Raw genomic sequence first — 246784 nt, forward strand, 5'->3', positions numbered from 1 at the left:
ACTGTATTTCAGTTGCGGCCTTTGTGAAAGCATGATTGTTCAAAGTGCAACACTTAAACAGATTCTGTGACTTGCTTCTAGATTCGCCATTACAATTCCGATTGCGCTGAACCACCTGTCCAGCAATTCCCTATTACTGAAGGGAAACCTTCAAATAAAAACATTTCTCCGCATGTAAAAAAAAAATGCTCTACTTTCACGCTTATCAAATGATTGCGATGCATCACGAGAGCTGTCTACTCGCGTGATGTTCTGAATAAGAAGGTACATACGCTTACTTGCGTGTGATGGCAAATGCCGGAGCCCTTCGATGCTTGGGTGAGGCACAAAAGGCACGAAGGTGCAATAGCGACCGATGTCGTCGCGCGATCACATGTCAAACCTAAACTTTACGAAAGTACTACGCATCCAAAAACACAGAGATTAGAAACCAAAATTGGCGCCATGCTTTATTGAATGAATGCGTACATACTGAATTACATAAATTATGGACTTAGCAAATGCTTTCTGTAAACCTAATATTCACACATCACCTTCATAAAGCCATCAGGTATGCGTTTTTTAATGACAAAGCATGAGGCGACCTGTGCTTATTTTCAGCCCTTGCAATAGTAATTGCGCTGGCCACATTGGCAAGTAGCCACAGGGCGGCGCCCCAGCGGTTTTCCCCTTTTCGGCCCAGCTTTTCCTCTAGAGTCGGTTACATTAACTCTATGGCACAGAGGGCATCGGATGAGATGGGCTCCCGTTGCGCATGCGCCACGCTGCCTGGCAAATGCGTGGACGGTCGCATCTACGCATCCAAGAGGAGGTCGGGTACCCCAAACAAATGGCACAGAAAGCCAGCTCGCCTCTTCCAACTCCTATCACGCTGGTTGCGTTCAAAGGTACATGGCATTGCAGAACTCGTTCGGAACATCCTTGAGCCAAATGAGAAAGTGCGCGTGAACACTGACTCGTAAGCTTCAATGTACAAGATTCCAACAGGACACGCTGGATCTGCTGCATTTATTTATTTACTTTAATTATGCAGGCTGCTTTGCCATAACAAAAGAAAACCGACAGTTCTCCGTATTGAGATTGTTTTATTGTGCGGTTAGCGCTGCACTTCATTACACCATTCATTCAATGTGTACAAAACGTGAGCTTCATCTTTATTTTTGTCATTTTATGTGGTTCATTTGAGTGATGAATAATCATTCTCCAACACATGCAGCTCGACCTGTAAGTTGGTTGGATGCTTTTTAGTCGTGATAAAAAACTGCACCTTCCGTACGATTACTTTCGGTTCTAGGATATAGTTGCCAGTTAACCTTTCTCCATGTTATGCAACTTTCCGTATATAGCCTCGTGTGCTTTTTCAGGTCCTTTTAGGAATGGTATGCGAGCATGACTAGCATTTGCAGAGGTAATAAATCGGTATAAAATCGGTAATAACATCGGTAAATCGGCAGTAAAAAGGTAATAAATCGATACGCCTATAAATGCCGCTGAAAACGGCCGTACTTCTGGATTTCTTATCTTCCAACATGTGCTGCGTCATGTGCGGGTAGAGTTCGCAGGTCCGTCCCACTCATCCCTGAGCGCTGTGGCGGAAAGTTCTTCTTGTGCCTTCCCGTATCACCAGGTATACGCAGCGTTTCTATGCCACTCTATTTTGACACTCAAACATCACTGAATTCAGGTTTCATGTCGCATCAGGAACACTTCTTACCTAAATCCCTGCCCGAAACATGCGAGTCAAACATTGCCACCTTCCGGGCGCACACTTCCACTCACGTATTGGGTTCACGGTGCAGATAAGTCTGCAATTCAAAGTAAAGGCTACTCTTGGCAGGCTTGATCGAACAGCATTCTAGAACATTTTGGAAGGATTACACACAAAAAAATATACAAGGTGGGGTTAGGGGCGGAAGGAGCAATCCGCTTGGTTGCTCAAACTGCTGGAGCTTCGCAGGGCGTAATATATCTGCAATTCAAGGCCGTATCGAACAGATATGAGCTGACAAGTGGAATCGTACCACTACACGTGGGAGGAGGCGGCTTATTGGCTGTGAAAATTTTTACGAAGTGCCAAGAATGGCAATGTATAGTTTTGGTGGCACTGCAACGTTATAACTAAAGCGCAAACGCGCCAAGGTGACAGAACGGGACGCCAGGTAACGTGCTGTGGCATTAGGTTTTGTTGCACTGTCGTGTGTTTGGGTTTCAGTGATAATGAGTTTACAGGACCTATTTATGGCTTTCATTTTTCACGTGTTACGCGTCCGTGTTTCAGGTTCTACGAAACCGCTAGCTTAGGTCTGGGATAGATGTGCTGTAGTTGCCCACGATGGCATGCGACGCCCACTCAGCTTCTTGGAACATGCCGAAGATCGGGTCTCCAAGCACGCACGTCAGTAGAACGGTGACCGCCATGGTGATGGTTTTAGCCAGGAATCCGGGTAGCACCTGCGAAGTAAACAAGCGGCCGCCTATTGTAAGGACACGTTTCCTCCTACTCTCACCGTATACTAAGATTCAAAGCCATGTACCACGTTGACCACAACCAAATATTTCACCGGTAGGAATACTTCCGATTCCGCAAGTGCCCGTGCTGCACAGATCGTCGACTGGTGCACGAACGAAATGTCATAGGTATACCACCTCAGACCACGTACGTCCACGCCTAATCAGAGGCAACAGCAATCCGAAACCTGTTCGACTGAGTGAAGCTCGAGGTGGACGAAGAAGATAGCGAGGTTAGTCAGCGTGTAGACCAACCGGCTATCAAGCGCTGCGGAAAAGGAGTAAATGGGGAGTATATAGGTGATAGGAAAGGGGATATAAAATAAAACAAACAAGAAAAGGAATGCACATAAGCGCGATGTAGCCCACGACAACTCTCAAAGCCGGTCACTCAGTTCGCATGTCCTCAATAAACGCAGCAACGCATTCAACGTCTCCTGTGTTGACGAAGGTATAGATCGGTCTCCCAGGATTCTTTCTTGCGACAAGGGACCAATGTTCAGTCTGTCTATTGCGGTCGATTTTTTTTCTCGACTCACTGTAGCAAAGGCACAATTCTCCCAGCCAAAGTTCTCGCACGTAGGGCTGTGGGCCACTTCGACGTCGAATGAATGGCCATTTGTAAATGCTTTGATTTTGACAATTTCTACCTTTTATGTACTTTCCTCCAACGTGGGGGCTTCTGCAGAATCGATTTGCCATATGAAGGCGAGGGTTGGTAAGTTCTGTCAAGCTCCACTGTACCAGTGTATAAGGTCGGGCTCTATTAATCGAAATGTCGAAGTGAACGCTGTAGCTGCATTGGTTGTAGACAGTATCGCTATACTTTGGACATCATTGTGGGCAGATCGGTCGGCCTCATCCGCAAATGTAATTACCACAACTGCCGCAACAGTCTGGTATCCACTGATGTGCTATGCCGCATTCAATGTCTCAGTATTTTTCTGCGATGTTTGCTTCCATCCGCATCCAGCGGTGCTTCTCTACAATGTCACTCGCACTATCTGTGAAGCAGAAATAAACACGAGGGCAGACAAGTCTAAGCATGCTAATACAGTAAATGCAGTTGTGCATGGTAGCAGCCTAATGTTGAGAATGAATACGGCCTTGCGGGCTGAAAACGTTGATTTCGATTAGCTGTCCTGCTAATTACGCAGACTGTAGCGAAAACATGGTCCGAAACACGATAGACAAGCCTGCAACGTTTCCACTACGTTGTACATAGCGCGATACCAACAAGTCAGTGTGCTATCCATCCCTGAGTACGCCCATCGTCTGGAGCATTGAAAGCTCAATAGCTGCGACAAAATGGTGCGATGGTCAAGCGTGTTCTCTCGCACGTCCGAATAGGCGAGCCACAGCTGTAGCTTCTGTAAGTCTGAACAGCAGTGATCAACAAAGTCCCGTAATAATACCAAATCATCTGTCCGTGTTTTCTGATATCAACGTACCATTTCCATCAGAGTGAGCCGACCCTGCTCGTATACCATGGCGTTCGCCGGCGTTCCAACAGGCAGTAAAAAGGCGTAGTTGCTAGCAATGGTCGCCGGAATCAAGAACAGCAGCGGGTTCACATGCAGATCCTTGGCCTTGAGCAAAAAACACAGAAAAAAGATCCAGAGAGCATGATTTCTATGAAAGTGGTCGCAGTTTCAGACAGGCGCTACTTGTCACTGAATTGTATTTCTGTATACTGCGAGTTCCTTACGCCGAGATCAGTCGGTAGGCAATCGAGTTAGTTTTTTTTAATAATTGCCACTCACTGTGACGAAGTGCGTTTACGATGTTTACTGTAAAAATATGCAGCCTCCTTTGGGGCTTATTTTATCCGACAACAATAATCGGTATAAATCTGGTGTGCATTTACTTTCTTTAACGCTGTCCTCCCGGTAGTCTCACTAAAGGTCAAGAATTGAGTGAGCGTACAAGTGTGACATATCGTTCCTGACAGCAAAATAGCGAGTGCTGAATCCTAGGAAAAGAGCACGAAAGATTGATCTCGACTGTTCGTTGGGGGTTATATAAGATAAACCTCAAAGAGCTAGAATTTTACTGGTATGGATGAGTGTCATGACATGATAACTACAAATAATACTGAATTGTCGTTGTCTTTATGCAAAATTAACTTTTTACGTGAGGGGATCGAGATAACATGTGAACAAATACGTCGTTGTGTAGTACTCCCTACACGGTCTAATCCCGCTTTTTTTTCCTTCGTGTGCCAGCGTAAACTCAATTTCGATCTAGCTTGCTAAATTCACATCGCACCGCAATAGAAACCACAGCGATGCTCCATAACTTTCTACTCACCAATTCATCAAAAACTGGCAGGAGAACGGTGCACGTTGCCGAGTTGCTGACCAGTTCAGACATAAAAGAAGAGACGATACTCAGGCAGATCATGAGTGGCACGGGGGGCATGTGGCCCAAGGTGGCGAGTTTCTGGCCCAAGAGTTCCGACAGCCCAGAAACCTGGAGATGTTTAACAAGCGATACGAGAGAAAAGGGAAAGTTTTGAAGGGACGACCTGGAAACATCGCTTAGGCCCCATCCTCGTCAAAAATATTATTATTCTCAAATTATAAAGCAGCCCTGTAATTATAAATACCCTGTATATAGCCTCCTTCATCTGTGTTTTGCCACACGTAACAACAATATATATATATATATATATATATATATATATATATATATATATATATATATATATATATATATATATATATATATATATATATATATATATATATATATATATATATATATATATATAATGCTAGGACTCCTTAATGAAGAAGCTATAGGTTTCCCTACTGTTTCTGTGACAGAGGGCTCGCGATACTATATATATATATATATATATGTACACACACGCACACAATGCGGGTGAACGCGGCCAATGTTCCAAGTGAAATGTGTCTCACAATCTATAGCTGCTCGCTTGGCGGCGACGTTGAACACTTTATTGAGCTATAGCAAACCATGCCCACTTAAATTCTGAGGTTTTACGGGCCAAAAACGCGATATGATTATGAGGTGGGTACACACGTATCCTTGCACTTCGCCTCCATAGAAATGCGGCCGCCGCACCGGGATCTGATCCTGCGCCTGCTGCCTTTGAACTAACTGTCGTTCACATTATGTTTAAATAGGCCTGCTACTGACTGTTCCAAGCTTCTCCCACTATTTAAAGGTGACTTCCTTCACCACTTGAAAGCACTTGAATCTACAGAGCGCTACAATAGATGAGTAGCAATGTAAGGGAAATGTGCGGAAATGTGCGGAAATGTACGGTAATGTACGGTAACGTACCGTAAACGCACGTCAATGTACGGGAAAACTCTACGTTTTCAGTGTCATTGTCAAAGTCCGCGTGCTGACTCCTGGTTTGCTAAGATGCAGACACTGCATGAAAAAGCAAGATCAGCTGCAAGCATTATATATTGCCCAAATGGCTGCACCTTCTAAGCCAAGTATACCTGCACCAACCTTGCACACAGGTCAATAATTTTAAGATGCCACTCTATCGACCATGTTTACAGCAAGCACCCAAAGAACACATTATATTCGAAGACATCGTGTTATAAAGAAAACTCACACAATGACAAGTTCAAGTTTCAATACGCTGCAAAGCATGGACTACATAACGTTAAAACTATTCCATTTCTCTTTTATTCCAATTTTCTGCCATCAAATTCGCGTAAACGTAGACGCAAGCATCGGGTGGTGACCCACAGCGTTATTTAAACAGTCAAATCAAACGCTATCTTCACATATAGGATGTCACTTGGGTTTGATTTCAAAGCGAATAACATTGCCTACTTTGGCAGGTTTTTCTTATCAAATTGGCTGACAAGAGGCACGAAAGCGCACGGATATGGAGAGGACGTGGGTGGAGCCGAGCTAGTGCAGTGAAAGTAGATAAGCGGGCAGGAGAGTAGTGCCAGCGTCGGCGATTGGTCAATTTTCCCTTGCTTAGGCTACGGGGGCTGGTCGAAAATCGCGGCCACATGCAGCGGGTAGCTAAATTGCTTCTAAAACAGATTTTAAGCTAAGAAAAGTTTTCAAAGTGATGGCGTATACGTGCCGAAATCGCTCGATAATGTTATGCTGCCACCCAAATATTTATTATAAACAAAGAAACCCCTGGTTCCCGGCAGCTACGATTAGCCAGTGCCAGATCGATCGGCGGGCAGCCATCTTCAATTCCCTTCTGAAACGCGGCCATCTAAGGCTGTACTGAAAATATTGCAGTTTTGTTTGGTATATTAATGCATCTTTACAGCGTACACATCCCTTCGACATGGTGAGTTCTCGCGGCTGTGTGACGTCGCGTGGCAAACGGGCGAACTGGGCGCAGCCAGTGAATTTTTGACCCATGCAGAGGGCTAAGGACGAAAAAGGCGTAGGATCGGAAATAATTATTATATCTAAGGTGTATGTGGCTAGCAGATTTCTCCGTCCGTGCGTTTGTCACCTGTACGCCGAAAACTCCTCCGGCGCAACCCCATACGCATGCGCGAAAAAATAAAAGGAAGAAAGGCGCGCGATTGGCTTTCCATCAGCAACGTCGCGAGCAGAAACGGGAACGAGCTCGTCTATGCGCTGCCGATGTTGCAGCCCGGGCACAAGAACAGGCTCGTGCAGCCGAGCGCAACCAGCAACTGCGTGCCGAGGATCCGGCAGCCTGCCGAGCCGTCCTTTGATGAACCGTCGATAAACACCGAGGCCGCACGTTTCTGCTTCGTTGGTTAACCATCTGTACGGAGTGCTCGGGCGGTAATTTTTTTTTTATCATTTGGGCCTAATCGTGCGTAATCAATGTGCACACGTTCAATCAGACAACTGTCTTTGTAGTTTTCGGGACGTCGCGTGACAGACAGGCGATGTGGGCATGACCCGAAAGTGTTTGACCAATTGTGAAGGGCTAATGGGAGTAGCGGAAGAGAAGCGGATTGGAGTAGCTTTACGTTATAGCGCACCGTTTGTTGCAGCTCGAAGCACGTGACTACAACACAATCCAAAATTCAGAATCATTCACCTGCTGCCTTTAGTAAGGTGGCTGAGTGGGCCAATTCCTAATCCACATTAAACGTAAACAGTTGAAAAACAGCACGTTCCGTGTTGTTTTCGTCCCCGTGCTGCTTTTGCGCTGTCCACGCTAGGCAGCTATTTTGGTCGCCCGGTTCAACTACCACGATATCTTAGTCTGTCGATGTGTTCGGTAGCTACATATCACGATATAAAAAAAATCAAAAAAGAAATATCCCTTACACCGTTACGTGGGAAGCACACTCGTTATACGCGGGGCATCGCATAAGCGCGTCGTCACCACCACAACACGAGAACGCAGGCAAATTCACATGTCACCATCTCGTCAGCAACAATCCTACCAGGGCGGCCAGGGGAGCGCAGTTTAACAAAATTAAAGTCGCTGTGAAAGCAAGCTAGGCTGTAGTCAAAGGACATCTTCATTGACGAAGTAAATAGCCCATGGATGCGAGAGGTAACAAATTTCTACCTGTAGTACGACGACAATGATTAATATGCATTCCGTATATATATGTACTTCATGGAACTTCATTAGCCGCCAATATTTGGCCAAAAGTCTTCGCAATGCATTTGTGGTCAGTACAAAGCCTTGCAACTGTTGCAACAGTTTCATTTTTTCTAGAAACTTCCAAGGTAAAGACAGATTTTCTTCAGCATTAGACACATAAAACACAAAGTTAAAGCTTTCTTGAGCTTTACGTGTTCGCAATAACGAGTTACCGAAGAATGGCACTGTGATTTTTTTTTCTTAACACGCTTTACATCAAAAGCAGTCCTAGATCAATGGACCTTCCAGAAAGTCACACTGACCCGTCGCATTAGTGAAAACGCAATGTCATCAGCAAGCGACAACACAGGTGCAAAGAAATAGCGTTGTGTGCTGCGCATCTGGAAATTGCGATTTGCTCACCCTCATGCCTTCGGCGATGGCGAACCCGCTGCCAATCAGTAAAATGACGCTCCACGGCAGCTTAGCTTGCACCATTTCCCAAGACAGCAAGGAAGGACTTTTGGCACCCTCCCAAGGCTTCGATGGAATCATGAAGAGCAGGATCACCGGTATGGTCACCGCTGTGGCGTCCTTGGGTTTTCTGCAATTTGAAGCACACGCAAAAGACCATTTATTACCGAACGTAAGCATTCGCTTCCAATAAAGCATTTCGTGCATAATTCTTGCTCTTAGGACGCCAAATTTAGCCCTTAAACCCAATAAAAAATAGCAAGGTATAAAATAATGCACATCGCTAACGTTTCGACCAAAAAACCCGTTACTTAAAACACTTGCTGTTCTTAATTACGTAACTACTGATTAATTATCTGCCCAGGCACACATCTTTTGAAACAGACAACAAAGAAATTCAACCCCTAATAAAATTAATTACAGTAACTAACTATAAAGTTCCCAACTTTAGAGCACATGCTTATATAATGTTGAAGGTGATCGTCATAAAAGTCTACCTGCAGGTTTCTTCATTTTGAAATGGCGATGCAGGCCGCAATAACCGGCGTCACATTATTCGTTGAACTTACATAATCACGCACGGGTCACCCCGAAGCACGGAACTTCATCCAACCCCTCTGTGGCGTAAAAGCGTGGGGTAAAATGAAGTTGTCATCGCACTGCCCTCTACTCAAAAGATAATTCCCGATTCGCTGTTTTGTCAACTCGTGTTTGCGCGCGTAGTCACCTTAGCACCAGGAGTGAGACAGGCCGATTTATCGCGCTACGGCGAGTTCCTCTTTTACGCTGCCGCACCACATGCGAGGTAGCTCGCCGCAGCAGCCGCGCCTTCGCGGGGACGTGTGCGTAATCAGATAAATTGGACGAATCATTTGACGCCGTTACTTCGGTCCACGTGGCCACGTCTAAACGTAGAAACTCGGAACTACAGTGTTAGGACGATTCCTATCAACTCTTCAATATAAACACATGCCGTAAAGTGCATTAAAAATTAAGATGTGGAGTGTGAACCGCCCAAAACACCATCTGATTAGGAGGCACCGCGTAGTGGGATATTTAAGCACCTGGGGCTCTTCAGCGTGCACCGAATTCACGGTACAAGGGCGTTTTGGCCGGGATTCGATCCCACGACCTCGTGCTTAGCAACGTAACGCCGCAGCCACTACGCCACCACGGCGGCGGCCGTCAAGTGTGTAGCTAAGAAGTTAATATAGTGTCCTTTTATTAACCCTTTGATGCCTGATTTATTTTAAACTGGAGAAACAATTTCAAACTTTGTGGTGTATTTGGTGCTTGCCCTTTTATTAAAATCTACACTGGAAATGTTCATTGCACTGCTATATTTAAAAATTGGCATGTGGTAAATTCGCCACACTGGGCATTCGGTCCATCTTCGACCAATGGCGAAAATTTATTAATACGGACACATACTTTATACTAATGGCTGGTTCTTCTCTTCTGAAACGCTTTTCATGTTACTGGACCTTATAAAGTCGGTCTTACTGGTCACAAGTGCTGATGAATGTTGAAGAAGGCGTTCATGTGTTCATTGAGGCTGAGATAGGCATGTAAAAACCATCTGTTCGTTACAGTTAGGGTGCACCTCTGCCGCGTGCCTTATACAAGTGTCCAGTGCCCCACATGCTGATGCTGCCGCCCGAAGCTGGCGCTGGCTCCATGAGAAGCGTACCCTACGCCACTAAATATGTTTTCGTGGCTGATTTTTGCACGAAGGAGGAGTCTATCGAGAACACACAAAGACCAAAACTAACCCGTAATTTCTGCGCGTTAATGTGTACACAATTATTCCGCATGTCGCGAATTCGTGGCACTCGTCTAATTAATAGGTTAATTAGTGAATGGGTCGCTTTGGTTTCTCTTAGGCACTCTTAACACTCTTAACACAGTCTAGCGGAGCTCCGAACTTCTCGTTCGGAGCTCCGCCAGACTGTGTTTTGCACTTCCTATTAGTCATTCGGTTAGTGAAAAGATAGAAATAAGCGATAAAACAATGAACACAGGGAGCACGCCAATGAGTGCTTTAATGAGCAGGTGAGTGAATATTTCAAGAATAGGTCGTGCTATGCGGACCAGAGCCCTGCCGTGCTCGCAAGGCTCTAGATGGTGGATCGGCGATACCAAGGCCACCTTTGCTGAGGAGTCTGTCGCTCTGTTGGGACAGCGGACAGTGAGGCGGGTGATCGTGCTGGTCACGAGGGGAACCAAATGTACCACTTGCGACACCGACATCTCTCGGCGACACAGGGGGCAGCTACTAGATCCGGGACTCGTGTCAAGTGCCAGCCAGCCATGGATGTAGATGAAGCAAATAATGCGGCGACCGGAGCATCCCACAGGGTCTCGGTACACACCAGCTCCTGCGGAGGCCTGGGCTCGAAGTTCTCCACGGGGTATACGGGCGGTTCACACGGCATATCGGCACGCAGGGTCGCACTCCGGCTAGAAGATGGCCCGGCCGGCGGTTGACGAGCTAAATTGCCGAACCAGTCCCGTTCAGATGAACTCATTGCCCTGTAGCTTTTACATGAAAGGCAGCTGCTAAACGCTGAGTTGTGGAAAGATCCGAGGCTCCAGTACTGCGACGCAGATCGCAGCTGACGCGACTCTTCGTCTCCGGCGTCTTGTGACGAGAACGTGGTCCAGCGTTAGAGAGGCGCACGCGGTCTTCGGTCGGCTTGGCCAGTTGCCGGTCCTGGAGTGCACCGTTCGCTGGACACGCCTGGTCGAACCACACCTTCCGTGAGAGAACTCAGAAACGTTCGGACCTGAAGCAGCTATTCTTCTTCTAACCTCGCAGCTCGCAGCACGAGGCACGAGACACACGCGCCGGAGCGCGCTATATATAAAAAGGCGGCCGAGGAAGATGACGATGGGTCCTAGAGAGCGATTTCGACAACTCTTTTCAAACAACCGAGTGTGACCAATCCCCCCTGTGGGTACGAGGCATGTTTTGAGGCACCACCAAGAACAACCACAACAAAAATTGCTCTCTTGCTCCCCGCCTGCAGAATATACCTCAGGTATGGTATGGTAAAACTTCATTCTGGTCCTTCGGAACGTGCGTCATCACGTAGCGGGCCGCTCCCAAGTCGGTGCAGAAAGGCCGAGCCTCCCTGTTGCGTCGCGGGCCCGATGGACAGACTCGGTAAAACACCCGAGCATAATATGTGACAACCGGCTTAGTTGGCGCAAGCACGTTGAATATATAAATAAAAAAGGAGTGCGAGGGTTGGAATGCCAAGAAGACTTTGCAACAGTTGATCGGGGCTGCGGAGAGACTCTCTTGTGATGATTTGTGAAATGTATGTACGGCCAATTTTGGAATTTCGAGTGTGTTCTATATTCGGGTGTGCCGGCATATAAATTACATCCCCTTGTTCTTCTGGAACGGGAAGCTTTGCGCCTGTGCCTTGGTTTACCAAAGTTCGTTGCAACAATGTATTATACGTAGAAACTCACTTACCATCTCTTTTGTGCAGATTTCGGTTATCAACAGTTCAAACATTCTTAAAGATGTATGAATTCCCTATAAAATTACAGATCATTTTTTTATTTCTCAACCTGCAATAACTTTTCGATCTCCCTGGCCTAGGTTCCACACTCCTCATGTCGTCCTTGTTCAGGCACTTGTTGGTTCCTTAGATGTACGATTATGCGATATCCCGCCTATTGGCAGTCAGAGACAGAATCTCCAGATTATTTTTGACGGTATATACCCGAACAGCACAAAACACCTCTCTTGCAATATATTAAATGGGCTATTACAAAATCACCTATTGGAGCTAAAAATAAACGCTCTCGTAGCGACAGAGGCGTCGCAAACAGAAGAAAAATCTGGAATTTGAATTTTCTCTTCTGCTTTTGACTGGACTTCCTGACTACGTATTAGTATTTATAGCTGTGCTTCCGGCGGTTACATTGGCTATACGAAAAGTGAACTCATCATTCTCTGAAGTTGTAATAATAATGGATTCTCTATCTTTATGCTCAGCTCTCACTGCAAATAGTAGCTCACATATTTCACGTACATTTCATTGTTTGATACCTTCTAAATTTACACTCATTAGATTAGTATGGGTGCCTGGTCATAAAGGATTAGCTATAAATAAATTAGCAGTCAGCTTGGCGAGAGCTGCCATTAGTGGTTTAATTCTCCCGATCCTTCCAGTGTCTGCTTTCATAACTGCTGCTGGAAACGGGCAATCATGCAACATTGTTGGAACACATCATTAACAAGTTTAAGAGATTGCCGACACCTCCTATTTCCTTGGAACAGAAACTTCTGCCGTAATAGAAAAGTTGAAGTCCTGTTGACGAAATTTCGATGTAGAATGCCTGCATTAAACTATTATCTGCATCGATCTGGTCTGGCGCCCTCGTTCTTGCGCTCATACTGCGGTGATGATGAAACAACAGAACAGTTCTTCATCTCATGCTGCCGTCTTTCCGCATTAAGAAAACACGCTTTAGAAAGACAGTTTCATAGTGCTGGATTAAATACGATTCCTGATATTCTATCTTTTGGAGCCTGTTCTCTGGGACACCATCATAAGGATGTTAGTTCAGCTATGGGGAGGTACTATCGGCGTCAAATGAAAGTTGAACAGCGGAGCGCGTGGCTCAAGCATAAGCGAAGATATAGTGCGCACCGTCCAGTCATCACCATTGACAGGCGCGCAAATCCGCTTTGGCCGCACTGCCCGATCCCCCTCTAGTGAGATAATTTCGCTTCTGTTCTGGTTCTTACATTTGAAAGGGAGAAAATAAAAATGAAGCTAAAATATTGCAGTTTACGGCGAGTCTTGTCGCACAGATCGCCGAAACCACAAGTGCTGTCGGCGAGAGCAGCGCGTTGTGCAGTTTGCACCGTCATCGCAAGGTAGATTCGCCCGCGCGGCGCGGCGATGACGGTGCAAACTGCACAACGGGCCGCTCTCGCCGACAGCACTTGTGGTTTCGGCGATCTGTGCGACAAGACTCGCCGTAAACTGCAATATTTTAGCTTCATTTTTATTTTCTCCCTTTCAAATGTAAGAACCAGAACAGAAGCGAAATTATCTCACTAGAGGGGGATCGGGCAGTGCGGCCAAAGCGGATTTGCGCGCCTGTCAATGGTGATGACTGGACGGCGCGCACTATATCTTCGCTTATGCTTGAGCCACGCGCTCCGCTGTTCAACTTTCATTTGACGCTGATAGTACATAACTGAATCAGGACGATTGCCTTGCTAAATTATTAAAATTTATCAGATTTTATTTCTTTAGCCATTCAAAATTTAAATTAAATTATGCGGTTTTACGTGCCAAAACCACTTTCTGATTATGAAGCACGCCGTAGTGGAGGACTCCGGAAATTTTGACCACCTGGGGTTCTTTAATGTGCACCTAAATCTAAGTAAACGGGTGTTTTCGCATTTCGCCCCCACCGATATGAGGCCGCCGTGGCCGGGATTCGATCCCGCGACCTCGTGCTCAGCAGCCCAACACCATAGCCACTGAGCAACCACGGCGGGTGCATTCAAAATTTATCAATAGTGATTCTTTTCAGACTCAGATAATCTTTATCTTAAATCAGCCGATTCTTGGCCAATCCCCCATATTGGGTGTGAGCCCCTCTCCGAGGCAAGCAAGCAAGCAAGCATTTCGACAGATACTCACATGGTGCCAAAATAAGTGGCCCATCCCCTGGCGAACATAGGGTCCCGGAAGAGCCAGAGGAACACCAGAAGAATACAAAGCAGCAGGACGGCCACTTCGTGAAACCTGCGGTGTATACCACCAACGGATTATCGTTGGCACATGACGGTTCAAAATTAAGATAATGAATAGAAGACGTGAGGAATGGTAACTACTATCCCAACTTTCGTTTTTGTCACGAAGTGAAACTTAGAAACCCGTCTGGTTATCGACACTAACTGTCTGGGCGCCATCGGCAGCACCTCTTTCTTTCGAAATACGTACACAGATATGTCCCTCGAGTCCTATGCACCTATGTTGCTTCACTATATATCAACGTCCAGTGCGGTAGCCAATTAATCCTTCATTGATTATGTGTTCCTTCAGCTTCGAAAAGCATATTACCTTGGGTCCTATCAACTAACTTGTGTAAAACCAAACAAATCAAGAGGCAGCCGCAGCGTACTCACTTAGATCTAAAGTTTACATTTTATGACAGAAGGACGTTTCTAATTGCTAACGATTTCTAATGCTTTCACTGCCAAGGCACTGCGGCTGCGACGCGTGTTCTGTGCACAATCCTCACTTGTATGCTATTTATAGCACCCCCATGCAGGTTGTGTGTGGACGAATTGGAAATTCCCTGTGCGGTATCGTCTCCCTCCGACGTTGCATTCCTTCAGTTTCACCCTAATGTGACCTCTAACTATTCCAAAGCGTTCCAAATTGGTTGGACTCAAGCAATCGGGACTGTCGAGGATTTTAAAGAAAGAAGCCCCTATCACAACCTAAAAACATTGATAGACCAATAGTTAGACAAAAAAGCTGTACATGCACTTTAGATTTCACGTAACTTATAACATGTGCTGTCCAGTGTTAACGTGTAGCTAAACATGTTGCTGTCACGTTACAATAGTTGCGTCACTTTTACTTGAAGATACCCTCCCCTTGAAACAACTGCTATATATATCCCCTCGGAGCCCCTTGCAAGCATTTAAGTGTGAAATTCATGCGATGCATGAATTCCTTATTTGTTGAGCTTAACCAGAATAGGATTGTCGTGAACACAGTATTGGGCCTAACTATTGTCTATTTATATTCTCTAATATTGTCTAACATATATTCTAGAAAATATAGTTTTCACCTGGAAAACGTTTTGTTTCGATTTTCTGCAAAAGCACACGTAGTCCAGCACCTAAAAGATTAACTCGTGATATTAAATTAAAGCTGTGGTATTCACGTGATTTTTCTCATTATTATTTGGATTAATTGGACCCTTCTATGCAACTATGCCTGTTACCTAGCCTTCCCCGAAAATTGAAGACAGACCACTCTGATGTTCACGCCGGGCATTACATTTACCAAAGCATACTCACTCTTGAGAAGGATAAACGATAGCGCCCATTGCAATGGACATACGCGATGAAACTGGTATAGATAGATAGAATGAGAGAGATGCAACAAAAGAAAGGCGCGGAGGTTGACTAGAACATAAATCCGATTCACTGCTCGGCACTAGAGAATGGGAACGCAGAAAGACAACGAGGAAATGGCACTTTCAGGGCGATTGCCCGTTCTATTTAGAAGAAAGCCTTACCCTGCACCCCCAGAAAACTAGCAAGACTAAATACCTTTCTCACGGAGCAAGATCTTGGCACCGTGTTCTCGTACATCACAGCTGCAGAAGGCCACAAGATCGCTGCTACGATTACTGAAGGCAAGTGGAGCGGATACAACACTGTAGTTTCAATTATGTCGGCGACTCCAATACACATCAACACTGAGCTTTCTCACTTTCATTTAGTCTTTTCTTTTCCATTCCCTTCCCCCCGTACAGGGCTTAGTTCTGGTTAACAGACCCACCTCCATTTATCCTTTGCTTTTTCTCTTGGCACCTACATTCCCTTAATTAGACGCAGAAAAAACATCCCGCTTTATTTGTTTTCTTAAATACTTCACAATTTACCCGTCACCACGTACCTTGATGCATATTTTACGGATTAGAGCCAAAATACATACATAATTTTATACTAGTAGGTCCTATGTCTCAAACCACAAAGACTTCAAGCAGTGTAGTTAACCGACCGACCATATAGGGCTCAGAATTTTTTTACCCTCGATATGTCCTGTTCTACAATTACTATGTATGCATTTGCACGCAGTCATCGCTACATGCTTTTATGCAAAAGAACCTTGGTACAATACCGCACGGAGTGGACACCGTATGGGTGACGATTAAAACATGGGGAAATTGGTTTAGCATTTCAGCAATAGGGCGGCGTAAAGATGAGGAAAGGGCGAATTCTTCTCGGAAAATAAATAGTTGCAATGTGCGACTTTGTTCCTTTTCTGTGTCGCCTTCTTTCCTGCTATATGTGCTTGTAAAGTTAAAAACAAAAGATGCCGAGATAGGTTAGCGGCTATGGTATTGCGTTGCTAAGCACGAGGTTGCAGGCTAAGATCCCGGACGTGGCGGCCTCATTTCTACGGGGTCGAAATGAAAAAGCGCCAGTGTCCCGTGCATTGGGGACAGATTAAAGATCCCCTCGTGGTCAGAATTAATCCGGAGTCGGCCACTGCGACGTGTCTCATAATCTAATCTTGGTTTGAGCATGTATAATCCCAGACGGTATTTAAACTTTAAAAACAAAGCAACTGCTCAGGTTCGCGCTCTTTGTAACGTACTTGACGGGCCCCAACGCAGCGTAATTCCGACGAATGGCGGCCATGGTGTGGCTACGGCTTTCTTTCCCCAGGTCTGGGCTGGAAGGAGAGAGCCGGGAGTGAACATTCATGCAGAAACTTAACGCTGATCATGCACGCACACATTACGGTATGTTACCATCGCAAAAGAAAAATACTCAAAATGGTCCATACGAACACACGTGCCGCTGAGTCCTGCAACAGACAAACTGTACTACGTGGTTCCAACTACAAATTAACAACTGAGGTAGGTAAAACAGTGATTACAGGACAAACCGCTCAGCTCGTGCAAATGCGGGGCGATCAATTCTAAGTTTTATGCAATTTTTAAAAATCGCCTGTTGAAGATACCATAATTCTAGTCCATGAGCTACATTTTCGCTCGCACGAAAAATTGAAACACATGTTCGGCTAATTAACAAATGCCCAATAATTCCTAAATAATGACTTTACGGCACAAATTTCAATTTACAAAATGCAGCCATTGAGTTTGCCAAGTGTACCTACTCAGAATTAATTTCATAATGATAACAGTTTGAAGTTATGTCTCATCAAACTAGCCGTAAAAATGCACTTCTGGTCTGCTTACCTTGTTCAAAAAAAGTTCTTTCACGCACTTTAGCACAAAAGTTACTAGAACGCCCATGTATCTTATATCAAACTAAGGAAAATAATATCTTAAAACTGGTGTAACTCTAGAAATTCATTTCAAATTGATGCGTCTCGCAAATTCACAGGCTCCAATTCGTAAATTGCAATTTGTGTCGTAAGGTAATTAACTAAGAACTTATTTTTGTACTAATTATTTGAATCTGTCTTTCGATTTCGCGTGCTAAAAATGCCCGCCTCTTCGAATAATACAGCTCAGCGACAAGAATCGTGCAATCTGCCACAGATGATGTTTGAAAATTCCGTGAAACTAAAAATTATCCCCCTGTATGTTTGAACTCTCCAGCGCTAAATGGTCCTCATAATTAATCTGAACCCAACAACCACGCCACAGCGGCACATATCAATCGTGCATATACTCATGGATAAGCCATAACACCCCCACACGCGAACTAACACAGCCCTTCGCAATGGAACACAAACCAAGAGCACGTGACAGAGAGGAGGGTGACTCCAGCTCGGCTCCATGGCCCCACATTCATTGGCAATCACAACGCAGTCCTTCATCGTTTAACGCGTAGAGCGGCTTCGCTTAATAACATGAACGTATTTGTCTTCCCGCAGGGACATTGGACTCGGCACATATGTATTTTGCGTCCTCATTTATTAGTAAGGACAAGTTGCCGAGTGACTGAACACGTTTATTAGGGAAAGTTTAGCAGGAACCAAACGGCAACACTCCACCAGCGGGACTAGTGGACGAGCGCGTGGTGGATTTGTTCGAGTGGAGGCATCCTGACTTTCTTTTTTCTCTCGGCTATACTTCACTGCTCATGGTATTGTTTATTTCTCCTGGTAGTGCCAGCAATACGGGCTCATACCGGATTTACCATTGTGGCATGTTTAGCTACACGTTAATATGGTCGGATGGGGCGATTTCTGGGTTGCCTTTGCAGAGAGCAAATGCACTTGTGACTTTCAAACGCCTATTCCGCTTTACGGACCACCAACGCGAGCACATACATGACACAAAACAAATATGAACGTAAGATTTGAGTCGCAGCATCCCCGCCACGTTCTAAATAAAAAGTTTGGTCTCTCAGACATAGGTGTCCCTTCGCTTCGCACCGGCGGAGAGGGGAGGCGCTAAACCAAGGAATATATGACACGCAGTGGCGTAGCCAGAAATTTCGTTGGTGGGGGGCTCACTTTGCAGCTCGGCCTCCTCCTTATAGAATTAGTCGAGGGATCTATCTATCTATCTAAATATATATATATATATATATATATATATATATATATATATATATATATATATATATATATATATATATATATATATATATATATGTCATTCAACAACCTTGTCTACATTTTCGTACATATGCAACGACCAGGGGAACATCTCAATGACGCTGTCCTTTGTTAGAATGCATTGCGCAGCAGGAGCAGCTGTCATCGCTCGTGTATTGCGAGCAATTGCTCCGAAATTATAGTCGCAACAGAGAGCGCATGTAAAAAAGCAGGAGTTCTGCAAAATATACGAGGGCGAGTCCAATGAAAGTGAGCCAATGCGAATATATGATAAACGGGGTACTTTATTCAAAAGTGGTCACCATGAGTATTTAGACGCTTGTCCTACTTACGAGTCGCGTAATTCCCGTCTCATAAAACTCCTTGGGTTGCTGCCTCAAAAATCTGTAAATGACTACACGTCATCTTCCGACACGAATCTGGTTCCCTTGAGCAGTTTTTTTTTAAATTTTACCAAATATGGAAGACGCAAGGCAACAGGTCTGGGCTGCATGAGGAATGTTGCAACGTTTCCCACTTGAACTTTACCATTTTCGCATTAACCACATCAGCGACGTAGGAACGGGCAATGTTGTGAAGCAAGATGTTTCCAATGCTCAATTTTCCACGTCGTTTGTCGATCCGACCTTTCACAATATCTGAAACGATTTAGAGTCTCTCCAGGTTTAGAAAATTCGATCAATAATGGCCCCTAACGATCTAAAAAGAAGTCAACACTTTTCCGGCAGAAATGACGGCCTTTGTTTTCTTTGGGAGTGGTGAATTCAAATGCTTACACTGTAAGCTTTGCCGTAGTGTTTCAGGCTAGTAGTAGCGGCACCATGAGTCATCCCCGGTCACAATTGCAGACAAAATATCGTCACCCTCATCTGGGGTTCTTTGACGTGCACTTAAATTCAAGTACATGGGTGTTTAAATTTTACCAAATATGGAAGACGCAAGGCAACAGGTCTGGGCTGCATGAGAAATGTTGCAACGTTTCCCACTTGAACTTTGCCATTTTCGCATTAACCACATCAGCGACGTAGGAACGGGCAATGTTGTGAAGCAAGATGTTTCCAATGCTCAATTTTCCACGTCGTTTGTCGATCCGACCTTTCACAATATCTGAAACGATTTAGAGTCTCTCCAGGTTTAGAAAATTCGATCAATAATGGCCCCTAACGATCTAAAAAGAAGTCAACACTTTTCCGGCAGAAATGACGGCCTTTGTTTTCTTTGGGAGTGGTGAATTCAAATGCTTACACTGTAAGCTTTGCCGTAGTGTTTCAGGCTAGTAGTAGCGGCACCATGAGTCATCCCCGGTCACAATTGCAGACAAAATATCGTCACCCTCATCTGGGGTTCTTTGACGTGCACTTAAATTCAAGTACATGGGTGTTTTCGCATTTCGCCTCCATCGAAATGCAGCCGCCGTGACCGGGATACGATGCCGTGACCTCGTGCTCAGCAGCCCCACACCATAGCCACTGAGCAACCACGGCCTTTTCAATTGTGTTGGAGATGATTGCACGGTGGCTTTGGCCCGGCCATGGATCGTCTTTGTAACTTTCATGTCCTTCTTTGAACAGTTCGCTACAATGCTTCACAGTGGCCAATGAAACGCAATGTTCAACGCATACGGCAGCCATATGGCGAATAATTTCTTTTTGAGAAACATCTTCATTTGTCAAAAACCTCACGACACCAAGCTGTTCAACTTTTGGAGTGTCCATTATGTCACGTAACCCTGTTCAACCCAGTGTATGAGAGCATTAAAAAACATTTAACCTCACCTCTGCATGTCACTTGTAGATGAGATGCGTATGTGCTACGCGCAGGCCTTGAAAATAATGAACCGAACCATTATTGCGCGGAGCGGCTTGTCTCACTTTCATTTGACTCGCCTTCGGAACATTAGAAATGCGAAGATACATTGGAATATACAAATATGAAGATACAGCGTGATACAGGTCAAAAATTGGCAATGGAAACAAAGTTCACTGCACATATACAGAAAACCTCGCAACAAAATGTTTAAATATACGTATAAGTCTCCAATAAATCTACGTACCTAAGAAAAAAATCACTAAATACAATGCGTCAAACAAGGCAAATAAACGGGTTGCGCAACCACAGATTCACAGATCACCCCCCCCTCTCCCTCCACTCCCAAAATGTATCGCGTGCGGCAGAAGGCGGCGCGCTTCCTCCCCGCTTTTCTCCCTTACGCACGCAAGCGAACGCGTTGCATTCCGTCGATTCCATGCAATGCTGGAGGCGAGCGACTATGCATTGTTTCTTTTTCTCGTCTGCTAGCCAGAAAGCGTCCAAAACTCTGCCATGTGAAATTGCAGTCGGCCAGAGAAAAACGAAGGCGCATCCAAGTGCGCCGCGCGGTTGTCGATGCAGCACGAGAAAAACGCATGCGCTCTGGCTGGATCGGCAGCCCGCGGGTTGCGAGAACAAAAAAAAAAGACGAGAACGAAGCCTAATGTATCCTCACGAATAAAAGTCTAGGTAGAGAAATAAATAATAACTTACTTACAATGGTGGCTTAAGTGTCTTAACATGGATGCTTTGGCGCAGGTGAAAAAAAATTCATATTATTTTCTGTGACCTGATGGCACAAATGAACCACCACAACGCTTTGTCTCATCGGACCTCGCTGCGTGGTTGTCAACTTGTATCCCGATGTGCGACTTTATAAAGGTCGATGCACCTTGGGCGTCAAATGTTTACAACACCATTAAACCCACAAAGTTCCGGACTCGAACATCTAAAGCACGACTTTGGAAATGTCAATGCACCTTAAAATGTTGTGAGAACTTTATACCCACAATTAAAGTTTCAGAATTGAAATCCAAGCGCTCCGTAGATTCCGCGGCCTCCACGACATGCCTAGACGAGCCCGCTCGCCATCAAAACGCCCTTGAAATTTTGTGCTCGGTGGGGCTCCTTGCGTTACGATATGTGACTCCAGATGCATGGGCGTTTCCGCGAAGTCCAGCCCGATTTCGCAATGTTCGCGCTAAAATGTCTTTTCGAGCGTGAATTCAGGACATTATAGACAAAATCGAGCATGCTTTCCGGCGCCGAGAGTTGTTTTTGTCGGCGGCGCATGACAGCACGAAAAAATTTCGGGGGGGGGGGGGGCTCAAGCCCCATAATCCCCCCCCCCTGGCTACGCCCCTGATGACACGACACAAACAGACATGCTGATGTACAGGACCACTAAATATGAAAACATTTAGCGCCACCTAAAGCTGACCATGGTGACAAGACGGTCGACGACTACAAAACAACGACGGCAAGACACCCCAAGGCCTCCTGGTGGAAAAGCGCGGATCGCATCCACCGACTTTTTAAGTGATGTCTACAACGCTGACACCAAGTTCAGAATGAAGATACTGATTTCTGTTAGGTTGTCGTGCAAAAATAAAAAGCAATGACACCGCCTCGGTTCAAGTTCCGATTTCGGTGCAGTGTCTTCCATGTGTCTCGGCACCCGTGGTCACGTCAGGTAGCACGTTGTGGCACAGGCTCTCAACAATACCGTGTGCGCGAATAATTGCACCTCAGGAAACATGAGTAACCTCACTAACACACTAGAAACAAGACACAGTGTATTGAATGGTATAAAACACAGGAACTCAATTTTATAATATAGATCGAGCGAACATACACGTAAAATAAAGCACTTCATAGCTCAAAAGCACGAAGAGAGACAGGAAGTACTCAACACTAGCGATGTTCGTCCTGTGCAGCTCGACGGTTTTCCGGTAATTTCCGGTATATTCATGCGGCTTATGCCGTTTTCGTTTACATTCATTGGCATAAAGCAACAGCGTCAAGAAAGAAAGCTTGTGCTACAAGAAAGCATGGGCCTCCTTTCTCTCTTTTCGGTGAACGCTGTGGCGCAACACGATGGTCCAGACTGTCACGCGACCACCTGCTCTGCTTCGACTGCACACACAAGCCCGCTCACGTTATCTGACATGAGCACTTCTCTCGCAGGAGTTACTCACTAAAACACAGTGGGCCACAGGCACCTATAGTCGTCTATGGTGAAACTGAAGCGCTCGCCCGCGGTAGGGATATTAATCGGAGGCAAGGAAAAGAGTCGGCATTCCACAAATTTACTTTCGAATTTTGAGTTGTTCCTTTCCAGCACGAAGTACAACTTCCTGACAGTGTCACAGTTCACCAAACGATCATTTTTAAAGGGACACTAAAGCGAAACAATAAATCACTTTAGACTAATGAAGCATTGTTTGAGAACCCTGCAGGCAGTGATTTAAAAAAAAGTAGTTTGATTATTAGGTGAGAAAATGAAGGTCGAAGTATCAGTATTTGAATTTCGCGCCGAAACCCCAGCGCCGGTACGTCAGCGTGACGTCAGGGATTCCAAAGTATGTTTTCGCATTTGGGCCGCGTTGGCTGAATAAAGGTAACCAAAACTTGCCATGTTTATTATTTGGTTCCTTTAGAACACAATGTAGTCAATCTGTACCGCTATGTGTAATTAGTAGGCTCTAGAAGGTGCCATCAAAATCCAAGACGTCACAGCCACCAGGTGCGAGAACTTAAGTAGGCGTCGGCACCCGTATTTCGTTCTTGCGCTTTTTCTGGCTTACCAAACGTCTTGTCGTTGTAACAGTGCTGCTTTTGGTGTTGCAGAACGGTAATTTACTGACGCAGAAGAAATCATTTTTCACTTTAGTGTCCCTTTAAATTGTAACCTCAGCTGAAAAGCAGCGACAGCGACCGTGTCCGCTGTGGCGGACACGCCACAGACGAGTGATAAGTTGGTAACCTAATGAATGATAACCCTCGTGACAAGCTAGTACATGAATTTGTCTAATCTCTGTGCTTGTGGCTTCAAACGTTCTTTCGAAGTTATTATTCTACGCTTCATCTTTTTAAAGTTCCAAGGACTTATGGTTTTTTAAACGCAAGATGGTAATGAGTGTCCGTACACATACGTATTCATTGCAAATTGTTGCATTTATAAATGAATATTTTGTTGGAAATGGCCAAGTCACAAAGCCGACTGAAGCCTGAAAGACCGAGTCCACGCCAATCCATGTACTGTCCCTCACTCTCAAGCTCACTCAGCCGTCATACTCCTGCTCCCGTAGACATTATCGCCAGAGTTGTCAATGGCAATTTTTGTGGAGCGCCTTTCCGCGTGTATTGGGGTTGGGCCTGTTTTGCGAAACTAGTTTTCAAAAACATGCCTGGTTGTGTCCTTGGTGCGGTGATAAATTACGAGGGCGAATAAAAAAAAATTTTCACCTTTTTTTTTGCCAAATTGCGGCTGTAAATGCGATGTCAACGTGTCCATTCCCAGCAGTGCACCTTTCTCGGACCGGCCCGGCCTTATCTGCCGGTAGCTCCGCGGCACGGCGCTGGTGTCAATTGCTGAATAAAACCCCTCAATCTCCCAAAGTAGCGCCATTCCCTTCCCTCCTCCTCCGCTCGGCGCGGCCTCGACGGTGGCGCCGCCGTTGGTGGGCCTGCCGTAGCAGACGACGGCTAACACGCTACGGGAGGAAATCCGCGGAAAAATTCGTTCGAGTCCTGCGGAGCAGTTTTTTCAATCTAGAACTTGCTTTGTCAGTCGGTAACTGGCCTTAAGAATGTCGTGTAGGATTTGCGGAAGAAATAGAGAAAAGCACCATTATTCAAGGCGTATTTAAAGCGTAAAGCGCGCGCACGTTGAAAGTTCGTGTTCCTGAAACACGACACAAGCACGCGGTGTGCTCAGACGAGTAATTACCAGAGTTTCAGGTTTTGACAGCGTGAAAGTATGTGCACGTGGTTTCGTAGGTTAATTTAGGTACCTGCAGGATACTTTTGTTCGGCCGGCGCGTGAGAGATTCCGACTGTCTGCGGTCAGCAATGCCTGGCAGCAGGGCCGTTTCTGTTCCGCGCCTTTTACAGATGTACGTAGCTCATGCACAGGTTGTGGTGGCCATGAGCAACGTTTTCACACATAGGCGGTATAGATAATTTGAACAACGTACCAGCATATGAAATCGTTATTTATTTATTACAGTGCAAATGGCTAGAATTTGGTAGAAAAAAAAGAAGGAACTTGATGGGACAACTGGAAAGAGGTTCAGAAAATAATTATCCCCCTCCCCTCATTGCCACCAGCAACACTTTTGTTGAAGTGCTAATTTTATCTCTGTATACTACGTGCGTCTGTATTCTTTTTCGTTGTAAGTTTTCACAAGGAAGCAGTGTTGCGTTAACTGGAACAGTCAAGCCACACAAGACAGAAAAAAAGTTGATTCTTGGGTTTTACATCCCAACACCACGATCTCAGGCTCCGGATTAATTTTTTTTCCAGCTGGGGTTCTTTAACGCGCCCCCAATGCACTGGACACGGGCCCGTTTTGACACGGCGTCAAAAGAAGAGGTTGGAGGAGCCGTGGCACTTACTTCACAAAGCCGCGCGTTCTTTGCCACTTGCTCGAAGTCAGCCCGCCCGATCTTGTGAATCCACACTTTTCTTAGTTTTGCGTTGCGCCCGGCGGATGGTAAAGCAAAAAGCTTTTTGCCGTCACTGGGTCTGTTGTGGCAACCGTAGGCGCAGCAGCACGGCATGGCAATTAAGCACTCGGCCCTAACACATTGTATAAAACTACCGCGCTCCTTCAAACTGCCTGCCGTACTTTCGTCGCGCAGGCCCAAGAATGGGGGTCGCAGCGCGCTGGAAAGAAAAGATATATAAAAGCGCGGCGCCTGCTTTCACGTGACACGGATTGGCCAATGGGGGAGTGGAGAGGCTGGGGCGACAGGAGGAGTGGAGGAGGAAGCGCCTGGGTGAGCGGGGTGGCGGAAAGATCTAAGAATGGCGCTACTTTTGGAAAATTGAGGGGCTTTATTGCTGAAGATGGTGGTTATGCTTCAAACTTCGACGGCGTACGAGCAACGAAGTGTGATTTGTTTTCTGTGGAGCAAGGGACGAACGCCCATCGAAATTCGCAGGGAAATATAGCCCACGTATGGGGAAAGGTGCCTCGCTGAAGTGTGAGGTGGTGGTGTTGTGAGTTCACAAAAGGCCGCGAAGGCTTGCATGACAATGAGTGTTCGGTTCCGCAATCAGGCCGGACGAATTCTACCACAGGGGCATCTCAAATTTCGTGATGCGATGGGATAAATGCCTGAACCGGTGTGGGGACTATGTCGAAAAATAGTGTGGTACGTAAATAGTACGTTATATTGGTAATTACCTGTATGTACCTTACTTTGGCTAAAGAAACAGAGGCAATGAATTTTTGATTCGCCCTCGTATATAGCCATGAAATTTTTGTTTATAGACTTGTCCCGATTTATGGCTCTCAAAATTCAGGACGCCATGGGAGCTAGTGCGGTAATTTCCCAAGAAGCCGTCTCCAATGGTCTCTTGTGCTTGATTTTTTTCCTCGCCTTCCAAGCATTCAATGACATTCAGATTGACCTTTTTGACATGTTGTAAGCATAATCAACTGATACTAGCGAACTTAACTCATGAATCTCTCTTCAAGCATATGGCCAGCGCATTTTGCTGTTTTACTCGCAAGCAAGAAATCCTTTATCGTGGTCTGCGCACCAATCTACCATCTGTTTGAAATGGTAAATAGCTAAAATTTTATATTTAACCAAACAAAGCCCAACGTATCATTCTATCCTTCTTCGTACGGTGAGTTCGACATCAAGGTTTGATTTTAACATGAGAAACTTAATGCAAAGCTCATAGTAGCGTTTTATATAGGCTGGAACAAAGTTTCCCCAATTATGCATAGCTCGGCAAACCAGTTAACCCACCTCGGTGGCACGGTAGCTGTGACGTCCTCTTGCTGAGCATGAGGTCAAGTGTTCGATTCCCAACAGTGGCTTCGGCATATGAATGGTGGCGTAATGCAAACATTACTGCAGGAACTCCCTAGTGGGACTTGTCAGACAGTGCGTAAGCATCATTTCCAGACGCTCATATTGCATTTCCGAGGGAAGTAGCCCCAGAATGCTTGCGCATTAGAACGCTCATATACTTAGATGCACCTTCAAGAACCCCATAGGCGGTATCAAAATTAACCCAGAGCCCTCCACTACGTCGTCTCGTGACTTCAGTGGTACTTTAGAACATGAAATCACATGTAATAACCAATGAAAACAATCACAAATTATTTCTAACTTTAATACCACTCTAAATATAGTTCTTTTTCAAGTATATACTGTCCATGGCCAGAATTAAAGCTGAACAAGCTGCTCTAATGTCCCGTGATATGGAATGGTGTATGGTCTTGCTGAGGTTAAAGCACGTGGTATATGCGTCAGCATCAAGATCAGCGAATGGTCAGAAATTACGTAAACGATACAGTATTTAGGAGACTGAATATGGTGGAAAGAGCGCGTAATTGTGCAGTATTACATAATAACCACGATTTGCCTGAATGAGTTCTAAACAAAAGTAATCAGCCTATTAACCAATGTATTAACCTTCAAAAGTAGACGACACATATTCACATGGCCCAACACAAACCCAATTCCCCAAATTACTCTTCCGTAGAACGTTGTCTATCGCTTTCGTTTCGTGTTTGTTCTACGGGGATAAGACATATCGATGTGTAGTTAATACAAAAAAAAGGAAAGCTTGCCTCTTGCATCGAAAGAATGCGGGTACCACGGCGAGAAAAATGAGGCCAGTTCCGATGAGTGCGGTTGGCAGGGCAAAAAACATCCACAGCGCATAGTCCACAGGCGCCCGGTCTCCGTACAAGCTGAAGAAAAAAAAGAATAAATAATAAAGCGGTGCGTAACCTGTCTTCTTGTGCGCCCAGACTCGGGATATATTAAAACCACTTAAATACTGTTCCCACAGGCCAAGCATTTTCTTTCCGTTTTTACCTGCTACCCAACTGCTTCATTACTCGCAAAGCCGGCAGTACAGTATACCCTTTAGTACTTCATTATCCGGCGTAGCTACATCTAACTCTGTGAATTGGCTATCTCCACTCACTCCTCGATAACAAATTTGAAGACAATGTTCGAAGCGCCACTCGTGATTGTCGCTATGGTGCCCGTGTTGGCGCCGTACAAAACGCTGAGGTAGAGGAGTGCGCGTATTCGGTGCTCGGTCGTCTTGTCCAGGAAAGCATGCCGGTTGCGCACCTTCATGGGTACAACCACATCGGGCTCCTCTTTGTCCCTATCGAAGAGCAAAAGAACGCCGCCTCGTGAGTTCATTCATTGGTCTAATGATTCGTCACACAACAAATATATTCTAAAAAGGGACCAAGCAGCAATATGGCAGCAACAAAACAACAATACAACCGAAAGCGATTTCCATAAGCATTAAAAGTTAACTAAAACGAAGAAAGAACACCCAGCATGCATTGAAGTTTGTATAAGTAATATGCAATGGTTAATAATGAGTTGCGTTAAAAACCTCACAAGATGAGCCCGGGACGAAGCCTATACATTATGGATTGGTATTTCCTAATAGGTAAACACTTATTCAATGAACAACGCCGAGAGGGAAGTGGTTCGTGGAATAAATATTTGCATACTATACATTAATTAGCAGCGTCGCTCTTAATAATTGCTCGATCGAACACAATGGTGCTTTTTAGCAACAGCGCGTCCAATCAAGCTTGTCTATTTTTTTTTAAATTTTACATTACTTAATTGTTCATTTAGGTGTCCATTTCGACGTCCATTGAAGTGTACATTTTGCTGTGCATTTTAGGTATAAACCTAAAATGGGGTTTTAGGTATAAACCTAAAATGGAAAGTAATACCAGAAAGCAGATGTATTCAGTTATAATGTCTAAGGTTCGGAATACGACTACTCTACGCAGGCTCGGGATGCGAAAGCACAAGCCATGACGGGACGTCCGGCAGTGCTCACCTATTTTCCGTCACCTCTTGGCCTCACTGAATGCTACAGAGTTAATTCACAGAGGCCGTGTTATTACGTTAACAATACACTTACTGCTTACATTTAAACAATTATTATTATAATAATTGATGCTGACGCACCCATCCTGGTGTGACAGGAGCTTGGTGCTCCCGTTGCTGACAGCAGCAGCAGCAGCAGCAGCAGCTTTGGCAACGCGTTCTCTCAATTCTTTACGCAGGCAACGGTGGCCGGAACAGCAGGGAGAGGGAAGTGGTGGGCAGAAACAGGCAAATTAGGATTAAACATTTCACACACGTCCTTAATTATCGTCAATAAAGCCCAAACTAAACGTTCAACCAACATTCAAAATACATTCTAGCATCTAGGTCATCGTTTCGGGTAGCAAATTTTCTGTTAGCAATGAGCATGCTTGCACAGTCACACTAGACTTTTAAAAAGTTAACCCTAAAGAATTCGTAGCGCTTAACATGAACTACCTCCTCATGCGGCTAAAATTTGTACACCACAAGATATTTGACTATACAGGGTTTTCAGAAATGCCTTCAAAATTTCTCATATAAAAAGAAGGTGCTATAATTAGGCAAATTCTTCTGGACTGCTTATACCGCAGAAGCGTACATTTTGAAGTCACTCGTGTATTCAATTAAAAATAGAACTATGAAAATTCGGCTAATTAAAGTTTTCATGCATTGAACATGAAGATTACTCATAATGCAAAGTTAGGTTGAATAGTTGGGAGTGTTGGTTAAGCGTGACCTGAAGTGAAGGTGCGACAACAATGGTGGACGAAAAGGGAACCTGTCCACATCGAGCTGCGGCTAGTTTTCTTAACCAGACTGACCGACTGGAAGAGACAGGCCACCCACAACCTGTTCTAGTTTACGTAGCAGAAACAATCCTGAAGAAGTCACGAACGCGCCAACTGGACCAGGAGCCACCTCGCGAAAAAGAAAAAGCAGCTGTCATACCCTACATACACCGCATGTCGCATAACTTGAAAAAAGATTGCTAAGCGAGCTAACGTAAACGTGTTTTCTGCCCCGTGCAAGCTCTCTAAGCTCTGCAGAATGACCAACCCTCTTTTCCGCAAAGCACCGGCCTGTGTCACAAATCACGATAACAAGTACGTAGATTTTCAGGCAGGAGTCGTATATGAGATTCTTTTAGATTGTGGTAGAAAGTACGTGGGCCAAACAGAGCAGTGCCTGAATGACAGGCTGAGGCAACACATTAACAAAGTCAACAATGGGAGGGAGGGCCACTTGGCAATTCATTGTAGAAATTGCAAATGTAAGCCAGACTTCCACGCCTGCGCTGTGGTTGCCAGCAGCCATGACAAATGGGTTCGATTAGTAATTGAGGCCAATAGGATCATTGCTCCAGGTGATAACTGCGTAAGTGTTGCATCCATATCAATGTCACGCAAAGAACTGCTTTACCTGAACGTGAATGCGCACTGAGAAACTGTGATTGCACTCCCTGTATAAAATAGTGGTGTTTTTTCCAGATTAAACATTGTTGGAAGTGGCGCCCTGTGTGTGTGCTCCCTCTTCGTCCACCGTCGTTGTCGCACCTTCACTTCAGATCATAATGCAAGACTTGAAACTCGTCATCCGAGGAGTTTTTGACAGGTTTCGAACATTCAAAAAGCTGACAGTGCCAACTTCTGCTGGATACTAAGCTTCAAAATCGCGGCCTGATAAGAATGCTCGCCTCATACTTGAGAACAAAAGAGAAATCGCATCTTGGTTTTCATTTGTGCGCTATTTCAGGCAGGTGGCGGCCACGATGAAATCAGTAACGGCTTAAAATTACCTCACAGACCATGAAACGGTATTACCACTGTTAAAGTGTAACCGTTTAACTAAGCCAGCATGAAACGTTAGAAATTGAAATATTTGTGCCATTGATCTCAAACTACGTTCAAAGCCACAGGTACGAAGATCATACAATATGAGCGGGAACACAGGAGTGCGTGTCATATAACCTTAAACCCTGCTATGGACGATACGCGGCGGCCACCGTCAAAAACAAAGCGGAAAGGAGGACGCTGTTCTAGTTACCATTGGCACTCACAGCATGCGTCTCTTTATACAAAGTGCGGAACTTCACATCGCCAGCGCAAATTGATAATGCTATTTGATATTGCAGTTACTGGTAACTTTGTGCATCGAAGCGTGGTCAATAGTAGCGCTGTTTTGAAGCGTAAACATTCGAGAGCTACTTCCCTGGGAAATCTGTCCATTTGTCTGGAACACGTGACACGACTCGCACCAAAAGATATATATCAGGTCCTATAGGAGTATATATTAAAATACCTTACGCTAAACGCAGTAACGGGCGTCTAAGATCAGAGCTCTAAAAAAACGCATGACTGAAAAAAAAATGACTCGCTGTAAGTTACTGCATACGTAACCGTTTTTCGACTATTGGCGGCCAGTGAAATGCCGTAAACTGCCGTTTTCGACAAACGCAGGCGCGGTGGGAGTGCCAACCGTCTGCGGAAGAGCGCCCCCTCTGTTTTCGACAGCACCATCTATATATCGCTTTAACTCGGTTTCGAGGCTATCTGCAACTTGTTCGCGTGTTCCCGCTCATAATGCTCACGTTAGTACTAGTCTTCATGCACATGATGAGGGAATGACAGCAGCGTAAGAGTTCCCTCTAGTAGTTTTACTTGGAAACACTATAGGCATTTCGTAATACCAAATTATTTTGAACCAGAAGGAATCGTATATATATAAAGCCGATGGGCTATTTATATTACGTCCTACAGTCATTTTAGCGACACATCTATTAATTTCTATAGGTTACCTAGCTATTTGTTGAAGTAAAGAGCTTCAAGTTCTCGCTCTCAGAGATTGCGTGACACGATATAGTATGTTTTTATATTGCCACCTCATCTCCGGATAAATTGGGCAACACTGGCCACTGGCATTATCCGCAGAATAGCTGGAGCAAGAAAACATCGCAGTTTTCGTCCGAAAGGGGAAGCATTGATAGCGATCGATATAGTGAAGTATTAGACGAATACGTGAAGTTGGTGGTGAAAATTACCGTGAACATTCGCTCATTAATTAAATTGCCAAGGCTTCTGACACGCACGTACAGGCAAGCACGACGAGATCCCACTCGATAACCGCGAACACTCGGTGTCACACAACGCTGGTGTAATGAAGAGCGCAAACAAAGGGGAGAGAAAGCTTCATGCTGACGCTCGCTTCACCGAGATTCCGAAACTTGCGATTGCGCGGTCTCCGCAGGAGGACAGCACGCACGAAGCGACCAGCAATCCCGCCTCGCCCATAGCTTTGCACTCGCCGCATATTAGCTTTATGATACATGGTGCTGGCCGCGTGTGCACTCAGACACGTGGACATCCACGCGTAGCCACGGCCGAGCTCGAGGAAGATGCGCCCCTCCTAAGCGCGCTTCACCTAGGCGCACGGGAAGACGGCGCGCCATCCTTCTCGGCTCATCCTCACCCGCTTTCCCTCGCACCCACAACATACGGCGCATGGGGAGCAATAGGACTTTATAGCACTCATACTTTATACACCGCATCACGGCGACTATGACGGTGAAAATTCGCCTGCAGCACCGTTACAATTGCTACCGCAACAAGACCATGGTCTTACCGGCTAGTCCTTCGACGTCAATGTCTCCTCTCGAGAGGCTCCTGCGCCGCTCTTGAAGCAACTCGTGCGCAAGTGAGTTTACGACGGGCATCATCATGGCGGTGATGGCCACGTTGTTGATCCAGATGGAGAGGAACATGGAGATGAACATCAAGCCGAAAGCCAGCCTGCAGCGCGCCCACATACGAGGAACACAAAAATAGAATTCCATAATATCCATATTCATCAGGGTTACAAATATGGTGTAGGCGTATACTTGCTCATAATGGCAGTACGCTTTGCGCCTCCGCGACAGTGTCGAGTCTTCGCAGCTCTTAATCCTGAATACTCGTTCTACCACATCATTATAATTCATGCAAAGTATCATAAAACAAGCACGAGAATAACATTTTTTTTCCGGTATGCCCTCGAAAACAGAGCGACCATATCCCGGGGATGCCTGTTCCTATGTTAGAAAGAGTTATGCGTAGCATTTATTGCGATAGCAAATTATTAGATTAGACACCTGTACAAATTACCGAGGATATAAGTTTTATCAGCCGCATAAACTGCTGCTAGCAAACTAAACTGACAAGCGTGGTGTGACGTGCGCACAGGCAAACGTGAACACATCTCGCTCGATGACCGCGGACACTCGCCATCAGGACCCTGACGTGATGAAGCGCGGCAGAAGCGCCAAGCGAATTGCCGTTCCCGCTGCATCTCGCTTCAGCGCGAGAACACAGCGCACACGAGGCCATCAGCCATCTCGGGTCACCCATTCTTTGCCCCCGCCGCAGATTGGTTGCAAGTTAATGCGCGCTCGACCGCTCTTAGCCGGGGCAGAAGAGGAGAAGCGCACTGACCTTCCCCATCCGCCCTTTCCTGCTAGCAAGCGAACGACATCAGGCCAGGTTCCTTCTCGGCTCACCCTCGCACGCTTCTACTCGCACCCACAGCATATACGGCGCGCGGCCGTCATCTTATCGCACTTGGACTTTCTACGGGACATCACGGTGACGGCGACGCCGGAAATTTGTCTGGGGTGTCCATATAATTGCTATCGTAATAATATAGACCCAGTCACGAGTGTCACTATACCTTGTTACGACTTTGCACCGCTGCACCACGATTACGACTTTGAGGTGGTCCCGTGGCGCTCGTCACCCGTTTCGTGACAGAGCGTCGGTAGCGAAGACTCCGAGCCAGGCGTCGATGAGAATAACAAAAGGGACTTCATACACTATATGCAGGTCATTATACACGACATGAATGGGTCGGCACTGGGGCCGAGATCTCACAGCAAACGCGACTGTTCCCGCACGGCGACGTCCGGCGAAAACGCGTGACACATCTCACCCCAGTCGAGAGCGGCACTGTGCTCCCGGTGGGTCGGCGCATCCGGTTTTTCAGGCCGCGCGTCGCGGCTTTTATAATCCCAGAGGAACCATTGTCACTCAAACGGCCCAATACAAAGTCAGCACTCGACGGTCGTCCGAGAGGTCCAACCAGCGACCGCGCTGGCCACCCGGTTCAAAGTTCGCGCACGCGGTGACCTCCATGCAAAAGGAGGTGCGGCGCCGGGCTGTCTGGCACTCGTGTGCACGTCTGAACATGCTGCTCGCCGATGCTTCTCCGCAGAACGCCGCTGCCTGACGGCTCAGCATCTTGACTTGTCAAGGGAGAATTAGGGCGCTCGCAGGATAAATTCTGCATCTTGCAGATTCTGAATCCGGGCTTGTGGGAATGGCACAACAACCTTGACATTGCCGCGATTCGTTTCGAAATTTTCCATTTAAAGCGGTAAAGGACTGAAAAACATACGTCGACAATTTTTTTTCCGGAATTTGTCTTTAACTGGAAAGGGTCAGTGAAACCCCAATTTTGGCGCTCTTTGCCCACACCTAGCCCTTGCGTCATTAAACATCAAATATTCATTCAAACCCCAATTTACCAATGAGCTGAAACGGTGATCGGCTGGTAGCGTGTGCATACATTCACTTCGACACAATAAGCTTAGCTGGCAAGGTACAGACCATGCGTCAGCTGGAAGCAGAAGCAATCTTTATTTATTACAGCGAAGCTATCTATGGCTGGAACCGCGGGATTTATTCGCAGCGTAACGTCGACAAACTATCATCATTAATGGCTCACACCTACAAATGCAATGGCCCATGCACCCGTAGGGCAGAGGCTACAAGCACTCAGCAAAGTGAAGCGAACATTGTGTAAGTTCTTTATAATCACGCATACAACATACAGAACAGCACACATTTCAATGAACCTCAAAACAAGCATGTGAACCACATAATTGGACTGAATCCCAATTCAAGTTTTACTGTAAAGCCCTTCGCGAAATAATAAAAAAATAATTGATTGATTGATTGATTGATTCGAACCTGCGCCTACATGTAATGAGATGCACGTAGCGCTCCCCGCATACTTTTCCCGGTAAAGATTACTGTTGCGCAAGCTGCGGTGCAAACAGCTGCGCAACCTACAGCAGCTTGACTGTAGCATATGAATCAGTAAGCGACATAACTACTCTTTCTTACGTAAAATATGAACCCGCCTAGCAACTGATTTGTGTTGTGACAGTGGTATGGGAAGGCCACCTACAGCTATAGTCGGATACAACTTTAGAAAAAAGGGGGCGTTTACTCCTCCCAGGCGAATGCACAGGAGCATTCACGAATGGGCGCGCACTCTGGACCGACGTCATGCGCCGGACGGCCGGTGACTTCGCCGCTTCGGTCATCTGGGCGGGGCCTCCCCTTTTTTCTAAAGTTGTATCCGACTATAGTACTCCTGAAGATCAGCGTGCATGCCAGGCGCGGCCAATTTCTCTTCTCTCTGATGCAATCTTCGTAGGTGCACGAAGTAGCAGCGCAAGCCAAGTCGCAGGCCGTCGAAACGTCTTAGGCTAATAATTGGGTAAGTTGTATGTGAATGTCGCCAGGTGAATAATTTCAGCCGATACGTCGCGATTAGTAATCGACCTCGATGTCAGTTACAGATTCGCTGTTCAAAGACCTTCACAGCGTGAACTGGGGTGCGATCGGAGATGGTTGTTCGGCGCGTTCGTTCGGTTATCGGCGCGCGATTGGCCTACTCCGTGCCGACGTCGCCAGTCGCGGGGCGCGGCCACGGTTTTGGTGACGTCAAAATGACACGCTCCTGTCAATCATCCTCCCACTGAGCCTTTCGTCTGCTAGACGCCGAACCCGACGGGAGCTGGGAAGTTTGGAGCGATCATACGGCTTCGCATGGCGCGTCTGGTGGATTGGATTGGATCCAATCGGCGGCTGCAGCATGGCACGTTTGGATCCAATCCATGGTTTAATTCGAGAAAATGGCGCTTACGTTGGGAACTTAGGTTGTTGCGCTGGCGCTCCTAGAGGAAAGAGGAGAGCGGGTGGCGGTGCGAAACGCTTTGAAGAAATGGCATAAAGTGAATTCCGGCGTCGTTTTTGTTTGTCGAAACAAATAATTCGTTGGTTGTACAGCGAAATCGACCCTATCATCGGTGCCAGCGAGCCACTGGAATGTTGTCGCTGCCTCTTGAAAAGTGCGCCACTCTTCCCGTCGTTTCTTTTTCTTTTTTCTTCTCGCTGTGCGGCACACCACCTAGGGACGACGCAAGGAAACTAATACTTAAAAATTGCAGGAGTCACACGTACTACTATTTCAAAACGTGTTTGGGCTTGAGAAGAAAAAATACATTTTTCTAGATAAAGATTTCATTCATTTGGAAGACGAGAAAGATTTCGTTTTGTAGTATACTGTCTGCAAGCAAACGACGAAAGTAAACTTCCGGGGAGGTCACCGCTTCCTGATTGGCTGGTCTCTCCGCCCCGTTGTCACAAATATTGCAAACTGCAACTTAGTGCCGTTGCAGCAACCGAACAGAACGCGTATCGAACAAAATATCTCCGATCACGCCCCTGGTGACCATTTTTCTTTATTTGCGTCAATTTAGGCTACCGTTGTATACGACGAAAATGAGAAGTGGCAAGGGAAGGAATTACGCAGATGGGGGACTGAGTGGCCACGGACGGGTCCCAGCAGTCTTCGCGCTACGGCCACTGGCGAACTTGGATGGGGGCAAGTTCAGTGACGGTATAGTGTGAGACCGTATATACCTATAGCCATTTCTTTCAGTATTATTCGTCGAGCTAGGGGTCGAAACAACGTAAGGCTATTCCGGTCTGCTTCTATTTCGTTTCTGCCACTATAGCTGCCCGCGATTGGTCAAAAAGCTTTCGGGCCACCCCAATTCGCCTTTCCGTCACGTGACCTGGCGAAAACCGCGAGAACTCCCCTTGTGATATGACGTGCACACACTGATTAGGCAGGATCACGCCGATCAAAAGCACAAAAATTCGTTCCGTATATACGCCAAATTTCCCGTGGCCCCTCGGGCATTGGCCAAAAGTTTTTGGGCTGCGCCCGCTAATTCTCCTTTTCGTCACGCTACGTCACAAGACAAAAAAAATTCACACGCATTAAATATGCGTAATTATGCGAAACAAAACTTTTTTTTTTACATCCGGAGACTGCCCTGTTCCGAAAGGAATAAAACATGCCTGCCCACCGTTGCTCTTGCGCTGGCTAATCGGGGCGGCTGGGGAGAATAAATTTCTCTGTGTGTAATAGGAATTTTCGCGTAAAACTATAACTCTGTCGAGCCCTTTCGGCCCATATACGACATTGCTCTGCCAACTCTTCGCTGAGGATCCGTTTTAGCCGCATTCTAAGCTACCGTATAGCACGTTCCCGCGATTTTCGACCAGCTACCTCAAGGCAAACAAGGAGAGGTTATCTGGTCATCTGGTTATCTGCTTTCGCTACGCTATCTCGGCCCCACCAAAACCCTCTCTACTGCTGCGCGCTCCTCGGCTCTTGCCGGCCACTCAGATAAAGCTACCTCCACGTATGACCCGTAGGACCAAATATGAACAAGAGTGTTTGAGTGGGTTTTTCAAAGAACGCTTCGGGTCACTGCCCGGTGCGTACGTCGGCGGTTAAGTAAATTTGACGTCAGGAGATTGGAATGAAATCAGAATGGAATAGCTTTACGTGACACCGCCCCTGCATAAACTTAAGAATAATGTCGCATGCTATTGGCGTTTGACTATAAATGCACGCGCTGCTCATTCCTGCACGATCACACCCCCGTATGGCGTTCTGCCCTTGCTAGACTGCTTCTTGAAAGCTGTTATGCTGAGTATTGGAGGCAACTGGCAGCGCTGGAGAGCGAATTCCGCCGTGGTATAGCTCGTTCCAGCGTATGTAATATTTTGTGCACCAGATATTCGGAAACAATAAAAAATGTGTCACCTCGACGCGAAAAATTATGCACCCAACAAAAGATGCTGAAGAACATATTCTTGAAGAACATATTCCCTAAAAACGAATTTTAAGGTGGAAATAAAAGTAAAACAAGAGTGCGCCAAAATTCCACAAAATAAAAATCAGGAACACTGAATCGTTGTTATCCAGAAGTCTGGTACTGTACGCCACACTTTACCAAAAAAGAAATTCACGGTAGGATTGACGTCAAATGTAATCCGTCTCGTAATCAACACTGCAAGGTAAACAGCATTTGAAGTTTACTGAAAACTAAAATGATCACCGGGATTTTTAGCCGAACACGGACATCAGCAGCGAACGCTTTGTCAGAGGTGCGAGATGCTCAATGTATTTTGCTTTGACGAAAAAACAGCGCCACCAGAAGGGCGAAACAAGAAGCGGGTTAAAAAAATTATTCTGGCGTTTAACGTGCCAAAACCACGATATCATTATGAGGCACGCCGTAGTGGGGGACTTCGGATTAATTTCGTCTACCTGTGGTTCTTTAACGTGCACTCAATGCACGGAACAAGGTTAAAACACGCTGGCGGGCTAGTTGGTTAGAATCCATGGTAGAGTGTAAAAGCGCGACTGGACGAGGACGAAGAAAGAAACAGAGCTAGCAGAAGCGCTGTGTCTGTGTATCTGTTTCTTTCTTCGTCCTCGTCCAGTCGCGCTTTTACACTCTACCACGGAACAAGGGCGTTATTGAATTTCGCCCCCACCGACATGCGGCCACCGCGGCTGGGATTTGATCCCGTGACCTCGTGCTTAGGAGAGCTACACCACATATCACCTAAGGCACCGCGGAGAGTGCTGCGCTTCCGGGCTTAGCAGCGCAACCCTCTAGTCACTGCACCACCGCGACGGATGCAGACACGTGTCATTGTGCTCAATCTTGCTTCGTGCTAATAGAGCTGTCTTTTTCTTTTTTATCCAATTATGAACCAACTAGCCCGTCAGTCAATCCTCGCGTATTCAGCTTCCTGTCGGCTTCTATGCTTGCCCTCCGGGTCCCACTTCTAATGCTTTCAGTTCCAACCTATCTTTCTTTTTTCGCTCTCTCTCTTTTCTCGGCTACAGTGCATCTGATCAATAAGTAAGCCTCACTGACATCTTGATACCGGTGCCTAGCAGACACAACGTCTTGAGGGCAATCCTTTGATGCAAGTGCGAATGTTCAATGGCGACGGCCATAACCAGGGTACCCAGGAACATGAGGTTGATGTCCTGAAGCAGAAATGAAAGAGTCTGTAAGCTTCGAGGTAATGGCAGCGGCGTTTTGTGAGCTGGACAAAACCACCCATACAATACTGAACGAATGCGAGACGAGGCCCATGCATGTTATGCATGGGTCTCGTCATAGCATAATGCACGCATGCTAGATTGTCAACCTATAACAATCCTGGAGGGAAGATGCACGAAAATACGAAATTCATAAAAGCACCTAAGCCCTTACTTAGATATACTATGCGAGCTTAGCGTGTTCGTATATGTAACACATGTATAAGGTGTTGCAACAACTTAGTTGTTACACCTTTATAAAAATAGTGCCACCATCGAATGTTGTATGGTCTTATATTAACAGGCTTGTGGGCTTCAGAGATACCTAAAAACAAACTATATGCAGGTATTCTGAAAGAGGAAATTGTCATCCACCCGAGTGTGACACGAAGCTACACACAAAACCCATAGGGGTTTTTCAAAAAAGGAAACGCTTCGCAGTTGAAGAAAAAATGGTCCTGATCCAGGGTTCGAACTCGAGGCCAAAGCGTTTAGGAGGTGGTCGTTCTATACCATCTGAGCTAACCAAGAAGCTAGCAGATAGCAGTGCGGGGCTTAATTATTCGGCAAGTCGAAGCACCGGGACACTAAATACGGTAAATTAATTGTACAGAATCCCGCGACGTGGGCGTAAGTTTATGAAAGGCAAAATTTCCATCCACCCGACTACAGCATGAAGCTACAAAGGACTAGACTGAGTTTTTCATGAACTGCGAAGCTTTCCATCTCATAAGCCTGTATGGGTATCCTTTGTAGCATTTTGTCACAATCGGGTGGATTTAAATAATAAATTAAATTAAGATATTTTATCTGTCAAAACCACGATCTGATTATAGGGCACGCCGTAGTGAGGGACTCCGGATTATTTGTGACGACCCATTGGGTTGTTTAACGTGCACTGAAATCTAAGTACACGGGTGTTTTTGCATTCCGCACACATCTAAATGCGGCCGCCTCGGCCCTTAATAGAACCCTCTCGCCACGGCTTATCGGCACAACGCCACAGCCACCCCGCCACTTCGGTGGATAGCCAGGCGGAGGACAAGTGCCCCTTTCGTGAACCTTCATGCGTCTTCCGGGCTCCTGCAGAACTTGTTTGCCCTACACGTATTCTGCCGTGATTTCTTGCTTCATTGCGAACAGACATGTGCTCACTCCTCGCTGGCACTACTTCGTGGGTTATAATGTCGTACTATATAAGCACGATTGCTAGAGTTAGCCTTACAGCGCGAGGAGTGTTTGCTCGCGGATGTTTGCGACTGTCTGCTGTGCAGTGTATACCCTGGATGCGAAGCGGGCGATACACATGCTGGCCCCACGTGGACAAAGAAGCCGGCCAAAGGCTGGGTGCGCCTTCGACCTGGTGAAAGGCAATGTACCCGTAGTTGAACATGCGTGGCCAATCATCCATTATTTTCTGCCAGCCTCTTGCGCCACCGTTTTGTTACGTGACCCACCAAGATGGTCGCATCTCACTGGACTCCATGAGTGCAAATGACACATCTCCGATTCACCAACACCGTTCTGGTGAGTTTTCGTACATCGTTGTTTTCCCAACAAGAGAAGCTCTCGCGAAAAGGGCTGAATAATACAATTTGTTTCTCTCTCCTGCCTAGGCAGCTACAGATGCATGATTTGAAGGGTTGTGTACTAAACTTGCGTGCGAGGTGATTGCTTCTTTCTTGAACTACGACGTTCGGTGCATCTAGCATTTCTGCTTTAGCAGGTTCTGCAGCAAGACAAGGCAAAGACAGCAATTATAATGGTTCTTAAGACTGCACAATTTAATTGCGCTTTAGTTCCAGCTGCGTGCACCGGCCGTCACAAGCCCGTCAGACACTGCGCTGGGCGGTGAAGTGGAAGCACGGAACTATGTCGAGCGTGCGTCAGGGTCCAAATTCAAACACTCATATCTCCCTTAAAATAAACAGTGATAATGATAACATATACTTACGGAAATAAAACGCCAACAAACGGACTCATCTAACGAAGTTTGCGTTTCTTCTTTACCTGCACTACCACATTGCGAAAATCGGGGCTGAATGTGGACCATAACCAACATTTTGGCACGTTTCTGTCTTTTCTTCTTCAGAAAAATCGTACAGTGTAATGGCGCAGGAGAATTATTACTGCAAAGTGCAGTTCTAGCACAGTTAAGTGAGAGAGTCACAACGAACAAATTTATCGTACATTTTCCAGTAAAAAATGGTCGACTTGGCTGATAAGGAACTTTTTCCCACCGATGCATCACAAGCACCACTACGCATTGGAGACAAATATTTTTAGGTTCAGCAGAAGTTGTGCAGCGTTACACGCTAAAATACCTTTACCATTATTATCTCGTATAACCATGAAGCACGCACTTCAGCAAACTTTGGAAGCACCTCAGGCGGCAAGAAATTTTCTTTCAGACAAAATATAGTGGTAAGTGAGTAGGAATCTGGTAGTAAATAGCCATGATTTTCTACAAATTTTTCTCAAATTGTAGAGCGAGACGCCTGGGACACTTGACCAGGAATGAACCCTTTGACGTGAACCTGTCACCTCGTGCTTGCATAAATTTTGCAATGATGATTCGAAGTGTACATGTTCAAAGTCGCTCATGATGATGTCAGCCTTGTCTGGTTTGGACACTAACAAATTTATTGCAGGATTTTCATACATCTCATTTGTAATGAAGATGGAGTTGTGCCCATAACGGAAAAGTTTTTAGAGCAAAGCTGTTAAGGACTACTTTCCCCAGGATCGTGTCCCTGTGTTAGCACAAAACTATCATCATCACAATTGGCGCCAGCATCGCCTTCTTCCAAGCTGGCTCGTTGGCGCCCCTCGGCGATAGCACGCGAACTCGCTCGTGCCCGCGTTCGTCTCCGCCATTATTTGTACATTAATTAATTAAGAAACCCAAAGACGTAACAAATTTTACAGCGAAGCTGTTAAGGGCTAGTCCCCCCAAGATCGTGTCCGCGTGTGGACACAAAACTCCCCATACGTGGGCCGATCCCGGAGATAGTGCAATGCCGGGCCGATCCGTGGCGGAGGTGCAGTTCGCCATTAAGGGGCACACATACACAGCTTCGCTGATCATCCTTCTTCACCGAGTGGAAGCACAGTAAGTTTTTTAAGATCCTTGATTTGTGTGAATATTTCAAGAAATAGTTATATTCCAAGTAGAAATTCGGCTCTCACCCGCAAGTAGAATTTACCTGTTCTTAAAAAAACGCGCAACAACTTCAATTAGCTTTAGCTGGTTCGTGCTGCATTCCAGATCTACTTGAACAGAGTGGACCGAGTTGATGCTTCCCCTTAAATCTTTTTGCTTACTTTCGAGAAGGGAATGTGCGTAAGTACACCAGAAATGTGTTAAGTGCGTCTATTAACGTTGCAAGAGCCAAAAGCTGACGACTGAAGGATTTGAGTAAAGCACATCTGGAGTTCAAACACCTCACGGCTCAGTTTCCGCTACGAACAATACATGCCACAAAGTGCATTCAAAAGACGAAGCACCAACAGAGACAGCACACTAGTGAAGAAAGAAGAGTGCCTCTGTTGGTGCTTCATCTCTCGAAAGCGATGAACCAACTAGCCCCACAACGCGTTCTATAACAAAGTGCACTTACTGACTTTCACTTCGTATACACGTGTTACGAATGATTCTTGTACACAGTGCAAAAGTCGGCGCATTGCGGCGTGGTCGCGTTTCTCTGGCTCGTTACGCAACGCTTACCGTATTTTGCGATAGTGCTTTCCGAACTTACGTTCATGTAAAGTTGGCACGTTCTCTCTGTCGTGAGAACACCGAGCATCGGGTACAGCACAATGGGGATGAGTGACGTGGCTCCCAAAGGTATGGGCTCCACAATCCAATAGAGGCCCACGATGCTGACGACATAAGCACAGCGAGCTTTCTGCAAAACAAACGGCACGCATCAGCCGAGTGCATCGACCGGGCGCTTACACCGTGTAGCTCGAAACGCACGAATCATTCGCCTCATGACAAGCATTACGCTATGACCAAACGGGACAAATTAGAATTCTGTCTTATACGATTTTATTCCAAGACTATTAGATACGTGTAACAGAATTTTAAAAAGCTAACAGAAAAAAATGTCTGGGAAACAGGTACAGACCACTCAGGAATAAACCTGTTTATTTCTGTTTATTTGTAGTCAGCCAGTTGTAAGACTGTCGATCAATTATAAGCGCCACCGCCTTCGTCTCAAAGGCCGGCTGTACAATGGTTGCTGACCTCTGTTGGCAGCAAGATGAAATCTCACTCGCGTTGCTGGCGATTGCTGGGCACCACCCAGGGCTTGACACGCTGCTGCGACGAGTTCTACGGCCTTTATTGTTTGAAGACAGTAACGATGAACGACGCGCCTATTGAATTCATTCTCACTGGCCTACTGCGAACGGAGAGGAGCGTCTTCCGTAGACACCTGCCCGAAGTTGTAACGAACCTCTCACAACCTCTTCGGTAACATGGCATCACAATGCGACGCTTGTAACACGTAGCACAGACAGAGACAAAGGAGTTGTCGACACACCGCCTTCTGCAGCCTCCTGCTGCGACTTGACTGATCCAGTATTGTGTGGCTTGACTGTGACGACACGGTGAGACCGACTGACTCAATTACTCCCTGTATAGACAAGAATGCCGAACTCTACAACCGTGTTCTAAACCTTTTTCTAAAAACAAAAAAGCTGTTGACTGATCGCGGATCTCTTTTATATATTCTAATTTTTCTAACTGCCGTATTTCCTGGCAACTAATTTGCCACGATACCTCGAAATTAGCCGACATGTCAAATTTCCAGTCCCGAAGACAGTCATAGCCTCACTATACCTACACTCAAAGTCAAACTAATAAAGTGCCCCACCACATAATTAAAAGTTTCACATCAGGTAAGTAATCTTTCTTTTGATCAGCAATCTCTTGTGGAATGAAATTGTACCTGTTATTTGTGTTAGATCTTAACGTGCCTTGATGGGTTGTGTACTGTTCTAAACTTTTTTCTCTCAGTAACGTATTTATTGTGAAATAATCACGAACAATTGAACTTTTTAGAGCGCATTCATACTTCCAAAGCATGTCACCTCGATCCGAAAGGCATGCTCTGTATCAATTATGCTGCGGCGTTTGTACACGGAGCACGATAAGAAGTTCCCTAGCAATCGGGGAGACAAGACCGCCGACACCATATTTGCGGGCAACGTTGAACATTGCTTAATTCGTCCCATTTCAGAATTATTTGAGAAATTTGAAAATCTTCAGAAACAATGACGCTCAGGTCCGTCACTCTAGCACTTACGGGCTTCAGCATTTTTAAGTTTTACGAAGTTTTTAGAAATCGTCTGCTGCAAATAACACGATTCCAGTTCCGGAACTGGATTATTAAGACAGGCGGACATTACGTGCATGAAAATATGAAACACATATTCAACAACTTAACAAAGATTCACTAATTGACTTCTTAATAAATTACTCGACGACGCATATTGCGATTTGGCAATTGTAGCCGGGGAGCTTGCGAGGCGTATCCACTTGGAATGAATTTCCAGAATGACACGAGTTTGGAAAAACTGCACCATCAAACTCGCCTTAAAAATTGCCCCGTTCTTCCACTTTGTTTTTTAACAAAACGGCATTCAAGCGCGAAGGTAACTGGAACGCCGATGTATTCTGTCCCACATTTTGGGAAATATCTCGAAATTGGTGTCATCCTGAATCTTCATTTCAAGTGGAGAAGTCTTGCAAACTCACCAGCTACAATCTTTAAATTGTAATATGTACCGTAACGTAATTAATTAAAAACTTAATTTGTGAATTGCCGCTAATTAGTTGAATATGTGTTTTGATTTCTGGTGCCAGTAATGTCCGCCCCTACGAATAATCCAGCTCAAGGACATGAATTATGCTATCTTCCGCAGACGACTTTCAAAAATTCCGTAAAATAATAAAATGGTCACCCCGTATATAATGTGTTATCCGCTATTTGAAGAATAAAGGACGCGCTCACGGCACGCTGCAGCCTTTTTGTTTTTGTTTCTTTAACAGTTTTTTTTTTCGACTCCATGGTCCTTGACAAACTCTCTGAGGCATGCAATATCAGGATCAAGGGCTGCACGTGCGTTAGTCAGCCATCCGTGCTTTCGAAGAATAAAAATGAATTTGCCAGAGAACGCGACTGCGGCTGGGGCGCGCAGTGTTTCCAGTTTTCTTTTTTATTCTTTTTGGTGTATTAGATAATTGTATGTCCTTTGCCATAGTTATAAATTAAGTTTTTAGTCCAGCGATTGCTCATTCGCTTCTGTCCGTATTAAAGCTATTTCATCTCTTCAGCCTAGCCCCCGCGTCAGGCATGTCCACCCTTAGTCTCAGTTTCTACTTCCTTTGAAAGGAAAAGAAATATAAATTCAATTCAATTCATCCTTTACTATACTATAATGAAACCGGACCGAGTGTCTTTTAGCGAGAACGCGCCTTTCAACTCGATCGTTAGGCACTCGAAAAGTGTAGGAAGAACCTGGAGCTTTGCGAACCCCCCCCCCCCACTTCCTTTTTTTTTTTCTAAGAACAAGTAGCAACTGGAATGTGCTTCTAAAGGAATCAACAAACTTATTGGCTATTGGCTAATAGTTCATTGTCTAATATTTTTCTCAAATTTGATGTTTGTATTCGATTTCGGAATTTGGGGAAATACATGCCGATTCTTCGTCGAAAATAAACCTCTGCAGTGGTGCCACTGCGGTGATTCATGTGCGCTGCAAACAAATAAGCAAACGTTCGCGCACTTAGACAGCGTCGTTGTTATCTGCGTGGTATTCCGTTATTCGAGGAATATGGTGGTTTTTCTTTACCCCTGCAAACGCATTTTCGGGGTGAGCTTCATGCGCGCCATCCGAAAGGAAAGACAAGAGCGAGTGTTGAAGCGCAACTGTTGTGCACGTTTTCACCGCAGCACGCAAAGTCTTTTTTTTTTCTGGACTGCGTTACTCAAAACAGCGAAATGGTGTCTAACGTCAGCGAAGCTGTTATGTAAGCGGAAATGAAACGATCATTGCGTAATTTCCGGCGTTAAACATGCGCAAGAGGGCAAGCGACTGCGAAGAGTACGCCAGCTTCCGTGTGTAGTTTAAATCAACGGTCAACGATAGTAATGACAGAGAATGCCTTCAATACGCATGATTTTTGCTATTCAGCGCAGTAATGCTGCCCAGAGCATTGCGACGCAGGGAAGACCGTTTATCGAAGATTAAAACGTGAAAATCAGACAACAAAAAAACTGACAGCAAATAAAATATGAGCGTCGTATGACAACATGGAGTGCAAAAAATATGAGCCCCGAGCCATGTCAATATTTCGTTTTCCCCGCCATTTCGCCGTGAATAAAAGATTCCTTAAGATTTTGAAAAGCGCATATTGCGTGAATTTGAAGACTTATTTTGCATGGAGTGGAAATGAGCTGAAATTGCTTAAAGTGCCATTGAAGCGTGTGCCGGTTCTTCTTTTTTCCGATATTTGGAAAAATCTGCTTCTAGCCTCCAGATTAAGTGTGAATTTTTCACGACAAAAAGTAATGTTTCGACGTGGGTCATTCGACAATGCATAAAAAGAAAAACAGAGCCGGGACAAATACAAAACCGATAGCACAAGCACAGACCGCAGAAATTTTCGAACGTGGCCAAAAGGACATGGGACATACTTATGATAACTGGTATGTGCCATGGCAGTTGGTTCACGTACGGTTCAGCTTTCGACTGGGCAAGACTACCAAGAAGTTTCGTAGTGGACTATTCTATTCGTGCGGTAGAATATAAAAAGAAATTAATAGAAAAGCGTCTGGGAAACAGGTACAGACCACACTGGAATGCACATGTTTATTTGTAGTCAGCTAGTTGTAAGGCTCTTCCGCCACACCAATATTTTTACATGATTAGATCAGACGATCCAGTTTGGACTGAATGGGCTGAAGTACAACAAAGTAACGGAAACTCGCGGCGTGAAAAGATCTTCACGGCTGTCACTGATTAGAAAATACTTTTTAAAAATGTTTTAGTGGTCCACTAGCTCTCCTTTTTACCGATGTATTCAAACCACGAATACAATATACTCAGAGCCAAGTGACAGTGGTCTTTCTTCAGCTGCTTGTTATAAAGGAACGAGCTTTTATTCTTTTCATTATTGCTGCTTGAGTGCACCATACTAGTGTTGAAGCGGTATGTAGAGTCTGTACCGATATTATTTGGAAGCTATGAAGCAACTAGCCCGGCATTGTACTTTATAAACAAAAATAGGCAGCGCGAGAAAAGTTTCAGTTCACAGAAGAGGAAAAAAAGAAAAGCAATAACGCTTCTAACCAAAGAGCGGAAAACCCTCCATAGTACCTCGATACCTAAGAGAAACAAGAGGTCGGATGATACTAACAATTTATAAACAGCACACGACGAAGAGCATTTAAAATCAAGAGGACACACTCTAGCCGTACACAGCTGCTCGGCGCAATACCTATTCCTGCAGCGTACGAACAGCGGTGGCAACTCACCTGAGCGTCTTCGAAGAAGAGCAACGGAAGCAGAACGACAGGAATGAGTACCATCAATATTTGCCTCCAGAACGACAGTGCCTGAAGCGCGATCTTCTTTCCATCCCTCATGGTCGCCTCGGCGGTCGCGGCAACGATGTGCGAACAGCGACGCGCGTGCCAACATGCAGTTTATGGCAATCGACGGCACGAGACGGGCCGACCACGACGACGACGCGCGACGGTTTCCTCCGTGTCCTGGTTGCCCCGCTCGTCGGCGGACGCCGGAGTCACAAAGTCAAGCGGCAGTGGGGACACGTGCAGCCGGCGGTCCTGTCGTGGGCGGCCTGCCAGCCCAGCGACCGCTGCCGTGACGCCAACCGCAACGCTGCGAAGAACCTAGTGACGCACAAAGAGGTGCCACAGACTTCGTTTCTTCCGGCGACGTCAATCTCGTGTCACTCCGGTACTTCTAGACTTGGCTTGAACCTTGCATTTCGCTTGTCTCCACCGTACAGCAACCATCTGAAGATGACGGCTGCAGCTTTAAAACGAAACAAAAAAAAGAGAATTAGGAGATCTCTGCACAGTTAGACGACACATATAGGGAACAGTGTCAGCTGGGAGCGACACCCTGAAGGCTCGCAAGCACTTAGAAATACAATCTTTAACTCGCGCTGCAGTCTTTACAGACGTCAGTGAAGTCACCAGAGGCTTACGTGGAGACCGTTAGAAATTAAATGTTGAGGAGGCTCTGCGCCGGCTGTGGCACCGCCCACCCGCTCAGGCGAGGTTGAGGCTCTCCACACCGGCATTTACTTTGTTCCTGGGTAGTTTCACCTCGATATATCTTCTTGTCTGCATGCGGCCATCGCTCGAATATCACCCGCAGTTTGCTACTCCAAACTAAATGCGAAAACGCTCGTGTATCATACGCATTGTGTGCACGTTCAAGGACCGCAGGTGGTCGCATGTGGTGGTCGCGGGTGTTTTCGCATGTCGCCCCCATCGAAATGCGGCCGCCGTGGCCGCGATTCGATCCCGCGGCCTCCGTGCTCAGCAGCCCAACACCATGGCCACTGAGCAACCACAGAGGGTCATTTAGCTCTTCCCATGCTCTATGTACTTTATTATTTTCACATATTTCATCTATTTGCGTTATGCTGTGTTCCCCAGACGTTCATGCAATAAGGATGTTCCACAAGTTTTCAGTATTTGCATTGTCGTACGCGCCACTAATAGTCAGAAAGCAAAGTAAAATGGCCTATTTTCCTCTCCCTGGCTATTACTACATAGACCATGACGCTAGGAATAGCTCATTGTTTTTGCGTCTGCCTATTCTAAAAACGTGATAATAGTTCTCCCAATATCTCAGTCTGTTCCACCCATGCTTGAAACTTTTGCATTTTTACCTGCATACAATAATGACGATACTTCAGCAGTTCTAATGATCTAATGTTCGTTCCTTCTACTTCTCCTTTATTTACTAGAGTCGTACTCTGTCGCCAGCTATTGGGATTTCTTTCTCCTCTTCGATTTCCTCCCATAGATATAGTCACTTTTTCGCTCCACTTTATAAATAAGCCTCATCGTTATTCCACTGAGTCTGGTTGTCATACTTGGTATTTTCTCTCCCGCCATTTTTCCAGTCGATGATGTTCAGGACCAATTTCCTTTTTTTTTTGTGTGTGTGTCCGCCAGCCTCACTTCTCTGCCTCTTCCCGTTTACTCATTCACTGCTCTTTAAGAGGGAGCTTTAGCTAGGGCCTAACTCCGACACCGCCTATTCAAATACATGTAAAACGCAGAAACGCTTTCTGAAATAACCTCTGGGCCGATTTTATTGAGAGTTATTTCATTTGAGAGAGTAACCTAAGTGAAATCACTGTTGGAAGCGTAATTTAGATTTAGGGCCCGAAATATTTTACGGCAAATCAGTATTGCGGAGCCCTGCATGGTGGAGGAAGTATTATGAAAGGAAAAAATTGGCCATCAGAGACCAGGACGAAGTTTTCTTCAACTGCGAAGCGTTCGTTCTGAGAAAGCCGTTCACTTTCCTTTGTAGAGTCGTCCTACAGTCTGGTGGATGACAATTTCTCCGTTTCCTGAAATATTTTACAGGAGTTGCCAAAAATCTGTAAGTTTGAAAAACTAGAAGCACGAAGTTTACAGATCAGTAACACTGCGCCAAAAGCCTATATTGCAGCTCTTTAAACAGCATACTTAGAGCTTACATGCGGACAAATTTGATATATTAATTTATAGCTTACGTGAATGAGTTGCAATGTTTAAAATGGTTCGCAAAAGTCCTGACATATAAGTGGTGTAATTAAGAGCCGTGCATAATACGTCAATTTTGTCCGCTTTAGATGCACTGTTAGACGAAATTTACAGATTAGTGATATCATTTTTTTTTATTGCTGAGTTACAAAGTTGTAAACTTGATAGTTTAAAGCTCTGTGGATGCTATACCTTTTCTTGTATATGTGGGTTCTCCGGATTATTTGCGCCCCCACACCCCATTATCTGAGTCCCTACGGGATTTTCTTTTCCATAAGCTATACGCGAGCTTTTTTTCCTTTCCACAGGACATGTCGTAACTTTTTTTATTTTGGTTACCATTATAAGCGCAAGTTCACTGTAATGCCAGTCTTCAGTCTTTTCTATTTCTTCCTCAATGCTGCTGTCTTAGCTATTTGTTGGCCATTTAAATTTACCCCGACACTTTCAGTCCATGCTGATCCTCTTTATTGCAGGGTTCTATATTCAAAGTACAGATCCATGGGTACGTCTTGTAGTCACTCCATAAGCTTCTTCCTTCTTCATCCGTTATTATATCAGCCAACTTGCTGTATGTTCCTTCCGGTTTTCGAGTGTAACTAATAGACGGCCGGCTGCCTGTTTCCGGACCTCCACATTAATTTACCGTCACACTTAGGTACCCGGTTCAGAATTGCCATATTGTGCTGTTCACTCAGGTAAAGCAATTTTTTGCACCATAGTGCATGCACCTGTCCAGGTTTTCAAAGTGGGCACTCATATCGTCTAGCACATAATTGCCGTCTTATCTGTAAGCACCCTCATCTCTTCATGTAGACGATCTTCTATCTTTTTTTTTTCCTACAGTTATTAGATGTCTGCAAGCAAGATACTTCAGTCTTGCACTTTCCAGCTATTCATCCTGTCACCTATAGATATGTCCCTTACAAGGGGGCTTGAACAGGCGGGACGTAAGTTGGAGTGCTTTATCATGAGAGTCGGTACTCAAGCCTATCTTACTCAGTGCCTGTCGCCCTGTCGCAACGCTGGAAATGTAATTAGGCTATTGGCCTATCGCGGCTGTTTTTTTTTCAGCTGCAGGTAACGATCAAACGCGCTTCAGTGAGACGCGTTTCACGCGATCGCCGTCGAGTTTCGCGATGACGGCAAGGTCCAACAGGCCGACGGGCACAATTCGTTCTCGTGTGCTCGTCGTATTGCGCACCCTATGTTTGGGTACGCAAACCACCGGGTTCACACGCAAAATATATAGAAAAGAAAGCAAAAGGGTTACAAGAGATCCCAAGCACTGCGTGGTGCTTTGGGTGTGCATTGTCCCTTTGGGTAATGAAAGCCGCTTGTGTGTGCGCGGTTTAAAACTACGTAATAATGAACTCTCTCGAGGAAGTCACTCCACAAGCGAACTAGGGGTAACTCTGAGCCAGGCGGCTCTGCTGTATACATATGTAAATAGTTGTGCTCTTTACTCTCTGTTATCCTCTGTCGTTTACTCCCCCACTACTCCCACGTCCCTCTGCTGACCGCTGTTCAGGTGTCAGCCGTCTGCGCTAGACAGTTACAGTGCGGTTATATCATCTAATTTCCTCTCCTTCCCTTCCTTTCTATTTATTATTTATCTATTTGTTAAATAAACAACAAATTACTTACATAATAATTCCTGGCCTGTCAGTAGGCTCGTGCCCACATTTAGCGCTAACTATAGCACTAACAGCGAGAGGAGAAAGAAAAAGGGAGAGAGCACGTTACAACGGTGCGAAGAAAGGAGGCGGAAGAGAGCACTTTAGAAAGCTCGGAGCGTCGCGTCGCCGGGACATTATAATTGAACGCGACAAATGTATTGCGAGGTAGGGCGACTCAATGCTCCTGTCCATACTCCTACGGTGTACCGAGTTTGCAACAGATAAAAAAAGAGCAAATGTATCGGTTACTAAAATTTGACCAACCACTTCTTTAACGCCCGTATGCAGAAATGCATCTCAACTTGAACTCCACGCTTGACTTGATCGAAATGACGCCTGGCATGAGCGTGCCCAGCACGCTCATTGCGTTTTCTTCGGCGCGTTCACGGCAGGTGTCATTTATATCGAGCATACATTTCTGAATACAGTAAAGAGTAAACTTTCTGAAGACGCGACGGCCGCAGTTGCAGGGAAAATGCAGTGGGTCAAAGAAGGATATCTCACCTTTCTTTTTTTTTTTTCGGCTTGTAGGCGCAGTTGTACTCACGCAAGAATCCCCTAAGGAAGATGCATCTGGTATACCACCTGGGAAGCGTGGAGCAGCTGAACCTTTGCTCAGTGCTTCTTACCGCGAAGGCAAAGACGGACGAGCAAGAACTGATAACACAGCGCACTACAGGCAAAGCCAGCCGTAACGATAAGCGCGATGGCGTCCGTTGGCAGTGCCCCGAGCATGACGCCATCTTCTCAATTTCGCATTCCCATACAAGTCAGCGGTGTGGGTAGAGGTGGATAGGTGAGTGCGTCACATTGCGTAAGTACCCATGCCGATGCTGGCGTTAAGATCTTTCTTTGCTTTGCTACCGCTCAACCTTTCCCTCCGCACACTTTCACTCTTTCTATCTCCATCTCTCTCCCGCTCAAGAGCACGTGCTAAACCAAGGGAGCAGACGTCTCCCACGTGGTTTTCACTTGTAAAACTTACGGTTGATTGAATGAGATCATATCGGCGCTTTTTTTTATGCCAACCGCTTCAAATAATAGCGAAATCTTCTTAATCCATGCAGTAGAGATAGCAATGTCTTTTTGAAACAACATATCACTAGCGTAGTGACACATCGGTAAACACATAAAAATCACCGGAATAATTATTTAATTAAACGAGGTGAGTTACCATTTACGTTATGATATAAAGCCACAAATCCTTCCCCTGCATCCGTTCTCACTGCATGTACACTTAGTATAGGAAACCTTAGACGAGCACCAGTATATATTTCTTCGAAAACTTGCATACAGACATGCATTAGTATTTAGGAGGCCTCCCTCGCGCAATGCCGGGACAAAGCTACGAAGGCGAATCAAAAGTATTTACCCCTATTTTTTATTACCCAGAATAAGGTACATACAGGTAATTACAAATATACGTACTATTCTACGTACCTTACACCATTTTTTACACATGGTACCCACACCAGCTCAGACGTTTGTCCCTTCGCAGCACTAAATTTGAGATGCCCCTGTCGTCAGTAGGTGACGCACGCGGCCTCGCCGAACGCTCGTTGTCATGCAAGTCTTCACGGCCTTTTGCGAACTCACAACACCACCACTCCCCATACATAGGCTACGTTTCTTTGTGAATTTCGATGGGCGTTCGTCCCTTGCTCGATAGAAAACGAATCGCACTTCGTTGCTCGTGCGCCGTGGACGCGTGAAGCCATCTTCAACAATTGACAACAGCGCCGTGCCGCGGAGCTACCGGCAGATAAGGCAGGGCTCGTCCGAGGAAGGTCTCCACTGCTGGGAATGGATGTGTTGACTTCGCACTTATAGCTGTAGTCTGCCTCAGAAAAATAGGGGCAAAGGCTTTCTGGTTCGCCCTCGTAAATAGACCAATAATGTATCTGGTGGCAGAACTTTAAGGACGAATATCTTGAAACTGCATGGTGCTAGAATCAGGATTCCTGCTAGCGGGACGTGCATCCAACACTGAATGGCTTCCATTCTGCAATTGTAACGAGCGCACTAAAGTAATCAAGAGGCTGCTTATTAAATTAGGAAGTTCGTGATCTTGAGTTCATTTTTATTTTTCTGCGATTGTCACTCATTTGCTGATGCCCGCCGCCGCTATAATAATGCGTTGCCGAAAGAAAAGAAAGACATTATGCTATCTCCACAGTCGTGCGTTTAAATATGTAGGTGGTAAAATTCACGTGGCCTGCCGTAGTGGTTCAATAATTATGGCAACCTGCAACTCAGAGCGAGATCGCGGCCGTCATCGATTCCCGAGTATACGACCGAATACCGATAAATACGGAATGCGAAAACGCTCGGACACCGAGCTTTAGACCTTTGGACGCGCGTTAGACCAAGGTGATCAAAATTATTCCTGAAGTCCCTCCTGCGGCGTCTCTAGTAGTCCCTGTATGGCTCTTGGCGTTAAATCACATCATTTATGGTCCTACAAGATAATTTGTTATAGAGGCTATCAAAAATATGACTACAGGACAGAGAAACTGTGCTTCCCCTGCGCCGACAGAACGGCGCCGTGGCGGCCGACCACAAGGCAGGTTTTCGTTTCAATGGGGGAGAGTGCATCTGAACGCCTAAGCAATAGGCTCGTGTGGAACGAGTTGCATGGCATTCCATGAAACGTTACAGTGCCTGTTATTTACGCTCAGGGTCAATTATAGTGGATACTCCACGGGTAAACCTTGCATTTTGCTTACGCATGCCTCTGTATATCACGTGTATCTGATGTGGCCGCCGCAAATGCGCTAGTGTATAAAAGAAGAACGCTGCGGCAGTCACCGTGCACTGACCCTTTTAAATGCCGCTAGGAAACTAGCCATGCATGTGTAATGCGTTGCTGGACCTGTTGATATGTCACGTTACTGCAAGACTCCAGCAACGACGTAAAAAAAAGGACTGCTAGAGACGAAGACGGCGACAAAACACAAGACTTATATCGGTAGTATACAAGTATGTTAGTTTATTCGAAAAAAAATGCAAGCTTACCATGGCGCATGAGGCAGACCACCGCAACAATATCCGACAGTTTTCTGAGTTGCTCTAGAAACCTGCATTCTTAACCTGGGAACATAAACAAATTATGGGGTTTTATATGTCACAACCACTTTCTGATTATGAGGCACGCCGTAGTGGAAGACTCCGGAGTAATTTGGACCACCAGGGGTTCTTTAACGTGCGCCTAAATGTTAGTACGCGGGTGCTTTCGCATTTCGCCTCCATCAAAATGCGGCCGCCGTGGACAGGGTTCGATCCCGCGGCCGCTGACAGACGGCTCGCTGACACCGCGCCCAGTGTCATGTTTTTAACCGGGTATACTTTCAGAAACTAAAAAAAAAGACTATTTCACTAAAACTGCAGAACAAGTGTTTGTACAATTACCTTCTGCGTGTCTGTGGGACTGGTTTCGTATCATTAGCAAATTGGCACTGGCCACTACTGTTGGACCCGGGTCTGTTCGGGAGTCTGGCGTCACTCGGAGTCTGGCGGGAGTTAGCTGGCCTGCGTTGTTAGCTGGCTGCGTTACGAGGCCGGGACATGAAGGCTCTGTGGGTCCACGTCATCAGAAGTGTTTGCACGACGAGAATGACGTGGTGAGAAATTGAAATCGCGAGATTGCAGGAACGGCAATAGGGGAGGGGTCTTTTTTTTACATTTTCACATGTAGTTAAGAAAACAAATTTACAGGATTGAAGGGTACTCATAGTTACGGGATTACCAAGCACACTACATGTGGGGAGCACTCTTGTAGCCGCTCGTAACACACAAGATGTCCGTATATAAACTGCCTGTATTTCATTTCCTAGATTCCGACGCCAGGAAAACCCTGTGATGTCAGGCACGTCCAATCCGGTCACCCGGTAACGCAGCTCTTCGCTGCATATGGATTCACCAAGCGCCATTTCTTCCAGCCCGTCCAGACCACTAGCATAAAATCAATACACCCCGACATAACACCGTGACGTGTTCAAAGTCACTTTTTTCCACGAACATCCAAAAATGGAATAATCTACACGCATCAGTAATTGACATTGAATGCTGGGCTTTTACGTGCGAAAACTAAGATTTGATTATGAGTCACGTCGTAGTGGCGGACTCCAGATTAATTTTGACCACCAGGGGATATTTAACGTGTCCCCAATGCAGGGGACACAAGCGTTTTTGCATTTCGCCCCCATCGAAATGCGGCCGAATAATTGACATTCGAGACCCTCTTTAAAAATGCATTTAATAACATTTCGTAACGCTGCAATCCTGTCTCTGTGGTTGCATAAGAGCATGCTATTCTTTTGTAATTTGTAATGATGCCTGTTTATCTTTTCTCCGTGTTATGTGTATTTTACATATTATGTATTTTTGCTATTTTATTATATACTTTGCTGCTTCTAAATATGCATTCTTGGCTTTGTACCTCACTTTTCTTTTGCCCCTCCCCTCTACAATATACTCACATGTACTTTAGATAACAAAAAAGTCGCATTTTAGTCCGAAAGGCAAAGCATCGATGGCAATAGCAAATTGGTGGAGAGTTATACGAAGTAAGGATGGTAGTTTTATCCGCCGTACAAACTTGCAAACATAGGCATACTAACTAAACTAGCAAGCATGGTGTCACCCGCGCACAAGCTAACATATGAACACATCTCACGCGATCACCGCGCAGATTCGCTGTCAGAACGCTGGAGTGAGGAAGCGCGGCAGCAGCAGCGAGCGAATTGACCTTCGTGATGCGTCTCGCATCAACGCGAGCTAAGCCGCGAAAACACAGCGCGTGGCCGGACTCTGTCTCCGTCGCAGATGGCTTTCAGGATACAGCGGCCCGGGCAGGCGCGCCCCGACGCCCAGGTTGCCCGAAGTAGAACGCATTCCCCTCCCTACACTCCCCCTGGAGCCTCGCGCGCGACCGAAGAGGGCGCGCTTCCTTCCCGCTTCCCTCCCTTGCGTGCGCGAGATTGAGCCGCAATTGCCGGCTCACCGTCGCACGCTTTCACTCGCACATACAGCATACGGAGCGTGGCGACGATTTTATCGCCCTTGAACTTTATACAGAACCTCACGGCGACGGCGACGGCAGAAATGCACCTGGAGTTTGCATATAATTTTTATCGCAATAATGAAAATAAATAAATAAATCAGTTAGCTCTCCGTGGTGGTCGGCTTGGGCTGCTAGCATATCTTGAAGAATCCCTTTTTACCACGCCTTTTGGAGGAGATTTTTGTAGAATTTCTGGGAACCGTTTCGTCGTCGTGGTCTCATGACAAACGCCAGCAATTAATGGCGCTTGCTAAACACGCAGGCGTTGAAAGACAATTTTCACAATGACGGTGCGGGCGAGTCGCTCGAGTATAGACACGCCCTCCTACAGGTGTGGCTTGTCAGTATTTCAGCGCTCACGCAAGCTAGGAGTTTCACTGGAACGCTATTTTTGCCAACAATACAATGACTCCGGCATTCAACCTCCGGCTCCTGCGAATAACTTAACAATGCCCTTTATGCGTTGCCTGTATATACACACTCTAAAAACAGTGCCTTCTACTAAAGCGTGCACGTTTTCCCATTGTTAATGGTAAGCGGAACTCTTTGCCGTATAAGTAACGGCAAGAGAAGCGTGGTTTGGGATATTTTCGGGTTTTTTGTTAGATAAGATACTAGAATCGATGCTATCACAATATTCAGGGGCAATACACACTTTCACACTGTCGCAAGTTCACACTCCTAAAAGAAAAAGTGTGTGAAAGTTGCCTCAAGGCACATGATGAAAAAGTAATAGGGCTTCTTTCGGACGTCACTTACTTTCAGCGATACATAACTTGAGCAATGACATAACTTTATTGCTGTGATTGCGTTGCTGTGCATCTGCACAGCATTTTTGTGGACATGTTTCTTCTATAATTTCAGTTGTCAGTGGGCAGCCATCATGTGCCCACTTTTCCGTGCCCTGTGCTTTACAGCGAAGCTGTCTATGGCTAGAATCCCTGGATTTTTTCGTGGCGTAACGTCGACAGAAAACTATCACCTATGGCTCATAGCCCCAAATACAATGGTTCATACCCCCGTAAGGCAGAGGCTACAAGCACTCAACAAAGTGCAACGAACAGTGCATACATTCTTTGGAATCACGCATACAACATGAAGAACAGCATACGTTTCAACAAAGAACAACCGCAACACCATCATCCAAACCACATTATTCATGACAAGGCGCTCCTGCGCTTGCATGCGATTCGAAGCACCTAGCGCTCCCCACATACCTTTCACAGCAAAGAATACTGTTGTGCAGGCTTCCACGACAACAGAAGCTTGACTAAAATACGAAGCAGAGAGTGACGTTACTACACTTTTGTACGTAAAAGATAAACCCGCCAAGCAATTGATTTGTGCTGTGACAGTGCTATGGGAAGGCCACCTACAGTTAGTACTCCTGAAGATCAGCGTGCATATGAGGCGCGGCGAATTTCTCTTCTGTCTGATGCAATCTTCGTAGGTGCACGAAGTAGCGGCGCAAGCCAGGCTGCAGGCCGTCGAAACGTCCTAGGCTAATATTTAGGGAAAGCTCATGTTAATGTCGCCACGTGAATAATTTCAACCTACGTCGCAACCTACGGTATTCCTCCTAGTTGTTTACAGCTTCACTGTCCAACCACCTTCACAGTGTGGATTGAAGACCATTTTTGCGAGTTGTTTTATTACCCCTAATGGATCTGTAGCAACAAGCGCTCTTTGCTACAGGTCTTCATGGCACAGTTCGGCACCAGTCATCATTCTGTACACACTGTAAACTAACACCTGGTGCCGCAGTTACATATTCATGGATCCTGTAAATTTTACTCACACTCGTGCAAAGTTCAGGCCTCACATTACGTCTTATATGAGCATTATTTAGGGCGAATTGTTATCTTGGCCAAATAACTATTATTTAAGGCACCGACCAGCGGTTTTCTATAAAAATGCAAAAATGTGCACGTTTATAAAAGTTACAACTTTTATAGAGGTGTATAATTATAAGGGTGCAAAGACAGTATACACTGTCTTTACAGTTGAGAGCAGGGAGATGGCAATGCCTACAAATTACACAGCGTGGTTAAAGAGATAGCAACAATATTTATTTAAAGGATAGTAATGCAATGCAGTCTGCAGAGTTTCAGCGCAGCTTAACAATCTCAGCGAGTCACCGTATGGAGAAAACGGAAAGCAATACAAGCGACTCACGCGGCCACAGTTGTAAACTTTACTGCTTTCTATGTGGTCGTAATCCGTGAAGCCGACGTACATGGCCATCAAATCCTTAAGGTTGCTCTTCTTCGCACCCAAGGCAATTGCGATAAGAAGGCGATTTCATAGAACACGTAAAATATAGGAAGCGTTGTTGGTCAAGAGGCGCTTGCGATTATGAGGCTTTGTCTACCAAGCAACTTGCGCCACGCTCGAGTGCCGACTGCGGTATCGTGTTGACTGCTGGGAAACTGAGGCTGATAGGAGTATGGCATTGTACAGCGAAGCTCTTATTGCGAGTGTAGAAACGCTCGAACACGGGACACCAGTTTTCACGATGTTCTGAAAGAATTAAATTATTCACCGAGCTTATATTTAGGTGGAATGGCGGGACATGCTAGAAATAATGTGCTGGAAAATATTGAAGTTGTCGGTTTATTATGGGCAAAAAAAATTGCTAAACCACCATTTGTGCCTCTTTATGCCGGGTGTCCTAGTTAATTTGGACCAAGATTTAAAAAAAGAAACGAAAAGCTCTAAAGAAATCGTACCGACTGCATAGTAGCCGCAGTCGTGTGTACTTACAGCCAGTATTTTTTTAATCACGAAGTATTAAATTATTGCTTTTAATTAACGAACTCTTTAAATATTGCTTGAATCGCAAACATATCAATTACAAAGTTATAGGGCACCTCAAATAACCTCCGAATGAAACATTTGTTTCGTACTCAGCTTTGCCTCATTGGTTTTTCCTAGAAAAAACAAAAGCGCGCGAAACATCCATAGTACGAAATAGATACGCGCTCACGCGCCGCTACTCAAGCGCTCTCAAGCGAATAGCCACGGGTACACGGCTTTACTAGTGGCGGCAGCTCGATACAGGGCTCTTCGCTATGTGATGGTCGCGGCATCAGGACGAGAACACGCCGCTGACGCATTGATAAGCGTAGTGGAGCAGTATAGGAGGGATTTCGAAGCCGGGAGACTGTTACGGCGCACTTGGGACTGTAATTTTGCGCACTCATCTTGTTCTATATAGTGTTAGGATTGGGGGCTCAATCCCATCGCTCCTAACCCGTTGTCAAAATTGGAGTCCGGCATGAATTAGAAGGTAGCTGTCCCATGCCGTCGTCCAACTTACCCACGCTGAGAACGTTGATGAAGGGAAGTACTGCTTCTCATCGAGAACGAGGAATATGGGTTTATTTACAGTTTTTACATGCATTTTATCAGGCTAGCATGACTGCGAGAGAAAGTATGTCAGTCTAGCACGACTGCTTGAGAGAGTGTCTCAGTCTAACATGACTGCTTAAGAAAGTGTCTCGAGCATCCGCACAACAGTCGTTTCTAAACACTCGGTCCTCCCCCGATTCCAAGGTGGCGGAAACGTTCGTCCAGTCATCCTAAACACGCCGCCTCTGCGCGGGACGGTTTACACACACACACGCACACACACACACACAGGTTCTCGGTCCGAAACCGACATCACACGGATTTCGTAGAACTCGGACTGGACCCTCGCAGCGCGCCCGGGTAGCCATTGTCTTGCGTCTTGGTCAGCGCGTAGGAAGAGGTCTCCGACAACGTTCCCGCGGCAACTCCCCCACTCATAGCAGATCAGGTCCGCGTTGGTGGGTTCGCTAACAATAGTTGGCCCGCCGACCTCATTCAGTCGCAACGGCGACGAGGCTAGAGCGTAACGGTGGCGGTTTCAGCACAAAGCCTGCTTCGTCAAAGGCATCCTAGCTGAAGCGACGGAGAGTGGAGGACGCGCGTATTGTTCCCGGCACAAAGTCGACTTGGTCACGCCGTGACTAGAGGTTCGCGGCGGCGCTCCAGGAAAGTTGCGGCCACTGTCGCAACTGGCCGGCAAAACTTGCACTGCAACTGGCCGTTCTTAACAATGAATAGGCACGCCCAGAACATGTGTTCCTTTTGATAAAATTAAATTAAATTATGGGGTTTTAACGTGCCAAAACCATCTTCTGATTATGAGGCACGCCGTAGTGGAGGACTCCGGAAATTTCGACCACCTGGGTTTCTTTAACGTGCACCTAAATCTAAAATGATCCTGGCTCTGGGGGCGGCGCACGGTGACAAGAGGAAAGCAGCCAAGCCATTCCGGATATGGCATTGGGGAGGACACCTTAGTCCGTCAACAATACTTAGAACGTACTAAGTCATGACGTGTTTAGGCTTGTAGCGCAGCTCAGAACAAGCAAAAGTGAAGGTGGAAGGGGTAATGAGAAGGAACGGAGAACACTGCAGGGGTGAGCGCTCACCCTGTTCTCCGTTCCTTTTCATTGCCCCTTCCATCTTCCTTTTTGCTCGTTCTGAGCTGCGCTACAAGCCTAAACAAGTCATGACATACCAACTCGCCCAAACTGCTATGCGCGTACTAAGTCCTTTGCTAGACGGGAAGCTTCACAAGAAAGCGACGCAGGACTGCGACGGTAGTTCAAGAAGCGGAAATGGATGTTTTGGAATTCTTTGATGTTAACCCTCACGGTAGTGTGCGCGACGCCAGTGCGGAGGCCGGAACCTCAAGGTCTTCAGTGTGGAGGATTTTAAAGAAAAGGTCATGTGCACCCGTACCATGTACATCTTCATCAAAAACTTCAAGACTAACATGTCCAGGAATTCTGGACATTCTCCTTCGGAACTTCACAGCAACGCACAAGTGTAACTCAATAGGAAATTTTTTTTTCGAATTTATATTTCAGAATATAGGGCGAGGGTCAAAAAGTTTCAAATGACTACAACAAGAGGGTAGTCCCTTCTAGCAACATATGCATTTTGGCACTTAGTCGGAACATTAGTGGTACGTTAAAGCAGTTAAAAAAAGTCAGACAGGGGCGGTGAAGTCCAACGACAGGAGAAAATCGTTTTGCACCCTCCCGCCAGAGGGCAAATTGGCTCGAAAAAGCGCCAAATTTAAACCATAAAGCGATTTATTACAGTTGGCATTGAGAAGGTATTGGTAGAGGGAGTGTTATGCAGCCTGTTGGCACGTGCAGGCTTTTGAGAAGCAGCCGAGATGGTACAGAGTGGTTATGCATGTGCATGTCTTGAGCGTGCCTGGGTATGGTTCTATGCGCATGTTCGCTCTGTGTATGAGTGTGCGGGCGTGTGGCTCCGTATTTGCGTTTGCATGCGCGCGAGTGCGTGTATGCGTGTGTGAGCGTTCGCGACGTGTGTGAGCGTTCGCAGCGTATGTGAGCGTTCGCAGTGTGTGTGCGCGCGCATGTGCGCGCGCTTACGGTGCATGCGTGGCCGCGTGTGAACGTGTACGCGTGCCAACGGGTTTTCGAATTTCAGCATGCACGATTGCGAATAAATGTGTGCGTGTTTGTGTGGATGGCTGTGCGTGCGTATAGTGTGTGTGTGTGTGTGCGTGCGCGCGTGCGTGCGTATAACGGATGGAGAGAGAGTACGTGCGTGAGGGAGAGTGCGTTTGTGTGCGGGGGAGACAGAAAGTCTGTTTGTGTGCGAGGGAGAAAGAGCGTGTGCATGCGCGAGGGAGAGAGAGACTGCGTGTGTGTGCGTGCAAGGGGAGAGTGTGTGTGCGTGCTAGTGCCTCCATATTTGCAAATGCATGCACCCGAGTACGTGTATGCGTGTGTGAGTGTTCGCGGTGTGTGTGCATGCCTGGATCTGCGTGTTAGTGCATGTGTGCGCGCGCTTGCGTGCTTGCGGCGCATGCATGGCGGCGTGTGAATGTGCACGCGTGCGACCGTGCGTATTCGTCTTTCAGCATGCATGCCTGCGGACAAAAGTGCGTGTTTGTGCGCGCATGGATATATGTGCGTGCGATGGCGAGAGCGTGCGAGTGCTTGTGAGGAAGAGAGTGTGTGCTTGTGCGAGGGAGAGTGCGTATGTGTGCCTGCGAGGGTGTTTGTGTGTTTTCGGGTGTGAGTGAACATTTTCCTGCTTACACCTACTCTTGGAAACAAACGCGGTGTGGAGAGCATTAAAACCCGTGTTTAAATCCTCGAGGCAGGAACGAATGACACTGCATTTGTAGCATTATCTCTTTGTTAAAGCGAAACCGACAAAAAAAATGCGCCTGTGACGTCAGTATTGCCGCCCTTGGCTGGCGCGGCCCCGTACTTAAATTCTTTCTAATCACGCATACAACATACAAAGCAGCATGTCGAAGAATGTCATCATCAATGGCTCATACCCCAGTAAGCAAGCAAAAAATGCAATGACTCATAGTCCCGTAAGTTTCATGGCTACTCACTTTGCGTGAATTAGCTGCGATGACACTATCTCTGTTGTTGTTGTCGGTGATTTCAATGTGTATGTGTGGGTATCGAATAGGGAGCGGTTTACGCGTTCCGTGTTGCAGACATACCCCTTGCGATGCCACACTGATCCGGCCCAACCGTCCATCCAGCAGCGTACGTGCACCGATTTGACATTCTCAAAGAATGTGATTGCAGTTGCGAGGGAAATAATGATGACCCTCAGGACAATAAATGAGTTTGTACCTTTTGTTCAAAATTATGTGTCACCTCCGAGTCATGTGCTAAATAGCTTCGCTCGTCAACCACCTTCACGGAGTGGAATGACTCATGATTTTTTTTTTACTTTCTCTTTGTCTTTCTTTTTTCATTTCTTTCTTTGTTCTCTCTTTCATTCTTTTGTTCCTTCTTTCTTTCCTTCGTTCTTTTTTTCCTTTGGTTTCTTCATTCATATTCAGCCACTGCATCTTTGCTTCCTTACGAAGGTATTAGCCATTCCTGATTATGTCGTTCTTTTTTCGGGAAGGAGCCATTGCTGCTGGTATTTTTTGTACCATTCCTCTACTTTTCTTGTATCACTCTTCTACTATGTATCACTGGACTAGACACCGCTTATTGGGGGAGGGGGGGGAGGTGTATGAGCAATTGCTACGAGCCACTTGAGCCCTTCGCCTTAATAAACCGTGTGCCAATGTAGCCGTGCGGTTTGGGGCTGCTTCCACCTCGGGCACTAGGGTCGGAACTCATGTTTCCCTTGACTAGCATACTTATGTCAACATTAATTCTAAAAAAAACTTCGGTATTTTCTTTCTTTATGTGTTCACAATAGACACTTAAGATATATTCCGCAAGGAACTCACCCCAATACTTCAGTACCTTTTGTTCTAACACACACGTGGGCGCTACTCTATTTGATACAATGTACTAAAAATTATCCGTTGCTCTCCACCCGGCAGCTTAATGACGCCAGAAAACCGACCCTGATGCGACCAACGCTTATATAGTAATCGGGAGCACGCACAATGTTCTCGCACACCTTGTGTCATATACCGTAGCGCTGAAGTGTTTCTTGTATAGCGTAGGAGCAGAAGCAGAAGTGCACTGTTGGGCACAGGTGCTTAAGTTGATGAGGTTGAATTGCGCCAAGAAGATCCATCGAAGCAATCGCACCTGCTTTTTAAGAAGCCTACTGCACCATGAATATCAAGGCAGTTATATTTAATGGCGCCAAACTTTAATAGAGCAATATAAATCTTGCTGACATTATTGTTATCATTCCAGTGTTGACATTGCTAGCCTCTAGACACGGTGTAAGTTGATTAGTTTGCGTAATAAACGAAGGTACGATAATTAAATTGTCAGTAATTGATCTTAGGCAGCTAACGGACATGATTAGCTTGGAGCCAGTCCTCGAGATTATCTATCTGAGCGAATAGTTATTAAACGTGCGTCTGTATTGCACAAATGTTTTAAAAGTAATCTATTTGAAAGCATAACTGATGCTGAAAAAGAACGTTTATAAGGGCGACCTGACCGAGCCCAGTCTTTCGTGATAATCTGATCAATCGCATCGCTCCGTGAGTACTGTACATTCCTTGCGGCCCGTCCGCTTTCGATGTAGTACATTCGTTTTTTCTCTCGAAATCGAGTAGTTTAAAGCTTTAATGTCAATACAAAAGCGAACGTGTGCCGCCGAAAACTTGCTTGGTCGAAGGAGGGATGCACGACGCAATGATGGTGCAGGTTTAGCACGTCATCGCCGTCAAGAGGCAAGGGAGATAACGAACGCGAACCGCTAGCAGCTCCACGCGAGACCATGCCGATGGTGATATATCCCTTACAAAAATTTTTATAGAAAGTCCATAGACAGTCCATAGACATTTGTCTATGAAGTCTATAGACTGTCTATAGACATTTCTTTAGACTGGTCTATAGACAGTCTATAGATTTATGGCCGCACACTTTTTATAGACTGGTCTATAAAAAGTCTGAGTTTATAGACTGTCTATAGACATTTCTTTAGACTAGTCTATAGACAGTCTATAGACTTATGGCCGCACACTTTTTATAGACTAGTCTATAAAAAGTCTGTGTCTATAGACTGTCTATACACTGTCTATAGACTGTCTGTAGACTTATGGCCATACACTTTTATAGACTAGTCTATAGAAAGTCTGAGTCTATAGATTGTCTATAGACTTTCGATAGACTTATGGCCATACACTTTTTATAGACTAGTCTATAAGAAGTCTAAGTCTATAGACTGTCTATAGACCGTCTATAGACTTATGGCCATACACTTTTTATGGACTAGTCTATAAAAAGTCTGAGTCTAGAGTGTCTATGGATTAATTAAAATTCATGTTTGTAGACAGTTGTCTGCATAATGTCTATGGGCAAGTGTATAGGCTTACAGTTCTACTTTTGTAGACTGAAGTCTATGGAATGTCTACAGACAAATGTATATATACTATAGACATTCTATAGACTTCAGTCTACAAAAACAGAACTTTATAATCCAATACACTTTTTTCTATGACATTCTGCATACACTTGCCAACAAACATGCATTTTCATCAATTTATAGACACAGACATATTATAGACAAGTCTACAAAGAGTGTATAAGGCCATAACTCCATAGCGGCTATCTACAAGTTAGTTTACATTTTTCATTACATGCGGTAGCAAAACGTTTTGAATGTATTTCATTTCATTTTATAGATATGAAATGCATGGAAATGCATGGAATGCAGATAATATGCATGTACACCTGTTCCTTTTCATCTGCATTTATGCATTACCGTTAGTAGATTAATAAAGCTCCTGAACCAGCTGTACTTTCATATATGTTGCATAAACAGAAAGAATTTATATAGTGCTGAATCATGCAGTGCAAAAAATAAAACAAATGCACCGGCAATGCATTAACCGTTTTTATTGCTCGATATAATACATGAATTCCTTAAATTCTTGTCTTATGCTATTATGGAAACAGATTAAATATTTACACTACTCCTCGGCAAGCATGGTCGCCAGGCTGGCCTTGACCTTTGTGTCATTAGTCCCAAAGGTGCTGCAGGTGTATGCTGCAAATAAGTACATGCAGCAATATGAGGCAAAAATAACAGATGTGTATTCTTTGTATGTTCATTAAGCAGCTGAATATATTTACTCAAACCATCTAAGTCAATACTTAATGCGGTTTAACTATGACTAATGGCTGCTTGTCAATACAAATCAGTACCTTTATGCAATGTTCTATTGCATGGTATGGTGAACAATTAAACAGTCACAACTGCTGCTCGTGTCAGCAACAGTATGTTCCCTTTTATGACAAGTTCATATATGATGCATTAATGTACTTATCCCAAATGGTCCCTATATTTATTGCGGAAACGTTACCCAGTTGGGCTGTCTGTACAGTTTTTTTGGCTGGTAGTTAAGTATGCCCGTGCAGAGGGATGTTTTCAGAAGACGTGACTGGAATATTCCCAGTATCATGCCTAAGATTGTAATTTATTTTGATTAGTACACATTGAAATGTATTTCTCATACTTTTAAATGAATGGGTCATTGGCCATAACTTCAACAGATGGCAGACGGGTTGATTGTATTGATATGGTACCTTCATTTCTTGCAGGTAATGAGGCCTCTTGGGCATGCTAACAGGTTTCCAAGTTAGGTATACCACATGAGCACCCGAAATACCACACGAGCACTATGTGTAATGGCACGACAGATATGCACCTCCTAGGAAACAGAACTGATAGTATAGTTCGAATGAATTCTATCACAGTAAATTATTTAAGGTGCTTTGAAAGATGAAAATTTTTTCTAGGCTATCGAGGTTCAGGACGTTTAGTTAACGCAAAAAAAAACATATTGAGTAAGAAATGCCTTGTCAGTCTGCTTGACTTTTTTTTTTCAATAAATAGAACCAATTTCCTTCAATTTCTATGAAGAGAAACGTTTTAAAAATATATTTAACACAGAGACTTTCTGGAAACTTTGACATGTAACAAGACAGCATACCTATGTGGCCAATTTAAAGTTTCCCGATCTTTTTCCAAGCCTTTCTTGGCTGTTTTCATGAAACTTTTCTGGCAATCTATGACGCCTGCAGCTTAAGTGCAATAAAAAATACTATGGTTTAATAATTGCCAAGTAGTGCCAGTCCATAATATTTAGATAAAATGAATAACACGTCAGTCACTTAACATGTAGTATTAGATGCAACTGACTTGAATCCCTTGTTTAATAAAGCTGACAAGGGCTTCGGCAAGTTCGTAATTGATGGCCACACGAGTACAGCACAGAAGACAGAGACACGCGTAAAACAAATGCAACAATGTGAGGGAAAACTATACAATGAGTTATTTTTACGGTTCAATAGTAGTTTTCTATATAATTTGCTCTCATCACTTATACCTCTAGTTAACTTTGTTTACCTATGACTAAAGACTACATGGCAATATTAATCAGTACCATTATGATGTTTCGTTATATTACAGTATGATAAGCAGTTAGACAACCATAATGGTCGCCGGTGTTAGCAACGGTACGTTTCGTTTCAAGACAGGTACATGTGACACACAGTGTACTCATAAAAATGAAAGAAATGTGAGAATCCCAAACGATTCCTATAACAATAATTGTTGAAACAAAGATACCCTGCTGGATTGTGCACATTTTTCAGGTGTTAATGCAATGTGCCCGTGCCGATCGAACATGCTCAGCATACTGACTGCAGTTTTGAACAATCACGTTAACATTTGCAATTTATTTCCGCTTAGAACAGTCTGCATTGTCTCTTTTTTCATACTTCGAGATGAATACATGTGCCACACTTTCAGTAGAATGCACATGAATGGGGGCGTACTGATCAGGTTACTTATCAACTAAAACATGTTACGATCTCTTAGGTGTGTTAATAAGGGTAGAACAAATGCAATGTCCACTGAATTATTTGAATAATCTGTGCGTTATCTACTAAGAAAATACCACCAAATTGATAATCTGGCTCTTTTTTCATTTGTACAGCGCATATAGTATGCAGTCTGTCCAAGACGACGGCACTACATGCAACAGTAATGAAAACCGGAACACTTATTGCGCACGACAAGGGCTTCATACCGTGCACGACTGGCACAATGCGAATCTGCGCCAGCAGCTGCCTAGAGATTAAGAGCACGTAAACTGCATAACCCCGAAGCATCGAAAGGCGCTTAACGCTTTTCATATAGCTCGAAAGATAACTTCTGCTGCTAAACTGTTTAAAAAAGAGACATAAAACAAATCTTCCAACTACCGTCAAACGCAATGCCTTCAGTCTGAAACGTGTAAAGGTGCTTCCCGGAGCGACTAATTTATTGTGCTCCAATTTTTGCGGCTAAGTTGCGAAGCTGCGAGTGACTGAGCTTATCGCAGGTTTCATGCTCCAAAAGCGTTTGTGGTTGCATATAAATAGATTGGGTGAATCTAGAGATTTTCGCTTGACATTTCTTCAAGTCTCGTGTTTTGCTTGCGGTAACTTCCCAAAATTATTTAGATTGGTTGCCAGAAACCTTAAAAATACTGCTACCTTTAAACAATGCGAAAACGGCAGTGCACACACTGCTGATGCATGCCCCGCAAACACGGCCTTTCATCCGAGTACGTTAGCAGTTATTTAACTATACGTGTCTGTCAGAACGTTCTTGATGCTAACACAATTTCGAGATATATACGTAAAGCGTGTCACGAGAATTTCACTACACATGCGGCGCAGCATTCATCGCGGCCGGATCAAGCGCCACGAAATGAGATCTACCACACTGGCTGCCCAACATACACAATCCGCTTAGTGGTAGCTCAATATCAAGTTAAAACATGGTGTAGCTTCCTTCTTTACGCACCTAAACTAATATGCGAAAATCAACAAGCCCGAGCGATCGCTCGCCGTAAAACATTCCGTATAGTAGAAGCGAGAACAAGAGCGCGTTATGAAACCATGTCAACGACAAACCGACACTATACCCGAGTCGCCTGCGCTACATGCAGCCGCTTCGCGCTACGAAATGCGCTCACATAATCATGAGCTATTGACGTAAAACATCTTTGCTAAAGCTTACCGTTCAGTGTAGTTGACGTGTGATGCCACAAAGATGACACGCATACACAGACACCAACGTTCAGGCGGACACCGCACACCGGTACAACTGTTTACGTGCCCGGCGCGCTCGTTGAGATGGCGCACCACCGCGCATGCGCAAGATCTCCGAGCATGAGCAGGAGCTCCGCGCGCGATGGCGCGCGCGCTCGGAGGAGTCTGAGCGCCTTTTCCTCCTTCATTTTTTTTTTCGCTCTCTCTCTGCGCGCCATGCGCGCCGGAACGGGTGGCTTATTCATCTTTATCACCATTATTCATCTTTTTCCGTGGACGAAGGAAATGCGCTGGCAGGTTGTATGACAAACGCTGTGGGCTATCGTATGAGACTGGAACGCTAACTTGAATGCGCTGTTTGTAAAAGCCATTACAGGGCCCTTCAAACGTTTCAGACGCATTATTGCCAGCGTCGATTAGTAATACAGCGTACTTGTAGCATATCTTCCAGCGTACCACCAAATGTGATGCCCGCACGTATGTTAGTGCTAATTTTCTGTTCCGGTGATAGGTCAAAGCAGTCAGTACAGCATTGAGGTACTCATATGCGTGGCTGCTCAGGCATACCGCCGGCGAGTCATAACAACTATTAGTCATAACAACTATTATAACAATTGGATCGGCGTTTTGCTTTCTTTATTCTACTGCCGCAAAAGTGATGCGACAACTGTGAAGACTGTCTTGGGATTGCCGAGACCGACTACGTAGATCATATCATGTGGTCAACAAATGCGGAGGTATACACTATGTGTATACTAATGTCTACAAATAGGCTCTACAGCAATCTCAGCAGTATACAACTTCAGTGGCTTATATCAAACGCAGCTACGTATTATCCACCGGTACCTGCGCTTGGTTACAGCGTACACGGGTTGGGCCCAGATTAACGATGTTTGTCTATTGTTAATCTATAGACATGCAATACCACGACAACTCAGAGGCAGACCAGGTGGTGAATTCACCACCTGGTCTGCCGGCTTTCGCGACTTATTCACCACCTTTGCCACATCATCACCATCTGACCTTCACCAGCTGGTCTCGCGAAGAGTACGTCCGGGAAGCAGCCAGGTTTAGGGCCTTCGGGTGCCTGGAAGACCTTTGTGACTCGGACGTTGCCTGTTCCGCCGCGATCCTCGTTCGGTGCAGCTGCACCGAATGACGACTAGCAGTCTGCACGGTTTGCCCGCCGCGCCGGGGTTGCGCGCGGTGCCGGTCGCGCATGAACCAGTGCCATATCATCGCCTTCGCAGAGGGCGGGGAGTATGGGAACTCGGCATTACATATTATCGACTTTCTTATATAGACATTCAATACACCAGGAGAGAAAAAGAAATAGAAACCTTAGCCGACTATTATTATTAACTGTCTAATATAGAGAGTCTATAGACAGAGTATGGACAAAAATAAATAGAGACTGTATCGGCTTTCGTCTATAGGTAGTCCATATAGAGGGGAAGCAGACAAAAAGAAACAAACACTTTACGGAATTTTTTCTATAGACCGTCTATAGACTGCGCGTAGACAAAAAGAAATAAAAACCTTATTGACTTTCGTCTATAGAAAGTCTATAGACAGAGCATATGGACAAAAATAGACAGAGACATGTACCCACTTTCGTCTATAGGTAGTCCATAGAGGGGAAGTAGACAGAAAAGAAACAAACACCTTATCGACTTTTTCCTATAGACCGTCCATAATCTACGAGTAGACGAAAACAAATAGAAACCTTATCGACTTTCGTCTTTAGAAAGTCTGTAGACAAAGTATGGACAAAAATAGATAGAGACTGTACCCAGTTTCGTCTATAGGTAGTCCATAGAGGAGAAGGATACAAAAAAAACACTTTATCGACTTTTTTCTATAGACTGTCTATAGACTGCGAGTAGACAAAAAGAAATAGAAACCTTATCGACTTTCGTCTATAGAAAGTCTTTAGACAAAGTATACCCGCCTTGGTTGCTCAGTGGCTATGGTGTTAGGCTGCTGAGCACGAGGTCGCGGGATCGAATCCCGGCCACGGCGGCCGCATTTCGATAGGGGCGAAATGCGAAAACACCGGTGTACTTAGATTTAGGTGCACGTTAAAGAACCCCAGGTGGTCGAAATTTCCGGAATCCTCCACTACGGCGTGCCTCATAATCAGAAAGTGGTTTTGGCACGTAAAACCCCATAATTTAATTTAATTTTATAGACAAAGTATGGACAAAAATAGATAGAGACCGTAATGAACTTTCGTCTATAGGTAGTCCATAGAGGGGAAGGATACAATAAAGAAACAAACTCCTTATCGACTTTTTTCTATAAACTGTCTATAGACTGCGAGTAGACAAAAGAAATAGAAACCTTATCGACTTTCGTCTATAGAAAGTATATAGACAAAGTATGGACAAAAATAGATAGAAGCTGTATCGACTTTCGTCTATAGGTAGTCCATAGAGGGGAAGTAGGCAAAAAAGAGCAAACACCTTATCGACTTTTTTCTATAGACCGTCTATAGACTGCGTATAGACAAAAAGAAATAGAAACTTTATCGACTTTCGTCTATAGACAGTCTACAGACTTTGTATCAACAAAAGTCCAAATCTATAGAAAGGAAAGGTCGTCTATAAGAAGTCTATAGACTTTCTATAGACAGTCTAAAGTCATTTTTGTAAGGGTAGTGCCGTCGAGACAAAATACAGGACGGCAGTACTAACTGCACAGGCGCGTTCACAGCGAAGCTATGTACCTTTGGCCCGAAATGCATTTGTCGTGTCAGGGGGCAAAAATGCCGGCCGATCCAGGAGGTTGCGGAGTATCGGACTGTCATGCGGCGGAGGTGAAGCAGGCTTCGAGTGCTCCGCCACTGATAATAATAATAATAACAATAACAATAATAATAATAATAATAATAATAATGAATATGCATTGTTTTCCGTCGATGGGTATGCTGGAATCGCACATGGCTTCACGCGCAGAAGGCATTGCCATATATGCAGAGGAGGAAATGTATGTATACTACCATACAACCTTGACTCGTAAGAGGAGAGGGGCACCGACTGTGGAGTTGTGTGTGCTGTACAAACGAAAGACGGAATTATGATATCCACTGTCTATATATATTCAGGCACACCCAACTGTGGTATTAAGAAGTTCATGACCATGCACTTTGCATTGGTTAGCCGCGATGACACTACCCTTGTGATCACCATTGGAGGCTTCAATGTGGGCATTTCAAAACCAGAAAAGAAATGGTTCACTGAGATTGTGCAGCAAGACTTTGGTTTGAAGTGCTAGACCAATCGAAGTAACTCAATTAAGTAGCAACGGTCGTGCATAGATTCTACTTTGGCCAAGATTCTGTCCAAGGTTGTAACCGGGCCAACCCGCATATATCACAGTAACCACAAGGCTATCGTCAGTACCATTACCAAATGGTGAAAATAAATACATGACGACTTGTCTAATCCTGTCTGATGTGCTACAGCTTAACTGGTCATCCATCTCCACAGAGTGGAATGGCTCCTAATATATATTTTTTTCTTTGTGCGTTGGTTTCGCTTTCAGAAAGTGATAATGGTATAAAGCCAGTGCCATTCAATCTTGCCTCTGTGGATATAAATAACATTCAAGTAAACTCTATATCCGCGCCGTGCTTGCTTAGTGTGTGTGGTGTTGGACTGCTAACCCTTACAAAAATGACTTTAGACTGTTTATAGAAAGTCTATAGACTTTTTATAGACAACCTTGCCTTTTTATAGATTCTATAGAATCTATGGATTTGGACTTTTGTTGATACAAAGTCTATAGACTGTCTATAGACAAAAGTCGATAAAGTTTCTATTTCTTTTTGTCTATGCGCAGTCTATAGACAGTGTATAGAAAAAAGTCGATATGGTGTTCGTTTCTTTTTTGTCTGCTTTCCCACAACAGACACATATAGACAAAAGTCGATACTGCCTCTATTTATTTTTCTCTATCATTTGTCTATAGAATTTCTATAGACAAAAGTCGATGACATTTTTATTTCGTTTTATCTATTCGCAGTCTATAGACAGTCTATAGAAACAAGTTGATACGGTGTTCCTTCCTTTTTTTTCTACTTCCTCTCTATACACTACATATAGACGAAAGTCTATACAGCCTCTATTTATTTTTTCCTGTTATTTGTCTATATATAGACTTTCTATAGACGAATGTCGATAAGAATTCTATTTCTTTTTGTCTACTCGAAGTCTATAGACAGTCTATAGAAAAAAGTCGATACAGTCTCTCTTTATTGTTGTTCATTCTTCGTCTTTAGACTGTCTATAGACGAGAGTCAATAAGGTGTATATTTCTTCGTGTCTATTCCCACTCTACGTAGTTCTTCAAACATGCACATGCACAGACACAGACACACACGCACACGCATACACATAACACATACATACACACATACATACACACATACATACACACATACATACACACATACCCATACATACACACATACATACACACATACACATACATACACACATACGTACACACATACACACACATACACACGCACACACATACACACACACACATACACACACATACACACACACTCATACACACACACACATTATATATTGCTGCGCGAGCTGCTCGAGTCACATTCCTTATTACGTGCTTATTCTACCAAGCACAAATTTACTAATGCATGTCATCCGCAGACCAATGGTCTTACGGAGCGGCTTCATCGAATAATAACAGACATGCTCTTCATATATGTTTCTGATGACCATCGTGACTGGGATACTGCTCGCCCGTTTGTCATATTAGCGTACAATTCATCACGCCACGACACTGCACGTTACTCGCCGTTTTATTTGTTGTGCGGCCGAGATTCAGTATTGCTTTTTAATACAATACTGTCTACCCCTTGTTAAGAATGGCGAGCTGCAAGGCAAGATTGCCACCCAGTTACGACTGCGGGACACGACGCGCATCCCCCACTGTTAAGAATGGCGAGCTGCAAGGCAAGATTGCCACCCAGTTACGACTGGGGGACACGACGCGCATCCCCCATTCACCGTCGCTGCAGCTAGGAGGCGTTCGAAGAAACGGCCTTTGTGCTGAAAACCACCTCCTTCCACCAGCCCCATCGACATTGTGACGGAACGAGTTCGGTGTGCGAACAATGGTTCCGGAGTTCTCCAGCGCGGAGCTGATCTGATACGCATGAACAAGCTGCCGCGGGAAAGCCGTATTTTGGTGCTTCCCATGCCTCGGCCAGCCGCAGGACAACGAGCTACCCATGATTGGCACCGAAACTTGCCGGAACGGCACCCCTCCAACGCCGTCGTTTGGGCATCGGAATGTGTGTGCCTTTGTGTACGTAAACTGTTCTGCGGAGCGGCAGCAAGTTGGCGATGAGTGAACGAACAGTCGCCGCCTCGTATGGCCGGCGGACCGAGTGTATAAAAACTGTTGTTGTGCGAATGCTGGTTACACTTCTCTTGAGCAGTCATGTTAGACTGATTCACTTCTCTCATGCAGTCATGTTGGACTGACACTGTTCTTTTTCAAGTAGTCATGTTAGACTGATTTAATTTCTGTAAATAAACCCATATTCCTCGTTCTCGATGAGAAGCAGTTCTTCACTTCATCGACGTCCTCAGCGTAAATAAGTTGGACGACGGCATGGGCCAGCTACCTTCGAATTCATGTCGTACTCCAATCTTGGCAAAGGACCACGAACGATGGGATTGAGCCCCCAATCCTGACACCCTCAAGAGTCCGTGTCTTAGTATACAAGCGATGTCATTGCTCGAGCCCAAGAAACACGCCAAGTTGCTCACCGTCGCCTTTGTGCTTCTCAGAACAAGAGTAAAAGCATTTGCGACAGTAGTCACCGGGACGCCGATTATATTCTCGGGGATCTTGTACCTCTTCGATCTCCCACCCGCCATTTCGGTGTCTCGGAAGAACTGATATCCCGCTACTCCGGCGCTTACCGGCTCCTCTGTCAGGTAACCTACGTAACCTACGATATGTCTCCGGTCACACCTACTACTCGCTTCATCCAGACTTCCCATGACGTCGTTCAGGTCAGCCGCCTAAAACGCTACCAGTCCTTTTCTGCCTCAAAAGCAGCGGGACGGTGCTTCCACGCCAAGTGGAAATATGTTACGCAGCTCTGCACAAAGCTGAGGAACACGAGCACGAGCTTAGGTCTGAAGAAGTGAACGGTTTAATGACTAGCCTGCTTTGTCGATTACTGTAAAAAACTGTACATTCTGTAAATAAAAAAAAATATGTGGTATTACGTGACAAGACCATGATCTGATTGTGAGGCATGGCGTAGTAGGGGAATCTGGAAAATTTAGACCACCTGGGCATCCTTAACGTACACCTAAATCTAAGTACACGTGTGTCTTCGCATTTCGCCCCCATCGAACTGCGGCCGCCACAATGTATATGCGCTACGCGTCTTGCTTCTTCTCTACAAATACAAGTTTAGACTAATACAAAAGTATTAGTCTAAACCTAACTTAACGGGAAGCTTTAGCTCCTACCTAGGAAATCATCACTCCTTTCTTCTTACGACCACTGCACCGCAATTCATGAGTTATGTTGAAGTTAAAAGAAACAGTTAAAATTAGATTTCAGAAACCCAATTTTTATTTAGCTTCCAGTTTTCTAAATTCAAACAAATTGCGAAATCTCAAGAAACCAAACTAAAGATGATGTCGGAATTCGCTAAGCTGCACCTAATATTTCATTTAATGCAGACAAAAATGATATATCATATGCCACCCTGAAATACACCACCAACTCCTGAATATAGTATTCGCAAAATCTTAACAGGCATTGTAACTTCACATAAGTTATAAATTCATACATCGAATTTGTCCGATTGAAATGCTTCAAGGGATGCAGTTTAGAGGGATGCGATATCAGTTTTCATCCGCACTAACGGATTTGTAAATTTCGTACTTCTTTTTCAAATTTGCCGATTTCCGATAATTCTTGTCAGTAATGCCATGGCCTAGATCAAAATTATTATTGCAGCGATCACTGTGATCTAACGTTCTCTCTTGAATGCAACCATTCTCTTTCATATCGGTTGAGCGATTTTCTCATAAAATCATTTATGCGTTTTACATGCATTTGAGCAGCCGGCATCGAAGAAGGGCCCGAGCTAAAGCTTCCTCTTATTGAATCACACTGGTTCTTAGAAAACACAAGAAAAATAATGCTGACTATACCGAAGCCCGCGGCCGCAGTTGTGCACAAATAAACAGAAAAACAACAAAGAAAGGGAACCCAATGCAAGCTTTGCGGGAGCTGTTATCTCGGCCAGACATCTCACCCGGAATGTCGACGAGCTGTCTGGCAAGGTGTCTAGAAAATCGTGGATTCATTGCAAGTCGAGCAAGTAGCAGGTTGTCTTCAAGATAACGCTGATACATAAGCGCGCTCGTTTCCAAGTGCCGAGGGGAAGCAACAGTCTCAGGGTGTGCTTCTTTTTATTGTGTTTTCTTTAGTTGTGCGTCATTGCATACGTCACGGCGCGAATTTCAAACCTTTAAGGTTGATACGCCACGTGGTGGCGAAAAAAGAAACTAAACGCATGTCCAGAATTCCTGGGTATGCGGCACAACCCCAATCCCAACCGCAACCTTACCTTCAGCCTCAGGTGGTAACTCCGCCTGCACCAACGCCAGAACCAAACATGCTACGCGATTCTGTGGCTCAACGCGCTTCCGGAGTGCTCACAAAAACACCTAGCACGGTTTCATCGTGCATGGAACCGCAAAAACAAACGTGATGGCCAAAGCGCCAATCGTAATCTGGCAGTGGAATTGCAGGGGCTTCCGCCGTAAACGCAGGTCTCTGGAATACACGCTTCAAAATCACCAAACCAAACCTGACATAGTTGCCCTTCAAGAAACTGGGATAGCGGCAAAATTATCAGGTTTTGCGGCTTACAACGAAATTACCGCTCCAGATATCTCTCCGGCCACGGCGACCATGGTGAACAGAAATCTGACCGCCAACCAAATAAACCTTGAATTCCCGGCGGTGTCATACACCTTTGTTGAAATCCTGCCAAAACGACGATCGGACCAAACGCTCTACATTCTGAATGTTTATAGCCCCCCTAGAGATAAAAGCCTAGCAGTAGCTACACTAATAGGCAAAGCATATAAAGCTGCAAAGCATGCACAACTCGTGCTGCTGGGAGATTTTAACGCGCACCATTCGGCCTGGGGCTACCAAAAATGTCAAAAGAAGGGCACTAAACTCTGGGAGACCGCTCAAGACCTTGGTTTTACTCTTCTTGTTGACCCTGAAAGACCAACCCGCATAGGCAATAGCGTGAGACAAAACACCTCGCCTGATCTGACCTTCACCAGGAACATAGACAATGCCACCTGGGAGAATACCGAACTAAACGTTGATAGCGACCATTACATTCTTTCCATTACGGTATCCTCCAGAGGCTACAAGCGAAATAAGGTGAAAATTAGGCACACTAGATGGGACGCTTTCCGGTATGTTCGCAATAGACGCGAACCCGCAACCATTACAAACCTTGAAGAATGGATATCCACTCTTCTCAAAGACGCAGCTAACTCGACCACGGAGGTAGACCAGGAGGAGGACGGCCCGGCTGCAGATGCTAAATTGGTCCACCTGTGGTCTGCGCAGCAGAGTTTGCAGAAGCGCTGGCTCACGCAGAAACACAACCGTGGCCTACGCAGATGCATCGCGCAACTGGAACGGGATATCGAGAAATACTCACGAAAGCTCAGTCAGGAACACTGGCACCAGCTATGCGACCGCCTTAATGGCCAGCTAGGGTGCAAAAACACCTGGTTCCTGCTTAAACACCTACTTGACCCCAGTCAGACTAAAACAGCATAACAAAAGAACCTTCAGAGGATCATACACTCTTTCCCGGGAGATAATGATGCCCTTTTTGAAGCTCTAAAAAACCGCTACTTTAATACAAGCACCGATATTTCTCTACCCGTAGCTTATACCGGAAAGGAAACAGAGAACTAGACAGCTAAATTATGGAATCTGAAGTACGTGCTGTCCTAAACAACATCAAAACAACAGCGGCGGCTGGCGAGGACCGCATCACGAATAAACTGCTACGGAACCTAGACGATCAGTCGGTTACTGAAATTACCAATCTTTTCAACATCCACTGGAAAGAGGGAACTATACCCACCAGCTGGAAACATGCAAACGTAATTTACATACCCAAACCAGGGAAGAAGCTGGAGCTAGAGAATTTCCGCCCTATCTCCTTAACCTCTTGCCTGGGGAAGGTTATGGAACACGTCATTCTTAACAGGCTAAACGAGTACACTGAAAGCAATGGGCTGCTGCCCCATACGTTGATAGGCTTCAGATCAAATCTGTCCACTCAAGACATTATGTGGCAAATTCAGCAAGATATCCTACATCCGGGCCCTATAAGAGCCACCCGTACAATTCTAGGGCTGGACGTGAGTAAAGCGTTCGACAATGTGTCACATGCTTCAATACTTACAAATCTAGCCCAAATGAATGTCGGGAAGCGCACTTATAGCTATATTACAAGCTTTCTCAAGGATCGCACTGCAGAAATACATTTTGGAGACATTAAAAGCGGACAATTTCAATTAGGTACAAGGGGCACCCCTCAGGGTGCGGTCCTCTCCCCCTTCCTTTTCAATGTGACCATGCGAAACCTGCCTTCATTACTGGAAAAAAATCCCGCATATCAAACACTCCATCTATGCCGATGATATCACCATCTGGACAAATAGCGGTTCCGATGGAGAAATCACGGAAGCATTACAAGCGGCCGCGGATACCGTACAAAATTGTGTGCGACAGAATGGTCTAGCGTGCTCGCCGACAAAATCGGAGCTTCTCGTCATCCGTGATAAATAAACCAAACACGCCACCGAAAGGGACGCCACCTCCCCTATACGAGTCAGTATGGAAGACGGCCCAGTTCCGCCCGTACTGACTATAAGAGTCCTGGGCATGTTAATTCAACATAACACCCATAATTCTGAGGCGATTGTCCGATTACGGACGACAGCCCCCCAAATATGTGGGCTAATCAGACGAGTAGCCACACGACACCGCCGTATGAAGGAGGCTGATATCTGCCATTTGACGCAGGCTTTCCTGATCAGTCGCGTCGTGTATTCCTTCCCTTACTACCACCTACGCCTTTCTGACAAGGAAAAGGTTAACAGCGTCATTCGCACAGCTCATAAAGCTGCCCTTGGTCTCCCGAGGTATGCGAACACTGAAAGATTACTTGAGCTAGGTATATACAATACCTTAGACGAACTCGTGGAGGTCCATAAAACAGCCCAACGTGAACGACTCTCTCGCACCGAAACTGGCAGGGCTATTCTAAGTAAACTCGGGCTGAATCCCGTTACGAATTCAGCAGGAACAACATTACTCGGTGCGGTCAAAAGCCATTTGGTTATAAAACCATTACCCAAGAACATGCTCTCTGGGAGACACGACAAGAGGCGGTCTGCCAGAGCCAAGGCCCTTCAAGAAAGGTACCAATGCAACCATCACACCCCTTATGTCGATGCAGCAAAGCAAAATCACCAAACTTACGTAGTGAGCGTCGTGACCGGAGAGGTCGCGAAGTATCCTCAACGCCGCGACCATAAAAACAGCGTCCACCGTGGAAGCGGAAGATACTGTCATTGCTTTGGCCATCATGAATCCCTTTGTGCAAAATATCATAAGCGACTCCAGAAGGGCAATAGTCAACTTTTCGAGAGGCAGCATAGGCGTCTGTGCAGCGCGAGTCCTACGGGACTTTAATAGAAAACACTGTTGAACTTGTATGGGTCCCTTCCCAATCGGAAAATCAAGGGAATGAGGAGGCGCACTGGGTAGCCCGAGGTCTAATCAACCGGGAGATGTGCCCCTCAGTGTCGGATCCCATGGATGAGGCACCGACGACATACCACGAAATACCAAACTATTACGAGCAAAAAATGCGAATCTACCCGCCTCCAAACGCAAGCCTCACGCGAGCGTAAGCCTCGATCCTGCGTCGAATCCAAACTAAATCGTTCCCCAGCCCACATTGGCTAGCCATCATTATCAACGGGCAATGGAACCCAATATGTCAAAATTGCACAAATCAAACATTGGCTATCCAAAATCACATTCTTTGGGGTGCGAGGGCTTACCCCCTCCCAGGTCGCTCCTGCCAGCTCCCTCACAACAGACGTGGGAAGAGCTCGGCAGCGGTGGCGGTGGCACGTTGCTGCACAAGAGTGCTCAAACAACTGTTTTGAATTTTGCAGTTCCTTCGCTGCTGTCCGTCTGCAAGAAGAATTTCCGTATCAAGCGCGATCTGCATTCTGCTGGCTTCGTTGACGCACCGTGTGTGGCTGACTACGTGCTGTCATCACGTGAAGATACGCCCCCTTCCTTCTGGATATAAAGCTGCGCAAGTCGTCGAGAGCCTTCACACATCGGCAGCGGTGGCGGTGGCACGTTGCTGCACAAGAGTGCTCAAACAACTGTTTTGAATTTTGCAGGTTAGTTGTCTTTTCTTACTGTTGTTAAGCTGCCAGTGCATGCTGCCGCCACTGCTGCCACTGCTGCCCATGGTCTAGTGTCTTGCTTGCAATGTCATCTGAAAATTTTGATCCTTGTTCTGCATGCTACGAAGACATTATAGATGGTGAAGAATTTATGACTTGTGCAGATTGCTGTCAAAGGTTTGATATGGGGAAGTGTGCAGGGGTTGGGGAGCGGAGTTTTAAAGCAAAAAATGCCGAATTAAGAAAAGTCTTGAAATGCTTGACATGTCGGTCTTCGGCGTCTCGCAGTCAGGATAGCAGCAGTGATGCATCTTCTGCTGTCCTATGCAAACGGCTTGCTGGGATTAGTAAGTCATTGGCAAATCTCACGGCCAAAGTGGATGATCTGACATCTTTGAAGGAAACCGTTTCAAGCATTGAAAAGTCTGTACAACATATGTCTGACACGTATGACAAATTGCTCGAAGTGTCTAATAGGCATGACAAGGAAATCGAGCTCCTGCGTAAGAGAGTTGACAACATTGAGGCAAACCAGGACGGTCAGCAATTTCGAAAACTGCGTCAGGAATTGAACGACCTGAGCCAGTACAGTAGGCGGCAAAACATGGAAATACATGGAATGCCTGTGACAGATGCTGAAGATTTACTGAGCAAAGTAAACAGCCTTGCTGTAAAGCTTGACTTGCCCACACTTGTAGCAAATGACATTGAAGGGCTACACCGCCTTCCATCTCAACCAGACAAGGTGCCTGTGGTTTTGATCCGTTTTGCCAACCGATCCACAAAATCAGACTGGATTTCAAAGCGCAAAAAATGCGAAGATGACATTCGATTCTTCGATAACCTGACGGCTTCTAGCAGGAATTTACTGTGGCTCGCTAAAATGAAGGCTAAGGAAATGAAGTACGCTTTCGTCTGGTCAAAGGAAGGAAAGATCTACGCTCGAAAGCAACCTGGTGCACGAGCCATCAGGATCGCTTGTGAGGAGGACATTGATAAGATGGTTTAATCACTGTTGCTGCGAGACTGCGCAGTACACCTGCTCAAAAATGGCTTATTTTACTGCCGAGTCATTCACCGACTTTCTAAAGGATGGTGCTTACAATCCTCGCAACACACTATCTCTTTACCACTTGAACTGTCAAAGCCTAAAAAATAAATCGGAAGAAGTAGAAGCTGAATTAACTAAACTGAACTTTAATTTTGACCTTATTGCCTTCACTGAAACATGGTTTACCTCAAATGCAGATGTCAGCGAGTTTGCTGGTTACAAGCCCATTTCAGTATTTCGAGATGGAAAGCGTGGTGGTGGTGTATCTTTATATGTGCAAAATTATTTGTGCTTTGAGGTCTTGTCGGATTATTCAATTGTTTGTACTGATTTTGAAACTGTTTGCATTGCTTTTCATAGAGTTACTATTATGGTTGTGTATCGCCCCCCTCAAGGAAATTCTGACAATTTTTTTTCGCTTCATTGATTGTTTTCTGAAGTTTGCTAACCAAAACAACTGGCGTATCATTGTACTAGGTGACTTCAATATTAACTTTTTGGAGGATAACGCTCTGAAGATTAACTTAAATGAAATAATGCTGTCTAATGGTTGTGACAATACTATTAAATTGCCTACTCGCATATCCTTGCACTCTGAAACATAAATTGATTTGTGCTTCACTAATTTCCCACCTCAGAGTTGCATATCCGGTGTTTTTTCTTCTGGAATTAGTGATCACTTACCTTTCTTTTCACTTTTTCCTGATACGACCAAATTGAATAAACGCGTTCACGCTCGTAGAGTTAATGATGAAAAGAGCATCTCCAGATTTTGTCACTTGTTGTCGACAATTAATTGGGTAGATGTATATGGTGAAAATGACTCGTCCCGTGCTTATGATATATTTATTCAGAAGCTGCTTGAATGCTATTACGCTGCGTTCCCAACTCAAACTATAAAAAAACATAGAAAGGCTAGAAAAGAATGGATGACAGGGGCACTTTTGAAACAAATTAAGAAAAGAACAAAATGTTCTCTCGTTTTTTAGAAACGCGATGCCCGGATGATTTAGCTAAGTTTAAGAAGTTTCGAAATAAATTAAACTCAGATCTAAAGAAAGCTAAATCTTTTTTCTATATAAATAAGTTTTCGTCAATCTTACACAATCCTAAATTACTTTGGCAAGGTATTAACGTTATTATAGGGAACAGGCAGAATTGTCTTCCCTCTGAGCTGAAAGTCAATGGGGTGAATTATGCTGGAGTTTCACTTGCCAATATGCTGAATGAACACTTTTTAGTTGCCGGAGCATACCGACCCTCTGCTAGCTGTCATTCAACTCGGTCTGTTGACTCATACTTACCGTCTTGCACTACTGAATCTATATTTTTGTCTCCTACTTCAGTGGATGAAGTTATTTCTATCATTAATTCATTCAGGAACACCTGCTCACCTGGAGATGACGAAGTTGCTGCTTTTCCTATCAAATGTGCTGTAAATATTATTGCTGGCCCTCTCACGCATATTTGTAACAGAATGCTTCTTTCTGGTGTATTCCCTAGCAAATTAAAAGTCGCGCGCGTTACCGTTTTATTCAAAGGAGGCAACAAAAATGACCCAAATAATTACCGTCCTATTTCGGTATTGCCTCTGTTTTCGAAGTTAGCTGAGCGTATACTCTATAGGCGACTAAACAATTTCTTACAAGCTAAACATCTTATTTGCCCCCAACAGTATGGCTTTCAGGCCGGTAAATCAACAGAATCTGCTCTGTTAGATATTAAAAACTCTATAATTAACAATTTTGAAACTAAGCTTTTTTCTGTTGGAATTTTTCTCGACCTGCGCAAAGCTTTCGATTCTGTGCAACATACAATACTGCTCCACAAATTAAAAACTTACGGGATCCGTGGAGTGGCAAATTCACTATTGGAAAGTTATCTAACTGCACGGATACAGTACACTCAGATTCATGATGTAAAATCCAGTTTTGGTATGATAAAATTCGGTGTCCCTCAGGGTTCAATTCTGGGACCACTTTTATTTATTCTCTGTATTAATGACATTGTAAACATTCCATTAACTCCTAATATCCTGATGTATGCCGACGATACTAATGTCTTTTTTTCCGGCTCCAGTCTCCAAGTACTTGAACACCAATGTAATACCTGGCTTGAGGAGTTAGCGGTTTGGCTCTATGTTAATCAACTTCAATTAAACGTAAACAAAACAAAGTTTATGCTCTTCCATCCAAAAAACAAACCATTAGATCATCACATCAAACTATATTTTAATGACTTAAACATCGAGCAAGTTCATAGTTGCCGGTTCCTTGGAGTGTTTTTTCGTAGCGATTTGGGTTGGAGTGATCATATAAACTACATTAGACTAAAAATGGCCAGATCTATTTATGTTATTTATCGTGTTAGACATCTCCTCCCACTACAAATTAAAAAACAGTTATGTTTTGCCCTTGTTCTGTCTCACCTGGTGTATTGCAACCTAGTGTGGGGTACATGCAACAAAACTGATTCACACAAACTGCTTTCTCTCCAGAAAAGAGCTCTACGTTCATTAAGTTCAAGTTCATCTGTTGAAGCTAATCTTTTCGAAACATTTCATGTTCGCAATTTCTTTCACTTATACAATTTTAGTTTGGCTCTTCACATTTTTTATAAAGTCAAACATGACTTTAACTCTTTTTCTAATACTTATAATTCGAGAAACGTTGCGTATGGTCTACGTTCCGTTGCCCTATCTACTGCAAGACCCAGAACAAATTATGGTAAACAAACAACCGATTATCAAATTATAACATTATGTAATGCCTACCAGTCTCTTACTCAGATTGCTTTAGAAAGTTATAGTGTGTCTGTATTTAAGAAAAAACTGACGATTCTTTTCCCCCCCGGTTAAATTTCAGCTAATTCTGTATACTTAGTTTTCTTTTTTTTTGATTGTGCATATTATGAAATGTTTTGTTTATTGTTAATGGATATTTATTATTGTCTATCATTAACTATTTTCTATTGTGATCATGTTTGCTCATTGTTTTGTTTTTTTCTCTGTGTCCATTCGGCCCCCGTTTCCATGATGTGTGATCGGGGTTTAGGCCTTGTCAGGAGGTATGCTTGGTCTACCTCCTTTAGCCTCACCTCGAGGGCATATTGTATTGTATATAATATGGCCAAATAAACATACTACTACTACTAGAACGCCGGGTGAAAAAGTACAAAAAGCCCTCGTTGCCTGGGCCGAAAGGGTCGCTCCTCGTGAGGGGCAATTCTAGGTCTCGGGCCTGTCAGATCATAACTGAGCAGAGTCTCCATAAAGTTGTTACCACCACCTCCCACTTTTCCATCTTTCCTGTCTCCTCTTCACTTCTTATTACTTCCGTATTTCTTGGCGGCAAGGGTTAACCGTGTGTAATATATCCAATCTTGGGTATATATATTAGGTTATAGCGGCGATGCATGGCTGGCGCGTGCAGGTATTCTTCCAACCTTGTAGCGTCCCCTTGTTGGGCTGGTGGTGGGTGGCCACCATCGCCGCCGAAATTTCCAATGCTCTATGGCAAGCAACTTTCCACCATTACCTGATCGCTCCCTCAAGTAGTAGTAGTAGAAACATTTATTTCGAAGGGAAAGAAGTAGTTGTCAAAGACTTGGACGGCGGATGGAGAACTCATTTCAGAGCCCCTGTGGCCTGTGCTGCTGCCCTTGCCTGCTGTACCAGGCTGCACTGGGTTGTCAGGTCCGAGCTGGACAGAGAGGCTTCCCACTGCTCCTTCGTTTTAAGTGTTCGTAACTGTATGGGTTTGTCCCCCGTGCACCCCCACGTAACATGGAAGGCGGTGGGGTGACCGTCGCACCATGGGCAGGTAGGTCTGTAGCGTTCTCGAAACAGAATGTGATATTTATACAGGTTGGGGAAAGTGTCCGTCTGGAGTTGTCTCCAGTCGCGGGCTTCCTGCGCAGTAAGTTGTCTATGTGGTGGTGGTAGGAACTGACGCATGAGGCGTTGGTAATGGAGCCTAATATTATTAACTGTTGACATTGGTTGAAGTAGTGAGTGGTCGGGGGAGATTGTGTTTTTATCCGCTCGGCTAGTGTAACCTCAATCTAGACCGTCAGCTGTCTCATTCCCTTCCGACCCAGAGTGTGAGGGGGTCCAAGTGATCTGGTGTTTAACGTCAATGTTTGATCCTGGGCTGCTTTGAACAAGCTGGAACAGTCTTTTATGGATTCTGCCTGCTAGGGGGAGCCGACAAGCCGCCTGTGAGTCGATGATAATATGAAGGGACTGGTTGATAGCATTCCCGTGTTGTATGGCGAGTGCTATCGCAGCCACTTCTGCTTCCAGGACGGAGCAGTTTGATATGGTTAGACTTGTGATTTCTTGATAATTGGGTCCCACCACAGTTGCTACCACTGCATGTCCATTGGGAGGTCCGTACAACGCTCCATCTACGTAGACGGCCCTGCCACTTCTTCTCATTGTCCGTCTTATGTAGTTCACTCTTGCTGTTCTTCTGCCTTCGCACGAGTGGGACGACATGTTCTTTGGCATGGGAGCTACGTGCAGGCATGCTCTGTCTCCTGTTGGAATGTTAGTGGTAGATTGTATGACGCGTAAGTCCGCTCGCTGAAGTATTAGTCTACCCGTTTCCGTCTTGAGTAGGCGTTCCCGCTGAGATAGGAGAACTGCTTCTTGGATTTCGTCGAAAGTTATGCGCTCCCAGAGCTTCAAGCTTGTGGTTGGCGGTATATGGTGGGAGGCCTAGTGCATTTTTAACAGCTGTCCTAATGATGGCATCAATTGTGGTTCGTTCTGCTGTAAGGAGTGGGATATATGGAAGGCCGTAGGACAGTCGGCTGATAAGCGCTTGAACCAATTTCATGGTGTCTTGTTCCTTCATGCCTTTACAGGTTCTTGCCACGCGCCGTATCATACGCGATACTTGTGTGGCCGATATTTTGAGTAGTTTGGTGGCGTGTGTGGCCTTGCGGTCAGATTGTAGCCAAATGCCGAGTATTCGGATGAGTGTTACTTCTTGGATGAGTTCTCCTTGAAGTTTAATGTGGATGGGGTCTTGGGTCTTGTAATTGTACCCATTGATGCGAATTACTTGGGATTTCTCCTGAGAGCATTTCAAGCCACACTGGTGTGCTGTTGTTTCAACACAAGTGGCGGCTTGTTAGAGATAGTGCTCCTGCTCCGCGAGGGAGCCTGTCCTTGTCCACACCGTGATGTCGTCGGCATATAAGGTGAACCCTATGTTGGGTATGGCCTATAATGCCCTAGCGACTCTGGTCATGGCGATGTTAAATAGGAGGGGTGATATAATTGATCCCTGCGGTGTGCCTTTGTTAGGCCTAGCCTGTGGGTCAGACCGTGTTTCTCCCATGCCTATGGTGGCCGTTCGGTTTGACAGGAACGTTCGGACGTATTCATATATGCGCTCGCCGCAGTTGATGTTAGATGGCTCCTCGAGTACGGCTTGGTGCGATACGTTATCAAAGACGCCTTTGAGGTCGAGTGCCATGATTAGATGTTCCCCGCCTCTTGGTATGTTGGTCAAGACCTCCTCTCGGATGAGTAGGAAGGCATCTTGTGTGGGTAACCCCGATCTGAAGCCGATCATGGATGGGTGAAAGAAGTTGTTGTCTTCAATGTAAGTTTGGAGGCGTTTCTGTATTACTCTTTCATAGAGTTTGCCCATACATGATGTTAATGAGATGGGTCGCAGGGCATCGATTGTTGGTCGCTTCCCTGGTTTGGGTATGACAATGATCTCGGCATGCTTCCCCTCTGGTGGTAAGATGTTCTTTTGCCGCAGAGAGTCATTGATATATTGGGTTAGCTTTTTGATTTGCTCCTGGCTGAGGCTGCGAATCATGGCATTGTTAATTTTGTCAGCGCCGGCTGCAGTGTTCTTGGTGCAGGCTCGTGCGGCTGCGTATACTTCGGATTCGGTTATGGGGGCGTCCAGCTCCTTGCTGGCACGTCCTGCGTATCGCTGTGTGCATGGAGGAATAGTCGTCCCAGTTGCACCAATGTATTTGTCTTGTAATGCTTTTAATAAAGCTCCATCGTTGCATGGGAAGGTGTGAGCGATGCGTTTGAGAGTTCTGTTTGCTTCGGATTTCGATTTTGCGGGATCAGTTAGGTTCCTTAAGACGGTCCATGTTTTTGAGGTTCCTAATGTCCCTTTGAGAGATTCACAGAACTGGCGCCAATTTTGGTGTGCCAATTCAGTGGCGTAGTTTTGCGCCTCTTCCGTGGTGTTTGCGATTCGTAGGCGTAGTTGCCTGTTTAGTTTTTGACGTTCCCACCTTCTTATCAACCGGCGACGTTGCTGCTATAGCTGAATGAGGTGTGTGTCGACTTCTGGAGTTTCTGGAGTACGTTGTATAGTCTCCGTGGTCTCTTCGTGTGCCTTACAGATACCGACAGTCCATTCTGTGATAGATGTGATCTTTTGTCACTTGTCTGTGATGATTGTACGGAATCGGGTCCAATCAGTGATTCTTGCTATGCCAAGATTTCTTCTGTTTTTTTGTAGTTGAGATAGAGGTGCTTACGATAGAATGGTCGCTCCCAAGGGTCTCCCCCAGGTTGGACCACGTAGCTTCTTTGACATTTTTGACTATGGTGAGGTCGGGACATGTGTCGCGGGTGACGCTGTTTCCCTCCCTTGTTGGGTATAGCGGATTGGTGAGGAGTCGCATGTCCAGCACAATGAGTGCATTAAGGATGAGGGGGCGCACCGATGAAACTTTCACGTTTTTCATGCAAACAAAGCAATCTTTTCCCAAGTACCATGTTGTACACAGTCAGAACGATAGCAAAGCAGTCAGAATGATCTCACCATTTGTTGTAGCAAAATACCTTACGGAAGCAATTGGCCCCGGCTATAAAGTAACGAATATAGGAAGTGGTGATCTTCATCTCAAACTTCGCGACAAACCACAATATGACAAGCTCTCGAAACTTGTAGCATTTGGGGAAATTCCAGTCTCAGTGGGCCCACACAGATCCATGAACACAGTGCGCGGGGTCGTCTCAGAAGATGACCTTCTCGAAATGAGTGAAAGCGAACCACTAGAAGGATGGCAAGACCAGAACGTAGTAAAAGTGCAAAGAATAACATTAAGGCGAGATGAAAAACAAATACCGACCAAACACATAATCATTCCTTTCGGAACCAGAAACCTGCCTGAAACAATAGAAACCGGCTACTGCAAGCTACGTTTTCGACCATATATCCCAAATTCGCGTCGATGTTTCAAGTGTCAGCGTTTTCGGCATGGGTCGCAAACCTGCAGAGGGCGTGATACTTGCGCTAAATGTAGTTCAGCAGAAGACGCCTCAGACATCTGCACTTCAGCACTGTGCTGTGCCAACTGTAAAGGAGATCACCCATCCTACACGCGATCCTGCCCCTCGTGGAAGAAAGAGAAACAAATCATAGAACTGAAACTGAACTGAAAGTAAACTGAACCTATCTTTTCTAGAGGCACATAAACGTTTCGCTCTCCGCAATCAGTCTAGTACTTCCTACACCGATGTGGCGCGCCGGGGGGCAGCGCTACATCATTCGGCGGCCGCCCAAGTAACACAGAGTGTGACCGTGGTCACGCCATCAGCACCCCCCCCCCCGCTGGAACAGCCAGCGCTGCAGCGGCCCCCGCAAAGGAGGACCAGCAGACCCTAGGGCCTGTTGGACACACGGCCACTGCCCCAGCAGATCAGCCCAACATTCCCGCGAAAGTGCCCGCCGCGCGGGCAGTATCCACCGCCCCAGATGAGGTGATGGATACGAGCACAAATTCGGCGTCTCAGACGCAAGAGGAGCGGCGCAGCTCCCTCGAGCGCACCCGCCAGATAGAGAGATCTCGTTTCACGGGGCCTGGAAAGGTCTCGTGAGATTCATTCATTCATTCACAAAACTTTATTAGTGTCCTGAAGCCCGGTCTTTTCAGACCGAGGCCGGCCGCGTCCACGTCGGCACCGCCAGGCCGAGCCTTATGGCGTCATCGTGAGATAATCTAATCTATATTTCTTAGACACACAGCACAAAACACATACATTATGGATACACAGATATTACAATGGAACGTTAGGGGTTTACTTCACAAGATAGGCAACATTAAAGAACTCTTAAATGAGTACAATCCAAAGGCGTTGTGTGTGCAAGAAACGCATCTTTATCCTTCACGCACGAACTTTCTCCGGCAGTATGCCGTTTATCGAAAAGACCGCAACGACGCTTTTGCCCCGTCTGGCACTGTGGCAATTATTGTAGATAAGGGTGTTGCTTGCCAGAAACTACAGCTTAAAACAACTCTAGAGGCAGTTGCAGTCCCTGCGGAACTGTTCAATAAACTGATCACAATTAGCTCTGTATACATCCCCGATCGCTGATGATATTGCCTTGCTCAGTAACTCAGGAGACCAACTGCAATGCATGCTCACTGACCTGGAGAGGCAAAGCTGAAGAGTGGGTCTAAAAATTATTCTGCAGAAAATTAAAGTAATGTTTAACAGTCTCGGAAGAGAACAGCAATTTACAATAAGTAGCGAGGCACTGGAAGTGGTAAGGGAATACATCTACTTAGGGCAGGTAGTGACGGCAGATCCGGATCATGAGACGGAAATAATCAGAAGGATAAGAATGGGCTGGGGTGCATTTGGCATGCATTCTCAGATCATGAACAGCAGGTTGCCATTATCCCTCAAGAGAAAAGTGTATAATAGCTGTGTCTTACCAGTACTCACCTACGGGGCAGAAACCTGGAGGCTTACGAAAAGGGTTCTACTCAAATTGAGGACGACGCAACGAGCTATGGAAAAAATAATGATAGGTGTAACGTTAAGGGATAAGAAAAGAGCAGATTGGGTCAGGGAACAAACGCCATTTAATGACATCTTAGTTGAAATCAAGAAAAAGAAATGGGCATGGGCAGCACATGTAATGAGGAGAGAAAATAACTGATGGTCATTAAGGGTTACGGACTGGATTCCAAGGGAAGGGAAGCGTAGCAGGGGGTGGCAGAAATTAGGTGGGCCTATGAGATTAAGAAGTTTGCAGGGACGCCATGGCCACAATTAGTACATGACCGGGGTTGTTGGAGAAGTATGCGAAAGGCCTTTGCCCTACAGTGGGCGTAACCAGGCTGATGATGATGATGATGACATCCCCCCAAACTACCAACTTTCAAAAACAGAATTTCACAACTTTATCTCTGAACTGCCCGAACCCTACATTGTCGTTGGCGATTTTATTGCACACAACACCCTTTGGTGAAGCCGTGGTTGTGATGCCACAGGACGATTAGTTGAAAACTTGCTCCTCACTACAGATGCTTGCTTGCTTAATGGGAAAGAACGTACATTTTACAGTATCGCAAACAAAACATTTTCATCTATCGATTTAAGCATCGCAACGAGTTTACTCTTGCCGCATCTGGAGTGGAAGGTTATTAAGAATCCCTACGAGAGCGATCATTGCCCCATTGTCATAAAACTAACAAAAGGTGATGAGTGCTCTCCACATGTCTCCCGGTGGAAAGTCTATGGTGCTGATTGGACACTATACAGGGAGCTGACACATTTGACTTCGAATGACATCTGTAATCTTTCTATCGAAGATGCAGTGACATATTTCACGGCGTTTATAGTTGATGCGGCGTCAATATGTATCCCCATAACAAATGGATCGCCCTGTAAGCGACATGTTCCATGGTGGAATGACGACTGCAAGAAAGCGCGTAGAAATTAAAATAATGCCTGGAACAACCTTCGAGACTCTCCAACTACACAGAAGTTGATCATTTTCAAGAAAATAAAGTCTGAGGGTAGAAGAACGCAGCGCCGTGCCAAAAGGGAAAGCTGGCAAAGATATATTTCTAGCATGAACTTTTATACTGACGAACGAAAAGCCTGGAACAGACTGAATAAAATCAAAGGTCGGAAACTCATCCTCTACCATTAGTAAACACGCAAGGAAATACTCTTCAAGACAAAGCTGACTCTCTAGGGGCAGACTTTGAAAACATTTCTAGCTCATTGCATTACTCCGATGCATTTCTTAGATACCAGCAACAAGCTGAGAGACGGCTTCAGGACCTAAAAGGAAAGAGTACTGAATCCTACAACCGTCCTTTTAATGTGGCGGAATTTCAGGCTGCACTACATAGTTGTAACAAATCAGCTCCTGGAACCGATCGAATAATTTACGAGATGATTCAACACCTACATCCCGAAGCACACAAAACACTCCTTTCTCTTTTTAACGCCATATTCTCTGCCAGCTATATTCCGTCAACCAGGAAGCAAGCAGTCATAATCCCTATTCTGAAAGAGGGCAAGGACCCGTCTTTGGCCAGCAGCTATAGGCCTATAGCCCTAACAAGCTGCCTATGTGTGTTTTTTCAGAAAATTACTAACCGCCGCTTGGTGCATTTTCTTGAAAGTAACAAGGTACTAGATCCCTTGCAGTGTGGCTTCAGGGAACACAGATCCACAACAGATCAACTAGTCCGTATTCAGACAAATATCCTGGATGCTTTGGTGCACAAACAGTTTTCCTTATTAGTATTTATGACATGGAGAAAGCATACAATACTACTTGGCGTTTCGGAATTCTTCGTGATCTAGCTGGAATGGGCATCCGAGGCAACTTGCTAAAGGTGATTCAAAGTTATCTGTGCAACCGCACATTTCATGTTCGTAATGGTAATGTCCTATCTCGTCTATTTACTCACAAAACAGGTGTGCCACAAGGTGAAGTGCTGAGCTGTTCTTTATTTCTTGTAAAAATGAATTCGCTCCATACAATCATACCACGTACAATGTTTTATTCCGTATACGTGGATGATATCCAAATAGGTTACAAGTCATGTAATCTTAGCATCTGCGAGCGACCGGTGCAGCTTGGTCTGAATAGGTTGTCTAAGTGGGCAGAAGAGAACGGCTTTAAACTAAACCCTGAAAAAAAGTACATGCATTCTTTTCTCCAATAAGAGAGGGGTAATACCGGAGCCCGTTATTGATCTCAATGGAAAACAGCTATCTGTTAGTCATGAATATAAATTTCTAGGCCTCATTTTAGACTCCAAACTTTTATCACACACTTAAAATATTTGAAAATGAAATGCTCGAGGACAATGAATCTATGAAGCTCTTGTCCCGCACATCTTGGGGAAGTGACAGAGGATGCCCCTTGAGCTTGTACAAGAGCCTTATATGGTCACGCCTTGACTACGGAGCCATTGTGTATAACTCTGCGACGCCTAGTGCTTTGCAGATGCTCGATTCCGTCCAACACTTGGGTATCCGTCTTGCTACTGGTGCGTTCAGGACTAGCCCCATAGAAAGCCTGTATGCTGAACCTAACGAATGGTCCCTACATCTTCAAAGAACATATTTAGGTCTCTCATACGCCCGCAAAGTGAAATCAGATTTCCATCATCCATGCCATTCAGTCGACCTGTCTACGGCTAGGCTTTTCCGTAACCGCCCAGGCACTAGGCCTCCTCTGTCCCTTCTCTTGGAAGCAATGTTTAGAGTGCAAATTTAGAGAATGTCATAATGGCAACTACGCGGCTTCCACCGCCTTGGGAGTGGAAGACTATAGAATGTGACCTGTCGTTTGCAGAAACATCAAAACGAGCACGTGAGGCACACATACGGTCACATTTTCTTGAGCTTCAGGAGAAATATTCTCGTGCTGAATTTTACACAGATTCCTCTAGGTCTTCTTCTGGTGTTGCTTACGCACCACTAGGACCAGCATTCTTAATATCCGGTACATAGAGCCCATATATATGTATCTTTACAGCGGAAGCATATGCAATACTCTCTGCAGTGAAGCACACCAGGCAAACCAATCTTACTAGGGCTATAGTGTTCACAAACTCATTGAGTGTAGTGCGAGCCCTTAAGAATGTACGTAAACATAAAAACACTGTCTTTATTGAACTGCATACATTGCTATGCTCAGCTTATAGTGCTAAACAAATGATCATCCTATGCTGGGTACCTGACCACTGTGGCATAAATGGCAACGAAGCTGCTGACGAGAAAGCTACTTCAGTAGCTTTTAGTGACACGGACATAAACATACCCATCCCAGGCACAGGTCTTAAAGCATACTTGCGTCACAAGCTCAAAATCAATTGGCAGAAACAGTGGAATGCTGAGATATCAAATAAACTGCACTTGATAAAACCCAAATTAAGATATTGGATATTGGAGTGAACATCACGATATAACGAAGTGCTCCTTTGCCGATTAAGAATCGGACACACTTACGGCACTCACTCACACCTCTTGACTGGGGGGTATCCTCCCACTTGTAGTAAGTGCGGCCAAAATATCACAGTCCTGCACGTTCTTATTCAATGCCCTGCAATAGAAGCACAGAGGAAAAAGTATTTCATTTCCGCATATCGCGAAAATATTCCTCTTCACCCGAAATTTTTTCACAGCAATGAACCGCTTTTGAATCCGAGACTAGTTTTAGAGTTTTTAGCTGAAACAGACACTCTGGAAATCATTTGGCCAGGAAATTTTAGCTTAAGTATAACAGTCCTGCACTCAAAGGCTTTTTTGAAGCTAAAGTGTGAATGTTATGTTTTATTGCATCATGATTTTAACGAAACTCCATTACTATAGCCCACAGCACTACTTAGCCAGTGTCATTATTTTATCAAGTGTATATTTCACGCCACCCACAGCGACCGATTTTAGGCCTTTTTACAGCCATGTCACATATACCATTAGAAATTCATTGCCTGCATCATTCACAATGCACCGTTAACATAACCTTTGTCATGGTGCTCTTTGGCCATGCCTGGCCCTTGCGCCATAAAACACCACACATCATCATCATCGGCCAGAAAGCCATTCATCCAAAGAAAGATGAGGCAGAGACAGCTTCACTTGGAAAGCTGTAAGGCGGTCTAAAATAATGGCTTTTTTGTTTGGCCAGCACAAGTTCTACGAGTTTGCTTAGAAACTACCGCTACTGTGCAGCAATGGTGTGTCCGGCAGCAGAAAGTGCACCTTCACTTTGAGTAAATGTTGCAGTAAATGGCAAAGCACTCTTACAAAAATTCAGAACAGTAAACAGCAAGCTCTTGTATCTGCCACACAGCCGTATCTGCCATCCTGCCCCTCCCCCTGCGAAGGCATGGACGGCACTGGCGCACTGCCAGTCGGTGCAGTGACTTTGGTCTCCAATTCTTTGCCTAACTATATCGTGAAATGTAAACACGAATGAACACAACTAATGTATAGAACGAATGAACGTGGATTTATAAAAAAAATGGGTGTGCATTCCTTTCATCACGATGACCACCGATCAAGACAATAAATTTGTTCATACGTTTATCCAAATTCCATGTCACCTCTATGTCGCGTGCTACACAGCTTCGCTGGCCATCCACCTTCACAATGTGCAATTGCTCATGATTTTTTTTAGTTATTAAGCTACATGCCAGATATGTCCACACATTTCACTTCACGTTTCAGAAGCACCATTGTTTATACCTTTAAGGAATAGGACGAGGAAGTTCTGCTGTCAATAGACCTTCTCACTCCTGCAAGGCATAAAAAGATACACCGACATTTCGGCAAAGCATGCTGCGCAAAAAGAAATTCATATGTTTGGAGATGGTTGCCCGTAAACCTGCCCCACTCAGTGTCTGCTCTCAATTTATAAACAATCCCAAGCAGCAATTTCTCACAACGTTAGGCAGACACTGAAGCACATTGCACCTTTCTGTTACAGTACAAGAATACTAGCACCATCCATGGCAGCTTGATAGAAGTGCTACCGTTTGGCGAGTGTACTTAGTCACTCAACTGCAGGCAGCGATTGTCCTGCCCACCTCATTTTTTTTAGTAAAGCAACAGCTTTCTTTACCTATTTTCGCTACTTTGGATGGATGGACAATTTCAAACAGTAACCAGTGGCACATATATAGTAATAACCGAAGTTGTCTACTAGCTTGTCCCTCTGGGTATGTGGACAACCTGTGGCTGGCTGGTGTCTGACCTAGTAGACAACTTGGGTCACTGGGTATGTGCCCAGACAGACAACTTCAGCACTGCATGCGTGATACCGGTATGTGGACATTTTTGGCCAATCCTCCGCAATGGATGTGCCAAGGTGACACAAGGAGGATGTAGGCTCAAATACATTGAAGCTAAAGCACCCCATCTGCAACAGAAACCTCCATGTCCAGCACATGCACTTAAACTTAATGCATTGCAATGAAGCTGTAGCCAGCATACTAGTGATAGGGGAGGCTGCAAACCTATCGCTGACTTTAAAATTCATCGTTAGTAATTTCTGTCACAATTTCTTCACTTATTCACACATAGTGTCGATCCTATACAAAATTACAACAGGTGCTTCACAATCGAAGAGAGCGGCACAACTCTCTTCAACACAGGGCGAAAAGTCACTGAAGAATTCCGACTAGCACTATCATCGCACACGCGCTCTAATGATGTGCACAACATACCACATGGCCTTCAAAATTGACACAGCTGCAATTTTTGTATAGAGCTGCTCTTGTGACAAGCATACTTGAAACTTCACTAGGGAAAATTACACAACTCAGCAGTGCTTAAAATAAATGTTGCGGATGTGTGGCAAAAATTGCATTATGAGCCATGAGCTACACACACAAGGCCATTCATAACATAATCATAAACGACACATAGTTACAGCAATTTTATGAGCCCCACAGTCACAAAGGCATTGGGCGGTTCTTTTTTAAGTTACTTCCACTTCAGGGGAAGTCCCCACTATTACGGTCATAGCACAATTTTGTAAACACGTTAAACAGGCATTCTCGATTCACAGTGGCGTATGCACTGAATTTTTACAGAGTTCAACCAAAGCAAAAACAGATGCCAACTAGAAAAAACTAAAGTGCTTGGACATGGCACGCATTCAATGGCCCTTAGTTTGATATGTACTCAAGCATGCCTGCTCATGCCTGTGTAACAGAGATCGAAATACAAAAAGCCGACCTCCCCTCCCAAACATTCCAAGTGCAACTGCTGACTGCTTTGTTCCAGAGGGTCCCAGCTGTCGTGGCAACGAAAGTGTGCATTAGAGCTAAATCCGGTTGACTTCTTTTGCCTATTTTTACGCAGATCCTGTATATGTGGCTACCTACAACGAACAGACCCTGCTTCAACACAACATTGATCTGTTTAAAGCAAAATGCCAACACTTCAGTCATGGCAACATCAGCCATTGGAGATTTCCCGACAAAAATTTATATATGCATGCACACACAAAAGTGCGGCTGAGCATGGCAATTTGCAACAGCACATGCACAATGAGAGTACAGCACGCGCATTTTGAATGAACCAAATGAAATGTGCGGCAATCCCAGTGCCAAACAGCTGCAACATGCAATAATTGCTTAAGGTAGTAACAGGCACCTTTAGTCATATCGTTCAAAGCATGCCAATGGCACCAACAGCTACTTGTTTGCAAAAATAGGAAAACTACTTTTTCCAAATCAGCAAACATTGTAGTCAAACAGAAAGCAAAAATACGCCTTTAGTTTTGCAGAATGCCTTCACTGATGGGCTAGTCAGTGCAGGTTTACAATAAGGCTTATGGCAAACACGATGACACAAGGCAGCAACAGGACAAGACACATTGTCCCATCTCCTTGTGTAGTGTTTGCACTAAGCCTTCTATGAACCTAGTTTTGTGATGCTAGCCTACAATGTCTCACTGCCACATAAACTGCGTGTGATAGATGCTTGTGTACTCCTGGCTCACACCACCTTGGCATAATTTTGCGAATCATGCCTCATGAGGTGTCTCAAGTTATAGCCAACAGTGCCTTTTCAAAAGGCCTCACCTTCATTCAACACTGCTTTTTCTCTCCTCCATTCACCAAGAAACAGAACGCGCTAACAAAGCGCATGCAACTTGCAAAGTGGCACCTAGAGGTGCAAATGCCGGCAGGCTATGTTGCACATGTCAAGAGGAGGAAGGCAATGTGCTCTTGACTTCATGCTCAGCGTAAGCAAAGCTGCATGCAGGGTCATCAACGGTTCATTTATTTGTCAATCTTTAATACCTTTTTGCAAAAAACAACACCACAAATGAAAAAGTCTTTGCATGGTAGTGTGTAGTCACTGCCACATGATGAACACTTAAAAGTTATTCAAATAACTTTGTCAACCGCATATCAAACTACTGTCCTCTCACCAACGGTTGCGATGGCCACCACCCCAACTGCCACCGCACCAGCCGCCGCCTCGGCCACCGCGGTCTATGCCAAAGCTACGCTCTTCCTCAGCACGGCGTTCCTTCCAAGCATCAAAGCGCTCAGCCATTGAATACAGCTCAGTGGGGACATCTTGGCTGGCTTCCTCGAAGATCTTGATAAGCTCGCCAGCCTGCCTCCAGTCGCCACGAGTTATAAGCGTGACCGCTGTGCCTGTACGCCCAGCTCGACCGGTGCGACCCACGCGATGGACATACTCTTCCACGTTGCGAGGGAAGTCGTAGTTGAAGATGTGTGTCACATCTTCGATGTCCAACCCTCGTGCGGCAACGTCGGTGGCAATCAAGATGCGCACCTTGCCCTCCCGCAGATGGTCGAGTGCTTGCTCGCGGTCGCACTGTTCTCTGGAACCATGGATGGAATCGCAGTTGATGCCGGCCAGGACAAAGTAGCTTGCCAGGTGGTCCACCGTGGCCTTCCTGTCGACAAAGACGATCACTTTGTCTTTGGGCTGCATGGAGTAGAAGAAAGCCAAAAGCTGCTCCCTCTTCTCCTCTTTCTCGCACAGGATGACCCTCTGCGTCACTGTGTGCACTGCGGCGAAGTCCAAGGAGCTGATGAACACCTGGAATGGGTTTGTCATGTACTTCTGGCAAAGACAACGCACACTCTCTGGCCAAGTGGCAGTCATCATGACTGTCTGCCGGTCAGGCCTTATGTCCAGCATCACATTCCGGATCTGTACCTCAAAGCACGTGTCCAGCAAGAGGTCCGCTTCATCCAGGACCAAGAAAGTGACAAAGCTAAGGTCGATTAACCTGTTCATGACGAGGTCATTGAGGCGGCCGGGTGTCGCGATGACTATATCCACGCTAACGTTGACGGTCTGTATCTGCTCTCGCCGACTGCCACCGCCGTAGATACATACACACTTTATCCCTCGGTACTGGTATTTCTTTGCTTCCCGCTCAATCTGCTGTGCAAGCTCGCGTGTCGGAGCTAAAATCAGGCACGACGGTCCTTTCCTCTGCTCCCTTGGAACAGGCTGGCTGTCGATGTGAATCATGGCTGGTAGCAGGAATGCCAGAGTCTTCCCTGTACCTGTCTGTGCGATTCCAATGAGGTCTTGACCTTGCAAAAGGATCGGCCAGGCCTGGCTCTGTATTGGAGATGGCTTCGTGAACTTGTTTTTGTAGATCTGGTCTAAGATTTCTGGATAGCTTGAAAACGCTTCCTCGAAAGTACTCACGGGGTTAGTTGCTACGCCTGCTGGCGGCTCATTTTCTGGACCCAAGTACTTTACAACTATGTTATTGTTGGCTGCCCTGAAGGACGCCGCGTCCACTGCAGACATGGATGTAACCTTACAATCTTCAACGTAAAAATTTTTCCTTGTAGGTGCAAGAGAGGCCCAGCGGTTCTTCGCCTCTTCATCGCTCTTCGCAAGCAGCTTGGCCCAGTCAAGCAAAGGCACTGGTTCTTCGCTTTTGCTGGCGCATGCCGGCTCTTCCGGCTGATGGATGATCGCGTCGATGAGCTCGCGAGCTTTGCGACATGCCTCTTGGGAGCCCCAGAGCTCGATCGTTCTTTCAAAGCAATCTGCGTCGTCTTTCTTGACCGATATCTGGGCGCCACTTGATTCTTCTAGTTTGCGAATCCTGGAACCACCTTTGCCGACGATCCTGGCGGCGTCATTCAATGGCACCTTCATCACTTGAGCACCCGGACGCGAAACATTTGGTCGTCCATAGACGATCGCGTAGATTTGGTCAAGTGCTTTGCGACGTCCCTCTTTTGATCCGCAGATCTCGATCTTGGTGTGACTGCCCTCTTCGTTGTCTTTCTTCACGGAAATCTTCGTGCTACTCGAAACCTGAAGCTCGCGGATCCTGGAACCACCTCTGCCGATGATCCTGGCAACATCGTTGGTTGGCACAGTGATCACGTCGCCAGCCAAAGGGCGCGACGCATTGGTTTCATAGTTCCACGGGCCACGGCCCCTACCAGGCGCTGCGCCGAGGTTGCCTCCTTCGCCGAAACGCCGGCATCCTGAAGTCGGCTGCGATGGCGGAGGAACGTAGTCTTCCTCGATCCACTCGTAATCTCCGTTCTTCGAAGCGGCGTCCATAACAGGGGAAACAGCGTTCTCTGGCCGAACGACGGTCAGCAAGGTACCATAGGCCCACTCAATATAAAACAGACCTGGTGACAACGAAATGTTTCCAGGAAAAAAAAATAACAGCGAGCAGCTAGACAAAAACGGACTGGCTTACAATAATTCGTTTGATGCACTGTCTGGCGAAGCACGTGCTAAGAGCGCGGTCATAGAATAAAGAACCAACATTAGAGAAGGGAAACTGTACCTTCCAAAGTGGTTCGAAAATAAGAAGCGGCAGCGCATGGAACTAAGCAGGGGGCCCGACAGATGGCGCTACTTAAACAAGACGAGGACTTTTTTTTTAGTGCAATATCCAATATGCCCGCTTTGTCACTGATTCGTTATCATTGTGCTCATCCCTTACTGCTTCTAGCGATTCTCGCGTCATGAGGCCATTTCAATCATTGGTACCTGGTTACTTGAAAAGCGTGCGTTTGAGTTGGGTGCCTGGTCATAAAGGACTAATCATTAATGAAATTGCAGACTCTCTAGCCAAGGCATCGATAAGTGGCCCGATTCTCCCTTGCTGCCCTTTGACTGCTTATGTTACTGCTGCTAGATTTTGCGGGAGTATCATTATACAGTCAGTAGAAGGCTCCGGCATTACTAACTCTGTGGATTACGGACATCTCCTGCACCCTTGGAACAGATTTTTGCCGAACACGGAAAACAAGTTTCCACCACGAAGCTGCGCTGCCATGTACCTGCATTGAACTTCTACCTCCACAGGTCTAGTCTGGTCCCCTCACCATCATGCTCATTCTGTGGCGAAGTAGAGACAATCGACCATCTCGTGTTGTCTTGCAGACGTTTTTCTATTATAAGAAAAGTACTACTCGAAATCCCGCTTCGCTCTATTGGTCTAACTTTATCAGTGCCTCTGATCCTATCTTTTGGAGCCTCCATTGTTGGGTTCAGCCACAGAAATGTTTGCTAGGCGATCCAAAATTACCTCATTGAGACCAATAGATTTCCATGTTAGATTGATCGTTCTCCCTTTCAACCATAACTTTATTTTATTTCTTATCTATTATGAATTATTATTATTTTATACCCGGTTTTCATCTGATTATTTCCTTTTTTTCTCAAAACACAATACGTTTACTTTTAAACTCACACGATCAAATTGTCAACCCCTTGTTTTCATTATTATTTTTATACACCTAATTAAACCACCCGATTCTTGGCCAATCCCCCACTGTGGGTATGTGCCACGGCCACTCACGACAAGAACAACAATACCGGTTGCGTACGCTGTGCACGCGCCGTGCTTACCTCGCTGGCTTTGCAGCATGCCTCAGGTGCCCCGTTTTAATCGCCAGGAGACTAAGGAGCCTCTACTGACGTCCATACAAACAAGCCCCTAGTGAGTGAACAGGACGTGCGACTTTATTGGCAGAAGAAAAGCAGTGCACCTTCTCGTACAAGAGCACAAATAAAATTTGCATGTCCAGATGCGCTGAAACCATTATTGCGAGCTCGTAAACTGCACTTTTTCGTCGTCGCACATGGCGATCTGGTAACGAGCGAAAATCAGTAGCGCAAGCAACTTGGGCAGTGCATCACCTGTTCGAATCGACAGATGCAGTAACTTGCACTGCGAAGCAATCGGGTGATGCAAGGCATCTGCTGCCATAACCAGCACAGCGACATGGACTAGTCGGCATTACAGCGTTACTCCTTTCCCACCTGCACGTTTCTTTTTGTTCTTTTGGGGGCCGCTAATGTGTAACTCATACTTGCTGCGCCACATGCTTAATATGGGCATCACGATTTTGCAGCCACTTTTGCGCAGGCCTTTCCTCCAATGTGGCTATCAACTTTGTACACTACTGACCATGTAATCACGTGTGCTGGTCTCCGTTCACGCCACATCACGGCCGATGAAGGCCCACAGGCATAATTTGCCCGTGGCTGCAGCAGGAAAGGTCGAATGGGGTGAGCACCAATTAAGGTGCATGCGAATTGGAAGTCACTGTCGCTGTGTGGACTTCAGGAACAGATGGTTACCTCAGGAGACTGTTGCCCATGCAGCTGCACAGGTCGCCACATCGAAGAAACATAACACGGCGACCATTATCAAATTAGACTCTGCATTCAATCACCGCATAAGATTCAGACAATACACTGTACATTGGCTAAGATCCACATGACAACAACGGGCATTCACGCACTACACGTCGCTTACAGAACATTCAGCTATCCGACTTCAGGCACAGTGCTTGCCTACGTCGCACATGGCGGTCTAGTAACGAGTGACAACCAGCAGCGCAAGCAGATTGGACAGTGCCCCACCCCCCGCAGGGGCGTTATGCGTAAGCAGGCACTTGGTGTGTTGCGACACCACGTACCCGAGCACACGACGGTTGGACCCTCCCGCGCGTAGCCGTGCGTGGCTTAGCTGTGTCTGCGGAAAGGGGGATCCTCGAGGTTGAGCCGATGCTCGGTGTTTGGACCTTAAGGCCCCCCGGCGGAGGCAACACACCTCTTCGGCCTCAGCTTCACATAGACGGCACTTCCAGGCTGACCCACCTGGAGGAAATCGGCAGTCGCCTTTTCCTGTCCTCCTCTCCAATCTTCGTCTTTCTCTCCCACTTTTGCATCTTTCCTGTCTTCTGTTCACTTATTTTACTACCGTATTTCCTGGCGGCAAGGGTTAAGCTGGTGTAATTATCCAACCTTCGGTATTTTATAGTAGGTTATAGTGGCAATGCATGGCTGGCGTCTTGAGGCTTCCAATCTTGTAGCGTCCCCTCGTGTGGCTCGGTGGTGGGTGGCCACCATCGCCGCCGAATTTTCCAATTTTTTATGGCAGAAGCTTTTCCCTCATTACCTGATCGCTCCCTGAAGAGGGGGCGCACCGATGAACAATTCAACTTTTTTATGCAACTGAATGTGTCCTTTCCTAAATACTACGTTGTCCACAGTCAGCACGAAACAAAGACAGTCTGAATGATATCACCGTTTCTTGTAGCTAAATCTATCACTCAAGCAATAGGCCCACGGTATAAAGTTACGAAGATGGGAAGTGGCGATCTTCTACTAGAAGTTCGCGACAAGCCACAGTATGACAAACTCTCAAAACTTGTAGCATTTGGGGACATTCCCGTTTCTGTAGGCCCACACAGGTTGATGAACACAGTGCGCGGTGTCATCTCTGAATATGACCTTCTCGAGCTTACCGAAAGTGAATTATTAGAAGGATGGCAAGAGCAGAACGTCGTCAAGGTACAAAGGATAAAAATAAGGCGAGATGACAAAGAAATACCTACTAGGTACATAATCATCACTTTTGGAACTAGCAACTTACCAGACTCAATAGAAACAGGATACTGCAAACTCCGTGTAAGGCCACACATTCCTAACCCACGCCGATACTTCAAATGTCAGCGGTTCGGGCACGGTTCGCAAAGGTGCCGAGGGCGCACTGCTTGTGCAAAATGTGCATCAAACGAGCACTCGTCCAACACTTGCAATTCCACCATCCGTTGCGCTAACTGTGAAGGGGATCACCCCGCATAATCTTGTTCTTGCCCATCCTGGAAAAAAGAAAAACAAATCGTCGAAATCAAAGTAAAAATGAACCTTTCCTTCCAAGACGCGCGCGAACGCATCTCCATCAATCAATCTAGTCCATCCTACACCGATGCGGTGGCCGGGGGGCAGCGCTACATCCTTCTGCGGCCGCCCAAGTCACACGGAGTGTGACGGCGGTCGCGCCATTAGCCCCCCCCCCCCCACCCCTGCTGGAACAGCCAGCGCTGTACCGGCCCCCACAAAGAAGGACCAGCAGACCCTCGCGCCTGTTGGACCCAAGGCCACTGCGCATGCAGATAGGCCCACCACCCCCGCGGACGTGCCCGCTGCGCGGGCACCATCCACAGCCTCAGACGAGGTGATGGATACAAATACAGTTGGATACAAATACAGATGGATACAAATAGAGAGATTTCGTTTCACGGGGCCTGGAAAGGTCTCGTGAGATAATCTAATCTATATTTCTTAGACACACAGCACAAAACACATACATTATGGATACACAGATATTACAATGGAACGTTAGGGGTTTACTCCACAACATAGACGACATTAAAGAACTGTTAAATAAGTACAATCCAAAGGTGTTGTGTGTGCAAGAAACGCATCTTAATCCTTCACGCACGAACTTTCTCCGGCAGTATGCCCTTTATCGAAAAGACCGCAACGACGCTTTTGCCCCGTCTGGCGGTGTGACAATTATTGTAGATAAGGGTGTTGCTTGCCGAAAACTACAGCTTAAAACAACTCTAGAGGCAGTTGCAGTCCCTGCGGTACTGTTTAATAAACTGATCGCAGTTAGCTCTGTATACATCCCACCGAACTACCAACTTTCGAAAACATAATTTGACAACTTTATCTATGAACTTCCCCAACCCTACATTGTCGTTGGCGATTTTAATGCACACAACACCCTTTGGGGAAGCCGTCGTTGTGATGCCAGAGGACGCTTAGTTGAAAACTTCCTCCTCACTACAGATGCTTGCTTGCTTAATGGGAAAGAACCTACATTTTACAGGATCGCAAAACAAAACATTTTCATCTATCGATTTAAGCATCACATCGAGTTTACTCTTGCCGCATCTGGAGCGGAACGTTATTAAGAATCCCTACGGGAGCGATCATTTCCCCATTGTCGTAAAACTAACAAAAGTTGATGAGTTCTCTCCACATGTCTCCCGGTGGAAAGTCGATTGTGCTGATTGGACACTATACAGGGAGCTGACACATTTGACTTCGAATGACAGCTGTAATCTTTGTATCGAAGATGCAGTGACATATTTCACGGCGTTTATAGTTGATGCGGCGTCAATATGTATCCCCATAACAAATGGATCGCCCTGTAAGCGACGTGTTCCATGGTGGAATGACGACTGCAAGAAAGCGCGTAGAAATTAAAATAATGCTTGGAACAACCTTGGAGACTCTCCAAGTACAGAGAATTTGATCATTTTCAAGAAAATAAAGTCTGAGGGTAGAAGAACGCAGCGCCGTGCCAAAAGGGAAAGCTGGCAAAAATATATTTCAAGCATGAACTTTTATACTGACGAACGAAAAGCCTGAAACTGAGTGAATAAAATCAAAGGTCGGCAAACTCATCCTCTACCATTAGTAAACACACAAGGAAATACTCTTCAGGACAAAGCAGACTCTCTAGGGGCACATTTTGAAAACATTTCTAGCTCATTGCATTACTCCGATGCATTTCTTAGATACCAGCAACAAGCTGAGAGACGGCTTCAGGACCTAAAAGGAAAGAGTACTGAATCCTACAACCGTCCTTTTAATGTGGCGGAATTTCAGGCTGCACTACATAGTTGTAACAAATCAGCTCCTGGAACCGATCGAATAATTTACGAGATGATTCAACACCTACATCCCGAAGCACACAAAACACTCCTTTCTCTTTTTAACGCCATATTCTCTGCCAGCTATATCCCGTCAACCAGGAAGCAAGCAGTCATAACCCCTATTCTGAAAGAGGCCAAGGACCCGTCTTTGGCCAGCAGCTATAGGCCTATAGCCCTAACAAGCTGCCTATGTGTGTTTTTTCAGAAAATTACTAACCGCCGCTTGGTGCATTTTCTTGAAAGTAACAAGGTACTAGATCCCTTGCAGTGTGGCTTCAGGGAACACAGATCCACAACAGATCAACTAGTCCGTATTCAGACAAATATCCTGGATGCTTTGGTGCACAAACAGTTTTCCTTATTAGTATTTATGACATGGAGAAAGCATACAATACTACTTGGCGTTTCGGAATTCTTCGTGATCTAGCTGGAATGGGCATCCGAGGCAACTTGCTAAAGGTGATTCAAAGTTATCTGTGCAACCGCACATTTCATGTTCGTATTGGTAATGTCCTATCTCGTCTATTTACTCAGGAAACAGGTGTGCCACAAGGTTGAGTGCTGAGCTGTACTTTATCCCTTGTAAAAATGAATTCGCTCCATACTATCATACCACGTACAATGTTTTATTCCGTATACGTGGCTGATATCCAAATAGGCTAAAAGTCATGTAATCTTAGTATCTGCGAGCGACAGGTGCAGCTTGGTCTGAATGAGTTGTCTAAGTGGGCAGAAGAGAACGGCTTTAAACTAAACCCTGAAAAAAAGTACATGCATTCTTTTCTCCAATAAGAGAGGGGTAATACCGGAGCCCGTTATTGATCTTAATGGAAAACGGCTATCTGTTAGTCATGAACATAAATTTTTAGGCCTCATTTTAGACTCTAAACTTTTATCACACACCTAAAATATTTGAAAATGAAATGCTCGAGGACAATGAATCTATGAAGCTCTTGTCCCGCACATCTTGGGGAAGTGACAGAGGATGCCCCTTGAGCTTGTACAAGAGCTTTATATGGTCACGCCTTGACTACGGAGCCATTGTGTATAACTCTGCGACGCCTAGTGCTTTGCAGATGCTCGATTCCGTCCTACACTTGGGTATCCGTCTTGCTACTGGTGCGTTCAGGACTAGCCCCATAGAAAGCCTGTATGCTGAACCTAACGAATGGTCCCTACATCTTCAAAGAACATATTTAAGTCTCTCATACACCCGCACAGTGAAATCAGATTTCCATCATCCATGCCATTCAGTTATTTACGACCTGTCTACGGCTAGGCTTTTCCGTAACCGCCCAGGCACTCGACCTCCTCTGTCCCTTCTCTTGGAAGCACTTTCTGAAGAAACGGGCGCGTAAAATTTAGAGAATGTCATAATGGCAACTACGCGGCTTCCACCGCCTTGGGAGTGGAAGACTATAGAATGTGACCTGTCGTTTGCAGAAACATCAAAACGAGCACCTGAGGCACACATACGGTCACATTTTCTTGAGCTTCAGGAGAAATATTCTCGTGCTGAATTTTACACAGATGCCTCTAGGTCTTCTTCTGGTGTTGCTTACGCACCACTAGGACCAGCATTCTTAATATCCGGTACATAGAGCCCATATATATGTATCTTTACAGCGGAAGCATATGCAATACTCTCTGCAGTGAAGCACACCAGGCAAACCAATCTTACTAGGGCTATAGTGTTCACAGACTCATTGAGTGTAGTGCGAGCCCTTAAGAATGTACGTAAACATAAAAACACTGTCTTTAATGAACTGCATACATTGCTATGCTCAGCTTATAGTGCTAAACAAATGATCATTCTATGCTGGGTACCTGGCCACTGTGCCATAAAGGGCAACGAAGCTGCTGACGAGAAAGCTACTTCAGTAGCTTTTAGTGACACGGACATAAACATACCCATCCCAGCCACAGATCTTAAAGCATATTTGCGTCACAAGCTCAAAATCAATTGGCAGAAACAGTGGAATGCTGAGATATCAAATAAACTGCACTTGATAACACCCAAATTAGGATATTGGGTATTGGAGAGAATATCACGATATAACGAAGTGCTCCTTTGCCGATTAAGAATAGGACACACTTACGGCACTCACTCTTACCTCTTGACTGGGGGGTATCCTCCCACTTGTAGTAAGTGTGGCCAAAATCTCGCAGTCGTGCACGTTCTTATTCAATGCCCTGCAATAAAAGCACAGAGGAAGAAGTATTTCATTTCCGCATATCGCGAAAATATTCCTCTTCACCCGAAATTTTTTCACAGCAATGAACCGCTTTTGAATCCGAGACTAGTTTTAGAGTTTTTAGCTGAAACAGACACTCTGGAAATCATTTGGCCAGGAAATTTTAGCTTAAGTATAACAGTCCTGCACTCAAAGGCTTTTTTGAAGCTAAAGTGTGAATGTTATGTTTTATTGCATCATGATTTTAACGAAACTCCATTACTATAGCCCACAGCACTACTTAGCCAGTGTCATTATTTTATCAAGTGTATATTTCACGCCACCCACAGCGACCGATTTTAGGCCTTTTTACAGCCATGTCACATATACCATGAGAAATTCATTGCCTGCATCATTCACAATGCACCGTTAACATAACCTTTGTCATGGTGCTCTTTGGCCATGCCTGGCCCTTGCGCCATAAAACACCACACATCATCATCATCGGCCAGAAAGCCATTCATCCAAAGAAAGATGAGGCAGAGACAGCTTCACTTGGAAAGCTGTAAGGCGGTCTAAAATAATGGCTTTTTTGTTTGGCCAGCACAAGTTCTACGAGTTTGCTTAGAAACTACCGCTACTGTGCAGCAATGGTGTGTCCGGCAGCAGAAAGTGCACCTTCACTTTGAGTAAATGTTGCAGTAAATGGCAAAGCACTCTTACAAAAATTCAGAACAGTAAACAGCAAGCTCTTGTATCTGCCACACAGCCGTATCTGCCATCCTGCCCCTCCCCCTGCGAAGGCATGGACGGCACTGGCGCACTGCCAGTCGGTGCAGTGACTTTGGTCTCCAATTCTTTGCCTAACTATATCGTGAAATGTAAACACGAATGAACACAACTAATGTATAGAACGAATGAACGTGGATTTATAAAAAAAATGGGTGTGCATTCCTTTCATCACGATGACCACCGATCAAGACAATAAATTTGTTCATACGTTTATCCAAATTCCATGTCACCTCTATGTCGCGTGCTACACAGCTTCGCTGGTCATCCACCTTCACAATGTGCAATTGCTCATGATTTTTTTTAGTTATTAAGCTACATGCCAGATATGTCCACACATTTCACTTCACGTTTCAGAAGCACCATTGTTTATACCTTTAAGGAATAGGACGAGGAAGTTCTGCTGTCAATAGACCTTCTCACTCCTGCAAGGCATAAAAAGATACACCGACATTTCGGCAAAGCATGCTGCGCAAAAAGAAATTCATATGTTTGGAGATGGTTGCCCGTAAACCTGCCCCACTCAGTGTCTGCTCTCAATTTATAAACAATCCCAAGCAGCAATTTCTCACAACGTTAGGCAGACACTGAAGCACATTGCACCTTTCTGTTACAGTACAAGAATACTAGCACCATCCATGGCAGCTTGATAGAAGTGCTACCGTTTGGCGAGTGTACTTAGTCACTCAACTGCAGGCAGCGATTGTCCTGCCCACCTCATTTTTTTTAGTAAAGCAACAGCTTTCTTTACCTATTTTCGCTACTTTGGATGGATGGACAATTTCAAACAGTAACCAGTGGCACATATATAGTAATAACCGAAGTTGTCTACTAGCTTGTCCCTCTGGGTATGTGGACAACCTGTGGCTGGCTGGTGTCTGACCTAGTAGACAACTTGGGTCACTGGGTATGTGCCCAGACAGACAACTTCAGCACTGCATGCGTGATACCGGTATGTGGACATTTTTGGCCAATCCTCCGCAATGGATGTGCCAAGGTGACACAAGGAGGATGTAGGCTCAAATACATTGAAGCTAAAGCACCCCATCTGCAACAGAAACCTCCATGTCCAGCACATGCACTTAAACTTAATGCATTGCAATGAAGCTGTAGCCAGCATACTAGTGATAGGGGAGGCTGCAAACCTATCGCTGACTTTAAAATTCATCGTTAGTAATTTCTGTCACAATTTCTTCACTTATTCACACATAGTGTCGATCCTATACAGAATTACAACAGGTGCTTCACAATCGAAGAGAGCGGCACAACTCTCTTCAACACAGGGCGAAAAGTCACTGAAGAATTCCGACTAGCACTATCATCGCACACGCGCTCTAATGATGTGCACAACATACCACATGGCCTTCAAAATTGACACAGCTGCAATTTTTGTATAGAGCTGCTCTTGTGACAAGCATACTTGAAACTTCACTAGGGAAAATTACACAACTCAGCAGTGCTTAAAATAAATGTTGCGGATGTGTGGCAAAAATTGCATTATGAGCCATGAGCTACACACACAAGGCCATTCATAACATAATCATAAACGACACATAGTTACAGCAATTTTATGAGCCCCACAGTCACAAAGGCATTGGGCGGTTCTTTTTTAAGTTACTTCCACTTCAGGGGAAGTCCCCACTATTACGGTCATAGCACAATTTTGTAAACACGTTAAACAGGCATTCTCGATTCACAGTGGCGTATGCACTGAATTTTTACAGAGTTCAACCAAAGCAAAAACAGATGCCAACTAGAAAAAACTAAAGTGCTTGGACATGGCACGCATTCAATGGCCCTTAGTTTGATATGTACTCAAGCATGCCTGCTCATGCCTGTGTAACAGAGATCGAAATACAAAAAGCCGACCTCCCCTCCCAAACATTCCAAGTGCAACTGCTGACTGCTTTGTTCCAGAGGGTCCCAGCTGTCGTGGCAACGAAAGTGTGCATTAGAGCTAAATCCGGTTGACTTCTTTTGCCTATTTTTACGCAGATCCTGTATATGTGGCTACCTACAACGAACAGACCCTGCTTCAACACAACATTGACACTTCAGTCATGGCAACATCAGCCATTGGAGATTTCCCGACAAAAATTTATATATGCATGCACACACAAAAGTGCGGCTGAGCATGGCAATTTGCAACAGCACATGCACAATGAGAGTACAGCACGCGCATTTTGAATGAAACAAATGAAATGTGCGGCAATCCCAGTGCCAAACAGCTGCAACATGCAATAATTGCTTAAGGTAGTAACAAGCACCTTTAGTCATATCGTTCAAAGCATGCCAATGGCACCAACAGCTACTTGTTTGCAAAAATAGGAAAACTACTTTTTCCAAATCAGCAAACATTGTAGTCAAACAGAAAGCAAAAATACGCCTTTAGTTTTGCAGAATGCCTTCACTGATGGGCTAGTCAGTGCAGGTTTACAATAAGGCTTATGGCAAACACGATGACACAAGGCAGCAACAGGACAAGACACATTGTCCCATCTCCTTGTGTAGTGTTTGCACTAAGCCTTCTATGAACCTAGTTTTGTGATGCTAGCCTACAATGTCTCACTGCCACATAAACTGCGTGTGATAGATGCTTGTGTACTCCTGGCTCACACCACCTTGGCATAATTTTGCGAATCATGCCTCATGAGGTGTCTCAAGTTATAGCCAACAGTGCCTTTTCAAAAGGCCTCACCTTCATTCAACACTGCTTTTTCTCTCCTCCATTCACCAAGAAACAGAACGCGCTAACAAAGCGCATGCAACTTGCAAAGTGGCACCTAGAGGTGCAAATGCCGGCAGGCTATGTTGCACATGTCAAGAGGAGGAAGGCAATGTGCTCTTGACTTCATGCTCAGCGTAAGCAAAGCTGCATGCAGGGTCATCAACGGTTCATTTATTTGTCAATCTTTAATACCTTTTTGCAAAAAACAACACCACAAATGAAAAAGTCTTTGCATGGTAGTGTGTAGTCACTGCCACATGATGAACACTTAAAAGTTATTCAAATAACTTTGTCAACCGCATATCAAACTACTGTCCTCTCACCAACGGTTGCGATGGCCACCACCGCAACTGCCACCGCACCAGCCGCCGCCTCGGCCACCGCGGTCTATGCCAAAGCTACGCTCTTCCTCAGCACGGCGTTCCTTCCAAGCATCAAAGCGCTCAGCCATTGAATACAGCTCAGTGGGGACATCTTGGCTGGCTTCCTCGAAGATCTTGATAAGCTCGCCAGCCTGCCTCCAGTCGCCACGAGTTATAAGCGTGACCGCTGTGCCTGTACGCCCAGCTCGACCGGTGCGACCCACGCGATGGACATACTCTTCCACGTTGCGAGGGAAGTCGTAGTTGAAGATGTGTGTCACATCTTCGATGTCCAACCCTCGTGCGGCAACGTCGGTGGCAATCAAGATGCGCACCTTGCCCTCCCGCAGATGGTCGAGTGCTTGCTCGCGGTCGCACTGTTCTCTGGAACCATGGATGGAATCGCAGTTGATGCCGGCCAGGACAAAGTAGCTTGCCAGGTGGTCCACCGTGGCCTTCCTGTCGACAAAGACGATCACTTTGTCTTTGGGCTGCATGGAGTAGAAGAAAGCCAAAAGCTGCTCCCTCTTCTCCTCTTTCTCGCACAGGATGACCCTCTGCGTCACTGTGTGCACTGCGGCGAAGTCCAAGGAGCTGATGAACACCTGGAATGGGTTTGTCATGTACTTCTGGCAAAGACAACGCACACTCTCTGGCCAAGTGGCAGTCATCATGACTGTCTGCCGGTCAGGCCTTATGTCCAGCATCACATTCCGGATCTGTACCTCAAAGCACGTGTCCAGCAAGAGGTCCGCTTCATCCAGGACCAAGAAAGTGACAAAGCTAAGGTCGATTAACCTGTTCATGACGAGGTCATTGAGGCGGCCGGGTGTCGCGATGACTATATCCACGCTAACGTTGACGGTCTGTATCTGCTCTCGCCGACTGCCACCGCCGTAGATACATACACACTTTATCCCTCGGTACTGGTATTTCTTTGCTTCCCGCTCAATCTGCTGTGCAAGCTCGCGTGTCGGAGCTAAAATCAGGCACGACGGTCCTTTCCTCTGCTCCCTTGGAACAGGCTGGCTGTCGATGTGAATCATGGCTGGTAGCAGGAATGCCAGAGTCTTCCCTGTACCTGTCTGTGCGATTCCAATGAGGTCTTGACCTTGCAAAAGGATCGGCCAGGCCTGGCTCTGTATTGGAGATGGCTTCGTGAACTTGTTTTTGTAGATCTGGTCTAAGATTTCTGGATAGCTTGAAAACGCTTCCTCGAAAGTACTCACGGGGTTAGTTGCTACGCCTGCTGGCGGCTCATTTTCTGGACCCAAGTACTTTACAACTATGTTATTGTTGGCTGCCCTGAAGGACGCCGCGTCCACTGCAGACATGGATGTAACCTTACAATCTTCAACGTAAAAATTTTTCCTTGTAGGTGCAAGAGAGGCCCAGCGGTTCTTCGCCTCTTCATCGCTCTTCGCAAGCAGCTTGGCCCAGTCAAGCAAAGGCACTGGTTCTTCGCTTTTGCTGGCGCATGCCGGCTCTTCCGGCTGATGGATGATCGCGTCGATGAGCTCGCGAGCTTTGCGACATGCCTCTTGGGAGCCCCAGAGCTCGATCGTTCTTTCAAAGCAATCTGCGTCGTCTTTCTTGACCGATATCTGGGCGCCACTTGATTCTTCTAGTTTGCGAATCCTGGAACCACCTTTGCCGACGATCCTGGCGGCGTCATTCAATGGCACCTTCATCACTTGAGCACCCGGACGCGAAACATTTGGTCGTCCATAGACGATCGCGTAGATTTGGTCAAGTGCTTTGCGACGTCCCTCTTTTGATCCGCAGATCTCGATCTTGGTGTGACTGCCCTCTTCGTTGTCTTTCTTCACGGAAATCTTCGTGCTACTCGAAACCTGAAGCTCGCGGATCCTGGAACCACCTCTGCCGATGATCCTGGCAACATCGTTGGTTGGCACAGTGATCACGTCGCCAGCCAAAGGGCGCGACGCATTGGTTTCATAGTTCCACGGGCCACGGCCCCTACCAGGCGCTGCGCCGAGGTTGCCTCCTTCGCCGAAACGCCGGCATCCTGAAGTCGGCTGCGATGGCGGAGGAACGTAGTCTTCCTCGATCCACTCGTAATCTCCGTTCTTCGAAGCGGCGTCCATAACAGGGGAAACAGCGTTCTCTGGCCGAACGACGGTCAGCAAGGTACCATAGGCCCACTCAATATAAAACAGACCTGGTGACAACGAAATGTTTCCAGGAAAAAAAAATAACAGCGAGCAGCTAGACAAAAACGGACTGGCTTACAATAATTCGTTTGATGCACTGTCTGGCGAAGCACGTGCTAAGAGCGCGGTCATAGAATAAAGAACCAACATTAGAGAAGGGAAACTGTACCTTCCAAAGTGGTTCGAAAATAAGAAGCGGCAGCGCATGGAACTAAGCAGGGGGCCCGACAGATGGCGCTACTTAAACAAGACGAGGACTTTTTTTTAGTGCAATATCCAATATGCCCGCTTTGTCACTGATTCGTTATCATTGTGCTCATCCCTTACTGCTTCTAGCGATTCTCGCGTCATGAGGCCATTTCAATCATTGGTACCTGGTTACTTGAAAAGCGTGCGTTTGAGTTGGGTGCCTGGTCATAAAGGACTAATCATTAATGAAATTGCAGACTCTCTAGCCAAGGCATCGATAAGTGGCCCGATTCTCCCTTGCTGCCCTTTGACTGCTTATGTTACTGCTGCTAGATTTTGCGGGAGTATCATTATACAGTCAGTAGAAGGCTCCGGCATTACTAACTCTGTGGATTACGGACATCTCCTGCACCCTTGGAACAGATTTTTGCCGAACACGGAAAACAAGTTTCCACCACGAAGCTGCGCTGCCATGTACCTGCATTGAACTTCTACCTCCACAGGTCTAGTCTGGTCCCCTCACCATCATGCTCATTCTGTGGCGAAGTAGAGACAATCGACCATCTCGTGTTGTCTTGCAGACGTTTTTCTATTATAAGAAAAGTACTACTCGAAATCCCGCTTCGCTCTATTGGTCTAACTTTATCAGTGCCTCTGATCCTATCTTTTGGAGCCTCCATTGTTGGGTTCAGCCACAGAAATGTTTGCTAGGCGATCCAAAATTACCTCATTGAGACCAATAGATTTCCATGTTAGATTGATCGTTCTCCCTTTCAACCATAACTTTATTTTATTTCTTATCTATTATGAATTATTATTATTTTATACCCGGTTTTCATCTGATTATTTCCTTTTTTTCTCAAAACACAATACGTTTACTTTTAAACTCACACGATCAAATTGTCAACCCCTTGTTTTCATTATTATTTTTATACACCTAATTAAACCACCCGATTCTTGGCCAATCCCCCACTGTGGGTATGTGCCACGGCCACTCACGACAAGAACAACAATACCGGTTGCGTACGCTGTGCACGCGCCGTGCTTACCTCGCTGGCTTTGCAGCATGCCTCAGGTGCCCCGTTTTAATCGCCAGGAGACTAAGGAGCCTCTACTGACGTCCATACAAACAAGCCCCTAGTGAGTGAACAGGACGTGCGACTTTATTGGCAGAAGAAAAGCAGTGCACCTTCTCGTACAAGAGCACAAATAAAATTTGCATGTCCAGATGCGCTGAAACCATTATTGCGAGCTCGTAAACTGCACTTTTTCGTCGTCGCACATGGCGATCTGGTAACGAGCGAAAATCAGTAGCGCAAGCAACTTGGGCAGTGCATCACCTGTTCGAATCGACAGATGCAGTAACTTGCACTGCGAAGCAATCGAGTGATGCAAGGCATCTGCTGCCATAACCAGCACAGCGACATGGACTAGTCGGCATTACAGCGTTACTCCTTTCCCACCTGCACGTTTCTTTTTGTTCTTTTGGGGGCCGCTAATGTGTAACTCATACTTGCTGCGCCACATGCTTAATATGGGCATCACGATTTTGCAGCCACTTTTGCGCAGGCCTTTCCTCCAATGTGGCTATCAACTTTGTACACTACTGACCATGTAATCACGTGTGCTGGTCTCCGTTCACGCCACATCACGGCCGATGAAGGCCCACAGGCATAATTTGCCCGTGGCTGCAGCAGGAAAGGTCGAATGGGGTGAGCACCAATTAAGGTGCATGCGAATTGGAAGTCACTGTCGCTGTGTGGACTTCAGGAACAGATGGTTACCTCAGGAGACTGTTGCCCATGCAGCTGCACAGGTCGCCACATCGAAGAAACATAACACGGCGACCATTATCAAATTAGACTCTGCATTCAATCACCGCATAAGATTCAGACAATACACTGTACATTGGCTAAGATCCACATGACAACAACGGGCATTCACGCACTACACGTCGCTTACAGAACATTCAGCTATCCGACTTCAGGCACAGTGCTTGCCTACGTCGCACATGGCGGTCTAGTAACGAGTGACAACCAGCAGCGCAAGCAGATTGGACAGTGCCCCACCCCCCGCAGGGGCGTTATGCGTAAGCAGGCACTTGGTGTGTTGCGACACCACGTACCCGAGCACACGACGGTTGGACCCTCCCGCGCGTAGCCGTGCGTGGCTTAGCTGTGTCTGCGGAAAGGGGGATCCTGGAGGTTGAGCCGATGCTCGGTGTTTGGACCTTAAGGCCCCCCGGCGGAGGCAACACACCTCTTCGGCCTCAGCTTCACATAGACGGCACTTCCAGGCTGACCCACCTGGAGGAAATCGGCAGTCGCCTTTTCCTGTCCTCCTCTCCAATCTTCGTCTTTCTCTCCCACTTTTGCATCTTTCCTGTCTTCTGTTCACTTATTTTACTACCGTATTTCCTGGCGGCAAGGGTTAAGCTGGTGTAATTATCCAACCTTCGGTATTTTATAGTAGGTTATAGTGGCAATGCATGGCTGGCGTCTTGAGGCTTCCAATCTTGTAGCGTCCCCTCGTGTGGCTCGGTGGTGGGTGGCCACCATCGCCGCCGAATTTTCCAATTTTTTATGGCAGAAGCTTTTCCCTCATTACCTGATCGCTCCCTGAAGAGGGGGCGCACCGATGAACAATTCAACTTTTTTATGCAACTGAATGTGTCCTTTCCTAAATACTACGTTGTCCACAGTCAGCACGAAACAAAGACAGTCTGAATGATATCACCATTTCTTGTAGCTAAATCTATCACTCAAGCAATAGGCCCACGGTATAAAGTTACGAAGATGGGAAGTGGCGATCTTCTACTAGAAGTTCGCGACAAGCCACAGTATGACAAACTCTCAAAACTTGTAGCATTTGGGGACATTCCCGTTTCTGTAGGCCCACACAGGTTGATGAACACAGTGCGCGGTGTCATCTCTGAATATGACCTTCTCGAGCTTACCGAAAGTGAATTATTAGAAGGATGGCAAGAGCAGAACGTCGTCAAGGTACAAAGGATAAAAATAAGGCGAGATGACAAAGAAATACCTACTAGGTACATAATCATCACTTTTGGAACTAGCAACTTACCAGACTCAATAGAAACAGGATACTGCAAACTCCGTGTAAGGCCACACATTCCTAACCCACGCCGATACTTCAAATGTCAGCGGTTCGGGCACGGTTCGCAAAGGTGCCGAGGGCGCACTGCTTGTGCAAAATGTGCATCAAACGAGCACTCGTCCGACACTTGCAATTCCACCATCCGTTGCGCTAACTGTGAAGGGGATCACCCCGCATAATCTTGTTCTTGCCCATCCTGGAAAAAAGAAAAACAAATCGTCGAAATCAAAGTAAAAATGAACCTTTCCTTCCAAGAGGCGCGCGAACGCATCTCCATCAATCAATCTAGTCCATCCTACACCGATGCGGTGGCCGGGGGGCAGCGCTACATCCTTCTGCGGCCGCCCAAGTCACACGGAGTGTGACGGCGGTCGCGCCATTAGCCCCCCCCCCCCCCACCCCTGCTGGAACAGCCAGCGCTGTACCGGCCCCCACAAAGAAGGACCAGCAGACCCTCGCGCCTGTTGGACCCAAGGCCACTGCGCATGCAGATAGGCCCACCACCCCCGCGGACGTGCCCGCTGCGCGGGCACCATCCACAGCCTCAGACGAGGTGATGGATGCAAATACAAATGGATATAGGAGATTTCGTTTCACGGGGCCTGGAAAGGTCTCGTGAGATAATCTAATCTATATTTCCTAGACACACAGCACAAAACACATACATTATGGATACACAGATATTACAATGGAACGTTAGGGGTTTACTCCACAACATAGACGACATTAAAGAACTGTTAAATAAGTACAATCCAAAGGTGTTGTGTGTGCAAGAAACGCATCTTAATCCTTCACGCACGAACTTTCTCCGGCAGTATGCCCTTTATCGAAAAGACCGCAACGACGCTTTTGCCCCGTCTGGCGGTGTGACAATTATTGTAGATAAGGGTGTTGCTTGCCGAAAACTACAGCTTAAAACAACTCTAGAGGCAGTTGCAGTCCCTGCGGTACTGTTTAATAAACTGATCGCAGTTAGCTCTGTATACATCCCACCGAACTACCAACTTTCGAAAACATAATTTGACAACTTTATCTATGAACTTCCCCATCCCTACATTGTCGTTGGCGATTTTAATGCACACAACATCCTTTGGGGAAGCCGTCGTTGTGATGCCAGAGGACGCTTAGTTGAAAACTTCCTCCTCACTACAGATGCTTGCTTGCTTAATGGGAAAGAACCTACATTTTACAGGATCGCAAAACAAAACATTTTCATCTATCGATTTAAGCATCACATCGAGTTTACTCTTGCCGCATCTGGAGCGGAACGTTATTAAGAATCCCTACGGGAGCGATCATTTCCCCATTGTCATAAAACTAACAAAAGTTGATGAGTTCTCTCCACATGTCTCCCGGTGGAAAGTCGATTGTGCTGATTGGACACTATACAGGGAGCTGACACATTTGACTTCGAATGACAGCTGTAATCTTTGTATCGAAGATGCAGTGACATATTTCACGGCGTTTATAGTTGATGCGGCGTCAATATGTATCCCCATAACAAATGGATCGCCCTGTAAGCGACGTGTTCCATGGTGGAATGACGACTGCAAGAAAGCGCGTAGAAATTAAAATAATGCTTGGAACAACCTTGGAGACTCTCCAAGTACAGAGAATTTGATCATTTTCAAGAAAATAAAGTCTGAGGGTAGAAGAACGCAGCGCCGTGCCAAAAGGGAAAGCTGGCAAAAATATATTTCAAGCATGAACTTTTATACTGACGAACGAAAAGCCTGAAACTGAGTGAATAAAATCAAAGGTCGGCAAACTCATCCTCTACCATTAGTAAACACACAAGGAAATACTCTTCAGGACAAAGCAGACTCTCTAGGGGCACATTTTGAAAACATTTCTAGCTCATTGCATTACTCCGATGCATTTCTTAGATACCAGCAACAAGCTGAGAGACGGCTTCAGGACCTAAAAGGAAAGAGTACTGAATCCTACAACCGTCCTTTTAATGTGGCGGAATTTCAGGCTGCACTACATAGTTGTAACAAATCAGCTCCTGGAACCGATCGAATAATTTACGAGATGATTCAACACCTACATCCCGAAGCACACAAAACACTCCTTTCTCTTTTTAACGCCATATTCTCTGCCAGCTATATCCCGTCAACCAGGAAGCAAGCAGTCATAACCCCTATTCTGAAAGAGGCCAAGGACCCGTCTTTGGCCAGCAGCTATAGGCCTATAGCCCTAACAAGCTGCCTATGTAAGTTTTTTGAGAAAATTATTAACCATCGCTTGGTGCATTTTCTTGAAAGTAACAAGATACTAGATCTTTTGCAGTGTGGCTTCAGGGAACACAGATCCACAACAGATCAATTTGTCCGTATTGAGACAAATATCCGGGATGCCTTGGTGCACAAACAGTTTTCCTTATCAGTATTTATGACATGGAGAAAGCATACAATACTACTTGGCGTTTCGGAATTCGTCGTGATCTAGCTGGAATGGGCATCCGAGGCAACTTGCTAAAGGTGATTCAAAGTTATCTGTGCAACCGCACATTTCATGTTCGTATTGGTAATGTCCTATCTCGTCTATTTACTCAGGAAACAGGTGTGCCACAAGGTTGAGTGCTGAGCTGTACTTTATCCCTTGTAAAAATGAATTCGCTCCATACTATCATACCACGTACAATGTTTTATTCCGTATACGTGGCTGATATCCAAATAGGTTAAAAGTCATGTAATCTTAGTATCTGCGAGCGACAGGTGCAGCTTGGTCTGAATGAGTTGTCTAAGTGGGCAGAAGAGAACGGCTTTAAACTAAACCCTGAAAAAAAGTACATGCATTCTTTTCTCCAATAAGAGAGGGGTAATACCGGAGCCCGTTATTGATCTTAATGGAAAACGGCTATCTGTTAGTCATGAACATAAATTTTTAGGCCTCATTTTAGACTCTAAACTTTTATCACACACCTAAAATATTTGAAAATGAAATGCTCGAGGACAATGAATCTATGAAGCTCTTGTCCCGCACATCTTGGGGAAGTGACAGAGGATGCCCCTTGAGCTTGTACAAGAGCTTTATATGGTCACGCCTTGACTACGGAGCCATTGTGTATAACTCTGCGACGCCTAGTGCTTTGAAGATGCTCGATTCCGTCCTACACTTGGGTATCCGTCTTGCTACTGGTGCGTTCAGGACTAGCCCCATAGAAAGCCTGTATGCTGAACCTAACGAATGGTCCCTACATCTTCAAAGAACATATTTAAGTCTCTCATACACCCGCACAGTGAAATCAGATTTCCATCATCCATGCCATTCAGTTATTTACGACCTGTCTACGGCTAGGCTTTTCCGTAACCGCCCAGGCACTCGACCTCCTCTGTCCCTTCTCTTGGAAGCACTTTCTGAAGAAACGGGCGCGTAAAATTTAGAGAATGTCATAATGGCAACTACGCGGCTTCCACCGCCTTGGGAGTGGAAGACTATAGAATGTGACCTGTCGTTTGCAGAAACATCAAAACGAGCACCTGAGGCACACATACGGTCACATTTTCTTGAGCTTCAGGAGAAATATTCTCGTGCTGAATTTTACACAGATGCCTCTAGGTCTTCTTCTGGTGTTGCTTACGCACCACTAGGACCAGCATTCTTAATATCCGGTACATAGAGCCCATATATATGTATCTTTACAGCGGAAGCATATGCAATACTCTCTGCAGTGAAGCACACCAGGCAAACCAATCTTACTAGGGCTATAGTGTTCACAGACTCATTGAGTGTAGTGCGAGCCCTTAAGAATGTACGTAAACATAAAAACACTGTCTTTAATGAACTGCATACATTGCTATGCTCAGCTTATAGTGCTAAACAAATGATCATTCTATGCTGGGTACCTGGCCACTGTGCCATAAAGGGCAACGAAGCTGCTGACGAGAAAGCTACTTCAGTAGCTTTTAGTGACACGGACATAAACATACCCATCCCAGCCACAGATCTTAAAGCATATTTGCGTCACAAGCTCAAAATCAATTGGCAGAAACAGTGGAATGCTGAGATATCAAATAAACTGCACTTGATAACACCCAAATTAGGATATTGGGTATTGGAGAGAATATCACGATATAACGAAGTGCTCCTTTGCCGATTAAGAATAGGACACACTTACGGCACTCACTCTTACCTCTTGACTGGGGGGTATCCTCCCACTTGTAGTAAGTGCGGCCAAAATCTCGCAGTCGTGCACGTTCTTATTCAATGCCCTGCAATAAAAGCACAGAGGAAGAAGTATTTCATTTCCGCATATCGCGAAAATATTCCTCTTCACCCGAAATTTTTTCACAGCAATGAACCGCTTTTGAATCCGAGACTAGTTTTAGAGTTTTTAGCTGAAACAGACACTCTGGAAATCATTTGGCCAGGAAATTTTAGCTTAAGTATAACAGTCCTGCACTCAAAGGCTTTTTTGAAGCTAAAGTGTGAATGTTATGTTTTATTGCATCATGATTTTAACGAAACTCCATTACTATAGCCCACAGCACTACTTAGCCAGTGTCATTATTTTATCAAGTGTATATTTCACGCCACCCACAGCGACCGATTTTAGGCCTTTTTACAGCCATGTCACATATACCATGAGAAATTCATTGCCTGCATCATTCACAATGCACCGTTAACATAACCTTTGTCATGGTGCTCTTTGGCCATGCCTGGCCCTTGCGCCATAAAACACCACACATCATCATCATCGGCCAGAAAGCCATTCATCCAAAGAAAGATGAGGCAGAGACAGCTTCACTTGGAAAGCTGTAAGGCGGTCTAAAATAATGGCTTTTTTGTTTGGCCAGCACAAGTTCTACGAGTTTGCTTAGAAACTACCGCTACTGTGCAGCAATGGTGTGTCCGGCAGCAGAAAGTGCACCTTCACTTTGAGTAAATGTTGCAGTAAATGGCAAAGCACTCTTACAAAAATTCAGAACAGTAAACAGCAAGCTCTTGTATCTGCCACACAGCCGTATCTGCCATCCTGCCCCTCCCCCTGCGAAGGCATGGACGGCACTGGCGCACTGCCAGTCGGTGCAGTGACTTTGGTCTCCAATTCTTTGCCTAACTATATCGTGAAATGTAAACACGAATGAACACAACTAATGTATAGAACGAATGAACGTGGATTTATAAAAAAAATGGGTGTGCATTCCTTTCATCACGATGACCACCGATCAAGACAATAAATTTGTTCATACGTTTATCCAAATTCCATGTCACCTCTATGTCGCGTGCTACACAGCTTCGCTGGTCATCCACCTTCACAATGTGCAATTGCTCATGATTTTTTTTAGTTATTAAGCTACATGCCAGATATGTCCACACATTTCACTTCACGTTTCAGAAGCACCATTGTTTATACCTTTAAGGAATAGGACGAGGAAGTTCTGCTGTCAATAGACCTTCTCACTCCTGCAAGGCATAAAAAGATACACCGACATTTCGGCAAAGCATGCTGCGCAAAAAGAAATTCATATGTTTGGAGATGGTTGCCCGTAAACCTGCCCCACTCAGTGTCTGCTCTCAATTTATAAACAATCCCAAGCAGCAATTTCTCACAACGTTAGGCAGACACTGAAGCACATTGCACCTTTCTGTTACAGTACAAGAATACTAGCACCATCCATGGCAGCTTGATAGAAGTGCTACCGTTTGGCGAGTGTACTTAGTCACTCAACTGCAGGCAGCGATTGTCCTGCCCACCTCATTTTTTTTAGTAAAGCAACAGCTTTCTTTACCTATTTTCGCTACTTTGGATGGATGGACAATTTCAAACAGTAACCAGTGGCACATATATAGTAATAACCGAAGTTGTCTACTAGCTTGTCCCTCTGGGTATGTGGACAACCTGTGGCTGGCTGGTGTCTGACCTAGTAGACAACTTGGGTCACTGGGTATGTGCCCAGACAGACAACTTCAGCACTGCATGCGTGATACCGGTATGTGGACATTTTTGGCCAATCCTCCGCAATGGATGTGCCAAGGTGACACAAGGAGGATGTAGGCTCAAATACATTGAAGCTAAAGCACCCCATCTGCAACAGAAACCTCCATGTCCAGCACATGCACTTAAACTTAATGCATTGCAATGAAGCTGTAGCCAGCATACTAGTGATAGGGGAGGCTGCAAACCTATCGCTGACTTTAAAATTCATCGTTAGTAATTTCTGTCACAATTTCTTCACTTATTCACACATAGTGTCGATCCTATACAGAATTACAACAGGTGCTTCACAATCGAAGAGAGCGGCACAACTCTCTTCAACACAGGGCGAAAAGTCACTGAAGAATTCCGACTAGCACTATCATCGCACACGCGCTCTAATGATGTGCACAACATACCACATGGCCTTCAAAATTGACACAGCTGCAATTTTTGTATAGAGCTGCTCTTGTGACAAGCATACTTGAAACTTCACTAGGGAAAATTACACAACTCAGCAGTGCTTAAAATAAATGTTGCGGATGTGTGGCAAAAATTGCATTATGAGCCATGAGCTACACACACAAGGCCATTCATAACATAATCATAAACGACACATAGTTACAGCAATTTTATGAGCCCCACAGTCACAAAGGCATTGGGCGGTTCTTTTTTAAGTTACTTCCACTTCAGGGGAAGTCCCCACTATTACGGTCATAGCACAATTTTGTAAACACGTTAAACAGGCATTCTCGATTCACAGTGGCGTATGCACTGAATTTTTACAGAGTTCAACCAAAGCAAAAACAGATGCCAACTAGAAAAAACTAAAGTGCTTGGACATGGCACGCATTCAATGGCCCTTAGTTTGATATGTACTCAAGCATGCCTGCTCATGCCTGTGTAACAGAGATCGAAATACAAAAAGCCGACCTCCCCTCCCAAACATTCCAAGTGCAACTGCTGACTGCTTTGTTCCAGAGGGTCCCAGCTGTCGTGGCAACGAAAGTGTGCATTAGAGCTAAATCCGGTTGACTTCTTTTGCCTATTTTTACGCAGATCCTGTATATGTGGCTACCTACAACGAACAGACCCTGCTTCAACACAACATTGACACTTCAGTCATGGCAACATCAGCCATTGGAGATTTCCCGACAAAAATTTATATATGCATGCACACACAAAAGTGCGGCTGAGCATGGCAATTTGCAACAGCACATGCACAATGAGAGTACAGCACGCGCATTTTGAATGAAACAAATGAAATGTGCGGCAATCCCAGTGCCAAACAGCTGCAACATGCAATAATTGCTTAAGGTAGTAACAAGCACCTTTAGTCATATCGTTCAAAGCATGCCAATGGCACCAACAGCTACTTGTTTGCAAAAATAGGAAAACTACTTTTTCCAAATCAGCAAACATTGTAGTCAAACAGAAAGCAAAAATACGCCTTTAGTTTTGCAGAATGCCTTCACTGATGGGCTAGTCAGTGCAGGTTTACAATAAGGCTTATGGCAAACACGATGACACAAGGCAGCAACAGGACAAGACACATTGTCCCATCTCCTTGTGTAGTGTTTGCACTAAGCCTTCTATGAACCTAGTTTTGTGATGCTAGCCTACAATGTCTCACTGCCACATAAACTGCGTGTGATAGATGCTTGTGTACTCCTGGCTCACACCACCTTGGCATAATTTTGCGAATCATGCCTCATGAGGTGTCTCAAGTTATAGCCAACAGTGCCTTTTCAAAAGGCCTCACCTTCATTCAACACTGCTTTTTCTCTCCTCCATTCACCAAGAAACAGAACGCGCTAACAAAGCGCATGCAACTTGCAAAGTGGCACCTAGAGGTGCAAATGCCGGCAGGCTATGTTGCACATGTCAAGAGGAGGAAGGCAATGTGCTCTTGACTTCATGCTCAGCGTAAGCAAAGCTGCATGCAGGGTCATCAACGGTTCATTTATTTGTCAATCTTTAATACCTTTTTGCAAAAAACAACACCACAAATGAAAAAGTCTTTGCATGGTAGTGTGTAGTCACTGCCACATGATGAACACTTAAAAGTTATTCAAATAACTTTGTCAACCGCATATCAAACTACTGTCCTCTCACCAACGGTTGCGATGGCCACCACCCCAACTGCCACCGCACCAGCCGCCGCCTCGGCCACCGCGGTCTATGCCAAAGCTACGCTCTTCCTCAGCACGGCGTTCCTTCCAAGCATCAAAGCGCTCAGCCATTGAATACAGCTCAGTGGGGACATCTTGGCTGGCTTCCTCGAAGATCTTGATAAGCTCGCCAGCCTGCCTCCAGTCGCCACGAGTTATAAGCGTGACCGCTGTGCCTGTACGCCCAGCTCGACCGGTGCGACCCACGCGATGGACATACTCTTCCACGTTGCGAGGGAAGTCGTAGTTGAAGATGTGTGTCACATCTTCGATGTCCAACCCTCGTGCGGCAACGTCGGTGGCAATCAAGATGCGCACCTTGCCCTCCCGCAGATGGTCGAGTGCTTGCTCGCGGTCGCACTGTTCTCTGGAACCATGGATGGAATCGCAGTTGATGCCGGCCAGGACAAAGTAGCTTGCCAGGTGGTCCACCGTGGCCTTCCTGTCGACAAAGACGATCACTTTGTCTTTGGGCTGCATGGAGTAGAAGAAAGCCAAAAGCTGCTCCCTCTTCTCCTCTTTCTCGCACAGGATGACCCTCTGCGTCACTGTGTGCACTGCGGCGAAGTCCAAGGAGCTGATGAACACCTGGAATGGGTTTGTCATGTACTTCTGGCAAAGACAACGCACACTCTCTGGCCAAGTGGCAGTCATCATGACTGTCTGCCGGTCAGGCCTTATGTCCAGCATCACATTCCGGATCTGTACCTCAAAGCACGTGTCCAGCAAGAGGTCCGCTTCATCCAGGACCAAGAAAGTGACAAAGCTAAGGTCGATTAACCTGTTCATGACGAGGTCATTGAGGCGGCCGGGTGTCGCGATGACTATATCCACGCTAACGTTGACGGTCTGTATCTGCTCTCGCCGACTGCCACCGCCGTAGATACATACACACTTTATCCCTCGGTACTGGTATTTCTTTGCTTCCCGCTCAATCTGCTGTGCAAGCTCGCGTGTCGGAGCTAAAATCAGGCACGACGGTCCTTTCCTCTGCTCCCTTGGAACAGGCTGGCTGTCGATGTGAATCATGGCTGGTAGCAGGAATGCCAGAGTCTTCCCTGTACCTGTCTGTGCGATTCCAATGAGGTCTTGACCTTGCAAAAGGATCGGCCAGGCCTGGCTCTGTATTGGAGATGGCTTCGTGAACTTGTTTTTGTAGATCTGGTCTAAGATTTCTGGATAGCTTGAAAACGCTTCCTCGAAAGTACTCACGGGGTTAGTTGCTACGCCTGCTGGCGGCTCATTTCCTGGACCCAAGTACTTTACAACTATATTATTGTTGGCTGCCCTGAAGGACGCCGCGTCCACTGCAGATATGGATGTAACCTTACAATCTTCAACGTAAAAATTTTTCCTTGTAGGTGCAAGAGAGGCCCAGCGGTTCTTCGCCTCTTCATCGCTCTTCGCAAGCAGCTTGGCCCAGTCAAGCAAAGGCACTGGTTCTTCACTTTTGCTGGCGCATGCCGGCTCTTCCGGCTGATGGATGATCGCGTCGATGAGCTCGCGAGCTTTGCGACATGCCTCTTGGGAGCCCCAGAGCTCGATCGTTCTTTCAAAGCAATCTGCGTCGTCTTTCTTGACCGATATCTGTGCGCCACTTGATTCTTCTAGTTTGCGAATCCTGCAACCACCTTTGCCGACGATCCTGGCGGCGTCATTCAATGGCACCTTCATCACTTGAGCACCCGGACGCGAAACATTTGGTCGTCCATAGACGATCGCGTAGATTTGGTCAAGTGCTTTGCGACGTCCCTCTTTTGATCCGCAGATCTCGATCTTGGTGTGACTGCCCTCTTCGTTGTCTTTCTTCACGGAAATCTTCGTGCTACTCGAAACCTGAAGCTCGCGGATCCTGGAACCACCTCTGCCGATGATCCTGGCAACATCGTTGGTTGGCACAGTGATCACGTCGCCAGCCAAAGGGCGCGACGCATTGGTTTCATAGTTCCACGGGCCACGGCCCCTACCAGGCGCTGCGCCGAGGTTGCCTCCTTCGCCGAAACGCCGGCATCCTGAAGTCGGCTGCGATGGCGGAGGAACGTAGTCTTCCTCGATCCACTCGTAATCTCCGTTCTTCGAAGCGGCGTCCATAACAGGGGAAACAGCGTTCTCTGGCCGAACGACGGTCAGCAAGGTACCATAGGCCCACTCAATATAAAACAGACCTGGTGACAACGAAATGTTTCCAGGAAAAAAAAATAACAGCGAGCAGCTAGACAAAAACGGACTGGCTTACAATAATTCGTTTGATGCACTGTCTGGCGAAGCACGTGCTAAGAGCGCGGTCATAGAATAAAGAACCAACATTAGAGAAGGGAAACTGTACCTTCCAAAGTGGTTCGAAAATAAGAAGCGGCAGCGCATGGAACTAAGCAGGGGGCCCGACAGATGGCGCTACTTAAACAAGACGAGGACTTTTTTTTTTAGTGCAATATCCAATATGCCCGCTTTGTCACCGATTCGTTATCATTGAGCTCATCCCTTACTGCTTCTAGCGATTCTCGCGTCATGAGGCCATTTCAATCATTGGTACCTGGTTACTTGAAAAGCGTGCGTTTGAGTTGGGTGCCTGGTCATAAAGGACTAATCATTAATGAAATTGCAGACTCTCTAGCCAAGGCATCGATAAGTGGCCCGATTCTCCCTTGCTGCCCTTTGACTGCTTATGTTACTGCTGCTAGATTTTGCGGGAGTATCATTATACAGTCAGTAGAAGGCTCCGGCATTACTAACTCTGTGGATTACGGACATCTCCTGCACCCTTGGAACAGATTTTTGCCGAACACGGAAAAGTTTCCACCACGAAGCTGCGCTGCCATGTACCTGCATTGAACTTCTACCTCCACAGGTCTAGTCTGGTCCCCTCACCATCATGCTCATTCTGTGGCGAAGTAGAGACAATCGACCATCTCGTGTTGTCTTGCAGACGTTTTTCTATTATAAGAAAAGTACTACTCGAAATCCCGCTTCGCTCTATTGGTCTAACTTTATCAGTGCCTCTGATCCTATCTTTTGGAGCCTCCATTGTTGGGTTCAGCCACAGAAATGTTTGCTAGGCGATCCAAAATTACCTCATTGAGACCAATAGATTTCCATGTTAGATTGATCGTTCTCCCTTTCAACCATAACTTTATTTTATTTCTTATCTATTATGAATTATTATTATTTTATACCCGGTTTTCATCTGATTATTTCCTTTTTTTCTCAAAACACAATACGTTTACTTTTAAACTCACACGATCAAATTGTCAACCCCTTGTTTTCATTATTATTTTTATACACCTAATTAAACCACCCGATTCTTGGCCAATCCCCCACTGTGGGTATGTGCCACGGCCACTCACGACAAGAACAACAATACCGGTTGCGTACGCTGTGCACGCGCCGTGCTTACCTCGCTGGCTTTGCAGCATGCCTCAGGTGCCCCGTTTTAATCGCCAGGAGACTAAGGAGCCTCTACTGACGTCCATACAAACAAGCCCCTAGTGAGTGAACAGGACGTGCGACTTTATTGGCAGAAGAAAAGCAGTGCACCTTCTCGTACAAGAGCACAAATAAAATTTGCATGTCCAGATGCGCTGAAACCATTATTGCGAGCTCGTAAACTGCACTTTTTCGTCGTCGCACATGGCGATCTGGTAACGAGCGAAAATCAGTAGCGCAAGCAACTTGGGCAGTGCATCACCTGTTCGAATCGACAGATGCAGTAACTTGCACTGCGAAGCAATCGAGTGATGCAAGGCATCTGCTGCCATAACCAGCACAGCGACATGGACTAGTCGGCATTACAGCGTTACTCCTTTCCCACCTGCACGTTTCTTTTTGTTCTTTTGGGGGCCGCTAATGTGTAACTCATACTTGCTGCGCCACATGCTTAATATGGGCATCACGATTTTGCAGCCACTTTTGCGCAGGCCTTTCCTCCAATGTGGCTATCAACTTTGTACACTACTGACCATGTAATCACGTGTGCTGGTCTCCGTTCACGCCACATCACGGCCGATGAAGGCCCACAGGCATAATTTGCCCGTGGCTGCAGCAGGAAAGGTCGAATGGGGTGAGCACCAATTAAGGTGCATGCGAATTGGAAGTCACTGTCGCTGTGTGGACTTCAGGAACAGATGGTTACCTCAGGAGACTGTTGCCCATGCAGCTGCACAGGTCGCCACATCGAAGAAACATAACACGGCGACCATTATCAAATTAGACTCTGCATTCAATCACCGCATAAGATTCAGACAATACACTGTACATTGGCTAAGATCCACATGACAACAACGGGCATTCACGCACTACACGTCGCTTACAGAACATTCAGCTATCCGACTTCAGGCACAGTGCTTGCCTACGTCGCACATGGCGGTCTAGTAACGAGTGACAACCAGCAGCGCAAGCAGATTGGACAGTGCCCCACCCCCCGCAGGGGCGTTATGCGTAAGCAGGCACTTGGTGTGTTGCGACACCACGTACCCGAGCACACGACGGTTGGACCCTCCCGCGCGTAGCCGTGCGTGGCTTAGCTGTGTCTGCGGAAAGGGGGATCCTGGAGGTTGAGCCGATGCTCGGTGTTTGGACCTTAAGGCCCCCCGGCGGAGGCAACACACCTCTTCGGCCTCAGCTTCACATAGACGGCACTTCCAGGCTGACCCACCTGGAGGAAATCGGCAGTCGCCTTTTCCTGTCCTCCTCTCCAATCTTCGTCTTTCTCTCCCACTTTTGCATCTTTCCTGTCTTCTGTTCACTTATTTTACTACCGTATTTCCTGGCGGCAAGGGTTAAGCTGGTGTAATTATCCAACCTTCGGTATTTTATAGTAGGTTATAGTGGCAATGCATGGCTGGCGTCTTGAGGCTTCCAATCTTGTAGCGTCCCCTCGTGTGGCTCGGTGGTGGGTGGCCACCATCGCCGCCGAATTTTCCAATTTTTTATGGCAGAAGCTTTTCCCTCATTACCTGATCGCTCCCTGAAGACGGGGCGCACCGATGAACAATTCAACTTTTTTATGCAACTGAATGTGTCCTTTCCTAAATACTACGTTGTCCACAGTCAGCACGAAACAAAGACAGTCTGAATGATATCACCATTTCTTGTAGCTAAATCTATCACTCAAGCAATAGGCCCACGGTATAAAGTTACGAAGATGGGAAGTGGCGATCTTCTACTAGAAGTTCGCGACAAGCCACAGTATGACAAACTCTCAAAACTTGTAGCATTTGGGGACATTCCCGTTTCTGTAGGCCCACACAGGTTGATGAACACAGTGCGCGGTGTCATCTCTGAATATGACCTTCTCGAGCTTACCGAAAGTGAATTATTAGAAGGATGGCAAGAGCAGAACGTCGTCAAGGTACAAAGGATAAAAATAAGGCGAGATGACAAAGAAATACCTACTAGGTACATAATCATCACTTTTGGAACTAGCAACTTACCAGACTCAATAGAAACAGGATACTGCAAACTCCGTGTAAGGCCACACATTCCTAACCCACGCCGATACTTCAAATGTCAGCGGTTCGGGCACGGTTCGCAAAGGTGCCGAGGGCGCACTGCTTGTGCAAAATGTGCATCAAACGAGCACTCGTCCGACACTTGCAATTCCACCATCCGTTGCGCTAACTGTGAAGGGGATCACCCCGCATAATCTTGTTCTTGCCCATCCTGGAAAAAAGAAAAACAAATCGTCGAAATCAAAGTAAAAATGAACCTTTCCTTCCAAGAGGCGCGCGAACGCATCTCCATCAATCAATCTAGTCCATCCTACACCGATGCGGTGGCCGGGGGGCAGCGCTACATCCTTCTGCGGCCGCCCAAGTCACACGGAGTGTGACGGCGGTCGCGCCATTAGCCCCCCCCCCCACCCCTGCTGGAACAGCCAGCGCTGTACCGGCCCCCACAAAGAAGGACCAGCAGACCCTCGCGCCTGTTGGACCCAAGGCCACTGCGCATGCAGATAGGCCCACCACCCCCGCGGACGTGCCCGCTGCGCGGGCACCATCCACAGCCTCAGACGAGGTGATGGATGCAAATACAAATGGATATAGGAGATTTCGTTTCACGGGGCCTGGAAAGGTCTCGTGAGATAATCTAATCTATATTTCCTAGACACACAGCACAAAACACATACATTATGGATACACAGATATTACAATGGAACGTTAGGGGTTTACTCCACAACATAGACGACATTAAAGAACTGTTAAATAAGTACAATCCAAAGGTGTTGTGTGTGCAAGAAACGCATCTTAATCCTTCACGCACGAACTTTCTCCGGCAGTATGCCCTTTATCGAAAAGACCGCAACGACGCTTTTGCCCCGTCTGGCGGTGTGACAATTATTGTAGATAAGGGTGTTGCTTGCCGAAAACTACAGCTTAAAACAACTCTAGAGGCAGTTGCAGTCCCTGCGGTACTGTTTAATAAACTGATCGCAGTTAGCTCTGTATACATCCCACCGAACTACCAACTTTCGAAAACATAATTTGACAACTTTATCTATGAACTTCCCCATCCCTACATTGTCGTTGGCGATTTTAATGCACACAACATCCTTTGGGGAAGCCGTCGTTGTGATGCCAGAGGACGCTTAGTTGAAAACTTCCTCCTCACTACAGATGCTTGCTTGCTTAATGGGAAAGAACCTACATTTTACAGGATCGCAAAACAAAACATTTTCATCTATCGATTTAAGCATCACATCGAGTTTACTCTTGCCGCATCTGGAGCGGAACGTTATTAAGAATCCCTACGGGAGCGATCATTTCCCCATTGTCATAAAACTAACAAAAGTTGATGAGTTCTCTCCACATGTCTCCCGGTGGAAAGTCGATTGTGCTGATTGGACACTATACAGGGAGCTGACACATTTGACTTCGAATGACAGCTGTAATCTTTGTATCGAAGATGCAGTGACATATTTCACGGCGTTTATAGTTGATGCGGCGTCAATATGTATCCCCATAACAAATGGATCGCCCTGTAAGCGACGTGTTCCATGGTGGAATGACGACTGCAAGAAAGCGCGTAGAAATTAAAATAATGCTTGGAACAACCTTGGAGACTCTCCAAGTACAGAGAATTTGATCATTTTCAAGAAAATAAAGTCTGAGGGTAGAAGAACGCAGCGCCGTGCCAAAAGGGAAAGCTGGCAAAAATATATTTCAAGCATGAACTTTTATACTGACGAACGAAAAGCCTGAAACTGAGTGAATAAAATCAAAGGTCGGCAAACTCATCCTCTACCATTAGTAAACACACAAGGAAATACTCTTCAGGACAAAGCAGACTCTCTAGGGGCACATTTTGAAAACATTTCTAGCTCATTGCATTACTCCGATGCATTTCTTAGATACCAGCAACAAGCTGAGAGACGGCTTCAGGACCTAAAAGGAAAGAGTACTGAATCCTACAACCGTCCTTTTAATGTGGCGGAATTTCAGGCTGCACTACATAGTTGTAACAAATCAGCTCCTGGAACCGATCGAATAATTTACGAGATGATTCAACACCTACATCCCGAAGCACACAAAACACTCCTTTCTCTTTTTAACGCCATATTCTCTGCCAGCTATATCCCGTCAACCAGGAAGCAAGCAGTCATAACCCCTATTCTGAAAGAGGCCAAGGACCCGTCTTTGGCCAGCAGCTATAGGCCTATAGCCCTAACAAGCTGCCTATGTAAGTTTTTTGAGAAAATTATTAACCATCGCTTGGTGCATTTTCTTGAAAGTAACAAGATACTAGATCTTTTGCAGTGTGGCTTCAGGGAACACAGATCCACAACAGATCAATTTGTCCGTATTGAGACAAATATCCGGGATGCCTTGGTGCACAAACAGTTTTCCTTATCAGTATTTATGACATGGAGAAAGCATACAATACTACTTGGCGTTTCGGAATTCGTCGTGATCTAGCTGGAATGGGCATCCGAGGCAACTTGCTAAAGGTGATTCAAAGTTATCTGTGCAACCGCACATTTCATGTTCGTATTGGTAATGTCCTATCTCGTCTATTTACTCAGGAAACAGGTGTGCCACAAGGTTGAGTGCTGAGCTGTACTTTATCCCTTGTAAAAATGAATTCGCTCCATACTATCATACCACGTACAATGTTTTATTCCGTATACGTGGCTGATATCCAAATAGGTTAAAAGTCATGTAATCTTAGTATCTGCGAGCGACAGGTGCAGCTTGGTCTGAATGAGTTGTCTAAGTGGGCAGAAGAGAACGGCTTTAAACTAAACCCTGAAAAAAAGTACATGCATTCTTTTCTCCAATAAGAGAGGGGTAATACCGGAGCCCGTTATTGATCTTAATGGAAAACGGCTATCTGTTAGTCATGAACATAAATTTTTAGGCCTCATTTTAGACTCTAAACTTTTATCACACACCTAAAATATTTGAAAATGAAATGCTCGAGGACAATGAATCTATGAAGCTCTTGTCCCGCACATCTTGGGGAAGTGACAGAGGATGCCCCTTGAGCTTGTACAAGAGCTTTATATGGTCACGCCTTGACTACGGAGCCATTGTGTATAACTCTGCGACGCCTAGTGCTTTGCAGATGCTCGATTCCGTCCTACACTTGGGTATCCGTCTTGCTACTGGTGCGTTCAGGACTAGCCCCATAGAAAGCCTGTATGCTGAACCTAACGAATGGTCCCTACATCTTCAAAGAACATATTTAAGTCTCTCATACACCCGCACAGTGAAATCAGATTTCCATCATCCATGCCATTCAGTTATTTACGACCTGTCTACGGCTAGGCTTTTCCGTAACCGCCCAGGCACTCGACCTCCTCTGTCCCTTCTCTTGGAAGCACTTTCTGAAGAAACGGGCGCGTAAAATTTAGAGAATGTCATAATGGCAACTACGCGGCTTCCACCGCCTTGGGAGTGGAAGACTATAGAATGTGACCTGTCGTTTGCAGAAACATCAAAACGAGCACCTGAGGCACACATACGGTCACATTTTCTTGAGCTTCAGGAGAAATATTCTCGTGCTGAATTTTACACAGATGCCTCTAGGTCTTCTTCTGGTGTTGCTTACGCACCACTAGGACCAGCATTCTTAATATCCGGTACATAGAGCCCATATATATGTATCTTTACAGCGGAAGCATATGCAATACTCTCTGCAGTGAAGCACACCAGGCAAACCAATCTTACTAGGGCTATAGTGTTCACAGACTCATTGAGTGTAGTGCGAGCCCTTAAGAATGTACGTAAACATAAAAACACTGTCTTTAATGAACTGCATACATTGCTATGCTCAGCTTATAGTGCTAAACAAATGATCATTCTATGCTGGGTACCTGGCCACTGTGCCATAAAGGGCAACGAAGCTGCTGACGAGAAAGCTACTTCAGTAGCTTTTAGTGACACGGACATAAACATACCCATCCCAGCCACAGATCTTAAAGCATATTTGCGTCACAAGCTCAAAATCAATTGGCAGAAACAGTGGAATGCTGAGATATCAAATAAACTGCACTTGATAACACCCAAATTAGGATATTGGGTATTGGAGAGAATATCACGATATAACGAAGTGCTCCTTTGCCGATTAAGAATAGGACACACTTACGGCACTCACTCTTACCTCTTGACTGGGGGGTATCCTCCCACTTGTAGTAAGTGCGGCCAAAATCTCGCAGTCGTGCACGTTCTTATTCAATGCCCTGCAATAAAAGCACAGAGGAAGAAGTATTTCATTTCCGCATATCGCGAAAATATTCCTCTTCACCCGAAATTTTTTCACAGCAATGAACCGCTTTTGAATCCGAGACTAGTTTTAGAGTTTTTAGCTGAAACAGACACTCTGGAAATCATTTGGCCAGGAAATTTTAGCTTAAGTATAACAGTCCTGCACTCAAAGGCTTTTTTGAAGCTAAAGTGTGAATGTTATGTTTTATTGCATCATGATTTTAACGAAACTCCATTACTATAGCCCACAGCACTACTTAGCCAGTGTCATTATTTTATCAAGTGTATATTTCACGCCACCCACAGCGACCGATTTTAGGCCTTTTTACAGCCATGTCACATATACCATGAGAAATTCATTGCCTGCATCATTCACAATGCACCGTTAACATAACCTTTGTCATGGTGCTCTTTGGCCATGCCTGGCCCTTGCGCCATAAAACACCACACATCATCATCATCGGCCAGAAAGCCATTCATCCAAAGAAAGATGAGGCAGAGACAGCTTCACTTGGAAAGCTGTAAGGCGGTCTAAAATAATGGCTTTTTTGTTTGGCCAGCACAAGTTCTACGAGTTTGCTTAGAAACTACCGCTACTGTGCAGCAATGGTGTGTCCGGCAGCAGAAAGTGCACCTTCACTTTGAGTAAATGTTGCAGTAAATGGCAAAGCACTCTTACAAAAATTCAGAACAGTAAACAGCAAGCTCTTGTATCTGCCACACAGCCGTATCTGCCATCCTGCCCCTCCCCCTGCGAAGGCATGGACGGCACTGGCGCACTGCCAGTCGGTGCAGTGACTTTGGTCTCCAATTCTTTGCCTAACTATATCGTGAAATGTAAACACGAATGAACACAACTAATGTATAGAACGAATGAACGTGGATTTATAAAAAAAATGGGTGTGCATTCCTTTCATCACGATGACCACCGATCAAGACAATAAATTTGTTCATACGTTTATCCAAATTCCATGTCACCTCTATGTCGCGTGCTACACAGCTTCGCTGGTCATCCACCTTCACAATGTGCAATTGCTCATGATTTTTTTTAGTTATTAAGCTACATGCCAGATATGTCCACACATTTCACTTCACGTTTCAGAAGCACCATTGTTTATACCTTTAAGGAATAGGACGAGGAAGTTCTGCTGTCAATAGACCTTCTCACTCCTGCAAGGCATAAAAAGATACACCGACATTTCGGCAAAGCATGCTGCGCAAAAAGAAATTCATATGTTTGGAGATGGTTGCCCGTAAACCTGCCCCACTCAGTGTCTGCTCTCAATTTATAAACAATCCCAAGCAGCAATTTCTCACAACGTTAGGCAGACACTGAAGCACATTGCACCTTTCTGTTACAGTACAAGAATACTAGCACCATCCATGGCAGCTTGATAGAAGTGCTACCGTTTGGCGAGTGTACTTAGTCACTCAACTGCAGGCAGCGATTGTCCTGCCCACCTCATTTTTTTTAGTAAAGCAACAGCTTTCTTTACCTATTTTCGCTACTTTGGATGGATGGACAATTTCAAACAGTAACCAGTGGCACATATATAGTAATAACCGAAGTTGTCTACTAGCTTGTCCCTCTGGGTATGTGGACAACCTGTGGCTGGCTGGTGTCTGACCTAGTAGACAACTTGGGTCACTGGGTATGTGCCCAGACAGACAACTTCAGCACTGCATGCGTGATACCGGTATGTGGACATTTTTGGCCAATCCTCCGCAATGGATGTGCCAAGGTGACACAAGGAGGATGTAGGCTCAAATACATTGAAGCTAAAGCACCCCATCTGCAACAGAAACCTCCATGTCCAGCACATGCACTTAAACTTAATGCATTGCAATGAAGCTGTAGCCAGCATACTAGTGATAGGGGAGGCTGCAAACCTATCGCTGACTTTAAAATTCATCGTTAGTAATTTCTGTCACAATTTCTTCACTTATTCACACATAGTGTCGATCCTATACAGAATTACAACAGGTGCTTCACAATCGAAGAGAGCGGCACAACTCTCTTCAACACAGGGCGAAAAGTCACTGAAGAATTCCGACTAGCACTATCATCGCACACGCGCTCTAATGATGTGCACAACATACCACATGGCCTTCAAAATTGACACAGCTGCAATTTTTGTATAGAGCTGCTCTTGTGACAAGCATACTTGAAACTTCACTAGGGAAAATTACACAACTCAGCAGTGCTTAAAATAAATGTTGCGGATGTGTGGCAAAAATTGCATTATGAGCCATGAGCTACACACACAAGGCCATTCATAACATAATCATAAACGACACATAGTTACAGCAATTTTATGAGCCCCACAGTCACAAAGGCATTGGGCGGTTCTTTTTTAAGTTACTTCCACTTCAGGGGAAGTCCCCACTATTACGGTCATAGCACAATTTTGTAAACACGTTAAACAGGCATTCTCGATTCACAGTGGCGTATGCACTGAATTTTTACAGAGTTCAACCAAAGCAAAAACAGATGCCAACTAGAAAAAACTAAAGTGCTTGGACATGGCACGCATTCAATGGCCCTTAGTTTGATATGTACTCAAGCATGCCTGCTCATGCCTGTGTAACAGAGATCGAAATACAAAAAGCCGACCTCCCCTCCCAAACATTCCAAGTGCAACTGCTGACTGCTTTGTTCCAGAGGGTCCCAGCTGTCGTGGCAACGAAAGTGTGCATTAGAGCTAAATCCGGTTGACTTCTTTTGCCTATTTTTACGCAGATCCTGTATATGTGGCTACCTACAACGAACAGACCCTGCTTCAACACAACATTGACACTTCAGTCATGGCAACATCAGCCATTGGAGATTTCCCGACAAAAATTTATATATGCATGCACACACAAAAGTGCGGCTGAGCATGGCAATTTGCAACAGCACATGCACAATGAGAGTACAGCACGCGCATTTTGAATGAAACAAATGAAATGTGCGGCAATCCCAGTGCCAAACAGCTGCAACATGCAATAATTGCTTAAGGTAGTAACAAGCACCTTTAGTCATATCGTTCAAAGCATGCCAATGGCACCAACAGCTACTTGTTTGCAAAAATAGGAAAACTACTTTTTCCAAATCAGCAAACATTGTAGTCAAACAGAAAGCAAAAATACGCCTTTAGTTTTGCAGAATGCCTTCACTGATGGGCTAGTCAGTGCAGGTTTACAATAAGGCTTATGGCAAACACGATGACACAAGGCAGCAACAGGACAAGACACATTGTCCCATCTCCTTGTGTAGTGTTTGCACTAAGCCTTCTATGAACCTAGTTTTGTGATGCTAGCCTACAATGTCTCACTGCCACATAAACTGCGTGTGATAGATGCTTGTGTACTCCTGGCTCACACCACCTTGGCATAATTTTGCGAATCATGCCTCATGAGGTGTCTCAAGTTATAGCCAACAGTGCCTTTTCAAAAGGCCTCACCTTCATTCAACACTGCTTTTTCTCTCCTCCATTCACCAAGAAACAGAACGCGCTAACAAAGCGCATGCAACTTGCAAAGTGGCACCTAGAGGTGCAAATGCCGGCAGGCTATGTTGCACATGTCAAGAGGAGGAAGGCAATGTGCTCTTGACTTCATGCTCAGCGTAAGCAAAGCTGCATGCAGGGTCATCAACGGTTCATTTATTTGTCAATCTTTAATACCTTTTTGCAAAAAACAACACCACAAATGAAAAAGTCTTTGCATGGTAGTGTGTAGTCACTGCCACATGATGAACACTTAAAAGTTATTCAAATAACTTTGTCAACCGCATATCAAACTACTGTCCTCTCACCAACGGTTGCGATGGCCACCACCCCAACTGCCACCGCACCAGCCGCCGCCTCGGCCACCGCGGTCTATGCCAAAGCTACGCTCTTCCTCAGCACGGCGTTCCTTCCAAGCATCAAAGCGCTCAGCCATTGAATACAGCTCAGTGGGGACATCTTGGCTGGCTTCCTCGAAGATCTTGATAAGCTCGCCAGCCTGCCTCCAGTCGCCACGAGTTATAAGCGTGACCGCTGTGCCTGTACGCCCAGCTCGACCGGTGCGACCCACGCGATGGACATACTCTTCCACGTTGCGAGGGAAGTCGTAGTTGAAGATGTGTGTCACATCTTCGATGTCCAACCCTCGTGCGGCAACGTCGGTGGCAATCAAGATGCGCACCTTGCCCTCCCGCAGATGGTCGAGTGCTTGCTCGCGGTCGCACTGTTCTCTGGAACCATGGATGGAATCGCAGTTGATGCCGGCCAGGACAAAGTAGCTTGCCAGGTGGTCCACCGTGGCCTTCCTGTCGACAAAGACGATCACTTTGTCTTTGGGCTGCATGGAGTAGAAGAAAGCCAAAAGCTGCTCCCTCTTCTCCTCTTTCTCGCACAGGATGACCCTCTGCGTCACTGTGTGCACTGCGGCGAAGTCCAAGGAGCTGATGAACACCTGGAATGGGTTTGTCATGTACTTCTGGCAAAGACAACGCACACTCTCTGGCCAAGTGGCAGTCATCATGACTGTCTGCCGGTCAGGCCTTATGTCCAGCATCACATTCCGGATCTGTACCTCAAAGCACGTGTCCAGCAAGAGGTCCGCTTCATCCAGGACCAAGAAAGTGACAAAGCTAAGGTCGATTAACCTGTTCATGACGAGGTCATTGAGGCGGCCGGGTGTCGCGATGACTATATCCACGCTAACGTTGACGGTCTGTATCTGCTCTCGCCGACTGCCACCGCCGTAGATACATACACACTTTATCCCTCGGTACTGGTATTTCTTTGCTTCCCGCTCAATCTGCTGTGCAAGCTCGCGTGTCGGAGCTAAAATCAGGCACGACGGTCCTTTCCTCTGCTCCCTTGGAACAGGCTGGCTGTCGATGTGAATCATGGCTGGTAGCAGGAATGCCAGAGTCTTCCCTGTACCTGTCTGTGCGATTCCAATGAGGTCTTGACCTTGCAAAAGGATCGGCCAGGCCTGGCTCTGTATTGGAGATGGCTTCGTGAACTTGTTTTTGTAGATCTGGTCTAAGATTTCTGGATAGCTTGAAAACGCTTCCTCGAAAGTACTCACGGGGTTAGTTGCTACGCCTGCTGGCGGCTCATTTCCTGGACCCAAGTACTTTACAACTATATTATTGTTGGCTGCCCTGAAGGACGCCGCGTCCACTGCAGATATGGATGTAACCTTACAATCTTCAACGTAAAAATTTTTCCTTGTAGGTGCAAGAGAGGCCCAGCGGTTCTTCGCCTCTTCATCGCTCTTCGCAAGCAGCTTGGCCCAGTCAAGCAAAGGCACTGGTTCTTCACTTTTGCTGGCGCATGCCGGCTCTTCCGGCTGATGGATGATCGCGTCGATGAGCTCGCGAGCTTTGCGACATGCCTCTTGGGAGCCCCAGAGCTCGATCGTTCTTTCAAAGCAATCTGCGTCGTCTTTCTTGACCGATATCTGTGCGCCACTTGATTCTTCTAGTTTGCGAATCCTGCAACCACCTTTGCCGACGATCCTGGCGGCGTCATTCAATGGCACCTTCATCACTTGAGCACCCGGACGCGAAACATTTGGTCGTCCATAGACGATCGCGTAGATTTGGTCAAGTGCTTTGCGACGTCCCTCTTTTGATCCGCAGATCTCGATCTTGGTGTGACTGCCCTCTTCGTTGTCTTTCTTCACGGAAATCTTCGTGCTACTCGAAACCTGAAGCTCGCGGATCCTGGAACCACCTCTGCCGATGATCCTGGCAACATCGTTGGTTGGCACAGTGATCACGTCGCCAGCCAAAGGGCGCGACGCATTGGTTTCATAGTTCCACGGGCCACGGCCCCTACCAGGCGCTGCGCCGAGGTTGCCTCCTTCGCCGAAACGCCGGCATCCTGAAGTCGGCTGCGATGGCGGAGGAACGTAGTCTTCCTCGATCCACTCGTAATCTCCGTTCTTCGAAGCGGCGTCCATAACAGGGGAAACAGCGTTCTCTGGCCGAACGACGGTCAGCAAGGTACCATAGGCCCACTCAATATAAAACAGACCTGGTGACAACGAAATGTTTCCAGGAAAAAAAAATAACAGCGAGCAGCTAGACAAAAACGGACTGGCTTACAATAATTCGTTTGATGCACTGTCTGGCGAAGCACGTGCTAAGAGCGCGGTCATAGAATAAAGAACCAACATTAGAGAAGGGAAACTGTACCTTCCAAAGTGGTTCGAAAATAAGAAGCGGCAGCGCATGGAACTAAGCAGGGGGCCCGACAGATGGCGCTACTTAAACAAGACGAGGACTTTTTTTTTTAGTGCAATATCCAATATGCCCGCTTTGTCACCGATTCGTTATCATTGAGCTCATCCCTTACTGCTTCTAGCGATTCTCGCGTCATGAGGCCATTTCAATCATTGGTACCTGGTTACTTGAAAAGCGTGCGTTTGAGTTGGGTGCCTGGTCATAAAGGACTAATCATTAATGAAATTGCAGACTCTCTAGCCAAGGCATCGATAAGTGGCCCGATTCTCCCTTGCTGCCCTTTGACTGCTTATGTTACTGCTGCTAGATTTTGCGGGAGTATCATTATACAGTCAGTAGAAGGCTCCGGCATTACTAACTCTGTGGATTACGGACATCTCCTGCACCCTTGGAACAGATTTTTGCCGAACACGGAAAAGTTTCCACCACGAAGCTGCGCTGCCATGTACCTGCATTGAACTTCTACCTCCACAGGTCTAGTCTGGTCCCCTCACCATCATGCTCATTCTGTGGCGAAGTAGAGACAATCGACCATCTCGTGTTGTCTTGCAGACGTTTTTCTATTATAAGAAAAGTACTACTCGAAATCCCGCTTCGCTCTATTGGTCTAACTTTATCAGTGCCTCTGATCCTATCTTTTGGAGCCTCCATTGTTGGGTTCAGCCACAGAAATGTTTGCTAGGCGATCCAAAATTACCTCATTGAGACCAATAGATTTCCATGTTAGATTGATCGTTCTCCCTTTCAACCATAACTTTATTTTATTTCTTATCTATTATGAATTATTATTATTTTATACCCGGTTTTCACCTGATTATTTCCTTTTTTTCTCAAAACACAATACGTTTACTTTTAAACTCACACGATCAAATTGTCAACCCCTTGTTTTCATTATTATTTTTATACACCTAATTAAACCACCCGATTCTTGGCCAATCCCCCACTGTGGGTATGTGCCACGGCCACTCATGACAAGAACAACAATACCGGTTGCGTACGCTGTGCACGCGCCGTGCTTACCTCGCTGGCTTTGCAGCATGCCTCAGGTGCCCCGTTTTAATCGCCAGGAGACTAAGGAGCCTCTACTGACGTCCATACAAACAAGCCCCTAGTGAGTGAACAGGACGTGCGACTTTATTGGCAGAAGAAAAGCAGTGCACCTTCTCGTACAAGAGCACAAATAAAATTTGCATGTCCAGATGCGCTGAAACCATTATTGCGAGCTCGTAAACTGCACTTTTTCGTCGTCGCACATGGCGATCTGGTAACGAGCGAAAATCAGTAGCGCAAGCAACTTGGGCAGTGCATCACCTGTTCGAATCGACAGATGCAGTTACTTGCACTGCGAAGCAATCGGGTGATGCAAGGCATCTGCTGCCATAACCAACACAGCGACATGGACTAGTCGGCATTACAGTGTTACTCCTTTCCCACCTGCACGTTTCTTTTTGTTCTTTTGGGGGCCGCTAATGTGTAACTCATACTTGCTGCGCCACATGCTCAATATGGGCATCACGATTTTGCAGCCACTTTTGCGCAGGCATTTCCTCCAATGTGGCTATCAACTTTGTACACTACTGACCATGTAATCACGTGTGCTGGTCTCCGTTCACGCCACATCACGGCCGATGAAGGCCCACAGGCATAATTTGCCCGTGGCTGCAGCAGGAAAGTTCGAATGGGGAGAGCACCAATTAAGGTGCATGCGAATTGGAAGTCACTGTCGCTGTGTGGACTTCAGGAGCAGATGGTTACCTCAGGAGACTGTTGCCCATGCAGCTGCACAGGTCGCCACATCGAAGAAACATAACACGGCGACCATTATCAAATTAGACTCTGCATTCAATCACCGCATAAGATTCAGACAATACACTGTACATTGGCTAAGATCCACATGACAACAACGGGCATTCACGCACTACACGTCGCTTACAGAACATTCAGCTATCCGACTTCAGGCACAGTGCTTGCCTACGTCGCACATGGCGGTCTAGTAACGAGTGACAACCAGCAGCGCAAGCAGATTGGACAGTGCCCCACCCCCCGCAGGGGCGTTATGCGTAAGCAGGCACTTGGTGTGTTGCGACACCACGTACCCGAGCACACGACGGTTGGACCCTCCCGCGCGTAGCCGTGCGTGGCTTAGCCGTGTCTGGGGAAAGGGGGATCCTGGAGGTTGAGCCGATGCTGGGTGTTTGGACCTTAAGGCCCCCCGGCGGAGGCAACACACCTCTTCGGCCTCAGCTTCACATAGACGGCACTTCCAGGCTGACCCACCTGGAGGAAATCGGCAGTCGCCTTTTCCTGTCCTCCTCTCCAATCTTCGTCTTTCTCTCCCACTTTTGCATCTTTCCTGTCTTCTGTTCACTTATTTTACTACCGTATTTCCTGGCGGCAAGGGTTAAGCTGGTGTAATTATCCAACCTTCGGTATTTTATAGTAGGTTATAGTGGCAATGCATGGCTGGCGTCTTGAGGCTTCCAATCTTGTAGCGTCCCCTCGTGTGGCTCGGTGGTGGGTGGCCACCATAGCCGCCGAATTTTCCAATTTTTTATGGCAGAAGCTTTTCCCTCATTACCTGATCGCTCCCTGAAGAGGGGGCGCACCGATGAACAATTCAACTTTTTTATGCAACTGAATGTGTCCTTTCCTAAATACTACGTTGTCCACATTCAGCACGAAACAAAGACAGTCTGAATGATATCACCATTTCTTGTAGCTAAATCTATCACTCAAGCAATAGGCCCACGGTATAAAGTTACGAAGATGGGAAGTGGCGATCTTCTACTAGAAGTTCGCGACAAGCCACAGTATGACAAACTCTCAAAACTTGTAGCATTTGGGGACATTCCCGTTTCTGTAGGCCCACACAGGTTGATGAACACAGTGCGCGGTGTCATCTCTGAATATGACCTTCTCGAGCTTACCGAAAGTGAATTATTAGAAGGATGGCAAGAGCAGAACGTCGTCAAGGTACAAAGGATAAAAGTAGGGCGAGATGACAAAGAAATACCTACTAGGTACATAATCATCACTTTTGGAACTAGCAACTTACCAGACTCAATAGAAACAGGATACTGCAAACTCCGTGTAAAGCCACACATTCCTAACCCACGCCGATACTTCAAATGTCAGCGGTTCGGGCACGGTTCGCAAAGGTGCCGAGGGCGCACTGCTTGTGCAAAATGTGCATCAAACGAGCACTCGTCCGACACTTGCAATTCCACCATCCGTTGCGCTAACTGTGAAGGGGATCACCCCGCATAATCTTGTTCTTGCCCATCCTGGAAAAAAGAAAAACAAATCGTCGAAATCAAAGTAAAAATGAACCTTTCCTTCCAAGAGGCGCGCGAACGCATCTCCATCAATCAATCTAGTCCATCCTACACCGATGCGGTGGCCGGGGGGCAGCGCTACATCCTTCTGCGGCCGCCCAAGTCCCACGGAGTGTGACGGCGGTCGCGCCATTAGCCCCCCCCACTGCTGGAACAGCCAGCGCTGTACCGGCCCCCACAAAGAAGGACCAGCAGACCCTCGCGCCTGTTGGACCCAAGGCCACTGCGCATGCAGATAGGCCCACCACCCCCGCGGACGTGCCCGCTGCGCGGGCACCATCCACAGCCTCAGACGAGGTGATGGATGCAAATACAAATGGATATAGGAGATTTCGTTTCACGGGGCCTGGAAAGGTCTCGTGAGATAATCTAATCTATATTTCTTAGACACACAGCACAAAACACATACATTATGGATACACAGATATTACAATGGAATGTTAGGGGTTTACTCCACAACATAGACGACATTAAAGAACTCTTAAATAAGTACAATCCAAAGGTGTTGTGTGTGCAAGAAACGCATCTCAATCCTTCACGCACGAACTTTCTCCGGCAGTATGCCATTTATCGAAAAGACCGCAACGACACTTTTGCCCCGTCTGGCGGTGTGTGTGGCAATTATTGTAGATAAGGGCGTTGCTTGCCGGAAACTACAGCTTAAAACAACTCTAGAGGCAGTTGCAGTCCCTGCGGTACTGTTTAATAAACTGATCACAATTAGCTCTGTATACATCCCACCGAACTACGAACTTTCGAAAACATAATTTGACAACTTTATCTATGAACTTCCCCAACCCTACATTGTCGTTGGCGATTTTAATGTACACAACATCCTTTGGGGAAGCCGTCGTTGTGATGCCAGAGGACGCTTAGTTGAAAACTTCCTCCTCACTACAGATGCTTGCTTGCTTAATGAGAAAGAACCTACATTTTACAGGATCGCAAACAAAACATTTTCATCTATCGATTTAAGCATCGCATCAAGTTTACTCTTGCCGCATCTGGAGCGGAACGTTATTGAGAATCCCTACGGGAGCGATCATTTCCCCATTGTCATAAAACTAAGAAAAGTTCATGAGTGCTCTCCACATGTCTCCCGGTGGAAAGTCGATTGTGCTGATTGGACACTATACAGGGAGCTGACACATTTGACTTCGAATGACATCTCTAATCTTTCTATCAAAGATGCAGTGACATATTTCACGGCGTTTATAGTTGATGCGGCGTCAATATGTATCCCCATAACAAATGGATCGCCCTGTAAGCGACGTGTTCCATGGTGGAATGACGACTGCAAGAAAGCGCGTAGAAATTAAAATAATGCTTGGAACAACCTTGGAGACTCTCCAAGTACAGAGAATTTGATCATTTTCAAGAAAATAAAGTCTGAGGGTAGAAGAACGCAGCGCCGTGCCAAAAGGGAAAGCTGGCAAAGATATATTTCTAGCATAAACTTTTATACTGACGAACGAAAAGCCTGGAACTGAGTGAATAAAATCAAAGGTCGGCAAACTCATCCTCTACCATTAGTAAACACGCAAGGAAATACTCTTCAGGACAAAGCTGACTCTCTAGGGGCACATTTTGAAAACATTTCTAGCTCATTGCATTACTCCGATGCATTTCTCAGATACCAGCAACAAGCTGAGAGACGGCTTCAGGACCTAAAAGGAAAGAGTACTGAATCCTACAACCGTCCTTGTAATGTGGCGGAATTTCAGGCTGCGCTACATAGTTGTAACAAATCAGCTCCTGGAACCGATCGAATAATTTACGAGATGATTCAACACCTACATCCCGAAGCACACAAAACACTCCTTTCTCTTTTTTAACGCCATATTCTCTGCCAGCTATATCCCGTCAACCAGGAAGCAAGCAATCATAACCCCTATTCTGAAAGAGGCCAAGAACCCGTCTTTGGCCAGCAGCTATAGGCCTATAGCCCTAACAAGCTGCCTATGTAAGTTTTTTGAGAAAATTACTAACCGTCGCTTGGTGCATTTTCTTGAAAATAACAAGATACTAGATCCCTTGCAGTGTGACTTCAGGGAACACAGATCCACAACAGATCAACTTGTCCGTATTGAGACAAATATCCGGGATGCCTTGGTGCACAAACAGTTTTCCTTATCAGTATTTGAGACATGGAGAAAGCATACAATACTACTTGGCGTTTCGGAATTCTTCGTGATCTAGCTGGAATGGGCATCCGAGGCAACTTGCTAAAGGTGATTCAAAGTTATCTGTGCAACCGCACATTTCATGTTCGTATTGGTAATGTCCTATCTCGTCTATTTACTCAGGAAACAGGTGTGCCCCAAGGTGGAGTGCTGAGCTGTACTTTATCCCTTGTAAAAATGAATTCGCTCCCTACTATCATACCACGTACAATGTTTTATTCCGTATACGTGGATATCCAAATAGGTGACAAGTCATGTAATCTTAGTATCTGCGAGCGACAGGTGCAGCTTGGTCTGAATAAGTTGTCTAAGTGGGCAGAAGAGAACGGCTTTAAACTAAACCCTGAAAAAAAGTACATGCATTCTTTTTCTCCAATAAGAGAGGGGTAATACCGGAGCCCGTTATTGATCTTAATAGAAAACGGCTATCTGTTAGTCATGAACATAAATTTCTGGGCCTCATTTTAGACTCCAAACTTTTATCATACACCTAAAATATTTGAAAATGAAATGCTCGAGGACAATGAATCTATGAAGCTCTTGTCCCGCACATCTTGGGGAAGTGACAGAGGATGCCCCTTGAGCTTGTACAAGAGCTTTATATGGTCACGCCTTGACTACGGAGCCATTGTGTATAACTCTGCGACGCCTAGTGCTTTGAAGATGCTCGATTCCGTCCAACACTTGGGTATCCGTCTTGCTACTGGTGCGTTCAGGACTAGCCCCATAGAAAGCCTGTATGCTGAACCTAACGAATGGTCCCTACATCTTCAAAGAACATATTTAAGTCTCTCATACACCCGCACAGTGAAATCAGATTTCCATCATCCATGCCATTCAGTTATTTACGACCTGTCTACGGCTAGGCTTTTCCGTAACCGCCCAGGCACTCGACCTCCTCTGTCCCTTCTCTTGGAAGCACTGTCCGAAGAAACGGGCGCGTAAAATTTAGAGAATGTCATAATGGCAACTACGCGGCTTCCACCGCCTTGGGAGTGGAAGACTATAGAATGTGACCTGTCGTTTGCAGAAACATCAAAACGAGCACCTGAGGCACACATACGGTCACATTTTCTTGAGCTTCAGGAGAAATATTCTCGTGCTGAATTTTACAGAGATGCCTCTAGGTCTTCTTCTGGTGTTGCTTACGCACCACTAGGACCAGCATTCTTAATATCCGGTGCATTGAACCCATATATACGTATCTTTACAGCGGAAGCATATGCAATACTCTCTGCAGTGAAGCACACCAGGCAAACCAATCTTACTAGGGCCATAGTGTTCACAGACTCATTGAGTGTAGTGCGAGCCCTTATGAATGTACGTAAATATAAAAACACTGTCTTTAATGAACTGCATACATTGCTATGCTCAGCTTATAGTGCTAAACAAATGATCATTCTATGCTGGGTACCTGGCCACTGTGCCATAAAGGGCAACGAAGCTGCTGACGAGAAAGCTACTTCAGTAGCTTTTAGTGACACGGACATAAACATACCCATCCCAGCCACAGATCTTAAAGCATATTTGCGTCACAAGCTCAAAATCAATTGGCAGAAACAGTGGAATGCTGAGATATCAAATAAACTGCACTTGATAACACCCAAATTAGGATATTGGGTATTGGAGAGAATATCACGATATAACGAAGTGCTCCTTTGCCGATTAAGAATAGGACACACTTACGGCACTCACTCTTACCTCTTGACTAGGGGGTATCCTCCCACTTGTAGTAAGTGCGGCCAAAATCTCGCAGTCCTGCACGTTCTTATTCAATGCCCTGCAATAGAAGCACAGAGGAAGAAGTATTTCATTTCCGCATATCGCGAAAATATTCCTCTTCACCCGAAATTTTTTCTCAGCAATGAACCGCTTTTGAATCCGAAACTAGTTTTAGAGTTTTTAGCTGAAACAGACACTCTGGAAATCATTTGGCCAGGTAATATTTAGCGCACGTATCACAGTCCCTGTACGCAATTAAGTTCTTGAAACTAAAGTGTCAATGTTATGTTCTATTACATCATGTTTTTAACGAAACCCCATTGCCATAGCTCAGAGTACTACTTAGTGTCATTATTTTAGCAACAATATATTTTATGCCATCTACAGCGACAGATTTTAGGCCTTTTTACAGCCATTACACATATACCATGATGAATTCATTGTCTACACCATTCACAATGCACCGTTAACATTACATTTGTCATGGCGCTCTTTGGCCATACCTGGCCCTTGCGCCATAAAAGGCCACACATCATCACAGTGCCCCACCTGTTTGCATTGACAGTCGCCGTAACTTGCACTGCGAATCAGACGGGTGACGCAGGCACCTGCTGCCATAGTCAACACAGCGACATGAACTACCTGGCATTCTAGCGTTACCTCCTTTCCTACCTGCACGTTTCTTTCTGTTCTTTCAGTGGCCGCTAATGTGTTGCTCACACTTGTTGGCCCACCTGCTCTCAATATGGACATGGTCTGTTTTGTAGGAATCGCAATTTTGCAGCCACTATTGCACGCCTTTTCACCCATGTAGATATCATACACTTCATACCATGTAATCATGTATGATAGTCTTCGTTCACGCCAAATCGCAGCCAAAAAAGGCCACAAGCACACTTTATCCACGGCTGCAGCAAGAAAGGACAAACAGGAAGCAGCAATCGCAGTACATGTAAACAGGGAGTTTGTGTCGCTGTGCGGACTGCAGGAGCAGGCGCCTACCTCATAAGGCCATTGGCCAATGCAACTGACCAGGCCGCCACATCCGAGAAATGCAACACGGCAAACATGACCAAGTGGGACAACAGTGAAACGAGACTGCAATCAAATCAATTCAGCATACTCTAACATAACGCTCAATCTATACATTGGCTACAAACCACATGACAACAGTGAGCATACACGCACACGAGTGGCTTGCGGCACATTCAACCGTCTGACTGTAAGCATAGTGCTTGCCTTCGTCACACATGGCAGTCTGGTAACAAGCAACAACCAGCAGCGCAAGCAGATTGGACAGTGTGTCCCACGTGCTTGCACCGAAGTCGCCGTTGAAGATGAGCAACTTGCATTGCGAAGCAATCGGGTGACGCAGCCAACACAGCGACATGGAGTGCCCGGCATTTTAGCGTTACCGCCTTTCCAACCTGCACCCACCGTGGTTGCTCAGTGGCTATGGTGTTAGGCTGCTGAGCACGAGGTCGCGGGATCGAATCCTGGCCACAGCGGCCGCATTTCGATGGGGGCGAAATGCAAAAACACCCATGTACTTAGATTTAGGTGCACGTTAAAGAACCCCAGGTGGTCAAAATTTCCTGAGTCCCCCACTACGGCGTGCCTCATAATCAGAAAGTGGTTTTGGCACGCAAAACCCCATATATTATTATTATTATTATTTCCAACCTGCATGTTTCTTTTTCTTCTTTCGCATGCCACTAATGTGTAACTCAAACTTGGTGCCCCACATTCTCTAAATATGGGCATGGTCAGTTCTGTGGACATCACCATTTTGCAGCCACTTTTGCAGGCCTTTCCACACATGTGGATATCAACTTCATACACTTAGAACCATGTAATTGTGTATGAGAGTCTCCGTTGACGCCAAATCATGGCCGAGGAAGGCTACAAGCAAAATTTGCACACGGCAGCAGCAGGAAAGGAGGGAACCGGGAGCACCAACCATGGTGCGTGTAAATTCGCAGTCTATGTCACTGTGCGGACTGTAGGAGCAGGTGCTTGCTTTGAGAGACTGTTTCCCAATGCAACTGACAAGGCTCCCACATATGAGAAACGTAACATGGTGACAAGTACCAAGTCGGACAGCAGCAAAACCAGATTCTGCAATCAATCACTTCAATGTAGCTTGCACAAAAACACAGGCTGTCGAGCAAAAATAGCAATCCTGAATGAGACTAGGAATTCAATATGGGAATGAGAAAGCTTGCACTCAAGAAAGAAGCCACTCTACTTTGGAAGCACTGAAAGCCAAAATCATTAAGTTATATGCTACATAGGACACAGTGTAAAGGTTAATGCAAGACACATGCCAATGGTGCATCAGTTATTTCATGAGAGGAATTGCACTAGGCAACATACATTAGAAAATACTGCTACAGGTATGTTATGCTTCTCCCCCGCAGGGACGTCTGCGTCAGTCAGCAGGCGTTTGGTGTGTAGCGACACCACGTACCCGAGCAAACGAGGGTTGGACCCTCCGGCGTGTAGCCGTGCGCGGCTTAGCCGTGTCTGGGGAAAAAGGGATCCTGGGGGTTGAGCCGATGCTGGGTGTTTGGACCTTTAAGGGCCCCCGGCGGAGGCAACACACCTCTTCGGCCTCAGCTTCACATAGACGGCACCTCCAGACTGACCCACCTGGAGGACATCGGCAGTCGCCTTTTCCTGTCTCTCCCTCATCGAATCTTCGTCTTTATCTCTCACTTTTTTACCTTTGCTGTCTCCTTCTCTCTTCTTTTTGCTTCCTTTCTCCTGGCGGCAAGGGTTAACTCTGTGTGGCTATCCAACCTTGGGTACACCATATTCGGTTATAGTGACGGCGTACGACTGGCGTCGTGCAGACTTGTATGCAAGCTCTGCCGCGTCCCCTCGTTGGGCTCCGTAGTGGGCGGTCGGCGCTGTTGCCGAATGTATATATTTTTTCATGGCAACTTCTTTCCCCTCCCTTGTTGATCGCCCCCAGAAACGAGGGTGCACCGAAGATGTCTTCAAGTTTTTCGGACGCCAAACCCAGAATTTTCCCCGCTTCCGTGTTATTCATTCTGAAAAGCCAAACAAAGCACTGCGAAACATTCCTCCATTCCTTGTCTCAAAGTCCTTGACTGATGTTTTTGGTCCAAGTTACAAGGTGTCGAGGATGGCAAGCGGATAACTCCTCTTGGAACTCCGCGATCTGAAACAATATGAGAAACTACAGAAACTAGCGTCATTTGGGGAGACCCACATAACAATAACCCCGCACCGTACAATGAACACCACCCGCGGTGTTGTATCGGATGATGATCTGCTGCAGCTTACTGAAGCAGAACTCCTGGAGGGCTTCAGTGAGCAAAATGTTATGTCAGAAGAATTAAGATGAGGCGAGATGGTAAAGAGATCCAGACCAAGCACCTAATAATCACCTTTGGTTCAAGTGTCCTGCCCGAGTCAATCGAGGCTGGGTACATCAAGCTCCGTGTCAGGCCGTATGTGCCCAACCCACTCCCATGTTTCAAATGCCAGCGCTTCGGTCACAGCTCACAGAGCTGCAGAGGTCGCCATACCTGTGCGAAATGCAGTGCCCATGAACACACCTCTGAAGCTTGTGAGAACTCTCTCCACTGCGTGAACTGTGATGGGGAACACGCTGCGTACTCACGGTCCTGTCCATCATGGAAAAAACAAAAATAGTCACAATCAAAGTTAAGGAAAACATATCGTTCAAAGAGGCACGCAGGCGGGTAGCATACCTGCCAAAGAAAAGTTTTGCCGAAGTGGCGCGTCAGGGGGCAGCGTCACAACAGCCTCCGGCGGCTGTCCGACCCACAAACAAGGAGTCGGCAGTTATGCCGTCTGCCCCCGTGGCGGTTGCAGCTAGCGCTGCTCCACCAACCGAGCAAAAGGGACCATCGACCCCGAAAGTGGGCGCAGCCGAGGCTGCCCCAACCTCCCCGGCCCCTTCCAGCACTGGCAACAGCCGGCGCAGCCAAATCCCTCAGGGAGCCCTATTAACCTCCGGGCTGGTGGGCGCAGGGGTCTTGCCCACCAAGGCGGGACTCTCTCTGAAAACTTCTCGCTCGCAAGGGCACGTGTCCGGAGCCTCAATAGAGGCAATGGACACTACACCTGTCCTCAAGGCGCATCAAACGCCTAAGGAGTGGCGAGGCTCCCTCGAACGCTCCAGGAAGGGCAAAACCCCGGTTACAGGGCCTCGAAAGAGCTCTGTAATCTAAGGCATCACTTCCGTTTCTGTACACACACCACCAATTTACTCTTAAAATGGATACACAACTTATTCAATGGAATATCAGAGGTCTTCTTAGGAACCTCGATGATGTGCAAGAACTCATCCACAAACACAATCCAAAAGTGCTGTGTCTACAGGAAACACACCTAAAATCACAACACACGAACTTTCTTCGACAGTATGACAGTTTTCGCAAAGATCGCGGTGACGCTCTCGCATCATCGGGTGGTGTTGCAATTGTAATTCAAAAGAACATAGCATGTCATCGTTTACAGCTACGAACGGCCCTTGAATAAGTGGCGGTTTGAGCTGTGTTGCTGAACAAACTAACCACTATTTGCTCGCTCTACATACCCCAACATTACAAATTAACTAAACATGAATTTCAGTCCTTCATAGATGAATTGCCAGAACCTTATATTGTTCTTGGCAATTTCAATGCACACAATTGCCTGTGGGGCGACCGTCGTATAGATGCGTGAGGACGACTTGTTGAACAATTCCTTTTCTCTTCTGGCGCGTGCATTCTGAATAAGAAAGAACCCACATATTACTGGTTTGCCAACAAAACCTTTTCTTCAATTGATCTCAGCATAGTTTCTCCTTCTATTCTGCCTCAACCGGAATGGGAAGTGACAAAGAATCCTTACGGAAGCGACCACTTCCCCATACTGCTACAAACACCTAAAGAAAACGAATATCCACCACAGGCTCCTAAGTGGAAGATTGATACAGCTGACTGGGAGAAATTCCGAACTCTTAGTAGTACTTCATGGGATGACATGTCCTCGTTAGGATTTTGATGTTGCTGTGGAATATTTTACAGCCTTCATAATAGATGCCGCAACTAAACGTATATCGCAAGTAAATGGCTTGGCATGCAAATGGCGTGTCCCATGGTGGAACGACGATGGTAGGATCGCTCGTAAGAAACAAAACAAAGCGTGGGGGTTGGTACGCGCCTCTCCCACTGCAAAGAATCTTATTAACTTCAAAAAAGCAAGGTCTCAAGCCAGGAGAACGCGCCGAAAGGCCAGAAGACAGAGCTGGCAGAAGCTCTTATCGGGTATCAACTCTTATACAGAGGAGGGGTAAGGCTGGAACAGGTTTAACAGGATAAAAGGACGACAAACTTATTCACTCCCCCTGGTAAACACACAAGGCTAGATCAACTTGAAGTGAGTCTACTTGAACAAGTAGACTCACTTGGGGAGCACTTTCAGAGCGTGTCAAGTTCCAACAATGATTCAAAACGCTTTCTCAAATATAAACAAATAGAAGAATGCAAGCCACTTATAAGAAAGTGTCGGCAGAATGAACCGTACAACCGCCTCTCTAGTATTGCAGAGTTGAGAGCTGCCTTGAGCGCATGCAAGAGCTCTGCACCGAGATCTGACAGACTCATGTATGAAATGCTGAAAAACTTACACAATGACAGACAAGTTACACTACATACACTTTTCAGCACTACCTGGGACGCAGGGTACCTTTCGACCGCATGGAAAGAAGCCATTGTGGTCCCTGTTTTAAAACAAGGCAAAGATCCTTCCTCAGTGGCAAGCTACCGCCCGATAGCCCTCACAAGTTGCATCTGTAAGGTATCTGAGAAAATGATAAATCGGCGACTCATCCATTTCCTTGAACAGAACAACATGCTTGATCCCTATCAGTTTGGTTTCCGAGAAGGGCGCTCCACAACCGACCATCTTGTATGTATTGAAGGAAATATCCGGGACGCATTTATACATAAACAGTTCTTATCGATATTTCTCGATATGGAAAAGGCGTATGACACAACGTGGCGATACGGGATCTTGCGAGACTTATCGGCAATGGGCATTCACCGTAATATGCTAAACGTAATAAAAAGCTACTTCTCCAATCGCTCCAATCCAATTGCAAGTTGGCAATGTGCTGTCACGTCCTTTTACACAAGGAACTGGTGTACCCCAGGGTGGCGTGCTCAGTTGCACACTCTTTATTGTTAAAATTACAACAGTTCGTGCTTCCTTACCACCGGCCATTTTGTATTCCGTCTATGTGGACGACATTCAAATAGGTTTCAAATCTTGTAACCTCGCAGTGGGCGAGAGACAGGTACAGCATGGTTTGAACAAGGTGTCAGGGTGGGCAGAGAAAAATGGATTTAAAATCAATCCTCATAAGAGCTCTTGTGTTTTGTTTACAAGAAAGAGAGGCCTGGCTCCGGTTCCTTGCTTAGAACTGTGCGGACAACAGATACCTGTAAACAAGGAGCACAAATTTCTAGGTGTTATATTTGAAAATAGACTCACTTTCGTCCCACACATTAAACATCTTAAAAAAAGTGTCTGAAAACAATGAACCTAATTAAACTTCTATCTCAGACTACGTGGTGTAGTGACAGGAAGTGCCTAATGAATCTCTATAAGAGCCTCATCCGGTCACAATTAGATTATGGTGCCGTGGTATATAACTCTGCCGCCCTGAGCGCGCTAAAGATGCTAGACCCTGTTCACCATCTAGGTATCCGCTTAGCCACGGGCGCTTTCAGAACAAGCCCAATTGAAAGCTTATATGCCGAATCGAATGAAAGGTCTCTCCTCCACAGAGGTCATACATCAGCTTTACATATTTCCTTAAAGTACGCTCTAATCCTGAACATCCATGTTTTGATACCGTTACCAATATGGCGTGCGCTATACTTTTCAGCAATCGTCCCTCCATAAGACAGCCTTTCTTGCTGTGTGTGAAGGAGCTTAGCGATAAAATGCATGTCCCACTCCTCGAGCATCACCTAATGCACCTAACCAAGCTCTTACCTCCTTGGGAGTGGCAGGTGACACAATGCGACATATCCTTTATAACAGTAACAAAGCACGCTCCTGAGGTCGAAATCAGAATGCATTTCCTGGAACTTCAGTAGAAACACACCTGCGCAGAGTTCTACACAGACGCTTCGAAGTCAAATGCCGGGGTATCCTATGCAGCGGTCGGCCCATCCTTCTCGGAATCCGATGGGCTGCATCTGGGAACAAGCATCTATACGGCCGAGGCCTACGCATTAATCTCTGCTGTGAAGCTTATAAGAAGATCAAAACTTTCAAAAGCAGCGATCTATGCAGACTCTCTAAGCGTCGTGAAGGCCTTAATGTCACTCTATAAACATAAAAATCCCGTATTCAATGAACTGTATTCGGTATTGTGTAAAGCATACTCATCTAACCAGAATATCATAATATGTTGGGTCCCTGGCCATAGGGGAATCGAAGGTAACGTTCTCGCGGAGGAGATGGCCACGTCAATCACATCGCAAGCTGTTAACCCTATCGCTGATGTGCCTGTCACACATCTGAGGCCTTTCTTACGAAATAACTGCGTGTCTACAGTGCTGTGTCTACAGGAAACACACCTAAAATCACAACACACAAACTTTCTTCAACAGTATGATCCTTTTCGCAAAGATCGCGCTGATGCTCTCGCATCATCGGGTGGTGTTGCAATTGTAATTCAAAACAACATGGCGTGTCATCATTTACAGCTACGAACGGCCCTTGAAGAAGTGGCGGTTTGAGTTGTGTTGCTGAACAAACTAACCACTATTTGCTCACTCTACATACCCCCACATTACAAATTAACTAAACATGAATTTCAGTCCTTCATAGATGAATTGCCAGAACCTTATATTGTTCTTGGCGATTTCAATGCACACAACTACCTGTGGGGCGACCCTCGTATAGATGCGCGAGGACGACTTGTTGAACGATTCCTTTTCTCTTCTGGTGCGTGCATTCTGAATAAAAAAGAACTCACATATTACTGTCTTGCCAACAAAACCTTTTCTTCAATTGATCTCAGCATAGTTTCTCCTTCTATTCTGCCTGAACTCGAATGGGAAGTTACAATCCTTACGGAAGCGACCACTTCCCCATACTACTACGAACACCTAAAGAAAACGAATATCCACCACAGGCTCCTAAGTGGAAGATTGATACAGCGTATTGGGAGAAATTCCGAACTCTCAGCAGTATTTCATGGGATGACATGTCCTCGTTAGGGATTGATGCTGCTGTGGAATATTTTACAGCCTTCATAATAGATGCCGCAACTAAATGTATATCACAAAAATGGCTTGGCATGCAAACGGCGTCCCGTGGTGGAACGACGACTGTAAGATCGCTCGTAAGAAACAGAACAAAGCATGGGGGTTGCTACGCGCCTCTCCCACTGCGGAGAATCTGTTTAACTTTAAGAAAGTGAAATCGCAAGGCAGGCGAACACGCCGACAGGCTAGAAGAGAGAGTTGGCAGAAGTTTTTATCCGGTATCAACTCGTATACAGATGAGGCCAAAGTCTGGAATAGGGTTAATAGGATAAAGGGGCGACAAACATATTCACTTCCTTTGGTAAACACACAAGGTGAAACACTGAAAGATCAGGTAGACTCACTTGGGTAACACTTTGAGAGGGTGTCGAGTTCAAACCATTATTCGCAATCCTTTTTTGAAATACAAACAAATAGAAGAATGTAAGCCAATAATACGAAAATCCAGACAGAATGAACCTTATAACCGGCCTTTCAGTATTGCTGAGTTGAGAGCTGCCTTGAACACATGCAAAAGCACTGCACCGGGACCTGATAGAGTCATGTATGACATGATCAGAAACTTACATACTGACACCAAACTTACAGTACTCAAACTTTTCAACGCTATTTGGGCTACGGGATACCTCCCATCCACATGGAAAGAAGCGATTGTGGTCCCTGTTCTTGAGCAGGGTAAAGACCCTTCCTTGGCGGCAAGTTACCGTCCGATAGCTCTTACAAATTGTCTTCGTAAGCTGTTTGAAAAAATGGTTAACCGCAGACTTGTACATTTCCTTGAACTCAGCAATATGCTCGATCCCTTTCAGTGTGGCTTCAGAGAAGGGCGGTCCACAACTGATCACCTTGTGCGCATTGAGGGAAACATTCGCGACGCCTTTCTACATAAACAATATTTCCTATCCGTATTCCTCCATATGGAGAAGGCGTACGACACTACGTGGTGCTATGGAATCTTGAGAGACTTGTCGGGAATTAGCATCCGTGGCAATATGCTCGACCTGATAGAAAGTTATTTGTCCAACCGTACATTCCGCGTGAAAGTCGGCAAAGTACTGTCGTGACCTTTTATACAGGAAACTCGTGTACCTCAAGGAGGTGTATATAGCTGCACGCTCTTCATCGTGAAAATGAACACCCTTCCTGCTTCATTACCGCCAGTCATTTTTTATTCTGTTTACGTAGACGACATACAGATAGGTTTCAAATCCTGTAACCTTACAATATGTGAGGCAAGTACAACAGGGCTTGAACAAAGTGTCCAAATGGGCAGAAGAAAACGGATTTAAAGTGAACCCGAACAAAAGTTCTTGTGTGCTTTTCACAAGAAAAGAGAGGGCTCCGTTAATGCTGTTAATACCGTTAATGACATGACATATGCTACACTCATTCGCAATCGTCCCTCCATAAGACAGCCTTTCTCGCTGCGTGTGAGGGAGCTTAGTGAAGAAATGAATGTTCCACTCCTCGAGCTTCGCCTAATGCATCCAGCCAAGCTGCTACCTCCTTGGGAGTGGCAGCTCATACAATGCGATATATCTTTCGTGCAAGTCACAAAGCATGCTCCAGAGATTGAAATCCAAATGCATTTCCGGGAACTCCAGTAAAAATATTCCTGCACGGAGTTCTACACAGATGCATCGAAGTCACGCGACGGGGTGTCCTATGCAGCTGTCGGTCCATCCTTCTCGGAACTCGATTTACTGCATCCGGAAACTAGTATCTTCACGGCTGAGGCCTACGCACTATTGTCGACCGTGAAGCATATAAGGAGATCAAAACTCAAGAAATCAGTTATATATACGGCCTCCCTAAGTGTTGTGAAGTCTGATTTTGTTCTGTAAGCACAAAAATCCTATAACAATTGAACTCTATTCCGTCTTATGTAAAGCATATGTATCTAACCAGCATGCGATTATATGGTGGGTGCCTGGCCATAGGGGCATCCAGGGTAACGTTCTAGCGGACCAGATGGCCACATCAATTGCATCACACACTGTTAATTCTACCGCTGCAGTCCCTGTCACAGACCTGAAGCCTTTCTTAAGAAGGAAACTGCGAAACTACTGGCAACGCTTGTGGGACCTGGAAACAAATAATGAGCTGCATGTAATAAAGCCACAATTAGGTTTCTGGCCTCCTGTAACAAAATCACGCCGGTCAGGTGTCCTATTCTGTCATCTAAGAATAGGACACACATTTGGCACGCATAACTTTTTACTCACTGGAAATGAGCCTCCAATCTGTGGTAGATGCGGGGTGAGGCTGACCGTCCTCCACGTCCTCCTGGAGTGTCGGGAAGCCGAATATGAAAAACATTTTCCCTTAGCATACCGGCAGCACATCCCCCTTCATCCTGTTATGTTACTCAGTGCAGAACCGCTCTTTGATACCAGCGCAGTCCTAGGTTTCCTGAAAGATGTTGTATTACATGTAATTAGCCCATACGTTTGTAGCGCCTCCTCTCTATAGAGGATAGCACTGTGATAGTTGTTTAGTATAGCACATGCCTCTCGTCCCTTGGGTTCAAGGGCTCTGGCGAGGCAGTAGTGCTCTTAGAAAATTTTAGCATCTCACATATTTTGTACATTGCATCATTTTTCCCAATGCATTCTAGTGTTCATAGTATTCGTCATTAGTCATCGCCATAATTTTATAGCATGTAGATTTTACGCACTTTACAGCGACTATTTTTAGGTCCCTTTACAGCCAAGTCACATCTTCACAGAACTCATCATTCCACCACTAAATCACTAACACTGTCTTGGCGCTCTTTGGCCACATCTGGCCCTTGCGCCACTAAACCACACACATTCATTGATGTTATGCTCCTAGACAGTGACTGGTATTAAGTATGAGCAAAGAATCGGTTGACCTTTAATGTTTGGACGAGGAAGAGGAATGATCTCTAACAAAAATGCGGCATGAAAAAGCTTGCATTCATTGAAACAAAGTTATACTTGGCACGAATTGGCAAGGCCAAGAAGCTAACTAAGGAAGGGCAAGCTGACGGAACACTCTTGGCCAGCGTCGTCTGTGCTTGTTCAGAGGTTGCAGGTACATCTGAAAACACAGAATTTTTGTTGTTGAGGTACCTGGATGACTCGGCCAATATCCATGCTGGTGGAATGACGGCAGAGGCTCTTTTCACTCTTGAAACAGTCGTGCATAGACTTGATATCTCAACCAAATAATTCTTGAATGGCTTCTTTGTTCGTGGTCTTGCGAATTCGGCTCCAGCCCCTTGCTGTTGGTGTAGATGGGGGCTCCCGTGATGACCAAGATATACTTGGTACAGACTCTGTTGGGGCAAAACAGTGACACATGAGATACAGCAGAGATTATCCAAACTCATGGAGTGTTTTCTTTTATGTTCGAACCAATTATGCTGACTGTAAACATGAACAAACGTTCGTATCATCTGCTACAAACAAATGACACGTATCTGAAGACTAGCAAGCCAATACAGCATATATCAAGCATATTTATTTCTGAACCAGGTGTTGTTTACCCTGTAGTAGCAGCCAAAGTCCACACAATGACCTTGTTGTACCAGGCGGCAGCTTCTGTCTAGTGCATGGAGTGTGTTGCTTTATACTGGTGCCGTCCTCATTACTGCATGTCTGGAACATAAATTTTTACTGCATCAGAAATTGAATAAGCACAATTTTGCAATATAAAATGCGAAAAGGTGCGACATATACATTGTAATGGTTTGTGACTACAGAACACATGCAAGTGTACACTATTTGTTTTAAGCAGCATGGTAAATAAATATTGTTACACTCCGTAAAATTGATGTCTGCGTAAATAAAATGCATGTCAACAGCTTAAGTATCATTAAGATCACAAATGAGAACATTTGTGCGCTCGTTTATACCCTAGAAGTGATAACACTGCTGGTTTCACAAAAATATATGAAAGACATGAAGCTATTAGAAATGATGCATCTTTTTGTGCATGAACGTGATGCACCACTTCACTACTGCAAAAATGCCCCGAGGTAACCCAAACGGAACAGCAAGAACATTTGGAACCAACAGGTACGAAATATGAGTGAATTATCATGCGTGCAACTGTTTAATACATTAAATTCAGTACATTAGCTTCAGTTTATCAAAGGGTTATTCGGTTCTGTGAACGAAAGAAGTTGCCGGTGAACTCGAAAAAAAGAAAGGATGTTCATAAAGCTACTCAGTCACCCATGGCTACGGCTACAACGAGATGAAAAATGTGACGCGCGTTCCGATATCGCTTTCTCTTTCGTGAATGTGTGTATAATGATGGCCTCGTAACTGAAAGTTTATTTCGTAAACAGCTACGGAGGGTCCTGACTGCCCATACGTAATGCAGCATCTAGTTCGTTAACTTGCCTCCGCCTGTAAGTTAACGAGACGAATGTATTACATAATGATTGAAGCAGCGATGTTAAACGACTCACCGGTATTGCTGTCCCCACTCACAGCAGGACCCGGCTCCCATTTTGATGCAGACGTGTTCCACATGGCTCACGACTGAAACCTAGCTTTCGGGCTAACACCTTAAGTTACATAATTCGAGATATCGAAGAGCTATAAACTGGTTTTAGCACAAAATAACCAATTGATGTACGAACCAAATAATCCGTACCTGCCGTGCACGCGAACATACCGGTAAAAATTTTAAATCCAGGCCAGAGGTCACTTGAGAGGTCGATGATGCTGAACGCTATTTTGCGTTTAAAATGGCAAAAAAAAAAACACAAAGTTGGTAATAAAGAGTACAATTTAAAATTAGGGATGATAATTTTGTACGCTTTGTTACGTAACAAAAACGCTTCATTTATTGTTAAAGAAAGTGTGTAGGTCAAAATTCCCCTTACTACGGCGCTTCTAGCGGGAGATAATGCGCTCAATGGGGAACCTTTTTAATAGCCTCCTATATTTTTTCATGCCCGCCCATGCCCGCCCACTGAGTGGGGGAACAAAGCGCGCCGTCCGTAACGCCTAGTTCATGCGCCCGCCACCAGACCACGCTGCCTTCCCATACCCTGTCCCAGAGCAGACGACGCGACGCCGCCGCTTGCGCGCGCGCTCGTGGAGACAAGTTTGGCGTTCGTATTTGACATGGAATTACAAAATATAATCGCACGTTAAAGTGATGTTCGTACACAATGTGCATTGGAAATAAGCAACACAAAGTATGTTGTGGAGAGCCAGCCCTTCACCAAAAAGCGCCGAACTGTGAGATTATAGCTCACAGTTTGAGGGTCTTTCGTGACAGCGGTTTCATTTCAAACACTTTAGCCATGTCGTGTTTGTCTGTCGGCTTCATTGCAAAATTTGTGAATATTGGGCGAAAAAACTTTGCCAGCAACAGTTGCTGCAGGTTCTCTTGGTGTCCTGGCGTCGAGCACATCAATGTTTTGCGCTCGCGGAGTATTGCAGCGGCATTACTCACAGCCACCTTCAAAGGCTGATTCATGTACCGCCTTCTTGCGAGAAGAACGTCGATAAATTTCTGTAATGCGTAGAGAACCGCTAAACGTTGTCCAGATGGGTAGATGAGTCCACCGCGGTCTTGGTGCTTTATCAGCGAGTCCGAGGGCGCCGAGGCATTTGGCTTTTTTAACAGGCTGACGCACTCCTCACAATTGATATTTTCTTGTACAGCTCTTGCCAAGTAGCCGTGGACCATAGCCAATGCTGAGACATCTGGAGTAGGAAGCAGAGGTTCTCCTCCCTTGAGTTGCTCTGTGAGCTCTCTACATGCATCTGCAGGGAATTCCTCGCTGGTTCCTTCCCTTGTGTTTTTCTGTTGCGGCAGCGTTGACAAGCAATCGCTGCCTTCTGCTGCCATTACGTTGCTCGTACCAGCCGCCGAAGCGATGCCAGTCTCCAGAGTCTTCTCAATACCTGACAGAACAGCTCGGGCATCCGTTTGATCATTTGAACCTGCTGACTTCCTCAGCCAGCCAAAAAACGACTCGATTGGGTCAGACGACATTTTCCTCGTTAAAACAAAGTGAAAGCGCATCTCTTCAAGAAGATATCGAATACACTCAACATTTGAACGAGTTGTCATCACCAGGCCTTCGTAAGTCTCCGTGGTTAAGAAGTTCTTCGGCAGGCACTGGGTTTTGAGACCGGCCAGGTAGTCGAGGAAGCTTGTTTCAAGCCAGATTAGCCGTTCATCGCTTGTAGATTCGAACTGCTTGCAATCGGCATTGTTCTGGTGTATGTGCTGGGGACAATTGCTCACGTCCATGAGCATGAACCAGCGGTGCACGGTGTCCATGAATTCAACCGTCGGTCCGACACCCGCGAAACTTGCGTCGCATGTGTGGCCCGCTTGCTCTTGCAGGAGCTTCAGTGCCGCTGTCACCGCAGGAGACAAAACTTGCATTGCTCTTTTCACGTTCATTTTTTCGATGTTTGCGGGGAACACGTGTTTTCTCGTTAGAAATCGAACTGGCTTTACAAGGCTGCCTTGCTGCATTTTGTAGAGGCTCTTCAAGTGGTTCGCCGTTATTTCGCCGCCTTTTCCAATGTCACGCGATAAAAACTGCGATCGCACGTTTTTGACCAAGTGGCACTGATCGAATGCTAAGAAAAGCTTTCGATTCGGTGTTCCTGGGTGCTCAATGCAATGCGTGAGGCTTCCGCTGCATAGAAGTTGGAACGCTAAGACATTGATTTTGTGGTTGTCGATGACAATGCGCACGGCGAAAAATCCTATGTTTTCAACTTCCTTCAGGACGTGTCGCATGAGCGTGTGCAGCTCGCGGCCGGTGCAATTTCTCGTGAAAAAGTATGCCACGGGTACTTTAAACGAAACTGAAAGGCCGTTGAGGACGAAGCACAGAAGTGAGTTGGCTAGCACAGGCTCATTTGTTGTTTCCTTAGGAAAGCTCCCACCATAGTCTACTTCACCGATGAAGGCGTCCCTTTGTTTATGGTATACAGTAACCTCTGTTTCACGCGCATTTCATCTGCAATTAGCGAGCACGCTCTGGCTTGCGATGAGGGATCGAGCTCGGTTGACAGCCTTTGCTTCGCGAGTTCCGTCACGCCGACTTCGCCACGTGATGTGCCCTTAAAACGCTCCAGGGTGCTTCGACTGGGCAGAATGCCTGTAGTCCTTATGTGCTCGTATGCGCGAGTCGAGAGGTTACGTAAAACCACAGCATGCCGCACTATCAGATCAGACCACGTTGGTTTCGTTACTTTCGATACTGACGCAGCCAAGTCATTCTCCTTCGCTTTCTCGACAACTTGGAGGAATGCATGAACAAAGCACTCTTCCTTGAGCTTTTGTATTCCTTGTTTATAATTTTCGACGCTATTCTTGAGCCGCTCAATATGCGCGTTTAAGTATCGTTCTTTGCGTCTCCACTTCCGTTTGTCCACTGTCGAAACCGAGTATTGTGAGGACACCTGCACTGCTCTGTCCATCTGCAAAGTCGCGGTGATCCAGCGCTCGCGAGCGCCGTTTTTCACGGGTGGCAACGGTTCGGTAGCGGTGCAGTCCACAGGTGACAAATCTTCAAAGCCGACGTCGACAACCGGCAATTCGTCGAGCGGATGCGGACACGACTCCACTTGGCTGTCATCAATGACTGCTCGTCGCTTCGGCGGTGGTGCGTTGGCTATAGCGCAGCAGCCTCGCGCTTTTTCACTGACGCGTAGCTTCTCTCTCTTTCTTTAGGAGGCTGCAAGTACGCCGGATATTCTTCGAAAATGCTGGGAATAGCGTCTTTCTTAAGTTTCCGAATTTTGCAACCTTTCTTGAAATCAGAGGAACTGAAGTGTCGGCTGCATACAGTCGAATAGCACGACGTCGTATTCGGTACCCAGTTTTCACGAGAAATGACTTTCAGCCATTTTGCGCACAGCTCCTGATCGCTTGGTATTTCGTGGAACGATATGCCCGGCGTCCGTTGTTTACTGGATGACTTGCAGCGCGGCGCACAGCAGTACGGCATCTTGTCGGGCGCAGGACACCTCAACCGATTCCACACTGCAGATAGAGAACTGATTGGTTATAAAAAAGAAAGTAACGCAAGGAAACGATAAGAACTGTACATCGTAAATCACTGATTTTATGCTAGTAAAGCAAATACACGTTGCAACAACGCCAACGACTAACACGTGGTCGCGGAAAATCTAGTAAACAAACGGTCGCTTCATTTCTGAACACTGCTTACAAGTTCGGTCATGCATCCCTGATATTTCAAGAAAATATATGTATAAACATGCTGCTGTTGCAAGACGCATACGCTTACCTGCAACCAACACGACGGAAATCGCACAACTCTTGCTTGACGGATCGGTTAGGGTGCTTCGATGGGCCTCAACGCGTAGCTCGGTCTGGCATGTGAGGGCAAGCATTTTAGGATGGATGGATGTTATGAGCGTCCCCTTTGGAACGGGGCGGTGGGTTGCGCCACCAAGCTCTTGCTACTATACTGCCTAATATTCTACCTAGGTTAAACAATGAAAAAAGACACACACAAAAAAAAACACTTTAAACTACCACGTCCAAATTTTCTGATCCCCTATTGCGAACTGTGCTTTTGTACGTCTCCGTCTTTTGTCGTTTTCCTACTTTTCTTCCACCAATCCTCCAGTCGCCTCTTACTAATGTCTATTGCGGGCATGTTTGCTTTACCACTGCTCTCTCTGAACCCAAGGGCTTCAAGGAGGCCAGCGGTGCCTAAATCGACCGCTGGGTAGACGTCTTCACATTCTAATAAAACATGCTCCGTAGTTTCCCTAGCTTTACCACAGCAAGCACATGCTTCTTCTTCCTTCTTATATCTCGCTTTATAGGTGCGTGTTCTAAGGCATCCTGATCAAGCTTCGAAAAGTAATGAGCTTCCCTTTGAGTTATCATAAATGGTTTTTTTCCTGATTTCGTTTTTTCCTCTTAAGTAGTTACTCATGGAAGGTTTCTTTTGCATTGCCGCCACCCATGAGATTAATTCAGCTTCTCTGACTTTCCGCTTGACCTTTGTTGTTGTGTTGTCCACCCTACAGGCCGCATACTTGCTGGTAAGCTTCCTGGTTCTTTTCCTCCACTGTGAATCAATGTTTTTCCTGTACAGATACCTGAACACTCTCCCAGCCCATTTACTTTCTTCCATATTCCTCAGCCTTTCTTCATACTCAATTTTACTGCGAGCTTCCCTCACTTCAAAACTAGTCCAGCCCATATCGATGGATGGATGGAAGGTAGGAGCGTCCCCTTTGAAACGGGGCGATGGCAGTTGCCACCATGCTCAGATTCTTATTTTGCCTTTTATTTTTATCTGTGTTGTGGGTTATTGAATTTCTCGATTTTCTTTAAATACGTCTTCCTACCCTTTTAACCTTATGTCACCTCTCTGCTTTTGAGCCACCAATCCTCCAATCGCCTTTTGCTAACTTCCACCGCACCTTTATTTACATGACTATCATTATCTCTGAACCCTAGGGCCTCAGGAAGGGTGACTGTGGCCGCATCGACATCGGGATTGATATCATCACATTTTAGTATGAGGTGTTCCATTTTATTATTTATTTATTACTACCTCAAAGGCCCCATTGAAGGGGTATTACATGAGGGGGTGGAATCTCAGCAGTACATTTCTTCTATGGATGATCTGAATGACGATGAGTCGATCTGATCAACGATGGCGTTTGGCAGGTCATTCCAGTCCCTTGCTGTATGGACGAAAAATGATGACAGATGCGCAGAAGTGCGAGGAGCAGGGGGCGGGTAGACGGCCTTCCCGTGCTTTGTGCGACTTGAAATGCGATGGGCGGGGCTGATAATGGAGTTCAGAGATGGATGGTAAAAGAATTTATGAAACAGACACAATCTGGAAATTTTTCGGCAGTTAGCTAAAGTTGTGAGATAAGCATTACGTTTTAGTTCAGGTACACTTACATGATAGGAATAGGCGGAGAAAATGAAACGAGCTGAGCGATTCTGTACAGATTCAAGAGTAATGGAAAGGTTATTTTGATGAGGGTCCCAGATCGCGCATGCATACTCTAATTTGGGGCGGATAAGTGTTAACTAAGCAAGGGATTTCACTGATGGGGGAGCTAGTCGCAGGGTTCGTCGAAAGTAACCAAGGACGCGATTTGCCTCGTTAGTAATCTGTGAAATATGAAAAGACCAATTTAGATCAGATGTCAAATGGATGCCTAAATACTTGTAAGTTGATACTGAAGCGATTTCTGCATTCCAAATTAGGTATTTTGAAGATGGTTGTGAGTGACGTCGGTGGAATGATAGCAGAGATGTTTTTTCCCATTTAAGGACATTAGCCATGAATTACACCAGGTTAGTACGTCCTGAATGTCAGACTGAAGAAACAAAATGTCATCGGTGTTAGTAATAGGCCGGTAGATAACGCAGTCATCAGCGAATATGCGGATGTTAGAACATATGTTAGCAGGCAAATCATTAATATGTATGAGAAAGAGAAGGGGGCCCAAGACGGTGCCCTGAGGTACCCCAGATATAACAGAGGAATAAGAAGATGAACATTTATTAGCAAAGACAAACTGCTGCCGATTAGTGAGAAAGCTGCATATCCAATTAAAAACATGTTCGTTAAGATTGAGACGAGCAAGTTTTAGGAATAGTCATTTGTGAGGAACTTTGTCAAAAGCTTTTTCAAAATCGAGGAAGGAGGGCGTCAATAGGAATGTTAAGGTCAATGCTAGAGCTAAGGTCGTTAATAAAGAGGGCTAGCTGTGTTTCGCAAGACAAACCTTTTAAAAATCCATGCTGGTTAGGGTGGAAGAAGTTGACGGATACTAGAAATTTTATAATTTGAGAGAAAATTATATGTTCCATTAGTTTAGAAGTGATACATGTGATAGATATCGGTCGATAATTATGGCGAGAAGATGAAGGCCCTTTTTCGGGGACTGGGATGACCTTGCCTATTTTCCAGTCATGAGGTATAATGGCTGATGAAAGCGATTGCTGAAATATATGAAACAGTATGGTGCTAGTTGCATGTTTTGTATTTTTTAACACTTTAGTATTAATTTTGTCGACACCAGCTGAGGCGGTTAACTTCAAGGAGTCGATTATTTTGACAATGCCATCAGGTTCGAAGCTGAAGCCCGGCATAGGTGGAAAGGTAAAGGAAGGGAAATCAGGTAATTCGTTATCCGGTTCGTGGGTGAAAACTGAGCTGAATGATAAATTCAAAACTTCCGCAACGTCATGATCTTCAATTGGATTATTATTATCGTCAGACAGTGTTATGTTTCTGATGGGGTTAGGATTGATGCATTTCCAGAATTGACGTGGGTTTGTACGAATCATGTCGGGTAGAGTAGAAGAAAAAAATGAGTGTCTAGTCTTGTATACTTGTAGGTTATAGGATTTTTCTGCTTCGTAATAATTTTGCCACGTGTTGGGGTTATTGTTTTTTTTTTTTGGCGCTTCGGAAAAGTCTTTTCTTTTTATTGTTTACATATGTTCTTTTTGTTATTGTTTCTACATATTTACCACACACAGTACATGTGTTTTCTTCTTCATTAAATTTCTTTTTATAGCTCCGCGTTCTAAGACATCCCGATCTAGCTTCAAAGAGTAGGGCACTGCCTCTTGAGTTATCATAAAACGCTTCCTTCCTGATCTGCTGTTTCCAGTATCGATATAGTTCTACACTATGCTTCTTTTCCATTGAATTTATCCAAATTTTACCTTCCGCATTTTTAACCTGTCGTTTAATGCTCAGTCCTTTTTCGTCCTCGTGTCTGGCATACTTCCTGATTAGTTTCCTAGTTCTTTTCCGCCATTGTGAGTCAACGCTCTTTCTGTATAGGTATTTAAACACCTTAGCTGCCCACCTGTCATCATCCAATTTCCTCAGACGTTTTTCGTATAGGATTTTACTCTGAGCTTCCCGTGCTTCGAATGATGCCCAGCCCATATCTCCCTGTACTGCTTCGTTTCTGGTTTTCCCGTGGGCACCTAGTGCTAACCTTCCCACAGCTCTCTGATTTACTTCTAGTCTCGACTGAACCTCTGCCCTTAAACACAGGACCGCATTCCCGAAAGTAAGCCCCGGCACCATTACTCCCTTCCAAATGCCTCTCAGTACCTCATACCTGTTGTAACCCCACAATACCTTATGTTTCATTATCCCGGCATCTCTTCGCCCTTTTGCTATTAGAGACTGTTCGTGCTTTTCCGTGTACATCTGCCCTTTGCTTATCCATACCCCGGGATACTTGTATTCGGCCACTCGGGGTATTTCGTGGCCTTGTATTGTGAGCTCCTGATCAGTTGTATCGTTGAAAAACATCCCACCGGACTTAGCTGCACTAAAACTGAAACCTAAACTGTCTCCTTCGTCCCCACAGTAATTAACCAGAGTTTGCAAATCTTCCTTATGTCCAGGAAGGCTAAATACAGACGTCTATTTTCCGCCTTAGCTATTTCTATGCACTGGGTAAGCACGAACAGGCTATCATCTAAGCGCCTACCCCTTCTGAACCCGTTCTGAAGTTCTCCAAGTATTCTATTACTTTCTACCCATGACTGAATTTTTAATTTCACCGCCTGGATCGCCAGCCTATATATAACTGATGTTATTGTAATTGGTCGGAAAGATTTTATGTTCTTCTTATCACCTTTCCCTTTATAAATCAAATTCATTTTACTCTGTTTCCAGCTGTGCGGAATTCGCTTATTTGTTATGACTGCCTCCAATGCTTTTATCAGCGTTTCCTTGCTAGTTGGGCCAAGTTCATTAATTAACTTGATTGGAATTTCGTCTATCCCCGCGGACGTGTATTTTGGAACATTTGCTTCCGCCTTTTTCCAGTTAAGATTGGTCAATTCTAAGCTGTTTTCTATTATGCTTTATTCTGTGTTGCTCCCTCACTTGGGGCGATTACCGTATCGTTTTTCCTAAATGACTCTGCTATAACTGAACCAATGTAGTTCACAGCGTCATCTCCCTCTAAACAATTTCCTTCGGCATCGTGAATCTGTTCCTCTTTTCTGTGATTAGCTTTACCCAGCCAGCTTATATGGTTCCAGAATTTTCTTGACCCCCCTTTAGTTACATCTCGAACTTCAGCCAGCCAGCGACCAGAGGACTGCTTTATTTTAGCCTGGACGAGGACCTGCACTTGTTTCTTTTGTCGATAATAATCTCATTTTTGGCCTATTTCCTCTTCAGATAACTGCGCCCTCTTTGCTTCTCTGTGTTCCCGAGATGCCCACCGTCGTTGTTCGATGGCCTCTCTAATTTCCTTATTCCACCAACTTCGTGGCTTCCCCTTTCCTCTCCAGCGGTTGACTCCTTTTACTTCTTTTATTTTTGTACTAATGAGTAGTTCTAACTGATTATAATCCCACCTTTCCATGGGATGTTTCTTTATTGCTTCCTCTATGCCAGCCGCTATTTGCGCTATTTGCGCGTCATTTAATTTTGCGTACTCTTTTTGGGTTCCCTGCATTTCTCTTTTGAGTAGGGCTCCCAACTGTAAACTAATACGCTTATGATCACTTCCGAGGCTGTACTTCCCATATTCGTCTATTTCCATTATTGCTAGCTAGCTCGCACCCTGGGGTGCGAGCGCCTCTCGCGGAGAGCCGAGGCGTAAATCGAGGAGGAAAGGAGAGGGCAATGGACGGTCTCCGCGGCACCATTGCTACCATAGAGTTAGTAGAACAACTAGTAACTCTATGATTGCTACCATTGCGCGGGCATGAAAAATATAGGAGGCTAGAGAGAATAAGAGAGAGAGAGAATAACTTTATTGAATTGGGGAAATGGGGATAGGGGATTAGGAGCTTGATGGGTGGTGCCCCAAGTCCAGGGCTCCACTGGCTTCTGCCGCTAGCCGAACGTGACCAAGAAGGGCCTTCTGCACCTTCGGGTCTGAGCTGGCGAGTTGTGCCTCCCATTGCTCCAGTGTGTTGGTTACATTATATCTAACTAAGTAGGCATTTAAATTCGGCGGTCTATTTTGGCATCCCCATGAGATGTGGTACAAAGACGGTGGTGAGTCGCTACACCACGGACACGCACGCCCGTACATCGTTGGGAAAATTTTGCTTAATCTTAATAAATTTTGGTAGACCCCCGTTTGAATCCTGCGGAGATCTATTGCGTCTTCCCCTTGCAAAGATGCGTGGGGGGCGCCGTATTTTTCCCGCATGCCGCGCTGGTGAGCAAGAATATCGCGTGGTACCATACGTGCCGGATCGTTATACTCCTCCTCGCGTCGGCTCTCCTGTGAAGTGGCGGGTTGTGAATGGTAGGGCGACAACCCGCCACTTCACAGGAGAGCCGACGCGAGGATGTTCCGCGAGAGTCGACTCGTGCCCGTAAATCTACCCTCGCCTGGCGCTTTAATGCGATGCGCCTTCCTAGCGCATTACTGCTGTTTACATGAATGTGATGCGCTAGAAATGCGATGCGACATTGTCGCATTCATGTAAACGCGGAGTGCTGTTTGTCGCTTGCTCTTGACGCCCGGGACGGTGATGTTTACGTCGAGGAGCGCGGAGGCGTGCGGCGAAGGCGGCAGGGGGAGGAGTTTAAGCAAAGAGGCGATGCGAGTGCTGAACTCGGTGGCACGTTGGTCCATGCCCGAGCCCTCGAAGGAGTGGAGGCGGCACACGAGACGCTGACCCTGTGGCGACCGTTGCAGACGCTCGATGTGGTGAAGCGCTTGTTTCCGCGCGCGAATTGAGGGCGACCAATTTCCCGCTTCGGCCCTCGAGCTCCACCACTGGAAAAGCTGGCGCCACCGTCGGCGTGACGTGCTAGGAGGGATCACGTGGACATAGCGGCCGCGTCGGCTGCTTCGGGAGCGCCGAAGCGAGCTGAAAACGAAATTCCCTCGTACGCTGCGGTCCTCATTTAGTGGCGAAATTTTCCCGCTTCGAGTGTCTCCTTTACAACGCTTGAAAGCACTACAACAGGTAGTGGCTGCCTTTGAAGGCGCGCGCAACGTGGAAGGCTACTGCTCGGTGCCGCAGGGCCGAACGCACGTAACGGGGGCCGGTGTCAGCCTTATTCGCACGTAGCCGCAGGACAAGAAGCTGCGTGAAGCTTGGCTCGCGAAACATAAAACCTACAAACAGTCATCAGCTATAGACAACTCGGATATGCAGCAAGCACACACGCGAGGAAGATTTCTGCTACGGCGCCCGGTCTGCGATGTTCTGAAAACGCGCACCGAGACGCTCGCCCGAGTCCGCTGCCCGACTAATGTCATGACGGTTTGGCCTATGAACTTGTCGATGCTATAGACCGTTTTTTTCGTAAGCGCCGCCATATTGTGAACGCAGTGGCGCCGCCTATGAGCAGCGCCATACTGGCTTGGGTGAAAGCGGTTTTTTGCATGGCAGGTATACGCTCGGCGGTAGGTTGTGGCGTTTGTTTTCGCAGTCGTGCGGTCTGCTCAGTATGACGCGCGTTTTCTACGTGGTAAACGGTTCTGTGAGACGTGTTGAAGTGGTTTAAGGCGTCATGGCCGGAATTTCTGCTGGCGTTGAGGTGGACGGAGCACGCAGCGCGACGTGTGCGCGCATATTTGAGCGTACAAGCAGCCTCGGAGACCGATCGTGTATTTCTGAATGTTCCAATCACTAATGTGACCTTATTGCAGTGTTATCCTCTATTTCTAAGCTGCGGTTTAGGAGCCATGAAACATACGCAACGATCGTAACAGCGTGGATACCGCTGCTACGATAGGAGCTGGGATGCTATACTTTGACAAGCGTTCAAATTGTTCGCTGCAGGTTACATTGCGTGACTACTTGGTTCGATGGATGAGATTTCCGCCCTTGAATAAAATAGTTTGGGCAAGTAATAGCAGCATACCTTACAGTCTGAATTAAGCTTGTCCAGCAAAGGGACTGTTTACGAACTGCGCGAGCGTCTTAAGGAGTGGTAGGTGCTGGATTACATATATCTTTGCTCTATATACCGCATGGTCCAAGCATACGGCATCAGCGGTTATATATTTATGAACGTTGTGCGGCGTGACTATGCGAGGTCCTACTGCGGCGTTTGCCCGTTTTATCTTGCTTTTTCGAGAAAGAGGATGATAACCGAATTTTTTTTTTCGGTTGTGTTCGTTCCGTTCTCTACGACGCACTCACACGTATTACGAAAATGTTCTCCTCAAAAATAGGCATCGCATTCTTTTTATGCGATCCCTCTCATATATTATGGCTGTATGCAGGCCAAAAAGGCAATGCAGAAGCGCACAGCTTACATATGTACCATGCTGGTTCACCAACCGCAGTGATCGCTGTGTTGAGCAGCGCCATCGGCCTCATGCAGGAAGGCTAGCGTAGACATATGGTAATTTGAAGCCTACTAGACTTGAAATGCGCGAGAACGATGCCGGTGCATCGCAAATATTTGATAGCGCCTGCCGCTTAGAAGTTTCGTGGTTGCCTTAGGTATGCTGTGCACGAGCATGCGCTCTTATGCTTTATGTTTTACTCCCTACGCCAAGCGATCAGATAGTGAGCAGATTTACCATTTCATGCTGCTAATACAGAGACAACGGTTTTTTTTTTTATTCGAAAGCATGCCCTTAGGCATAACACAAAAGATGTTAGAAATACACGAACAGATTCGACTCGTGCAAAAAATCTAGAAGTGAACGATGATGGGGTCCATGAATCCAACGTACAAGGTCGGGTGGGCGGCCAGGCCGAAGGCCTGTTGCCCGGAGATGGCGGAGACGGCTTAGATGAAGCCCTGGGCACGTCCATAATAGGTGTGTCACTGTCACATTTTGGATTGCTGTGTTGCAAAATGGGCATGATGAGCCGTAAGGACCATGGTATTGTTGTGGCCAGAGAGCGGTCACAGACGGGGTGAGTGCGACCCCGACACGTAGCCTCCTTAACGTAACCTCCTCTCGGCGGGTTAACCCGCCAGGGAGGTCTGACCCACACGGAGGTATGAGAGCTCGTGTGGTACGTCGGAGGTTTTCCTTTTCCCGGATCAGTCGTCCACAGGCGTCTACAGGAAAATGTGGAAGTGGGTATGCTGTAATCTGTGGGTGGGTTGCCATATCTGCTTCAAGGAGACCCGGCAGGGCTGCTCGAGGCACCCACTGGACGCGTATGAGGATATTCGTAGTGGCAGCAAGACGGTGAATGCTATCTGACAATAGGGTGGACCGAGATACCCTACGTATGTCGTGGATGGCTTGAGTCGAGTCTGTGCGAATGATGAGTTGAGAGTATCGAGCATCTTGAACAGTAGGTAGCAACGCGGCCAAGCCGTCTCGTATGGCAGCAAGCTCGGCAAGGTAGGCCGGTGGTGCAGGATCGGCAACATACGAGCACGTTTGGCCTGCCTCTGGTATCAATGGACACACGAGAGCTGTGTGAATCATGGTGCCATTAACACTGGCATCAGTGCATGCTACAAGAGTCGCATCGTCTTGATTGGCATCGGCGCGATGAAGGCGAGAAACATGGGCATTCGCCTGACGAGGAACCGGGCTATACAGACGACCAAGAGGCTTATTGTCACTTAATTGTACACTTTTCCACGGAGCTACATCGCGTCTCGTAGATGTTGGATTGTCTATTTCGTGTCCCATGTACCGGGCCAGTGAAGCAGCCGAGCCGAAATATGATGGCTTTAGGGCGCGCGCGCATCGACGTTGGTGTACGAGTTCGTCAATAGTGTTGAGTTGGGACTCAGCCTGTAGGGTTGGCAACGGAGTGAGACGTGGTAGTCCCGTTATGGCCGGCATAGCTTCATTATTAATGGCCTCAAGGCGAGCCCATTGTGCCTTTGTGAGATGATGAAACTGGGCTCTGTAGACGAGTCGTGGTTGCAATACAGAACGGACCAGAAGGCGAGCCATGTTGGTGCTCGCTCCGCCAGATTTCTTCTCAATCCGACGTATCAACTGTATCGTTTCTGCGGCCTGTTGCTTTGCATTCTTGACCCATGGTCCCGCAGATCCGGAGGAATCCATTTCAAGGCCGAGCACACGGAGAGTTGAAGCCTCGTGTAATGGTTGCTGATCCAGAGTTAACTGAAGAGGCCGGAGTGCCAGTAGACGGCGCCCATACTTGTTCGCTACTGACATGTACGTCGTCTTGTCCTTGGAAATGTCAAGGCCTCTCCGAGCACACCAGTTGTGCGTCATCTTTAGGCCCTCTTGGAGCGCTTGTTCTTGGTGGCAGATTTCAGGATCAACTGACCAGACAGTGATGTCATCTGCGTACATTATGCACTGTGCGTTATGTATCGTGGCTAGCTTCCAGGCTAGTGGAAGGAGAGCAATATTGAAAAGGACTGGTGCGAGCACAGATCCTTGTGGGACACCCCGATGTGCGACGAACTGACCTACTGCTTTGCCAGCCAGGCGAATGGAGAAGGTGCGAGCGCACAGGAAGGCTTCGACGAATGTGCAGACACGGCTAGGGAATTGAAGCCAATGGAGAATTCCGACAATTGCTTCGTGACTCACATGGTCGTATGCTTTACGAATATCCATCGCCAGAATCGTGCGAATTCTTCGGGAGCGGCCTCCGATGAGAACCATAGAAGATAGGTACGCAAGGCCATCCTCTGCGCCTAGATGAGCACGCAACCCGATTCGGCCAGGATGATACCATGAGTACCACTCGAGCCACCATGTAATACGTGTCGCGAGCTTACGCTCCATCAGCTTGCCTAACGTTGAGGTTAGTGCTATTGGGCGCATATGAGCGATATTATCTTGGGGTTTTCCGGGTTTGGGAATAGGGACCATTTCTGCATGCCGCCAAGAATCGGGAATGACTCCTGTAGCCCAAGCTTCGTTTATGGCCACCAACAGCACTTCGAGAACCTTGCCTTCCGTGTTTTTATAAAGTTCATACGGCATGCCATCCGGTCCTGGTGCCTTGCATGGCTTCGACAGGTCGATTGCCGCTAAAAATTCCGCCATAGTGAAGGCAGCTTGTATACCCTCGATGTCAGAGAGCGTAGGCGGCGTGCCTGCGCCCGCGGGAAGGCAGTTTTGAACAACGAAGGGAGGCGGTGCTGTGTCCAAAGCCGAAAAAAAGGTGTTGGCGACAGTTTCTGCAAATACTGCTGGTATCTGGCCCGATGCTAACAGGGCACAGGCTGCGGGCTCTGGAGGGCGCCGACCACGTTCCATTACTCGGAAGGTGCGCCAAATGGAGGCATTGGACGACGAAGGTCCGAAAGAAGAGCACCAGCTCCATCCAGCGGCCACGTTCTAAGCGGTGTTCATGGCGCCGAGCTACTGCAGTAAGGCGTTGGGCCTCTAAGCGAAGGGTATTTGATGCAGGGTCGCGTGCTGATGCAAGTTCTGCTTGGCGGCGCGACGCCCAGAGACGCAAAAGTTGCAAATCAGGAGCGGTTCGCGATTCATCAACCCACGACGTACCTGTCGCCTCAACTAATGCCGCCTTAAGACAATGGGACGGGTCCACCATGAAGTTGGATACATTGCTTTCTGATACCGCCCTGTATCGACCCCAGTCCACCCCTCGACATTGTCGGTGGAGGCGGCCTGTTCCGCCCGAAGATAAGCCAAGGTGAATCGGATGATGGTCGCTACCCCAGCAGTCGGGTTCACATGACCACGAGACGGTCATCCTTCCTAGCCACCAAGATAAGTCCGGTGAGTGTGGCGGCGCGCAAGGGTGGTCTCGCCGACGAGTAGGCACTGAGACATTATTAAGCAGTGTGAATTGGGCGTCCATAAATGTGTCCAGCACACATGTACCACGCGCACTGGAAATAACGTATCCCCATGTGGTGTGGGGCGCGTTAAAATCTCCTGCGACCATAATGGGGAAACCAGGATGTTTCTGTCGTAGGTGCGCCAGCCAGCCGAGACACAACCGAGCCGCACGACCGCTGTAAGGGCGGGCATAGTATGAAACAATGATAACGTCCGTGCGTTGGAGACGAACCAATACGGCCACGACTTCTTGCCATATAGAGCACACCACCGTGAAAGATCAACACGGGTCTGATGAAGAGTGCATCTTACATACGCTGCAACCTTTCCTGGAGGGACATCGGGCGTAGCACTCCTACGATCCAACATTGAAGGCGATGAGTATGCCACAAATCCTGGAATGGGTGGCAGGCCGTTGGATTCTTCAAGCAGAAGAGCCCAAGCACGCAGCTTCCCATATCTGAGACGCTGACGCAGCTCTCCGACCTTCCCTGCGATGCCGCGACAGTTCCACTGTAAGATGCCTTCTGGCACACTTGAAGACGTAGCAGCCATCATAGATTAAGATTGGCCAGTAGAACCGAGGTGAGATGCTGGAGCTGTTGCGCAACGAAGCGCAGGAGTTCTTGGGGTGAAAGAGGCTTCGACACAGATGCCGGGTTAGCCATATGAGCAGGACTAGACGACGACGGCGAATGCAACGGCCGCGCTCCGTCATGACGACGCCGGAGCACTGTACGGCGTTCCTTGAGACGTTGGATCTCCCTTTCAAGGTTGGCGAGGCGAGCGTCGATCTCGAACTCTTCGTCTGCCAAAGGAAGCGGCGTGTCTTCTATCGATTGTGATGCCCATTGCGGTCGTGAAGTGGACGACCTAACAGCTGCGCTATAGGTACGAGTGGCAGCATCACTTGTCTCTGTACTTGCTTTTGTCACCTGGCTAGCGTCCTCTTCCAGCGAGGCCAGAACGGCGTAACGGTTGTACACAGGGACTTGTTTCATTGATGAATCTCGAGGGGTCCTTGCTGGCTGTCGAGAATGGCGTTGTCGAGCCTTCTTAGTGGCCTTCAACTTCGTAGGACACGTCGTGGAAGTGATGTCATGATCGTTTGTTTGGCATAGGCCGCATCTAAACGATGCCGACGGTTCAGGCTCCATGGTGTCGTCTTTAGGTGGGTAGGGGCAGGATGATTTCATGTGTCCCTGTCTAAAGCAAGAGTAGCAGTACACCACGGAAGGTTTGAACGGACGCAGGCGCAGTACGCAGCCGTAATACAGGATACGTTCAGGTGGGGAACTAGGGCCTTGAAGCGTGATTAGGCACGTACGACCGGTGCCTAGGTAGCGAGAAGCCACGACCTTGTGTGTGGGACACAATAGTTCCTGCAGGAGCCTCTCGGGTTCTTCGTCAAGGTCAACGCCCTTAACCACGTAGCGTCTTAAGTCTGTACCACTGGCGAGGTACGCCTGGACTGGAAGGACACACTCTCCCGAGACTTGTATTTGTTGCAGTTCTTCGAGTTTATAAACTAGTGCCATAGCAGACACCCATACTGAGACCGTATTAGTGGATTTCTGTAGAGCAAAAGCTTGAAATCGGAAGTCTCGAGGCAGGCGTCCAGGGCCGCTTGAATGATGCGGTCGTGCAGAGTGGACATGTCATATCTAGCACGAGGCTTGATAACCACTTTGTACCACGATGTCGTTGGCGACTCCGGAGACGTGCGTGTCGGTCGTGCGGGCAGGCCTTGTGATGAGCGAGGTCTTTTCGGGGCTGCTGAAGCTACATTTTCATCCGGTGGAAGGCCAGTAGCGTCCTTCGTCCTCTTGGCTGAGGTGTGCGCCACGACAGCAGGGCTGTTCTGCTCCATGTTGGTGGTATCCATTCTCAGGGTGCTGCCTTCGCACGTTGCACTTGTCCCCACGAAGGAGACGCTCCTGGCTTGGATGGCAGTTGCATCGGTAATGTTCCGCTCTTTCGACGCAGCGGACAGCAGCTTGGATGCTCCGCGCCGACGCGGCGAGTGCGGCGGGGGCACTAGCACTCGCGAAGCCGCTTAAGAACTCGAGCTGGACGACGCAGCAGGAGGGTGTAGATGACGACGGACATTGTAGATAGGCGCCAGTAGTAATTACGAACCGCCAAAGCGGTCCATAAACAACAGAGTTCCAGTAGCAGGGAAAAAAAAAACAGCAAACAGGGCGACAATCCGGAGCTACGGAAAAACACGTCCGAGCGGAACGAGCGCTGGAAACGCCCCCCCCCCACCCCCTGACAACGGTTTTCACTGTTGAATTAAAACCGATATAAGCGAAATAGTTCACAACACATACACACACCGCGACTGATAATGTGCGTACACCGCGGCTGATAAAACGCGTCACATTTTTGCGCCCCCAAGAGATATTTCCGCCTACTGTAGTTACCGATCCACCGAAAGGCTTCCCTGACAACATTATATGAACGGACATGGCGTAAATTTCACAAAGTACCATCTCGAAATCGTTCCGCAGCACGCGACAACAATACTTTCAAGCAACGCCGCGCCGGATCGCCCAAGCCAGAGAGGAGAAAATGCTCTCCGCGCGCCCGATCCTCCTCGCCCGATGAAAGGGTCTATTAGCCCCGAGAACGAACACGAGCGGCGCTGCGAGCGCCGCTCGCGTGACGTCAGGGCACGGACTCGCGCCTGTCGTCTGCTACAGTTCGGGCGTTGTCCGGGCGCTTTCTGCGGTGTTTAAGTTTGTTCGCCCTCGTTCTCTCTGCTTGTATACTTATGGTGGTCGTCTCAAATATATTTTTACGACATCTTCCTTTGTGAACATTTATTCAAAGAGCTAATTTCTTAGACAACAATGCAGCTCTCGAAGGCAACGCTACAGTGCCAGCCGAAGCGACGCAGACCAGCCGATCGCGGGTTTTTCATACGCGGATAGACAATCCCAAAGCATAGACTATAGGAATCCAGTTATGATACCATACCTGCCGCGGTGCAACAAGTATGTCACAAAGCTGGCTATACATGACTTCTACAGCAGTTACGTTGATTTCATTCCGCTAAAACAGGTTTGCTCACGACGAGTAGTTCATGGTATAATATCGAATTTTTGCATTTCCTCACAGAAACGCTCGGCAGGCAGTAGCACGGGGACTTAACTAATACTGGAGCTTAGATACTACACGCCTCACTTGCTTCTTTAACTGCTTGTCAACATTGGGCGGTTCTTCACGTGCTTATTTTTTTTAAGCGGCGGCAATTTGAAGTAAAGTTAATGAAGGCTTACAGCTATTTACAGAGTACAAATAGGAATGTAGCAATATATATTCCCTTTTCCGTGCTACACGTTCAACTCACCTCTTTAGAGCGCATTTGTTAATGAATAATAATGTATGTTATGTTCCTCTTTTTTTGTCTATGTTACCAAGTGTATATCATTTATTTATTTCAATGCCGCAGTGTGTTTTGCATTGTTATTGTGGAAATATTTCACTGTTCTTTCATATATTGTATAACTGCAATGTTTTATGGCCACTATATAAACGTAATTTATATGGCGCTTGATGTGTTACCCCATGTAGTCATATTGTACCTAAGGGGGTGAGGTTACCTCAAGCCGCGTCTTTGCGGCTTTTTTCCCTCATCCACCTCCATTTACCACTCCTCTGTACATGTGTGTGTGTAAATGGAAATTAATAAATCAAATCAAACTCACTTCAGAAATTTACTGGTGCTTGTTGCTTGAGGAATATACATGACGAATATGTTTGGCGAACTGACACAGGCTGCTCGGCCCAATTTTTTTAGTGAAGTATGCCTCCTGGACCGCATAGCTGCAGCCAGAAAGAAGTCGAAGCGTCAATTACTAGTAGTATGGGACATATTGAAGATATCGAAATTCCCCCGGTGGAGGGTCAAAAATCAAGTGAAAGTATATGCAAGGCTTGTGGTGCTTTCTTTATGAATGTTTGCGATTGGAATGGAGCAAACTTAATTTAGCCTGCAAGATTCTCTTTTATGTACCGACGAAGCGAATAGTTACCCGTTTGTATAATTAAATAACGCTGGATCGAGACATGGTGAGACAGAAGGTGCTTGAATTTTCCTTTTGTAGGCAATCTAAGCTGCGGTGTAGTAGCTCGAGAATACTTTAGCCATTCCAGTTGGCGCTGTAAAAAAATGCTTTATGGTTTTAATTCGAAGTTGTAGTGAACTGATGGGTTTCGCGAACATAGCGTGCCTCGCCATACGGACAGTCGATTGCTACCGTTACGTGATCAGGGGTGTGCCATATTGTCGATAAAGGCTACTGAGGGCCACTATGAAACATTTCATCACTTTCAATTGAGTGGCTCTCGATCTTAAGAACGAAACTTTTCTCTGAGGTGATTGCTACTATGGTGTTTTTGAATTAACTATGTAAATACTCTACATGACGCGCCGTCGTGTTAGCAGCCATGAGCAATTCATTTTTTGGAGGCCTGTTTCAGAGGGGGATGAAAGTAGCAGCAAACGTTTTCATAAGAAATGCGCTCCTAACTATTTTTTTACGCATTAATGAATGGTCATATTTGAATAGGGCAACACACCAGAGTAATAGGAATCATGATGACAGCTTCGCTGGGCAGTGTCTTTCTAACATCGGATAACATGTTGACGCCAATTACCAAATTTTTCTTCCACGTAAAATGCAATGCCTCTCATAGCTAAATACAAAAGGAATGTTAAGTGTTTAGCGAAGCATCATACCCTACTTCGCGCGTTGAATTTGCAGATATTCTTTTTTTAGTCAAAATTTACCGATAGACACGGCGCATATATGCATTGCAAAAACTTGTAGACCCCTTTAACGCTACTTAGCTTGCGATATCCAAGTCGCAAAGTTTCTCGACTCACACGCTTTTGAAGAAGAAACTGTGGTTAAGGTATTGCAGCTGAAAGAAGCCGACTTATTCTTCAATACGTACGGCTCGAGCCACCTATACCCCAAGCATACACGAAGGGAACGAGAGCGCGCGGCGGCCGAGCGAGCCGGAACGAGCGGCGTCCTGGCCGTGACGTCACTCGCGAGAGGGCGCCATTCCTCTTTCTCGGGGCTAATAGATACTGGCAAGTTGAGTGGAGTGAAAAGGCAACGGTAAGAAGCACATTTAAAAAAAGCATGGCATATGGTCATGTTTGTGTTATGAATTAATTCACTGGATTACAAAAAAAAAGAAGCAGCGGGAAATAGCATGCCGAGAACACCTATAAACATACAGTGCGACCCAACTCGAGAAATAATATTGAAAGGCCAAAGAATTTAGAAGAAAAAAAAGACTGAATCGTCGCGACGGCACATCACAGTCCCCGTAGGCGTCGAAGTCTCTACAGTGAAATTATTTTTGAATAGCTCTGATAGAACCCACGCAACAATGGTTGCTTGCATACTGTCAAATGCTCATATTCTGCAGCCTAAATCTCATGGCACGGTGCGAAAACGCGCGCGCGGAGAAAGCGAAACAGTGCGCGGACAAGCATGCAGACGCGCAGTCGGTCGCTGCGAATCTACGCGATCGCTGCATTGAGGCTTCGTTCTATTACGCTCCATTTAGTTATACAAACACTAAGAGAACATATTTCACATAGCTTGCTCTCAGCGTTTACCTACCTTTCACGCAAGAAGCCGGTTCGGGAGACTCCATCGCGGCGACTGCGCCCAGTGGCGTTCACTGTACGTATTCGGTAAAGAGATAGCGTCTGTAAACGATTGTGTGCTTTCAGTTTGCCCAAGAATATTATTTAGACAGTAAAAAACTTCTCTCGTTTCGAAAGTACGTACAGAAATGTCCGGGAGAGTTCGCGCGTGGTGTTTTCAGTGAGCGCTGACAGCAAAACCTATGAGGAGCGCGCCGCGTGATCCCTCATACTACGCCAGCGAGGTGCTTCCGCTAGATGGCGACTCCGTAACTCCTGGCGTAGGGTGCCTCGATGCGCGCGCCCCCCTCCGCCGCTCCGTGGAGGGTGGGGACATCCTTTGAAAGGGTCAGTGCCGCCTCGGCGAGGACGCGCTCCATATTTGTGCCCCCTCCCCGTCCCGCCTGCGTCAGTTGCACGTGCGGCGGCCTGTTTCCCGTTGGTTGCAATTTTTCTTGGCCGCAAGACGAGGAAGACATGCCGGGGTGTTGGGTGCCTGCGTGCACAAATCACTCCCGAAATGGCTGGAGAATGTTTTCATTTCCGAGAGATCCGAAAAGAAGGCTCCTGTGGACTGTAAAAGCGAAACGGGACAAGTGGCAGCCGGCCAACACTTCACGCCTATGCAGTGTAAGAATATCAAGGGTCAGCTTTTAAACTCTAGCGTGTTCACATTAAGTGGTGCAACCGTCAGCGAGCACAACCTACCTTCAAAGGATGTGAAACTAGAGCACGTACGTGCTGTCCTAGAGTTCGGCAAAGAAAGGGAGCTGAAGCTCGCGCCGAAGCTTTCTGAAGCACATGTTTCCTCGGGACATTTCACAAAGATGAAAGTGGGACTTGCAGTGCAATTTTTCAAAGAGACCCCCGCTGCAATCCGGTACTTGGTGAAAGAAAAAATACTGGAGCAAGAAGCCGAAACCACAGCATGGTTTTTAGAACTTGTATCAAGGTGGTATACTCTGATGTCATCGCGCCACCCCTCCGTTTCTCTTAGTCTTCAAGACATGGAGAAGCATTATGAAGCTGTCTGTACTCCCAAGCTGGCCATCAATACTTTTCAAGGCATGAATATGGGCAGCACCTCGCAGTGGAAGCCATCACAGGCAGGCCTTCTAATCACCACTACTGCTGTACTTCAACTCCAGGACATTCTTTTGAGCTCTGAAGGTTACATTTTCTTTCTAACTGGCAGAATACTGCAAGATTGCCTGGAAAACCTTTTCTCTGTTGTTCGCCTGAAGAAGCCGGTTCCAGATGCATTGGACATGAAATATGCTCTCAAAGTTGTCTGCATTAGCCAATTTTGGCGCACGCCGAAGACAACCAGCTATGCTGTCGATGATTCGGAGTATCTGGTTGATCTACTGACAGATGGCAAGCGTGAGCTAGCTGAACCAGACCCATCTGAAATCGATGATTCTGAGATACTCTTCATTGAAGAGCTGACATCTACAGAATGTAGCACCCTCTTTCATATTGCCGGATTCCTCGTGAAAGGCATTATCAAAAAGATAAGCAGTTGCGAGCAGTGCAAAACTGCTCTGCTAGGTTCGACAGACAGTCAGCATTCTTACCTGACAAGGCTAAAAGAATACATCCGGAACGGCGACAACCTGCATTACCCCAGTGCTCAAGTAATGAGTATTCTGAAGTCGTGCGAGGAGCTATTCAAGGGAATCACGGAATGGACCGAAAGCCTTCTTACTGTACAATCTCCTTTACAGGCTGTTGTGACGTACTTGAGCAAAATGGTTAAGTTCAACGTGAATGCTTGCCAAGTCCACAGTGCAACTGTTCAGAAGCTTCTCATTTCCACCTATGCCCGAATGAGGTTACGCATTCACCTGCGTCAGCTTGAAAAGAAAGAAGTCAACGGCCGCGGAAGCAAAACGTGTGCTGCAGTAAACTTGCAGTGAAACCACAGTTTTGATAGTGTGCACATAGCTGGTGTGTACTTTTTATAACTTTTTTCTATAGTGTTTTCATATTTTTCGCACATTGTTGTAATAAATTGATGCAGCGGTGTCGCAAAGCTTTTGATCACTACACCATATTTTTTGTGGATTCTTTCAGTGATTTCTACATAAGTGTTTTGCTGTAATGAAAAAGAAATATTCAGTTAACTCGACGCGAACTTTTTAAGGCCAGAGAATATAAGAGGTTTCATAAAATATTGGATGTCGCAATACATTCCAAATACCCCACTTCAGCCTCGTTTGTGTGTGTGCGCTTTTGAAGAATGACTGCCTTCTGACGGCAGCCACTGAGGTTCTTGACTTCGCCGAAAGTGTGACATCTTATCATTTGAGTCATTCTCCTTCTATTCATAATGATACGTGTCGTTCGGCGAGAAAAACAGCTTACTTTCAAGGAAACGCGTTCGGCGCCAGTGCGCGCTCCCGAAGCGCGATGAAAGAAGTGGGCACAAATACGGCGGACTCCGTAGCAGACGACGCGGTTGTCCCCACCCTCCACGGAGCGGCGGACGGGGGCGCGCGCATCGAGGCACCCTATCCTGGCGCCCTCTCGCGTGTGACGTCACGGCGAGGACGCCGCTCGCTCCGTCTCGCTCGGCGGCCGCGCGCGCTCGTTTCCTTCGTGTATGCTTGGGGTATGGGGGGCTCGAGCCGCACTTATTGAAGGGTATGTCGGCTTCTTTCTGCTGCCATGCCTGAACCACAGTTCCTTCTCCTGAAGCACGTGAGTCAATAAAATTTCGGGCTTGGATATCGCAAGCTATGTAGCGTTGAACGGGGCTACTGGTTTCCTGGTTTTACAATGCATATATGCGCCGTCTCAGTCCATAAATTTTGCGTAAAAAATGTCTGGAAATTCAATACACGAATTTGTGTACGATGCTTGGCTAAACACTTAACATTCCGTTAGTATTTAGCTATGAGAGACATTGCATTTTACATGAAGGAAACTTCTTGGTAATTGTCTTTCTAACACGGATAACATCCTGACGCCATTGTCCAGCGAAGCTGTCATCACGATTCTTACTACTCGGGTGAGTTGTTCTAGCCAAATATGGCCATTTATTAATGCGTAAAAGACAGAGTTAGGCGCCCATTGTTTATGAAAAAGTTTGCTGCTAGTTTCACCCCTCCCTGAAACAGGCCTCCAAAAAACGAAACGCTCATGGCTGCTAACACGACGGCGTGTCACGTAGAGTATTTACATAGTTAATTCACAAATACCATAGTAGCAATCACCTGAGAGAAAAGTTTCTTTGTTAAGATCGAGAGCCAATCAATTGCAAGCGATGAAATGTTTCATAGTGGAGCTCAGTAGCCTTTACCGACAATATGGCACACCCATCACCCAACGGTAGCACGAAACGGTAGCAAGCGACTGTCAGATGGCGAGGCACGCTTTGTTCGTGAAACCGATCAGATCACTACGATTTCGAATTGAAACCATAAAGCATTTTTTACAGCTCCAATTGGAATGGCTAAAATATTCTCGAGCTACTACAGCGCAGCTTAGACTGCCTAGAAAAGGAAAATTCAAGCACTTTCTGTGTCACCATGTCTCGATCCAGCGTTGTTTAATTATGCAAACGGAGAACTATTCGCTTGGTCGGTACATAAAAGAGGACCTCGCCCAACTGCAGGCAAAATAAAGTTTGCTCCAATCCAATCGCAAACATTCATAAAGAAAACACCACAAGACTTACATATATATTCACTTGATTTTTGACCCTTCACAGGGGAATTCTATTTTCAATACGTCCCATACTACTAATGATTGACGCTTCGACTTCTTTCTGGCTGCAGCCATACGGCCCAAAAGGCAAATTTCTCTAAAAAATTTGGGCCAAGCAGCCTGTGTCAGTTCGCCAAACAAATTCGTCAGGTATATTCCTCAAGGAACAAGCACCAGTAAATTTCTCAAGTGAGCTGAACGTGTAGCACAGAAAAGGGAATATATATTTGTACATTCCATTTTGTATTCTGTAGATAGACGTAAGCCTTCATTAACTTTACTTCAAATTACCGCCGCTTAAAAGAAACACGTGAAGAAGCGCCTAATTTTAAGGAGCAGACAAAGAAGCAAGTTGTGCTTGTAGAACCTAACTGCAGTATTAGTTAAATCCTCGTGTTACTGCCGAGCGTTTCTGTGAAGAAACGCAAAAATTTGATATTACACCATGAACTACTCGTCGTGAGCAAACCAGTTTTAGCGGATTGTAACTGTTGTGAAAGCCATATATAGCCAGCGTCTGTGACATGCTTGTTGCACCGCGGCAGGTATGGCATCATACCAGGATTCTTATTTTCTATATTTTAGCGGTTGTCGATTGAAAAACCCGCAATGGGCTGGTCTGCGCTCCTTTGGCTGGCACTGTAGCGTTGCCTTCGAGAGCTGCATTGTCGTCTAAGAAATAAGCTCTTTGAATAAATTTTCGCAAATGTAGTCGTCGTAAGAATATATTCGAGACGCCCGCCATGAGTATACAAGAAGAGAGAACTAGGGCGAGCAAACGAAAACACCGCAGAAAGCGCCCGGACACCGCCCGAAATGTAGCAGACGACAGGCGCGAGTCCCCTTGACGTCACGCGAGCGGCGCTCGCAGCGCCCCTTTAGTTCGTTCTCGGGGCTACATTTGGCGAACTGGGGTGCGGTGCTCGAAGCCGACGGCCTTCAAGTTGGCTGCACTGGCGTTGGTGAATGGGAGCGCGTAGAGCGCTCGCGGCGTTGCGATCGAGTTGTAAACTCGGAGCGCAAGATGCGGTGTGCAGCCGCAGCCTCGGGCGAGCAGGGAGCGTGCGGCGCCTGCGACTTTTCTGGAGTCTCTGCAGAGTTGTGTGGTGGCCGCGTTAAAGTTGAGGCGGCAGTCCATGTGGAACGCGTTCGACTTGACTGCAGGCTACGTGCTACTTCCATGCTTCTTCGGTCATCACGAGTGCTCCAGGTCCACTAATCATTCGGCACCCGTTCACAGCAGCGTTCGAGACGGCTGCCATCCTTTACGCCGAAAAATATCACTGCGCAGCGGGCCGCAAGTTCGATGTTTCTGAACGGGTGGTGCGAGAGTGGCGACTGCAGCGAAGCGAAATTTTCACCCGTTACAAGTGAGGTATTTCCCACGTGCCGAAGTCTGGAGGTCTGGACGCTTTCCGGAGCTGTAGGCCAAGCTTGCGGCGTACTACGTCGCTGAAATGCGTCATCGGTCTCTGCCAGTGAAGTGCGACACGGTCATGAAACAAGCCCGGATCTTCGCCTTTTAAGGACCTGCTACGCCGTGAGTACAACGAGTGGCTGGCGGCAGAAGACCGGGAAATCACGCCAACCGGACTTCGTCAAAAGAGCCTCCCCGGGCCCGACGGCTGCGTGTGGTTGGGTGCATTCGGCGTGGGCTGCTATTCCACAAGATGTGGTGCGGTCGTTTGCCATGCTCGTGTTTGCCAAATGTGGAATTTCGCCGCACGACGACGCGCTGTGCGACCGTAGCAGCGCTGACGATGGCAGCACTAGTGAGGACGACCATGTAGTCCAGTGACCATGTCAACTACTAATCAATTTGCGTTATCTAATGCGCCCTCGGGTATGCTTCTCTTTATTTTTTCCTGTCACGTGATATGGGGGGGGGGGAGGCGGGGAGGCTTACAAGCGTGTAAATAAGGTATATATAAACGAATAACGATTGTCTGCACTGTGCCTACTTAATCGAGAAGGTTGCATGTTTAAAAGTTAGTGACTTTTCAAAACCTATGTAAAACATAAAGTTCACTGCCATGAGACTCGCACTGTCATCAATACTATGCACCAAGGGGACAGCTGTTTTTCTTATAGTTTATGGCTTCGTAGATTGCTGCACAAAGAAATCATTTCAATGGCATGTCATTGTGTTGACTTGTGCTCCTGTGTATACACACGTTCTCGAGCAACTGTGCACGTTCCAACCTACAAGTAATGAGCGAGTCATTCATGCAGCTGGAAGTAAAGTGATCCCCTAATGTAGATGCTGAAAAATGTTGAGTATGATGCAACCAGTGAAACCAGGACAAAGCGAATGCACTAGCTATCATTTTTATTATTGGATCATGCACACCTTGGAAATGAACATTGTACAATATACCGAATGGTTGAAAATCAAGCATGTTGGCAAATCTTCAAACTTATAAGATGGAGCGCTGATAGATGGGATGACAAAAAGAACAACACATGGTTCCATCCGTATGTTGTCTTTTTTTTTTTGTCCTGCCATTTACTGGTCCCCCTAATAAGTTGCAAAATATGTGTCGTAGCCATTCTGTATGCTTTGAACAGACATACTTCAAGCTGCTCGCTAGTTCCATTTATAAGGTGTCATTTCCCACGCGTATTTTTGCCAATCATTTGCAATAAAATATTGTTCATATGACCAATTTTATTATTTTCATTCAAGAGATTATATTTTTAGGTAGTATTGGACACTAAAAGCATATCCACATATGTGCTGAAGGGACATATATTTCTGAATAGAATGAAGTCAGTCCTGTATCAAATACTATTGTCTTGACAATGAATTGCAATGTAATTTTGTACCTTAAATGAATCATTTCTGTTGCCTATAAGCAAACAGAAGAGCAGGACAGTAAAATACGAGCCTGGAAACAAAAACTTGGTCTAAAATGTTTCACTCTCACAACTCTTGAATTTCCTGTGCAAGGCACAACATGCCCGTCAGAACACCAAAATAATTGTGCACTAGAAATACAGTAAAAAGAAAACTTTCAGGATTTCAGAAAGAGTGCTAAACCTTGCCTAGCATTTGCTAACATGTACTTGGAAATGCAAATGTACTTACTTTTTCACAGTTGGCTGCAAACTAAAACCAGGCAGATGTTTTACTTTTTAATGAAACCAACATCCTCTGAGCTTTTGATGCTGCATGCCTTCATCTAAATATTGTACAGCTCTTTGCTATAGTCACTTTAAAAGTAAGAATTTTATGCAGTACAGGACCTTCAAGAGCTTCATTTACCGTTTTGCTATGTAGCACAGTCATCCTCTTGAAAATTATTTTCCATCCATATTCTGTGACTGACCATTTCCAGCTGGCAGCTGAACTATTGTCCAGCTGGAAACATTCCTAGCTGTTTCCAGCTTCAGCTGGATGCCTATCCAGTGTAGCAATCATTTTCCAGCTGGAAACTGGCCCAGCTGGATGATGTGATTACCAGCCGCATTTCCAGCTGAAAAACTCATTCCAGCTGGAAATTGACCTCCCATTTTCATCTGGGTATATCCCTTAGGTGCCCTGGAGACGCTGAGCCGCCCGCTTTATTATAACCTCAGGTGCTCTCCCGAGGCCTCCGTTTGCTGGTTACATGTGCCCTCCTGGAGCAGTGCTTGTAAAAAATCCTATCTATTGTCGCAACGAAAAAAGCAACCCGCGACTTATGCAAAGCCAGTCTTGCCTTCGATGAAAATGAATCGTGTTGCGGGAGCAGAGTCATCCTTGCAGGCCGAATGCGGCGGGGCATACTTCCCTCAGATGACAATGACTCCCGCAAGAAACGGTGGGATGCTGCGCCGAGTGCCGTGAAGTCGTCCTCCCGTGTACGAGCGATCCTGCCGGACACCCCGAGTGTCCAACACTGAGAAAGAGGGTGGCTTAGCGGTGGCATGCGGGCTGCGAGGAGAGGATGGGCGAGATAGAGGGGCAAGATGGCAATGATCATGTGCAAGAGATACAAATATCGAAAGAAAGATGTGTGCACGGAATAGAGTACCTTCTTTCGCACCTGGCACGCCAACATTTCCGTGTTGGTGCTCCGATTCTTTTTTCCGTTTCAAATGTGAAGGAGAGTTGCATTTGCTGTGTACGTTCTCTGCATATACTGTCAAATGTAGCCCGGGCGGTTCCAGTTTGCAGCCGAGGTTCCACAGCATGGAAATATTTGCAGCAGCTCCATCGCAAGTCAAGCTGACTACATGTGCACCTTTATCATGTACAACATGAGCTGCTTGCAATACTACATTGGACCGTTGCTCTCCGCAAATTAGATCAACAAGAAAATGTGCGATTGGCAATTTCCATCAACCATTAGCTGCCACCAACATGACCACAAAGGCATCTTTTGCAACTGGGAGGCTATCGTCATTAGTGTCTGTTCCCACGTTAACGTAACCACGAAACCTGTTGCCATCCCATTCTACGCGTCTTCGGATCGCCATCTCATCAACTACCTATGAGCAACGTGTAGGGTGGCCAGCCTGTGCATTTTCCTGCACTTTAAGTCCTAGAGCTGACATTGCCACCCCAGAAAACCCAGGGGCCCCATTAACTACTGGTACCATTTTGACAATGTCTTAGGGTGCGGCAAGCGTCACACTTTCCGGACACACTTGTATGCCCTCGGTGAATAGAAATGCAAGGTTAGAGCAAATGCTCTGAGCTCTGGGGAATAGACCTTTGCAAGTGACGTACCAGATATGTGAGCCACCTGTCATTTCAACAGGTCTTCTCTACAGCCGCAAAGATTTTTCGATGCTTCTAAGTCTTCGTCACATAGAATGTGGTTTTTTGAAAGGTCTTGAATTGCATGTTTAAGGCTGGCCACCTTGCGCTTCAGGCGACATTGAGATTGGTGCAGATGTTTAATCTTGCTTGCACTAGTGATGGTGGTGTACCAGTCCGCCTTCTGACATAGAAGTGCTTTCACTGGAGTGTCGTGTGAAGGTGAATGCTGCAAGTGCAGTGCCGTAAGATGAAACCCTCCAGCAGCTTGTGTGATAAGTAACACTAACACTTCATCACTGATTAGTGTCCACAGAAGAGGATGTTATTTTTGAAACTGCAATAGCATTCGGTGTATGTATACTGTGTGTCCAAAAAGTGACTGTTTAATGAAAGAAGAGTTCTTAAAGTTTGAAGTTTTACCTACACCAGTGCAGTTGTACTACAGGAGATGGTGAGAATGTCCACCGCCACCTTTAAGACATCTCTGCTCACAATGCTGCTGCGTAGTCAGCGGAAGTTTGCTAGAGCTGTCTGTCCAGTGTGCTGGGTAATAGTCATGTGTAGTACATTACAGCACGTTGTGGAGTGGGTTTGGCAGCACCGGAGAGACAAGAATGTTAAGCCCTGTTTTGCTGTTTGCACAGGTGCAGCTGCTGCTTCGTTCGGCTACAGGACAGGCCGATAACGGTTTTACTTCGTCGGAACATGCTGCTTCGTGTTTGGACGTGCGCAAGCTTCGTGAAATCTTTGGAACCCCGGAGCGGGCATTTGTCGCCGAAGGTGCATGGACAGCGAAGGCTCTGCGATCATCGACATCAACCCTGGGGGCAGTTTCTTCGAGCTAGGAAGCTATCTATGCCGTCAGTGGGCTTGGCAACACTGGAGAGACAAGAATGTTAAACCCTGTCTTGCTGTTTGCACAGGTTGGTGCGAAACGTTACTTTGACTCTATTCGAGAGGATTGTCGTTGTCTTGTAGTGCTGCCGAGCCCACAGGCAATCAGTGCACTTGTTGCCGACTGTTGGGAGGTCATTGCATTGTTACTAGCGTGTAGTGGAGACGTGAATACCAACCCTGGCCCTCAAACGCAGGAACTGCTCTTACAGCTGATAGAAGGGCAAAGGGAAGCCAAAGCAGAAATAACAGTGATGAAGCAAAAAATTGTTAGTGCCGAAATGGCTTTGGCCCAGATACCTGCACTGGTAAAATCGGTAGAAGTGACTGAAACAGCACTGTAAACTCTGCGATCCACTGTGGGGAAACTGATAAAGAAAGGTTGACCAAATAGAGAATCACAGCAGAAGTAATAACATTGTTATCAGACGCATTCCAGATGCGCAGAATGAGAAGGAACAAACTTTGAAGCAGGAAGTTGTAGTGGGAATTCTGCTGGGGAAACTGAATCTATCAGTTACAAGTGTGGAACGTATACATCGAATTGGAAAACCTTCTTCAAACGGACCAAGCGCCTGGGAAGCCTCACAGAAAAAAAGGACGTACTAGGCAATCGCAATAAGCTCAGGGGCACAAATATTTTCATCAATGAGGACTTCTCGCATGATGTAAGAAGGAAAAAACAATACCTTTCAAACAGCGCATTGGAAAACAGAAAAAGAAAAGAGAAGGTCGCACTTGTGCATGATAAAAGGAAGATAAACGGAGTGATGTGCGCATGGGATGAAGCATCCAACCAACGCTATTGGGTGACTGACAGCCCGTCTAATACAGGTGTAAGAACCACTGCTTCCTTAAATGACTGACATGCGCATCCGGGCAAGCTTCGGCTACTTAACGTCAATGCCCGTAGCCTTGTTAATAAGGCTGCAGACCTGGAGCACGTTTTGCTCGAGCATCGCCCAGATATAGTATTTGTAACAGAAACATGGCATCATGAGGGTGTCCGAGATTGTGAAATATGCCCTCCGGGATCTAACGTTATCAGAAATGACCGCAGTAGCAGGAGGTGGGGGCATTACCATCTTTCTGGAATGCAGCCTTAAATAGTACACGGTCCTTTACAAACTGTCCGACATTGAAGCAATATGTTGCGAAATTCTTGGACGCCCTGACTTGATTGTGGGATGTGTATATCGCGCTCCGGGAAGTACTGCCGCTAGTATTGGTGCGCTGAATAAGAAACAGCACGATTTACGCGTTCAGAACAAAAATGTTATCATAGCGGGAGATTTCAATGTTCCAGACGTTGAATGGGACGAAATGGAAACGGGCACATGAGACCGCGACGCAGGCTCAGCAATTATAGATATGTGCTGTTCACATGGACTTACACAAGTAGTACGCGACTTTACTAGGGTCTGCGGTAATAGCAAATCTGTTCTTGACCTCTTTTTTTTTTTAAGTCATAGCATTCCATCGAGATACTATAGAGTTGACATTCTGCCCGGGATCTCTGATCACTCGATGGTAAGATTGTCTTTAAATATAAATTCCTTTTCAAGGGTCCGTTGGCTTGTTTCATATTACAGACAGTTTAATGAAGCTGCTGATACTGCAATAATAGATAAACTAGTCTTCTCTTTTGAGAAGTTTGAAAAATTAAGTCGAGATGAATCTGCGCATATCGATGAGTTGTGGTTAAACTTTAAGCGAACGGTTCACAAATGTAAAGGCCGCTATGTACCTCTCAAATGTAAAACAAAACGAATGCACAGGCCATGGATTACGAGAGAGACCAGACAACTGAAAAGAAAAGTGGCAAGGCATAGGACACTGTATAAGCGTACACATTATTCCGCTCTTCATGATGATATGTCAAACTTAAGTATACAGCTAAAGTTAATGATGAAGGAACCAAGAGACAAGTACTATGGTGTCACTATGGATACTTTTCTACGTGAGTCACCCCAAAAGTTTTGGAGGCACCTGGCTTCAACTAAGAAGGTAGTCACTAAAATAAGCACAGAAGAGGGACTTATTGAGGATAAAAAGTCATATAGCGGGCGCCTTCAATAACTTTTTTGCTAGTGTGTTCACCAGTGATGATGGAAAGCAGTAAAAATTTGAGGTACGCCAACAGCTACCAGTTGCAGAGGAACTGCGGGTAACGTATGAAGGAATATTAAACTTGCTGCTGAGCGTAAATACAAAGAAATCGGCAGGTCCTGATGAGATATCAAATTTGTTTTTAAGGAGGTATGCTTAATGGACTGCGAAGTACCGCTTCATTATCTTCACGAAGTCACTACGGTCAGGTACACTTCCTGAAGAAGGGAAAATGAGTAAAGTTATACCCGTATTTAAAGACGGTGACACCACGTCTACTGCCAATTACAGACCCATTGCGCCAATGTCCAGGCTGTTGTAAAGTGTTAGAACATAATGTTTCTAAGTACATTCGGCAGTTTTTGTCACAGAACAAAATTCTTAGTAACTATCAACATGGGTTTTGCGAGGGCTTGTCAACCGTAACACAATTACTAGAAAGGGTTCACGATTTCAGCAAAGTTATCGATGGCAAGGGACAAATAGATCTGACCTTTCTCGACTTCAAAAAGGCATTTGATAAAGTTAATCATAGAAAACTGTTAATTAAACGAAAGGCTATTTTAGGAGAGACAGGTGTAGACAAATGGGTGGAGGACTTCCTTACTGATCGCCAACAGTTCGTCATTACTGATGAAAATAGGTCCGGGGTCTGTGACATCAAATTAGGCGTGCCTCAACGTTCAGTTGTTGGGCCTGTGTTGTTCCTGGTAAATATTAACGACCTAATCAAAGAATCGGCCACAGTTACAGCGAGGTTATTCGCAGATGACTGTGTCATATTTGCAGAAGTGAAATCTATTTGTGACCAGATACATTTAAATAACTTCTTAGGAAAAGTGCACCAATAGTGCGACACGTGGTAGATGTCTCTTAACCCAGCAAAGACTGTATGTATGACCATCACACACAAGCATGAACCTCTGTCATTCACACACACTCTACAAGGTGAACCACTTCATCGCGTAACAGAGTACAAATATCTCGGAATTTTAATAACATCTGACCTTAGTTGGACACCACACATTAAAAGAGTAGTAGGGAAAGCCAACTAGCGATTAGGCTATATTCGATGTGTCCTTAAACTCGCTTCTCCAGCCACGAAACTGACTGCTTATAAAGTGCTCGTGCGTCCAATATTAGAATATGCATGTGAAGTGTGGGATCCATATTTGAAGGATTCACTGTCAAAACTGGATCAAGTTCAAAGACGTGCTTTTGCGGTTTATTTATTCCCGATACCGCCGGCCACACGCCGTAACACCACTGTACGCGAGGGCAAACCTGCCCCTACTTAATGCCAGGAGGAAGGAACAAGGACTTTGCCTTTTCTATTTAATCAATAATGAGCTGTGTTACGTTTCGCCTACGACGCGCGGTAAAGCCAGCGCGGATGCAACGTACGCCGGAGCTTCGTTCCAAGCGGCGGACATTTTGGCCCGTTCGGAGCGGCCGCGAGCGCGCCCCGCCGAGCGCGTCCCGGCATGTTCAGTGCCACGTGTCTTTGTGTGTGCGTGTGTGTGTGTGTGCCCACGCTTGTCAAAGCGCGGCAGCCGGGGAGAGGAGCTCCCCCAGTGTGAAGCGAGGAGGTCTGTCCGGCGCCGGCCCGGCTGATGCGTCACCTCCTTGTCCCAACGTGTCTCTCAGTCCGTCCGTCGCTGCCGTCACGTGGTGTCATCTCGTGACCTTCCCTCTTGCTCTCAACTCCGAGAGTATAAGAGCAGCTGCCCCCGGACGCCAAGGGAGAGGCTCCGATTTCTTCTGTTGAGTAACGTGCTCTCCCGTCTCTCTACTTCGGTCGACCTGACCGCCCGCTCTTTGCGATGCTAGAATAAACAAGTTGTTCTGTTAGCAGTCGCCTCATGCTTTGCTGGGACCTTCGGATGCTTCCAGTGTGCCCCAGGCCGCCAGGCCAACGCTACCCTTGGGGCTTGCGACCCAGTTGCAATAACGGGCGTCAGCACTGAGGTTCCGACAGCTGGTGGCAGCGCTGAGATTCCTACAGCCTGTGCCATCGGTGCGGATCAAACATCTGGTTGCCAGCGGTGAGATCGCGACAACGGAGGCCAGCAGCGAAGATATGCGGTTGACTGTATGCTGAGCAGCACAACGACCATCCGGGAGCAGTGCAACGAGCCCTGTGTGATGACTGGTTGCCTGCAGCGGAACGACTGCGCTGAAATCTTGGCTGCGAGGTTTGGTGAGTGCGGGACTTTCTTCTTCTGAGTTTTGCCAGGCTTTTGTTAGTGTCAGAAACAGAGCTGGTAATTGTGGTTGTCGTTGCTGCCGGGTTAGTTGCGGCAAGACAATAGTAGGCAGTAGAGAAAGCAGCATTCAGAGCAGCCATGGATTTGAAGTCGTTGCGCAAACCGAAATTGTTGGAGCTTGCAAGAGAGTTGGGTCTGGATGTCTCAGACAAACTCAGAAAACCAGAACTGCTAAGGGTTATTCTTGAGTTAGGAGCTGAGGATGACGAGCTGTCGGAATGCCTTGAGACCATTGAGGAGAGGGAGACTGCAAAAAGACAGGAGCGCGAACTTAAAGAGCAAAAAGATGAGCTTGAACGTAAAGAACGGAGAGAGAGAGATGAGCTTGAACGAAAAGAACGAAACGAGAAAGAAAAAGAAGAGCGTGACCGTCAACACGCTTTGGAAATGAAGCGTCTCGAGGTGGAGATGGAACGCGCTCGTAATGGAAGTCAGGCACACGGTGCAGGAGAACGAGTATTGTTTAAAATGACTGACCTGATGCGGCCGTTTAAGCTTGGAGAGGACATTGGTTTGTTCCTGGTTAACTTTGAGCGAACGTGCGAGAAGCAGGGGTTCTCTCGGGAAACGTGGCCACAGCGCTTGCTCACTTTGTTACCCGGCGAGGCGGCCGACGTAGTCGCTCGCTTGGAGAGAGAGGAGGCAGAGGATTTCGACAAAGTGAAATCGAGTCTGCTAAAAAAGTACAGGCTGTCCGCGGAGGCGTTCCGTCGGAAGTTTCGAGAAAATGAGAAAGGCAAAAGTGAGTCGTATACAGAGTTTGCCTACAGGCTTATGTCAAACATGCAGGAGTGGCTCAAAGAAGAGAAAGCGTTTGGTGACCACGAGAAAGTTCTGCAGTGTTTCGGGCTAGAGCAGTTTTATAGTCGGTTACCTGAGAACGTGCGGTACTGGGTCTTGGATAGGCCAGACGTTAGTACGGTGGCTAGAGCCGCTGAGCTAGCCGAAGAGTTTGTGACGCGTCGGGCTCGCGGAGCTAAGGACGGTCAAAAGGGTGAATTTGGCTCTAAGTTCGAGAGGCCGAAGTTCACGCCCATGAGGGCAAAGGGGGACACACGTACTGCGGATGCGAGTGAAAGCAGCCCGATCGAACGTAAGGAGACGGCGGCAGCCGAAGCCGAACGCAGAAAGCGGTTCGAGACTAGGCAAGCGCGCGTGTGTTATACGTGCCAGAAGCCGGGTCACTTTTCGGCGCAGTGTCCGGAAACAAAAACAAAAGTCGTGTTTTTGTCGTTATGCAGCACTGACGAGAACATGAAGCTTCTCGAGCCTTACATGCGAGACCTCCTCGTGAACGGGAAAGAGTGCCGAGTGCTTCGCGATTCCGCAGCTACGATGGATGTAGTTCACCCCTCTTACGTAGAACCCGATATGTTCACGGGCGAGTGCGCATGGATCAAGCAAGCCGTGGAAGCTCATAGCGTGTGTCTGTCCGTAGCAAGAGTGCTTATTGAAGGACCTTTCGGAGCACTTGAGACGGAGGCGGCAGTGTCATCTATGCTGCCCCCCCAGTACCCGTACCTATTTTCGAACAGGTCCGATCACCTCCTGCGCGAGAAGGGGCTTTTGTTTGGTGAGGCTAGCGTTCAGGCCTTAACCAGATCGAAGGTTCGGGAGCTCGCTGCAAAGGCGGTAGTTGCGGGGCCGACGTTGTCGAACGATGAGAAAGGGTCAGAGGCGCAGCAAGGTGATATTCAGAGCACGCCCGAACTGAATAAAATTGAGCCTGTAGCGTTAAAGGCACCAGATACTGGAGAGGAAATTCTCGATGCGGGAAAGTTAGAAGAGCTATCTGCAGATTTGCTCGTCGCGCCTACGTCAGACGGACTTAATAGGTTGCTAAAAGTCAGCCGGTCGGCTTTGATAGCCGAGCAAAAGAAGGATGGCAGCCTAGAAAACATACGCTGCATTGTCAAGGAAGGTGTCGCCAAGAAAAATGCTCGCTTTGTGGAAAGAGGTGGGGTCCTGTACCGGAAGTATGTAGACCGCAGGGGAGTGGAGTTCAATCAGCTGATCGTGCCTCAGTGCTATCGTCAGGATCTGTTGCGCTTGTCGCATGGGGGTTCGTGGTCCGGACACCTAGGAGTTAAGAAAACTAAGGACCGTCTCTTGCAAGAGTACTATTGGCCAGGGTGTTTTCGGGACGCAGACCACTTTGTGAAGACATGCGACACCTGTCAGCGGGTGGGCAAACCAGGGGACAAATCGAGGGCGCCGTTGAAGTTGGTACCTATCATTACGGAGCCTTTTAGACGGCTCGTTATTGATACAGTGGGACCTCTGCCGGTAACAGCCACGGGGTACAGACACATTTTGACTGTGATCTGCCCAGCGACAAAGTTCCCTGAAGCAGTGCCGCTTAAAGAACTCAGCTCAGTTGAGATAGTCAATGCACTACTGTCCATATTTGCGCGAGTTGGTTTTCCTGCGGAAATCCAATCAGATCAGGGCACAGTGTTTACTAGCGCTTTGACGACAGCCTTTCTCGAAAGGTGCGGGGTAAAGCTGTTACACAGCTCAGTGCACCACCCCCAGTCGAATTCCGTTGAGAAGCTCCACTCCGTCATGAAGCGCGTGTGGAGAGCATTGTGGTTTGAACAACAAACTGACTGGGAGCTGTTTCTGCCTGGGGTGATATTTGCATTGAGGACCGCGCCGCATGCGGCTACGGGGTTTTCGCCAGCTGAGCTAGTGTACGGTCGCTCGCTGCGATCTCCGCTTCGCATGCTTCGAAACGGATCACTGCCCTCTCCAATGGCTGCAGACTATCTCTTTCACAAATGGCCGCCTCCTGCGCTGGAGCCTTGCTGTGCAACAACAATCTTTTGAGGTGCGTTACAAAAAGGGGAGTCTCAACGGTAACGCCGATGGCTTAAGTCGAAGCCCCTAACGTGGGAATCAACCTCAAAATTGTTTGTTATTGATGTTTTTCTTCCTGAGGCAGGATTTTTAACATATTGCTTTTGTGTAATGTTTCAAAGTGATGATATGCTTTCTAGTGCAATTTTCCAATTTGTGGACGCGTTCTGAGTGCTGCTAGACTACTGTAAGGAACTAGGCAGTAGTATAAAAGGGGAAAGAGCCTGGCATGGCTTAGTGAGGTTTGTGCCGTGCTTGCTGACTGAGCGGCTGAGTTTCGGCGTAGTTCTAACGCTTGCTAGGAACGAGAGAAAAATGAGAACTCTCCTGAAGTCACTTTGCAGTGTCCTGTGTGAACCTGAACGTGAGAACGAGGCCTTCTCGGTGCGCTGCGCTCAAGAAACGCCGAGGGACGACCGACTTCGGTTATGAGCATCATCGAGCGACATCCCTCCGGACAGCGGATGCAGTCCCCTGACCATCGGGATCTCCCTCCCCCGGCGGGGCGGTCTGTTACGTTTCGCCTACGACGCGCGGTAAAGCCAGCGCGGATGCAACGTACGCCGGAGCTTCGTTCCAAGCGGCGGACATTTTGGCCCGTTCGGAGCGGCCGCGAGCGCGCCCCGCCGAGCGCGTCCCGGCATGTTCAGTGCCACGTGTCTTTGTGTGTGCGTGTGTGTGTGTGTGCCCACGCTTGTCAAAGCGCGGCAGCCGGGGAGAGGAGCTCCCCCAGTGTGAAGCGAGGAGGTCTGACCGGCGCCGGCCCGTCTGATGCGTCACCTCCTTGTCCCAACGTGTCTCTCAGTCCGTCCGTCGCTGCCGTCACGTGGTGTCATCTCGTGACCTTCCCTCTTGCTCTCAACTCCGAGAGTATAAGAGCAGCTGCCCCCGGACGCCAAGGGAGAGGCTCCGATTTCTTCTGTTGAGTAACGTGCTCTCCCGTCTCTCTACTTAGGTCGACCTGACCGCCCGCTCTTTGCGATGCTAGAATAAACAAGTTGTTCTGTTAGCAGTCGCCTCATGCTTTGCTGGGACCTTCGGATGCTTCCAGTGTGCCCCAGGCCGCCAGGCCAACGCTACCCTTGGGGCTTGCGACCCAGTTGCAATAACGGGCGTCAGCACTGAGGTTCCGACAGCTGGTGGCAGCGCTGAGATTCCTACAGCCGGTGCCATCGGTGCGGATCAAACAGCTGCTACTTGTTGATAAGTATCGCTACATAAATGAATCTAAGACCCATATGGTGCGAAATAAACATAGCAGACACGTTAATGAAAATCGATTTCATAAGCATTGCTACAAATACTCATTCTTCCTTTCGACAGCACGTGACTGGAATTGTCGCCCTGCAAACATTGTAAACGCAGGGACCCACGAGCAGTTTTCCGAACTTTTGTCCGAATATTTTTAACTATAGGGCATATATTGCTGTATTCTATTGTTCCGTTCACTGCTTGCTGTATGGTGATATATTGTTACCACTCCTGTCTTGGTCCTGGTTTGGACCGACAGTATCTGTAAATGAAAAAATAAAAAAAATACGCTAGATACAGGTCTTTTGTAGAGCACATGAAACTGCTTTGTCACTCACAAGTGTCATTTTGTTGTTCAGTTTCTCACTGCACAAATATAGAATAAACGCACTGGAAATGGCCTGCGCTGATCATACACTGTTGTGATGGGTGTTAAATGACACTCCAACTCAGGTGGTTTATTAAAAGGAGATGATACTAGAAAAAGAAATTTTGTTACTTGTACTCGAGATTTCAAAATACTGTCATTCATAGCGTTTTTTACGTAGATTTCAAATGCAATCAGTGTTTGTGCCGCAGCTATATATTCTTGGTTATATTCTGCACAACTGCAAAATATCGCGATCTTTGGTGGCACTCCTTGGGTAATAAACATGCGAGGAGAGCATCATGCTGTAGCTTATATTTAGCTCTTTGTAGACTGCAAAGTGCCCGGACATATGCAAACTGCACGTATAGTTAGTGGAACTATGTAAGAAAAAGTTAGTACACTTCACTTTTTTTTTTTTCACAATCCCCTGAGAATAACCTTGTGCACTTGTAACTGTCCTATACTAACGACACTTGGTGTGCGTGCTCTTGAAGATATGTAGAATGCTGGTACCTACTTGAAATTGCAATATCTCTCAGCAGTAGTTGCAAAAGCACAAGGTTGTATTTCGTGGCATTGGGAAAGAACTTTGTAAAGGTGTCCCGACTTCTTTTTGCACAGTTCCAGTAAGTGTACCTGCTGTTTGGGTAGATATCGGCGCTTTGCAGTTTACAACGAGCAAAATAACCTACAGCATGATGTTTTCTGTGAAAATTTTATACCCAGGGTAGTGCCTCCAAACATGTATATTTTGTAGTTGCGTAGTATGCAACTAAACAAATATAGTAGCTGCACAAAAAGTTATGACATACTTCAAATCTACATAAAAAACTTTATGAACAGCAGTATTTTCAAACCTCTAGTACAAGTAATGGAAAAAAAAGCTTTTTAGAGTAGCCTCTTCCCCTTAAATGCAGTCATGCTAGTTACTCCCATATACTTAACGTACTCATGATGCTTCTGGGTGGAGTTTTGAAGATGCGCGGGAACAATTGCTCAGGATTTTCAATTTCGGTGTGGCTGGCACACGACACCTGTGAATGAAGGACTGCTTCCATATTCCAATACGAACTGTTCCAATTCAGTATAAACTGTGCCAATAGGAACGTTTTCTATATTCTTGCTGTGTTAAAGAGGGGCCAGATCAAGCAGGTAAAAGTAAGGGTCAATGTCGTTTACCTAACCAATCTGCACAGGGAGCTTGATATCAAAATGAGCCCCAATTTTATCCATTGCTTAGGTAGCGAAGTTCTTTTATTGTGTACATCACATTGTGAAGCGTGCACGAAATTACTTAGCAAAATTTTAAACAGGTTTCTATGTTGAGCTGCATATTATAAAAGAATACTCACAGCAGTGGCAGAAGTGTCCGTTTCTGCTTTGTTTAGGCCTGTGAAAGGACCTTCAGCATTTCCCTGTACATTTGGTGCAGTCTCTTCCATTTCTGCATCCAGTGGCTCTTATAGGCTGGCGAGGCATGAGCCGTTCATTTGCAGAAGGAGTTGCACTTGTGGCATCAACATCAAAAGAGTCAGCTGCATCACCTGCTTCCTCCCGATTCTGCCTCTGGAACTGAATGGTGTGGCCAATGTGAGCAATCAACTAAGCTATGGCAAGGCTTTGTTGAGTGCTCGACCTTAGGCGTTCATTGTGTGAAGGTTATACCCCTGACAGCAGTTTGTGACCTGCTACAAGCTGTCCGGCCTTTCTTCGGCACTGTGTTAAGTGCCTACTCAGCTAGGTTGCTAGGCAATAAATTGATGCAGTAAATATGCAGAAATGCAATGAATATTCATAGATATGTTAAAATCCATGGGCTCCATTACTTCAAGCTGTTACATATAAGGGTAAAGCAAAAACGTGGGTCGAGAAAAAATACCCATACAAAGTACAGCTGCAACACAGTGACAATTAAGATAGAAGATACAAAGTAGAAGTTTAAGTTTATTAAGCTTAGTGGTGTAAAATGTTATTTGTGAACACATGTAAGTACATAGGGACGTCCTATAGTGAAACTGTCAGGGAGACCTCCCATTAAACAAGTCGTAAAGAAAGCTAGCAAGATTTGACATCCAAAGAAGTGTTACATATGTACTAAAGATAGCGTAGGTATACACATGCAAAGTGTCGGACAGAACAGGCACGTGTTAAACAATTTTAATAAATAAGGCATAACAGAGAGAAACATGAACAAGTAATTGTCCAAAAGCATTGCTGAATATCATTGAACACACTAAAAAAGATAAAAAGAAAAATAGTGCATAATACATATGTGAAATGAATATAGAAAGAAGCATCTAAACCTGAACAGAAGGTGATAAAAAAACAAGCTCAGCCGTGAAATCTGAAAGGTGACAATCCAGAAATTAGCAATAGTAGACTATGCATTGCAATAAGGTTTCAAAACCTAAGTGCAAATGAAAATTAAGAACGTAAAGTGTGTAAGTACGGTAACGGTACTTAAAATCGCAAGCAGTCAACTGCAGACAGCTGAGAGAAGGCAGTCCCTCGGCATTTTGTTGAAACAATATTGTGAAGTAGCCGTTGTTGTTGCAGGTAAATAATTCCAAAATTACTGTATAGGAGGCTGTCAGTACCAATAATTAGTAATTGCCTTTTTCAGCAAAAGTTTATTTTGATGAGAAAAACGAGTAGAACACTTGATGACCAGCTGTGAAGAAAACAAGTTATGTGAGGTTTTAATACAGCGGTTGCAAGAAAGAAGCTGGCCAGATCTATATGCACACACACACAAAAAAAATGATAGAATTCAAATCGCAGTATAAAGGAAGAGCACATGCTCTACGTGGGCCAATTGTGCATAATTGAACAGCCCGATTTTGCATATGAAAAAGCGCTGCCACGTGTGTGACATAAGTATTGCCCAAGGATGGTGTGCAGTATGTGAGACAACAATAAATGAAGGCACGATAATGTGGTCTCGGAATATGATGAAACAATTGACAGGTCCTTATGAGCATACGTACGCTGAAAGTTACAATATCAGTAATAGATTTCACAAGCATATGAAACTTTGATTCAGGTTAAAGTGTACCACCAAGAAAAGTGTCAGTATTTGATGAATAAACTGATCACCAACACAGTGGCTTTCCTTTGGGTGGAATGAAGTAGCGTGGGAGTTGTTATGGTGGGGTTCACTTTTAGCAAGTTATTGTTGCACCAGATAACAACAGTTGCATTGTCTGCATCTAGCTTGTTTGTTAAGTGGACAGTACTTTCGTCACTACAAAATATCATTCTTTCAATGGCACGTAGAATGCAATTAGCATTGTTAAGAGCAACTGGCAGGTCATTTATGAAGTAAAAAGATGTGGGCCCGAATTGGAACCTTGCAGAATGCCCTGGTAAGTCGTTATGGGCTCAAAGGACAAATTCTTATGTTTAGCAGCCTGAGAACGCTCAATTAAATAACTATGCATAAGGTCCAGGCTGACATGTATATGCCTAAGATATTCCAGTTTAGAAAAACAGAATGATGTGGTTGGGTACATCAAAAACCTTGGCGAGGTCAATGAAACGGGCCCCAGAGCTGAACCTGTTGCCAATTGATCGTTTTATGCGCTCAGTGAATGTGGAAGGAAATAAATAAATCGAAAAATAATACGCATACGTACCGAATAGATGCAGAGCATGAAATTCATTAAACAGAGTAGGTTATTGCACAGTTATCAGAGCACGAAAGGTCAGTAAGGTTTCAGTGTGCTAGAGAGTAGCAGTGCCAAAAGCACGAGCATTCACTGAGAAGCCTCGTTAGGGAAGTGTGCCTCCTGTCAACACCACCTACACGTAGGCATACGCGCACTCTTCCCTTGCAGGTGGGGAACTAGAGGTGAATAGGAGACATACATCCTTTGGCTTAAGCCTAAAGGAGAAAGAAGGACAAGGGCATCGCCACCCATGCCCTTAGGCCACCCTGCACTTCTTTCTGCATTGTTCGTGAACGCACAGCACGCATGCTTTTTCACTTGCATTAGCTGCAATACGGTCTTCAATGGAATGTTTAATCCATTATGCTTAAAGAGGTTTGTGCTATGAAATATATAAATGAAAATAACTTCTTAGTTACCATTTCTTAAGCTTCCAAGTGCTTTGTATTCTAGCTAAGCAAAATGTCAAATTTTGCCTCGTAATTTGCTTCTGTGCCTGCTCAAGTAATATTGAGCACCTGCATGTAACTGCAGAAAGGTGCATGTATTTTGCATTTCTGACACTACTTCATACACATTTGTTAATAATCTGGCATTCAACACTTGCGCATGTGTTGCGCAAGCTGCAAGTTTCTCAGACATTGCATTTTTTAAATAGTTCTCTTGACTGACATTCACAAAGTACAGTGGCAGGAGCATACATTTTTGACTAGAGCTTAAAAGAAAACGTATATGCAGTGAACGTACCTCGCCGTCAGACAGTATTGGCATGGCATATTTGCCAAGCTTCCGTATCCCTGCTTTCGTTTGCCTGAGTCCCCCAGGGGTAAAGTGCAGGCGGCACATGACACTCCATTTGGACGGACACCAGCCTTTTGGACGACCTTAATCCAAAGTTCCCTCTGGCGAGCATTCTTCGGAAATCTAAAAGCGGACAGCAAGAGTAATACAATAATTCAGAAATTTCCAGTCGATCGGCATGCTCAACGAGCCCCAGGTCAGCAACAAACGGCATGCTTGCCGCCCCTAATGGATCACAAATGCACTTAATGAAGCGATAACCTGCTTACCGATGTAATGAAACAGACGAACCAACCGTGTCGCTACGGTTTCTGCATCCTAAAACGCAGCATTTCGTGATGTAGCCAGTGCAGAGCCACCTTCTCAGAGCTTTGCTTTCATCCACATAAGCCGCACGTAGTACGTCGCTGCTGCGCCCGTTTCGTCTGCTAAACTTCGCGCCTCCGCATAGCGCTGGCCATCTAGCAGACGCGCCTACTGTTCTGTCTGGAAATGAACACAGTTCTGTGTACTTATAAAATTATCGCTATGCCGTCGCGCGAAAACTCTAAAAAAATAATATTATGTCGAAAGACGTTTGTTGTGTATCGCAATGCGTGTCATCGCGTGGGAAAGACGGCAACGGATCACTCATGGTTTCGCGAAATGAGCAGACGGCGCGCTTTGGAAAGCGACGTGGAATAGAACCTTGCCCGTGGAGAAATCGCGGTTTGGTGCGAAGTACTTCACTCGCGACGACTCCTTTCTCCCCGGTGAGTCGACTATCATTTTTTTTTAAAGTGTCTATAATGACACGCATGCTTCAAAAGCGGATTGTACTCGAAATCGTTTAGGCAGGCGCCTTAAAAGTTAGTGATGTACGCGAAATTGTGTTTCTTTGATTACGCACGACCCTTAGTGTAATTGATGCTCAAATTAAGCTGCATACAGATTCTCGCTGCCGTACTTCTGTCCGCAAGCACGGCAGCAGTGAAGCTGAAGTAGAGTGTATATGATACCCATACATACTTTATGGCGCGCGATCTGACATATCGTCTTCGTAACCTGCTTTAGTTCTGAAGTGTAATGCAGGTGATGCTGTTTTCTCGTGAAACGCGGTGCGTTGTCAATTTATCTGCTAGCTACCAAGAAAAGCAGCAGCAACTGCTAACTGCGCTTGTTCCACCTTTTGGAGATTGAGACCGATGTGTACAGCCGAGTCATATGCGGGCCCGCCATGTTCCCAAGCACTGGCCCTGCTTCAAACACTACGAACACGAACAAGCGGTAGGCCATCGGACGCAAAGTGTCTTATTGCAAAAAAATTATGGGGTTTTACGCGCCAGAACCACGATCTCATTATGACGCACGACGTAGTGGAGGACTCCGGAATAACAATTGGTCCACCCGGAGTTCTTTAACATGCATGGAAACCCGAGTACGCGGTCGGGGTTCGATCTCGCGATGTCATGCTTGGCAGCCCAACACCATAGCCAGTAAGCAACCGCGGCGGGAAAAACATAACGTGTATCGGCGAACGAAAGAGATTGGTGCACACCAACTCGTAAACTACACTTTGCTTTATCCCTCACACGAGAACTGACCCGTTTACAGCACAATTTTTAGCCTCCCTTTACAAGTGAAGGATACGCGTGCTTAGCTTCCGAACTGGCAACAGACATTACTATGCAATTTACTGCTACACGAACTGCGGCGCACACTTATAACGCGAAAGCATTCGGCAGTGTATCAACGCCGCGCACCTTTCGGAGAGGCTTGCTACATTTGCTTTCTTCAACTTCCCACACGCTTGAGGGGCATTTCCTCTGACGCGCCTAGCGCAACACCGCGATTCGATGCCAACAATCTAGCGCGGCATTAAGCGAAACTGCCGCGGTGGTATCAATGTGTTCGTTTATTTAAGAGTTTCGTATCAAAAAACAACCACCACCACTGGGAGTACTAAAACTTACCGCGCGCTCTGACGTTTCTGTCACGTGTCGGGCCGCCACCACGGATTCAATCTCGTTGCGGCATGCTCCCTCCTATTAATTCCTTTCTCCATCAAGCCTAGCTTATGCCTTGCTGCCGTAGCTGTCCGTCTTCCCGTTTTCTGCGTTTGCTCTGTCGGCATGGAAGTGCCGACTGGAAAGACATGCCGAGTTCATCACGATGCCGCAATTAAAAGGATAGCGAACACGCGATTGGAGACGAAAATCGGGCCGCATCGCGGTTGTTTGGAGTTCCAGAAACTTGTGTGCGAGACAGAAGAGGCGTTCTACGCCGGCGGCTGCTATGTGCGGCGCGGCCGTGCGATCTTGAAAGCGATCTGCGGCGGAGACAAGAGTGTATACGTCATGTACGTGGCCAGGCTCGTCGCGCTGTGTTCTCCTCGCTTAGTGCGCGTCGAAGCGAGAGGCCGCGCTCCTGCTTCCTCGCACTTCCCCACTCCAGCGTTTAAACAGTTTCTGCGGTCATCGAGTGAGACGTGTTCATGCTTGTGCGCACGTGACACCATGCTGGTTAGTAGCTAGTAAGTGAATGTTTAAAAAGCCTATACGGCCGATAAAACTACTATCCTTACTTTTCGTATAGCTGTCTACGAAGTTGCTATCGTAATCGATGCTTCGATCGCCTTTCGCGCGAATCTGCGACTTTTTTTTTTTCCCCAACTTTAGTGCATTAGGAGTAAATCTTTGTTTTTTTCCAAATGAGCGAAAGTTGTATTTCTGTATGAAAGAATGAGGTGCGCGGTACTGCAAAGTACTGTTCTTTCTTGCCCTCCTCACCCCCCCCCCCCCTTTTTTTTTTAAGTCGGGAAAAACGGGTGTGCGTTAAAATCGACTAAGTACGGTAATATTCGGCCGATAACCATTCCGAATCATCATTATTGACTGCTACAAACTCTGCTCTCAATCATAATTTTTCCTGCTCCAAAATGTGCCCCAAAATGCACTTTGGTCATTCCCACCACTGCCATTGCAGGAGCATAACTTACTACCGCAGTTTAATTGGTATATCCTAGTTAATGTGGTAGTAGTACTCTAGGTTTCTTATAAAGTACAATTTGCCTTCCGAAGGTGAGCACTTATAGTCTAGCATGACATCATTGTTGGTCACTGTAACAGGGTCAAAGACTTTGAGAGATGCTCGCTTCTGGCTTGATGTCAAGAAACGTTAGCGAAGGTATATTTGTCTGGTGCATCTGTACAGATTCTTTTCGAGTTGGACAACGATTGCATTTGTCACTGCATGCGTAGGTTGGCCCCCGCACACCTGACTGTAGCATGACCATTCTTCGTCTGCAGGGAGGCCCCGTGTGCGCAGGTCACTACCATTCGGGGAGCCAGCACATCGCCGCTGTCTGGTCATCATGGATCGGGAGACGGAGATCGACATGGAGACCCTGCTGCAGAACATACGTGACAGCAGTGCTGTGCCTCTTAGGCGGGTGGGCATCACTCAGCCAACTGTTAGAGACGTTTGAAGAGAAAGCCTAAAGGGACTTGCTCAGGGCCTACTAGTTGGTGCACACCTGTCACAGTTGGCGAGCACAGTAAACAGACACGGCACATAATAAAGGCGATTGACACAGGACTGTGTCCACATCTTTTCTTTTGTGCTGTGTCTGGTTTTTGGGTTCACTAACTATGGCTGAGACTTTGGACAAGCCCTAACTTCCTCATTCAAGTACTTGTGGAACACAGACGCAATCTTAGTAACAGCCCTATACGAAGACGAAAGACAATCCAATCAAAGAACTTAAAGGGGCCCTGAACCAATCCTCTGGCTTGGGATAGCACACGCTGCTGTGAACATGTCGGCCAAATTTTGTAGTCTTGCACGACATGTGGAGCTCACAAGTGGAACTCGAAGTCTTTCTCTTTTTTGTTTCTTTTCTTTCTTTTTTTGCGAACACCGTCTTTTCGACGGAAGCCAGCTCCTCACTCTTTTCTGGGCACTTTATTTAGTAATATAATAAGTTCTCGTATACGGCTGCTATTGGCCGATAGTTGACGTCAGTCAAGAAGGATGTTTGGATCGTTGTGCTTCTTTCTACTGTTACTGTGGATATTTATTGATGCAGTGTATTAAATGGGCTTAAGTAAGCAAAAATCTGCTTTTGAATTTCGATAATAATTACGTACTTCCGGAAGAAGCCGACTATCCTCTGCTCACGCTTGGCACCGGCCACCCGCGTAGGAATGAAACTTTGTTCACCCTGCTTAATGGTGTTGTAGCCGTCGGGTCTCGCTAATTTCGACCAGTTCTGAACACTGGACTAGCCTCGAACCATGCGAAACTTAAGGTCAGACCACACAAATGCTTGCTAGTGCGTGCTCCTTCCTGACTGCTCCTGGTTAGATGCCTTGGCAGTCTTTGCTTCACATTGAGCTATTCGTAGCGCTTCAAAATGCACAAGTTGAATAGGGCTACTATCCACCGGTCAAGCTGGTGCAGGACAAAGCCGGTCCGCACCACGCAGCACAGCCAGACTGAGCATATAATCACGAGTGCGCCCTCAAGCCCCGTCCTGCACAAAGGAAACGCTGCGCACATGTAATATGCAGTTGCATGTAGCTGCCGTCTGCTACGTAGCGTAGATACTGCGACCGCCACGGGGTGCCGAAACGAGTCCACTGGCCGAGTGCCATGTGGCTCACCGAGGACCAGCGCGTTTGGCCTGTTGTAGGCGTCAAAATCGGAAGTAGTGGCGTCTACTAACTAAAATCAAATTTGAACTTTGCGCCACGGTGACGTTCAGTAGGCGGAATGTTGTTGGGCCCCCGCGCTCTGCCATAGCCTTCGCAGTGCAAGTCATTGAAGAAAGAATGGAAACAGCGTGAATGGTATCATACGCAACCTTTGATTGCCAATAACTCTGCTTGTGCTGAACGCGTTTGTATACTTTTTGTAGCAATGTATTTCTGGAACAGTCTATCATATCTTCAAATGCATTTCTCAACCTAAGTAATAAGTAGTTCAGGTCCCCTTTAAATTTCGCAAAGATGCGCAATGGCCTATCGGGGATGCTGTAGTTGGGGGGGGGGGGTCTCCTGAATAATTTTGATTATCTGGGATTTATTAATGTTCATCCAAGGTGCTGTACACTAGTGTATTCGAATTTCACCCCTGTCAGACCGTGGCCAGGAGTCGAAGCCACGACCTAGTGCTTTGCAGCAGAATGTCATAGTCGCAAAGTCACCGCGGCATGTTCGACATACACTATGAAGCCTAGGAAAGCATAAAGGAAACTAATGGTGCTTGATTTTACTTTAATTGCATATATAACGAAACAACTTTTCTCTACTCTTTTCATTTTTTTCATTATTTCTGTGTTTCAGCAAATGAAACATGATTTTACCTGTTCTTTCCTGGCTTCATTGCCTGTTGTCTTCACGCTGTTGTTCTTTACTGCTCATAGACGCAATCTTGTTAGACCACCGCTGAACTTCTTTTAGCGGGATTGGTTGTATTAGGGTAAGAAAATGAAACTGTAGTGACTGCTGGAAGATGAACATTTATTGGCACCAAGTCTTTTATTGCGATAGCAGTTACCTTAGGTGGGTATATTTCAAAAAAAAAATATTGAAGCACGAATTTCAATGTTTCGTAGGTCTGCACTAAGAGCAGTTCTGTAAATTGTATCTATTCAATTGTCCAAGGCATACTTATGTTGTGTTCACAGCTTTCGTGAGATGGGACATGCAGAGTTCTGTAAAGTCCTTTTCACAAGTTATTGGTATACTTATCGGCTTGCCACGGCAAGTTTGTTTGCTTTAGAATCCCCATTAGAAGTTTATGAAAGCACGCAAGCTTTTTTTTTCAGTTCGATTCATTGCTAAATTTTTGTTAAAAATTTCATGTGTCGATGCTTGGTGATGCAGGACATCGTGGTGCAGCCCACAGCGCAAGATGCAGAGATGCTCCTCCGACAGCCTGGCCGTCGTAAGTATGCGCACCAAGCGGTCATGTAGTGAAGATTGACCTTTTGTCCATTCTTTTTTTCTGTTTAAATGTCCTCTTCAGACCATTGTAGTATCTTTTTCTTTTGAGTGTAACAAATTTTCACAAGATTTTGTCACCTCATCCTTGATTTTGCGGTTTCAAGATGTGCCTGTGCAGTGCCTCACTGCACATTTCTGGCCTAGTTTTTTTTTCAGAGCAGTAGGTTTTTTTATTAGCTACGGCCACTTTCAGTGGCTGGACCGTCTTGCACAACAAGCAGTGGCACGTTCCCAGTCAACCAAGCTGTCTACTCTCTTAGGACACTGGGTGTGTGTTGGTGCCTGTCTTGCCTAGTAGACAGCATGGGCCGCTCGGTATCTGCCCGAATGGGCTACTGGCTGGCCTGATGAACAACTTGGGTTGCTGGGTGTGCGCCTGAACAGACAACTCCGTCACTGTGTGTGTGAGACATTCGGCTAGTGCCCACTTTTGGCCAATCCCCCCGAATGGATGTGCCAAGGTGACGCGAGGGATTCCACAAGGTGACATGTGTCGTGGTATTATTTGGCATCGGGATTGGCATTGAGGTTGCCCATAAGGCTTCGCAGTTCACGGATGTCATGGGAAGATGCAGCAGCTTACACAAGGAAGCTATTGCTGACTTCGACAATCATCATCGACGGTTTCCACAACTTTCGTGCCATAGCAATAGCATGTACAAAGACGCTGACTTTCAACTATTAAATAGGTTTAGCAAATCGTTTTTCTCAGTTTTTAATCGGTGCAGTGTGCGAAGTAATCGTCATTCTATTATTTATTTCTTTCTCTCGCCTTGTTATTGTTCTTCAATTTAAATTTTCCTGTTCTGCATTATCCTACTAGTGTCACGATGCCATTTATTTCGTGGATTAGAACAAATTGCAAGCACACATAACACAAAGTTCACCATTCTACCTGGCACCGTAGACGTATCAGCATAGAATCTAGAGTGATGTCGATTAAGTACAACCCCGTTCATACGTTTTTTCAAGGGACCGTGAAAAATAAAGAAAACCATACCAGCTGGGAAAACTTAACCATGAGGAAGATGGTAAATCGCCGCAGCACAACTACAAAGACAGTCTGTGTGGCTGCTAGTACAGGTATTAGATATCAAGGTGCTCGTAGTGTGAGGAGAAATGGCACATATGCGCACGTGCGTAATTAAGGTGTTCCATGACAGTTGCCCCTACCACTTGTGTTTTGTATACGCTTCAATACAAAACACGATTCTGCTGCGCCAATTGCCACAATTGCCAGTTCTCTTATTATTCTCTTAAGAGAACTGGCAATTGTGAAATGCAAATAAGACACTTGCAGGCCCCAAAGTAAATGTATCCCTCTACTTGTTGGCCAAGTGTGTGTGGTTACCAGCAGGTTTTAAGCGATGTGCACGTTTTCAGATGCTTCGCCAACTGCTCTGTGTATGCTTTCTCCCAAATTTTGTGCAGTGCCTGCTTGTACAGCTTTGTTAGTTTATCGCAAGCTTTGGTCGCTCGTTGCAATGAATTAGTCGTTTGTTGCAACGAATCGGTTTTTTGTTGCAGCATGCAAGAGCCAATTTCTCCCTGCACCGTTATATTTATGTGGCAGCCACTTTCAAATGCAATGTAAGATGTGGGAACATAACAGAACGACGCTGTTTCATAGGGGAAGATATGAATACATGGGAGTCAATGATTTAGGTCAGGACCACGAAAGCACCACGTAGCAGCTGGGAAAATGCAACAGCGAGGAACGTATCAGTGGGGTTACACTGTAATTGTTACGAGAGCATCTGCAACAGCAAACCAAACTCTAAATATCTGATAACAACCAGAGGTGGGTAAGTGCCCTCATTTTTGGTTTTCTGCCGCTCCACCTAACAATACAAGTCAAGCCCCCCCCTTAACCTCATGTTGAAAAGGCTACCATCCTTTTCTTAGCTTCAGTTTGCTACAATTTCAGCTAGTAAACCATTTACTCATCCTGTCAGCTTAGCTTACGAATGTGATCGCCTGCCATGCCATTCGAATTTTCGAAGCGTGCCCCACTGCTATCCTTATAAGGGCACTGACTAAACCTAAATATGAAGCCGTCTGCAATGCTCTCAAAGTGGCCAGTGCACCTGCTGCCCTTTTTTTTCCTTTGTGTACTTATTATTACTAGCAGAAAGCATGCTGTTTAACGTGGGAGCGAAACAAGGCACAGTCCACCATTTTTGTAGTCACTAGGGTGAGCTGCATATTGCAATACTTAGCTGCATGCAACCGCAATCCAGGATGTCCTTGTGACAGCCTCGGACAGTCATGTTTCATTGCCAGACCCACTATAGAATAAACATTGGTTACTACACCAATGTGGGGTGTAAACATGGTGCTTCCAAATACACTCGTTGCCTGTGAAGCGAGTGCACAGTTTGGTGTGGATGAGAATATGCTAACTACTGGTTTTATACAGTATTACTTAGTGTCAAAGGTATGATAAAAAAAAATTTGCTTTTTTACGCTATTAATGGAAGAGTAATAGAGTCCAGGTTTATTGTTTGCCTGTTCAAGGGTTGTTTGCAAATGTGCAGCGCCATGGCTATTGCTTCATTATGACTTTGGTCACTATCATATTTTTAAGCCGTTCAGGCATCCACGAACAATGTGCCTGCTCGGAAGCTCAGGAATGTGAGTACCTAAATACAGCATGCAGATCAGTGCCCAGAACTCATAATTAATTGCAGCCTGCGCTCCCAACTTTTGTTTGTGCATTCAAAATCCAAGAGCAACTTGCTACTGTAATATTCCGAGTCATTGCCCCCCCCCCCCCCCCCCCCCGCTCTGACATCTGAAATCAAAAAAAAAAAGTTGGGTGGGCCCTGTCTCGGGACCGAACAAATATAAAATTGGAAAAAGCTAGAACAAAGGAATTTCTTTTTTTGCATCTAGCGTGGCTTAATAAGAGAAACACTCAATGTTTATCACGAGGTGTTCTTGCAGCATCCCAAAAGGATGAAGAAAGGCATCAGAGGTACAAGCTAGCAAAGTGACAAGCACCGAAAGATAAGGAAGCGAGTGTAAGCAAACAAAACTGGCTTGCGTGCATGCATTGTTTACACAGTGGTGGCCGACTGGATGCAGGGTGTCTACCAACCGGAGAAACCAGGAATTCTCAGTGATACAGAATAGTCTGGAAATACTCAGGGAATTTGTGCTTCTATCAGGGAAAATGAGCAGTAACCTTGTTGAAAGGGAACGAAACCCACGGTAATGTTGGCTTGAGTAACAGAGAGGAATCGTACTGAATCCTCTTTGACGCTGTGTCGTCTGCTGGACGAGTTGCCAGTGTACCGTCTACTGCCGACCTTCCGGTCGCCTGATAATTCTAACGGCTTCACGGCACCACCACGTCCCCCATAGGGTCAAGGTATAAGAACGTCTGAAATTTTGCACGCGAGAACCCTTCGCCGTCCAAATTTTTTTACTTTTTGCCATGACCGCCGGTCCGAAACAGCATTAACCAAAGCCGCCACCATCGCCGTCATTTTAATTACCTTGCCACCTCGAACCGGTGCTCTCGCACGCAGATCTGCTGCAGCCGTAGCCACCACCACGGCAACGCTAGGCCTAGCTGATTCGACATTTGTTATTAAGCTTCTTGCTGTTATATGCCATGTTTTTCATTAAAAGAATTTGCCGCTGTCAGCAACGGCACTCAGTCCGCCTTTTTGGTGCTCACAATTTGTTTCGAAGCTTGGAAAGCATGACACATTGCATAATCGCGGTTCCCCAAAGTCAGCTTCACCTCAGTACAGCAATGGAGAGTTTTAGAATAGGGGCCCCAAAGAAATAGCGTCGAAGCCACTGCACATGCGCGAGACACAAACCGCGTTTGGATTTTGCGTTGGGTTTAGCCGATTTAGCGGGAGCTCAAATAGCGGCGCCAAAAGCTTGCGTCAGCAAACATGGCGGCACCCATAGAAGCGACGGCTTTAACCTAGCACCAAATTGGGTTCGATTCGTGGTAACGCGTGAAGTTTGCAAGCTAGGAGAAGTGACTGCGGTTATTGCTTTCTCTCGCCTAGTGTGTGTTTTGAAGATTGATTCATTAGACGCCGCCGATTCCTTCGATTGTGGATTTTATGGCTCGTAGGCCTAACACGACTAAGCTTGGCTGGTGAAGACACGTAAAGTTGGTCTGCTCAAAACTAGGCGCAACTAATCGTTTGCTGCTTACAGAATACGATCTAAATTGTAATTAAACGCGAATACATGCAAGTCAAAATTACTCTTCCCATCATAAAATTGTATATTTTATTTAATTATGTCTAATAGCTTTTCCTTGATGCCGTAGTGGCGCTGTCAGCGCAAGACTCTATCCGCAAACGCAAAGCCCTATTCTAAAGCTCTTCACTCCTGCGTGCCCCGACGCTAACACCCGCAAAGCTCTTTGGGGCCCCAAACTATTTTGGCCCCTATTCTAAAACTCTCTAATGTTACGAGGGCGTATCCAGAAATAAGGTAAATAAGGCGCTGGACTCCCATTACAATATTTATAATTACAAGCATGCACCACGTCGGTCTTGTTTGAAAAGAATTTGCTTATAGCTCGCCACTCTTTAGAGACATGTAGCACTGCGCTGTAGCAGTGCGAAATGCCGAAAAAGTGCAAGAAGCAAAAAATGAGTTACTGTAGCAGTTAATGGAAGGAGGCTCTGTTTTTGTGACGGTAAATTGTTTAACGCCAATGTTAAATTTGTAGGAATACGGAATGCCATTGAGGAATAATTTTACCTGTGTGCATGGCAGCTGTTGTGGTTTACTAACTGATCTTTCACGTGCCGAGCATGAGAAGTGTCTCCCATTATGTCATAGCAGCTGCATTTCAGTAGGGGACAGAGTGAAAAAAAAAATTCTTGTAATAACATTTCCCTGGTTTATAAATATGCCTGCGGGTTAGATATCACCGGAGCCCACCACTACGGTGTCTGTCGTATCCCTGGTGAAGTTTTGGGAGAAAAAACCTTATAGAGTCAACTTTCGTTCATTTGACCCTGACAGCACCAACAACATCTTTCGAATTATGTGACGGGTTGGATTAAACAAGGCACAGAAAAAACGCAAAACCTATGCTGTTCATTTGGCAGTATTTGCTCAAGTATAACATACCACCGAATCAAGCGCGCATCCACTTTCTATGTGATGTGAAAACTACATAAAAAGGACATTAAAGTTCCTATACAAAGTAGCAATCTAATGCGCACCCAATTTTATAGCAAGAAAAATTGGCAAGGTTCTAATATGCTTTGCACACTTTGTCTTTTGGCTTCGCCGCAACACATTCTTGTTATGCGGTACCACCATTGAAGGTGGTATCGGTTGTGTATACGATTGCACTACTCAGGCAATTTCTGGCGCAATTTTCTTGAAATACAAGATGTGCACGTTAGGTCGGGTAAATGCCGTAATCAGGCATTCTGAACAACGGTTATTACTTGAAAATCTCCTTAGGATGGGCCTAAAATAGATGTTTTCGGCGGGAGATGATGTGTGTACAGTGCATACACTGTCCCCTAAGCCCTGTTGAGGCAGATGCTGCTACTAAGGGGGCAGATATTGTGGTCACCTTAGGGGTCAGGTGCATACGTGCCGACTGGTCGAGTTTGACTTATCCGGCGAAGGCCAATTTTAGGATCGAAATAATGAACACTTGGGTCTGTAGAAACTCATGAGCGCCTGCCGGGGTCTTTTGGTTGGGATTCAAGCAACCAGAATCAAATGAATGAAATCTGCTGTACTTCGTTATCATCAGCATGTACTAAAAAGCCAAACCGAATACTTGTCCAGCCATAAATATGTTTGTTAATGGCATGAAGCTTAACATTACTATTTACAATGTGTAATGCTGGTAATGGATAGTGAAATTGTTGACATATTTCTAGTTAAAGGACACTAAAGGTTACCAGAAACTCAAGTTAAAGTGGTAGAGCAATGTTCTAGAACGTCTAAGGCGTCAATATAATCGCGAACAGAGTTTTAGTAACCGAGAAATTGAGGTAAATGCACGACACGATTTGAGACCCCCCAGCGACATTCCGGTACTAGCCCGATGACGAAAGGACTCCTCATAATTTGTGTTACCAATACTCAACTACTCGTATTAAAAATATCATTTCATTCGATTATAAGACGGAAAAAATGCTACTTGTCTATTCGATTCTAAGAAAAAATAACATTTGAACGTTACCCTTCAGTAATATGGGTGTTCGAAAGGTTTCGTTTTCGCTCGACTCTGCGCCGCGCACGCTTTGGAGTTTCAGTAGTTTCGTTATCGCGTCGTGCTGTGAGGGTTCTGCAGGCTCGTGAAACTTTCATTTGGAACAAGCAGCGAGAATGCCACGTCCATGTGATGTTGTGGGAAGCCCTCGTTGCTTTCCCGCTCCGGAGAGCCGGTGTCGAGGCCGCCGTCGTAGTACGCAACGACGCTGGCAGTGCGAGCCCTCAGCAGCAGGCCGCGCTCGACGGTGCTCAAATCGCTGAAGTTGAGCCCACCATCGCGAGCCAATCTGTCGGTGTCAGGGTCCATTGCGACGAGCGTCGAAGTTTGCGTCATAGAATGAAGTACCAGCTTATGGGCGTCTTGCGCTGGAGTTTGCGGTATAGTAGTGGCGCCTGGTGGCAGTGTGGGAAACGACATCTGGGTCTTGCCAGCTTGGGTCGTATTGAGCCCTGGCTGTGGCGAAGCACGTTTCTAGGCCGAGTTTTGCGTCGATTCGCACTTTTTTATGCCCTGTTGCAAGTGCGAAAAGGCTCGTCACTTCTCACAGACCACGCTGCGAGCTCGCCGCAGCCTATAGTTTAACAAAAACGGAGTCTCCGTGTGCTGTGGGACGTAATGTGGGACTTAATTCGTTTCTCCTTCCGCTAGCCACCATACTCCCGCTTTCCTCTGTCTTGGCTCTGTTTCTGGCCGCGCGTTTGCGTTTTGCGCAGAAAAGCCGTAGCGCCGTCTGCGGACGCCGTTCTACTCACCGATGGCACAACGTCTCTATGAGACCATGATGTCAGTACTCCTCGATCGGAGGGCGGGCGATTTGAACTGCGCTAGAGGTACGTGGACGCTTCAGAACGCATTTTTTCTCAAAGTAAGTCTCTCCTTGGCACGAAACGAGCGTTTCGAGGTTTCTGTGATGGTACTTCAATAGTCCACGTTGACTTAATAGTAACCTTGAGTGTCCCTTTAATAGCTAGCGCCGTTTTCTTTGTGCAGAAAGTTTCACCCTAGCTTTACTGGAATTTTAAAATGGAAAGTTTGTTGGAATTCGTGACTAGATACTAATCAACTATCATGTTGTGCTTTTCGAGAGAATCAGCATGTCATTGTAGAAATTGAAACACTTAAGCTGCATGTTTACTGCAGATAAAATCCCTCGACCTCTGTTGTACTGCGCCAGCCAAAGCGTAAAGCAAATCACTTTTGATTGTAGTGTAGTCGAGTTTTATTTATGTGAACGTGTTTTTCCTTCTTTTTGATGTTGACTTCACTAGGAAGCCTCAAACCTTGTCCCTCTCTAACCAGAGCAAAAGAAGGTGCATTACAGGATGTTTATTTCGAATAATAGAATGTGCTGAACTGCGGTAACCAGTGGAATAAACTCGGAACGTCGGAGTGACACCGAAAATTTACCGTCACTTTTCCCACTTTCGTTGCCGTTTTAGATCCCGGTTGATACGTTTAGCTACAGCTAATATCAACGTTCATTTATGACTGAGGTCAGTTGCAAGTGCAGTGATACTACCAGTGCTCCATTTGTGGCAAGCTGCACAGAGAGGCGTACCCTGCTACCTCTTGCTGCATTTCAGCAAAATGTGAGAAATCTGCCCCCACCCTGTGCCGAAAGTATTGCTCGGGCTTTCCAAAACGGGACCAAGTCCACGAGTGCCACATATCCGCACCGTCAATCGAAAGTGGCATGGCGTGGCCCAGGGGCTGCATTAGCTCTGTGCTGTACCAATTAAGCCTCGATCGTACCGTTGTTTCTTCTGTGGGCTGTTTATTTTCACTGCCTTCCACCCCGCTGCGTGTGGGTTGCTTAGGCATTGGGACAGTGTCACTTTTCAGGCAGTGGCCACTTATCATGCTGCCGCTTAGCCAGAGCCCGCGGCGTGCTCCTCAATGACCAATGTAAAATGGTAGCTGAAGTTGCGGGCACTCTATGGTGTCTCACTTGATTTTTCTAACGTAATGTGCACATTCTTGCAGACATGGCGGCCACAAGCAATTTTTCCACGCCTATCCCCCACTTTTGTTGGTGAGGCAGTTTCACAAACTTATGAATGGTGTATGACTGCTACTAATATTTTGGTCGGCTCTGCACCAAATGGCAACTTTTGCCTCTGCATACTGATGAAGCGCCACTGGTTAGGCCTAGCTGTTTCCTACAGCTGTGACAAAATTATGTTGCCAGCTGACATGGTAGCGAGTAGCTGGTCACTGTACCAAGGTTTCCTCCAGTATGTTTGGACCACTAAACCGGTTACTACAGCTACTAGGTAGCTACTACAGGCAGATTAAAGTAACTCCCATGGAGGCCTCAATTTTCGTTGCCATGGCTAACTCGACTATGGAGAATATCGAGGAAGTAGCTCTGAATACTTTTTCCCCGAAACCAAAAGTTTTCCTCAGGTATGTGGATGATTGCTTCTGCATCGTGAAGATGGGGCAAGTCGAAAACCTGCAGAGACACTTGAATTCCATAGACACAGATATACAGTTCACATATGAGCGTGAACACAACGGATCGCTCCCATTCTTATATGTACAAGTTACACAAACAGACAGCATTCTAAAATTCTCAGTCTACCACAACCCAACCCACACGGGCCAGTACCTCCACTTCGAATCCAACCATCTGGCAAACCACAAGGCATCTGTTGTAAATTCTTGTCCAACTGGCTGAAGAGGCTGCTGGGACCCAAGACCTCCCAGCCTGCATCTGAGGCAGCGACACTTGCCCCCTGACCTGCATGTCGGGGGGTGGGTAGATCACCTTATCCGTTGGAGAATAAAGTTTATTCTGTCTTATTCAAAAGAGCCGAAACTCACTGCTCATCGGAATCGGATCAAAAGAAAGAAAAAAGAACGGTTCTGAATGAACTTATAAGAAATGGCTGCACAGAGGACTTCATTTGAAAAACAACCCAAGTACAAAAAACAAGAAACAAACTACAGGACCTTCAACCGTTGACTTCCCTCCTACGCCAGAAACGAGTGTCCTTCCCATACGTCAAAGGTACCAGCGAAGCTCTCGGCTAAATATTGAAAAAAGAAAGCCTCAAAGCTGCGCATGCACCGATTAACACTTTCGATATCCTCCTCCCTAAACCAAAAGATCGTCCACCAAAAGAAAGCGCTCAAGGCGTCTACTACAAAATCAGCTGTGCCGACTGTCTTGCCTCGTACATCTAGGAAACCAAAAATCTGAAAGAATCGGACAACCCGAGAATGACGTCAGGACGTTCAACCGAATATGCAGCACCGTTGCCGAACATTCTGAAGACGCAGACCACAAAATTGCTTTCCAAGAAACCCAAATCCTTCAAACGCAGACAAACTTGCGAAAAAGACTGCTGCTGGAGTCATGGCACATTCAGAATACGGGGGCTAACATAAACTGCGTGAAGGGCAACCTACCCTCTCTGTATATCCATGGCCTTGGCGACGTGACAAAAAGAAGCAAAGGATGCCCAGCCAGGTAGATCCCCGTTCGAGGCCACCAACAACAAAAGGTCTGTGCTTCCCCTACTTCCTCGTACTTAGTGTCAAATTTGGTACTGATCATCTTGGAACGGAAGTGTTCTTGAAGAATCAAACAATCTTCGAATTGATCACCCAAGTTTTCAATAAAACCATATATATATATATATATATATATCTCTATACCATATATCATGAAAAAATAAAAAAAAAAACATTTATTTGTCGGCTCTACTTATTCGCGAGAACAGTCTGCCAAAGTAGGTAAAATACCTACGCAAGCAATTATATGCGCTGATAGCATCAGATTTATCAAGATTATTTGCTTTAGCTTTATAGGACTTGTATAATCTGGAAATAACGGTGTGCGAGAACAAGGCAAAAATGAAAAAATAAAAGTTGCCAATTCAATTTAGGGAAGTAAAGAAGGACCGGGTGCATAATACATTAGGGTCGGTGGCATTATCAACATACTTTTTTTTTTTTTCACAGAGCGCTTCGCCTTAAAGGAGACATTTATTGCAGCAAGATCACGATCAAAGTTATCAATATGGCTCCAAAGTCTGGGCGTCCAAGTGCTTCCGTGCTTTTTTAGGCCACTGAAGGGTTTTTTAAGCACGTCGTTGGACACTACTGCTTCACAGTCCATAGTAAGGACTGCGAAAGAAAGCGGGGGCACTTTTAGTGTTGAGATTGAGTTATGAACCAGCAACCACTTACTGCTTTCACCTGGCTTGCCCACTGTAAAAGTTCCACATAATATAGTGTGCAATCGCTTCCATAAACATGCTCTGAAAGTTCATTTTACTGCTCCAATATGCACTTTTGGCTCCTCCGAAAGCTGCTACCGCATGGCACGGGCCAGCAGAATCACTGCCAGTGGATTTTGGCAAACATCTGAACTCAAGAGGGCTACCTGCAAGTGTGTTTCAAAAATTCAGACCTCAAACCTATTTCATTTCACTGCACGTCAGCAATATGAATTGAGCATCTTCCTCATTTAGCCTCACAATGTCGTCACCCTCCCCAACTTTCTGAAGCCCATTCTCGCCTCACCATGCGAGAGTGAAGTTAGTTGAGGGTCAGGACACCCTCGGGAGTGCGCCCATGTAGGGATGCGAGGGGTTGAAAAAAAACATTGAACATTTTTAAAAAAGCAGTTCTTTTTTTTCGTTTTTTTTTTCAACCAGGATAAAATTGACAAAATACAAAAAAAAAAAACAGCTTCCCCGCAGAATTCTGTTACAATGGACTCCATTCGACGTATCTAAAAGTTTGGTCAATAGAAAGAGTTTGGGAGTCTGCAAAGCACCTGGCTCCGTCAACGTGGGGGCAAGGACTTTTCTTGTGTAAAAGCTTTTATTGTCTGTAAGGGGTGACACCGGAGCACCGGCACCGCTCGTAGGCGTCCAGGGAGCCCGAGGTCACCCTAAGGGGCAGGGGTTAGTAGACGAAGCGGTTCGCCGCTTTGACTGCCAGACGGACAATGTTGGCCTGTGCCGCTGGGTCTTCGCTATGAAGCGCGGTCTCCCATGCTTCTTCGTCCTTAAATAAATTATATCCCGGGGAGTGGCTGCACTCCCACAGGATATGTCTTAGAGTTGCTATTTCCAACCCTTGAGCCCCCTCACCTGTCGCGTACTGCAGATCCCCCATTATTCTTCGGCATGTGAAAGAAACTGGTCTGTGTACGGAAATGTGCACAGGGAGTTACACAACGGGCTCGCAGGGGATCGCGTGTAAAAACTTGTGTACGTGCATTCGAACCTCACTGCCCGGAAGGCTTCGTCCGTTGCACAGTGAAGTGTTTACGCTTCAAGCGGAAAGGAATCAGACACAGATTGATACCAATGTCGGTCTTGATGCTATGATGAGAAATCAATGCCTTGATGTGAAATCATGCCCAGATGTTAACCCGGAAACTCTGTTGGGCCTTTTGTGATACAATAATGTAACAATTATATTCTTTTCAGTGAGAAATAAATGTGTTGGGTTTTTCCTAGCTCTGTGTGCAATAGTAATCTTTGGTATTTTTCTAAAGAAAGGAATTGGGAAAAAGCGTTCTTTGCACGCCCCTCAAAATTTTATTCAATTTTACTTCTCTATGCCCATGACCTGTCACATCGATACATCTCTGCCTCATTTGACTGATTCTCATATGAGTCACACTTAACACGTCTCAGCCAGTCTTCTTTCTCGTTTTTTGGGTATGACCTGCTGTGTGTGGTTCGTCACACTCTGGTACTGTAGCCTCAAAGATTGACTCTGGCCCCGCTGAGTGGCCAGGTTCTCATATTTTCATGAAGTCTGCTTTGTTTCTGCACCCTTTTCTTCCATCTTCTTTGGCTGTTATTACCGTATTTCCTTTTGTTGCAATGACAATAAGGCATTATGGGTCATTTGTGGGCAGGTGTTTTCTTCTTGCCTCTTGTCTTTTTGATGACACTTGTTTCCACGTTAAAGTCGTGACAATGAGTATGTCGTCAGCATAAGCTTTCGTGACTTCCTTTCTCGTGGAGTCACTTTACACTGGGCTATGCGGTTGCTACGGTAGCATGAGAGTTTGGAGCAAACTCTTCTACGTCTGTGCCAAACATCATGGTGTGGGGGGAAAGGAATACGGTTAATTCTGTAGCAAGATGTTTTTCTTGAAGGTGGGCTGTCTGGATTAGCTTTAACAATGGTTTTATGAACCACTCTACGGTTCCATTTGTTTGCAGCCAGTATGGCCACGTTATTTTGCATTTGTGGAAATTCAGCTCTGTGTCCAGTGAGGCCATGTTCCTGCTGTTGAAGGGCAGTCCACCTTCAAACTTCACAACATCTGGTATACTAAAAATGGCAAAAGTCTTGTGGCTTTTTGGCGCAGCTTGCTCCGAAGGTGTCGACTGAACCAACTCTACGACTAGGAAGCGCGAGTGTTCATGTGGGATGACTAGTAGGTGTTTGCCTCACTGGAGGGGCCCGTGTAGGTCGACAGCGACTTCTAACCATGGTTGCTGTGGAAGGAGGTTGATGGTGAGTGGTTCCTGGTGAGATTTTAATGCAAAATCTTTATATAGCTCATGAGGCAGAAAATGCGGCGTTGGTATTATTGGTGTGACGACGCCATGGTCCAAAAATGATCTAAGCTCTCAACCTTTCATGGTACTCAAACCCTTGACCTTTGGTGTTAAGATGAAGTTAATTAAGGTAGAGTTAAGGCACTGGAACCCACGACATTGCGTTGTGCACACCTTGTGATGAACACCGTTGGTCACGTCGCGGCGTTTCTGCTGACTTGGCCGCTCGAGTCGCGCAACTCCACCAGTGATGCCACCAATTGTCCTCGCAATTCTTTCCCATTCATCCACGTAGGGACATCCAAGTGCCGTTTAAATTTGTTTTCTCACGGGCTTGTGATGAAATGCATGCTAGGGCAATCTTAGCATTCAATGCGCGTTCATTTACGTAAACCAAACTTTGGTGTGCAGCAGTTGTTTGGTTTTCACAATGCCCTGGTGACCAATGTGCTCCAGATGGACAGGCTGCAAGTGGACAGGTCTTCCCATGAGCATTCTTGTGCTGTCGAGCATGAGGTGATTTTGCACACATAGTTAGTTTTTTTACCTTTGTGAGCTGACCTATCTCGTGTTGATCGCTTGGAGAGCTGAACTGTTTTAGTTGTTTTCTATTTTGTTGTTTACATTGTTTTCTACTGCAAAGTTTGAGTTGCGAACTTGATCCTTAGTTACATTCAAATTTTCTTATATGTAGCTACTTCTGTAAGCAAATTGCTTACCTAAATCAATAGTCAGCTCCCATCTATTAGTGCATTCTAATTCTTTTTTTCGAATGCACGAAGCCTCCATAAAATCAGTTTAAAATATATGTCAGTTCCATGAAACAATTTTACTCTCTTGTAATCAAGATACTAACTCCTGCCACAAGAGCTTCCACGAAGTTGGCAGTCAATTGAGTCTGTGGCTTCTGCAGGGCTGCTTTCCAAGCGCCTGCTTGTGCTATGGCAGCAAGTCCGGACATTGCCCAGACCAAATGACGATGAGCCAGCCACGGCCACTGAAGAACCAGGTGAGTTCATCAGCACTGTTTCTCTCCGAAGCAACGTGCACTGCTAATGTACTGGTAAACACAGCAAATTTTACTTGGGGTACAGTTCAGTCGAACTCCCCGCAATTGGCTTCGAAGTAGTGCTACGCGCTGAAGCATAAAAAGTGTGGAAAGGGGCAATTGTCACGGGACACAGTGTGTATTCCTTAATTATACACGCGTGCACCTGCCATCTCCTGTCACAGTAGGAGCGCCGATATGCCTAATAAGTGTACTGGCAGGCATTCAGCGCCTTTTCGGATGTGCCTGTGGTGATTTGAGTCCAAAAGGGCCCGGCTCCAGGTCTGGCAATCTTGAGCTGGCAAGCGCACAGCATACATTGCTTGATAACAGTCGTGTCTGCAGAGTATTGCATCGCTGCGCACCGCGGGAAATTTAAAACCAAACGCCTTTTTTTTTTCCTTCTCGCAGCCACCGTGCTCCAAGCCAGAGGATGACGCACGTCCCAGGCAATGCACTGACGTCCTCAGTACGTCCCCGCAAGGACATTGCAACGTCCTGAGGACATCCTCTACTGGTCCTTGCAAAGGCCTAGAAAGGTCCTCATGTCCGACCTCGGCACATCCTCAGAACATCCTCAGATAGCCCACAAGGATTTTTCTAGGATGTTTTGAGGACATATTAGGGTGCAGTGTAGGCTTCCCTGAATGCTGCATTTTGGCTTTCAATAACCTCGTTTAGCTTTTAACAGAACATAAAACTAAGGCATGCTTACGGGCCGCATATATTGCTGTGTCCAGAAGTCGATCATTAATGAATGGAATGCCTTGGTAGCCTCAGCTTGCTGGGTAATATACAAGGCTAATCTACACATATTAAACAGCCAATGCTGACAGGGCATTACTTGACAAAAGTAGCACAAGCTCTTGCCATGATCAGCTAGTTTTCAACACATATGCGCAGTAAGGTTTGGTGCTGCTTAACTGCCTGACGTGTGGTTGTAAATTGAATCGGCTACTTCATCTATTGCACGAAACTCAATATTGAAGGTGGCATGAGCACCTTGCCCAGATAATGTCAATTCTGCCTTTTGCATCGTGGATGAAATTCGGGCTGCAAGAAAATGTAATTTTGAAATTGGGCTCTGTACTTGAACTTTGAGGCATTTAATCCGAGAAATCTCAGTGTACATCCAGTGAGCCTAGAAGAAAATCATATAATGTGATGAAGAGCACTGATAATGAGAATGGTTCTGCAAGAATATAAATATTGCAAGTACAGCAAAGTGCAACTTTTCAAACAGGCAGCCCATGCAGCTATGTTGGGTGCCAGACAGCATCCAAATTGTCATATGGGGATCAAACCCATAAGCACGAAAACACTCGCCTTCAAATGTTAAGTATTCATGCAGGATAATAATGTTTTGAGTATTTTTCACGATAGTCTCAATACAAAACCGACCTCCAGATGTGGCAGCCTTGGCCTGCTGTTTTCGCAGTTTTTCTCGAGAGTGACGCAGCCACAACTTTATTACACTCTCAACATCACTTGTTTTTGGTGTAGGAAAATTTTGCATTACAGCCCCCGAAAAATGCATTGGAGATTACTTATGCAACATTGTATATATACAAGCTCAAAGCAAAACATGAACAGTATCCAGAAACAACAGGAAATTAGATATTAGCCATCATAGGTTGCCCAAGCACAATAGTACATGGCTCAGCTGGTCTAACACTCCTCAGCTTGACGTTTACAAAGTATGTAAACCCGTACAAGTTTGACTTTTGAAAGCGAGAAAGGAAATGATTCTACGAAGTTTCTTTTTACCGACAATATAAACATTCAGGCATCCAATGCCTTACTTGGGATTGTGTCAACCACTTGCAGTGCAGAAAAACATTTCTTTCCTTTTTTGCCAAGCCAACTGTACTGCACAGCCACTTCTTGGCCTAGCAAAATTCCTAAAATGCGCCGTGTTGTGGGTCCTATGCTGCTGCCGCCAAGACCATGAAATGGCTACATCTGTAAAACATGGGTAGTGAGGAGGGGGTGGGGGGGTGGGGGGGGGGGGGGGCTTGTTGCTTGTTGGTGAATCATCAGGAATACTTTTGATGCAGTGCTAAATGTAACATGGACACTAGGACGATGAGCAAAACGTGAACAAGGTGAATGCAGGAGCCAACGTTTCGACAAGTGGACTTGTCTTCTTCAAGGCGACATATGCTTTCCTCGCCACAGTATATATAGGTGGGGTTCTTCTAAAGGAGGGGGGTGTGAGGCAGGAGGATGCGGAAATGAGGGAAAATGTGTTAGCGTGTCGAATTGAGAGTAAAGGAATGCTGTGTACAAGGTCAAAGCCAGGGCAGAACCCCCACCCCGGTCTGTCAGCACACTCGCGTTAGGCGGCGTGTCAAGGGCATCTGACACCCCGGCTGACAAAAAAAAAAAAAAAAGGAAAGGAAGGGGGAAAAAAAAGGGGGGCGAGATACGCCAAGCAATCAAACTAAGTGTTGTTGCCTGTAGCTTGAAGTTTAGCATAGCGAATAGATTCTAATGCTCCCTTTGAAACGTTTATGCCTATTGGTTGCAATGTCTTGAACTCATGGATAACGTATGATTCTCTGTATTTTCTTTCTCGTTCAGAGCAGAAATTTGACTGTAAGATGTAGAGTTTAAGTTCATCAAAGTTATGACCTGGTTGGTTGAAATGCTCGGCGACGGCTTTGGGAAGCTTTTTAGCTGTGTCCGCGCGATGTCCGTTTAATCTGTCGTTCATTGATTGTCCTGCTTCACCGATATATTGTTTCTTACAGAAGGAACATTCAAGCATATAAATCACATCCGAACTTGTACAAGTGAAGCTAGATTTGACTTCATGTGTATAACTATTTGCGGTGCTTTTAATTTTAATGTCACTTTGAAGGTGCCTGCAGGTTTTGCACCTAGGGCGACAACAAGCTTTTATTACGAGGGAATGCTGTTGGCTGACTTTTGCGTGCACTAACATGTCTTTAAGGTTCTTTGTTTTGGTGATAGGTAACCCTGGGTACATCTGGGAACGCTTTTCGCAGACGCTCGTTACTTGATAATATTGAGTGGTATTTTCTTAGTATATTGTTTATGTTTGGGAGTGCGTTAGAATATTTTGTTATAAAGGCCGGCGGTCTGTCAGATTCTAATGTGGGCTGTCTCGTTGCTAATTTGGACTGTCTCTCCAATCTTGACGCGTCATCATAAGCTCTATCGAGAGCAACTTGGGGATAGTTCCTTTCTGCTAGCGTTGATTTAAGGTCATTTAGGTGATGGATATAATCATGGTCTTCACTGCATATTCTCCTTATACATTTCGCTTGTCCGACAAAAATTCCTTGCTTGCAATGTCGCGGGTGATGACTGTTGTAGTCTAAATATTGCTACGGGGTCGTATTCCCACTGACGAAGAGCCGCGCAGGAAGAAGACGAAGACGACGATTGGAAGCTAGCGCGGGCTGTTGCCTCTTGGTCAACTGCGGCGTATTGCCTTGTAAATATACTTGTAAATAGCTTTTCGTCGGTGTCTTCCTACGTAACATATTTGGTGGAGGTGGACGTTCCCTGTACCTCGTCACGGAGCTTCGCAGTGGACGGTCCGTCGAGCCTACCTTCATGGCTCCCGGCGACGCCAACCCGACTCCACCGGCTCCGACACCTGCTGCCACTTCGACGACCTACATCACCCTCTCCGCTCCCCGTGATCCTGGCGTATTCTCGGCAAAAGATGGGGAAGACGTCGAGGACTGGATCAGCCTTTACGAACACGTCAGCCGCAATAACCGGTGGGACCCAACTATCATGCTCGCCAACGTCGTCTTTTACCTCGGTGGCATACCTCGAGTTTGGTATCGGACGCACGAAGATGAGCTGACCAGTTGGGATTCGCTTAAGCAAAAGCTTCGAGACTTGTTCGGCAACCCCTATGGTCACCAACTTGCCGCGCAGAAGGCGCTTTCCGGTCGTGTGCAGACGTCAACGGAGCCCTACGTCACGTACATTCAGGACGTCTTGGCTCTATGCCGCAAAGTTGACGCACACATGACTGAGTCCGACAAGGTCTCCCACATCCTCAAAGGCATTGCCGATGACGCCTTCAACTTGCTCGTGTTTAACAACGTCGCGACGGTGGATGCAGTTATAAAAGAGTGCCGCCGCCTGGAATTCGCTAAAAGCCGACGTATCGACCAACAGTTTGCCCGTCTGCCCAACACCCCAGCGACATCTTCCTGTGCCGACGCTCCTCGTCCCAACAACACTGGCGATGTTACCAGGATTGTCCGGCGTGAGATCGAGGCCGCCTATCCGGCTGCGTTCGACTCCAGCCCCTCCAATGCACCTGCAGTCACTGTTTCCCTGATCCAGGCAGTTGTCCGCCAGGAGTTCGCCAACATGGGTATTCACACCATCTGCTCGGCCCATCGCCCTGATCCCCACCCGGCATCTTCGATTCCACCCCGTCCCGCCTCTTCTTACCCTCCACGTTTCCGCAACCCCTCTGAATGGCGCACTGCAGACGACAAGCCAATTTGTTTTCACTGCCATCGAATTGGGCACATTTCTCGGCACTGCCGCAGTCGCTGGAGTTTCCTGAACCAGTCTACATATACTGCCTACTCTCGCCCCCCAGGTGGCCTTTCTCGTCCCTATGCTGCCCACTCAGATAATGCCGCCACCGATTCTCCTGCGCCGAACCGACCCTATTCTCGTTCGCCTTCGCCCCAACGATGACAATCTCGCTCTCCCCAGCCCCGTCGTTCCTATTCGCCGACTCCCTTCGGACGCCGCTCCCAGCCGGAAAACTACCCGATGCAGCGCCTCGAGGTGACGCTGCATTGCTCCCTACGCCGCCAAATCCTCTCCTGACGTTGCCCACCCATCTGAACCTTCTTGACGTGCAAGTCGACGGTGTTCCTGTATCAGCTCTCATAGACACTGGGGCGCATTTGTCGGTAATGAGCGCGGATCTTCGTAACCGGCTGAGGAAAATAATCACGCCCGCCACGACGCCTGTTGTCCGTGTCGCCGATGGCAGAACAGCCCCCGTAATTGGTATGTGTGCCGCCCGCGTCTCCTTCGCCGATCGCTCCACTACCGTGCTATTCACAGTCATCGCTCACTGTCCCCACGACATCATCCTCGGCCTCGACTTCCTCTCCGCACATTCTGCTCTCATCGATTGCTCCGCCAGTACTCTCCGCCTCGACCTGCCTGTTCTGGATCCCGCTGAAGAACACCTTCCTCGCCTCAGTTCCGTCGACTTCGTTCGCTTGCCGCCTTCGGCACTGACTTACGTTGACTTCGTGTCATCCCCGCCAGTGCCCGACGGTCACTACATCGCGGCTCCTATGCAAGACGTCCTCCTTACACACGGGATCACACTACCTCATACTATTTTATCTATTACGGCGAATTGCGTCTGCCTGCCAGTGGTCAATTTTGCCTTGACGACACAAGTGCTGCCACGCGGGATGTCTCTGGCCCAACTTTGCTCATTCGAGGATCACTCTGTAGCATCGATTTCAATAGACGACAATTCAACCGATCCTCCTCTACCATCGCAGTCGGCGACTTGTACCATCGCCAACTTACAGAAAATGATTGCACCCGACATGCCGTCCGAGCACGCTCGTGCGCTCTACCGCGTTCTCATTTCCTACCAAGATATTTTTGACTTCAACGATCGTCCTTTGGCCCAAACAACAGCTGTTAAACATCGCATTAATACCGGAGATGCCCCTCCTATTCATCGCCGCCCGTATCGAGTATCACCGGCTGAGCGTCAAGTGATTCACACCGAAGTTCGCAAAATGCTTGCCAAGAACATTATTGAACCGTCATGTAGTCCATGGGCGTCACCGGTTGTGCTGGTAAAAAAGAAGGATGGCTCATGGCGCTTTTGCGTGGATTATCGGCACCTTAACAGGGTTACCAAAAAGGACGTGTATCCCCTACCTCGGATTGATGACGCCCTTGACTGCCTCCACGGTGCTCGCTATTTCTCCTCTATTGACCTTCGCTCCAGCTATTGGCAGATTGCCGTGGACGATCTCGACCGCGAGAAGACTGCCTTTGTAACACCTGACGGTCTTTATCAATTCAAGGTGATGCCGTTCGGCCTATGTAACGCTCCTGCCACTTTTGAACGCATGATGGACTCCCTTCTTCACGGTTTCAAATGGTCCACGTGCCTGTGCTACTTGGACGACGTTATAGTATTCTCCCCAACATTCGCTACGCACCTCGAGCGCCTCTCAGCAGTCCTGGACGTTTTTCGGCGAGCCGGTCTGCAACTCAATGCATCGAAGTGCCAATTTGGCCGTCGCCAGATTACCGTCCTTGGACATCTCGTTGACGCGAACGGAGTGCAACCGGACCCAGGCAAGATCCATGCTGTTACGCACTTCCCTGTTCCGAAGTGTGTCAAGGATGTGCGCAGCTTCATCGGCCTTTGCTCGTACTTCCGCCGTTTCGTCCAAAATTTCGCGGCCATAGCACGACCACTCACCGAGCTTTTGAAAAAAGACGCCCCTTTCCAGTGGGGCGATAACGAGGCCTCTGCATTCTCGCTTCTCATCGATCTTCTCACAACGCCCCCCGTTCTGGCCCACTTCGATCCTTCTGTGCCTACCGAAGTCCGTACTGATGCCAGCGGTCACGGAATTGGCGCAGTACTGGCACAACGCCAGCGTGGCCACGACCGTGTTATCGCTTACGCCAGCAGGCTCCTCTCGCCCGCGGAGCGCAACTATTCCATCACTGAGCGTGGGTGTCTGGCCCTAGTTTGGGCGGTTGCGAAGTTCCGCCCATACTTATATGGCCGACCCTTTTCCGTTATCACAGACCATCACGCGCTGTGTTGGTTATGCTCATTGAAAGACCCTTCAGGAAGACTTGGTCGCTGGGCCTTACGCCTCCAAGAATATTCGTTCTCTGTCACCTACAAATCTGGCCGACTACACAAGGACGCTGACTGCCTGTCTCGCTACCCGGTGGACGAGCCTGACGACGCCGACAGTAGTACCACCGACGGCATTTTCTCTGTGTCTGCCTTCGCTAACATCGCCGATGAGCAGTACCGAGACCTATCGCTGCGAGTACTCATCGAGCGTCTGCGCTCTGCACCTACCGACGCATCCGTTCGCCGATATGTCCTCCAGGGCGGCATTCTGTACCGAAGGAGCTTCCTCCCTGACGGCCCTGATCTTCTTCTTGTCGTGCCACAACATCTACGACAGACTGTGCTCTTTCAGATGCATGACGCACCCACTGCAGGACATCTTGGCGTAACCCTCACGTACGACCGCGTCCGCCGCCGCTTCTATTGGCCTGGTCTTGCTCGCTCCGTCCGACGCTATGTTGCTGCCTGTGATCCCTGCCAGCGTCGGAAAACGCCTCAGGTGCTACCTTCCGGTCATCTCCAGCCGATTGCCGTCCCTGTGGAACCGTTTTTTCGTGTTGGATTAGACCTCCTCGGTCCCTTTCCCTCGTCATCCTCTGAGAACAAATGGGTAGCCGTCGCAACTGATAACGCCACCCGATACGCTATCACGCGAGCTCTACCTACCAGTTGCGCCACTGACGTCGCGGACTTTCCCTTGCGTGACATTATCTTAGTGCATGGCGCCCCGCGACAGCTGCTTACTGACCGCGGTCGTAACTTCCTCTCGAAAGTTGTCGCCGACATTGTGCGTTCCTGCTCTATTCAACACAAGCTCATACCATCCTCAAACCAATGGCCTGACAGAGCGCCTAAACCGTACCCTTACCGACATGCTGTCCAAGTACGTTTCGAAGGACCACCACGACTGGGACGTTGCCCTTCCTTACGTCACCTTTGCTTACAGTTCTTCCCGGCACGACACCGCCGGATTTTCTCCATTTTATCTACTCTACGGTCGCGAACCGACCTTGCCCCTTGACACGGTACTTCCTCCTGCTGCGACCTCAACAACCGAGTATGCGCGCGACGCCATCGCCCTCGCCGATCATGCCCGCCAGCTTGCCCGTGCTCGACTGACGGACTCGCAAACCACGCAGCAGCGTCAGTACAACGCCCGCCACGGTGACGTACAGTTTTCGCCTGGTGCACTCGTGCTCCTGTGGTCGCCCTGTCGTCACGTTGGACTTTCCGAAAAGCTCCTTTCGCGATACACAGGGCCCTACCGCGTGCTTCGCCAGGTGACGCCTGTGACTTATGAAATTGCTCCTGTGAGCTCAACCTCGTCATCTACTCTGGCGTCCAGTGATGTCGTGCACGTCAGTAGGCTCAAGAGCTACTACACTGCTTCTGCGTCCAGCCTTTAGTCGCTCCGGGACGGCGCTTTTGCCGCCGGGGGTAATGCTACGGGGTCGTATTCCCACTGACGAAGAGCCGCGCAGGAAGAAGACGAAGACGACGATTGGAAGCTAGCACGGGCTGTTGCCTTTTGGTCAACTGCGGCGTATTGCCTTGTAAATATACTTGTAAATAGCTTTTCGTCGGTGTCTTCCTACGTAACATATTGCTGGCTATCTGTAGGCTTCCGGTAAAGTGTCATTCTCAGTTTTCCGTTTTCTATGTAGACCATCGTGTCCAGGAAGTTGATCTGACTGGGAGAGCGGTGAGCAGTAAATTTAATACAGTAAAAAGCTCATTAATTCGAACCGCAAGGGGAAGCCGCTTCAGTTCGAATTGGCGAAAGTTCGAACTAACGAAAGTGAAGGAGGGCAACAGTACACTGCGATTTGGAAGCAGTAGGGCATGTCAGAAATTTGGCGATTCAGAAAGTGATGGCGTGTGCCGCGGGCACACTCCATCTTCAAGTCGAAGCTCTGGGTCCGACTGTGCCACACCACCGATGTCCACCGAAACCAACGTTAGCCGAGGCTTAACACCATCACAATGAATCGCGACGGCCGATACCTCCTAAGCTGAAAACAGGTGCACAACCGATGAAGACTGCCAAGACAAAGACGCTGAACATGTGAAGGTGGCGAAGGCCCTGATTCGTTGGTTCTTGATTGCAAGCGCAGCTGCGACGTACTTGATTCGCTGTGTTTTGGAGCTTGCCGTGCCATCTCCGCACAACATTAGCAGCTGTACAAGATTTGCAAAGCCTCCGAGATTCGCAACGGGCAAGAAGTCTCGGAGGTTACGCAGAACGGAGAGGCGGCAGCCGCCGCTGCCTTCTGGCTGACCCCGCGTCGGTTACATTTTTTTCCGATTTTGCCTTCTCTCACCATTCTCTCTGTTTCGGAGGCAATACAGCCTTGTGTGTAGGCAGTAGGCGCGTTTCTCTGGCCGTGTGCCAGGTGAGCGGAGTTCGAATTATCCGTGAGGGAACCTTCTCGCGTTCTAATTAACGAACTTTTTTTATACATAGACTTCTGTGGAGCTTGGCCGGACCAAATCGTACAGTTCGAATTATCCATAAATTCGAATTATTGAAGTTCGAATTAACGAGCTTTCACTGTACTCGGGTGAAAGCTATTGAAATGGCTAATTAAGTCGGTTAAGGCGCTTGTGCCGTTTTCCCATATTATAAATATGTCGTCAATGTAACGAAGATAGGTGTGGGGTTCTAAAGGGTAGGATTTCAGCAGGTCTGCTTCAAGCTGTCCCATGAAGATGTTCGCATACGTGGGAGCGAATGGCGTACCCATGCTAGTGCCGAAAATTTACAGGTAGTGTATCAGACGTTTAGTTTGATTTCTTGGCGTATCCCCCCCTTTCTTTTTCCCCCCTTCCTTTCCTTTCTTTTTTTTTTTTTTGTCAGCCGGGGTGTCATACGCCCTTGACACGCCGTCTAACGTGCGTGCGTTGACAGACGGGGGTGGGGGTTCTGCTCTAGCTTTGACCTTGTACACAGCGTTCCTTTACTCTCAATTCGACACGCTAACACATTTTCCCTCATTTCCACATCCTCCCGCCTCACACCCTCCTCCTTTAGAAGAACCCCACCTATATATACTGTGGCGAGGAAAGCATACGTCGCCTTGAAGAAGACAAGTCCACTTGTCGAAACGTTGGCTCCTGCATTCACCTTGTTCACGTTTTGCTCATTGTCTTGAGTTTCTATCTCCCGCATTCCCCGTCTTTTCTCTGGACACTAGGAGGCACATAAAGAGATAATACAGAGTGCTACTAGCAACAACCTATTCTCAAAACCAGACCGCTTATATACCATCAGTGGCAAGCAGACATAGATCACGTGGAAGCACTGAGACATGTACTATGAATGTCGCACTATCGAATCATATTCACGAACCACGATAATCTACCAGAACAAATTGTCACCGCTTATGCAGGAAGTCTAACTCCTTGGGAAACAACACTACTGATGGCTTGCTAATGCAAAATTCACTAAGTATGTCGATATGCCCGGCCTCAGCAATCAATGTGGCCAACAGTAATCATGTTTTCGCCATCATTGTTGCTCGATATAAAGAGATCACCCTATTGATTGTTGAGGCAGAGCATATCGACATACTTGGTGAATTTTGCAATAACAAGCCATCAATAGCATTATTTCCCAAGGAGTTAGCTTTCCTGCGTAAGCAATGACAATTTTGATGGTGTGACTTTCATAGCGCCTCTCTCAGTGCTTCCACGTGATCTACGTCTGCTTGATGCTGATGGTATAGAAGCAGTCTGGTTCTGAGAATAATCATTGTTGCTAGTAGTGTGGTGTTTTGTCTTTTTTATGTGCCTCCTAGTGTCCATGTTACATTTTGCTCTGCACCACTATTCCTGTAAAATGTCCACTGGAATGTCAGTTTCATATATGCAAGTACATTTGATACAGCAGGGAAAGAAAAGAAAACTTATCAGACCAGGCGTGTCCTTGTTCCTTCATTTGTTGATATTTCGGCCTCAAATTCTTCGAATGCCTCAATGTCCTCGATTGGTTTTGGGACCACATCCTTTGCGGGCCCAACTGTCAAGGGGTCGCTGCATAGCAGTTGTGCAATGGCATCAAGTTGGCGCCCTTGGTGCTCAACCCTCATTAAAATTGTTTGCAAGGTCTTTAAGACCTGGTGTTCAAAATCTACAAAAATTGAGGTAACAATAGCAATGTAATAAAAAATCTGCAGCTTACTGACATATTTGAAAAGAAATCATTGTATTCTGCTAGCACTAGCCTATGCAGCTAGAACTTTGGCAACTAAGAAAATTGAAAGAAAAAAAGCCAATCATGCAGTGAGCAATGAAATAAAAAAATTTACATGTAAATGCAGAAGGTAGGCAAATGACATTCTAGTTTAGAATAAGGGGAAGTGAAACTGGAAAGGTTGTCTCATGTATGTAATGGGTAGACCAGATGAATGGTGATATATAAGAGGAAGAGTAGGCAGTTAAGAGCAGCAGGGAATTATGCAGACAGAGTGATGAGATCAAGAAATCCGCAGGCATAAGTTAGGTTTGGCAGATGAAGCATACAGTCAAAATAAGTTAGGTTTGGCAGATGAAGCATACAGTCAATTTGAGATGCAGGGTAGGCCACGGCGGCCGCATTTCGATGGGGGCGAAATGCGAAAACACCCGTGTGCTTATATTTAGGTGCACGTTAAAGAACCCCAGGTGGTCAAAATTTCCAGGGTCCTCCACTACGGCGTGCCTCATAATCAGAAAGTGGTTTTGGCACGTAAAACCCCAAAATATTATATTAGATGCAGGGTAGAGGCCATCCACCTGTAGTAGACAAGGCAAGCTGACAATGAAAACTCGGATTATGCACACTCGTAGTTTCTTGTCTATTTCACATCGACAGCAAAAATCCATGCGCACAAAAGTCTTAAATTTTAGGGTGGTTGCTTGGGCTAGTTGGTAATTCATGATCAAAAACAACCTACAGCGCGAAGGGCGAGGACTGCGAGAGACGACATACACAGCGCTGTGTATGTCGTCTCTCGCAGTCCTTGTTCTTCGCGCTGTACGTTGTTTCTGATCTTAAATTTTGTCCATGGTGTCACACTCAACTATGGTTTTGGATGCTAACCATTATGTTAAAAAAAAGCCCAAGGAATCCGGGCATGCATTAGGCACAGGCAGAATACGTAGCACCAGAAAGCATCTCAAATTTGAACACCAGTCATGTTCAAATGAAGTGTAGAATGTAGTTTTGCTTACCAGATGGCCCATTTACTGTTGAAACCGGCCTGCTTGTGGGCCTTGAGGTTGTTGCTGCAAGTTATTTAGCCATTGGGAGTGAATTTCCCGCACAAGGTTCTTTGCCAATGAAACGTCCACCAATTGCAAAATAAGGTTTTCTAGTTCACAAGTTTGCAGTTGCATAGCATGCTAATGTCGAGGTTGCATTATGAATGTAGTCACATTTGCAAGCTCATTCAGCAGTATTGCCTATTTAAATTGCAACGGAATCTACTCTCTCCTGTACCAGAAAGCAATACACATACTCATGCCCTTTTGTATGACAGAGCATGGCCAAACTGAGCATTCAAATTATCACTTAATATCAACTAAAAGTAGTATGCACTTACTAGACAGTACATCAGCAGTGGGAAATGAAGCCTTGCTCAGCCCATATGATCCTGCAAGTTATGGCAAGATAAGTGACAGCAGTGCAATCAATATACTTAGTCTTACCTGATCGTGAGAAATCATTTCTTGGCTGAGAGGCAGCCGTAAGAGGCGAGCGGGCATGGGTGCTGGTTTTCTGGCGTCTCTCCAACCCTATTCGCAAAGACAAGTATCGATGCAACGAAGGGAATAAATTGGCATGCCATGGTACTATAACATGATGCACTAAACCTACCTAAATGTTCATGCTCAAGTGGCTGGCTCCTACAGTCGTAATGGCCTTCAAGAAAACAACACAAATATAGTATTGGAGCTGATTTCTATAGCCATGCGTACCTTACCTGAGCTTGGGGACGCCGTTCGACTAACGCACGGCCACAAGCCTGCCAAGTCACTCTGAGCGTTGTCTGCAATGTCACCAAAACAGAAATAATAAACTGCAGTTTCGAATAAAATTATCACATTGACAAAATGTGTGCGTTTTAGAATGGTCTGCAAATTCAAATCTACCTTCTCCACAGGGCGTTGAGATGCAACTTAAACTGCTGCTATCTGCAATGTAACATGAATTTAGCGTTGGACTCATAATGAGCAATTTTGCAAACTCAATATAAATGGCTCGGTCAGCTACACCCCACTGCTTGTGAACATGTAGTGAGAGTATGTAGGTTGTATTCGTTTGCTCAAAGTGTCGAAATATGTACACAGACAGTGAGCATACGGTACTATAAGTGGCAACTTTCAGGTGACCACTCAGACTACACTGAATCCATGCAGCCGTCATACTAAATGTTTGTGCAGCTGGCCCCTTGTGTAAGGATGCTTGTGGGATTTTCACTAAACGAAAATTCTGAGATATCCAACAAAGATCTAAAGATTTGTCCCGATGGCACCTGCATGACACATAACTTGTTTCGCTTTGTGGTGATTTTTGATTTTGTCAGTTTAATTAGCAACATAATATAATTATACACAATATACAAGGTTAAACTTTGCTCAGCCACCTTAAGACAAACTAGAGGTCTTACCATCTTATTCAGGACGCTGTGGAAAGCTCCGCTGCAGTGGCTCCCTTGCAGAACACTCGGGACTACCATGCATTCTTTCTGCACAAGAACACAAGGCATCACACTTCAGCTGGGCCCAATTGCTTGTAATTCTTAATTTAATTTTATTTAATTTACAATTCTTAATTGTAATTGCTTGTAATTTATAACTAAATGCCAGAACATGTGGTAAAAGTTTGTAGGTTGTATTCAGTTACGCAAAGTGTAAAAATATGTAAACAACGAGAAGAAGGGGATTAACTGAGGGGCCCCGATAATCATGAGAAGCCCACGAACAAACACACCAAGGAAAACATGGGGGAAAATACTTGTAATTGCTAATAGAATGCGAGAAATGATTAATGAATGGAAATGAAGGTGGATGAAATAACGTGCCACAGGTGAGGAACGATCCCACGTCTTTGGATTGTGCGTGCGACGCTCTAACCAATGGAGCTACCGCAGTGCCGTTTCCCCATCCACTTTCTTGGGTATTTACCTTGGGAATGTTAGGCAGCACCGCTACTCACAAACCTTGGCTGCTGATGTGGAACATCCTTTCTGCTGCAGGCGTCACGAGTATGTGATCTTTTTGGGTGAAGGCCACTGGTCAATAAACCCCCGCATGCTACCTGAAGGCATCAATCTTGCCAGATTCGAGACCCTCAAGTGGTCAGTAAACCCATGCATGCTACCTGAAAGCAGGTGGCATAGAGTGTCTCGAATCTGGCAACATTGATGCCTTCAGGTAGCACGCGTGGGTTTATTGACCAGTTGCCTTCACTCAAAAAAATAATGTACTCGTGACACCTGTGGCAGAAAGGATGTTCCACATCAGCCGCCAAGGTTTGCAACTGGTAGCACTTGCTAGCACTCCCAAGGTTACTTGTAATAGTAAAACAAATACCCAAGAAAGTGGATGGGGAAATGGCACCGCAGTAGCTCAATTGGCTAGAGCATCGCATGCATAACGCGAAGACATGGGATCATTCCCCACCTGTGGCAAGTTGTTTATTCATCCACCTTCATTGCCATTAATTTATCATTTCTTTAATTCAGTTAGTACATACAAATAATTTCCCCTATGTTGTCCTTGGAGTCCTTGTTTGTTGGCTTCTCAAACTATGTAAACAGACAATTCACAGACACGTTCTCATTTATGTTGTACCAAGATAATTTTTCTATTAATAACGAACGTGACACAACATGAAATGCTTTTCGGAAGTCAAGAAATATACAGTGAACAGAATCTCCTATATCCTGTGCGCTCGTTAAGTGATAAACGAATTCTGTAAGCTGGGTGACACACGAGTAACTGCTGCGAAAACCATGCTGATGGGTATTTAACAATGAGCATGCACTAAGATGACTCATATTAGCATAAAACTTGTGCTCTTAAACTTTACATGTCACACTGGTTAAAGACACTGGTCAATAATTTGAAACAATATTTAAAAGTCCCGATTTAAGTACAGGCACAACGTTTGCAAGTTTTCATTTCATCAGGTAAAGATCAGTCCTGTAATGAGTTGGTGAAGAAAATCTGCAGCTACTTTGACAAAGAAAAAGCACAAGAAGAGAGCAGGATCGTGGGTAAACCGTCTGGTGTAGTAGCACTGTTTTCTTTCAAGCATTTTAAGAATGACACGATTCGTCGCTCTTCAAATAGAACAGCTGCCATGGGTTCGGTACTGATAAAGTCAGGGCGATAGTCGGCCGGGCAAATGTTGCTTTCAGCAGTAGAAAATACCAAGCGGAAAAACGCCTTAAGGCACTTCACTTTGTCTAGACTATAGGGAACAATAATTCCGTCATGATTAAGTGGTGGGACGGACAACCCAGCCTATTTTTTTAACATGTATACTGCCAGAATCCTTTAGGGTGATCCTGGATGTGCAGGTCAAAGGACTGGAAGTAGGTAAAGTTGACTTTTTGAACCAAACTATTCATATCTTTTGTAATCTTTCTGAACTGATTCTTGCTTTCTTGCAATTATTTTCTTTTTAGGCATGCGTATAGATGTCTCTCTTCAACGCATCTGCGCACCTCTTTTGTAAACCGTGGCTTGCTTTTGCTGCAACGTTTCGTCATCACCCATGATGGGTGATGACGAAACGCTCATCGTTCACGCAGATCAAAAAGATTATCTTTCAGTGTGCTGAAACACAAGCTAACGCAACACAATCTAGTGGTCTTACCATTATATGCAGAGCGCTGTGGAAAGTTCCACGAGTGCAGTGGCTCCTTTGCGGTACCATGCGTTCTTGCTGTACAAGAACATAAGGTATAACTTGGAAAGAATTCTGCTCGTTGCAATCACAACAGCGATACTTGTTAATAGTATAAAGACATGTTGTAATACTAATGTTTCAGGTTCAATATTTAGACCCCTTAGGTGCACAGACAGCTACATAAACGTTAGTGGGCTTGACATCCCTGCAGCCAGCGATGTTAAAATTTGCTACATGCTGTGATACAAGCTCTCTGTGATGACAATTGTGAATGCAAATGTTACACAATAACAAATACGAACATGCAGCAAATGATATACCACAACTCTTTCAAGCAACAAGTAAATTTGAAAGGTGGTTCGATGGCCTGCACATAACATATTGCTCCTGCATAGCAAAACAAGTGATGCAAAAATTACCAGATTTAGTTGCAGTTACCAAAAATTGTGGCAATGCAATCAGCAGCTTCTTTTGAGTTAAACAACGAGATGTTGAAACTACATTATAAAATTGGAAACTTCATTTACACACCATAAATGCATGCAAGAAACCATACCATTATATGCCGAGTGCTGTGAAACAGTCAAAATACTTGACAGTTTCATCCTTGCAGATCTTTCTGTAATACCATGTGTTGATCCTGCATGAGAACATGACAAAATTGCCTGAGCACTCTAGGTGTAACAGTTGATCAGAGAAAGGGAGGGGCGACACATGCCCAGTGTGCCACCCCCTGGCTATACCTCCACTGGCGATATAGAGCACCGCTTGTGACTGTCATGCATAGCAGATGAGTAAACAGTATTTCACAGATCTAGTAACCCTCCAATATGGAGACCATGACATCTTTGTCACCTCTTTACAGATTCCTGAAAAAAATGCATACTTTTCTGCATAGACTGTGGTGGCTGCGGGAGTGGCATCTCGTCTTCGTCACTGTAGTGCTTTCTTTCCTTTTCCTCTGCCACGTGCACTTGCACTTGCGATGTCTGAGTTGTCTTCAGGGGACGTATTCTGAAACGTTCGCCGCTGCGAAAGTTTCACCCTGGCCACGCCTCCGCCGTTGCGGCGCGCGCTGAATGGCTGCTTTGACAAAACCGGAAATTCACTTGCGCCACCTGAATTTCCGGTTTTGTCAAAGCAGCCATTCAGAGCGCGCCGCAACGGCGGAGGCGTGGCCAGGGCGAAACTTTCGTGGCGGCGAACGTTTCAGAATACGTCCCCAGCATTTCTGAGGCCCCATACAGCATCGTCGTAATTAGCTGAAATTGGCAATATTATTCTGCACTGGCTTTAAAAATACAGGACATCACTGGAACTTTAAATGTATTCAAACTGCATATGTATTCGAAAAGGTTACTTGCCAAAAGCAACAGTTACCTTTTTGTTCATTTTCATGTCCCTTTACTGCATTATTTCTACACTTCAATTAACTACAATTTCACCTATGCCCTCTCTGGCTTAACTGATTTTTCATATGAGTAGGAAATTAAGGCAAAAATGAAAGACAAGTATGGCATAAGTATAAATAAATGGGCAGCATTCATTTTCAGATTTCATTTGAATGCACGCAAGAATTAAAATACAAGCACCGTTTAAAACAAGATCACTGCAGTTAAAGCCTCATCTAACTAAGCAGTTCATTGTGGTCCCACATTGTCAATAATCTGCTTTGACCTCTAAAAGCAATTTACCCCAACTTCTCCGTATTGGTACCAATGCAAAACGGGAGATAGTGACGGCATTCCTTGCGCTGTAAGCAACAAAGTGTAGTGCTGTATGGAACTAGCATGCAGAACTATTATTGCAATGATGAACTATGGCCTACTTTGCTGGTGCAAAGACGTCATAAGTAACATTTTCTATGTGAATAAAGATGCTCCTATTCTTTTGATAAGAACATTCAGCAACAGAAATGTTTAGTCAGCTATGGTTAAACGCAGTACAACCACATGCCCCAACCAGTGTGGGCATTCACTTGTGCAGTTGTCCACATAAAAGGCCCTACAACCTAAAACTATCCCACTATGTTTTTATTCCAAATTGGTCATTAGCCCTCTCTGATAGGTCAGAATGTTTCGAGTCCAGCCAATATGGGTGGGCGCCACACCAATATGGGCAGATCCCGAGCCATTTTGACCTATCACAGAGGCCTAATGGTCAATTTGGAATAAAAACATATTGGAATAGTTTTAGGTTATAGCTGCCATAGGTTGTTTTAAGACTTTCTATTAAAATTATCTGAACAAGTATGTACAAGACGCTTAAAAAACAGCATGTTCTCCCTGAAGACATAATGGCCGACATTAAATTTGCAAGCTCAACATTCACCTTTCACTCGCTTGATCTGAAGCTTTGGTATAACCTACAGGTTCTATCATAAACAGGTGGGGCTTCAGAATAGAATGCAACATAGTGCAAGCTGCATGCAGAATTAGTTAATTTACATGTTTAATAAAGCACACAAGAAAAGTCTACATGTTCGAATAGTACACAATCATTGCAATACGGCTGCAGCCTGCATATATAAAATGGACAAAATAATAAATATTACCAAATGCCTCAACCACTTCACAAGGCAGACTCCTCCAGTCATTTCCAGGCATGGCCCCAGCTTTTAACAAGCTTTTTATGTATTTTTTTTTGTGGAGGCCACATGCAGCTGTTGCCATCAATCCAGTTTTTATGTATAATGGCAACAGCATCATTTTCTTCAAGAAATTTTACTACTATGTAGAGGCCACCTTGCAAAAAAAGAAAGAAACCTAGTTTATTTCCAAAAGCAGTTACACCGATGAGGACAAATTAAATTGCAACATCTGTACAGCAACATGACAACTATTGCGGAACAACAGCATGCAAAAGTGGAAAAATAATATTTTCTCTGTTGAACAACACTCTCAGCCATTTCTGAAGTATACTCCGAACTGGCCAGGACCGCAAGCCAGACAGCTGAGATACAACGCAAATCCCAAGCATTCTTGATTAACAAGGTTTTGTATACAAGTCTCTTCTTTGGAGGAACTCTCTTCCTCTCACAAAGGGTGTGCCTGACTTGTCATGCACAAACTTCTCCACAATAATAATTGTTCCATTATTTAATGTGCAGCAGCTGTTCTTACCAGCTGCCAGTACAACACTGCCAGGTAATGTGCCTTTTTAAACTGTGGGCCTTTGAATGGCAGAATCAATGGACCGCAGTTATGCTCTACAGAAAATAGACCTTCTGATGGTACCAGATTTCTTTTTGGAACATTTCTTTGCTCTGACAATGTATTGCAGAGCTGCTCAAGGGGATGTTCAGGTTTTCGTATCATTCTCTTGATGTTTGACATGTAGTTTTCGAATGGAAATGCACTCCAAGCATCCAGGGGACCTAGGTGCAAGACATCAGATGCAATGTGGCTTAAGCCATGCACATTGTGCAACACTTGCTCTTGTCCATAAATGTTGTTGAAGTTTCGAAGAAAAATGTTTAACAAGTCACCTGCGTGACTAACCTCACTTGCAGTTGAATTAGGTGAGGCTAGTATTGTAATGGCCACATGCAGTGTAAGAAAATTCTCATACATGTGGGAATGGATTGTAGAAGACAACACTAAAGGCCCTCCGTATAGTAAGAAGAAGCAAAGTTCAGTTGCCTTCCAGCGATCTAGCTCCACAAGACTTTGCGGCTTCCTATTAAAATCAGAAGGATTGAACTTTGCGAGTTTAATGCTGCTCTCGGAGATTTCACTTCGAACTTTAGAGCCAAGTCTCACTTCTTTCGACCCGCGCACCCACAGAACAAGGAGTTCTTGCATGACACCTAAGCAGACAAGATGCATGTAGTCCAAAGGCAGATCCTTTATCATATCTATTGGGAGTTCCTGCAAAATACTGCGGCCTGTGTGGTGTTGCTCCTGACTCTGGTTGCAAAAACTGTTATCAGTACGGAGGGTGTTAGCAAAAGTCGGGAAACAAACTCTTCCTGCTCTATACATTCCCTTGACAGTGCATTTTGTGCAGCTGGAATATGCTGTGTGGCTCCTGATATAAAGGACAAAGGCTTTAGCAGGTGCATCACAAATTATACTATGCAGCTTCACAGGAACTGATGTATCATGAACAGAAAGGCCTTCCACCAGCAGTTTTTTGGTTTCCTCAACAAAGCACTGCAAGAACTCATTTGCATCTTGCGGTTTGGTTTTGCCGAAAAAAAGGCTGACAACAAATGGTTCTCCATCTTCAAAATTTTGGATGCGGCCGAGGATGATCCAGAGTTGGTCTCTTGAACTCTTGGCTAGTGGCAGACCATCAATGTTAAAGCTAAGACTAAGCTCGGCAGGCAAGTGCTCACCGCCATGAAGTGTTTGCCGCAGTCCTGCCTCTAGGCCAAAATGGTGAAATTTCCCTCCTCCTAGCTCTTTGATGGTAAGGACCCTTTTTGGAGTTTGCAGAAGAGCTCTAGCAGACGACGGTAGTGACGAAAGGCAACTGTGGCTTCGCAAAACTGCCAATAGTGACGTGACCGCGGCCTGAGGGCAGCGCGATTCAGCAGCCCAAGCTTGCAACATCTGCCGTATGGTCAACACGTTGCTGTCGCCACTATCACATTCAGAGTCCTGCGTGATTTGTGCATCCCTGCTTTGGAGTTGGCATTGTTCGTGTTGCAACAATATGGTCGAAAGCGACAAGTCCACGTCGCCACCAGGTAAAGAACCGCTGACTAGGTCACTCACTAACTTGGTGTCCACTACACCATGCTGACACAGCACTTGCACATCGTCATGAACGAAACGTGCTAGCTCTCTACTCATCTCAGGAGATTGCGCTATCTCCCTATCACCCAAATTCATTTCACGCTGATTCTCCACGTGGCCACTGTCATCCGCGCCGGACACGAAAGGCAGCGCCTGTGTGGGCTCCGTTGCATGTGAGGTGCTGCACGCCGGCGCTGCGAAGTCATTGGGAACGTCTTAGGAAATGAACACACGCATCAACACGCCGTTTTTGCTCCCAGCGAAACTGTCGTTCTCTGCTTTCCTCCATCACGAGCACAACAAGCAACACCACGGTTTTCAGAAGGCTGGACAACACTCACTGGCATTCACATCTGGCTCGAGATCATTTTCTGTGGTCGTGACTTCATCAGCGACCGCTTCGCACGGCGCCATCTTTTTGATTGAGTGCCCCGCCAAAATGGGAGGCTCGGGCTTGGCTTGACTTCGTCCCAGTGTTGCCAGCGGCAAAAAAAAAGCGGGGGCAGCGATTTTGAACAAAATTTTATTCTTTACAATGCCTATTTTTTGCCAAGCAGTCCGTAAGGGAGACGGCTAAGGAAAATAGCTCATTTACCAAAATTGCATCGACGACTTATTTATGCCGATGTTCTTTCAGTTTAGGCAAAACATCATAATTAGGTTATCATCGTAACTTCATAGCCTTTTATACATAACCAGCTATTTTTAATTGTATTTTGCAATAAATCAACACTTAAACAGCATTTATTTCACAACTAGCAGCTTTCCAAGGGATTAACAGAGTTGTTATCCTGAACACGCCCTTTTGAGGACCATTCTAGAATAATCCTGTAACTGATATCCTCACGACATCTTCAGAACGATGCAGAACGGACGAGGACGCCTGTACCTTTTCATGACGTCCTCAGGACATCCTCAGAACGACACAGAACAGACGAGGACGTTTGTACCTTTTGAGGACGTACGCAGGAAGTCAAGTGTTGTCTGGGACAAGTGCTGGTCAACACATGTACTGTGACGTCGCTTGTGGTGAGACGTGCCTTCGAGAATTATTCAAGCCAACATCTCTTATTGGCGTAACATGTTGCTTGAATAGACGAATTAAAGCTTAGAGAAATAATAAAACACGAATCGAAGGCCTGCATGTTTTTGTTTTACTTCGCACCGCAGCAAGGGCGATGCACTTCCAGTTTATCTCCTTGTTCACACGTCGTGCAATCGCCCGCACAGACACCGAAACTACGCCATTTTCTACTGTATTCCACCGCGGGATCATGCTCTGTGATCTGCTTGTGTCTGCCTCAGTATTCTTGTACGTAACACTGACTTATACCACTAGTCAGGTGTCCTCATACACAGTGCGCAAACTAGTGCGCTGTTGCGCACAATCTCAACAGCTCGCGTGCGACGCCATCGGGGCCAATGCGCAGCGTAGAAAAAAAAAAAAGCGAAGGCAGGGCCCGTGACGTATGCGTCACGCGATCCCCGAGGTCTGGTGTGGGACAAAGCAGGGAAGGAATTTCACTTGCGGAGGCTAGGTGGGGCGAGTGGAAAAAGTATTTCGCTTGGCATTGGAACTCGCCTCCTAAAATTGGGTTGGCGGAACTAAAATATTTCTATCTCGGCTATTAAGTAACAGACCCATGTCAGGATCACGATCAAGATCGCGATCGCGTTCCCGAAAACACCTGAATTACGCTGAAGTGGCCAGCAGCTCAGGCAGTGCCAGCGTCGAATCGGCACAAGCGGTAGCCATAAAGCCCTCGAGAGCAAGCTACAAAATCTGTAACAAAGTCTCATAGACAGACTATTCCAAAGATGCAAAGAATACAAACATGAAAGCAAG

The 246784-nt window shown here is 46.1% G+C and overlaps 5 protein-coding genes and 2 long non-coding RNA genes across 8 annotated transcripts; all 7 read right to left on the minus strand.

Moving 5' to 3' along the window:
- Positions 1-489: 489 nt before the first annotated feature.
- LOC135897596 (Na(+)/dicarboxylate cotransporter 3-like) lies at positions 490-52091 on the minus strand. The gene is made up of 14 exons (XM_070528758.1): positions 51977-52091; positions 47535-48057; positions 42747-42896; positions 38819-38934; positions 32374-32540; positions 28855-28942; positions 27833-28021; positions 27471-27593; positions 16903-16980; positions 14200-14304; positions 8471-8651; positions 4819-4980; positions 3960-4097; positions 490-2451 (listed from the first exon to the last, which is right to left on the minus strand). Exons 2-14 carry the CDS (start codon positions 47643-47645, stop codon positions 2293-2295), a joined length of 1767 nt encoding a protein of 588 aa, XP_070384859.1. The 5' UTR covers positions 47646-48057; positions 51977-52091; the 3' UTR covers positions 490-2292.
- Positions 52092-65906: 13815 nt separating this feature from the next.
- Positions 65907-161397, minus strand: LOC139051705 (uncharacterized). Of its 2 annotated transcripts, XR_011509503.1 has the most exons (14): positions 161023-161397; positions 160093-160204; positions 159677-159882; positions 158807-158993; positions 148237-148315; positions 144073-144301; positions 134688-134766; positions 130520-130748; positions 121135-121213; positions 116964-117192; positions 107578-107656; positions 103387-103615; positions 93963-94056; positions 65907-66047 (listed from the first exon to the last, which is right to left on the minus strand). It is a non-coding gene; the product is annotated as an uncharacterized lncRNA (long non-coding RNA). The 2 variants fall into 2 exon arrangements; XR_011509504.1 differs by lacking the exons at positions 158807-158993; positions 159677-159882; positions 160093-160204; positions 161023-161397 and adding an exon at positions 151674-157448.
- LOC139051734 (probable ATP-dependent RNA helicase DDX43) lies at positions 97736-100210 on the minus strand. Its single transcript, XM_070528719.1, has one exon. The coding sequence runs from the start codon at positions 100044-100046 to the stop codon at positions 97896-97898; it is 2151 nt and encodes a 716-aa protein (XP_070384820.1). The 5' UTR covers positions 100047-100210; the 3' UTR covers positions 97736-97895.
- Positions 111320-113788, minus strand: LOC139051740 (probable ATP-dependent RNA helicase DDX43). Its single transcript, XM_070528727.1, has one exon. It carries the CDS (start codon positions 113622-113624, stop codon positions 111474-111476), a length of 2151 nt encoding a protein of 716 aa, XP_070384828.1. The 5' UTR covers positions 113625-113788; the 3' UTR covers positions 111320-111473.
- LOC139051735 (probable ATP-dependent RNA helicase DDX43) lies at positions 124871-127345 on the minus strand. Its single transcript, XM_070528720.1, has one exon. It carries the CDS (start codon positions 127179-127181, stop codon positions 125031-125033), a length of 2151 nt encoding a protein of 716 aa, XP_070384821.1. The 5' UTR covers positions 127182-127345; the 3' UTR covers positions 124871-125030.
- On the minus strand, positions 138424-140898 carry LOC139051737 (probable ATP-dependent RNA helicase DDX43). The gene has a single exon (XM_070528724.1). The coding sequence runs from the start codon at positions 140732-140734 to the stop codon at positions 138584-138586; it is 2151 nt and encodes a 716-aa protein (XP_070384825.1). The 5' UTR covers positions 140735-140898; the 3' UTR covers positions 138424-138583.
- Positions 161398-199105: 37708 nt separating the features above from the next.
- On the minus strand, positions 199106-206489 carry LOC139051703 (uncharacterized). The gene is made up of 5 exons (XR_011509501.1): positions 206369-206489; positions 204896-205112; positions 204573-204749; positions 201510-201729; positions 199106-200049 (listed from the first exon to the last, which is right to left on the minus strand). It is a non-coding gene; the product is annotated as an uncharacterized lncRNA (long non-coding RNA).
- Positions 206490-246784: the final 40295 nt, after the last annotated feature.

Source organism: Dermacentor albipictus, unplaced genomic scaffold (genome assembly GCF_038994185.2).
Source record: "Dermacentor albipictus isolate Rhodes 1998 colony unplaced genomic scaffold, USDA_Dalb.pri_finalv2 scaffold_14, whole genome shotgun sequence".
Classification (NCBI taxonomy): domain Eukaryota; kingdom Metazoa; phylum Arthropoda; class Arachnida; order Ixodida; family Ixodidae; genus Dermacentor; species Dermacentor albipictus.

Coding starts and splice junctions, on each gene's coding strand:
- LOC139051734 (XM_070528719.1), bottom strand. CDS start 100,046: ATGGACGCCGCTTCGAAGAACGGAGATTACGAGTGGATCGAGGAAGAC.
- LOC139051735 (XM_070528720.1), bottom strand. CDS start 127,181: ATGGACGCCGCTTCGAAGAACGGAGATTACGAGTGGATCGAGGAAGAC.
- LOC135897596 (XM_070528758.1), bottom strand. CDS start 47,645: ATGAGGGATGGAAAGAAGATCGCGCTTCAGGCACTGTCGTTCTGGAGG. Junction 28,022..28,854: donor CTCCTGTCACACCAGGATGG/GTGCGTCAGCAT, acceptor GCTCTTCGATAG/GGACAAAGAGGAGCCCGATG. Junction 8,652..14,199: donor GCCACTTATTTTGGCACCAT/GTGAGTATCTGT, acceptor TTCAAATTGCAG/AAAACCCAAGGACGCCACAG.
- LOC139051737 (XM_070528724.1), bottom strand. CDS start 140,734: ATGGACGCCGCTTCGAAGAACGGAGATTACGAGTGGATCGAGGAAGAC.
- LOC139051740 (XM_070528727.1), bottom strand. CDS start 113,624: ATGGACGCCGCTTCGAAGAACGGAGATTACGAGTGGATCGAGGAAGAC.